This window comes from Pezoporus occidentalis, unplaced genomic scaffold (genome assembly GCF_034315485.1).
Source record: "Pezoporus occidentalis ecotype Australia unplaced genomic scaffold, CSIRO_AGI_Poc_V1 ctg70, whole genome shotgun sequence".
Taxonomy (NCBI): Eukaryota; Metazoa; Chordata; class Aves; order Psittaciformes; family Psittacidae; genus Pezoporus; species Pezoporus occidentalis.
In genome coordinates, this window is record NW_026916053.1 from 4,859,737 (window position 1) to 5,102,500 (window position 242,764).

Sequence of the window (242,764 nt, forward strand, 5' to 3'; positions counted from 1 at the left end):
TTGGAAAACAGCTTTTTCAGGCCAGTAGGTAGAAAGCAAGACAAGAGGCTCTCTGTTTAAACCCCTCTGCATCAAAACTCAGCTTCTGCAGTGATATTCCAGGTAGGTAACAGCTCCTGGAGTCTTCCTTATCCAAAACACCCAGTAGCTTTGCTTATTAAAAGGATTAGACTCCCAAGGTGAGGATGCAGAGATGTTTCTGCAACACCTCCAATCACTTTCCCCCCATTAGAGCCGTGCTTCCCAGAGCAGCGCATCCAGGAGGCAAAAGCCACCCTGGATCGAGGACAGCGTTATTTATCTAAGCAGAAAGCAATAATAACACAGCAGAGATTTCATTTCCTTTCAGCACAGAACTCCACCGGGGGAAAGTGAGATTAAATAATACAATAGACAGAAAGAGAGCAAGGCAAAGGCAGGTTTTCAAGTACTTTCCCTTTGCTAGGAGGGATGAAAACCTTGCAGGAGCCTTCACTTCTAAAGCTCCCTGGATACCTTCAGCCTCTTAACAAAGATGCCCCAAATACTCCCCACACACACTCACTACCTGTATCCCAGGCAGCTCCAGCAGGACCCGGCTTCACAGCTAAGTGAATAGAAGATGCTCTGGTTTGGGGTTTGCCACTTCAACCGTTGACTCTGCTCCTTCCTTCTCTTGTGAAATGGCTTTTTTGCCTTCATACATCAGGGAAAAGGCACTGCTTATGCCTGGAAGACAATAAACAGCACAAAGGAATCTAAAGTTCCCAGTACAGAATGGGTGTGCTGGCACAGGCTTTGCAGACAGCATGGGGCCCTAGGGCCTCTGCTCAATGAAGCACTTGGGTATGTGTTAAAGCCCATTCTTATCCAGGAAAAATGAAACCATATATATATATTTCTCACCTATATATAAATCTCACCTATATATATATGTATATAGGTGGGATTCGAGCATGTTTAGCATATGCATCCAAGCTTTGACAGATCGGGTGGGCAGCTGAGCCCACCCGGAGCTGACAAACTGCAAAGCAACCAAAGCTCACCGAAGTGGAAGGAACACACAAGCAAGATGCACAGAAGGAGAAGTGACATCTTGGCACTTCATTGCAATCAGAAGCCTGGGGTTTGGCTGTGCCTCATGGCTTCACTTGCAGCCAATACGACATGAGATGCCGTGCCTCCTGGGCAAGCTACTGCAAGAAGCCATCAGTCTCGTTTGAAGCCAAACTGCTCCTTATCACCAAAGACTTCCTGAGATCTGAACGTGAGCCAAGGACTGCAATGAAATGTAGGATTTAATTATGTCTGACAAAAGCAAGTCAATTAAAGGCTGCTTCACATCTGTGTCATTTGATTGGGGCTTTGCTTTATCATCTCTTCTCTGCTCCTTTGTAGAGATCTTGTATTTATGGCCAGGAATCAGGTCAAAACCCAGGAATTAATGAATGTTTGCTGCTCTGCAGTGAGAGCACGAAGCAAAACACACTTTAATGCCCAAACCGGTCAAACAAAGCCTCTACCAGTAAAGAAAGAGCCTCATCCCAGCGTGGGCCATACCTGAGCTCTGCAGGAGCAGGGGGACTGGACCAGGCGATGCACAGAGCGAGGCTGTTAGAGCTACAATGCTGCTGCCCATCTTTGGGTATTTGATTTCTCTGACATCCATTAGATTTGCTTTTAAAGCTGATGTTAGAAATAGCCCTTTCAGAAGAGCTCATGTGCTCTGCAATTCTCTGGTTAAGTGCCCGGCTTCAGCGATCTGTACTTGAAGCACTGTTTGGGAAGTGATGCTCATACAATAAAATCCCTTTGCCTGCATCCCTCCGCTCTTCCAGTCTCCTCCAGAGACCCTGTTCTTCCACTTCAACATCCTTGACCCCCATCAGCCACTCAAAGGAACACGAAATGGCACAATTCAGTAACTAGTTCTTTACTCAGCGGGGTTTCAAACCAACCAGACTTAGTCTGAATGCAAAGGTAGGGTAAACCATCCGCACAGCCCAACAGCATCACTGCACCTTCAAACCCCCCTGCTGTTCCCTTGCGTTCAGCATAAAGTAAACTGGATAAAACCCACACAAGTAACTCCCAAGTTAGTTTTAAAACCTCAGAGGCAAAAAGTGACAAAACAAGATTTCTTCTTGAAGACGTGGTGGCAATCATTCCCCCAGGTCCCCTAAACATAAGGTTTGAATTAAATCTGGCATCACCCTTTTAAGTGAATTTATTGAAAGGCAATATTTACCCATTAATCCTTATACCATTCAGGGGTTGTCTGTCTTAAATACTTCCCCTTGACAGTTTAATATCTATGTCTATATTAAAGTACTAATTCTGCTTTCAAGGCATCATCTACCATCACTCAACCTCTAATACCTTGCCTTCAACAAAACCGGTTCCAGGATACCCATGTAGGTAAGGCACTAAAAGCTGCCATCAACGGCTGAAGGTTTGGCCCCAGAAATCCAGCAGGAAGGATTATGATGCTCCAAAGGGGATTGAAAACCCAGCATAAGCATGGATCACCCCCCCCCCCCCAGATCACATTCTGCCTCCTGGCTTTTACCTTCGGGGAGGAGCTGATGCACAAAACTCATGCATCGTGCTGCTGCCAAAGCCCTCTCCGAGTGTGGGGCTTGGCTCTACAGTGCCTTGGAGGAAAAGGTGTTGAAGCAGCTCAGGGATGCTGAGGGTTATTCCAAAGGAAAGGAAAGCAGCATCTTGCAAACCCCAGCCCTTGCAGGAGCAGTCACGGCAGGGATGCGCAGTGCCCACCACCATCAGTGGGTCCATTCAGCTCGCTGTCAAGAGAATAAATATCAAGATGTGTAAGCAACATCCTTCCAGCAAGCGTCCCACGTACCCTGCCAAGATCACATGGGTATTTTCTGCATCAGCAGGGTTTGTAATGGGCAGACAATGGTGACCATGTCCTTGATGAGGCTATTCTTTCACATTACAGAAGGAAAAGAACAAGCTAAACTTAAGAAGCCTTGGGTGAGATGGTTTAGTGCGAGGTGTCCCTGCCCATGGCAGGGGGGTGGGACTGGATGATCTTAAGGTCCTTTCCAACCCGAACTATTCTATGATTCTAAGAAAGATCTATCCTTGTAAATGAATCCCAGATGAAACAGATTCCTTCTGGAGCCACCCACAAAGGCAGGAAAATAACCCATTACTTGCGTGGCTTTAATTCCAGCTCTCTGGAGCCGAGGTCACCCTTGGTGAATCACAGAGGGTCTCTGCATTACACCAAGAGGTAACAGCTTTGTTGGCTGGCATTTATTCAGTCTTCATTTTGAAACATCAAGGCCAGGTTGGATGGGGCTTGGAGCAAGCTGCTCCAGTGGAAGGTATCCCTGCCTGGGGCAGGGGCTGGAGCTGGATGGGCTTCAAGGTCCTTTCCAGCCCAATCCATTTTAGGGTTCTGTGGGACACATCACCCCTGTGTATCCCACCTCCATCAAGGTCTCATTGCCCCATGGTGGGTATTGCGAGCCCTCAAGCACATCTTCTGATTCAAGGGATGGAAACAGCACAGCAGGGCATGAACCACAACCATGCAATTGCTCACAGCACAGGCCTGGGTTTGCAATGCTTTTCCCTTCATTCCATGCAAGGAAGCCAGCAAAGCCATTTCAGACCTGCAATTTGCAAACTGGAACAGGTCAGGCCGGAGGCAGACCAAGGTTCTGCTCACATTCAGGATAATTCAACAGTAAAACCAGTCATTGAGATGGCACCTTCCTGAATATTTGATGTTTCTAAAACCAGGTTAGATGCGTTCCACAAAACAAATACCCCAGTTCTGCTAAAGCGAGCAAACTTGTCTCTTAGTGATGTACAAAATGGGTCCCCTCCCTTCCAATACTTTGCCTCTTCCAAGCCATAATCCAGGGTTGGCACAGGGCTGGGAATAATCTCATCTGGAAGAAGGACAGGGAATCAAACGCTGCTTCAACTTCCACAGCATCCCAAGCCTGGGAGATCATTTCTGCTGCAGAAAGTCCCCAGGTACCTGCCTTTCCAGCTGGGCTTACATCAGAGGCCCCTCACAGGCCAAACCCCATTGTAATAAATCAGATCCCATCTCTGACAGTCAAACTGAAACACTGAACTCAACCTTGGGAGGGTTGTTAATACAACGGGCTGCCCATCACAGTCCTGCGCCATCCCCTGTCCCTACAGCCCTTCCATCAGGGATATTTCAGTCAGAGCCTCGCAGAAGCGATCATCCTGCTGGGATAATTACATCTGTGTTGAGCTAATTCATCTCCTAAAGAGACTGGCAAACGTTAAGCAAAGGCAAGGCAGCGTGCTTCATCACCCAAGTGCATCGGACAGGGCTCTCGCTAGGCAAAGACAGCGCTGACAGCATCGCTCTGCTTCAGAGGTGTTCCTCCCTCCATTTTTAAGGTGCCCAATGGAGCAAGGTTTTATTTGCTTTCAGGAGTGTTTCTGACACCAATACCCAGGCTGCAGCCACAGAGAGTGAGCAAGCAGCAGCTCACTGCCAGGCCACCAGCCCTAGGGACATGGGCTGCTCCCTCATCCAGCCCCGCATCCCACAGCATCAGCCTTTGGTACCCACACAGGTGTTGGAGCTGTTCCACAGGGCATCACCCCCTGGAGTGTTTGCTGTTTGCACAGGTTAATGGTGCCAGCAGTGTGACAACATGCTCTATGCATTCAATAGCTCCTTAAAGCATGGCACAACGTCAGCCTCGGCTGAAATGAGAACTGTGACCTCCAGCATATTAAATCCCTCAAAGTTTCACTAATACAGGCATTTGGCTAAAGAAGGAAGCCTTCCCTAATATCACCTAAGCTCAACCCTGTTATTAGACACAAGAGAATCAACAAGGGCGAAAAATGCTGCAAACATCCCAGGGGTGGCAGGCAAAGCTGAGAAACCCTGGCAGGTCTCAGCTCCGTAGGGAACAATGTCCCCTCTGCTGTCTCCAACAGCCCCATTTCATATCCACCTTGCTCCTCCTTGAGGCTCCCTGCAAATGACCTACAGCCAGAGCAGCCCTGGATGATTTATGAGCTGCTCCTGCAGTGAAACCAGGTACACAGGGAAGGAACTGGAAGGGGAAACATAAAGGCAAAGGGTGTTTTTACCTCCTCTCTCAAGTGCGTACATCAGCAATATGAGGCGCTTTATATATGCCAACAGTACGTGAGCACTTGTGAAACAGAAGCAAGGTGGTTGGTCTCTTTTTTAGCTCAGAACTAGGTCTCTTACATCCCCACAAACCTTTGAAGGGAAGAAAACAATTCCCCCCCCATCTTGATTTATCTCTCTATTGTGGCATTTTCCACCCATTGTAATTTACAGTCCTCTCCATCCCAGCAGGGCTGGGAATGAGCTCTGCCACCCTGGCCATCCAAAAGCACTGCAGCGCTGGCAGCGACACCAATTGCCCAATTTTCTTCAATAGCCAGCTCCTCTGCCAAGAGGAGCAGGCCAGTTTGGAGCCGTGGTTTATGGCTCCATGGGTTTTTCTGCTCTTACCTTGCACTCTCCCAACCAGACAAGAGCTGGTGGTGCTGCCCCTTGCAAGAAGCGCTCCACAGCCTGCGGTCACACTGAGGGATAAATACACTGTGAAAAGGATTAGGCAATGAAAAGGAAACATCCCCTTTGGGGAGAAGATTCCCTCCGTAAATGCAATCTGGGAGACCCCAAAGTAAGGTATTTAGGTGAGAAAGCGGCCAAGAAGGACTCTGATAACCACTGCTACCAGCCTGCTTCTATTTTGGGCTCCTTCCTGCCCCCAAAGCTCTCAGCACCCCTCTGAAGCCAGAAGCATCGCACCCAGAAGCCTGCTATCAACTCGCACACAATAAAGCCAATCCAGCTAATGAATCCCCTCTAGAATGTGAATTAGCATCTCTCAGTAATAACAAATCACTCCTGGTTTCTGATTGCTCATAAATAACCTACCAATGACCTTGGGAGCTTTTAGGCAAGACTCAGGAGTGAAATAGCTCTGCTGAGATGCTGGATTCCACTTTGTCCCATGGGATTCACCAGTCCCCGGACACAGCCCAGCCAGGCTGGAGCTTCATCCTTAGGGAAATCTATTCAGCTTCTTATCTGGTTGCTGGCAAGAGAGCAAACCAACCCCTTTCTTCATGCCCAGGAGGCTAGTGGGGATATTTATGGCAGCACCCAGTAATTAAACTGTTTGTGAGTTATCCCAGATTCCTCTTCCATACACTTGGCAGATCCTTACAGATTGACAAGTTAAATGGATGGGACAGATCCAGTCCTCCAGTATATTTGCATTGCACAGGCAGCAAGGGCACCCAGCACTGCACGTAACTGACCTCCAGTCCCACTTCCTCCCTCTTCATAGAAAACCATGGGGTTTTGTCGAAACCTTTTCACTTCTCTGTCCTGCTGCCTTAACCTCATCCCCCCCAGCTCTTATTTAAGTCCAAAACCTGCATTTGGGAGCTTTGGTATGTAAAAAGTGAAGTCACATTCTATTCCCTATGCAGAAAGAATTCATCCCTTTACATTTAAAGGTACTGATGGGTACCGCCTCAAGACGAGCTGGGTAGGAGGGAGATTACAAGGCTCTACTATGCTGGGTGTCAGAAAAAGCATCTTTTCATGCTTTTCTTTCCATTTAGGAGCCCCTGCAACACAGCCTGTCCCCTAAAGGTACCAAATCATCTCATTAACGTGCATTAATGAGGCTCTACATCCCATTGGGAGCCCCACTTTCAAGGCTTTAACACAGGCCTGGGGCTTCTCCGGAGGCAGAGGCACCATCTTGGCTTTCCCAGTACCACCAGTGGGGTTTTTAAGGGAACCAGTCTCTGCAGCTCGGTTTCTTCAGCGTTAGAAAAGGCAGTCAACAGGACCACAAACCAGCGCTGTAATTACAGAAGCACTTGATTGTTAATCACAGCTTAATTGTTTTGTACCTTTTGTTAAGTCCTGAGCTACTCAGCTGGTGATAACGCTTGCCATTAGTGTCTGAACCTTGCAGCAATATTATTCCAACGGCTTAACATTTGCACTCTCTCGTTAGAGAACGGCATCAAATATGCAGAACAGAAGCCAGGGTGGAAATGAAAGCCCTCGTTGGAATCACAAATGTTCTAATCAGAGCTAACGACCTCCCTCTCACCGCAGTAGAGGACAACTTCAGAGCTGGGACTGGCACCGCTCCTCACACCGGTGCTCATCCCAGTAGCATCTGTGCATCTTCTCCCCCAAAATGTTGGCTCCTGCATCCTCCAGCACCAGCCCATCCACAGCAAGGGGGGAAAGGGGACCATCACCACCCCAGACCACACCTAAAGCAATAGCAATACAACCATGCTGCTCACAGGTACATCCAGACCAAGGGATAGCACTGGATTAACACCGAGGCATAGCAGGCGAGTTGGTACCCAGGACGTGCGATGCTTCACGAGTTTCAAGAGCCATATAGTCAAATGCCAGGTAATTTCAGCTCCCTGGGAAGGCCAGTTATCTATCCGATTCCACTTAGTATGATGTTTCATATGCCATCACCCAGAACCATTTACAGCTAGAGAGGAAAATAACAGCTTCAGGCTTTGGTGAGTCGCATCCATCAGCCCTCTGGAAGGGCAGCAGAGCTTTCCTCTCTGGCTCTTGTGACAGCTGTATAATGACCGGTTAAAGCATCTCAGCCCATGTGGTTGCACAGATCACTCCAGCCACAGAAACTAAGCATGTGGATGAGACAAGATTCCTCTCTATTAAAACGTGCAAATGGTAATAACTAAACTAAAAGAGGCAGCAGCTTGTTTGAAATTCAAGGGTGAAACAACCAGCTCCGGGCTGACAAAGGCTCTGCATCTAATCAGGAAAGATGCTGTCAGTGCTCACAACATGCCACAGGCTCCATCCACAGTGCTCTGCAACACAGGGAGGGGCCTGTGCGCAGACAGGCAGCTCCATAGTACCAAGGGTGTCTCTTGCTCATCAGTGGTTCAGCATCCCCCTCCAGGGTAGGGCAGCATCCAGTAGTTATCACTGCCCACCAGCATCACAACATTTGGGTTGGGCACATTGAAGGAGGAAAGCCAAGATACCCAAGAGCCAGCAAGGAGGTGGGAAGGGAGCATCTCTGCTAGACTCCTTGTTCCCAGGTCACCATATTGGATGACAAAAAGGGATGCCCAGGTGAGAATTAGATGCTCTTTTACCCCTAATCCAGCTGCACTCACCTTCATCCCCATCTGCTGCCCTCGGCCTCAACACCCTCCTCGAGAGCACATCTCCCATGTATCATCCCTTCCTTAGGACAACCATGACACGAGCCCCCACCACCCCACCTTGCAGCACAGAGCATGCATTGAGTCAGCAAGCAAGCCTTGAGGCCACAACGCTCTCATCCAACTCCATTCTCTGCACACAAGAGCAATCTATGAAGCCATTGGGCTTCAAGAGCCCGGCGTCCCTGCAGACCTCAAGTGATTGTGCCAGCGACAAAGGACACCACTGAAGGTCTTTTCTTCAGCAGCTTCACCCACTCTTCCCAGGAACACGCTTCCAGTTGGCTTGTACTTCATCTTCCTTCCTCTAAAGCAATAGGCAGTGGCTTTCATCAGCGAAACGCAGGGGGTCTGTGTGGGCAATGGCTTCTTCATGACATTTTTAAGCATTCTGCCCCCAAAGGCTCATGGAAAAGGAAAAAATTACACAAAATAAAGGGGGGTGTGGAAAAAAAAAAGAGCAAAACAAACAGCTTGTGCAAGGTCCCCTTGAATTGGTTAATGATGCACCAAGGGGAAAGCACGGTGGGGGAGAGGCAGGAGCAGCGCTCCCGATTACACCCTCTCCATCCTTCTAATAAAGAAGAAAGGAGGCTATTGCTGGTAGTTGCCAAACCTTAATGCTCCTTAACCACCTGTATTTACTCTATTGGGTTATTATCGAGGTTTGAAAGGCAAGCCCCTGACTCATAAAGCTCAGGAAAGAGCACGCAGGAAAGCAAATACCTCCCATGCTGCAGTTTCCCTTTGGCCTTTCTCCTCCTGGCAGGAGCTCTCCCAGGAATTGAAGGCTGAGCTCCTGCTCCTGAGGGGTTTGCCTAAGGAAAACCGGAATCTTTTATGTACTGATGAAACCTGCAGCTTGCCCTGTGCTGGCTCAGGTCTCAAATGCATCAGATGGGGGCAGAGCTGGTGGGCTGAGATGTTTCCAGCTAAGCCACAGAAACTGAACTGGCTCAAAACTGGGGAAGGACCAGTGGGACACGTGTGATTCTCATCATAGAGTCCCCAAGGCCAGGTTGGACGGGGCTTGGAGCAAGCTGCTCTAGTGGAAGGTGTCCCTGCCCATGGCAAGGGGCTGGAACTGGACGATCTTAAGGTCCTTTCCAACCCAAACCATTCCGTAACCAAAATGATCCAAACTTTGTGGCAGGAGCATCACCATCCCTACAGTGGCTCAGGAAGGGAAAAGCACTCTGCAGCCTGAGATAAGCGAGACCCAAAAGACTTTTTCTTGCTGTCATTTTACAGGACCTGGAGGGGACATTGAAGTTTTCATTGTTCTTCTGATTCATAGCACAGCTTCCAAGGGAAGGCCGTGCAGCACTGCACCAATAAAGCTCATTTCAGCTGATTTCTTCCCCGATCGCCATCAAACTGCTGCACACACAGGCACTACTGTCCACACCTCATACCCTGGGACCACTTCACACAACTCTTAACGTTCCTAATAGCTCAAGCTGAGCATCCCTTCGCCTGGAATCTGAGGGAAGAGTCGAAGGAATAATAAAGGAAAAAGCCAATCTGTTGGAAAACAACTTTGAGCTTTCCTTGGCAAGGAGTTCTCTGTCACTGGTGCTCTATTAAGAGCCAGGCATTGTGTTACATGGACCTGTTAGGAAAATTAAGATGCTATTGCTATTCCAGCTCCTCTGCACCATCACTCAACAACAAGCTTAAGGGATTTCACCGTTTCATCGCGCTTCCCTCAGCGTCTGGATGTTCTCCCGCTCTCAATCGCAGGTACAAGCCAGAGCCGCTTCATGCGATCGAGAAAGTGAATTTGAGAATTGAATGGAAGCCCAGAACTATGTCAGGAATAAGGCCCTCAGGCTGGGCTCTTGGGGATGCTCAGCAGAGGAGTGCAGCAGCCTGCTCTAACCTTCCTTCCCCAACCTGCTCTCAGCAGCAGCTCTTCACCATGGTACGAAAATGGGGATGTATCATGAAGAAAAGGCACGGTTTTGCATCAGACTGCTCTGGCTATTGCACCTCTCTCTATGTAAGGCCATCTGACCAATGTCTTGCTTCTTCCCCAGGCCCATACACTCCCAAAGAGCTGCTGCAGGTGAGAGAAGGCCATGGGAGGACAAGCTTGCTGCAGAACATAACTTGCTTTCACAGCCACTCACAGTATGTTATAGGGTACCTGCATTAAACCAGGAGTATCTTGCTCTACACAGCCAGGAACAGCCCAAGTTCCCCATCACCAGATGGATTTAGGGAAGAGGCTGGCACAGAAGGGCACAGACTGGCAACCACGCAGCTCCCAAGCACTGCCCCATGGTCCAGCACTACCCCACGGGATGCGGTTCTGCTCCATCAGGATCCATCCCTCCATCCCTGCCAAACCAGAGGGATCAGACTGGGATCCCACCTGTCTGGGGGACATCCTTCCAGCTGTCCTTCTCCAAAAAGCCACCCCACAAAGCACAACAGCTCTTCCAACCCTGGCTCCTTCACTGGCCATGAGCAGATGAGGCTAACCCCTTTCCTGCCTATTCCTGAGGAGGCAAATCTCCTTCCTATGGACTTTCACCAGCTTGGTTTTCACTTGTTATAGTAATAATAATGATAAATAGCCTGGGCTGGATGCGCTTGCAGGGCTGGGAGCTCCAGCAAAGCCCCATCTGAGCTGCATCGCTGCCTTGCTCAGCCAGGAATGGAGGTCAAAGGAGGTTTCATGGGGAAGAAGGAAATGGAAGTTACTCATTAACTCACTGAGATCCAAGAGCGTTTTGCTTGCAGGGAGTCAGTGGGACTTTGCTTCTTCCTTCGATGGTCTCATGGAGTAACTGAAAGACAAAGAGCTCAGCAAATCCCACCTTCTTGTGGTCCCCCCCTCCTCAGGGAAGCGCAGCACTCCTGGATCTGAGCAGGGAACAGCTTTCTATTAACAGCCCCTAACGAGCACCTCTGGAGCCTGAGGCTCTCTTAGAGCTGTGCCTGGTGAGGTACATCCAGCACGGGCCATCGGGACAGGGCAGAGGGGATGCTGGGTCACCTGCCCTGCCTCATCCCAGCGCAGTGCTAAGGGGGAGCTCAGCAGTGTGGGTGAGCATGAGCCCCTGTGGACAACCCTCCTCTTCCCTTTCCATCCTCCTTCCTGGTTTTAGAAGAGGCTCAGGGCAGACCCAGCCATTCACTACGGCAATTCACAACGGGAGATGCTCTCTTAATTCAAGCCCTGCAGCAGAAAGCTGTGCTGCATCTCAGATATAGCCCCTACAGAAGCACAGCTGCTTGTTCATGCCACGCAGTCAATGTCCCCAAACACTCCCCCGCCATCGATTCACCCTGATGTCCAGACTGGCCCAAACCAGAGGCCCGCAGCAGGATGCAGCGGGTCCAGGAGGCTCAGACACGCTCCTCCCTCCATCCCATGTCTGTGCCATACAGCCCTGCTTTCCTCTGCATGGAAAGCACACTCATGGATCAGGATTGACTCCCCTTGGAAGCATCCCGAGGGCTCCCAGCCTAAGCCACAGCACAGGCAGCAAGCCCAGCATGTGATTACGGAGGACACACAGCACAGCTCGCATCCCAGCAGCGACAGAACAATCAGCCTGTACCATTCCCCCTGTTCTGGCACTTTGCCTGGCAGATGCAGGAGGAGTTACCAACCACCACAGGAATTGCACACAGAGATTAGAACCTTAATTAAATACCTGCTCTCCTCCATGCAGATGCAGCCAGTCGGGTTTTGGGTTTGTTTGGCTTGTTTTAAACAGGGACCCCTCGTTGTCAACCTCCAAGGCTCCTTTGGATGTGGAGCAAGGCTGCTCCCACCCACCAGTGCCTGGTAATTGTGGGATGGAGCTCAGGGCTTGCCTAATTAGCTAATTCTGTTAATGCCAAACATCCCAGCAAGGCATCCCATACCCTGTAATTTGTCCTGCCCTCGCCTCAGTGAGGCACTTGTGGGTTCATTGCTTTGGTTTTATGGGGGATATGAACTAAAAGCTCTTGGAGGGAAACAGGAGCTGTGTTCCCCTTGGAGGGAATCCCCTTGTAGGGCAGCACCTTGGACTCGAGGCATGGGATGCTCTCAGGGTCTCTTGGGTCCAGCAAAACACACTTAGTGTCCCTATTATGTGTTTTGGGACATACTTATTTAGCTCAGGCACCTGTTCTTGTTTCATGTTGAGTCCCTGCAACGTGCAGGTATTGCAGCAGAAAGGATCCCACACGTGTGGCATGCACTGGTTAATGCTGGCCACACTGCTGCATTTCAGGCCAGCACTTCCACATACCACCTACATGAGGTGGTTTCTACTGTTCTCTACCTTTCCTATACCCAGTTTTCTTGACAACCATGTGGATAAGCCCTAGCACATGCTTAGTGAAAGCAGCAATAGATACCTACCCTTATAAACATACTTAGAAGCAGCAGCTGAGATGCTGAAGGTTTCCCCAAGCACCTCTGGTCCTGCCAGGAGCTGAGTCCCTCATGCAACAACTGGAGGAGGAGGAAGGTTGGGGAGCACGCACAGATCAAGCAGGAGAGCTGGGGCACAGCTGGAGTGTGAGCAGATCCCCTAACTCACTCACTGACTTTCTGAAGAGGGGAGGGATGAAGCAGGCAGGGAAAGGCAAACAGAAGGGTATAATCAATCCATCATTACTTCAGCTGAAAATCATATTTCAATTGTAAGACTTCCTCCAGGATGAGCACTGGGCATGGAGGTAATTGTCCACCAAACACAGAACCACAAACTGATTTGGGTTGGAAAAGACCCTAAACCTCATCCAGTTCCAACCCCCTGCCATAGGCAGGGATACCTTCCACTAGAGCAGCTTGCTCCAAGCGTCAGCATCCCCATAGATGGGGGATGCTCAACCTCAGAGCAGAACCAACCAGCCTCACGCCCCATGCACCTTCCTGGCTGTCTCCTGCCCTTGGGTGACCACTTAAAGCAGTGACCTCCATGCAGCTTCACTCGCTGGCACCACTTCCCACCAGCAAAAGAGCAGCCATTCCATCAACCGGGCTGTCCCTCATGCACAGACAGCACCCGATGCTCTTCAAGTGCACTTAAGTAGCAGAAAGACTCAAAGCCCCACGAGGCAGCCTCGAGCTGGTATCATCCAACCCAGGAGCAGATCTGAGACCCTGCACCCGGAGCAGAGACAAGCCTTGGGAGCAAGCAGCTATCCAAGTGACTGCTTTCATCTGTCTCGCAGGAGGCTTGGAATGTAAATCAGCTATTCCAGCCCTTCTCCTGCTTCGTAGCTGTAACTGCATCAAAGAGCACCTCATTGCTGCATCAAACGCTGAGCAGGAGGAATTGCCAAAGGAAAAATGAGGCAGAATTCAAGCCATAAATTAAAGCACATAAAACCATCTCAGGCAAAGGTAGCTTTTCCATACGTTTCTCCCACTGGAGCAGCATCATATGTGTGTGGTGAGCAAAATCCCTGGGGATGGAAAACCTCCTCAGGCCAACCCATTCCCAGCATCAGCTTTATTAATAATTATTATTAATAATTCTCTCTAGATTTGTTATAATCACTTCCAGGTTCAGCAGCTCAGAAGGACTTTGGCAGAGGTGGGACTCACTGAGCCTGCCTCCCTCTTCATTTGTTCCTTTCTTGGTGTTTCCAATTTCATTCCAGAAATGCCCATTGATTTTCTTACTACCTGAATGGAAACACAAGACTTACCTTGGTTGCTTATTTAGTTTTGTAGCTTCACAGAGATGTTATTCACTTCACAGATCCATGTTAATAACACCTTGCCCCCACACAAACCAGGACATCTCAGTGCCATTCCACCTTAAATCCTACTGCCTTCAGGAGCAAACCTTCCTTCAAGCTCATTTCTTCCAGCCACATTTGAAGGAAGAAACTTGAAAGCTGAGGAAACGACCACATCATCTCCTCAGGGTCCCACGTCAAGACCAGGATCTGATTTATCCCATCAGGAACTCCCAGGCTTGGGAAACCCCCTCGCTAGAAGCAACATTTCCACCCGGCAGTCATGGAGGAGATAAAACATTAATGACAGTCAACAAATTCCATCATTTTCAAGTGCTTTCCCTTCCCAACTGCTGCTGCTGGCAGAGGGAAGTGTTTGGGGATGTTCCCAGCTCGCTCACAGTAAATAAATCCCTTTTCTCTCCATCTGCTGTGCTGGAGGCAGCACCATGGGTCCCCCTCTTAGCTGGAGAGCTGGAAAACCCCATAGCACCATTGAACACAAGGAATGGTGCAGGCTGCCCAGGGGGTTATAGATATTCCTATCCAAGAACCAGACACGTATGGGGCAGCCACAGCCACATCCCCCCTCAATGGAGGCACAAATCTGCCTTCATCCCAAAGCAGTGCCAGGAGCGATGGCACGCTCTCAGGAATGTGAGGATGGAAAGAAATAATTAGAGAAACTGAATCTAAACCTCTTCAATGCCTCCTGGATGAATGCATTGCTCTCCCCCCCATCCCTCTCAGCTCAGCCTATGCTGCAGCATCGAAACGCTCTGCCCAGAACACTTGGAGATACAAGAGCAGGAAGCAGTTTCCCACTTAAAGCAGATAAAGGGATGACTGGAAGAGGCCAGGATGCTCAGGGATGACTGGAAGAGGCCAGGATGCTCAGTGCTGCTTGTATGTGCCATGCAGCCACTATCTCCCCACTCGGCACCGTGTGTTCTCTTGGTCCCACCACCAGTGCATCCCTATGCCCCTGCAGAGCCAGGGACAGAGCAGTGATTCCCATCTCCCTGAAGGGAAACCTTGGGATTTCCCAGGAATTTTCCTGCATTGGCCAGTTAAAGGAGGACCTGGACAATTTTACCTCCTCTGGAGGGATTCTTGTGTCTACGTGCAGCAAGTTTCCAGCAGCTCCATGTGGGTTTCTTTAGAGACAAGACAGGATTGCTTGTTGTAAGTGCAGAGGGAAAGGGGAAATATGAGGGCAAACTGCACATGCCAAAGCATGGAGATGGGGCATTGCCCATCAGAGCAGTGGGGTGACAAACCCCACTGGTTTTGCCACAGCACCAGAGGAGGAGGCTGTGCCATGGGCAGCAATGGCTTCAACACCTAGAATCACATAGCATCCAAGCATCCTCACCTCTGGAGAGGCTCAAGGCTGGAGTTTAGTTGGAGAAGCACCATTTCCACAGGGTTCTTCTACAAAAGAACCCTTCTCTCCACACCACAGCTCTGATGTAAAGGGCACTGCAGGGCTCTATGTGTCCCCTGGCATTTGATGCGAGCACCTTGTGGGCCGAGGCAATTACCTGTTGTGAGAGCACATCTCAGTGCTAATTGCTCTTGGAAAGGAAGAGTTTCATTAAGAACTGAAGTCCAAGAGGGTTTCAGCACAACACCTTTAAAGTACAAGGCAGGAGACCTTTATCCACCGGGATACACGGTGTTTGTGGAGCATCCCTGGGAACCACGTGCTGCCGACTAAGACATTAAAGGTCATCTTTTTGTATTATTTCTCACAGAGATGCAGCAGAAACAGAAAATTTTTGAGGACAGAAGAGTGATAAAAACAACAAACAGAGACCTGCAAAGTCCAAATCACACTTTGGTCCTTGCTGTTCTTAGTGCAGTAAAAGGGAAGCAGCACAGCTTAGGTAAGGGGTGGAAAGCGTCCTGATGCTACGCTGCACACAAGGAGCTTCATCCCAGCAGCCTGGGGAGAACAAGGCCTTTCTGTTGGAGGAAGAGGAGGGTTTTCCTCCCCAGAACTCCTGTTTGGGATAGCAGCAGGACAGGACCACAAAACCCATGCCAGGCATGCAGTGAGGATGGAGCAACAATGGCAACTCCGTCCTTTACCAAGGCATTGCTCCATCACACAGTGCTCAAACCACCACTCTTTGCACTAAGCCTGCACAGCCCCACGTGGGGCCATCCCCGTCACCTCACTCCCCCCATAGAAGAGAGGCAGGGAAGGGCTTTCCAAGTCTCTGGGAAGGAGAAAGGCTTTCCCAGCTACAAGCTAGGGGCTGTAGCCCACCACGGCATCACCGCCTGCTCTCTCCATGTACTCATCCCATCTCCTTCCCTCCTCCCCAGGCTCCCACCTGCGATGTGTTTGCAGGGAACTATTTTCTGCACTGTCTGCCACTCGGAGCCATTAACATCCTCCCACCACTTGGGCTGTCATTTTCTCTAATGATGTATTTAAAGAAAACGATACCACAGGCAAAGCATTTCTCAGTGATTACAACACATGGCAAGAAACACCATCAGGCGTGAGTCAACTCGCCCGAGCTGTGTTTTCCCTTGCTGCTCCTCCTGGAATGCATCCCCAGGCACAGCCGTGCTTGGTACCCAAGAGATGCTGCACTCAACACAACACCCAGCATATGGGGCAGCCCATGGAGAGATGTCCCCTCCCCAAACCCCACTGAGCTGGAAGGGTCCTGCCCCATTCCCAGCTCCCTGTACTCCCACCAACCTTATTCCTGAAGGGATGTTGTCATAGGATGTAGCTTGAGCCCAAATGGGATGGGGCCGGCAGGGGAAAATCCTATGGGTTTAAACTAGGACAGGGCTATGTATAGTGACATTTGATGGAGTTTCTATATACAGCTGCTTGGTGCATTTGTTAGTTTGAGATATCCTTTCTCCCTTTATAGCTGAGCTGTAACAACCCCATATAACAACAGCAAAGCTCAGGGACCGTAAGGCACTTCTAACCCATCACCTTGGAGCTGCAAGGCAAACAGGCTATTTTAACAGCCTGAACCTCAAGAAGAAAGAAAAGAAAGGATAAACCAGCCACCCAAGCAGCTCATAAGCACCACAATGTCCCAAAGTACTGGGAGTTCATTTATTGCCATTAAGTTGATGAGCAGCTGTACAAAACTCAGAGCCAGGCAGCTGTCATGCTCCCATCTCATTCAAAACTGGGTGTTCTCAATGGCAGGTCCCCTCAAGAGAGATGCCAAGTGTTCCACCTTTGTCTTGTGCATCTCAAATAAAACCACAGGAGGGGAGAGAAATGCTAACTCTCATTTTAGTAGCAATGACTGAGCCCAATAAGATAGATCCATGTGGAAAGCCCAGCACATCTTGTCCCTGTCACCATGCAACCTCCTGGTTTGGTTCACCACCTCCAGCCCCACAGGTACCTGCAGCTCCTCAGCATCACCATGGTCCTCTCTTGCAGGTCTCTGGTGCAGGGGCTGCTGAAATCAAGGCACTGGGCTGGCCCCGTTGGGCTTCTTCTTGTGCTGCAGTGAATGGACTTGTGACCTCCAACCATCTGCCCATTACTGCAGACAAACTCTGGAGCAGGAAGTCAGAAAGTGATGGTACAGAAAAGTTCCTGTGCAATAAACAAGTCAAATAAAGGAAATTAAAGGAGGGTGAGATCCCTTCCTGGCCTGTTTCCAGTGATCTCATGAGGTTTCAGCAGTACCAGCAAGGTGAATTGCTGCACTGAGCACTCAGCTGCATCTGCTGCGCACCCAGTTACTCCATAGTTTCTCAAAACTCCTGATCACAAGCACACATTTGGGTGAAAAACCCTCAACTTTGGTTAAAAGAAAGAGGAAAAACGTTGCCATTTCCTCCAGGCATTTTTCACTAGAAATGTCCGTTTTAACCCTTGTGAGGGGCAGCTCAAGGTGGGGACAAACAGGGAGCAAACCTGCCTGCACCCAGCCTTGATTGAAGCCATCGCTGCCTCTCAGGCTCTGGGAGCTGCAAGCTGGTAATATTCCCATGTGCAGCTCTCCAAATGGGACCAGCAAGGGGAGAGATGCTTCCTCTCCACTCAAAAACCCACCTGGAATCTGGGCTGCTGAGTCCGAACACAATCACTGCTCCTGGAAAAGAGCATGGAGTGAGGGCACACTTAACTGCTACCCATCGGTGGGGATATCTCCTTCGGGCTGAGGTGCTCCCCTGGCCAGGGGGGCAGCTGGGAGGATCCCGATGGCCACACAAGCACCTGGAAGCAAAGGGATCTAAGCACGGTACAAAGACAAACCTCCCTTTGCAGCCTGCTCCCAGCAGCTCTGCAGAGGCGATGCCTGCGGCAGGGTTGGCTGTACCTAAAACCAGCAACGAAAGAGGGGAGAAGATGGGAATTAGGGATTTTTGGAGTTGCTTCCAGGTAGGATCTTGCTCAGCAGAGATGGGGTTAGGGACGGATTCACTCCTAAAGAGAAACAAGTAATGGAAGCGGTTAACATTCAGTTTAGGAAATCGTTCTGATGAGTGGCTCACACCTGCTTTTCCAGCACGGCTCCAACAACCCTTCCCCTCCTGATTCCATCTCCCTTCTGTTGCCTTGGCGAGCCTGGGGACACACATTGCTGGCACAATCTGGGAGGAGACCCCCAGACCACCCAGCCCAGATGGAGGAGGGCTCTCCATCACCTCCATGCTCAGCCACCATCCCCGCTCCAAATCCACCATGGCCAGAGCATCAAAAGCAGGGGTTTCCCTCTGTGCCCACTGCCCTGGTCCTCCCTGAACCATCAGCCAGGTTTGCTCAAGGCTTTCCTGCATTCCCCTTCCTGCTATTCCATAAAGCTTTAATTATGGAAGGGGGAGGCAGCAAACTCCAGGGCTGTCACACAGTGTTTGCCCTTCTCAAGTGTTACTGTCTAACACACAAGTAATTTAGAAGCATCAATGTGGAGCAGCGTGTCACTAAATAACAACCTCATTCCGGGTGGATTTCAATCACAGCGAAGCAATTTAACTTGCAAACTACAGGTTGCAGCTCTAGAAGGAAGGGAAATGTCTCCCTTTGTCTGAGAGCCAGTGTTAGCATCCCTCACCAGGAGATGCTGGTGTCAGTCACTGCCATCGCAGAAGGAATTGTTATTGCTAAACGCTGTCTTCTGCTGTTTTGGGAAGGAAAAGCAGGGTTCCATTGGAGTCTGCAGCTGCACGGTAGCTCTGCATTGCTTTGTGAGCACCAACTATGGCTGGGAAGCACAAATGCTGCTTGCACCAGACAGTCTGCAATGAAGGAAATGCTGTTCCGGCCCTCCCAAAACAGGGCTGTCAGGGCTTGGAATGAAGCTGCAGAGATCAGCCCCAAAACAAGGATCAAAACACAGATCCCATTTGGACAGCAGAGAGATTAGGGGGTGTTTTCCTCCTTTTCCATACTATTTTCACCAAATAAAATACCATGAGGAGAATACATGGAAACCAAGCAAGGAAGAGCCAGGCACAAATGGGATCAGCGCTCCCCTCCCAAGCAGATGCATCTCGGGGCATCACCAGCCACAAGCAGGGTCTTTAGAGGCAGGAATTCCCCCCTCACACCATAATAATCACTGACTTCACACCCACCCCAACTCCATCACAAAGCAAAACCTCAGCCAGAATCAAAGAGTCACCCCAAAACAAGCAGTGTCCATCACCCACTGGGGACCACAGCATCACCCGCAGCCCCTGTGTGACCGAGGGGAGATGCTGCTCCCTGCGCCAGCAGCAGCAGCACAGGCAGGTTGGAAGCATGCTAAATGAGGTGTGACACCCAATTTGCGTTTGTCTGGCCTGGTTTGGATCAGTCTAATTTTACACACTGTGTTTAGGCTGATGAGCATGCACCTCGCACAAGCGTGTGACTCCATCACTCCCCATCTTCCCTTGGTTACCCTCAACCAAGCCATGGAGACACGACGCCAGGCTCCAAGTGCTCCTAAAGATCCCACTGAAGGGACTTCATCAGAGGCTAAGGAAAGCATTGAGATGAATGGCAGAAGTCAAGGGCTCCCCGTGCCTGCCTCAGGGACCTCACGGATCACCAGAAGCTGATGTTTGCTCAGTGAAGAGCCACTTCTTCACCAGGTCCCATCACAGCTCCAAAGCCCTGCACCAGGGTCAGCCTGTCAAGGATGATTTCTCTGCCTTATGTTAGTGCTCTGCTTCCCATAGCATCTCCATGCACACAGCAGCCACCCTCAGAAAAGGTTCTATTAATTTAGGGATAAAAAAGCTATTAATAGTATTGGGATTGTGTTAGCAGTGCTGGGACAAACACCAGGATCCTTCCTCATTTCCCACCTTCAGCCCCAGAGGAAGAGGGATGTATTGACAGGGTTTATGTCCAGCTCAGCACCAGGTTGCAAATACCCCAAATGAGCTAAAGAAACATCTCTTCAGGCTGAAACAGGTGAAAACAAGTGTGATCTGGCAGCTCCAGAGCTCTGGAGTTCAGGGTTAAAAGGATACGGAGGAGAAGAACCAGAGGAAATTATTTTCCCATCCAGGCACTCGGGGAATAACCAGCCTGAGCACACAGGAAGCCCACAGCTTCAGTCCAGCCTCTCCCACAGCAGCATCTCAGGTCACCACCCTGGGGTGATGATGACGATGATGATGCTGAGCAGTTCTATTCCTGTCCCAAGAGGATAGAGATTTGTTAAGAAGTCACAGAAACAGAGGCATCAGTGCCTGCCTGAAACAAAACCACCCACAACACCGGAGTAGCTGTGTCTGCACTGGAAAGATCCTATGGCTTTGACAGCCTTCGCCTCTTTGATGCACCCCTTAGCAAAAGACAAGTCTGGAGCATTACAGCCATGTTATTGCCAGGGAACTTAGACTTCTTCTGCATGCCTGGGGCATGGAAAGATGGAAGCCACAAAAGCTGCTCTTGGCATCGCACAGGTGGTAGAAATGCAGCCCGTACTTCAGCAGCCCCATGCAGTGCAAGGCTGCTCCTCTCCCCAGCAGCTCACCATCCCTTCCCCATCTCCCCAGCCCCTGCAGGCAGCAAACAGGCAAGGGGATGGCTCCACAGCACCAAAACGATCCAAGCTACAGTGAGCAAAAGGCTCAGGAATCCTTTGCAGCATCTTCCCCCTGGGGATGGCAAACTAAGGTGAGAAAGGAGCTTGGAGCTGCCCTGGGCGCTCAGGAAGTGATGGAAACCACACAGGACACTTGCAGCCACCTCCACCCCACCAGGGCTCACTGCTTCACTGTGTTCTTCCTCACCTCCACCTCCTCCCTCCAGCTCTGTGCACACCATTCCCTCTTTTCCTGCTGTTTGCATTCAAAGTTAATGAAAGGGAAGTGATTCCCCAGCAGCTCCTCACCAAGCTCATCCTGGGAGCTCAGAATCCAATCCGCAGTGTCTGGTCCCGGCTGCAGGCTCCCTTGCAACGCAGTGGAATATCTGCTTTAATTCCTTTGATTTGGTTTATTCTTCTCTGTTTCCTCCAAGATCTCTTTATCTACAAACTGGCAAAGCACAAACTTCCTCCAAAGCCCTCCAGCACTAATTGTGCTTAGCGTTTGCATCATTCCCTCATTAGAATAAACTGCCAAGAGTTTCAGAAGCCTCTGGCTGAGCAGAGGAGCACGGACATCCCTGTGCCTTGTTCAGACCCAGATAAGCACTGGGACCCAACCACCACCTACCTCCCCAAAACCCTCTTCAGCCTCTACAAACATGAGCTGGGTTGGAGGCTTTCCTTTCATGCAGCCACTGAGGCTTCCTGGGAGCAAGCACACAGCTCCCATGGGTTGGGGAACAGGTTATTTCCCCCAAGAGCATCCCTGTATCAGTCAGACAAAGGGAAGGATGCATTTGTGACCCTCTGCTCCCTCTCCCAGGTATTCAAGCTGGACCGGACCAAGTCAGAGCTTCAACACTGGCACCACTGGTTTGGCCACACTGGGTCATCACTAATCCTTACTGAAACGGCTTTGAGCAGATGGTGTTTGTTAGGAAAACACAGGCTCCTTGTGCACATGATACATCCATGAACAGCTTTTGCTTTTCTCAATGACAGCCCTTAGCAGGAGCATTCTCCCTTTTGCTTAACACAGGTATTTCAGTCAATACATTGCGGGCTCTTCGCTTTGCCAGAGCCTGGTGCTCAGCAGCTTCCTATGCATAGCTCAGGACAGGGCTGCTGGTGCTGCCTGCCTCTGCGGTCGATGCCATCTCCTGCAGCGGTGCCATCCCATGCTCCTGGTGAGAAGGTATTCCCAGCACTGGGATCGGATGCTTTTCAAAGCCAGATGGCCACCAAAATACTTCTAGCATGGGCAGGAGCTCCACAGCATGAGCACGGACCGCAGTCCCATCCACTGACCTCCACCAGCTACCAGAGGGGTGCTTACAGGATCACCCCTGCTCTCAGCACAGCCTTGGCACCTTCAGCATCCCCTGATGTGGCAGCACCAGGAAGCTTTGCAACTCCCTGGCACAAGCAGCATCCCTGTCCCCTATGGACACAGGCCACATGCCCCTGTGTGAGCTTGCACAGCAGCACACTCATGGATCACAGCCACGTCCAAGGGGAAAAAATACCCTGTGCTTTCTCCTTCCATAAATGCTTCTTTTCTTGTGGAAAAGGGAATAAATACAGCAAGGGTTTGTTATCAACATCACAAGCCACCCACGATGCTGCTACACAGACTGGAGTAAGAATTGCTGTAAATCCACTTCTTCAGTATCTCTTCTTTCTGCCTCCAGGTGGACAGATTTACGGCTGGGATAGTCCAAGAAGCAGCTTTCCCTATCTGCCAGGAAGAGCTACATAATGCCAGATCCCTTCTTTATTGCCAGAGATGCTCTTCAGGGCTAATAACTCCCTTCTGCCTTCGACCTCACTGCGAATGTTTTACTGCCGCTTACATTCCTCCTTAGCCCCGGCGCTGCTGCCGGCGCAGGGTTTAGCCTGCTCTGGATAATCAGCAGGCAAGTGACGTGTTCTGTTCCCATTCCTGCTGGGGAGGGTGACTCCTGCACTAAAATCATGCTGCTGTCACAGCTAATGCAGAAGGTTTCGTACCGGTGCTTCCCCACGGAGCTCCTTCCTAATCCTTTACATCCTCGCTCTTCCCTAGGGATGCGGAGCAGCTTGCAGAGCTGACACAGCGAGCGGGGCCCATCGAAATCCCTGCCTCCAGGAGACCCTTCCCTGCTACTCCACACTGGGGTGGAATAATCCATTCTGACTTTGATAGCCTTGGCTTTGAAGATCCCCATTGCTGGAGCCACCTGCCTGCCCAAGCCTGTCACAGTGTGGAAGTGGGCACCTTGACCTTGCCTCCAGTACCCACCTCCCACTTAAGACTCTCCTGGTAGAGCCCCGTTTCTACCCATTACAGAGGGTAGGAAGATCAGATGGCAAGGAGGAAAAGAAACACTCAATTCCCTTGGATATTTAATATTAATTGAGGAAGTGGATGGGAAAATTGGGTACGCTCTGCACAAACACTTAATATGCCAGATGGGTTGGAGTTAATTCTAAGCGGTGGCTCAGTAAGTGTCTTAAGAAGAAAATGAACGCAGGCACAGAGCTGCATAAGTGGCATCCAATAAAGACTTCAATCAATGTGCATTAAAGCCCAGAATAAAGGCTATTTACAAGATTTCAGTAGGTAAGAAAGCCCACTATGATTTTAACGAGACATGAAGGCTAATTAGTAACTGGTACTTAACAAGACAGCAGTAGCTGACAGAAAGAAAATGGGAAGTGCCCATTTGCAAGCATGACTTCTGTGTGACTGCATTTCTCTTGCAGCATTGTTCCTGGATAGTTTCCACTAGAAAAACAGGCAGGCAGATGGTGGGGTTACTCATTGAAGCAGAAAGCACCACTGCAGTGGGAGAAACGGTCAGATCCTGGCTGCACATCCCTGCCCACACACGGAAAAGCAATTTGGAAAGACAAGCCATCAGCAGCACATATACTCCTTCAAGCGAAGCACTTGTGCATCCCATCTTTAGGGATCGTGTCCTCACTGTACCAAACACCAGGAATACCTTGTGATGTATACACTGCCTGATGGGGCAGCTCTGCCTGCACCGTGGGTTGCAGCACATTGTAGAGCATCATCCTGGTAGCACCCAAAAGCCTCTCAAAGCAACAGCAGAGGCAGACTCCCAAAAAAAGCCCTTTTGGGAAAGAAACAAGTCATTTAAATCCGAAGAACAAAGCCTACAAACAACATCTCTACAGCAAACCTGTGATCTAAGCCCGTGAGTCACAGCAGCAGTGCCTGGAAAGCAGCACCAGCTCTGCCTTGGCAGTTCTTCCCTTCCACCGCTTGTCCCATTGGCTTTCCAACACCCCAGCAAAGCCCTGGGAGCTCCCACTCCATCCCTCCCACCCTTCTCTCCTTAGGAACGGGTGCAAGCGGTGAACAGGGCATGCTTTCAGAGGGGTGAATCACAACCTGCACCCTTCCCACATAGCCACCAATACCCAGCGCACCGCTCATCCTGCCCCCAGTGCTGTGAGAGGATGCTACAGGCCAGATGCTCCACCAGCAGCCAGAAGCTGCCCACGTGCATCCTCCCTCTTTGGATAATGCCAACTTTCCTGCTGATTAATGCCTATTATTAATTATTAATTCCAGCATGTATTAAAGTTATTCAATGAGCAGCAGGATTTGAGCTGGCACCAGCAGGAAGAAGTAACTCTGCAGAACAGTGAAGAAACGAGCAAGTTTGACAGGAGAAAGCCATCAGGTCACAGGTAATGCCCATGGGGCATCAGCATCTCTGGGAGCTAAGCGGGGTGGAACATAAACCTTCAAGAAAAGGTTAAAATTAACATCCTCATTAAGTTACAGCTCAGAGAAACAAGGCGAGAAGGAGGATTTGACTGCGAGCGGAGCCCCAGGGAAGGCTCGGGTGTGAAGATTAGAGGCTTCTAGTCTTTAACCTCTTCCATGAAGGAAGCTGCAGCAGCAGCCAGCTGACAGCAGTGCTGCATCCCCAGCCAGCTGGCTGGGAGAGCATCCTCTGAGCTGAGAAACAGAGAGGGAAAACTGCTCCTGAGCAGATGGAAGCAGAGGAACATGCAAGCATGACGTTACTCCACGCCTGGAGCCTTTGCTCTTCAGGAGCCTTTTACATGCAACTTGCAGTGTGCCAATTTGAGCCTGGTTATACAGCAAATCCCTCCTGCATCGCGTCAAGAGACACTTTAGGATTGCTAATTCCTTCAGACAGGAACTGTCCTGGCTTTGCTCTGTGTCCATACATAGTAAAGCATCTCACTTTGCTGAGACAGCTGAGAATGGGGCTCCAAGGGGCTGTTCTAAGCCACCACCACCATCATCATCCCACACATCACCCTGCCTCACACATAGGGATGAGCTCGATGCGAGATGATGCATTAGCACTATTAAAGTCTCAGCAATTTGGAATAATTGGTCTCATGAAATTTGGTAGAAAAATAGGACTTCAGTAGAATTAAATCCCCTACTTCCATGGGATATCGGTTACGGAATACACCAACTCAGAGTCTGCAGCAGCCCACTTGGGACCAGTCTCAATGAGGGACCATTACAGGTTTTAACCAGGGATTGTTATGGGATGCTCAATACTCAGGATTGCTTTCCAGGCAACTTAGGATACCCTAACAAGGAGCAACTCTTCAGTGGCATTATATGATCCGAACACACAACAGGGATGCTGCACAGGGGGAGACAGGAATAGAGGGAAAGAAATGCTTTAGAGCCGAGCACAGTTATCTAGGGTGGCAGCAGTTAGCACAGGGTTATGATTACCATAGTGATCAGATCAGAGTGGGATCCTTCCACAAAAGCCCTCAAGGGCTCACAGTGAAATTCAATAGCAAACTGCAACGTGGAAGAAAAACAACAGCAAAACATACAGGCCAAGGAGGAAGGGCCAGAGGTTCCACACATTAAATAAGCCTCATGGAAAGGGCTTTGTGCAGTAAATCCTGAAGCAAAACACATGCACCAAGAAGGAAAAATAAGAGGAAGAAAGAGAAATCCTGCTTTAGCCTCATCCCATGGAGCACACGGGCAGGCACTTGCACTTGGCTTCTCTTCTGCCCTGTCTCAAAGCCTGTGCAGCAGTTCACCTTGTCTAGACACCTGCGCTCTGCATGCAGAGCGTGAGCCGTGCTTCTGGCAGAGCCTGACCTGCATTCCCCATCCCACTTTGCAGAGCCGTAACTGATGATGCACGCTGCAAGTGGGGAGGACACCTGGGACTTGCTTCCCTTTTTGCTGCATAGACACGTTCTGAAATGGCTCCAGGGGCTGTAAGGACAAGCACTGCACGGCAGCGAGAGGTCCTGAGCCCTGTGGTCCCACGTCCTCAGCTCCACTGGGGCACACAGGGAGAGCAAAACCAGCACTGTATGTGGGGAATCATACAAGGTACATCCCCAAGGATACATCTTCCCCCTGCAACCTGGGCTATGAAGGTGGATGGTGCTAGCAGGATGTCTGAGAGATCTAGGGGTCTGCGGTGACCCCCAACGCTGGCTTGCACCAAAGCACGCATCCCTTGAGCTCCAAGCTTCCCTCACCAGTAGCAGTCAGAGCAGATCATCTCCTCCTCTCTGGATGGTGCAAGTTCACATTCAGTTCCCCTTTCCCATTTATCCTGCTCTCAGCAGTCAGAATTAACTGATTCCATCCAGCAGCCTCCACGAAGGACGTTCCCTCTTCTGCTCCCTGTGTTAAAGAGCAATGGGAGCTGCCATTTAGTCAATGGGAAAGTAACTTGGTTTAGCTTCTTCCCCTGTCATTAGTGGGCATCACATTAAGAACACAGCAAACCACCAAGGAGAGGAAGAAGCACTTGTGCTAATCAGATTGCAACTGCTGACAGCACAGTGCATCACATCGAGTTACAGGCAGCAGATAACAGATGGCACTCATTTCCCTGATGGAAACCCCCAGCATCCCTCTGGATGCACCATTTCCTCACCATCCAAATGCAAAGGCCTCTTCACAGCACCCCAAACTCCCCCACACATCCGTGAGAGTTTGGGTTAAATAAGAATTAACACAAATGAGGAGTCTGCATGCAGAACATGCACATTGCAGGCAGCAAACATTAGGCTCGAGGGACAGGAGGGGTCTGCAGAGCACAGCACTGCAGAGGCAAGCGCCTGGGCCCTGAAAGCACAGCAAGGCAAAGGAGGGAGCAAGAGAGCAGGGATTGAAAGCACTTAATGAGGGGCAGAGGTGATACCCAGGCTCCCCTGGGTGAATGGGAGCTGCTCCAGCACATGGGAGAAAGCAGAGCATCCCTCTGATCCCAGCATCACCCACCTGCCTCTGGAACTCAAACAGGATGATGGCAAAGGGCCATAAATGAGCTGAGAGAGACCCCAGTGGCCTCGGTACCTCATAGTAACACTGCAGGTGCTATTGATAGCCAGAGACTGGAGATAAAACTCTAATTATCCAGCCATGTGACAGCACTAATGAGGTGGGGAAAATGCAGATGGAAAAGCAAAGCAGTCTCAAGCAAGAGACTGCTGAGCCTGCATGTAAACCCAGGGTGTTTGCAGTGTCCCAGCATAAGCCTGATGAACTAAGACCCATGAAAGGAGAAAACACCCCTGCATCAGGCCTCTTACTTCACATGCTCCCTTAGCATCCATCCCTACCTTCCCCCTTCCCAAAGGGGCCCGTTAATCCCATTGAGCCCAAACCATCCAGCTGTGTACAATACACATAAATGTAATGTAATACACTTAATATACATGCAATACACATAAATATAATGTAATACACTTAATATACATGCAATACACATAAATATAATGTAATACACATAAATATGTGTATTTTGGCTGAGGAAGCCCCAACCAGCACCATTCAGAGATGCCACCACCTATATTTGAACTTGCAGCAGGAAATCCAGTTGGGCTTCAGCAAAGAACTGCTGACATCCCAAATGCCACTACATCACAGCCTCTTCATTCCCACCTTTGTGGTGGCACAGACCCTCAGTGATGCTCTGTCAGCAATATGGGCTCAGCATCACCCAATCCTCTGGTTCCCAATGCACTTCCCAGCCTCGGAGCAGCCTCCATGAGATGTCAGACTTTGTAACTCAGGGCTGTAACTGCACAAGAGCTCCCGATGTATGGGAATAACAGGAAATTAAAGCAATATATCCTCTGCTATCTAACAGTATTAGGTACCATTAAACCCTCGAGCACAAAGCAATGAGAGGAGATCCAGTGTGTACCCAGCCTCAAGCCCTCCAGCTCCTCACAACCCCAGTCACTGCATTCACCACAGGCATTAAATAGATTGGGAAAGAGCATGGAAAACACCAGCTCTGCCCTGTGCTGCTTTTCCCACCTTTCAGCCACAAGGAGCTATTTGCTGCCACTGCAATTACCTGCATGAAGTATCCTCATTGAGGAGACCCACTTGCACCAAGGCTGCAGAGATGCACCAAGATTTCCCTGGGGGGGGGAACCATCCTTATGCACACACCAAAGGGATGCAAGGCTCAGCCATGAGGTCTCACACTTCTCAGCCAGACCCTCAACACATGCTCTGGGTCAAAACCCCACAAGTACTTCAGGCACCTCATGTCCATCCGGGTCCCAAAGCCCTTTTGATGCCACAACCTCAAACCGGTGAGGTCACCCCTGCTCCCTGCTCCTGCTCTCCCACTGGGAGGGGATGAAGGGACACAAGTGAGCTGTGAACCCTCCTGGGGCTGACCTCAACCACGTTTCTTGAGCAGAAGGGCACAGGCAGCCCTAGGACCCAGCTTGTTCAGAGGCACAGTGTGGAAAGGCTCTCACAGGCTGTGATTCCCTGCAGGACCATCACCCAGAGCCCCAAGAGCCGCCATCCACAGTGACCATGCTCCTCACGCAGCCCCCCAGGAGCCAACCATCAGATCTGAGGCAACCACTCTCAGTCCAGATGCTTTTAAAGCATCCATTTTAAACCCTCAATTGTCCCATCAATTCTTTCAGCATCATCCCTTGAGGTCCCTTGAAGACACGAGGTTGGCTCAGGTCAGCTCAGTCATACAATTTCCTTTGGTTCCTTCACTCAGGGCACACAAGTACCTTTTAGTTATTAACCTGAGCCTTTCACCAGCACAACTCATTCACTGGGCTGGGCTACTCACGGGGCTCTTGTTACTGAAAGGTATGCAATATGAGCTAATAAAACACACCACAATATAGGGGATCTGAGGCTGGAACAGGAAAAGGAATTGTTCTGGTTGGATTTATTATGCTCACCAGAAGGGGTCTGGGCTTTGCTTCCCCACCCAGCCCTGGGTAGGGGCAGAAGGGCTGGTTCAGTCCTTTTGCACAAGCAAAGGGACCCCACTGAGCACAGCTGATCACTGCACCCATGGAACTTCCCAGAGAAAGAAGTCCATGGATTTCCCATCTTAACCCTGTACATCCCCTCTGACACCCTCCTGCACAGGCAGGGCATCAGCCTTTAGCCCCCTTTCCCCTTGGAAGATCACAGGTTTCATGCATACCACAGCCAATGCGGCTCAGGCACAGATCTCACCTGGGGTCTCTGGAGGAGCAGAGCATGGGTCCAGGACTCCTAAGCCAGGCCCTGGCACTCCCACTTGCAGATTCAGGCTCCAGACCCTGTTGGAGCTTCAGAGCACCCACACAACCAGCCTCCACCGCAGGAGCTGCCCCACTAAAGCCTCCTTTATCCTGGACTAAAGCATCCCAGGAGCTTCTCCAGCATCAAACCTGAGCTCAGCCCCACACTCACCTGAAAGCCCCTCTGAAGACCAGAACTTCAGCCCCTTCTTCACAGCCCAAGTGACCCAGCAACAACTCTGCTTCCTGCTCGAACCAGAACAGACCCACACTTGCCCAAACAAGCTCCTGGGCCCCATCTGGCTTTTATTAAGGAGCAGATGGTGCCCAATTGGGCTTCTGCAGCCCCACCTTCCCAGTGCAGCCCCCTCAGCTGCATCTGGGGTTAATGAATCACTACAAGACCTTCTCCTTCTGACATCCCACCACGAGCCCCAAAGACTTTCTGTGCCCCAGAGATATGCTGGACCATGCTGCAGCACAGCTCCATCAGCCCTTTCCCCTTCCTCCATCACCCTGCTCAACCATCTCATCCCAGAGCTCCATCCTCACCAAATGCTCCCTATCCTGACCCAAAATACACCCTATCCTGACCCAAAATATTCCCTGTCCTGACCCAAAATGCACCCTGTCCTGACCCAAAATATTCCCTATCCTGACCCAAAATATTCCCTATCCTAACCCAAAATATTCCCTATCCTGACCCAAAATATTCTCTATCCTAACCCAAAATATTCCCTATCCTGACCCAAAATATTCCCCATCCTGCTCCAAAATCCTCACACTTTTCCCAATCCTCCTCTGTGCACCCACAATAACAGTATCAGGTTGTCTCATGGGGAGGGAGGGGGCAGCAAACCACCCGAGCTACAACTCAAGAGGCCCAAAGGCCCAGGAATCGCTATTCCTGTGGGAAATAAACAGCTGGGAAGAGCAGTGAGGTCCTAGGGAAAAGCAGAGCTGGGAAAGCAAAGCTCTTCTTGACTTCTTCTGCCTCTAGAGAGCATTGTTGCTTTTTCTTCCTAGCAAGAGACAGGCACAGAGGCATCCCCCAGGCAGAGGCACTGGCAATGCTGCAGTGGCACACAGCAAGCTCACATTAAAACACCAGCATGGGTCTCCTGCAAGCCCTGAGGACCAACAAAGCCTCACGGAGGATGCACTGGAGTTTCGTTTCCCATCAGATGCTCTTTGCTGGCTCACAGTAAAACACATTTAGGGAAAGGGCAATATTTCCTCCTTGAAAACAGCTCCTCACACCAGGGTGAGGGCAGGGAACTGAGAGGATGCTGCTGAAATGGGTGGCAGAGGGGGAAGGAGGAGGAAGAGGAGGAAGGAGAGCCTTTAGGTGCATGTGCCATGCTCACCAAGGCCCTGTGCAGATACAGCCCTTCTTCAGGCTCTGGGAAAGAGAAATGGCCCCTGGTGATGCCCAGGATGAGCAGTGATGCTGCCTTCCTCCTGCCCATGTCCCAGGTACCGGCTGCAGGATGAGGCTGCCTGCACCCCCTCCACAGGACCACTTCTTCCCCCTCCAGTACTCCCCATAAACGCATCCCTCCTCTCTCCCTGCCAAGCCCCATCATTATCCCAAAGCCATGACAATACATTTCTGAAGGAGCATCACTGCTGTCACAGAGGAAGAGCTTTCGAGTGGCCCAATGTGCTAGGAATAATTAGTCTCTCCCACACAGCGTGAGTCAGGCTGCGGCGACCCACACCTTGGGCAGCAGAGGTAGAGGAGGGAGCTCTCTAAGCTGATGGTCTGGTAAGAGGGCAGCAGAAGTACGCTGGGAACAGGCTGTAATGAGCTGAGCTCACCAAGGCAGAGCTGCTCAGAGCAGGCATCGCTGCCATCGTTACCCTCTTCAAACCACGCACAGGTCCTCAGCATCCTCTGCTTGAGGGCAGGAGAAGAGCTGAGTGATGGAGCAGGACCAGCGCAGGATGGAACAAGAGCAACAAAAGCCAAGGGAAACACGGAAGGGCAAAGTAAAAACATCATTTTGTGTTAGTACTACTGCAAAAGCATTCAGCAAACTCCCACATGCATCCAGTATGACTCAGGGGAGGACAAAGCAGGACTTCAGCTTCTCCAGGTCACGGCAAGCTGGACAGACGAGAGGGATGCTGGGCTGGGGGGTGTTTTGCATTCAGTGGTGGGTATCTGTGCAGTCAAGAGCTGAATGCAAACTGTGGGATTCTGCACTGGTTTGCAGAGGAAAGGAAAACTATAGGAGCTCTGCACAACAGCGAATGCCTGTGCTAAGAATGAGAGCTGCTCCTCACACTGCCCCCCTGGAGCCTGCACCGTGGATGCTCTCCTGATGTGTCCCACTCTAGCTCAGCAGTTGTACAGTGCAAGGCAAAGGTTTGGGGTTGGCTCTCACCCATCCTCCCTACCTGCCGCCCTGCAGAGCTGGGATCCTTTGGGATATGAGCCTAGGAGTTCACTGCTCCAGCCTGTAGCTGAGTCCAACCTCCCAGTGTTGCTACAGCAGCAGGAGCAATATTCTCCCCTGAAAGGGTTAAGCATCCTTTAAAGACTCCATGGGGCTCCAGGAGGGGAAATTACCTGGAGCAGGGAATGGAAATGACTTAGAGCACGCCTGAGCAACCGCTGCGCTGCAGTTACATTCAGAGCATCTTCCCAGCCCCTGGAGAGGAGGCACCTGCAGCGAGCAGGCTGGGACTGCAGGAGCACCCAGGCAACCAGAGCCTTCCCAGTAATGAAAATCGACTCCCCAAACCTCTGGATATGAGGAATACATTCAGCTCAAACAGAGAGCTGCTGCCTCTCACGCACGCCATCCAGCACAATATGAAGCACACAGGTTTCATATAGCAGCTCTTAAGTGTCTCTCCCTGCTCCCAGCTCATTCCCCAGTTATCCAATCTCTCCCCAGCACAGCTGGAAACACAAGCAAGCCCCTTGAGGAAGAGCAGCAGGGTATTCCCGTGGTTTTCCATTCTGTGGCAGGACCAGGGATGTGGGATGCAGGGAGCTGGTGGTCCTGCACACGGAGCCTGGCCGCATGGCTCTCTCACACCTGCAGGCATCGGCAGCCCCTTGCTCCTCCCTCAAAATGAAAGCCATGAAAGTGCTGGAAAACCTCTGGAAAACCCAATAAACTTGTGAGAAGGACACAGGGGCTCAGCCAGACCTTGCAGGAGGGAGCAGGGGGACGGGCATCAGCAGCGATCCTCAAGCCAAAGTCACAACTCCTCCCTGACAGCAGAGGGTTGACAAGAGCAGAGCAAACCCCAGACCCAAATCCAGAGGCTTCTCCCTGCAGGAAAGCCACCATTTCCCAAATCCCATGCTCGCAATGCACAATCACAGCATTTCACCCTAGAGAAAAGCTTCCAAACATCACCTTTGCTTGGGGAGAGCCCATCACCACATCCTCGTGGCTGCAGGCTATTGCTTCCAGCAGGGCACTGCTGGCAATCCCCACCACGTGTCCAAGGAACAGGGCAACTCGGAGGTTGGTTTTGTGGCTTTTGGTCTGTTATTGCTCATGGTGGCTGCTCTCCAGGTATTAAACAACTGGCTGAGGGAGGAATTCCACTACAAGGTCCTGAGTTCCACTGATATTCCAGCTGGGACACACTGAGGAAGCGAGAAGGATTAAACCCCTCTTTCCCAGAGGAGCCTGATAAAGGAGCAGAGATGCTCCATTGCACAGCCAAACCTAATACACCCTAATGAAGCCTAATCTCCATGCAGAGCTTAATGCAGTGCCCAGACACAGCAGCACGGCTGCTCTGCTGCTTTATGAACGAGCGCAATGGGTACAGCAAGCCAGAGAAACAGCTTGGATTCTAAATCAGGTGGGCACGTCCTAGGAAAAGGTGGTTTTCAGCCAGAGAACAGAAGACATTTCCCTCTGTTAACCCTGCTCGGTGTTCAAAGCCCCGTGGGCCCTGCAAGCAGAACAGGAGTTGGAAGGCGCAGTCTTTGCCCTGTGAGCTGGTTGATGCTGGGCTCTGCAGGAGAGCCTTCCCTCCCTCAGAGCTCCATGGGGTTTGGCAAGCTCTTGCCTTTCACACCCACTCAGGCAGAAGTGTATTTTCCAGCAAAGGGAAGTGTGTCAGGCCATTGATTCCTTGGGCAAACAGCCCTGCAGCAGCGGCAGAGCTGAACTCAGGGCTGCTGGCTGCAAACCAAATGCCTAGTGAGAAAATGCTTTAAAACTTACTTTCTGCCATATTCCTGCCTGCTCTTAGGCCTCCCCTTCTGTCCTTCAAGGACATCCAGGGGAGCCAAGGACACGCCAAGGATGCCAAGGATAGGACTCGGGCTCTCTTGGCATCACTTCCCCATCCCCACGTACCATCCCCACGGGTCAAACCCTCATCATTCATAGGCTCCAAAGCCCTCAGCCCCGTGTGCCAAGGAGCTCAGCACAGGAGCCTGGCAGGCGAAAGGGCTGCAGAAGGCAGCAGACACCTTAGAAGTGGAAGGATTTCCAAGCTGGCTCTCAGCAGCAGCCCTTTGAATATCCCAAGAGGATAACGTCAGCCCTGGCTCTGGGAAGCAGTGGAGGATCAATAGAGAAGAACCACATTTGATCATCTGCCTTAATAGCTTTGCATCTGACAGAGGCATCTAAGCCACCAAGCAAAGGGCCTAAGCGTTAGCTTAGGAGCTAACACCCTAATGAGAGCTGAAAACCCCCCTGCCTTTCACTTCTGCACAGCATTTAACTGTAGCTGTTCACCAAAGCAGGGCTTTGCTGTGCCTCTGATGGAGGATGAAGCTTGGCTGCGTTCCTAAGAGGAGCACCAAGCACAGCAAATGTCTGGAGCCTCCCCCAAACCTTCCCCCACTGTATTCCCCCTACTCACCATGTCCTGGGATTTCAGATGCTTTGATTGAGAGCACGGTGGAGTTTTCCCTTCTGGCCTCCAATCCCTCTCGGCAGGCTTGGCCAGATGGAGACACAGGATCACAAGAGCAATGGTTGGCATCGCTTCTGCATCCATTCCAGTTTAGGTTGCTGAATAACAGGAAGCAACTGGCTGCAAGACTTGGCCACTATGGGCTCCAGCTGCGAAGAGCAGCACCTAAAAGGCAGCCATCCATCAGAAGAAGGCAGGGGCAGGCCCACCTGCAGCCCCACACAGTTGGCTCTGATGCTCTACACACTCAATTGAATGGCAGCAAGTAGAGCTGTTCCTGTCAAGAGATGCAGAGGCTGAAGTTACTCTGCTTTCATCAGGCAAACTCTACAAATACAGCTGAAACACCCTGGGGTTTCCTTGGAAATCTCTACAGTGGCCAAGAGAGATCCTGGGGAGAGAGGATGGATTTAGATAAGGAAGAAGCTCTTCCCTGTGAGGGTGCTGAGGCGCTGGCACAGGGTGCTCAGAGAAGCTGTGGCTGCCCCATCCCTGGCAGTGTTCAAGGCCAGGTTGGACGGGGCAATTAGATGATGGATGGATGGATGGATGGATGGATGGACGGACTGCGTGCCTTGCCCATGCCATCACTGCCCACCTCAAATTCCCAATGCTCCCAGACTCCCCTCCCAAAATCCCAATGCATTCCAGCACCACAGGCTTGCTCACGCACGGAAAACCACTTAGCTGGAAGGGCAAGAGGAAGGTTCTCCTCCAGGCAGCCCTGGTATTGATGATTTCAGGCACTCCTCATTTCTTCAGAGAACATTTCCAGGCGTGCCTGGATAAATTATTCACAAAGAGTAAGAGATGAACCCATCTGGAGAAGAGGAGAGAGGGCCACTGGGATGAGGCCAGCTGCAACATTCCTGTTGACTCCGTGGATGAAGATAGCAATTATTTATATTGCTTTAATGGAAAGGGACTTCCTAGCAGGGAATAAACCAGGAGCAGACTGAAGTAGAGAATAACGCCGCACTCCTGCAGAGGGAGGGCACGAGGAAGGGGGGAGCCCACCTCACCCTCGCAGTGATAAATACACCCAACCCAGCTAATTTGGCCTCCCATTTCCACATTAGAAGAAGAACGTTCCAATTCTGTTGCCATTTTCAGAGAAGAAACACGTATTTCAGGGCTGTTGGCTGGAAATAGCATTAGGAGAAGAGGCACCCCCGCAATGCTTTATTGCAGGCATTTACTTCCACGCAGTGATTACTCCCCAGATTACTTCTAAACATCCAAACTACAAGGGGAAGGAGTTAGTCTAGTGCTGGGATTGATTGCTGTGGTTTCTCTTGCAAGGCTAATAAGAATGTATCTACCTCTTTTGCTTAAAGAGGTTCTGGAGCACTTGAAGCAGAGTCAATGCTTCTCCCTGACTGCAAAGCCATCCCTCCAGTGAAGCCAAGGAAATCAAAGCAAACCAGAGGGGTGACCCATTTATCCCCTGTTAAAAAGCCACTTCTCTGCTGTGAATGTATTTAGAAAGGGGGGGGAACCCCTAAAAACAAGCATTTACACAAGGCAGTTGAAGAGTGCATCTCACAGCAGTGTTAGATAGCAAACCCCTGCGAGTCCTGCTTCTTGAATCAACATTTAGTGCAGGTTTAATAACAGGTATTAAGAGCAGGCAGGCAAAAGAGGCTTGGGATGCGACAGGAAAATCAAGTGGATAAATGCACTAATTGCAGCTTTATCTGACAGCTCCATGTTCTCCTCTACAGCTCCAGAGCTAATATTTATACATGAGGCAGGACTGATTCCCTGGGATAAAGCAAGGCTCTGCATAGCATGACATGGCTGATGGATGGGCATCACTGCACAGCAAGCCCCAGCAGATTGCTTTGTCCAGGTAGAAGAAAGGCTCTTGCAGCAGACAGCAGTTGTTTGCTGCAGGGAAGACGTGATCCATCCCATTTCACAACACATTTGAGCAGGGTTGCTTCACATCCCGATGTAGGAATGGGGTTTTTATGCATTTGTGTGTTTAAGAGGGGGAAATGAGCTCCATCCCTTTGGGAAACTCCCACCAAGACAATCTCTATATAAATAAGATGCTCCAAACTGGAAACCTGCATCTAGACCACATCCCATGAAGACAAGAGCTAAACCCAGAGAGAAGGCAGATGCTGATGGATACAGCCCTGAAGAAGCAGCAGCTCTGCCTTGCCTAGAGCAAGGGCAAGTGGCAAAGCCCACCCAGCTCAGCCCAGCAAGCAACCATTGCCCCCAGTCTAGTGAGTGACACCCTGGGGCTTTAACCATGCAGCTTCACGTCTTCATTCACCCAGAGCTCCCTCTGTCATGGATTCAGGGATTGCCACCCTTGCAGCTCAGTATTTCAATGGCTCCATCCATTCAGACCCTCTTAAGTCCAAAGCCTATCCCCCCTGCAGCCAGCATGGATTTGGGCTTTCCTGCCCAGTTTCTCACCAAGTCAGCGTGTCCAAAGGGGCTTGCTAAGATGTTTGCTTCCATTTAGCACTCACAAACAGCCAAATCTGGGGTGGCCTCAAGTGGTTGTGCAATGTGAAGGGAAGGCCTTGAGGGGGGCTTCATCCAAGGCAAATCCCAGGCTGATAGCATCTTCCTCGACCGCAAAAACCAGCTCCCTGGTGCTCCGGGTAACCACAGCATCTGCAGACCCTTTCACACAGCCATCAATCACACGGAGACTCGGTGGCAGGGATCGAGCGTGTCCAAGTTCCTGAGCTCCCACATTGCCGTAGAGGGCAGGATTTAATGAGGAGAAAAGCATAAACTGAAATAACCAAGCGCTGACCCAGCAACTGAAAAGGAACCCTTTTTCCCCCCTTTTTTTCCTCTTTTTTCCCTTTTTTGGACAGAAAAGGGTGCAGAAATGGCTGTCCCCAAAGCTCAGCACTGACAAGCTCATCACAGACGCTTCCAGTCCGTCAGTGATAGAAAGGAGATGAAACAACAGAGGTGAAACCACTTCGCCCCTCTGGGTTTTGGGCTGGGCTCCACAGTGGGATTCCTCTCCTCGAGGCCACACACTGGTTAAGCCTGCACTCCCAGCTCCCTGCAGAGCACAGCTGTGATGAACACAAGCTCCTGAGCGGCTGCCAATGAACGTGAGCTACCTAAACCCAAGAGGAGCCTAGAAACGAGGCAGCCTCTCCTCCCTGAGTGATTCCCCTGCAACTCCTGCCAACACCGCATAAAGAAACCCTCCTCAGAGCCAGCAGCATCCTCTCTCCTCTCCCGATTCCCTTCCCCAGCACAAAGTTGCACCCATTCCCCATGGAAAAGCAGCCAGATGCCGTGGGGCGGGGGGGAGCAGAGCGGATACACTGGGCACTGCCAAAGCACTTAGCAGATCAGCTCAAGCTTTTGGTATCTCTGCATGAGCCAAGGCAACTGTTGGGCTCCAAAGCGATGCTCTCCTCCTCCTAAACCCGCAGCAAACCATCACAGAGCCCTGCAGGGCAATGGGATGTGTCCCACGCAGAGCTGGCCCAAGCCCATGCTCCAGTGGGACTGACTGGAGGCCAGGCACAGCGCTGGGAGCTGGCACCTCCGCCTGGTCCTCACTAAAGCTGGAGCACGGAGCATTGCAGCTCTGCCAACCCCACCTTGCTGTGCCCACAGAGGCAAGGGAAGGAGGCCAGGCTCTCCTCAGCTCTCCTTCAGTGAAACAGCCCTTTCCAAGTGGATATGGATCGATATGGAATGCAATCGCAGTGCAGTGTCCACCCGTGCCTGTGGCGCACAGAGGTAGGGATGCTCCTGATGGAACTGCCCCATAGAACACATGGGGGGTCCCTTCTGCCCTCCCAAGGGTCAGCCACATTCCTACAGACCAAGGATTTTTGCTGGTTTTCCACCCAGTAAATCCCCTCTTTAGTGAACCTGCTCCCACAACCACACTGCTTTAGGGATAAAGATACATGGATGCAGGGATGGGCAACGATCAGGCTGGTACCCACATGCTGCAGGACCGATGGGCAGTGTCTGTGACCTGCCCTGTCCAAGGCTTCCCAGGAATGTCCCAGCTCTCCCTAAAATCCCTGCAGGGATCTGAGATGCATTGGGACCCCCCAGCCTATGCCCTGACCTCTCTGCCTGCTGCCTCAAGCCCATGCATGCAAAGCAAAGCAGGGCTTTGCAGAGGCTCTCCCTTTCCACAACGCTTCCCAAAGCCCTTTCCCCCTCCCCTCTCCCCAAAACCAGTTCCCTCCGCTCAGCCTCCTGATGCTCTCCCTCTGGGATCCAGGGGAGAAGAGGAGAAACGCGGTCTCCCAGGCTGGGGATCCTCAACCGGGGCTGATTCTCATTACAGCTATCCCAAAGGCACAGGGGTGGGGGGGGGGGGGACACAGGCCACACAGGCGCTGAGCAGCCCGGAGGGTGCTGGAGTCAGCCCCGAATGAGACAAGAGCATTGCTCACACAGTTAATCTGAACCAAGCGGCGCCTGGAGAGCCTTGTCCCACAGCGCCAGGCAGCCTTTTCCAGGGATACCGCAGAGCCGGGATGCGAGCAGGGAGCGGACAGCAAAGGGCTCAGGCAAAATGACTGGGCACAATTCCTTCCCGAGCGCCGCAGGGCCCTGTGGATGGATGGGCTCTGGCACACGCGCTGCGGATGTGCCCTCTTCATCAGCGCACAGGGAAAGGCTGTGGGATAGCGGGAGAGCCCCGCGGGTGGGTTATGGAATGCTGGGCCTTGACCCGTCCTGTGCTCAGGGCCAGTGGCAGTGAAGCGTGGCATCCTACCCAGGATCCTGCGGCTGTGCCATGCACACCCTCCCCCAGCCTCCCCTCCTCCTCCTTTAGTGCCTCATTGCTGGAGCTTTATTGCTTTGCTGCGATGGAGACACAATTACTCTGGAGGGAACTTGCATTTGGGGAAAAATCCGCTATTTCAGGGCTAGTGAGACACATCTCAACGTGAGTCACTGCCCAGGGAGCAGGAAGAGGTGCAAGGAAACCAGGTTAAGTAAAGGATGGCAAGACCTGCAGGCAGGAGGGTAGGGGAGCAATGCCTAAAGTATTCTCCCAGCTGGGTGAAACAGGCAGGAAAGGAGCCCCAAAGCCACGCACATGGGGCTGGGATGTAACAGAGGTCCCCAAAGCGAGTTTCCTCAAGGCAAGGGTGGGAGATGGAGGGTTTGGGTCTGCCGGGGCAAGGGAACGGCAGAGCCAGAGCCTCGGAGCATCGAGGCAAGGTGAGCGATGCCTGGGGGTGTACATGGCTGACAGCAGGATCCACACAGTAAAATGCATCTTCCCAGCCCCTCTCCTGCCTTCTTCATCTCTGTTCCACTCCCCTGTTTGTGCAAGGAGCCATGCTCACCCCAAGTAAAGCACCCAGCACGATGCTCACCGCATACACAGAGGGTTTCATGGCAGGGAAGGGGAAAGCAAAAGCCCCTGCCTGCAGCAGCCTGAGTTACCTGGTTCATCCCAGGCTCTCCCTCAGGCAGACACAGCACACAAGGAAAACCAAACCCCAGGGGCTGCTGCAGTTAGCTCTGGAGCCCCGGCGCTGGCAGCTGGTTTGAATTTGCCTTGTGTTTGCAAGAGAGGAATCAAACAAATCTATGAAAGGGCCTTTTAATACCTCCTCAGCATCGCGTGGGAGGCTCCTGGACCCGAACTGAAACCTGCCACCGATGCCTTGCTGCTTCATATTAATAGCCCAAAGGGGACATAAAGCTGGCTCGGCTCCTGTGTTAAGAGCCCCAGGGAGCTCAGCAGAGGCAGCCAGGCGCTGTGCAAGGGCTGGGAGCTCTGACAGCCCTTTCCTGGTTTATTCCCAGCTTCCCAATGCTCAGCCGCTCCCAGCCTGGGTGAGCTGAGGATGGAGGTGGCATCTGAGCTCCTCCTCATAGAGATCTGCATGTTGGGACAATCCCAAGCACAGAACAGGCTGGGCAGCACTTGGGGTGCTGGTCAATGAGAAGCTTCCCGTGTCCCAGCCCAGAACCTCCCCCATGTGCTGGGCTGCACCCCCAGAGCATCAGCAGCAGGTCATGGAGGGGATTATCCCCCCCTGCATCCTGCATCCAGTTCTGCGGCAGCAACACAAGAGGGATGTGGAGCTGTTGAAGGACCCATCCCCATGTCCTGGCCCATGCACACACACAGACCTGGAGCGGGTCAAGTGGTCCCCCAGCTTGGCTTGTTCAGCATCTCGATGCCATCGGGCCTCAGCCTCTTTCTCCTCTCAGGCTTTGTGGGGTTTAATTAAAATGCCTATACATGGCCAGTCCTTTCACTCAGGCTGTTATCTTCAGTGCACTCTATTGCCTGCCTCAGCGAGCTCATTTCATTAGGAACCCATCTCCTGGTGAATGAAGTCATATTTAGGAGGCAATACCTGGCTTGGTTTGAATCTGCACAGGTCTATTCATACATCCCCATAAGAACACAGATATCCAAGGACACATTCACAGTGTCTCCAAGGATAAATCTGGGTTCAGATTATGCATTTATTTCCATCAAAGCGATGCTTTGCTTTGCTGCAGGAAATAATGCTGGGGAAGGAGGAGATGGGGGTGAGCCTGCCCTGATCCTGCATCTCCTGCTGTTGGGAGGTGCAGGCCACACTGCCCAGCACGATGCTGGGACCCAGTTGTGCCCACCCCGAGCATCCTGAGGCCACTAGCACCTGCAGAGCTTCTCTGTTGCTCCCTCCCTGGGAAATGAGGCCTGATGTGGAGGCAGGGTTTGGAGCTGCATCCTCTGGTCTCACACATCAAACCTCAGGGGGTTCCACACGGTCCCTCTGATCTGAGAGGCTCTAAGCAGGACCAGGTCTGCAGGAGATGAAAGATGAACCTGCCAGAAGAGAGGGAGATGGAGAAGAAAAGCCTCAAACAGCTTTCAGAGGAAGAACCCCATAGGGAAAAGCAACAGAGAGGCTGAGCTAGGTCCCATGGCCATAGGTGGTTACTCCTCCTGAGCCTATGAGGCAGAGCACTGCTCCCACACCATGGGTACCAACAGAAGGTCAAACCAACACCAAAGCAGCCCAAAGCCAACCCTGGAGCAACCCAAGGCCAAGCACTTTGGACATGAAACACTTTTGGAGCCCTAATTGAAGCTTGAGCCCAGAATTCAGATACACTCCTGGTGTGTGAAGCAGCACCAACAACCCTCTTCCTCCTCCACCTTGCAGTCCCCATCATCCTTATGGACACATGTTTCAGAAGGCTCCTTTGGTCCCCATCCCATAAGCTTAGACACCCCCAACCACCCCGGCAGCCCCATCCCTGCCCTCTCCAGCCCCATCCCTGCCCTCTCCATCCTCATCCTTTGCCCTCTCCAGCCCCAGCCCCTTGGTAGCCCATCCTCTGCCCTCCCCACAGAATCACAGAATCAAAGAACCATGGAATGGTTTGGGTTGGAAAGGACCTTAAAATCATCCAGTTCCAAGCCCCTGCCATGGGCCGGAGGTCACCCAGCCTTGCAGGCCAGCAGCCACCACCTCCTGGAGGTATCCAGCTGGCTCATGTGGCTCCTTCAGCCCCTTTCCCATTGCAGGCTCCTCACGTTTCCACCCTTCCAAACAAGAGCCATGGCTGACCCACAGCAGTTGGCTCCCGGTTCATCCCATGGAAGCACATTGCCTCCTTCAGTCCCGCAGGAGCAATGTAGAGGAGCTGGGCTGACATCCCAAACCAGTCCCAGAGCATCCAGCTTCCCTTTGACACCAGCAAACCCCTCTTGTCATGGAAGAAGCATGCAAGGAGGCACTGGAAACCTGGCTCAGCCCCAGCCACCTCTGTATCATCCAGCCCAATGCCAGACTTCCAGAGGCTAGGACTGTCCCAAGCACCCTGTGCTTCCCAAAGGGCAGCCCCAGTGCAGCCCACAGGGGAGCAGGAGGCATCGGTGTGTGACAACAGCATCCCATGCACGCTGAGCACACATCTTCACCCAGTGCTCCCAGTAGGTCTCTTTCTAGAGCCTTAAGGCAAAGCATTTATGTCTCCAGCCCTACACAAATGGCAAATGATGACCAGGACGGGGAACAAAAGCAACTTGGAAAGGTGAAAAGAGCACAGGGAAAGCAACTGTGAGAGTGGTACCTTTGTTTAGACCCCAAGCCATCATCCATCCCCTTAGCACACACCTCCAGTCTGCCCTAGCTGAAACACGAGGTGTTTCACATCCAGGGCAGGATGGAGCTGTCTCAACCAGCACACATGGGTTGCTGAAGCAAAAGGGACAAAAAGGGTGATATTTCTATCACCTCATCCCTTGCGTATGGATTTTGGGATGGGAGGACCCCTGTGTCTTGCAGGGCCACGCAGGCAGCACTAACCAAGAGCAGGGTGACCACCCCCCAGTCCGTAACAGAAAGTTCATCCCCAGTAGTGTCAAAATTAACCCATTTTAGCATTGAACACGGCATTAAAACCTCTTTATACTGAAATCATCTTTCCCAACTAAGATATGTCTATTTAACAGAAAGAGGGAGAAAAAAAGGACAATAAATGGACCCAGGCACTTCCTTTGGGGAGCTGCTCTGAATTACAGATACATGAACTGCTGTTCTCCATTCTGAGCAGCCCAAAACACAGCGAAGATTTCAGATCTCAGCTCAACCCCAAATGAATGTTTTGAGTATTTTTAGACCCACCACTGAAGGAGGAAATCTGCTCTTCATCATCTCGGCTGCTCCCAAGATGAAGAGTTCAAAAGCAACCTCAAATGCAGACTTCATCAGCAAGGGAACCCGCGTTGGGTTGGCAAAGGTGGGGGGGGGAGATAGACCAGCACCAAAGCAGCAAAGATAGGGTGGCAAGAAAAGCAACACCAAAGCAGCCCAAGGCCAACCCTGGAGCAACCCGAGGCACTCCGGCCATGAAGTGCTTCTGGAGCCCTAACTGAAGCTTCAGCCCAGAATTCAGATACACTCCTGGTGTGTGAAGCAGCACCAACAGCCCTCTTCCTCCTCCACCCTGCAGTCCCCATTGTCCTTATGGACACACGTTCCAGAAGGTTCCTTTGGTCCCCATCCTGTAAGTGTGGACAACCCCAACCCCCTCTGGCAGCCCCATCCTCTGCCCTCTCCATCCCCATCCCCTGCTTTCTTCCATCCCCAACCCCTGCCCTCTCGAGCCCCAGCCCCTTGGCAGCCCACCCTCTGCCCTCTCGAGCCCTCCCCACTCGCAGCAGTAGCTGCTTACTCCTTTTGGCCATTCCCTGCTGGTTCCCATCCCATACATTCCCTTCCATTTAGAGCTATTGCCAGTCGAGACTCAAGAGCTCAGCTGTTTGTTATTTCTCATGTCATTCCAAGCCAAACTCCGAGGCAGCACTGTTTAGTCTCCTCTGCGCTGTCATGGCTGAAGTATGGCAGCTGAGTCAGCACTCTGCGCTCCCCATAGCAGTGCGTTCCCTAAGGACACATGGTAAACTCTTAACTCTTCCAGCAGCACCCATTTTTACTGCTTTTCCCCCCCCTTTATTTTTCCAGCTGAAAGCAGCAGAGTGATGGGAAAAGAAGAGCTCTCCTGCAGAGCGTTGCATCAGACACCACATTCCCATACGGATTCATTTCAGCGCAAACAGCAAGACCTTTGTTCCTTGGCAGGGTGAACGCAGGCAGGGCTGAGCTCCGGATCCCCCAGCACAGCAGAGCTGGGTGTCCAGGCTGAGCTCCTGCGACCCTGTGGCATTGACTGGGAGGTGAGTGGGAACGTATGGACCCCGCTCACTCCCCATTGCTAGGCAGCAATTGCCATTCTTCCTGCACACAGCATCCTCTGCCCGAGCGGGATCCCAGCCCTCATCCACGCCTGCTCAGAATTCTAGGACCCAAGAATCCCAGAATCCCGGCCTGGTTTGTGTTGGAAGGGACCTTAAAGCTCCTCCAGCTCCAACCCCTGCCACGGGCAGGGACCCCTTCCACTGGAGCAGCTTGCTCCAAGCCCCTGTGTCCAACCTGGCCTTGAGCACTGCCAGGGATGGGGCAGCCACAGCTTCTCTGGGCACCCTGTGCCAGCGCCTCAGCACCCTCACAGGGAAGAGCTTCTGCCTCAGAGCTCAGCTCAGTCTCCCCTCTGGCAGGTTCAAGCCATTCCCCTTGGCCTGTCCCTACAGGCCCTTGTCCCAAGCCCCTCTCCAGGTTTGTTTCTCCCTTTCCAGATTTTTTTCCTTTTTTTCTTTTTTTTTCAGTTTTTTTTTTTCTCTCTTTTTTTTTCCTTTTTTTTCCGGGTTTTCTCTCCTTTTTTTTTTCCCGTTTTTTTCCACTTTTTTTTTCCCTTTTTTTTTTTTTTCCTTAAAGATCAATGAACCTTTTTCCTTGTTCCCTCCAGAACCCAACACCACAAAGTGAAGCAGCAGCTCTCCACATCCAGCCTTGCCCTTCCACATGGCCAGGCTCTGGCCAGCACAATCTGCCCTACAAGCAGAAGAGCAATAGGAGCCAGCCCGGAGCAAGCCGCTTCCCCCCCTTATGCTGCTTTGCCTTCACGCGAGGCATGAGACAGCCCCTGCCTGCACAATGCAGGGCACTTCCCTTGGAGGTAATGCAAGAGGTTTTCATCACTGCTATCCTGTGTGTTGTGTGTCACCAGGTCAGCTGGATTCACTCTGATGTCCTGAGCAGCAGAACTGGCTCTTGTGATTGATGAATATTCCTCAGCCTGGGAATGAGGTGCTGATGCTTAAGTCCTATCCTGCAGCAATTTGTGCATTAGGAAGTGGAAGAACATCAGCAGCAAACTTCCCTCCTGATTTCTTCAGGAAAGGGAAGAGCTTTGACAGGCATGAGAACCCATCAGCCCGTTTCTCCTTTACCTAAGAGGGTGAAGGAGACTTCAGCAGGGACGAGGTCACCATGTACAGACACAATCAGACCTTCTTGGCTCATCGCTCAAGATGCTTCAAGCACAGACCATGAGCTAAGAAAGCCCTGTCCAAACTGTCTCGGCCTCTCGACCCAGCCTGGTGCTCATCAGCCAGGTCACCCTGGGTGGGTTTGGGTGAGCAGTGGACCCGAGGAGCTCCCTGGCTCCTGGCCACACTGCAGGACCCTTCCCTTGCCGGAGACAGGCAGACCTGTAGCATCCCTCCAATGCTAACAGGGATTTGGACAGGGATTTCCCATCCAGTGTTTTCAGTGCCTCCTGCAGGGTTGCATCACCAAGTCGTGTCTCCCAGCAACTGTGTTATGTGCTGCAAAGCAACTGCCCAGGGCCCAGCAGCTACTTTAACCCCTGTCAGACCACGGTCATAGCACAAAGTCTCCAGCAATAGACACCTGATGCTGTGCCATGGCTAAAACCCACTGAAGACAAAGGCCAAGTGGTGAAATCCCAGCTGGAAGGATGTGGGGAATGAAGGAAGAAGCACAGACAGGCAGCAGTGATGTTGAGGTTCTGTTTCTACCCTTAAAACGCAGACAAACCAATAAGACCCGCCCTGAACTCAACCTTTCCCCAGGAGGAAACAGAAAGGATCATGGCAAGAGGCACAGATGTGCCGCTTCACAGCCACATTAAAACCATCCTTCATCTGGATTGCTCCCCTGGGAACTGAAGCACATGGCATGGCCTGGGGGCATGCAAAGCAAAGGGATGCTCATCAGGACAGGCATGAGCTGCTTTAGAAACAGGCTCTTCACATCTCAACTCTTCACATCACAAACCTGCCTGGCGCCTGCCAGAACAGAGCAAGGAACTGCTTTCATCCTTGTGCGAGAGCAGGCATGCGGCTGGAGCCCAGCATCAATACATTAACGGAAAGGGAACTGCCTCTGCTTTTGAACAGAGGCACTGCAGGTCTCCGCGGGCTCGTCACCGCTTTCTGCTCTCGCCTCAAGGAATATTCAGCCGTGAGGGAAGCTGCAAGGACAGACTCTGCCGACACCTTCCTGGGACACCCCAGCAGCTCTGCCCTGGTCCCCTTTGTAACCCAGTGCCTTGAGGCTGCTCTGGAGCCCGCTGTGCAGCACATCACACCCTCCCCGCAGCCCACCGCGGGGAGCAGAGCCGGGAGTCCAGCCAGCTCCAGGCCATCCATCATTTCATTAAGTGCCCATCAGCACAGCAAGCTCCTGCTGACAGCACAGAGCTTTCAGCCTCCCTCTGTTCATAGGCAAAGGCTCTACCCCCTGCCAGCTCCCCCGAAGCACTCTCCCATTGCCAGCCCCCTGCTAGTGGCTTATTTATCCTCTGGGGTAGCTGCACTCCTGCTTCGGGTCTGGCTGCAGTTCAAACCCCATCCATCTGCTGGTCCACCCCAAGCCTGGGCAGCACAGTGGGCTGGCAGCAATGCATCCCAAGTGGATGCAAGCTGGCCCACAGTGAGTTTGCTGAGGCCAAAAAAACGGATATTGCAGCAAGCAGAGAGGGCTGTGATGAAAGGAGAGGGTGGGAGCTTTAGCTTTAGGAAAGGTTTAGCAAGGTTATTTGTGCAAGCCCTTGAGGTGGCCAGGATATGAAGACACGGGAGGAGGCAGGGGATAAAGACAGCAGTCAGGTTCTGGCCGAGTAGTCAAACCATTAGACACCAAACCCGAGCACTTTAAAGGGGACAGAGCTGAGCTTCAATCCTCCCTCTGCACACAAGGGGAACCCCATGCTCACATCCCATAAGGAAGCCACAAGGAAACATCCCTTTTCCTTGTCACTGGAATCAGGGTGAGGGACCTCAGAGCAGCGTCCAAACAGGCTGCTGTGAAGCAACACAGCAGCTCCATGACCACTTGGCCAGGAACACATGGACCAAAGCTGATGGAGGGACCGAGACCTCTTGGTCTCCTCCTCCAGTAGGATCCCTCCACCCTGATGTCCATCCAGGACCTGGAAGAGCCATCTTTTCTCCTCCCTTCAGGCAGGGATAGGAAGGAGGATTCTCATGGTGCTCTGGGCATGGTACCCAAGCATTTTGCCCCATACCTCATGCCCTAAACCGTGGTTAACCTGGAGAGTCTGACCAGAAGGTGGCAGGCTCAACTCGTCCATGCATGATGGCTCTTGGGCAGGAGGGTCTTGGGACAGAATGCCTGGTACAGCAGTGCTAACCCACGACCTCAAAAGGAAGCCAGAGCATGAAGGAGGAAGAGGTTAAAAAGCAGATGCTTTGAGCATCTCTGAAAAGCAACCACGGCTTGAGCTGCTTCTGTACTCAAGACTAAGGGCTACTGGGGACACAGTTGTGCTCAGCGTGGGGAGGACGGCCAAGCTGGTGTTGTAGGAGACTGCTTTTCTCCGTTCCCGTTTTAGATAACGGAGATGAATCAATGGAGAGGAGGAATCCGTCTGCAATTCCAGCCATCCCTCCCCACCCCCGGCCTTCTGGTCCCTGGGAGAGCATTTGAAAGGCTGCAGTCGCTATAATTAGAAGTAACACTCACTTTCCAAGAGGAAACTGTGCAAAAGGTTGGCTTCCTCTTTAATGCCACTTCAGCTTGTTAACAGCTACATATCCTCAGCGCCAATGGTCAGGGGATGTGCTGAGCAGCAGCCTGGATCGCCCGCAAGTAAGAGTTTCCTCCTACTTCCATGGGGATGACTGAGTTCAGGCACAAGACACCAGATACTAAGATGTGGTGAGCTTGTGATACTCTGTCCTCTCCATCTGCAAAGAGCAGAGGCCCAGAAGCATTTTCCATTACTCATTATCTTGTCACTATCATGCATTGCCCCTCAAGGCTAATTCACACTGCTGGATACAGCTCCGGCTTGGGAACGCCGAAGACATGGGGAACTTCATCGCTGGAGCTTCCAACGGAGCTACAAGTCACAAGCAAGCTCCTTGTGATTCCATACAAGGAAATATTCACAACATACAATAAAAATAGCCTCCATCACTACACGTTATAATCACATCAGGGAGTTTCCAATCTCTGCAGTAATAAATGAAGCCCTCCCTCCTCACCAACACTGATTAACCCTCCCAAGGATGGGCTGCGACAGCGGCGAGCCGGAAGGCACCGCAAGGAGCTGGTGACAGAGCTTGGCCTCTAAGAACCATGTCTGATCATCTCAGAAACACAAGGGACGTTCGCAATGTAGCCTGCCCTTTCCCACCTGAGCCCTTAAAGCCAAATGAAACTGCTCCATTTTGTCCCCCTTTAGAGTTATTTTTGTGCTGAGCTCAGGAGCTTGTCATGGATAGAAGTAGAAAGGGGCCAGCTTTAACTCAGAGCGACCAAGAGGTAAAGAAACTCCCCCCTGCCCTATCCAGGGTGCTCCAGTGGTTAAATCTCATCTCTAATTTGAACTCCTCTGTATTTTGCATCCAGACGTTGGTCCTTAGTAAGCCCTTCTCTGCCACATTACAGAGCTACCTACTCCTGTGCTATGCTATTCAAGCAGCACGATCAGATCTCTTTGCTAAGCTAAAGGCAAAGGCCCTTTCATCTCTAGCTCCAGGAAAGACATCAGAGCAGTTAGTGGAAATGCTCCTCTGGCCATGACAGCTCGAGATGATGGAGCCTTGGGGATTTTTGCAGTGAACTTCTTTACCCAGACACCCCCCCCCCCAGCCCCACATTAACGCAGACACCCCCCCCCCCAGCCCCACATTAATGCAGACACCCCCCCCCAGCCCCACATTAATGCAGACACCCCCCCCCAGCCCCACATTAATGCAGACAGCCCCCCCCAGCCCCACATTACCGCAGACACCCCCCCCCCAGCCCACATTAACGCAGACACCCCCCCCAGCCCCACATTAAACCCACCACATAAACCCAGGTTCCCTTTCAAACCGCCACTGCCACCAAGGGCATTGCGGCGTGGAAATGGTTTTCTTACAATAGAATTATCTACAAAAACCCCTTAAAATTCCTTTCCCCAACCCATTTTCAGACAAGCAATTAGGCCATTTTGGTTTCACCCCATGAAACCCAGCCCCAGCAGCCAGTGCCATCCCCATGTGGTTCATCGCCTCTGATCTCCCCTGCAATGCCACAATTAGATGTGTGTGTGTCGGCCCAAGCTGCCGGTCCCTCCTGCCTCCCCCAAAACACATCTGCAAGGCAGCAACAGGGTTCCTATGGAAGCTGTGGCTCCCATACAAGGACACTGCTGAACAGCCAGGGGAAGGACAAGAAAGGCTTGACCAAGTAAGAGTTTTACTTGGCTGAGCATCACTGAATGCAATGCAAGAGGGAAGGCAAAATACACCCCGGTCACCTAAAACAGCAAAGTATAACCCCATGTTGCTTGTTTCCAGAGGGCACTTGAGCATCTGTAAATGTCATGCTTGCCCTCAGACAAGTAGGGAAGAAACTTTAACCGGTGGTAAGTTAAATGTCTTCCTCCCACTCACTTGAGAGGGAAGAGTGGCTTGGATGGAGAAGTTCCTCCATCAGATCTGCAGGGTTTGCTTCATGGGTTGTACCGCTCCCTCTGAGCAAGCCTGTACCATGGCTACGGGCAGGTACAGCTCTGCAGCGTGGCTGAGCATCAGCTCACACCCCGTGCCAGGCTCCATGCAGGAGAGCCAGGGAAGCTCAGGTCACCCCTCACACCACCGCAGATCTGGCTTCTTAGCATTTCAAAAGAGAAAGGTGATTGCATGTGTCAAGCAAAATAGGTTACAGACAGGCAGGCAAGGCTGCCTGGAAATAGCCCTCATATTTTCCCCATGACATCTGTCTGCAAGAGTTAAAATGATTCTTTCTTACAGCTTCACAACAATATAAAATGCTTAAATCCTTCTGAAATACTGAACTACCAAAGCCCGGCTGGATAGCAGTTTTTAACCCATAATGGAAGCAGTGCACCAGGTTTTAAGGGCTGGAAATACCCTGCACACACTGAGCTCCTCCTGCCATAGAAGGGGGGTTTGAGGCCAGATTCGGATTCCAGCTGTGCTGAGTGCACCAAAATTCCCCCTTCCTTCTGGGTGAGGGATCAGCATCTGGATGTGCAGTTTGTCCTGGTCTAAGACACTACACAAGCAGTAACTGATGCAGAGTGCCCAAATGCTGGCAGGGATAATGGTGCCATCATTTCACTGCCTTTCCCCCCAGTGCCTGCTACCATGGCCCAGCACTTTTGGGGTGCTCTCCAGATGCAGCTGAGTTCAGAGGGTCTCTGATCTGGAGAGGGGTCTTCAGCCCCCCAAGCTGGAGCAGCTCAGCCAATTCCCCCCCCCCCCATACCCAGACATAAGGCTGCTGTTGCAGGTGAGGCAGGTTCCCAAAGGCATCACTAGCCCCAACCTTTGGAAAAGCCCATTCCCAGCATAAACCACAGAAGATGAAGTGCCAGGGGAAACCTCCAGTTCCCATTAGTCTTTATTTATCATCTTCTTTAAGAGAGGCAGTTTTAACTTCCATTTTCCCCTGCTGAGCACAGCACACCATCTGCAGGAACTTCCCTGCTCACAGCCAAACCCCAAACTTCCCAGCTTCTAGCCAAAGACTGAAGCACAGGCAGAGCATGAGCACGCAGGACTCAGAGCACCACAGCAGCTCTGAGACCATCACTCTGCCCACTGCCTCTCCTGTGGCCCTGCATAGGATCACAGCCTGGTTTGGGTTGGAAGGGACCTTATAACTCATCCAGGTCCAACCCCTGCCACAGCAGGGACACCTTCCACTGGAGCAGCTTGCTCCAAGCTCCATCCAACCTGGCCTTGAGCATGGAAGGGGAAGCACAAAACCGCTGTGTTCTGATGAGGAATCACGTTTGGATCTATAGAGGAGGGTGCCAAAAGGGACAGAGGGGAGGAACAGGATCCCTGCTCCCCGTGCAGCTGGGTCTGCTTGGAGGGAAAAGCTCCTGCCCTGTGCCTGTTGTGTTTCCCCGCTCTGAAGACCATCACCTGTGTTTGTTTGGGTGCCTTTGCCTTTGTTTGGGTGCCTTTGCCTTTGTTTGGGTGCGTCTGGGTTGGTTTGGGCGGGCTCCCGCCTTTGAGAGCCCCTGTGCTGCCCTCCCTCAGCTGGGGAAGGGGAAACCCAACCCTCCAAGGGCAGCAAAAGGTCACACCACAAACCCTGCCCCAGGTGCCGTGTGTTAGAACCGGGCAGTGGCCTCCTTCTGCCGCCTTTATTCCCCCCCCCAGCCTGCTCTGGATAATAAATGCAATGGTGGCTTGGTAAAACTCAAGCCAATCTTTGCTTTGGGTGGAGGAACTCGCATCCACAGCAAAGAGCCAGGCTGGTATTGCTGAGGAGGGGGGGTTGAGCTGTGGTGCTCCAAGACCCTCACAGCATGAGTATTTATCACCCCCATTTACACCCATAAATGCTGCTTTGTGAGCAAAAAACAAAAGCATCTCCCAAGAAGAAGGAAAAGCTTCAACCTGGCCCCTTTGCAAGCCCTATGCCAGGATTATTCCTCACAGCAGGATTCCAATGGCATTTGCTCCAGCCTGGGCTGCGTTTCTGCTTCATGCATGGGACAGACAAGCATTAAACATAGCACAGAGAGCTCAATGCTGCTGTGTGCCCCAGCCATCACAGGGCAGCTCAGCACCATGTCTCACATCCAGCTGGGCACAGCAGCAGCTCGAAGCAACTCACAATGAGAAGCACGAAGAGCCCTGTGAGCGGATTGATGGCTATTTGGGGGTGGAAGCAGGAGCTGGGGGTCAACCTCTTCCTCAGGATTCAATCCTAGAAGTGACCCCACAGCACCCTCTCTTCCCATAGGGACCTTGTTTTCTTTCCTAGCTTGAGCAGAACCCAGTGCAAGAAAACCCCTCCTGCTTCAGAGAGTGTTTCTGATAGCCAGAACCACTGCTGAGCACCTCGGAGCCACCTTTCCCTTCTGGAAAGGCAGTGAATGGGGTTAAACCTGGGATCCTGCAGTATTTTTAGTGCTGCTCCCATCACCAGAAGAGCAGAGCTATCTTCTGATGGCCATTAGTATAAAGCAGCAGCCAAGTCATTCACCTCAGAGCAGGGGAGGTTTTCATCAGCCCTATTCAGCAGGAGACTTAAGGAACGGCCAGGGCAGCCTTGAACTCAGCCGAACAAAAGGCAAGCCAAGCCCCCATATAGCTCCTTTCTTGCTAAAACCATTCATAAACATCGCACATTGCGTCAATCTCTGAAGGTCAAAGTCATCTTGTTCCCCCTCATGGAAGCTCTTAGGGAGACTTTTGAGCTTAAATGTGTTCCTTTAAGGAGCGCAGTTTTACCTCCACTCAGGTAAAACGTGCGGGTGTGCATCTGCTTCCTGCCCTGGTTGTATTAAAGCTGCTTGGCTGATGATGCCAAGCCAAAGGAAAGAAGTTGGAAAATAAAACATAGGAGGCTCCTGAAAGGATTTGTCTTGATAATGAAATACCCCCCCACCACCACCAGGCATATGAAGCAGCTTCAGTACGTCTTCACTGAGCTTTCACTGCACCCTCTTTGCTAATATAAAAAGGCACTTGATTTAACATCAAAAATCCTTAATTCTTCTGCTAGAAAAGCCATTTGCTTCCAGCTGTAACAGGCAAAGGGAACACAACGATGTCTGCACGCTGCCGAAGGGCCACAAAGGCTGCCCAGCATAGCCACCGTGCTCCATAGCCTCTCCATACAAGCAGCCCACAGCTGGGGCATGGAAACCTCACTGTAAAACCCAGTTAAACCAGACAGAGAGGCTCTTCTCTCTGCTGGCAATGGCAGGACAGCGGGAAAAGCGAGGGATGAGAGGATTTCCAAGGAGTTTTCCCGTGAAAATCATTACGGAATAGCGCTGCTAAGCGCCGAGGCCTGAAACGAGCTGGGCCACCACACTGGTGCCTGCACAGCTCTTGAGGGGCAGCCTGCCATGCCCATGCCCGTGCCCGAGCCCACAGACAATCGCTGTTATTGTGATCAGGATCATGCTGAAGGCTCCATGGAGCTCAGGGCACCAGCGCAGGACCCTGCGGGGCAGCCGAGCCCCACCGAGGGTCCGAGCTCCCCTCAGCGCGGCCGCCATTTCCCCCTCACTGCCGCCATTTGCTGCCCCCCGCCCCGCGCAACCCGCCCTTTTAACAACGCCGGGCCACGCCCCCTCCTCAAGCCACGCCCCCTCCTCAAGCCACGCCCCCTCCTCAAGCCACGCCCCCCTCGCCTCTCCGGCACGTAGCCGCGTTGCCTAGCAGCGCTGTAGCCATGGCAACGCGCGTACACAGGCAGCGTCGGGAGCGGGATGGGGCCGGGGGGACCGGCACCCCGAGAAGGGCTTGGGGATACGGACCTCAAAAGAACCCCCAAATATGTGGGGGGAAGGCTGGGTGTGAGCGGCCATAGCGGGCCATGAAGGCTGCCACAAATCCCAGTGAGAGATGCTGGAGTGGGCAGTGTGCTGGGTGGAGTGTTGCATGATGCTAATGGGGTGACAAGTCCCATCCCTAAAATGAGCTTCCCTTTTTTCTTCATAAATATATCATCTATATAATGGTGGGCAACAGGCTTTGCAGTTAGGCAGCGTTTTAGACCAATGCTGGCACACGTAGAGGAACCCATGATGCCTTTACCCAGGACACTGAAATGTGGGGCATCAGGATTCAAAAGGTAATGGCCCAATGGTTCTGAATCAGGCTTCTCCATCTGTGATTTCCCCTCAGACTTCCTGGGGAAAAAGATAGTTTTTACGTATATATAAAAAACAGATATAGATATAGAATCATAGATTGGTTAGGGTTGGAAAGGACCTGAAGATCATCAAGTTCCAACCCCGCTGCCATGGGCAGGGCCACCTCACACTAAACCATGTATAGATATAGAAATAGCTATAGATACGTAGGTATAGATACAGATATATAGATATAGATTAGATACAGATATACATATAGCCTGTTTCTTCAGTGTCCATGGGAAACTGGGCTCAAAAGTCTGCTCTTGGGGCTGTTCCTAGGCAGAGTTCCACTGTTTGAGTCAACAGACAGGCCCATGAGGTTACTTGTGGTCAGCTGCAGCAATGTGTCAGTTACAGAAGTTTTCTAGAGATCTTTGCTGAGGTTTGGTTTGGTTTTTGAGTCTTATCATGTTTTATTTAGGAGACGTGCTTCTATAAAGGATTCGTGAGAGAGAAGGGGCTTTTTGCTGTCAAAAACAACATCACAGAAACTGTATTTCTGCAGCACTCATCTCTTATTCCCTTTGTAATTACACAATGTTAAAAGAACCTTCAGCAGAAGATGTAGGAAGACACAGTCTCTGCTCCCAAAACTTACTGTTCCGAGTTACAGAAGCAACACGGTGACAGGTAGCAAATGACAGGCTGGGGAGAAGGCTAAAAGAGAGCTCTAATTCTATCACATTAATGAGTTCTTTCCTTATCAGCCTCAGTCCTTGTCCAGATCTGCTAAGTGGCTTTTCCTGGAGATCAAATGACTGTGAATTAGCTCCTTTAGTTACACAATTGCACTGATTTTGGACAGTTCAATCTGAAGAGCTGAGCTGTTTTCAAAGCCTGGCTGCTAAACAGCAGCTGAGCCCCTCTCAGAATCAGCCCTTGTGCTGGACCAGATTGTGAGGCCACTCAGGCAACACGCAGGGCCTGCAGAGAGCTTCCAAGAAGCCTTCACCCTCAGACTTCCCTATGTGGAAAGCCAGCTGTGGGAGCCGGAGCACTGGGATGCTCGTGCTAGAAGCCAGTGTTCAGATTGAACTTGTGTGGCCGCATCCAGCCCGAAGCAGCAGTGATCCAAACTGGCTTGGGAAATACTTTGCACTAGCCTAGGAAATGTGTTTAGGGAGAAATCCAGCTTTTCTTCATTTGGAAAAGTATTTTCTATGCAGTGTGCACTGAAGCAATTCTTGCTCTCCGCTTTTCCACCCTGGGAATGGATCTGGCATCTTGTGGGGATAACCTGAGCCCCAGGTCTTCCTGCCCCAAGGCTCTTTGATGACTTCTGGAGAGGTTAAATTAAGTACTGTGCTGTCAGTCTCCTGAGCTTCTGTCCACAAGTAACAAGCAGCAGGGAGGTGGAAACCTGCATTTTCTTACAGGCTCCCCAATATAATGCTTTAATGACCCATTTATAAGCAAAACTGATGACAAACTATTTTACTCTGAGTTTGGATTTAAGGGCACTGACAGAAATATAGGAGTTTTCAGCTTCATGTAGCTGCAGACCTGATTTTAACTGCTTAATAACCATAGAGGTTTGCTGAGGAGAATCCAAGCTACATTTCCTCTACAGTAAAAGCAGCACAGACACCAAGTCCCTGTAGAAATACACAGGCACCTGCACTGAAAGCCTGCCAAATGCCTATAAACCCCCACAGAGACTCATGCACACAACCTGTAGGTACATCCATACTGGGGTGCACAGCCATTCTGAAGCGCAGCCGGTAGCAAATGACTGGAACTGAAACCGTTTTCATCTGCAGCTATCCCAGCAATGACTTGGGGCTATGTACATGATGCATCCTGAGCCAAACAGGGCTCGGGACAGGAGGAGCCTTCATCAGGCAGCTCAGGAAGGCTTCGGGAGTTTCGGTTCCTGAGCAGGGTCTGTAACACCGCGGCCCTGGAGCAATGGAATATGAGATGGTTTGGCCAAGCTTCATCATGAGCTGCAGAGGCTTCAGGTGGAGCTGCTCCTCAGGCAGCAGAGGCAGAGAAAGCAGAAGCTGCCCGGGGTAGCAGGAAAACACATGCTTAGAGACGTCTTGCATCCCACTCGCAGCGTCCAATGTCTTCCTTAAGCCACTTCCTCTCCCTTGTCAGCAGCATCCTGTGTGATTTCCTGCCTTGTTTTGTAAGAGCAGTACAAATGAAAGGATTCCTCCTTTGCAGAAAGCCAGGTGCTGTCTTTAGCTGCTTTCCTTTTAAATCTATTTACAACCCCCCTTTTTAGAGCATTTTTTTTTCCCCTCTTTTCTTATTTTCCCTGGAATTCAAAGTATTTCTACAGTCAAAATCCTTTTCCTGGCTCATTGTTTTGCTTTGGTTGCTTTGGGTTTTTTAAATACATTTGCTGTTAACATAGAAACCCCCAAATTTACTGTTTCCTTTAGAAAATACATCTTCTGCCACACAGCAAAGTTTTTATTCTTCACTGAAATCACTGCTCTCAATAACTACAAACGTCGTGGGCTTTATTCCAAGAAGAAGTTGATTTCCTTCCCATCCTCATCCAAACTCCACTGCGAAGAGCAAACGTGTTCAGAGTAATCTGCATGCACCATGCACTACTCCTACTATAAGGATAGCACTCCCTCCCACAGGCACGTAAAGCTGCTTACTCAGTGCTCAAGGCCAAACTCTGATACTACTTTGATGAGTCCTAAATGGAGATAAGTTGGCATCTTCTGGCAGCTCCCGAATCCGGGCTTTGGCAGGAATTTCACCCCTTTTACACTCAATTAGATTCTTTTAGTCTCATTCAAGCTGCCACCCACGTTCCATTGTGTATTAGAAATGCTCCTAACCCACCTAAACTTTCTTCCTTCGTATTCATATGGAAACGAAAGCAAGTTACCTCCCTGTGCTCACCAGGGTACAGACCACTCCAAGGGGAGCCCAGCTGAGGCAGACTGCTGCCATCCCACCAGATCCCTCTGCTCTGAACGTGTTCTTTGTGCCTTGTTGGTTTGTCTGCTTAAAGTCAAACCCATTTACTCAATCTCTGTTTTAACTGAGGGCTGAAACCAGGAGTCAGACCTTAGGTCTTATCCTACACCACTGGTATGACTCCAAGGAGCCTGTTTTAGTAGCAAAAAGCTAAAGTCACCAATAGCTTGTGGTTTATACTATTTGCAGGGGTTGCTCACCTACCCCTGCCTGTCTGTCGTGACAGCATCCCAACCATGAGGCCCCTGTGCTTGTGAGCAGGCCTTTACTCAAGAGCTGAGGTTTGTCAACATCAGGATTGTGGCCGGTGCTCCCCAGTGCTGCAGGTACACGTCAGCAGCAGCAGCAGCGAGTGAGGAGCATAAGAGCTCCTCTTCATAGAGGCGCTGAGCTTTGCAGTCTTCAGTCACTTGATTACCCCTTGTGGCCTCAGTAAAATGAGGATTGGGCTGCTTGGGATAATCCCAGGCTTGTGCTAAGGCTCGGTTGGTTAACGTATGTGGAAGGTTAGGATCTACACGATGCTTCCTGGAAGTATTGGGGTTCCTTCAGCATTTGATGCCCAGCGGTTTGTGCTTTCTCCATCCCTTTCAGCAGAGGCCATCAGCACAGCCAAGGCAGCATAGAGCATCTTTGTGCTCTTTACCCTTGGCAAGGTCGTAGCAGCCTTTTGTGGTTTTGACTCATGGCCTCAGCTCACGCTGCAGCCACGGGTGGCTTGGCTCTTGGGCTGAGATTGAACCAGGGTTCCAGGAACACTTCCTGGCCTGGCTTCCCCACTGGTGTGAGCCGTGGGGCTGCACCGGTTGTGCCTGTGCCTTCCATCTGGTTCTGGTTTGGTTTAGGTCACAGCCTGCTTGGAATTAAGGAATTAAGGCTATGAATCCCCCTCCACGTACCTGACAAGCTGGCATGGTCCAAGCTACTGAAACAAAACACAGCCCATGGCAGGTTTTCCCCGTGATCCCCGAACATTCACGGTGTTCCCGGTTTCCCGTGCAGGTGAAATTCCTCCCTGTCGTGGTTCTGTTGCAGGTTTTCCATCCCATCCCGAAATGGCTTTTCTCAGAATCCAAAAGCATCGCTCTTTAATCAACTCCAGGGGACTCTGAATGTCCCAAAGCGGCAGCACCTGAGCACACTGTGTCTGCGGTGCCCCATCTGTCTTCCGTGGAGCTGCTCAGAGGACCTTTGGGCTCATGAAAACTCAACTAAGAATAGCAATTACTGGAAAACAAAGGGGACAACCTGACCCCTCCCACCCGGCTGGCAGCGTTTGTACAGCAGCACTGATGTGTGATTGTCTGCATAGCCCTGAACCACACCTGAGAACAGCTTCAAGGGGCTCCCACGTAGAGATGCTCACACAGCTCTGCCAGATGGTTACTCCTTGTAGGAGAGAGGGCTCCTTGGGTCATCCAGGCCCTATCCCAAATACAGACCTGGCTCTTTGGGGTATTGAAGCTCAACTGCCTGCAAAAGCTCTCAAGAGGACCAGACCCAACTCTTTTCCCTGAGAGCAGAGGAACAAAACAGGGAAGCTCTAAATCACCCTGACAAAATAAGAGTGATGCTGTATGTGGTGGTAGCAGACCCAGTGAAGCTCTGGGTCATGTGTTATTAGACAGTGAACAGATCACCTGCGATTCAGGTGGAGGAAACAGGCATAGGATGAGAAATGACAAAGATTTGAGTTTGGTGGGATTAAAGGATGGTCAGCATCAAAGCCACAGGCAAGGTTCCTACCTTCTGACCCTGAAAGCAATGCTTTGATTCACTGGCCATATAAAAGTATGGTACCATAAACGAAGGCTTAATGTCAATTGATCTTTTCTACCCACTCCCTTGCCCAAATGGCCATTATATTGTTCCATGTGAAGTAGAGCAGGTAACCCTAGAAACCTCCATCCTCACTGAACAAATATAATTCTCCTGTCATCTTCCTCTTTTCCCCTTTCACAGCTGAAATAAAGAAGCCTTCAAGTCAGAGAGATTCACACACTTAGAGAACTGCTCCCAAACCAAAAGCATCCCCCCTGCTCCCCATTTAACACAGCCCAAGAGAGGGCAAGGTACCTGGTACTCACTGAGCCCACTGCTGAGGTAATGAAAACCATGCTGGCTTCCTGCATCCTCCTGATGGATGACAGTCACTTCAGAGGGGCCAAGCCACAGACAAAGCACAAGAGAAAGAAGCCAGGGGCTGCTGGGAGCTGCAGAAGCCTGCAATCACCTCAACCTGAGGCTCTGATATCAAGGGTAAGTTAACCAGGAGATGAGCTGCAGCAGTGGGAGGCAGAGCTAATGAAGGCACTGCATCAGCTGGGCTTGTTCAGCCTCACCTGGAACATCCCTTTTCAGATGCTCTCCATAGGATCTGAACAAGGAAGAGCTGAAATAAAAAGTCCATTTCTTCTTTCTCTGCCTGTTCGAGTTTCTTTGCTGCTTTTTTGGGGGGGGCACCCCCTAATCTGTGCTGTGAAATGGCATTAAACCCCAGGAAAACAGCTCCACGAGGATCAGAGCATGGGGCAGAATTCTCTTGCCTTCCATGAAATGTGACTTGGGACGTTTGTGCCGCAGTTCTGTGGTCCTTTGTACCAGGTTTGAGCACAACTGGATCATTTAGCAGGACAAATTCAATCCAGACCATGCTCGGGCACACAAGTAGGGTTCTGTTGAATTAGCCAGAGCACACAATACGCCGTTTATGCTGGCTTCATGCCGGCAGCAGGAAGAAAGACAATCTCTAAGCTGGCACCGAGCCTACCAATACAGACCTCATGTCAGAACTTTGGGAACAGTTTTGAATGGGATCAGTGCTTTGGGTTGTGTGGTCCAGCGGTTTGCACCCAGGAGCCCTAGAGCCAGAGTTTCTGTGGCATCAATCTATGACCATTTTGCAGTGTTTAATGGGTCTGTTTCTGCCTCCTCACCTGAGCCCCTCATCCCGTTTGAGGCTCCTGTTGAAGTCTCTTGATCCATCTTTCTGATGGTCATGGGTGGCATCTGATTTCTGAAGGGACCTGTGGTTCTGCATGCAGCCATCAGACAGACATGGGTTGGCAAAGACCATGCTTGCAGCGTGGAGAGGGGCTTTGGGCAAGGGATGGAGGGACAGGCCAAGGGGAATGGCTTTAACCTGCCAGAGGGGAGACTGAGATGAGCTCTTAGGCAGAAGCTCTTCCCTGTGAGGGTGCTGAGGCGCTGGCACAGGGTGCCCAGAGAAGCTGTGGCTGCCCCATCCCTGGCAGTGTTCAAGGCCAGGTTGGACACAGGGGCTTGGAGCAAGCTGCTCCAGTGGAAGGGGTCCCTGGATGGAATTGAATACGCTTTAAGGTCCCTTCCAACCCAAACCAGGCTGGGATTCTGGGATTTAAGTGTTCAAGGTCCTGTTTCCTAAGGAAACTGGTGAGTGCCAGGCTGTCACTCACTGAGGAACTTCAGACTCTGCTCCCTGAGTGGTTTTAGAATCACAGAATCATGGAACAGTTCAGGTTGGAAAGGACCTGAAGATCATCCAGTTCCAACCCCGCTGCCAATGGGCAGGGACACCTCACACTAAACCATGGCACCCAAGGCTCTGTCCAGCCTGGCCTTGAACACTGCCAGGGATGGAGCATTCACAGCCTCCCTGGGCAACCCATTCCAGTGCCTCAGCACCCTCACAGGAAAGAATTTCCTCTTTAGATCCAATCTAAACTTCCCCTGTTTCAGTTTGAACCCGTTACCCCTTGTCCTATCACTCCAGTCCCTAATGAAGAGTTTTACCTGCTGACACTTCCCATCCGGTCCGTTTTCCCAACGCAATCCTCCTAATTCACAGCCAACAGGCTGGGCTGTCTCTGTGTAGCCTCTGGGACAAAGCTCACTCTGGAAAAGTTGCTTAGTTTAGAACCCACAGCCTCAAGGAAGATATTTTCCCTAGTCCTGAACCGAATGATATCATACTTGGCTAGCCCCGTAACCATGGCACTCGAGTTATTTATGACTCTGAACCTAATGCTATAGTTAGCAACACTGGGACAGGGTTTCTTCTATGCTACTGTCCAACTGCCTCCCTCCCCCTGCCTCAGGCTGTGCTGGGAAGCAAGACAGAGCGTCTCCAGAGGGTCTTTAATTTGCCATAACCAGTGTCAGCCTTCGCTGACCTCCTCGGCTTGGCAACGCACGAGGGGATGCGCACAAAGGCGCGACGTTGAAGCCAAAACAAAGCTCTTGGCTCCGGTTGGATCCATCTCTGGGGGGGGGGGAGGTTTGTTTGGGTTTGTTTATTTTGGTCCTCGAAGGAAACGTGAGGAGACCTGGAAGTGCAGAGGGCTGGCGGGAGGAGGGAGCTGCTCATCAGCTCTGCCATCAGGGAATGACGGCGAGGGCAAAGAGGAGAGGTCAGCGTTGGTGCCTGGGATGCAGTTGCCTCGTAGCAATGGATAGCCTGGGGACCAAGGTAATATTATCCCAGCCTGATCCCTCCGCAAAGATCCCGGAGGAGTCTGGGAAGAATCGGGAGTGCAGACAATGCTGAATCCCTCCTGCTTCAAGATGAGGCAGCTCCATGATTCCGGACCACTGAGAGGCTCAGAGAGCAGCCCAGTGGCTTCTCTGCTCCTCCAGGGGAGCCGTGCCAGCAGCAGCAGCTCCTCATGCCTTACACAGCTCAGCACCTCTTACGTGAGGGAATGGAGAGAACCATAAACCAAGGCTGCAATAAAAGCACTGCAAATAGAAAAATCAAGGGCAAAACACAGCAAGAAAGGAGAGATCAGAGAGAGCCAAGCGTGAGGAATGGGATACTGTGCTAGGATGCAAGGATACGAGGGCAGCCCATCCCTGATCCAGGACAAAAGGCAGTTTGAGTGAATCTAAGCACTTCATGTCAAGTAGACAAGCCTGTCTCCATCCTCAGCGCCTGCGTTTGGATAGCAGACCGGGAGATAGAGCACGGTCACTCACACCACTGCCACGCTTCCATTGGATACACCAGCCTGCCTTCATGTCAGCTCTATGCCTGAATTAACCTCCTCATGCTGCCTTAGGACACCCGTTGAAGGACACTTTAATTCTGCACACCCCAAGAATGAGGAGCCAAATCATAACCCCCGCTTTAGGGCTTCTCAGATACCCTGGCCTTGGGCCCAATCTGATTTACAGCTCAAGCTGCTGGAGGAAAGCCTCAAGGCCTTCCCTGGGAGGTAGATAAAGCATCCTAGAAGAATTTCTTGGCTGAGAATACAGATTTGTTTGGGGTTTCAGTCTTATTTTGGTTTCCAGTCCCAGCTCCTAATTCCCAGAGCCACGATTCTCCCAGTGCCTTCATGGGAGCTATGCTGGAGTCACTGGAGCAGGGTTTGCTCTGTCTAACATGTTGCCTGCTTTAGTTCTTTTGGCCTTCTTTATTTTTACTCCTTCTGACCACAGGCAAAGGATATAAATCATCTGATATCCTGCCAGCAAACTGCCACAGGCGCTCTGGGAGCGGAGGCATCTCTCCTGCCCTGAGAGATGCATTAAAAGCCAAGGGGCTGATGGCTTGGAGCGGGTTCAGGTATGTCTGTGCGCATAGCAGCAGTTCAACTGATTTCTTCTCCTATCTTATCTGTCCATTTCTGGCTTTCAAGGAGAGGAAGCTTGGCAGGCGAGTTGCTCTTGGAATGCACTCAGTAAACCACGGGCGAGAGAAGCAGGGAGCAGGAATAGAAACCAACATAGGTAGGGCAGCTGGGAGCCTGCCTGCTGGCTTCTATTCCTGGCTGTACCCATGACTCACTTGCTGACCTTAGAAAGCCACTTCACCCCTCCGTGTTCCCGCTTTCTCACAGGCAAAATGCCCCTTTTCCCAGGTCATCCCAGGCAGAGGGACCCTGTGTATCCCAGATGGGTGTCTTCGGAGGGAAAGCCTCATCCTGCTCCCTTTGCCAGCCCTGGGTTGTTCCAGCACGCAGGAGCAGGGCAGTGCGGACGTGGTGCCTCTCTGCCCATGGGGGGCTGGCAGCTTTAGCCAAGTGCATTTAGGAAGCTTTTGGGGATCCTTCAAGGAAAGGGAAAGCACTAAAACAAAATGATGCTGTTAGTGGTGTGACGGCATACACCACATTCCTGCTCCGGATAGGACTTTGCTATCAGCTGCCTTCATTATACATTACCTTTGCCCAGCTCCCTCCTTATTAACTGTGGCCAAAGCACAGAGCAAAGCCAATTTGCTCCTTGCTTTCCACTTCTCCTTAGTCAAGCCCAGCTCCTTGATAGCGACAGCTTAGACCATGAGACACTGGGCTTGGATGTTAACACTGGATACAGCCCGGGTGTTGGATGGGCCATCCCATGGAGCACGATGGAGCTGCAAACACCCTGGCATGGGCCATTGGAAGAGCAGATCCTGGTGTTTGCAGGAGGGTTTTTCATGGTGCTTCCATCCATCCATCCATCCCCACCCTGACGCTCTAGCTATGGTGCAGGGCAAGGAGGGTTAAATGGTGCTAGCACCCAGGAGGAAAGCTGTAGTAAGAGCCACAGAGCCCACGTATGTTGTCAGCCCCTCCGCACGCATCAGGATGAGCAGCAGCATGAAGGCATCCTGGATCAACCTGATTTCTATGGAAAATCAGGAAACTGCCTCTCCCTTTGCCAAAAGAGAGGAAGAGCTGCATGGGCTGTGTCTGTGCCGTTGAGAAATGGGGCAGGGGAAGCAGCAAAAGGCTCCATCTTTATCCAGGAGCATGTCAGGAAGAGGATGCCTCAGTCGATTTGTTCTAGGGATACTCTTAAGTCAGTCCCTAGCACAGGTCTTGGAAAACAGAGTGAGAAGATCTCTGCTGCAACGGGGTTCAGACCTCTCCATCTCCAGGAGGAAAAGCATAGGGAGGGTTGCTACAAGCAGCAGGGCAGGGGTGGCTCACCCTGACACTGAGGGGCTGCATCCCATATGGGCCCTCTGCTTCAAACGCAGTCTGAACCCAACCAAGAGCATCTTTACCTTCCCCTCTGGTGCAAAGTATTTCCTCTTCATTATAGACCTTGACTTCACAAACCTTCCCCTCAGATAACACTCTTCCCATCTCTCATCATCTACATCACCTTTCCCCTGCAGCCATAGAGCAAAGACTTCCCACTGCTTCCCCAGCATAGCTCCAGGAGCTGTTCCACCCACCTGTGGGCTTTTGTATGGAGATCAGGCCAAGCCATGCTCATTTTTACAGGTGGAAGGTCTCCCTTTCAGCTCCTTCTAGCCCTTAAAGGGTCAGAGACCCTTCTGAACTATCACAGCACACATGGGTTGGAACAGGATGGATTTGGCCCAACTTTTCCCACTGTCCATCTTGGTCTTCCACTAGAGGAGGTTGGTCCAAGCCCCTGTGTCCAACCTGGCCTTGAGCACTGCCAGGGATGGGGCAGCCACAGCTCCTCTGGGCACCCTGTGCCAGCGCCTCAGCACCCTCACAGGGAAGAGCTTCTGCCTCAGAGCTCATCTCAGTCTCCCCTCTGGCAGGTTCAAGCCATTCCCCTTGGCCTGTCCCTACATCCCTTGTCCCAAGCCCCTCTCCAGGTTTCCTGCAGCCCCTTCAGGCACTGGAGCTGCTCTAAGCTCTCCCCTTCAAGAGCCTTCTCTTGTCCAGGCTGACCCAGCCCAGCTCCAGAGCAGAGCTGCTCCAGCCCTCGCAGCATCTCCATGGCTTCCTCTGGCCTCTCTCCAACAGCTCCACATCCCTCTGGTGCTGGGGACCCCAGAGCTGGACCAGAGGCAGGCTCTGGGGCTGTGGTGCTGCTCTTAGCCGCATCCTCACACACCAGCACCAGCCCTTTGGCATGTGCAGGCTGGCTTTCCCTGACCGCCTTGGGTGCTCGAGAGGGCACCAACCCTGGGTGAAGCTTTTCCCACGGTCCGGGCATCAATCACACGTCAGCTCCGTGTGGAGTCTCCGGTGTCTAATAGGGGCTGACAGCATGCATTGCTTTCTCACTGCCGCAGCCCTGGCAGGGTCATTCTTTACCCAGGGGTTTGTAAGTGCAGAACTGAGCTCTGCACCTCCATCAGCCTCTGATAAAACAGGCCCAAGGGTTAATAACTACTAAAGAAAGGAATGTGGAAGACGATGAGTGTGCTCATATACAGTGTGGTTGCACAAGCTCTGTTGCATTAGGACATCAAAATAACCGACCCTTTCCCCCCTAAATGTGATTGAATTTATACTTGCCCTCTTCCTGGTAGTGCAAAATCCCCTCTTAAACTCTGCTCCGCTTCAACGTGGTGCTTTATCTTCATGCTTGAGCACAGGAGAGACAATCTTGACACTGTGGGCAAAGTGACCCCAACCAGAATGACTCTTGAGTCAGCACGTGGGCAGTCACAGGGAGCCAGGAGATATGCTCTGTGCAGCACAGCTGATAGCTAAGGTAGGGATCAGCATGGGAAATGTGCCTCTGAGGGCTTAAAGGAGTTAACAAGGGTGCTCAGGGGCTTCCCCAAAGGGAATAAATGGGCTATGATGGGACTGCATGTGTCTGCAGAGGCAGCTCTGCGATGGAGACACAGAGGATGTGCCCTGGTCTCTGCCTCCTGCACCCACTCGTGCCAGCTCTTGGTGAGCATCACCTGGAGGTGAGCATCACCTGGAGGTGAGAATTGCCTCGCCGTGGCTTCAGGCTGCCCTCAGCAGACAGGAGATGCATTTCAGGGCTAGAAACAACTCGACCTTTGCAATCTCAGCTCTGCCAAGTGCTTCCTGCAGGGCGGCAGCTTCTTGCTTCTCCTGTAACTCCCATTCAGGCTGTGGTAGCTCCGGTGCTGTTGCTTCCTCAGCACTCCAGTCCCAGGCAAATCTCTCCTGGTCACTCCAGCCAAGCCATGTTCTGCTGCTTGGAAAGCTTTAAAGGGCCCAGCAGAGAAGGAGGCTTTGCTAAAGCAGAACATCTCAGCAACCCTCATATGTCCACTTTCATTACTTGCCAGCCTCTCAAGGAGAGCTGGAAATGCCCTTGGGAAGGATGAGCCCTCTCCCTGTTCCAGTGAGGTGGAGGGATGCTGCAGAGTGCTTTGGAGATGGGTGTTGAGCAACTGCTGATGGGGTTTCTGCATCCAGTAGTGCTTTGCAGACTCATTGGGAGCCTTGCTGCTCCTCAGTGCTGACCCCGGCTGACTCCTCTCACATATTCATCAAAAGAAGCTTTCTTCTCCCCAGCATCCAGCCTGGAGTTACAGGAGTTCTTCTCCTCAAGGAGGAAAACAAGCTCTGCAGGTTCACCTCTGCTCACCCAGCACCATCCTACGGCAACAGCATCAGAAAAGGCCCTTGGAAAGGGCTGTGGCTGCCCCATCCCTGGCAGTGCTCAAGGCCAGGCTGGACACAGGGGCTTGGAGCAAGCTGCTCCAGTGGAAGGGGTCCCAGCGGCAGGGGTTGGAGCTGGAGGAGCTCCAAGCTCCCTTCAACCCCAATCACGCTGGGGTTCCATGGCTCTATCGAACCCAGGCACCGCCTCCCCTCGGGGATGCCCGTGGGGTCCCGCTCGGACCGCAGCGGGTCCGCACCGCACCGGGGGGGGGCCGCGGGTGCTCCGGACCCGGGTGCGCAGCCCGCAGCGAGACCCAGCGGGGCCGGGACCGGCGGCCTCGGGCGGCACCTGCGGGCGGGCCCCGCTACTGCAGCGGCGGGCGGGGGGCGGCGGGGGCCGGAACGGGTCGGGCTCGGGGAGAGCCGGGGGATGCAGGAGGGGGCCCGGAGCGGGGGGTCCCCGTGTAGCGCAATAGGGATGCTGCCGCATCGCACCCTGGTGCCGCTGGGCACGGGCAGGATGCGAGCCGACCTGCCCAGGGGTCCTGCACCCATCCCCGCTGAGCAGCTGGGCTGGCACTGTAGGAAGCAGCGTGCCCAGCTGGAAGCCGAGCGGGAACGGCACTTCCAATAGCTGGGAAAGATGCTTTTCCCTCCCCTCTGTGTGTGTATTGGAGGTGTGTATTTGTCTAGGCCAAGCTGTGTCACTGTGAGCACAAACACTGCGAGCCGGGCTATTCACAGCTTTGCAAGGGATTTGGGGGTTGCAAACATTCCCATAAATCACAGAATCATGGAATGGTTTGGGTTGGAAGGGACCTTAAAGCTCATCCAGTCCCAACCCCTGCCACGGGAAGGGACCCCTTCCACTGGAGCACTTTGCTCCAAGCCCCTGTGTCCAACCTGGCCTTGAGCACTGCCAGGGATGGGGCAGCCACAGCTTCTCTGCGTGAGAATTGGATTATCCCAATCCACACTTCCTTTTTAGAAGGTGGCCTCGTAAACCACTCATCACCTTTCCACCATCAAAGGGAGGGTCTGGCTCCAGGATCCCGGGGAATCACAACCCTGAATGTTCACAGGGGTTTCCCTAAATCCCAACCGCTCACTACAAAGCAATACCCGAAGATGTGGGAGCCCCCTTGAGCGGTTGTGAGCTTCCAGTGAAACGAACCCTTAAAGCAAATGGGAGGGCATGGAGGGAGGGAGCTGGCTGGCAGGCACTGGAGTGCTCTGATGGTCTGGGAATGGTGGAAGCGGAGGAAGGACCCTGCTTCTCCTGCAGAGATCCTTGGGCAGGCACCGTGCAGCTCCCACCGGAGTGAGCTGGATGGGTAAAAAGTGGGAGACATGGAATACTGGATGGAGTGGGGAGCACAGCAGGGATGGGGGCTCAGCCCCACGGCGCTGCTCACACAGCAGGGACCGGCTCGGTGTTTTCAGCTGAGCAGGGATGTGTAGGGGCCTGTTTGAAGCGCGTCCCCCACGCAGCAGCACACGCGTCGCGAGGAGGGAGCGAGACGCTGGCTTGATCATTGTCTCACCCAGGGAAATGGGGTTTAATGAGGTTTTAAATAATAAAGTGGGATAATTTCCCTGGCTGGCAGCATCATGAAATTTTCATGGCTCTTTTCTCTCCCAAAGTTTTATCAGCCTTTTATTTTTAGCCACTCATAATCCCCCCTTTTGAGAAGAGAATAATAGCAGAGAAAGCACTGATTTAGGGAAAGCTGCTCCTGGGCAGGGATGCTGGGCTGGGAAGCAGCTCCCAGGGGATGCATCGCTCTACTGGGAGCCCTGCCCCATGCTCCAGGGTGGGTGAAGACCCTGCAGGGACAGAGGGAACCTCCAGGTGTGATACAGGGTGGCAGTACTGGGTGCAAAGTGCTGGTACTGGGTGCTGATGCAGAGGGCGAGTATTGGGTACATGCTGGTGCCTGGTACTGGGTACCAGTCCAAGATGTATAGGGCTGGTGCAGGGTGCAAATGATGGGTACCTGGTGGTGGTGCTGGGTGCCAGTACAGGGTGCTGATGCAGGGTGCAAGTGTTGGGTGCAAAGCGCTGGTACTGGGTGCGAGTATTGGGTACATGCTGGTACTGGGTACCAGTCCAAGATGCATAGGGCTGGTGCAGGGTGCAAATGATGGGTACCTGGTGGTGGTGCTGGGTGCCGGCACAGGGTGCTGATGCAGGGTGCAAGTGTTGTGTGCCTGCTGCGGGTGCCAGTACAGGGTGCTGATGCAGGGTGCAAGTGTTGTGTGCCTGATGCTGGTACTGGGTACCGTGACGGGTGCTCATACCGGGTGCTGGTGATGGATGCAAGTGTTGTGTGCCTGATGCTGGTACTGGGTACCGTGACGGGTGCTAATACCGGGTGCTGGTGATGGATGCAAGTGTTGTGTGCCTGATGCTGGTACTGGGTACCGTGACGGGTGCTCATACCGGGTGCTGGTGACGGATGCTAGCACTGGATACAGGGTTCGGAGGCAGGGTGCAGCCCTGGCCGCAGGTTCCGGGTGCCGGTGCTGGATGCCGGGTGCCGGTCCCTCTGTGCCTGTCTCCCTGTGTGTGTTTTGACGTGAGGAAGTGCCAAAGCTGCAATCGCTTTAGGAAGTCAATCGCAGGGGCCGGGGGACGCGTGCGCAGTGCAGCCGCCCCGCTCCGCTCCTCTCCCGCTGCCTCTCCCTCTCCCTCCGGTGCCCAGCCCGGAGCAGCGCAGCGGCGGAGCCGGGGGCCGCCGGGGGGCTGCGGACGGCGCTGCGCGGATGCCCGGCCCGTGAGTACCCCTCGGCCCGCAGCGGGGATGCGGCGGGGCTGGGAGGGGAAGGGGGGGACCCGGGCCCGCTGCCCCCCTCCCTCACCCTGCGCCCTCCCCGCAGCCGATGCTCTTCCCCCCCGCCCTCAGCTCCCGATGGACCCCGCTTTGCTCGTACCCCCCCTCCCGGTGCATCCTCCCTCCTGCGCGCTCCGAGCGCCGGGGCTGATGGAGAGCTCCGGCTGTGGCTGTGTCCGTCGGTGAGTCCGGCGGCTGCCTGTCACCAGCCCCATGTGCGAGGGCTTTGGGGTGGGGGGAAGGCGAAGGGAAAGGTGGGGGGGAGCATCCTGATGCTCCGTAGGGATCAGTTGTAGCGGAGGGGGGGGACGCAGAGCACCGAGCAGGGAGGGGGCCCTCCCCGCCGCATCACCCCGCGGGAGGGCAGGGCTCCGGCGAGGAGGAGGAGGATGGAGGGAGGGGGAAGAAGGGGGGCACCCTCCAGCCGCAGGGCCGGGGCTTGCCCAGCCCATGGGGGGAGCTTGCAGAGAGGATTTCCCCCCCACACCCCCCCCCCGAGGCCTCCCTGGCTTCTCCTGCACCCACAGGTGGGTGCTAGGGTGGCGATGGAGCATCCTCACTCGGGCAGGATCCCTCCTTCCCATGCAGCTCCCCAAGCCCCAGTGCTGTGCCTCACTGGGGGAGCAGCAGCAATCGGGAGCCCCGACCCGGTTGTCCGGGGCTTGGGGAGCACCGGGGCTCGGGGAGGTCGGCTGAGGTCAGGGCGACCGCAGGCTCTGGTCCCCACCGCGTGGTCCAGCAGCGGCACAGCCATAGGGTTGGAGCAGGGACCTGGCTCGGTGGTGAGCGGGACACGGCTCTCCCCATAGGGATGTGACATCCAAGCATCGCCCAACACGAGCCCTTCGCATGGGCAGCGTGCCGGGATGCCGGGACTTGGCGCCGTGTCCCTGTGGATGAGGGCTGGGAGAGGGCCACCCGGAGCTGCTCCACTTGTGGATCACAGCTCTGGGCACGGGAAGCTCCCTGTCCCCGCAGCTTCCATGAGGCTGCTCTGGCGCAGATCCACGGCCTTATTTAAGAAACTAAACAAAAAGTGTTAAGTGAGTGGGAGGGATTTCCCTGCTGCGAGGGGAGTTCATGCCCCTCTGGATGCGTCTCCACCATCCCCAGCCATAGAGACGCTCGCCCCATCACGCTGGATGAGCGGAGCCCGCGGCGTCCTCTATCCCGGTGGATATCGTTTTCCTTGGGAATACGGGTCGCCCCAGTGGGTGCATATTTCAGGAGAACTCCCAAGGGATAGCGCCACATCAGATTTCCCTACAAGGATTTTAGCTCCTCCGCTTCAGCCTTTCGCCACCAATGACTCAAGCTGCTAATCAAAATACAGTCGTGTTCTTCAGCAATTAAACAAGCTCCACCTCAATCAGATTATAGTGGGGAAGCAGGAATTTAGTGACATGGAGATACCTCGATCGGGGCACGGGTGCCTGGTCTGGTTTCGTTATTAAAAGCCAAAAGAAGGAGCCGAAGGCGGATGTTGGGATAACGCAGCTCAAACCCAGAGAGGGTGAGGGAGGAGAACACCTTGGCAGAGCAGTGAATGCCGAGCCTGCCCCAGTGCAGGAGCAGCTCATCTCTGAAGCGCATCCTCTCCCCTCCTCGCTGGTCTGTGGCTGCAGTCCCACTTTTAGGCTGGACGTGGGCTACAGCATCTTGAGTTGCATCTGGACGCATGCAAAAGTGAACTCCGGGCTCTTCCCTCTGAGCAACAGGTCCAGGGTGGCGGAGCAGCCACCACATCACTGCTGGGCCTCTGCAGAGCATGAGCTCAACCTGCTGTGGCTTTTCCTCTTCTTTTCCCCCCTCCCCAAATCTTTCTCCTCTGGACAAAACCATCTTGGAAAGGCAGCTCAGGAGGAGGCAGGAGCCGCGCTCGGTGCTGGCACCGCTCCTGAGCCACCCCATGCTGTGTCCTGCCTTCCCCTTCCTGCTCCTCCTCCTCCTCCTCCTCAGGCCAGTTCCATGCTCCAGGCCTTTGGGCCATACCCGAGCACCCCAAAAGCAGAGCGGGTATGCCTTTGTGCCATGACTTGGGGTTCAGGACTTCGGGTCCTGCCTGGAATAACAGCGGCTTCCGGGTGAGCCGGTGCCCACGGCCTTTGCCAAGACTTCCTATTACTCAGTTCCTCATTCTCTGCACATCTCTCTATGCATTTCCATCACCACGGCAGTTCAGAGAGGGGTGGACCTGGAGGCAGTTGTTTGTATACGTTATTTTATGGTTGCCTCTTTATCTGCGGTGAAGGAAAGATGCTGGAGCTTATCACAGCTTGCTTTCATCCCATCGCGTGTTTCGAGGGTGGGTTTTGCCCATGGGGAGGACAGGCTGGGGGAAGAGCATCCGACATCTTCTGTGGGGTAAGAGGGGAAGAAACTGAACTCGCTGACTAATGGGGACTCCAGCAACCCCGGCGCAGAGCAGGAAGCTGCTCTGCAGTGGCCATCAGTGTCCTGGTCCAGTGGGATCGGGGCCGGGAGCATCAGGAGTTTCAGGACACCTTTCGTAGGGATTGAGCATCTTAAATCCCGCTGTGCACGCTCTGCGTTGTGCTGCTGCATGAGGCAGGGGGTGAGTCCCCTGTGCAGCCCTGGGCCTGCTCCGTGGGACCAGGGGACACAGAACTGATGGCTTTGGGGTCAAGCTATAGTGAAATCAGAACACTGGCTCTTGCTGGTGTAAAACAAGGCAGCAACCCCTGAGTTCTGATCCATCTTCACCCTCCTGCAAGGCTGCTCTCTGGGAGCCTGGAAAATTCCTCATGCCTGTTAGTTTGGGGCAGCAACAGGCAGGGAAACACCAAAACCCTTTGGGGTTCAGCTCAAACATTCACCTTAACCGTGGAAAAAAGGGGTTTTCCTGACAGCAGGAAGATGGATGGTGGAGCTCTGCAGCAAGCTGCCCTTCCAGTTCTCTAACCGCTTGGAAACAGCCTCAGTTGACTTCTGAGGGCTCCATGCTCCAGCTGGGAAGATCCCTGGGGTTGGGGGCCCAGCTTTGCCACGCTCCAGATGTGCTTGTCGGTGCTTGCCCATTCCAGAGGCAGAAGCCCCACGGAGGCTCCGCAGCAGCCATGGCATGGGTATCGGAGGAGCAGAGCCCCAGTGTCCCTCAGTGCAGGCTGAGGGTGCGATATCAGCCCCTTCCCGGAGCTGGAGTTCCTGCTGGTTCAGTAGAGAGGGGTTAAAGAGCCAGCAAAGGGGGTTTGGGGTTAAGGAGTTGGGTTTTCCCATTGCTCCCCCTCCTGCAAGCATGAACTGAGCCTCGGCTTAGGCAGTTTCCTCTGACAGAAGGCGAATGCCCAAGCAGCGTTTCAGTGCAAAGGGCAGGAGAAGAGCAAACAGGGAGAGATTGGCATGAGCAGGAACCCCGGAAAAGGAAGGGAAAGCTTCCAGCTATAGCCCTGAAAACCAGCAGAGCCCAAGGAAAGATGCTGCTGTGGATCTGGTGTGGGTTTGCCCATGAGGAGCGAGCTCACAAGGGGGATGTGGGGACGCTGTGACAGCAGTGGCCGGCTCCTGTGTCCTGCCATGGTACAGCTGAGCCCTGCAGCATCCCAGGGGCTTGGCAAAGGGCATCGCCATGGCCTGGACATGGGTGAGATCCCCAGCAAGGACCAGTACCATGATCTGAGCCTGGAACACCTCCAATGGCCTGAGCAGCAGCCCTGGGGCTGGGGCCACCCCAACAGAGTGACAGCGCTTCCTTCCTCCCCGGGATGGCCAAGCTGAACCCATCGTCCTCCTCCTCCTTTGCTTGGGGTTTAAACAAGCAGCACAAAGCTCCCGTTGCCTATCATGGCTGGGGCAAGGCAGAGCATCACTGCTGCAGGGCAGGGGTCACCCACATCCCTTGGGATGCTCCAATGTATTAGGGCAGCAAATCCCCCTTGCTGTGGATATTTGCCTTCAGGACAGTCTCCTGTGGGACTCATTCCCCAGTCCCTCACTGTTCTAACACAGGACAAAAGTCTGATGTGGAAGTTTTCTGACTGGTACAAGCGAAAGCTCAGCTCTGCAAGCTCTGATCCAGGGATCCATGGTGGCACTGGGTCCGGGGTGTCAGCCCACCCATGGGTGTTCACGTCTACCTGAAGCCAGACCTCAAAAGGCATCCATCAGGGCTGTCAGCGTGCAGGCAATGGGGCCCACAGCATAAACCCAGGGTCCCCATTTGGGGGTGGTCCCCCTGGTCCCCAGCCTTTGTGCTGCCATAACCCCAGCCTGTCTGGTCCCATCACTGGTTGAACCTGCTGCTGGCTCAGCCCTGCCCTGCCCACATCAATGCTGCGTGGGGCTGTGCCCTGGGCAGGGAGCGTGGCTGAGAGCAGGGCCAGACCTGTCCTTGGCATGACCGGACCCACCGGCTCCCAACCCTCCTCCCTGTGCCCGGCCGGTGGGGTTTGGTTTCGGGCTGGGGCTGGGGAGGAAATCACCCCTTGGCTGCACTGGGGAGCCCTCAGAGCCGCAGTAAGTGACCCCTTTGATCCACATTTCCCTTCCTTTCCATCCCAATCCCGGGCTGATTCTCTGCCTGGTTCCTTGTTTCCTTGGAAGAGGCAATTCCTCATCTTCTTATCCTCAGTCCTCCTGTCATCCTCATCCCTAATTACCACTGATGCCCCCTCCTTTGCCCCCTGCTCCCCAGTGGGATGCAGCGCTGCTGGCATGGGGGACTGAGCAGCACCCCATGAGCACAGAGCACCCCACCACCACCACCGAGGCTCAGCTCTCACCCTGGCCGCACCGATGCCGTGTCCCTCCTTTCCCCCTTCCCTCCCATGATCCGCTGGGCTCCATCCATGCGGTTTAGCCCCTGCTGGGTATTGATTACGGTGATCTTTCTTCTCCTTACGCATGGATCATTACCAAATGCTTAACAGGAGTTTGCCTTCGCATCGCCGCGGTACGTCCGCTAATAGAAACATAATTGTCAGGGTTCGCCTGGTTAAATCCCCAGCTGATTGTGGCGGGTGCTATTTTTATGCTCTGAAATAATTAACTCCGTTTCAGTGCAAACGGGGCCGGAGGGTGAGTGCTGGCAACGCTGTGCCCGTTGGGGCTGTGCTGGGACAGAGCTGTGGGTCCCCTCGCCTCTTTGCAGCAGCGGATGGAGAGGTTCTTGTGGTCCTCGTGGTGGGATTGGGCTTGGAGGATGCGCAGTGTAGGAATCCAGGTGAGGAGAGGACAGGGCTCAGAGGTCCAGACCTGAGCATCATCAGGAGAGGAGCCCATGGGGCTGTTGGCTGTAGTGAAGGACCAAGGAGATGCTGCAGCATCTCTGGGTTCCCATCACCAGGACCCATCTTTCCAGTCCCAGGGGGCAGCAGACAGAAGAGGCGCCCGCTGGCCTGCTCCATGTGCATGGGCACGTCTGTGGTGTTATCAGTGTTATCAGTGGCACGTGCTCCATGGGTGTCAGGGATGTGGCCACATGAGCACTGTCACCCCCTCATCCCAGTGTGACCGAGGGACCAGAGCCCATAGCACCGGGGTGAGCCCAAGCCAGGGGGGACTCGATGTCTTTAATCTTTCTCTAATAGGATGCAAAAGGCAGGAGGTGGGGAAAGACTGGGTTTAAATATAGCTCCTAAAGCTTCCTGTGCACAGGCAGGTGGCTGGGGCTGGCTGTGGGTTGGGGCTCGGTGGTGTCTGCCATGGGGTAACCCCAGCAGAGCATCACCAGTCCCTGTCACCCACCTGGGGCTGGCCCACGTCTGGCTGTGCTCAGTGGTTGGTTTCAGCCAAATCTGGCACGGGTCAGAGGGGGAGAAAGGCAGGGAGGAGGAGGCAAGGGAGGCTGCTGAACCCTTATGAGACACTGGAGAATCCAGCAGCGACGTGCAGGCAGCTGAGCTCTGCTGCACTGATCCAGCATGGCCGGTCTCACAGGGTGCTTTACAGCTCCTCCGAGGTATGGAAAGGGGTTGGATCCGGATCTGGTGCTGTACACATCAAGGCATTGCTAGTGTGGGGCAGGGGCTGGGCTCTCCACCGTGACCAGGGGGTTTGTGCATCACCCCCTATGGATGTCAGTGATGAGCAACGAAGCTGCTCTCCTTCGGGTGACAGGGGCCGGGCCGCGGTGTGATCCGGCTGGTGTTTGGGTGCTGGGGTGCACGGTGTTGGGAAGGGAGGAGACCACGGCTCCGTGTCCACCGGGAAGCGGCTGCGCCAAGCGGGGCGCTGGGCCAGGCTGATAACGGGCACATGGCACAGCCGGGTGCCCCGCGGGAGCGTGCAGGGGATGTCAGCATTCCCCTTCCTCTTTCTCCCCTCTTCTCCCTTTTTCTCCCCTTTTCTCCTTTTTTTCTCCCTCTTTCTCCCCTTTTCTCCCTTTTCCGCCCTCTTTCTCCCTTTTTCTCCCCTTTTCCACCTTTTTCTTCCCTTTTCCACCTTATTCTCCTCTTTTCCACCTTATTCTCCCCTTTTCTCCCCTTTTCTCCCTTTTTTGCCCTCTTTCTCCCTTTTTCTCCTCTTTTCCACCTTTTTCTCCCCTTTTCCACCTTTTCCTCCTCTTTTCCACCTTTTTCTCCCCTTTTCCACCTTTTTCTCCCCTTTTCCCCCTTTTCCACCTTTTTTCTCCCCTTTTCCACCTTATTCTCCCCTTTTCCACCTTATTCTCCCCTTTTCTCCCTTTTCTCCCTTTTTCTCCCTCTTTCTCCCTTTTTCTCCTCTTTTCCACCTTTTTCTCCCCTTTTCCAACTTTCATCCCCTTTTCTCCCTCTTTCTCCCTTTTTCTCCCCTTTTCCACCTTTTTCTCCCCTTTTCCTCCCCTTTTCCACCTGCGTTGATGCCCGTGTTGAGTGAGAGGCGGCCACCAGCAGAGACCATGCCCCAGTGTGGTCCACTGATGTAGTGCCAGGGCTGGACCCCTCCACCCGCAGCGGTGCCAAAGGCAGATTTAACCAAGGAAGCAGAGGTCGGGCGTTTGATTTCTTTCTCTGTTTCTTGTGAAGGGCAGAGAAACCCAAGCGAGTTTGTTTGTGAGGCACTCTTGGCCAATGGAGCCGCGCTGCGCAGGCTGGCGCATCCCCGGCACCGGGGTGATGCTGTGGGAGGCACCGTGTGAGGCTCTGACTCAGCCCAACCCTGGGTACCGGCCCCTTCCCTCGCTGCCCATCCTCATCCCTTGGGGATGCGTGGGGCACAGCGTGGAAACCACCAGCAGCGGGTGCTGGGGACCAGGCTGTGCCCACCATAGGGATGTATCAGCCCATCACTCCTTGCTTCCTTGGCCATGGGGTTGGTGCCAGCACTGCTGTGCCCGGACTATCTCTGAGCCAGCACCGTGCTCGGTGCCAGGCCTGTCTCGGGACTGCTTCTGTTGTCCTCATGCCTGTGGAAGCCACTGGATCCAAGGGACGGGAAGCACGAGGATGCCCTGGCGCGGGCGCCGGTGGCACTCGCTGTGCCCTGGTGGGGTGAGGATTGCAGCCGGGGCTTTCCCAAAAAAGGCCTGAACTCTGGGTTGCGTTTGCCACTTCCCTCACCACTCCCTTTCCTGTGAGAGGATGTGCTCGGGGCCTTTCTCTTTCTCTCTTCTCTCCCGGCTCCCTGCCCTCGGAGCAGGCGATGCCGCGCTCACCCTGAGCCGGCCGGGGTCACCCTGGCTGGCACCGGCCGCCGCGGGATGGCCGAGGTGCAGGTATGGATGCGCCGGTGGCATCTCCCCTTGGATCCCCTCCCTCCAGTCCATGGCACGGGGTCTGGTGCGCACCCAGGGCTGTGTTGGGGTGTCCTGCACCGGGTGGGTGCTGGTGAGCATCATCCCCGTGAGGGTGCGCAGGGAAGGGGGTGCATGGTGCTGGCCATCACCTTGGTTTTGTCTGTGTGGGGACCCTGCTGCCACATCTCCCATCGTGGCTGGCACAGGGTGATCGTGATGCCTGCTTTGCCCAATGTGAGCAGGGCACAGGGTGCTTTGCGTGGGGGGCAGCCCAATGGAAGGGCAGGTTCCCTTTGAAAGTGATTTTGGGGAGCTCGGTTGCGTGGGGGTCCCCTCTCTATATGAGGAGAGGATGAGGTCGTGCCATGCTCAGCGGGGACAGCACTGAGTGCATGAGCTGCACACCAGTGCATGGGGACTCCCACTGCGGCCCCTGGCACCAGGCACTGATGGCAAAGGCTCACACAGGGTTCGGGTTCAGGAGGCTTTTGGGGTGAGGAAACGTCCCCTTTCCATCACCCTTCCTCTTTTCACAGCCTCACGTGTGTGCTTCCGCCTTCCCTCTGCTGCCCGATGGGACTTCCTTATCCGCTGCCCCTGCTACATCCCTGCGGCCCCGCTCTCTTGTGGGGTGCTGAGGGGTGCAAAACCAACCCTGGGGGTCCACAGCGTGGCGGCATTGCCCTTTGGAGCCAACCTGGAGCTGGTCCTGCCTCCTGGCCGGGTGCTGAGTGCACTCCACATGCATGGGATGGGGATGCCCCTTGCTTGGGGGATGCTGCTCCATCCTGATGCCTCTCGGGGGTGTTTTGGGTTGTGGGTTTGGAGCAATGCCGTGTGCTGTCCCCACATTTGTGTCCCTCTGGCACCTGCCATCCGGGTGCTTCGGGATGGGCTGGGAGGAAGCAGGGTTTCCCCAGCCTTAGGATTCCCTCCTGCTCGCCCCATTCCCGCAGCCTCATCACCGGTGCCTGTAATTAGTGCTGGGGTCAGGTGGAACCGAGGGCAGCGCGGGGGGGGACAGGAGCAGAGGCACTGCTGAGCCGGTGACAAGGTCATGGCTGCACTGCCAGCGCCCGGGGCTATAAATAGGGACAATTGGGAGTGAAACGTGGACTCGCTCCTTTTTGGTCCCTGCGGGAGTGATGGGAGCCAGCGGGAGGGTTGGGAGGGCCCAGGGCAGGAGCTCATGGAAGGCAAAACCAGGGCTCAGGGGACAGCCCTGTCCCCACCTGGGACCTGCATCCCGGCTCCATCCCCCTTGCAGGGCTCAGACCCGAGGTGATGGACCTGGGGCAGCTCGACACAGGGATGCTGGGGCTGAAGCACATGGGACTGCCCCCTGCTCCTGCTCCTTCCTTCTGGCAGGGGAAGGGCTGTGATTGCTGCCCAGGATGCAGAGCTGGACGTGACCACATCCTCACCATCCCTAGGTGGGTGCTGAGCCCTGGTACCCAGCACTGCTCCTGCCCAGGAGCATCCCCGTTCCAGGCTGGACCAATGGTGCCGGCAGGAACAGGGCAGCCTATGGGTGCAGTGGGACCATCCTGCAGTGGTGCAGAGCACTGGAGCTGGCACAGAGCGAGTTCTGTTTTGGTGCTGGGCGCTGTGAAAACTCTTCACCCCCCATTTCCTTCCACTCACATGATGCTGTGGAGCCGCTCCGACTTCCCCATCCTGCGCATGAAGGCCCTGGGGGGGGTCCATTGGTGCTTCCCCATGGCTGGGGGCATTAGGCCGGTGGCTGAGCCCCACACCCTGCCCGGCCCCACTGCGGGACTCAGCAGCAACACCAAAGCACGGTTGGGGTCCTGGGTGAAGCGTGGGGCTGGCAGAGCATCCACCACCACGTCTCCCCTCCTCCTGTCCTTTTCACTTCCTTTTCTTGCGCTGTGCCTTTGCTCGCTGCCTGCGTGGGGCTCGGAGCAGCCCCCCCAAGGCAGGGCTCCATTGGGGATGGTAACGCGGTGCCGCTCCTCTCCCTCCCCACAGGCTCCATCCAGGAGGCCGCAGGGACGTTAACCCGGGGCTCACCCGCGGGCTGGGACGAGCCCAGAGCAGCAGAAGAGCCCCTGGAGCACGACCCAACCCCGTCCACCGTGTATGAGGCTGGGACGCAGGTGAGGAGGTAACGGCCCCGGGGCCGGCCAAAAGGGGAGCTGGAGCTAAATCACAGCGAGTCACTCACGGCACGGGGGTCCCGTGTGCTGCTCCCGTGTGCTTACAGGGGGTTGGGGGCCGCTGTGCTCATTCACCACCGTGTGCCCCGTTGCAGTACGCAGGACCCGCGTCCGCAGAGACACCCCTTCCGATGTCCCGGCATGAGGCTTCTCCGACAACGGTGCAACCCGCCAGCAACCACCGCCCCAACGCCTGCTGCTTCTGCTGGTGCTGCTGCTGCAGTTGCTCATGGTACGTGTGGTGCGGTGTGGTGTGGTGCGGTACGCGCGTGGTACCCAGGGGTCTATGAGCAGCGGGATGCAGGGGTCACCCGTGTGCTGCTCGTCCTCCATCGCTGCCCCAGCAGGCGCCTGGGTTTGAGGGAGAGGGGGTCCCACAGCATCGCCGACTCCTGGGTGCAACGTGGCCCTTGGGTGCATGAGGTTTGCGGTACCCACGCCACAGGCAGCTGGGATGGAGCCGAGCCTCTGGGATGCTGCCTGCTCACGATGGGTTGGGAGCTGAGAGCAGAATGGTCAGGAAGGGCGTGAAGGTGTTTTGGAGCAGATGGGCACAGTGGTGCTGGGGTTGTGCTGCTCTCCTTGGTGGGTTCAGGTTGAGCTGGGCTGAGCACTGTGCGGGCAGGAGGGGTTTGCTGCCTGTTTCAAGCAGGGAAGGGCAGGAGGAGGGCTTCATGGCCATGCAGTGCTCTGCCCCAAGTGAATGGTCCATGTCCACTGGAGCCCTCCCAGGCAGCTCTGTCGTGGAGCATCAGGAGCAGAGCCCGGCACTGCCCAAAGCCAAGGATGTAACCAGCCACTCGCCATCCTCTCTGAGGATCCCCAGCTCCTTATTCTCTGCATAGCCCAGATTTTGGAGAGCCCATCCGCTCCCTCCATCCTCAGCATCTCCCTGCTCCCACTGCCGACGGCTTTGGGCTTCACAGCCACTGACAGCACCGACCTGAAGCTGAGCCTTGTGCAAACCCAGCGTTGGTGTGTCAGCCCCATCCAAACCCCCTTCGGATCCTTGGGGCCTCATCTCACCCGATCCCATCTCATTACCTTGCATTTACACAGCAGTGAGGGCATCCTGCCCCTAACCTCTCCTTCCAGGATGCTGTTCTGAGCAGGATGACCCTTCCCTGTGTCCCTCCTCCATCTCTGCCACGAGCCTGTGAGCAGGGATGGGACAGAAATCCCTCCTCCTGGAGCCAGCAGTGACCAGTGCCAAGTGTTCTGGGACTCCCTGAGGGGCAGGGTTGCTGTGAGCAGGGAGGTCCTGCACACCACAGCCACTCCGTGCCAGCAGGAGCCGCGGTGTCGCAAGCAGGAAGCGCTGCGGTCAGCCTGGGCACTGGAAGTGGAGGGCCTGAGGGAAGTTGGCTGTGCCGGGGTGAGGGATGTGGGGTGCGGGTGCGTCCCCAGCGCCCCTGACTACCTTTCCATGTCCCCTGTTAGGAACGAGGACCGGGAGCGAGCGTGGAGGGCGTCCCGGGAGACCAAACTGGAGACCATCCCAAACTGTGAAGCCTGGTGAGTGCCGCAGGGTTGGGTGCACAGCACGGTCCCCATTGCCTCCATGCATGGAACCCAGGTCCGCATCCTGCCTGCTGGCACACACATGAGGAGCAGGATCAGAGCACCGGGATTCAGGGGCTCCTGATGCTGTGTCCCTGGTTCCCAGCAGGAAATGGGAGCCTGGAGCCACTGGATGCAGCCCTCTTGTACTAGTGGCCTTTGGGCGCCTTGCACAGGGAAACTGAGGCACGCAAGAACCTCAGGAGCTTTCAGGCCTCATCCTGCCCTTTAAACCCACTGCTGAGAGCACCTAATATCCAGAGAGATAAGGGGGGGACAGGCTGTTCCTTTGGGATCAGCGCTGCAGAAGCGGATGCCGCAGCAGTGGACACGTACCACAGGACACGGTGTAGTTCCACTGCACCCAGCACCCAGCCCCTGGGGCACCCTCCCCACACAGCCCAGCACCTGGGCCAGCAGGGTCAGCCGTGCTCATTAACACTGACAGTGATTGCTCGTGGTAATGAGCACGTAATGAGTGTCTGCTCCCTCCTTCCCAGCTGTGAGGGGTGCTGGGCTGATGGTAGCCTCTCCCTGCCTGGGAAGGGCTTTTGCTCCTTCTTCTTGGGTCTGTGCAGAGCCAGCACCAGAACAGGTTTCAGCTTAGGGTATTCAGCTGAGAGACCCCAAAAGCAGCCTCTTAACTCAATGACCTTAAAGCTCACAGTAAAGAACTTCCTTATATCTAACCCTGAGCATCCCTTGTTCCAGTTTGAACCCATCACCCCTTGTCCCATCGCTACCGTCCCTGACGTAGAGCCCCTCCCCAGCATCCTTGTAGATGGATACTGGATAGATACTGATATGGATGTGGACACTGGAAGCTGCTCTGAGCTCTCCATGCAGCTTCTCCAGGCTCAACAGCCCCGATGTTCTCAGCCTGGCTCCATACGGGAGCTGCTCCAGCCCCTGCTCATCCTCTGGACTTGCTCCATGTCCTTCTGCTGAGGACACCAGCACTGCACACGGCGCTGCAAGTGGGGGGGTCTCCTGCAGAGCAGAGCAGAGGGTTAGGATGAGCTCCACGCAGGATGGGCACAGGGGTTGCGGGACGGCACCGGGGATGCTCAGGGACGATCCATTGAGCGCTGGGGGGGGAACACTGCGGCCGTAACTCTGTCCCTTTGCCCTCCCCGGGGGGACCCGGCAGCGCCAAGCCCACGCCGGAGGAGGTGCGGGGCTGGGCACAGTCCTTTGAGAAGCTGATGAAGAGCCCTGCGGGCCGCAACGTCTTCCGGGAGTTCTTGCGGACTGAGTACAGCGAGGAGAACATGCTCTTCTGGCTGGCGTGCGAGGAGCTCAAGGCCGAGTGCAACAAGCACACCATCGACGAGAAGGCGCGGATGATCTACGAGGACTACATCTCCATCCTCTCGCCCAAGGAGGTACGGGGCAGAGCTGCCGCGGGGCTCAAACACGCCTGGGAGGGATGGTCCTTCAGGAGTCGTAGAATCGATCAGGTTGGAAAGGACCTTTAAGATCATCGAGTGCCACCACTAAACCGTGGCACTGGGAGAGGGCTTTGGTCCAGCCTGGAAGCAATTTGGGGATTGGGGGGGTTTGCCTCATGCTTGTGTATGGATGGAGGTGAGAGCATCCCCCCAGCCCCGGGATGCTGCCGGCTTTGGGACCCAAGGGCCTGGTTGTGCTGCGGGGCTGAAACCTCACGAGGGCACCAGCGGGTCGAGGAGATGCCGCATCCCAGCTCTGAGCATCCCTGGAATGGGGGCATCCAAGGTGGGAGCAGCCTGAACCCCGTTCTCATGCCCAGCAAGGGGAGGACCCGGCGACCTCCCTGCAGCTCGCCCCAAAGCACCCTGGCTATGGTGCAGATACAGCCTGGAGCACACTGTGGTCTTCCATGTCTGGCCACGGTGCTGCATTGATACCCAATGGCATAGAGTCCCAGCCTGGTTTGGGTTGAAGGGACCTTAAAGCTCCTCCAGCTCCAACCCCTGCCACGGGCAGGGACCCCTTCCACTGGAGCAGCTTGCTCCAACCCCTGTGTCCAACCTGGCCTTGAGCACTGCCAGGGATGGGGCAGCCACAGCTTCTCTGGGCACCCTGTGCCAGCGCCTCAGCACCCTCACAGGGAAGAGCTTCTGCCTCAGAGCTCCTCTCCATCTCCCCTCTGGCAGGTTAAAGCCATTCCCCTTGGCCTGTCCCTACAGGCCCTTGGCCAAAGCCCCTCTCCAGGTTGCTTAAAGCCCCTTCAGGCACTGGAGCTGCTCTAAGGTCTCCCCTTGAGGAGCCTTCTCTTGTCCAGGCTGAACCTGTCCCTCACCCCCTGTTTCTGCCCAGGTGAGCCTGGACTCGCGGGTGCGGGAGGTGATCAACCGGAAGATGCAGGAGCCGTCCTCGCACACCTTCGACGATGCGCAGCTCCAGATCTACACGCTCATGCACAGAGACTCCTACCCTCGCTTCCTGAACTCTGCCATATACAAATCGCTGCTCCAGAGCGTCTCCCACTCCTCCTCGGAGTCCTAAAAGGGCTCCCGATGGCCGCAGGGACACCGGTGGGGACACAGTAGCCAAAAGGGGGGGGGGTCTCGGTGCCTTGTCCCTGCTGGCCCCCTCCTAAGTTTTTAGCTTTTTACCTAGGAACCATCACCCTGGTCTCTGGGCCACCCTCCAGGACTGGTGGCATCTGTACTACTGAACCCCTGCCCCATCCCTGGCTGGAGCGAGGCGGGAGCGCGCCCGGGGCCCAGCTCCCTTCGCATCCCGTTTGGAAGAGGTCACTTTATCCCATCTCCACCACACGTGGGGACGCAGCACGTCCCCGTTTCCCACCTGAGACCCAGTTGGGGGGGGTTGGGGTGGGGGGAGGTCGAGTGTTGGATTCTTTTGGTTTTTTTTTACTTTTTATTTGAAATGCGCTTTTTTGTTGGCTTTTATTGGGGTATGGGGGGGAAGGGGGGGCAGGGGGGGGGTGACAAGCGTCTCTGTACAGATAAAAACTTGTCAGGTTTACATGCTCCAGCCTGGTGGCATTCCCAAGGGATGTGGGGGGCTGGATAGGGCAGAGGGCAGGCAGCCCCCCGCCCGGAGGCTGCAGCTCCCCTATCTCTAAAGCTGCTGCAAGGGAGGGTGAGACCGTGAGGATGCGCTTGGAGGATGGCTGAGGGGTACCAGGGTACCCTGCACATCCAGAGCAGCACATTCCTGTCACCCCAAAGTCAGAGCATCCTGCACCCTCACTTCATGGACATCAGGGATGCAGCTGTTATCGCCCCTCCTGCACATCACAGGGAATCACAGAATGGTTTGGGTTAGAAGGGAGCTTAAAGCTCATCCAGCTCCAACCCCTGCCACGGGCAGGGACACCTTCCACTGGAGCAGCTTGCTCCAAGCCCCATCCAACCTGGCTTGGAAGACATAGAATATCCACGTGGTTTTGTATGGCACAAGGAACGTGCTCCTGGAGCCCAGAGTTAACACACCTGCACCAGCAGCTCCTGCCCTTCGCAGTGAAACAAAGCCAACACTCCACTGCTCCTAACCCCAACCAACCACTGGTTTCCCATTTCTCTCCCCCTTCCCATCCTTCCCTTTCCCTCTCCCTCCCTTCAAAGCAAGGAGCACGGGTTTCTTCCTCCTGAAGATACTATTTAAGCAACCAAAACCTCTGAGCTTTTTGGGTTTGGGTTGTGTCCTTCCTTCCCCGTGGCACGGCTGCATGGAAGCTCGTGTCAGGAAATGCAGTGTTTGCCAAGCTGGAAATAGAGCTCCAGCAAATGTAGTTTTGAGGGAGACCAGAGAGAGTTCCTTTGGTCAGGAATGTCGGTATTGTTATCCCTGAGCTCCTCCTGGCAGGTTTTCCCTGGGTCTGTGCCCCTGCAGCATCCCCACCCTGAGGTTTGAGTCCTGGGTGCTGGGTTTGCTCTGCAAAGGAAGTATCTCATTCCCAAAATGTGGCTGCAGCTCAAGGATTGGAGGTTGAGCATCCCCAGGGCCATTCAAGAGCAGAGCAGGGACTCAAAGCCACACCACAGAGGGCTCATCCAGGGAAGACCAAATCGAGGTTGTCTCTTGCTTCCAATCCTGCCACTTCAATACCTGGTACTTGATCTTCATTTAATGTTTCATTGTCTTCTCACTGAAGTTTATGTAGTTTTACTTAACTTACTTATTCTATAGTTCATCTTTACTCCTCAGCCACCTCTTTCTCCAGTGGCTTTCCCCTCCCTGGCTCTCCCCCCCCGTTATCCCAGAAAACAGCACTGTAAAATGCCCCAAAGCAGGATTTTTCCCTCACTTCCTCAGGCTTCTCCATCCCTTCAGGCTCGTCAGCAAACTGCACCCCCAGCTCAACACGAGGCACACACAATGGCAACAGCAACCAGGAACACACTGGCTCCTGCTCACAGGTCACAAGCCAGAGACTTTGGATCCTGAGGCTTTTAAGCATTCCTATGAGGACCCTGCTCCATCCCAAGCCTGGGTGGAAGAATCCCACTTCACCCCAAGGCTCGGGAGGCTTAAACAAGTTGTCAGCATCTTTGACTCTTTCTCTTCTTGGGAAACTCGGCTGCACCCCATGATGCGAGAGCCCTGAGCGAAGGAGCCGGTTGGGATCCCTGCCTCTGGAAGAACCCAGCCCTCAAAGGGGCTCAGAGCACGTTTCCCACCGCTCTCATGTGGCTGCTTGCTTCTCTCCAACCAGCTCCAAGGCCTGTGCTGGAAAGCCAGGGGAAATACTTGGGTTTCACTCTAGAACAGGGGATCAATGCCCCAACATGCGACTGCAAATGCACCAGCACTGCTTGGTAGCACAAGAGCTACAGGGCACAGGCCTGCTCCCTGAGCAGCCCCTAACCCAGAGGCTCTGTTGGGGTCCCCTGGAGCTGCATCACCCCAGCTAAGGGATAGGAAAAGAGGGATTTCAGTAGCTCCCAGAACAAGCCTGATCCTGCAGGGCTCCTTCCCAGCATCCTACCTGCAGAGGTGGCACCTGCGCCTTGCTCCGATCCCAGGCTCCTTTATCTCACCCCTTCCAAACAACAAGCTCTGAGCTCACTTCAGACCTCATGTGTTTCTAGAGCCAAGTGCTAACAGCTCCCACCGATGCTGTAATCCATACCCCCTCCAGGTCCAAGCCTCTGGAATTCCTCCTGTATTTGCAGCATTTCCTCTCCTTCAGAGCCTCTCCAACAAACCCCTCTGAAAACCAAGGCTGCCTTTCAGCTGCCAAGGCAGGAGAAGAGCTTGAACAAGCAAGAAAGTGGCTGGGACTCCCTTTTACATTCCCACTGTGTGGATTCCCTCCACCTTTTTTACTGATGTCTTCTCCCTAACTGCACTCAGGATCCCTGCACGATGGGAAGCAGTCTTCAGGGCAGCAGGAATAACAACAGGCTGCTGACCCTCCCTGCTTCTAGATCCTGGCCACAAGGGTCTCCTTCCACAGAGGGATGGAGTAGTAGGGAATGCCCACATGGGCTTAGCACTCTCTCCTCCCTGTCCTGTCCCTCTCCTTTATGTGGCTGGTGTCACCCTACTTCATTTGCTACAACCCGAGCAGCACATTCTCTTTGCAGCAGGCTTTGCTGTTGGCATTTCAAGGCCTGTCAGAGGGGAGACTGAGATGAGCTCTGAGGCAGAAGCTCTTCCCTGTGAGGGTGCTGAGGCGCTGGCACAGGGTGCCCAGAGAAGCTGTGGCTGCCCCATCCCTGGCAGTGTTCAAGGCCAGGTTGGACACAGGGGCTTGGAGCAAGCTGCTCCAGTGGAAGGGGTCCCTGCCAACGGCAGGGGTTGGAGCTGGAGGAGCTTTAAGGTCCCTTCAACCCAAACCAGTCTGTGGTTCCATGACAAGGTACATACATCACTGCAAAAAATCAACTGAATGCTCCACTCCAGGGCACTGTTCAGTTCCCATCATGTGGACACTGACCCTCTGTGAAGCTCCCATTCAGTTCCACACCACAAAAACCAAAGTGCTGCACGGGCACAGCTCCAATAAAAGTCAGAAACTGACAAAAATGTTTAATATTAGTTTTGAAGGAAAAGTGACCGGATTTGCTTAGATGAGAAAATAACAACCACGTGTGTGCAGTGAGCTCCCCCCCATCAGCCTGTGGCTGTGGCTCTCCCCACCGAGGCCCATGTGAAGAAGCCTCCCCATTGCTGCTCTCTCAGTGTGTGACAATGCAAACTCACTTGGGACACAGAACACAACTGGAGCTGGCGTATGGAGGTCACGCTCTGAGCTGCTTTAGGCTGCTGCTCTCAAGCCATGGCACGTATCAGCAGAACTGTAAGAGAAGGGAGTTTAAACCTTCATTAGAAAGCCTCACTGCCAAAGGGAGCTCTGGGGCATGCAGTGTGCTGCACACAAGACAGGGATGCAGGGGATGTCTTGTTTCTGAAGCTGGGATTCGGCAGAGGCAGGGCTCAGCCCCTGGAGTAGGGACCAAACTGCTTCTCCCAGCCATTGCTCTTTGGCACTTGAAGCCTCAATGTCATCACCACCATCCCTCAGGGGTAACGGGAGCATGGGAAGCACTGTGAGGTTGCTCATGGAAGAAGGGATGTGAGGAGGGAGACAGGGAATGTGAGCCTTGACCCAGCTCTGCGGAGATGGGATGAACCCAGGAGCCTCTGTGCTGGGAAGGAAAGATCACTTGCTAGAGGCAGTCAGTGCTTGGCAAATACCTCTGAGGGCAGCCAAGTATCTGCAGATCGTGGTGCAGCCACCCAACACCCCCAGTGCCAGCAACAGCCTTGGTGTGATACCTTCCAGCGATTCCCACACTCGTTGCACACGACGAAGGTGGTCATGGGCTCATCCGAGCTGCGGGTCTGCACCTGGGTGGGGGGCACAAAGGAAATGAGAGCCAAGCAATCACCATCACCCCATTGGGGTCACACTGTCAGATCAATGAGACCCTGAGGCTTGGGACAGCAAAATGAGCCTCCCTTTAAGATGAGTCTGGTTATGCTTTACACCTTTATGCACACCTCATGGCCCCTCTCTAGCCTGACACTACCCAGAGGGATGCGTTGTGGGGCAGCAGATATCCCTGCTCATCCCCTCTGCTGCCCATTCTCTGTGTGTGGCTCTAGGCATGAACAAACCCACTGCAAATCCCTCCCCGTGCTGCCCCTGGGAAGGGAGGCAGCGAGACCACGAACCCCTCAGCCCATCAAACACATGCTCAGCAGCAACCCATAACAGCAGCACTCGAGCCATTCCCCGCTTACAGACCAGTCCTGTGTCCTGGCCTCACAGGAGCATGCTCTGGGTTACCAGGTCCTGGACATTCCCAGGCTCATTTGTATTGGAGCCATGCAGGAACTCTGCTATTTAACCCAGATGTGGCTGCTGCCTCTGCCCAGCCCTTGCCAGAAACACATACTTTGCTAAAGATGAGATTTTCAGGGCATTTGAATACCACAAGGCAGATCCACACTGGAAATGCTGGCACTCCCTGTGCAAGTCAGGCAGCAGAACTGTGCTGAGGGGTAATTATGAGCTATGTGTGTAATTACCCACTCTGCAAGAGTCACTATTTGCATGATGCACATTAAGCAAGTTTTGCAAGCAGGCTGGATGGCTGAACTCTGGAATTCTCACCCAATGCTCCTGCCTGGCTTCCAGTGCTTCCATAAACACCACTTCATCCACTTGGAACTTAGAGCTCAGTCACCAGACAGTGATTTTATTAATAGAAATACAGAAAACTGAATTTTCTATTTAAAAGGCACTGCTGTCACCTGCCTAATTCCAGGCAGTTGCACTCCAGTCCAATACAGGAGGAGACTGAGTCCCATGTGCTGCTGAGGTGAGATATTCCAGGCACTGCTTCCAACTGATTTACTCAATACAGGGCAAGGCTGTCGGATGCAAAACCACTCCTGAGCCAAGGGAAATCCCTGGTCAGCTGCCTGGCTCTCATCTGCTCTTGCACATCAGGTCCAAGCACACACAGTTTGTGCACACCCACTCGGTAGCGATCGTGTGGTTGCTGGTGCATTTTTGGGTCTCTGCACATTCTAATGCACTGACTCATGGCAAAGGCACATTTATCTCCAGATGCCTGGCAAGAACATGGGAATGGAAAGCACTGGTAATGCATAAGCCCTCCAGCAGCTGCCCATTGAGAAGGAAAATCCCCTTTACCTGCTCACAGCACTGCTTTGGTTGCTCCTTGTTTGATTTTTAACTAAGTTGGGATTTGCCTTCTCTACAGCCTTCATTTGCTCTTTTAACACCATCAACACACTGGGTTTCTGCAGCCTCTCACCTACACTCCCCACTCCTTCGAATCAACACATTCCCAGCACCTGCTTTCAAGGAGCTGCACAGCTTCTGAAAGCTTCCTTGGCGCTGCTCTTGTACAGAGAGCCAAAAGAAGCTACACAAGCTCCAAGGAAACACGTGCAGAAACCACTGTGCAAAAGCAGGACATTTAGAGAGCTTTAAGCACACAAAAGGGTTCTCTCCACCAGTAGCAAAGTTTGTGCTGTCATGGAGCAATAAGAGCTCATGACTGTGATGGATCACATCCTGTGCAGGGGTCAGTGTGGAGGCTGCAGGAGCAGGAAGACCAACCTGGGTGTAGGTGCAGTTCTTCTTCTTGCACTTGCCACAGGTGAAGAGGTCAGTCTGTGTCCCTCCTGTCTTGGCCATCTGATGCTCCCGGATCGCTTCTTTGGTCATGGCTTTCCTGATCTCTTTCAGCTCATTACTGGCCATTTCCTTTCGAAATGGAAGAGCAATATTAATACCATCTGTCCAGTTTTACCTTCACACCCACCACAGTGCAAAGAGTCAACAGGACAGGGTGGCCTAACAGATGGGTATTGACAGAAAGCCTTTCAGTCCTGGTGTTTGGTTCATACCTAGGCCCCTGTGATGATCTGAAGGCCCAGACTGCTCCCCACATTGCAAACCGCAGTGCTATTCCCTCCCTATGCACTTGGCAACAGCAGTGCATCCCCTGTAAGCAGTAAACCTGCTCCTCAAGCTTCCTCACCTCCGAGGTCATCACTGCTATCTGCTCAGGGGTGATGGCCCCGCACAGCACGTTCTTCTTCAGCTCAGGGTTTTTGGAGTCCTTCAGGTTGGAGATGCGGCTCCTCACTCGGTTCTTGTACTTCATGTCAGTGTTCTTGACATCCTGGTATATGCGTACAGGGCAGTTAAGGACTCTGCAATCAACCCAGAGGTCTCCAAGCACCTTCTACACCACTCATGAGTGGCAAAGGAGTGTTACCTGCTGCCACAGCACAGATGAGGGTGCTGGCACCCAACAGCAGTGTCTGCTCTGGGAGGTTAGTGATGGATTTGGGAGCAGGGTAACGCAATCCCAGATTCAGGGCTTTCAATTCTGGCTTTTTCACTGTGCTGGAAGGAATCTGTTTTCAGTTACACTCAGGCTCCTCAACCTGCTCTTCCTCAGTATCATAGCCACAAAACCCTCCACTAAGAGGGTCCATGGTCCCCAAACCAAGCAAACTCCTGACTTATCTCAAATCACCACAAACCTGACCCTCACTGCTCCATCCTTCCCATTGCTTGGTCTCTATCAGCACATTCTCCTCAACATGAGGCGCAGGGAAGCTGCATGTACTTGAAAGCAGAGGTGAGCAGGAAGTAGGCTGCTGATGGGAAGGACAAGCTGGGCATTCCAGATCATTATGGCGTGAACAGGAAGGAAACAACCACATCCATCACACAAGGAAGGGGTGTGCCCTGAGCTCCCAGCACTACACTGATGGCTCCATAGTGAGCCAGAACTCAACCAAGCAGAGACAGAATCAGAACTGCAACAAGCAGAGTTGCAGCAGAACATTTATGCAGAGACAAACTGTCCCATTTCTCCTCCAAGCACATTCATTTCATGGCCTGGAGGCATGCAGGCCCTTGAGGAAGCCCTGTGCAGTAAGGATATATTCTTCAATCTGGGCTGCTATGTGCTCACAGTCAGCACCAATGGCAACATAGTCATCTGGAAGAAAGAGAAACATGAGGTGAGTGCCTTCCAACAAGGCAAAGGGTCCCCAGGCTCAGCATTTCTGAGATACAAACCTAGAGAGCTTTCTATTTGGATGTAGATGCTCTTTGCATCAAATGGCCTTTGCTCTACCTACCCTCCAACCCTTCTGCAAAGGGAATTGATGAAAATAGACCAGTCCAACCAGTCTGTGCCTTCTGCCTCTCTAGATAGACTGCACCAGACAAACCTAACAAGAACCTTGGCCCCAGAACATAGTTTCCCAGTATATTCTTGGAGCAGTTGAAATCAAACATACACAGGCAGGAATTGAGTCTCATCAGATACTTGTGTCAATGAGAAGTTGCTCTACTCAGACCAATAATCTGCCAGGGAACAAAAGCATGCAGCATTGGAATCAAGCCTTCACTCTCTTCTCACTTCAGGACTCTGCCCTCCCTCTTCTTTCACCCACCAACTAAACAGCATCACAGAGTGTAGCAATCAGTGCCATAAAGTAAGGACCATAAGCAGAACAGAACTGAGCTTAGTGAAAGACTCAAGTGGACTCATTTCCAGACTCCATATGGAAAAGGGTTTTTCTAAGAGGTATACGAAGTATTTAATGCAGCATAAACACATGCACAGGAAGGCTGGAAGTAAAGACTTGAACTTCTCCATCTGCTGTCTACATTCCTTGGCTCCAAATGAATAAAACTCTACAGGGCTTAGACCCCAGTTTTCCAAAGGGATCTGCAATGTGGAGACAAGCATGTGTTCAGCTTGAGGTGTTTCAAATCTGCCTGTCAGAGATGCTGAGCACCTACAGTTGCCTTTCATTTTAGAGGTCACAGACTGAGTGCAAGAGAGACCTGTTCCACCCCAGATCCACAGAGGACCAGAGCATTTAAGAGGCTCCAGTGTGTAAAGGGAGGGAGTGAGAGCAGACAGTGACTGGGGTAAGCACTGTTACCAACAGTTTCCATCTACTGAGTTATAGCTCCACTTTGTGCCCAAGGGTAAGCAGAGATGACAGCTTTGCTTTACAGACAAGACAGAGAGCTAGAAAGGGAAGCAAATACCTGCACGCCTGAAGATTAAACTGGCCAGACCACCCCAGGCTGCAGAGCATAACCCCATGCTCTTACCATCCATTACCTGACACAGTGCTGAGTCTCTGGCTCAAACCAAGTCCCTGTAGAAGTGTCTAAGGGATGTGTGGAAAAGGGGTGACCAGTGGAGCTGCTGGCAGTAACCCCTTGACAAGAGCATATCTATAGGTACTGACCTACACACAGAATGCACCAGGAGTTGTGAAGCACTTCAAGCAATGCAGGAATTGCCTCCCCAGCACTTACCATCAGCCTGCAGAGCTGCTGTCAGCATCTCCCTGCACTTGTTGCGGACAGCATCGCAGGTGACGGGCGCCGGGGGGAAGGTGGTGATTTTGGGGGTGGTCGGAGTCTTCGGAGGCTCCTGCCTTTTGTTGGAGCTAAAAGAGAAACGTCACCTGTCAGAATGGCTCAGTTCAGGGCACTGAGAGCAGAGGAGGGATCAGCAGGGCTGTGGCCAAGCATCCTGTTAATCACAACACAAAACCAGTCAGAGGAAAGCAGTGCAGACACGCACCCGAATCAGCACAATACAGCAACCAACGCCATCGACCCAGCCACGAGCTCTCCTGTGACTCTGCTGGCTGCAAAGGGAGGGTTTAATCCATGCCAACCAACTTGCCATTCACCCACACAACTGCACCACTGCGCATGAAGTGAAAATGCTACAAAGCCATTGGACACCATCAGTAATTCAAATGCACTCAGGACTTGCTGTGACCATCTCGGTCTGGTAGCGCAGTGCAGAGTCATGGCACATTAATCCTCTTATTTCACAGGACACCGAGTCCATAACTGCTCTCAGCAGAAAGGGAGCAGAAGCCACCAATAAAGTGAATCTCAAGTGGTTCCACATCTCGCATCTTTTGCTGCCAAGATGTCAGCAAGAAGAAAGAGCTCAACACATCAGTGCTCCAGCCCTCTGTCGCCGACAAGGGGTGCAGGATGCTGCCTTCTGAAGCAGAAAGCAGAGAAGCCTAAAGAAGGAGCTGCAATGCCAAGGAAGAGAAAGAAAAAGGCACCTTCAGCTCCAATATTAAATCATAATCCATAAGAGGATCTTTTTCCTGTAACCTGGACAAGACTCCGATTACTCACCTCAGAAGAGCACCTCTGCAAGCCACACAGAGCTTGCACAAGACTGAAATACTGGTTCCCTCATAAAGGTAGCTTCATTTCCACTTGCAAGCAATCACAGGCACAGACAAGGGAATGCAAACACTTGCCTGCTGTGGCTGACTCAGGTCATCTGCCAGGGGAGACTGGAGGCACAGAATGAGCACCCAGACCTGCTGCCTGCACCATCACAGGGTGACAAATCACTGCACAGGCTGGGCTTGCACGCACTGTGCGTGCTGGAGAGGAGCTTCACTGAGCTGTTCAGCTGATGCTACACCCACAGTGTTGAGCATCTTTGCCCATAAAGCCTAACATCTGCAAGGAGAGTTAGTTAGCCCTGCAAACACTGATGTGGGCTATTATGATTCCCAGATGATTTTGTAGAGCTCTTCCCCTCCACCTTAAATCAGCAAAACAGCAATTTTTTCAGCAGACATTGCTCCAGCTTTGGTGTTTGGGTCATAAAATGCAGTGTATTTATGGCCAATGCCTGGTAGCATTAATGCAGTAAAAGAAAGAGAAACCCTGGTATTTCACCCTTGCCATTCTGGCAACACACCCTTGAAGATCCAAGTGGTTTGACAGTTGCTCTTCAGCTGGGTCATTACCATCAGCTCTCTGCCAGCAAAAAGAAGTGTTATGACCAGGCACTTCCACTTCACTGTCCTGGAAGGGATTAGGCAGGCCCCCAATAAAACTGTGCTAAGCTGGAAACCTTCCGAATCTGCGGCTGCACAGACTGAGCCAGACAAGTCCAGGGATTTATCCTGGGACACCCTGTTGCTGAGTTCAGATCCAGTTTGGCTCTGCAGTGCCTTAAAGCCTGTAGATCATTATTAGAGCTACTGGATTTCCACAGTTCAAAACCTCGCCAGGCCCTTTTAAGCAGCATCCACTAGTGCACCTCCAGCAAGCTGTCCATGTCAAGCCAGAGCAGAGTCATTTCTTGCTCAGATGAAACAGATACACTCTGAGAGGGATTACATTGCAAGCTTAGTGTGGATCTTTGACCAGCAGCTGAATAAAATCCTTTTTACCAGCTTGTTTTACTGGTCAGCACTACAGGATGCTATTAAGGAACACATTTGTGGCCAAACAGCTCAAAACACTCAATAGGATTTACACTGCACATGTTAAAGACAAGTATCTTAGCTTGCAAGTAAATTAGACCATGAGGTTCTCCCATCTGGGATGTGCAAAGCACCACCAGGCACTTTTGTACCTAGGGAGCTGCTGTGTACAGATCACAGGCAGTACACATGGGGCGTACATAGCAAAGCATCCACGACTCAAATAGCTCTGCTTAAAATCACAGCTGATCATGTTGCATAAAACAGCCTGGAAAAATAAGACTTCCCAAAGGAAAAAGGCAAAAAGCCTCAAAACCATACCTACAATAAAGGGAAAGGCTGAAGGAACTGAAGTGCTTTACAGCAGGGAAGTCCTGAAATACTGGAAAACTTGGGATGGAGATTTCCACTCTCTAGAGGTGGGGAAAAAAGCTAAGGATGCATGGTTATCCCACTGCTGTTAGCTGAAAAGTAAAGACATTCACCCATATACACAGTCTATGTGCCCTGAGATGACAACAGACTTTCAGCCATTCCAAAGACTGCACAGAAAGTCTGTTGAGCTTTTAAAGTTAGTTTGTAATTAGAAGAGTTGTGAAAGAGCTCAAACACACCTAAAAGACTCGTATGTTCCTTGTGGTTCACACTGCTGCTGTTAAACAGGAGAAAGAGCTTGTAAATCCATCCAGGCAACAAAAGCTCATACATAAAAAAGACCATGCTGGAACAAATGGTGGCAAAGCAACAGCCAGGGACTGCACTGGAAGGAAGTCCCACAGAAGAGCTGAATTCAGGCCACAGATCCAAGACCTCCTCATAAAAGCAGTTTAGAGAACCCTGGAAGAGGAAAAGCTCATGCTGCCAGAGACACAGCAATATTAGACACAGCCCATTAAAGTGTACTACACTAATGGGCTAAGATACTACAGCACAGCAGAATATGCTTTGGATTACAGTAATGCAGCAATGCGAGTTCCCAGGTGCCAGCTCCATGCTGGCTGGCTCCAAACCCTCAGGTCTTGAAGCTCTCTAGTCACTACAGAGGGATTTTCTACATCTGTGCTCCAGAAAGCAAGGCAAGCTTCAGGCCAAGGGCTGTTCAAGTTTCTCCGACAGAAGAGAAGAGGAAGGCCCAGCCAAAATCCATCAGACTAAGTGGCTGAAATACTGACTACAAGCTGATCTCTTTGGTGTCTCGAGAGCAGCCTCATCTGAACCAGCTTATCGCGCACCGAGCAGCTAGTCAGCCTCTCTTCATCACAGCCTGTGCTTCCAAGAACAAAGACTTTTCACTGCTAATAAATCCTCTTTTTGTCAAGGCAGATTAGTAGTTTATTTTGCAGCCCTGGAGCATTCCAGTCTCTAAAGAGAGCCTGGCTCAAGCTGACCTCAGGAGCTGGCCACTTCTGTTGGTCTATGCTACACTAATCCATTTGCTTCTGTTTATCCTTCCCAGCCAAGGGCACACTTTGCCACTCAGAAGATGGAGGCTGAATATGTATGGAAAGCATCAAGGAGAAAAAACCCTGCAGTATCTGCAGCACATCAAGGCACAGGGGAGCATTAATGACAAGCCACAAAGCTCCACATACCCCATAGTAACTGACAAAGCAAGGAGCCACAGCAGGGGTTTGCCTCTACCTGCAGCCAGGATGCTATTCCAAGTGAAATGATGAGTCTCAGCCTTCAAACCAGATGTCCTAACAGGCCCAGCTTGTTTTGCTCATCAAATGTCTACTGCAGCGTGCCCAGGGAATGTCTCACACTTCCTTCCCCTCAGGGTCTGCATTCCACAAGGTCAAGTTTCCAAAGGTTGAAACAGAAGCTTCCCTGTTTCTTTGACCTCATTCCTGGCTTGAGCAGTACCAGCCAAGTTCTTGCCTTCTCCTTTCCCCATCAGCAACAGCCAACAGGAATTCCAAACAGGCTTCTGCCCTTATCCTGGAGGGAAATCTGCCTCCTTTACCAGTAAGCTGGGATGTGTCAAGGACAAAGGAATGGCTCACTATAGTGATGTATTAATCCCATCCATCACTTGAAATTGCAAAGCCCAAAAATCATCTTCATTCTAAGGAGGTCAAAGTTAGAAATAAGCAAAAATAGATGAAAATGCAAAAGAAAGAACAGAGGAATTTACTACAAGATCCACACATAACAGCAGAAAAATACAGAACAAGAAGTGAGTAAAATCACAGCACTCACTAAAGCCACCCTATTTTGTAGATGTATATTTCTGCATTACACTATTAAAGACACCACACATCATCTCTGAGCAAGTCTTCACTTGTGGTGTTTCTGACCAGGAATTTGATGACACAAAATTCACAACTCACATACCTAAGAGCAAAAAATCAATGCAAGATACCTTAAGCAAGCTCACATTCTCTAACCAAACCCTCTCTGGTTACAGGGAAGCATTACCTTTGGTCTCTTGAGTTACCAGTCTCCTTCGAGGAGGATGTTGGCAAGGACAGGCCCTTCTTTTTCTCCTCACTTTTGTCCTCAGAAGCATCTGGATTCAGAAGAGAAATGGATGCTGAAGGGTTCAGTATTGGCCTTTATATGCTACAACCCTGCACCCACTAATCAATGTCTTAACCCTACACAGCATTGGCCTAAAGCAAGTTATCACTCTCCAAAAAGAATCAGGGGAAAGAACACCTTTACAGTCTTCAGTGCTTTCCAATAGAGCTTTTGCTTGTCTCCAAATAGAAACTGATTGAAACCAAAGCTTTCCTCACTAAACTGAAGAGCAGTCACCTTCCCTGCCTCAGACACAGGCTCCTCACAAGACAAGCCTCAGCACAAAAGCCTCAGAGACACCCTGGCTGCAGAGCACTGATTACATCAAGTTCTCTAAAGCAAGCAGCATTTCCAGCCAACACCACCTGATGGGCCAGCATGGGCTGGTCCTTCTGGGAATACAGCTTCTGCTGTTTCCCAAGTGCTGCTGAAAGCCAATAGCACAACCCTGGAGAGGGCTTTCATTAGGCTGTAGAACAAGCCTGACCCAGAGGTGAAGTGCCTCAGCCTGGCCAACACCCATCATGTGGAAGTGACAGTCCCAGCCAGGGCAGGAAAAGTGCTTCTAACATGCATTTAGCCTCTCAAAGGAGGAGCCCTGGGGTGCAGGGTAGAGTCAAGCACAGTTCATTTTGCCTCAAACACTACATTGTTCTTGCTCTTTCCACATAGAGCTGCCCCAAAAGATCTGTTCAAATAGGAGCATTTTAATCTCACATTGAGGCACTCTGCCACCAATACAGACTGGGAGACACAGGGTAGAGCAGGACACAGGTAGACCTGCCCCTCTAACCTCAGCACTGCAGATGTCTCATTCTTCTACCACAAAGGAAACCACTAAACCCATATTTGCAATCCCTCCCTCTGTGATGCTGACATTAGTCTGTGCTGTATCAGCTTGAAGATCCCTGAGACAGAACTGCAAGCTCCTGCTCATGGCATCCATCACCATGAAAGCCTCCCCAGCAGGCAGCAGTCCATGTGAACTTCTCCACAAGGTGTTAAACTAAAGTCCTTCTACAACTCATCACCCAAATGCATTCCAGCATTTCTTTCCAGGCTGTTGCACAAGGCAGACAGCACACCCTGTATTAACGACACGCAGCACAGAAGCTGGGGCAGAGGGTTCAGAACACAGATAAATAATGCTACTACTTATTATATGGGTAAGTACATGCAGCCCTGAAGCTTTCAATGCTTTTTCAAGGATGAGCTAGCTCAACAGGAGCTACTAGAAGAATCCATGGTAGATCTGAAAGCCAGAGGGTGCAATTGTAAAGGCTGGTTTGCCAGAATATTCTTTTCAGATCCAGAGATGAATGGATCCCAGAAACCCAGCCTGCAGCTGAAGGCAGCTCCTTCCCAAGTCAAATATGACAGGAACATGCTGATTTCCTTACCTAGGAGTTTCTTCCAAGATTTGATGAGGGATTTGGCAAGAGAGATCACTTCTTCATCTGTGCTCTGCTTCCTCAGTGCATTCACCGACATCCCAATGCGGGTGGACTGCAAGTGAACATTCAAATGAATCACTCCAAGCCAGATTTGTTATTTGTTACTAACCCAAACCAGAAACAAGCACGAGGAAGTCAAAGCAATGACCAAGATATGAAGTATCCAAGGACCTGCAGAATGATTATCTCTTCTTGTTAGAGATGACACTCCAGCTCAAACTATCCAAAAGCAGACATACACTCACCCACAAACACCTTCTCTACAGGTCTGGAAGTGACATTCAACCTTGAGTAAAAAGACTCAGGATGCATATCTTAACCTCTGTACTGTAATTGTGCTCACCCTCCCCATTGTCCTAAATATTACCATCACAAAGACTTAAAGAACTTCTCCCATGATTGCCCTCTGTGGTTGCTACTTCAATCCGGTCTTTCCTCTTCTGGAAGCCTAAGACAGGAGCAGTTGCCCACACCTGCCTCATTAGCTACACACTGTGGCACAGAGCTATGTAGCTGCCACTCTGAACCCCAGGTTCAGTACTATTTTCTGTATTTAACATTTACTTTGATGCTTTCAGTGAGGCAAGAAGCAAGAATAAATCTGTTACATTTATTAAGACACTTTGAGCTCATCCAGATGCAGACATCAGCTTTTGACCCTGTGCAACTCACCTGCAGCAAGTCCAAAGTCATAGGCATACTTTTCAGTTCTTTCAGTAAATCCATTGCACCATCCTGGAGAGGAAAAGAGAAACTCAGTGAGTGCCTCAGCTGTTAGTAAAGAGATAATGGGAATAAATTCAGAAAGCTGAATCTGAAGGGAAAACCACCAGCACTCTGTGGGGGTTGCTGTTCTGGACAGACAGGAGATCCTACAATTTGAAGGCACCTGAGATATTGGAATAGGCAAAACAGGAGAGCACTGGATCTCTACAGGTCTTTGCTGGTGTATGGAACAACTGCAGCATTAGCTTATTGTCCTTACCTGGCAAGTACTGGCTCACAAGAACATCCTGGCATAGTTGCAAGAGCTTCAGTCACCCACCTACAGCCCAGAATCACTGTCCAGAGCTCAAAGTATCCTCTTGGAACATGAATCTTAGTGTAGCTGTTTCCTAGTTTTCATATTAATACCCCACTCTGCTCAGGACTATTGCTGATACCAGGAGCAAAGCCATCAAGCAGTGATGCTGAAGAGCAGGTCACTTGGACTCATTATATGAGGTTTCCTTGCATCAGTTCTGCATTCCAGAACCTGGATCTAGGAAAAAAAAAGCTGGCTAGGCAATATGTAGGTACCTAAAATTGATAGCCACTCAGAAATGGCAGGCATCACAGCCTGCAGTCTGCCTGTCTATTCAGCTGGCTCTTTCCTCCCATTCCCTTCTATCAAACAAGGCCTTCTAGTGTTCCTATTTAAGAGCTCATTTAAAACACCAACCACTCCAAGCCCATTGGCAGCACAAGGCCTACAGAGCCCAACCTTGTGGAGAAGAGAAGCAGCCTGCACGGCCCCTGTCCTGGGATCCCATCCTCCCTGCCTTCCCCATTCATTGCAGGAAGCGATCCAGCTGCCAAGTGCCACCCTACAGAACAGATGCTGAGAAAGCCAAAGCAGAGTCAAAGCTGTCAGCGTGCACAAAAGCAACACACACCAGCATAAACCACACGTTACCATACCCAGAACGAGCAGCTTCCCACTCGGGCAGCTTCACACCTTCCCGTTCCTCCTGCAGCCACAAGGACTCCATTAAATCCAGCCCTTAACATACAAAATGACCCGGTGGTTCCTGTCTCCGTTATCAGAAAGGGAGTCACTTGGCACACTGGCAGCAAATGGGGATCCATGCAAAAACTAGAGCAACAAAGAGGTACTCCAGGCAACCATCCTGCAGGAAGAGTTAGCAAATTAGCTGAGGTACAACACACACACGCTACGGCTCAGTACCACACCAGTGCCAGCCCAGAGGAAGCACTGCAGACTGCTCTGAAGAAGCTGCCTCTTTCCCAATGAAGCTTGGAAGCAAATTCAGCAAAAGTTGCTCCTTTTCTATTTCAGCAATGGCGTTGAAAGCCTACCATCACCGGGAACAGACACCGCAGGCTGTGGTTTAGCCCAAACACGCTCTCCTGGGCTGTTAGAGCTACACAAGCACCAGTGCTCACCCCATCCACCGCTGGCAGAGCCGGTTTGGCATTCCAAAGTTCACATGAAGACCGCAGCCAGCATCCCATTCCCCAAACACCACATTCCCTAACCCCATCCCCTCCTGCTCCCCACTGCCATGCCCCAGCCCCAGCTGTACAGCAGGCCACCATCACAAACCCTCATCACCCAGCTCGCTGCCTTAGCGCTCATGATGCTGTTGGTACTTGTATGAGCACCATCAGACACATCCCATTAGGCAGGGAAACATTTCCTAATGCCCCCCCCCCCCGCCAGTTTCTCCCCCTGTGAGACCCCCGGTGTGCAGACAGCAGCGAGGCCAGCCCTCCATGCTCAAACACACAGGGGAGTGAGCAGAAGTGGTGCTTGTATGGGACAGGGACGCAGGAGGCAAGTACAGAAGCACGGGGGCTCTCCTTAAGGGCACACAGCGGGCTCCAAGGGCAGCGCGGGGAGGGATGTGCAAGGAATCCTCCTTCCCAATGGCTCCCAATTCAAAGGCTGAGGATGCTCCAAGGAGGGGAGCACCCCAGCAGGAGCAGGATGAGCCCCAAGGGTGCTGAGATGCGGGGAGGAAGGGTTCCCATAGCACCACAGGGGACCATGGAGCCGCCCCCCTATAACGGCCGGTGGGTGGAACCCGCAGCACCGCAACGGATGGGGAACGGACATGGGGCCTGTCCCCCGGTGCCGCCCCGTTTGGGAGAGGGAACCGCATCTCGATAGAGGAGGGGGCTTCTGCTCTATCGCGATAGCGACAGTGGGGGGGGGGGGGGGGGTGCCCCCAGAAGGAGGCCCCAAAAATGAGGGCTGGGGAAGGAGGAGACCCCCTCACAACGGGCGCGGACGGAGAAGCAGGGGGCCCGCAGCGAGGACGGGGGCCCCGCGGAGATGTATGCTGCAGCCGCCAGCCCCGGGTGAAGGGGAGGCCGCCCACCCGAGGCGTGCGGCGGGGGCCCGGCCGCCGCCACTCACCGCGCTCTTCTTGGCCACCATCTTGTCCAGCCGCCGGGCGATGCGAACGATCTCCTCCTCCCCGCCCATGGCGCCGCTGCCCGCGGCCGCCGGTCCCGGCCGGGACTGGGGGGAGCTGTCGGTGCCTGCCCGGTGCCCACCACAACCCCCGGCTGCAGCGGAGCGCGGTCCCCATGGCTCCCCCCCGAAGCCGTAGGGACACACCGGCTGTGGGGCAGCCCGGGCCGTCCCCTTCTTCAGCCAGGCCGAGCTGCCCCATCCCGCAGGGCTCCATCACCCCGCAGGGCTCCATCACCCCGCAGGGCTCCATCACCCCGCAGGGCTCCATCACCCCGCAGGGCTCCATCACCCCGCAGGGCTCCAAGAGGGATGCTGAGCACTGCAGCACTGGCCCCTAGAGCCCAGCCCTTTATAAACTGCCCAGCCCCTGCCACAGCTGAGCCCCATTTGGCCGCCTGCAGCAGCCGCAGGTGAGCGGGTCCCTATGGAGCCCAGAGCACTGCCTCAAAGGCAGCTGGAATTGGGTGTTTGATCAGCGTTGGAGTCGATTTTCCATCCTTGAGCACCGCAAGGGCATCACCCGTGGTTGCAGCCCTGCATCGGGTGACCCTTAAGCGCTGTGGTTATCCCCACTACACTAAGACGCGGTGATTGCAATAGGTCCAGTGTGGACTTGGGGGTATCTGAGAGAAGGATGGGATGGAGCGGGGCTGGATGCTTTAGGGGTGCCCAGGCGCGGAGCCCCCCTGTAGGTGGCACTCGTACGCTGTGCGAGCGCCCCGCGTCCTCCGGGGACCTGCGGTGGGACTCTGGATATTGTTGTTCCCTCCAGCTGGTTCCTGGCAGCGGGAGAACTTCCATGGCCTCCTCCCGGCCCTGCCTGCGCTGGTAAAGAGCGGCCGCATCCTGCCCCGGCGCGGCTGCAGCGCAGGGGGAGGCAGAGGATGCGCTGCTGTGTGGCCTTCAGGCTGCACCGCCAGGGTTGCCTGTGCTCAGCTCCATCCATGCGGTGACTGAGTCACTGAGGGCAGAGTTTAAGCTTATCCAGCACACAAAGGTGGGGAGCGTTGCTAAACCTCTACTGTGGTTGTCCCCCAAACCCACCCGTTCAGCACCTTTGCAGCAGCTCACATAGAGGTGGACATACCCCTTGAGCGAGACCTGCTCCCCCAGATGTGCGAGACGTGTTTCAGTTCATCCCCAAACCAGCAGAGGTGGCCCCAGACCAAACCTGAGCTCCAGACCCTCTCCTTGCCATGGCGCTTGGAGCTACCTTGAAACTTCTTGGCTTGGCCCCATGTTTGCAAACGCAATTCCCTCCAACCCGGCGTCTGGAGCCTCTGCAGCATCTGGAAAGCCTCCATCCCTTGGCAGGGGCTGGCTGGGAAGCGAGGGGATGCCATTTTGCAGGGGCAGGGCCCACCTCTGTGAGGGCAGGAGGGAACAAGTCCCAACAAGGGCACCTATGGAGCTCCTTGGAAGCGAGACCCACGGTGTGGGGTCGGGTCACGCCGGTCCTTGGCGTCAGAGGCACACTCGAGCGGCCCTGCTGCCACTGGGGCTGCGGTTCGTGCCTCTGCAACGCCAGGATGGTTCCTGACCACAACTATGGCCGGGGACGTGCCTCAGATTCCAGAGCTTCCAGTCACCGATGCTGAGCGCCATCACCCCATTGCTCCCTGCCTCCGAGTGAGAAACCCATCACCCCACTAACAAACACCAGCCTCACCCAGGGCCCACGATGGGCAGCGTATCCCTGAGGAACGCCACGGTATGGAATCCTTATGCACAACCCCATTGCTGCCTGCTGGGATGGGAAGCGTGCCCGTCCCCCCTGCGGGCAGCCAGCAGCATCCCCCTGCTCCTGCCAAAGGGTTAAAGAGAGCGGAGCAGGGAGGGCTCCTGCCTGACCTTGGCTGGGATGCAGCCGCGGCGTCGCTCAGCCCGGCCCCTCGAACGCGGAGCCGGTGGCCGGAGCGCTCCCGGAGCCTGGGTGGAGGTGGATGCGGAGGAAACTCCACCTCCGCGGGAGCAGACCTGCTATGGCAGGAATTCCCAGAGAAATTCCCGCTCTGGCAGCGGGGCCGTGAACTCTCCGTTACCTCTTTGTGAGAGCAGCTCCTTGAACGGGCTGAAACCAGAGCAGGGGAGCTGGGCTTGGGGGGGGGGGGGAGAGACGGGGAAGGGGCTTTAGCTGACCCTGCGCACCAAGAGGCACCGTTAAAGAGGCAGAGCTTGCTGCTAAATCAAGCCCCACAAAAGCTCACCTGGTTTCCCCCCTCCCGGCTCCTGTGTTTCCCAAGTGATTCTCAGCCGATTTGAACCCGTTTGACAGCCTGGATGAGGTCAAATGAGCTTTCCTTGCTTCCAGCATCCCCAGCAGATTCAAGTCACCGTTATTCATTTGGAGACGGGCCACCAAACTGCACTCTTTGTCTTGCTCCTAACCACCAGAGGCTCAATGTGGTCCACTCTTGGAGAAGGCAGAGAGGAGAAGCCCTCCTGGACCCAGCCTTGCCCACACACCTATCCCGAGAGCAGGGTCTCCAGGATCTCAGCCTTGGGATCATAGCTCATAGAGACCTTGGGATCATAGCTCATGTTGGTTGTCCCTCATAGACACACTGGGTTCTGAGCTGGTAGAGACACCCCATCCAGGGAGCATCAACAAGCAAGCATCTGGAATACCCTGAGCCTGCATCCAATGCCATGAACACCAGGCAGGAGATGGGAGCAGCCGCCACAGGCTTTGCCAACACTGATTTTGAGGAGGGGTTTTGGTGCATCTCCCCTCCTTTTCACCATGAACCTGCCTTGTTGGCTCTGCTGGGTGCTTTGCTTTGGGCTTGTGGCTGTCTCCATTGGCACCGCAGCCACCACAGCAGGACCTCTGTGCATCACTGGTGAGTGTGCCCATAGCACCGATGGCCAAGCAATTCCCGACCATGCTGGGGATGGTTATTCTGATGGTCAAACCATTCCTAGCACTGGCCATGCTGGAGATGCTGATCCTGCTCTTCTTCCCAGCTCAGATTTGTGGGAGGAGGAGGAGAAATCCAGGGGAACAATCCCCTAGACATGAGCTCGTGCCAACCACAGAATAGAACCAGGGATGTGCCTTTTGTCCCCATCCTTGCTGCAATTGTGTCATATCCTCTGTCTCCCAGCCCTGGCACCAGGGACAGTTGACCCTGGAGGCCAAAATCCTCCATCCAACCCCATAAGAAACCCAGAGAATTTAGTGCTAATGGTGACTTGGCATTTCTGTCTTGCAGCCTGTCCTGTCTTCTCCTCCGAGGAGCCCCACAACCTCCCACTGCATCTGTCCTGGAGCTGCTGGTGCCTGGGGACGCTGCCATCTGGTCCTCCTGAGACAAATCCTGCACCAGGAAGGGCTGCAGCCATGGAGGGATGAAGGGGAACGTGGCCTGGACCACCCTGCATGGGAGCCCATGTGAAGCAGGGAGCATGGAAGGGAGGATGTGGAGATGTCTGTTCCTCTGGGCTCTGTTCACTGTGAGTGCCAGGGTGGAGTTTGGGACCTCCAGCTTTGCAGATGCCCTTCAAGAGGCCCTTTGGATGTTCTCTAAACCTGGCTGCTGTTCAAACTAATAATGACAGGGGCAGGAACGAGCGCTGAGCCCGTCACACGTTGTGAGATGCTCTCAGGGGGATGATGGACCAGAAGAACCGTGCCAACCAAGTGGGTCCATGCTGCCGTGCCACACCGGCCACCAGCGCTCTCTGGGGCTGGTCCCAGTGTGCGTGAGAGCGTGTGTGAGCGCTCAGGGCTCCTTTCTCTCCCCCTCTCTGTCTCCTTTTATTCTCCTCCATAAAACATAGGAAGTCGAAGCCATTCATTTTGCTATTTGTGTCTCCCTCCCCACGCCCCGGTTCCCTCCCTTGCCCCCTGCAGCCTCGCTGCTTGCCCAGCATCCTTGACCCCGAGGAGTCTGGTGTGTCTGCACTTCCCTTTTGGCCCGTGGAAAGCACCACTCTGAACTGGGGCCTTGATAAGTCTGCTGTGGGAAGGCAGGGGCTCCTGGGCTCTCACACAGGGCTTTCCCATGTAGCACTTCCTATGCTGTCCCTGCTCCATCCCCAGCTCTCCGGATGGCCGTGCCCTGCCGTGGCACCAGCTTGGTCCTCCTGTGACCTGCTCTGTGTCAAAAGGCACGGTGCATGGAGGGAGGCATCCTCCCGAGGAGGAGGATGAGGAGGATGCTCAGCTCCTCTCACCCATAGCAAAGGATTGCAAAGGGGTTTCACCTCCCCAGCCCATTCTCCTGTTGGTTATACAGAGCTCTGATGTTGTCTCCTACAGGGGTTGGGATCGACAGGACCTGTGTCCTGTCTGCAATGGAGCAGAGCAGCCAGGGCTGGGACTGAGACCTTAGAGGGGATGGAGACAGGGATTGACTGGCAGAGAGGGAGGAAGGAGATGCTCAGAGAGGGCAGCCCAGAGGGGCTTTTCCCAGGAATACCATCCCTGAGCTGCCCTGACAAAGCACAAAGCCCTCAGGGTTCCGTCCATGGGCTGGGGTCTGCAGTGATCCCTCCATCACCACCATGATGAGGACACAAGGACTTTGCCCGTGCATGGACACTCACCTCACAGCCCACCAGCGAGGCAGAGGGTGAAATCAGGCAGCGAACAGGCAGAGTCTGGCCTCCTCCATCCATGGCTGGAGCGGAGGCTGCTTTGGCACGGCTGCAAGGAGCTGTGCAGGGCAGATTCCCCCCCATGGCAAAGGCTTCTAGGGACGGATACGTATTCATGTACCTGAAAGGGCTGCTGGTTGAACTGGGAGGACTGGGAGGAAGAGTCTGATGGGTGAAGTCAGCAGGGTGGGTGGCTCCATTTGTCATGCTGAGGGCGAAGGCAGCGAGCTCCTACCTCATCCACAGAATCGGCTACAGGTTGGAAAAGACCTTTAAGATCATCACTCCCAATATTACCCCATTGCCTTCATTATTCCCTTTGAAACCCCTTGCACACCACATGGCAAGGCGGCTCAGAGCCCTGTCCCTGGGGTTTTACCATACCCGCAGCCACAGCACCGCAGATAAGAGCCTTCTCCCTCTTATCACCCCGCCAGCGGCACTGCAGCCGGCTCAGCAGCCCCATGGCCGAGCCCCGAGGCCTGATCTCATCAGCGCACCGCACACTCGCAGCTCCAACAATGACCTCCTTCCCTGCCCGACACAATTCCCAGAAACACAGAGCCTCCCGCTGGAGCCTCCCGGGGGAAGCGTGCCAGCCGGCCCGTCGGCACCAGCACGGCCAGCGCTGCCAGCCCCAGCTCCGCAGGGAAAACAAGGGTGTGCTATGGGGAGAGGCTGAGCTGGAGCCCCCCCGGGGCATCCTTTAGCTGGTCGCGCTCAGGAAGACCCCCTCCTTCTGGGTGTTCACCACCAAGTGCTTTGCCCCATCCCAAATACCCCCTTCATGCCTGGCTGCCAGCACCCTGCCTGCTCCGAGTGCCCGCCGGCTTCTCAAAGGATGCTCATGGGGCCAAGAGGCAACACCAAGCCCAAAGCGGCCAGGTTGGGAAGGTAACCCCTGGCCCCAGGGGACCCCCAGCTCCAAGAGGCTCTTCTGCATCTCGCAGCATCACCGAGCGCCTCGGTCTGCTGGAGCTTTTCCTCGGCACGTTTGAGTAATCACCAGTGCAGCTTCCAGCTGGAAGATGTGGACACCAGGCATGGCTGGATCATGGAATGATTAGAGCTGGAAAGGAGCTTAAAGCTCATCCAGATCCAGCCCCTGCCACGGGCAGGGACACCTTCCGCTAGAGCATCTTGCTCCAAGCCCCTGTGTCCAACCTGGCCTTGAACACTGCCAGGGATGGGGCAGCCACAGCTTCTCTGGGCAGCCAGCCTCTCTGCCCCACACATGCACCAGCACCATCCTGCAGCCCACAGGGATGTGGAGCAGCACCCGGCACGGTGCAGTGCCTGGGATGCCAGCACGGGTGCGAGGCTGCTGTGGGGCAGGAGGGCCGGCACGGGATGCACTGCTCACAAAAACACATGGGGGATGCTGAGGAGGACAGACTCGCTGGCTGCATCGGGCTTCCTGCCCCCCGGCCACGGCTGACATCATTGCTCCCGGTGGGAATGTCCACCTCAGCCCTGCTCAGCCCCTCACAACAGCCGGTAAGTTCCTGACCTCCTGCCCGGCTTTCCAGCCTCCCAAAGAGCTCCATGCTACCCCCTGCCACCATGGCACGGCAGCTGGCAAACCTGCATCCTCTTCCTCACCACCTCACGAGGTGATGGGATGGAATGGGTACCCCCTGTGCTGGGTGCCTCTTCCCAGTCTCTGTGAGGTGGCTATCTGGAGACCCTCTGTCCTGTGCTCTGGGCCCTGCATCCCTTCAGCACACTCTCTGTACCCTCAGTGTGCAGCACAGAGGCATGCGGCAGCCCTATGGATGCTGCTTCAGAGGTGCTGCTGCTCTGGGCAGGATGATGGCTCCATCCCACTCATCCTCCTGCACATCCAACCCAGCCCAGTACTGTATGTTGTCCAAACCACCCTCCATGTAGATTGACAGGGGAGCTGCAAACCTGCCTCCTGCCCCTGCCCAAACCTGCTGCCATCAGCACTTTGCTGCAGCTGCTTCCAGCAGTGCTGCTCCAAGAGCTTTTCCCAACCTCACCCCCACCTCTTTCCTGGCTCCATCCTTCTGGCTCCAGCCCACTGGGGATGGAAGGTTTCTCCTTCCCCAGCACAAATATAACTGTAATCTGCTATACCCTGCTGCTGATCCCGACGGCATCCTCCTGTCCTGAGCTTTCCTACAGCGCAGCCTTTACACCGGTAATAGCACCAGGCTCCTTCTCCCATCATTGTTGACTCGACAATGAAAACTGTTTGTATTATTGTGTCCCCGAAGCTTTGCCAATAGCACATGTGTCCCGAGCTGATAGCAACAGGCTTTGGCAAGGCTGCGGCTCCATCAGATAAGAGCCTTTAACCTTATTTCTCCAGCTCCAGCACACCACGGAGGGCCGGGCTGTGGCGAGCTTTTCCCTTATCCTCCCAAGCGCTTCCAGATCCAAGCGAAAGGAGGAGGGAGATGGAGGTGTTCGGGGCTGGCAGCCTGGGAAGCAGCGCGAAGAGCCCTGGAGGGGGCTGGAATCATGGAGCCGCTTTCCCAGGCAGTTTAAGGGCTCAACGCGCCGCTGTCCCGGTCCTTCCTTAGGGAGCCGCCCGGCTCCACCTTGGCTCGGCTCCCTCGCACAGCAGGAGCGCAGCGCAGGGGGAACGCTGGAACCCGGCGGCCCTCGCACGCTCCCGCCTGGCCCGCGAACAAAGCCTTTGCCTTGGAGCCCTTCCCCGCTGCCTCCCGCCTGCCCCCCGGCAGCAGCCTTCATCCACGGAGGGGGGCCACGGCATCCTCCTCCTCGCACCCTGCATCCCCAGGGTCCGCTCACAGCATCCCCGAGCCCCGCTGCTGAGGTGCCCTTTTCCCTCAGCTGCAGCACAAAGGATGCGCTGAAACCACAAAGCAAAGATGTTGCCCGTGGCAAGCTTTTAAAGCTCATTTTTAGGCGAGTTTACAGGGGGGATGAGCTGTAAATGCAGCACCTTCTTGAACGTTTCCCTTCCCTTCATGTCCACATGCAGCACTGAAAAGCAAAAGTTGTTCCTCTGCTTGCAGGGAGGAAAAGCTCTCGGGGCCTTTTCTTTATTCTTAGGATTATTCCTGTAATTATTAGCATTGTTCTCTCTCAGGAAAGAAGCACTCTGTGAGAATTACCCTGCTACATCCTGCCCTTTGCCAGGGAGGGTATTGTCTCTTAGGGGCCTGAGGAGAGGCTGGGTTACCCCATGCCCTGCACATCACATGGGGAAACCGAAGCACGAAGTCACAGCAACATCTAACCTCCCTCTCTTTTCCACTTAGGCTTGGCACTGAGGCTTGCCCTGTCTATACGCAGGTGAGGTTGCTCTCAGCATCACCACCGTCCTTTCTGCTGCAAGTGAAAGCAGAGGGGTGGCCACAAGACCTCGTGTGCAAGGAGGTGGGCTACGAGCTTCAGTGAAGGTCCTCACTTCCAGGGATGCAGCTAAGGGGTCCTCTTCCTCCAGGGATGCTGCAAAGTGTTCCCTTCCTTCAGGGATGCTGCAAAGTGCTCCCCTTCTTTAGGGATGCTGCAAAGGGCTCCTCTTCCTCCAGACCTGGCCAGGGTGATGCTCAGAAACCTGACAACCTCCTCCCCAGCATCCTGTGAGCAAACCAGCCCCTGTGTGGAAAAACCCAAGCAGAAAGTGCTGGTCTCGGGCTGCAGATGAAGTGGGGAGAGGGGAGCGCGGCACGGCCAGCAGCCATCTGCCATCTGCGGCAGCGCGGTGAGGTAATGCCTTGTGCTAAGTTGGAACATGTCGGGAGCCACAGCAGCTCTGGAGAACAGCAAACCTTCCCCAGATGGAGACATCCTGAGCTGCTGCATCAGCCCCCATGGGGAGGGAGAGGATGGGTGACACCCCCCCTGCAGCCAGCAGCCGCCCTCCCCTGCTTGCTTGCCACTGCAGAGGGGCAATAACCGGCTCAGCCCCTGCTGATGAGCAAAGCAATGGAGGTGTGATCGCTGCACTGACTGTCTGAATCCCCCTCCCCTGCCCTGCTTGGAAGTGGCATCCTCATCCAGGTGTAGCACGAGCCCATTTATCCGTGGTGCTTTCAGCTGGATGATGCTTGAAGAGCAAGGGATGAGCAAACGCCCAGCGGAGGTGGGAATGCACAGAGCAAGAAGAGAAGGCTCCTTAAGGGGAGACCTCATCACAGCCTTCAATACCCAAAGGGGCTTTAAGCAACCTGGAGAGGGGCTTTGGACAAGCGCCTGTAGGAACAGGCCAAGGGGAATGGCTTGAACCTGCGAGGGGGGAGACTGAGATGGGATCTTAGGCAGAAGCTCTTCCCTGTGAGGGTGCTGAGGCGCTGGCACAGGGTGCCCAGAGAAGCTGTGGCTGCCCCATCCCTGGCAGTGCTCAAGGCCAGGTTGGACACAGGGGCTTGGAGCAAGCTGCTCCAGTGGAAGGGGTCCCTGCCCGTGGCAGGGGTTGGAGCTGGAGGAGCTTTAAGGTCCCTTCAACCCAAACCAGGCTGGAACTTTGTGATGGTCAGGCAGTGCGGAGCAGGGAGCATGCGGAAAGAGCAGGATCCCGGCTCTTGGCTGCATCCCCTGCACAGACACCAGCGAGCAGCACTTTCTGCCAGTCTGAGGGATGTGCCCAGGATCTGCACATGCCCCAGGGACACGATGCCACAGGCAGAGCTCCTTTGCTTGCTATAACCGAGAGATGAAACTGTGCCGAGGAGAGCAGCTGAACAGCAGCCAAATCTGCTCCTCGGCGGCTTTTCTGCACTCTGTATTCATGTATTTGGCATGAGCAGCTCCCCATTGAGGTAATTCATTAATGCTGAACCAAAAATGTGTTTATGGGAGCCCTGGAATACTTGGTAGAAGTGTAAGACTTTCCTTCCTAAAAGCCTGGGCTCTCCCTCTGATGGGAGCCGAGCATTGAAGCAATGACTGCTGCCCTGATCAGCTGTGGGGAAGCGACTCCTGCCCTGCACCACATGGCAAAGCCTTTCCTGGCGTTATCCTGGTGGGATTGGGAGCCTGGGAGCTCTGGGTTTCACAGGGAGCAGGTTGGGGAGCAAACATGGGGTGATGTGGGTGGAAATGAGGCAGCCCAAGGACCATCCCTGGAGCGCAGGCAGGGGAAGGGAGGCAGGATGGCCCTGGTGAGGACCACGAGCTCTGGCTGCTGCCCATGAGGAGCAAGCAGCCTTTGGGGGTTAGCTGTGGGTTTCGCTGCTCGCACAATGGGTATGGCTGCTGTCATTCCAGTTATAATCCTGCACAAACAAGGCTGACCTCTGGTTATTGAAAAGAGCTGAAAGAGAAAGACAACTCTCTCCGCTTCCTCGGATGCGGTGCCCGACTGCCGGGCTTGGCCGGCACCGTGCTGCTGAGCCCCAGGGCACCTTCCCTCTGTCCCCAGTGCCCTTTGCTCATCAGATGGAGCTGGAAGCCAAGAAAAAGAGCAAATGAGAAGAAAACTGCTGAGCTGGCTGTTCATAGAATCCCAGCCTGGTTTGGGATGGAAGGGACCTTAAAGCTCCTCCAGCTCCAACCCCTGCCACGGGCAGGGACCCCTTCCACTGGAGCAGCTTGCTCCAAGCCCCTGTGTCCAACCTGGCCTTGAACACTGCCAGGGATGGGGCAGCCACAGCTTCTCTGGGCACCCTGTGCCAGCGCCTCAGCACCCTCACAGCGGAGAGCTTGTGCCTAAGAGCTTATGCCTTACAACTCCCCCTGTTTCAGTTTGAACCCGTCACCCCTTCCCCTATTGCTACAGCCCCTGATGAAGAGCCCCTCTCCAATGGGGCTGACTACAACCACCCATCCTCTCCCCACTGCCCCAGCTTGTGTGGAAAGGGGCTGGTCCTTGGCCTGGGGACATGGGGATGTGTCACCCTTGCACAGAGGTGGCTGCTGCCAGGATGCTCCTAACACGGATGCCACAGTGCATCTGCTGGCGCCCTGCAGCCCCCCCAGCACAGCCAGCTCTGCCTGACCCACTGAACCCTTCGTGCCGGAGGAAACCAGGCGCTGAGCTGGGCGCTGGAAAAGGGGAGGCTCTGATGGAGCAGGGAGCGTTTCCCAGCAGATGACTTCAGTGCCGGCAGGGCTCACACACACCCACAGCCCCGAGTCCTTTGCTCTGCAGGAAGCGCCTTTCTTTGGGAAGCCTTTGTTCCAGCGAGGCTGCAGCAGCCGCGGGGGACCCTGCAGGACCAGCCTGCATGGGGGCACATCTCGGGGTGCTGGGGGGGGGGGGCACTGGGCTGGGCAGCGCTGCAAGAGTCCCTCATACTTTATGAGGAATGTCCCTGCTCCCCTTGACCACCCCAGGAAAGAGCATCGCCCTTGGGATGAAGGAGCGGATGCGAGTGTTGGTCCATCCATCCATCCTGCCTGGCCACATGGTGCTGGGTACCTGTGCTTTGTGGCCTAAAGATAACGATGAGCTGTGATGAACCACAGATCTCTTCCTGTGAAATCTCTCATTCATCCAATTGGATGCACCTCAGCGCCAGCCCCACACCGGTGATTGATCATGTGGTGGTTGATTCATTTGTGGTGTGAACACCTCTAGAAGCAAGACTGGTCCATGTGAGGGGCTGGATCCTGCCCTTGCCCCACTGATTTCTCCCCTTGTGCCTTGCACCCTCTGCAAAGTGAGAGTAAAATGCCATTTTCCCATCATGGTTGCACAGCCCCTGGCGCTCCCGCACCCACCCGCAGCCAGGAATAACCACCACGTTCAACCACCAGCGCTCATCCCTACCTTCTTCCATCCCCCCGTTATCCCCCCCCCCCCACAACCCCTTGGGATGGTCCCGGCGGTGCCACATCTATTTTTAGGCCGGTGGGAGCCGGGCTGGCAGGAATAACCCTCGGCACGGGCTGGGAGCAGGCAGGGAAAGCGCCTTTGTGCCGGGGCGCAGCGCGGCCGTCCCGCCCCACTTCCTCTCTTAGGTGTGGTGCTGGGATGCGAGGAAGGGAAGCGGGGGGGGGGGGAAGCGAATGGCCGGCCCCATAGAACTGAAGGGGGTGGAAGGAAAAGCAATAATAGGAGAATAAAGCCCTGGTGCCGGGTGCCTGCTGGGGTCCCGCTCGCCCGACGCCAAGCGCGGCGAGCACGGGTCACCCGCTGGTGCTCACCGATGTTATCTCTGCGCAGGGATGTGCAGAGCTTCCTCTCTCTGTGCTCTGGTCAGCGAGGAGCCGGGGCACAGGGTGATGGGAGGGGGTTTCTGTGTCCGTCCCCACCAAGAACCCGAGTATGGACCCCATGCAGTGCACCCTGCACCCTGGCTGGTGAGGGTGCTTTTGCTCCGCACCACGGTGGGTGTGAAGCAGCCCAGGCATTCAGCGCAGCCCCTCCATGCTGGTCCAGGCATTTCTGGGTGCTTTGCACCCTGGCATTGTGGCACACAAGCATTTTTAGGTGCTTTGGATGCTGCTCCATCCTTCCTCGCAGCTTTCCTTCCCTTCTCTCCCTGTTTCATCTCTCACCCCTCCTTCTCCAGCAACCATGCCCTTCCTTTTCCTATCCACCACCCTCCCTGGCTATTTCCCCTGCACTGGGATGCAGCACCAAAAGCAAGTGCTGGATTTGCAGGCATGCTGCAAGGCAGCATTTGCACTGCATGCGTGCTCTAGGGTCCAAGTCCTGGGCTTTGCTCCAGGAGGTCCCAAAGTACCCAGTTCCACAGGGACAGCAGCACTGCTCTGATGCCATTCCCTGCAGAGGATGTCCACGCTCGGAGCAGTTGCATGGAGCAAGCGTGGCAGCAGGCACGAGGCTCTGTGGGTTTGTCCTGGCTCTCAGCATCGTTTCCAGGACAGGGAAAGTCTGAACTTCCCCAGTCCCACCCTGCTGCAGCTCATCCCCACCACATCCCAAACGCCAGCCAGTGCCACCAGCTCCAAACCCAGCTCCAGGCCAGCTCTTAGCCCAGAGGCCAAGGATGCTGCTGGGACCACCGGGTGGATGTGACTGGGGAGAAGGACCAGGACTGGCAGCAATGGGATAATCCTGGTCTATCCCCAGCAGCTTCCCATACTGACTGCCCCGATGCTGCTCACTTCACCCCACAAGCAGCCACAAGCCCTGGCCTGGGGACCCCCATCTCCCCCTAGCACCCACCTTGCTGCTCCCTAAGGCAGGAGCAAAGAGCCAAAGCCTCCAGCAGCTCTGGGACAACGATGCTCTGGCTCCCTGGAAGACGGGGAGAGCAGAGAGGAGGCTCCTGCAGCCACAAGGGCTCTCCCATGGACTGGTGCTGATTTGCTCTTGCAAAACATTAATAAGAGGCTGCAGGAAGGTGAAGGGAATCTATCCCGAAGCCTCCGCCGCTCCCAGATAGCGCTTGAGGAACAAGGGAGATGAGGCTTTGGGATTTGTATTTCTTTTTGCAAGGCCTTTGTTTTGCTCAGGGTTAACAGTGATCGGCTTCTCCAAATCACTTCCAGACACACAGAAACCATGGCATGCAATACCCCACCGCTGCAAGGAGGCTGCGAGCCGGGTGCTTGCGCAACTCGGTGCCCCAAGTCTTCCTAATGCTGAGGGTCACATTTTGGGCTCGGGGTTTGGGTATGTCCATAGTCGGGGGGGGGGGCTTGGGGCTGGGGCATCCTTCCCACATCAACCCAATGGCCTGGGGTGGTGTTGGGGAGCCAGGGTGTTGTGTGAGCACAGCTCTGCTTGCAAACGGGCCCTGCAGAGATCATAACTCCTCTGTGCCAAGAGCAGGAAGGACCTTCAGACCACCGAGCCTGATGCTTGGCACTGGTGGCTTCCTGATGGCAGCGTGCCGTAGGGATGCTGCTGTGCCACGGGGATGCAGCCGTGCCACGATAACCCGCCTGCTGATGGCAACTTGCCGTAGGGATGCTGCAATGCCGCAGGGATGCTGCAATGCCACAGGGATGCTGCTGTGCCCTACAGCTTGTGTGGCAATGGCATGGCCATGTCAGCCCCAGCAACACAGCTCAGGAGGTTTTAGCTGCTATCACCCCCAATCCCTCAAGTCCCTCGGCTGACAGGCTGGAAATACGTGTGTTTCCATACAAACAGTGCTCAAAAGGAGCAGTTTCTCCCCATCCCGGCACTGGAATTCCCACCAGAAAATGCCAGGGGAAGAGGGTTTGCCCCTGCTTCACCCCAGAGCTGCTCCCGAACCCGGGCAGGGAATGCCGGCCAAAACACACACACACACACGAAACAAAGCCTAAGGGAACTCGACGCCGAGCCCCCAGCGTCCCTGTCCGCTTGCAAACAGGCAGCCTGGCAGGCGAATCTAAACGCTTCCCTGCTTCGGCTCGGCGGGTCTCAGCCAGCCGGGAAAGAGAGGAAAGGAGAGAAAGGAAAGAAGGCAGAGAGAGAACACGAGCAGCCCTCGTCTTGGGAGGAAGGGAGAAGGGCAGGAGCGTCCACACCGGTCCCAGCCCGGCCCTCCCCGGGTGGCTCTTCCTGCTGGTGCCTGGGGACGCCCCCCTTCCTCCTCCTCCTCCCCCTCATCTCCTCCTCCTCCTCTCCCTCTCGTCCTCCTCCTCCTCCTCCTCCTCCCCTCCTCGCCTCTGATTGGTCCAGCCCTGCTATATTTTGCCCCTTCCAGCCCAACATCATCCCAAAAGTTTTTTTTTTTTGTGGGGTGAAAAAAGGGAAAAAAAAAAATAAAAATAAAAAAGAGGAAAACCAAAAAATCCCCAAGAAAAGAAACCAAAACAAAGCGACCGAGCGCAGGTTTCCCCTCGGAGCGCAGGCGAGGGCGGCGAGCGGCGGGGCTGCTGCGCGGCGGCTGCTGGAGCCGGTGGGACGCGGCGGGGACCCGGTTCTTTCTGCGGCACCCGGTCGGGTCGGACACAAAGTGCTGTCCAGCTGGAATGAATATATCTGAGTCTAACTACTGCCGAGAGGAGATATCGCAACCCCGGGGCGACTGTTCATGGGTCACCGCCGCCGTGCCGGCCGCTGAGCCCGGGCTCGCCTTCCCTCGCCCCCCGGGAGCCGCGTCCCCCGCCAGCCGCACGCCCAGCCCCGAGCCCGGCTTCGCCTTCGGCCCCGGCCCCGGCGGCGCGGCCCCCGGTGCGGCCCCCGGCGCGGCCCCGAGCCGCTCGCCCAGCCCCGAGCCGGGCTATGGATACAGCCCCCCGGCGGGCCGCGCCGAGGGCAAGGCCGGCGAGGACTCCCGCATCCGCCGGCCCATGAACGCATTCATGGTCTGGGCGAAGGATGAGCGCAAGCGGCTGGCGCAGCAGAACCCAGACCTGCACAACGCCGTGCTCAGCAAGATGCTGGGTGAGCGGGGAGGGCTGCGGGAGGAGGGCAGGGATGTGGGATGAGCGCGGTGTGGAGTTAGGGATGCGGGGATGCGAAGGGACGGGGCTGGGGATGCAACTGCAGGAGTGGAAGGTTGCGGGATGCGGGGGTACGGAACCGGGGATGCGGGGATATGGGACTGGGGATGCAGGGGTATGGGTCTGGAGATGTGGGCTGCAAGAGTATAGAGAGATGGGATGCGGGGGTACAGAGCTGGGGATGTGGGGATATGGGGCTGGGGATGCCAGCGACAAGAGGAGTGCTGTGGGATATGGGGGTATTGAGCTAAGGACAATGGGATGTGAGGGTATGGGGCTGGGGCTGCAGACTGCAAGAGTACAGGGCTGCAGGATATGGGGGTACAGAGCTAGGGATGTGGGGTTACAGGGATGGGAATGTGGGCTGCAAGAGTACAGGGCTGTGGGATGCAGGGGCATGAAGCTGAGGAGGCAGGAATGGGGAGGTACAGGGCTGGGAATGAAGGGATAGGTGGTTGTGGGACTGGGAATGTTGGCTGCAGCAATCCAGGGCAGCAGGATACAGGGATATAGGGCTTCAGATGTGGGCTGCAGGGGTATGGGGCAGTGGGATGCAGAGTTACAGGGCTGGGGATATACACTGCAGAGTTATGGGATGCTGGGATTCAGGGGTACGGAGTTGGGGATGTGAGTCGCAGGGGTACAGGGTGTTGGGATGCAGGGATAGAGGGCTCTGAGTGCGGGATGAAGGGGTACAGGGCATTGGGATGTACACTGCAAGGGTTCAGGACTGCAGGATGCAGGCTGAGAGGATTTGAGGCAGCAGGACATGGGATACAAGGATATCGGGCTGCACTAGCCGGGGTGTGAGGGTACAGGATTGCGGGATGCAGGCTGCAAGGATATGGGGCTACAGGATGCAGGATGTGAGGATACAGGGGTGTAGAGGCTGGGTTACAAGGATGGGGTGCTGTGGGGTGTACAGATCGGGTGATGTGAGACACAGGGCTGCGGGCTGCAAAGTTAGAGGGCTGTGGGATGCGAGCTGTAGGGATATGGGATGAAGGGAGGCATGGATGCAGGGATGTGGGATAGAACGGTTTGGGGCTTTGAAATCAAGGACTGTAGAGTGCATTGCTACAGGGCTGTGGGATATGGTGTTAGAGGATGTGGGAATATGGGGCTGTGGGTTGTGGGATGTGAGGATACAGAGCTGCCTGTATGCAAAACACAGTGAAATGGGGCTGCGGGATGCAGAATACAGGGCTGTGGGTACACAGCTGCGAGGATGCAGGATATGGGAATACAAGGCTGCAGGATGCGGGATACACAACTGTAGGATGCGGGATGTGGGAACACGGGAAGCAGGATATGGGTAGACAGAGTTGCAGGATGCGGGACTACGGGAAGCAGGATATGGCAGCAGGATGCAGAGACACAGGGCTGCAGGGACATGGGATTCAGGATACAGGACTGCAGGGTTTGGGAGTGGGCAATTTGGGCTGCAGAGGTGTGGATGCGGGATGCAGGGAATCAGGCACACCAGGGACCGGGCTGTGCTGAGAGGCAGCGGGATGCAGGATCCCCAGCCCTGGCTTTGAACCCCCATTCTGCTGTGCTGCAATGCCGAGCCTGATGTGGGGACATGGGGACAGTCCTACTTGGGTTCCTATTCCCCGGCCCTTCCTTGTGCCAGCACCAGGACCCCATTTAGGTGCTGCATTGCCCAAGGGAGCCCTTCCCACCCCAAAGTCTCCATGTGCCCCGATGCCCATGCCCCGACCAGCAGCCGGTGGTCGAGCTGATGTGACGAGAGCTTTGCTTTCCCCTTCCAGGCCAGTCATGGAAAGCACTGAGCGCCAGCGACAAGCGTCCCTTCGTGGAAGAGGCCGAGCGGCTGCGCATCCAGCATCTCCAGGATCACCCCAACTACAAGTACCGCCCAAGGAGAAAGAAGCAAGCCAAGAAAATCAAGAGGATGGAACCCAATATCCTCCTGCATAACCTTTCCCAGCCTTGCAGTGACAACTTCAGCATGAGTCACCACGGTGGCAGCCAGCCGGGCCACCCCCAGCCTCCCCCACTTAACCACTTCAGAGAACTCCACTCCATGGGGTCGGATATTGAAAACTATGGCTTGCCAACTCCTGAGATGTCTCCCTTGGATGTCTTGGAACAGACCGAGCCGGCGTTTTTCCCTCCGCACATGCAGGATGACTGCAACATGATGCCCTTTCGCGGCTACCACCACCATCACCAGATGGAGTTTCCCCAGGAGAAGTGCATGGGGCGGGACGTGGCGGTGCCCTACGCGCAGACCCCTTCGCACTTGGCCGACGCCATGAGGACTCCCCATCCTTCCAGCATATACTACAACCAGATGTGCTCGGGAACTCAGAACGGGCTTTCTGCCCACCTGGGCCAGCTCTCACCCCCTCCTGAAGCCCATCACATGGAGAGCGTGGATCACTTGAACCAAACCGAGCTGTGGACAGACGTTGACCGCAATGAGTTTGACCAGTATTTGAACATGAGCAGGACTCGTCCCGAAGCCTCGGGACTCCCTTACCATGTCTCCCTGTCCAAAGTGACTCCTAGAAGCATCTCCTGCGAGGAGAGCAGCTTGATATCTGCCTTGTCCGATGCCAGCAGTGCTGTCTACTATAGCCCATGCATCACCGGTTAGGTTGGCCCCACCATCCGATGCTTGCAATGGAGAGCCCCGACTCTCCTCTAGAAACAAAAAGCCATCCTCCTTTAACCACGAGCTCCATCATATTTAGAGTATCTCATTAAACGCATCGCTTTCTTTCTGGTTCTTTTCCTTTTCTTTTAAATTTTATTCCTATTTTTCATGGGGTTTTTGTTTAAGACAAAACTCCATGCTGAACTCACTGATATACCATATAACTATATAACACAGATAGACGCCTTTCCCAAGCACTCGCCTGCCTTCCCGCTTCCCGCTCCAGCCCTCGGCAGGGCGCACCTGTAGCTCCCACCAGCTCCAAGGGGCATTTTTAAGCCAATTCCAATAAATCCTGCCTGAAACAACCACCACCAGCATGAGCCGAAGCGACCTGCTCCCAGTATTTAACCCAAGGGCAGGAAAACTTGTGGAGGGAGGGGAAAACCATCACTTCTAGGAAGACTTTGCCGGGGCCATTAAAGAGTCGGCGCCCGTTAGGGGTGGGCTTTAGGACAGTTTTTACTGTATTCTCAGCAATATATTTTAATTGGGCAACAAAAGTATATTTTTACTAAGCATTTTTATATATGAAATGGTATTTAATGTCTTTTGGGGTGTCGGGGTTGGTTTTTTATTAGACTTTTTTCAAAAGAAATCAAGGGATATCCATGAGATCTAAAGCATTTATGTAGCAAAGCTGGATTTTAAAAGAAAAAAAAAAAAGGGACAAAAAGGGGGAAAAAAGGGGAGAAAGGAGGAAAAAAAAAAAGGAGATATTTTGTGGAAAAGGGAATGTCAATGTAAATATTGTGGAACAATCGACTGGAATTTTTGTACAAAAGGGAACTACGACTGCAAACACTTTTTTCTTGTATGGAGAGCAAACTGTTTTATACTGGTTAATTATTAAAACATCTTCATCTAATTGCTCCCATCTTGTGTGCTTGTTGTGTGAACACATATTTTCCGCAAATCCATGTTGTCCCAACCGGTTCCAGATTGCTGCATCCGTTGATTAATGCTCTGACAACCTGGCAAATGGATTAATCTCCAGGCTGCCGCCCGCCCGCCTGCCCCGGCAGCCGCCTCGGGCTCGGTGAGCACGGCTCTGCTCGGCTCCGGAGCGCCGGCAGCGGGATGGGGTGATGCTGCTGGTGTGTCGTCCCCCCCCCTTTTCCTTGGAGATGTGCTCTGCAGGAAAAGCTGCTGTTCCCACATCGAAACACAATAAAACGTGCGGTATCTGCCTCGGAAAACGGCTTCGGTGTGGTTCTTTTGCCAAGCTGGCAGCGCAGGGTACCCATGGCTCATCCCGGTATCCCATTGCCCTGGGTTCGGCACTTCAACCAGTGCTGAAACACCCCCAAAACTGAGCCGGGCTCCTCCAACACCTTCACTCCTATTCCTAGGAGCTGGAATAAAACCCATTGTGCCGGAGCCCTTCCACCTCACCCACTGGCTGCTTCCACGGGTCTTGCCAAGAGGTCACCGTGCCCTGTTGGACTCAGCTTGGAGCCACCGGCGCCTTGTCCCATTCCCATGAATCATTTTATGATGCACAGCTATGTTTGTGTCCCCTTTGCAGAGGAGCAATGACAATCTGTTGCATAAAAGCCTGGTGGCATCCGTTCCTTGAACGCTGAGTGATTTAAACCAGGCTGATATCGCCAAAAAAGGCTATTTAACAACTCCCCCCCCCCCCCCCCCCCCCATCAAATTGAATAGAAGAAGAAGGTTTTTTGCTGTTGTTGTTGGCAAAGAATTGCCTTTTAGGGGAAATGGATATTTAACAAATGACATTAATTTTCAAGCTTCTCCTAAATTAAATTCACATTAGTGTTAACACGACTAAATCCTGACTCACTTCTTCTTTTTTTTGGAGGGGGGGTGTTGTTGTTTCATGTGAAGCACCAATAAACGGGACCAACTCCGGGGGCCGGCGGCGCGTTCCCATTAAACGCCAGAAAGGCGCTTCATTGTCTTTCCATATACAGTATGTAAAAAGGGGGAATACATGGAAAAATGACCTCACTACCTACACGGGAGGGCTGGCGGGCGCCCGGCGGGTGCCAGAACCCCGCGCTGCAGCAAACAAACACAACACCAAATGAGAAGCATCCTGTGCCGCCGCCGATGACTATGAAAGGAAGCAGCCGTCTATAGGCTCCATCCCCGTAGCGGCTTGGGAGGAAGGAGACTGGGGACAAGGAAGCTCTGACTTGTTTTCCAGCTTCATCATCCTCCCCCTCCCCACCATCATCAGCTTTCAGGTACCTTCCCGGCGAGGATGCGATCACTTCCTGCGCTTCAAAGGAGCGATGCACACGCTGCTGCTGGCCCAGCTGCCCTGCCGTGCTGGGGATCACATCACAGAGGAAACGTTAGGTCATTTCTCTGCTGTAGAAATTCCCTTCTTTCCCCATGGCTCTGGCTGTGCCAGCTCGCCTCTGATCTCAGAGCACGGCTAGAAATCCTTGGGGTGGGTTTTTGGCTGTGGTTCCTCGCTCCGGTACAGCGTGTCCTGGGTTTGGGTGCTTGACGGCGCCGGCAGCATGGTTGGGAATGAGCAGGAGCTGCAAGCTTGGAATCTAACCTTGCCATGGGGATGGGAGGGGATCAGGGGTCTCTTTATTATGAGGGTGCTGAGGCGCTGGCACAGGGTGCCCAGAGAAGCTGTGGCTGCTCCATCCCTGGCAGTGTTCAAGGCCAGGTTGGACACAGGGGCTTGGAGCAAGCTGCTCCAGTGGAAGGGGTCCCTGCCCTTGGGACAATGAGCTTTAAGACCCTTCCAACCCAAACCATTCCATGATTCTATGATGCTTCCATGGGGCTGGGGCTGGTACCGGACTGAAGACTGGTGACGGATGCTCGCTCCCATCTGTAAGCACACCAGGGATGCATCAGATTGAAACCAGCGCTGCTGAGTCACTGTGAAAGCATCGAGCAGTGCCGGCTCCTGCTGTGCCCACCCGTCCACAGGTCACCAAGACCCAGCAGCAGATTTGGGTCTGCATCACTCTTTTTGCTACCAAAGCCTTGGCTTGCATCTACACAAAAGCAGGCAGGGCCCTGCCAACCATCCTGCCTAACCCAGCCCTGCGTGTTTTCATTAATAATAAAGCCTAATTGCGATTGAGGCTGCGAACAATGTGTGGCTGCCCCGTCTCACCGGCCAGCCCTACCCCAGGTCACGGGGAAATGAGAAAGAAGGGAAAGGAGAGAGGAAGAAAACAAGAGCACGGGTTTGGGTCAGATAACAGCAGGCACAAGGACCCGTGCCAGACCCGGAGCACGCCGCCTCCTCCCTTTGCTCGGTGTTGCACTGGGCCTTTTTCACCTAAACTTGCAGTTTTGACACCAAATCCATTGTGAAGGGTCCCAATCCGGGGCTGTTCCTCCAGGATGGTGTGGTTGGTACTGGGTACGGGCAGGCACCTCCCCATGTTATCAGAGATGCTCCATCACGTTTTAGCCATGGCCAGAGCAGGATTTATCCCTCTCCAAAGCCAAGCTTGGACTGGGTGGTTGATCCAGCCCCATCAGGCAGGCAGAGAGCAGGGCAGAGCACGGAAGGGTGCTGAGTCCTTGATGAGCTTTAACCACAGCACTCATTAGCTGGGTTTGGTTTGATGCTAATTGCTCACCTCCCAGTTTCCCTGAACTTTGGCAATTTTGTGGTTTTGCTCAGCCCGAGGTCACTTAATCCAAACCACAGGTCAGGAAATCCACTGGGGATGGGATGCAACAAGCAGCTCCAGCCGTGCCCATGGGAGCTCCGCAATCCCTGTGCCCATTGGGATACATCCTGCTCTGCTCGGGCACAGCCGGAAAGCCCTGAGCTCCAGGAGTGCTTCTGTGCTCCCAACATCACCTCCTTCCCCTGCCTCCATCCCCTGTGGATGTGCTGGGGGCCAGGAAACCATCCGCCAGCGGTGGCTCAGGTGTGACGTGGGGCTGGAAATAGACGGGCTGGAATAGTTTGGGGATGATTTCACTGCCGTTATGGCTCAGGCCGGGGCTGTTACTGCACAGCCCCTTCCGATTTTTATGACTTAATCCCTCCAAAGCTCCAGGCCTGATGGTTTTGGACCAGGGAGGAGGAGCGAGGAGCTTTTAGCAGGTCGTTATGGCAGAAATATGGAGAAGGGATTTGACAGGTATATGTAGACCATGACAGGCCCATCCTGCTGCTTCCCTGGGTGGCTGTGGGGCAGGGAGAGGGGGAGATGCTGACCTGGGAAGGTCCATCTGCTCCGTGTTCCCTGGGGCTGTGGGGCTGTGCATCCCTCAGGGGCTTGGAGCCCCACACACTGGGGCTGCTTCTGCAGAGGTCCCCACATGCATGAATGATGCTGATGCCAGGTACACCAAGGAGAGGGTTGGGGTGGCATGAAGAGTGTGTGTGTGCGTGTGTGCATCCCAACGTGTCCATGTGCAAACGCGTTTGAGTGCATGCTTTTATGTGTATCCACATGTGTGCATCTGTATGTGTATAAGTACCATCGTGTGCATCCACGTGTGCATGCATTGGTGTGCATGCTTGCACATCCCTGGGTGCCAATGTGCATGCATTTCTGTGTGTGTGTGTGCATCCATGTGTGTGCATCCCAATGTGTCCATGCTTCTGAGTGCATGCCTTTGTGTGTATCCACATATGTATCATTGCATGCATGCATTGGTGTGCATGTTTGCACATCCTTGGGTGCCAATGTGCATGCATCTGTGTGTGTGTGTGTGTGTGTGTGTGTGTGTGTGTGTGTGTGCATCCATGTGTGGGCATCCCAATGTGTCCATGCTTCTGAGTGCATGCCTTTGTGTGTGTCCACATATGTATCATTGCATGCATGCATTGGTGTGCATGTTTGCACATCCTTGGGTGCCAATGTGCATGCATCTGTGTGTGTGTGTGTGTGTGCATCCATGTGTGTGCATCCCAATGTGTCCATGCTTCTGAGTGCATGCCTTTGTGTGTGTCCACATATGTATCATTGCATGCATGCATTGGTGTGCATGTTTGCACATCCCTGGCTGCCAACGTGCATGCATCTGAGTGTGTGTGTGTGCATGTGTGCAGCATGTATATGTGCGTGTGCCCTGTGCATCTACATGTGCATCTATGTGTATCCATCTGTACATGCACATGTGTGCATAAGCATCGATGTCTGTGTGTGCATCTCCATGCATGCATGCTTGCATCCATGTCCGTGTGCATCTCTGCCTGCCTGCGTGTGTTCACATCTGTGTGCATGCACACGTGTGCGTGTCGCCCGTGCACGTGTGTGTTCTGCTGGAGGTTCACTGCTCAGGTTTATAGACGTTCTGGGGGTTTTATGGCATTATGGAGGGCTGGATGACATCACCCCCATATTAAAACAGCATGTGCCAGCCGGCGATACGCCGCTCCGAGGCTCCGGGGCAGCCCGAGCCGTCCTGTCCCGGAGCACACCGGAGCGATGGGAATGCCGACATGTGCCCATGGACACGCAGCCCCGATGAAGTCATCCCAGCTGGGATCTGGAGATGTTAAAGGGGAATCTGAGCCTCTCGATCCATGCATTTTGGGTGCTCACTGCCACATGTCCCTGCGGTGGGGACGTCGGTGGGAACGGGGCGATGCTGCCGGTGCTGGTTCCCCACCAGGCAGCTGCTCTGGAGCTGGCGATGGGATTATTTTTCCCCTCGTCTTCCACCACAAAAAGGATTTATCAAAACCAAACCTGTTTGTGGGAAACGGCTCCAAAACATTTCCTGACTCGAGAAAAAGAGCACTGGAAAAAAAAAAAAAAGAAAAACTTTCCAGGTTTTTTTAGCTGGGAGGCAATCCGTTTGGAGATGTAACGGCATTACATGGCGCAGGGGTTAACCAAAGGCAAAAGGTTGAAATGTGAAAAGCGGTTTCCAACGTTCCCAGCACAACCTTTCCTTCCCGAGCAGCGGAAAACTTCCCAAACCTTCCCCAACTTTCTTTATTGCAGCCCAGTTTGGGAAAGGAAATGTTTGAAAATCCCAACGCTCCTCACAGGACAGGAAAGGCTCCGTTTCCTCGGTGGCCATGCCCGGAGCAGCCAGCCCGGGTGGCAGAGGAGCGTGAGGTGATGATGGATGCTCTCCTCAGCTCTGCTCTGGAGCAGTTTCCCAGCCGCGGGCAGGAATGCTGAGCACTGCTCCAGCACTGCTGCAGGCAGAGGAGGGTAAACCCCTGCTGGGACCTGGGGCTGTGGTATCGTAAATAATACAGGTTTGGGGACAGGAAGAGAGCATGAGCCACTGAGGAACCCCTGATGTGCCCTGGGAAGGATGCACAGCCTGAAGCTCCTTTATCCTTACTGTGAAGTTCAGCCTCTCCATCACCGATGGAGATCTGGCTGTGGTCCCCCAGCTCCTGGCATCACCTCGCTCACGTTCCTCCCTCTGCCTTGCGGTTACCACCAGCTCCTGGCCCCACATCATCCATCCGCTCACCCAGCACTGTGCTGGGTCCCCTTCAGGACATAAGAGGCAGGTTTGGTTCTCATTGAATGGGTCATGGGGGAGTTTGGGGCTCTCGGCAGAACTGAGCCCCACAGGCATCCCTCAGAGCCACTTTGTGCTCCTCTTCTGAGCTCAGCCAGCAATGCTGTGTGGCCAAAGTGTCATGGAAGGGTTGGGAGTGCTCTCCAGAGGTCACCAAACCCAACCCAGTTCAACACAACCAACATAACCAATACAACACAACCTACCCCAATACAACCAACACAACGCAAAATAACCCTACCCAACCCAGCACAACTCAGTATAACCCAATCCAAAATAAATCAACCCAACTGCAGTCAACGCAACCCAACCGCAGTCAACCCAACCCATCCTAACCAACCCAACCCCTCCTAACTGATCTCACCCAATACAACCCAACCAACCTACCCCAACCCAACCCAACGCAACCCAACCAACTCAACGTAGCCTACGCAACCCAAGCCAACCATCCTAACCCAACCTCTCCCTCAGAACAAGTCTTCCCATCACCTCCCGTGCAGGCCTTCTGGGTCATTCCCAATGGAAATCTCTCCCTCCTCCTGTGCTCAGCAGCCCCAGGGGGGGTCGATCCCTGCAGGGAACTGAATCACGTCCCCCCCACCAGTGCGGGAGCGTCACAGACTGTCTGAGGCTCGTCAGGAGAGTCAGGCCAGGCCGCGCGGGGCCGTTCTGGGAAGTCATCCAGCCATCCGCTGGAGCGAGGAGTCTGCCTAAAAATGACTCTGCTGGCTCCTCTCCACGCTCCGACCGTCCCCATATGGAACGAATGTACATTTTCCATCAATTGTTTGTATTTTTCATTTAAAGAAAGAAGGGGGAGAGAGGGAGAGAGAATGAAAAGAACAGGCAGCAAGCGAGCGGGGCTCACCATCCATGCGGAGCGCCGGTGACAGCAGATAGGCCCCATCGCAGAGAGGGAGAAACACTGGCCAGCGTTCAAGAGACTCAAACGTATGGTATGAAACAATAAATTTTAAGTGTGTTTTGACATATTTGGTGGTCTCTGCTTCACGCTTAATGAGCGTTGGTCCACGTTACGGGGGAACCGCACAGCTCGGGGTGGTTGGCAGGCTGTGCTGGAAGGGGTCGGTGGCCAGCGAGGCCGGAGGTAGGCGTTGAGGTGGTCCCAACATGTGTGTTTCCTAAGGGAATGGGGCAGGGGGATGTGGCATGGGGGAATGGGATGATGAGGGCACCGCAGGGGGATGAGCGGTGATGCCAACTTGGAGGAAGAAGCATAAGGATGATGGAGTTGGGTTAAGCTTGGCTGGGGGGACACATGCAGCACGATGGTGATGTCCCACGGCAGCATCCCTCACACTGCAGGGCTTGGGCAACCTGTGCTTGTATCTCCAGCCCTCCTGCTGCTTGCTTTGCCTGCAGGAAGAACCACGGCCTCCTCCATCCCCATCACCACAAAGAGAAAACCCAGGGGACCAGGAGAGGCGAGCGCAGCCCTCCCGCATCCCTCGCCGCTGTGCCAGGCTGCCCGGCTCCCCCCATCTGACAGGGTTTGATCAGAAAGATGGACATGAAAGTGGAGCTTGGCTCTGGTTTCTCTCTCATTCAGAACATTCAAAAACTATTAACTGCGGTGGGGGTAAGGGAGCAGCTGGTTTTAATCTTGTGCTCTTCCAATTGTGTTGGGTGTTTTTTTTTCTCGCTGCTTTTCGCGAGCACTCTAAGTGACATGGTTACATGTATTTGATTAAAAAGCTGTAATTCAACGAGTGCATTTTCTTGTACTGTACAGAACGCCTTAAAGACACAGGGTTTATTTACGGTGGTCTCCCGGTTTTCCAGCTCAGCCGAAAGACAAGATGACAGGGAACGCGCGGAAGGGGGGACGCAGAGGGGGACATGGGATCCCACCCGGCTTTCCCAGTGCAGGGATCACGACCAGATCCTTCCCTCTCCTGTAAGGCTCAGCCTGCTGCCACCAGCCTGGTCCTCGGGTCCCATCCCACATTCACTGAGCTGCTTTTTGGTGTCCCTGAGGTCGGGGCTCAGCTTACAGGGGCTGGCAAAGAGGGGACAGTGAGGAGGGGATGCCTGGTCCAAACTGGTCCCCATCTCACCAGCAGCAAGATGCTGCAGGACCTGGTGTGTGGGGGGGAGATTTTTCCATCCATGCCCATGCAGGGATGCTGCCAGCACAGAGGAGACCGTCCCAAGACAGCAGCTCCTTTTCCTAAGGAGGAAAAAGACTTTATGAGATCCCAGCAAGGAGCCATGGCCTGATGCTGCCGAGAGCCCTGGATCATCTCCCGTTAACCCCAGCATCCCCATGGCACGGATGGGGGATCCATAGCATGGATCCATGCTCACCAGCATCCTCTGCTTCCAAAGTGATGCGTTTCACCCCAAAAAGCAGGCGTGAAGCTGCAGGGGAGATAAAAAGAGCCGGTGGGCTGCTCTGCATCCCATTGAGCACCACAATAACTCCATGGCCCCACTCTGCCAGCCCCGAGGGGCTGCAGCACGGCTGTGGCATGGCTGCATGTATGTGCATGTACATGTCTGTGTGACGCTATCCCCACTGCAGAAAGCAGCTTCCCCTTCACCTCTCACACCCAGATTTGCTCACAGGTGTTATAAATGAGCGCAGTGGTGCTTGCACCTCACCTGCCCCAAAGCCCCCAGTGTGCAGGGACACAGACCGCAACCCCAGCATCACCCAGAGCCACCCCCGTCCCTGCTTCCAGGCCAGTGGCCGTGCTGATCCATGCCTTTTCCCTGGCTCTCTCCTGGCCAGGGATCACCTGCAGTTCACTTGATTTATGAACGGAGAATTTTCCGAGCTCCGTTTCCTTTTCATTGTTGTTTCAGTTGCTGCGCTCGCTTCCGCCCGCCTTTGAATAACTCCTGCCACGCTGCGAGCGGTGAGAAAGGCAGAGAGTAAACACTCACACTCAGCCCAGGAGCTGGGGGGCAACAGCCTTCTCCCCTCCCCATAACCAGGGGGGGATGCAGGGATGCCCACTAGTCCATCCCACCTGAGCCCGGAGGATGCTGGGCTCAGAGCGAGCAAAGATCCAGAGCAAACCCCTCTTTTCCCGCGGCTGTGGTTTGGGATGGGGGAGCAGCATCCCGGCTCCCTGATCCTGGGAGGTGGCAGGCCCTTGGGGATGCTGCTCTCCCACGCTGCGCCTCGGGGGGAGGTTGTGGTGGGTGGTTTTACGGAGGGACCCTAAGAAGTGGCTCTGTGGGGAGGTTCAGCTCCCCATGAGAGCAGGGTCCCCACCACACAGGGCTTTGCTGAGCAGTGGTACCCGGTTTCATCCCCGTTCTCATGGCAGGGCGATAGCAAAGGGGAAGTTGGGGGGGCTCCTCCAGCTGGTATCACCCACGGCAGCAGAGGGAGGATGCTCTGGGGAGGGGGGGGGGGAGCTTGTGTTGATTTACAGCAAAACCCTTCAGGAAAAAGAAAGCAACAACAAAAGGAAATGAAAGAAACCCCATCCGCAATCTCAGCTCAGCCATACCCACATCCCCACCGCTGCCACCTGCCAGCCCCGCTGCCCCGTCCCCTTCCTCCCAGCCCCATTGCAGACCATTGAGGACCCCCCCCTGCCCCAGTACACCCCCCCCCCCCCAGGTTGGGAGGTGGGCAACTGCCCGTCCCTGCCTGCACCCATTGTCCTGCCCTTCCTCCCCGCAGCCCCCTGCCGCCGCCCAGGGAGCCGGGGAGGGGGGGAACAGGAAGCTGTCCCCAGCGCGCTGGTGAGGAAATGAGACAAGCGGGCTGGAGGGGCGGCGGGGACGGCGGGAGGAAGCGGACGGGATATTTGGAACCGACGGCGAATTCTTGGGCTTATCTCTGCGCCGCAGAGACCCAGGAGTCCTTACAAAACAGCGCCCAGCTGGAGCGAGGCCCGCGGCCGGGGGGACGCGGCCCCATCCCTGCCCCGCACCACTGGTACCCTGCTCAGCGGTGGGATGCTGGTGGCAGGGAGGGGACATGTGCCCGGAGTGATGGCTGGCACTTGGTGTCCCCTTTGGTGGTCGGGGAAAGGACCTGATGCTTTGGCGATGGGGGTGGGCAGCACTCGGGCTGAGCGGTCCCCATGTTGCGTGTTCAGTGGGGATTTGGGAATTGGGACACCCTCCAGCAGCCCTAAATCCTGTTGTTTCATAGGTTGGTTCCGTTGCCCATGGGGATTCATTGCCCATCCTGCCCACGGTCTGTATTGGGATGCTTTGAGCCCATCACCTCCCCTTCTTGTCCCGCAGGTACCGGGAACAGAGCTGGGATGCAGGATGCTGCTCCCCTGCCTGCCCTGCCTTCCACGCCTGCCCACGAAGGGTTACGGGCAGCCCAGCGTGTTCCGAATTCACCCTTACAGCTGCTGCTCAACTTCTTGTTGGGTTTAATTATTTTTCCTAACAATGCCGTGTTATTTTATATTCAGAGCATTGGGCCTTGGCTGGGGAATAGAAAGCGGGTCTGTGCTGGGAGCACCCGACCCAAGGGCGAAGGTTCCTGCAGCGCTTCCTAACAGCAGGCAGCTGCCTGCTGCAGGCAGGGGAGCGGAGCAGGGATAGCGGCATCGTCCCAAGGGAGTTGGGGCTGCCGCCAGCACCCAGGGCTTTGGTGGGGTCAGCCCTTCGTTTGTTGACTGGTTGTGATAATGAGGCAGGAGTCCTGCAGCAAAGGCAGCCAGAACACCCTGGGGTCAGCGCTAGGAGTGGCCTGAGATGGGCATTGCCTTCATGGAACATCCCCACACATGGCAGGGACCCCATGGCCGAGGGCACCCAACAAGGAGGCACCTTTGGAGCCGGATAGCGCTGGTGATAGGGGTGATGCCTATAGCCAGGACCCACCAGGAGGGCTGCTGCAGCCAACAGAGCTGAACTTGGTGGCTGAGGGGAGGGGGGGGCCCAGGGTGTGATGGGTCACCCTGGCAGAGGCTGAGACTCCTCCTCTGCGGGGAGGAGGACAAAGGATGGAAGCGGCTGCCCCGTTGCAACACATCCCCGGCGAGCACAATGGAAATGCCATCCTCCGTCTTGTGAAACAGGAACCTCATATGATCTCGCTGAAGGCTGGGGACGCTCTTGTAGGTCTGAGTGTGACGCTCCCTGCGCTCATTCCTCCACCCTTGGGGACACCCCCAGCGCATCCCTGACATCGAGAACACCCATGTCCATGACCGTGGGTCCAGTGTGAAGCCCATGGCACAGTGGACACACTGGCAGGAGGAAGATGATGCTCTGCAACCCACCCCAGGGCCAAAATACCCCTGGCTGCCCACCAAAACACCAACCAGTGGAGGCACCCACACCCCATCGAGCATCCTTCTTCCACCCATCCATCCCCACTCAAGGACTCCTAAATAACCTCCATTCTCCCTTTATGCTCTTGACCCCAGGTTTAATTAGACCCCCTTTTCCTGCCTATATGAGAAATCACTTCCCTAAGCAGGTGGCTGCGGTGCCGCGGGGGCTGTTGTTGTTGTTGTCCTCGGGGCAGGGGGAAAGGTGGTAAATGGGGGGAAGAGTTTGTTGTTTGTTTTGCTATTTACAAAGCGCAGCTTTTTCCTGGTGCCGGGCATCGGAAGAGGGGCAGGATGTGACCTTCATCCATCTCCTCCTCCTACACACAATGCAGCCGCGAGCGCTGCCGGCATTGTCCCCGCTGCAGCCAACGGGCACCTCCCGCGCCGTCCTGCCGGCACCCGGCACCGCTGACCCCCAGCTGGGCCCCACATGCACTGGGGGGAATAAAGGCAATACAGATATATATATATATATACACATGAAACATAATAATAGCAGGGATCCCAGTTTCCTCTCTGGAAAACAAGTGGCAGCACTGGGAGCAGCGTGGGAAGGAGGCAGAAGGGTCCTGGTGCATCCCATGGGAGCCTTCCCGTCTGTAGGGGCTGATCAGGGCATGCTGCTGCCCTCCTTCACCCTGTGCATGGGGCAAATGAGCCCTTTTCATCCTGTGCATGGGGCAAACGAACCCTTTTCACCCTATACATAGGGCAAATATGCCTTTGGCCCCAGCTGGCTGCAGCCTGGATGAGGAGGGGATGCAAACCACAGCTGGCTCCCCTTGAGGTTTTGGGAAGCCCACCCAAACACCAATAGGGACTCACAGAGTGCTGCTCCCCATCCCCATAACCTCTGCATCTGCATCCCCATCCCCTCCCCATCCCGTACGGCTCCTCCGGAGCATCCCGGTCCCCGCAGGGCTGCAGCAGCCGGCTGGGGCAGCCGTTTGCCGGCTCCGGCTGCCGGCGGAGCTGCGGTGGGCTGCTCGGCAGAGCTGGCACTGCCCGGGCTCCCCGCGCCCAGCGTGGGGCGGATGAAGACGCAATGAAGTGAAAGATCTGCTTTCTTTCACTCTCCTCCAGAAGCACGGCGCTGCTGCAGAGAGCGGGGACAGGAGCGCTCCGACCCCGGCTCCATCCCTTATTGCAAACGAGCATCCGTGGTGATAAAGCTGCAGGGACAAACAGGATGTGACCCCCCCTCCCCACCAAGACCACTCGTGTGCTGTGCGCTGGTGGCATCACTGCCCTGAAGGAAGAGGGGTTTGCTGCAGTATTACACAGGGACGAGGAGTCCATCACCCAAGAGCATCTTCCCTGGCTGGTCCCTCCTCTGTGCTGCAGAGCAGGGGTGGGCTCAGGCAGTGTGAGCCCCCATCACCACGGTGCAGTCCCAGAGCACAGCGCAATGAGAGGGCACAGGGCTGGTGTGTGCCAGGGTCCTGCTCTAAGCCTGGCCCCGTGGCAATGAGACACGGTCCTTGTGGAGCAGAGGGTTGGGCCAGCACGGGCACGGCACAGCACCAGGGTTAGCCTTACACTGACACAGATGCCACCCAGAGATGCCACCACCTCGGTACCATTCGGTCTCAAGCATTTGAAAGCAGAGCAGGGACATTTATTAGCCTATTCTTTAACTCACCATCACCCCCAAATCAGGAGCCAATGGAACCTCATCCTGCCCATGAGCACGCATGAAAGCAGGTGCAGCCCCATTGAGGGGCACAGCACCCATCACCCCAGTGCAGAGACACCCCCCCCCAATCACTTACAGGACCCCCCCACCCCACGACCCCCATTAGTGGGCTCCATGGGCTGTGGGTGCTGCTGGGTGCAGTGGGAGGGGGGGGGCACACGCTGCTCAGCACAGTTGGTTATCGTTACGTTTGGCATCACTCGCTTCCATTGGGCTCAATAGGGGAGGGAAGAGAGAAAAAGGAAAACTCAGCTCAGGGCGATTTAATAAGTTCAGCGTTACGAGCTGGGGAAAAGCTGTGGAACACACAAGTGGCAACGCAGGATTAATCTTCCCTTTAGTCTTGGGAATTATGTTTTCATTAATCCTAATTTTTCCAGATGTTTCACTCCTTATACCACGCTCTTCAAAGCCTCTGTGGCTGCAGATTCGAGCGGAGCCATGAGAACATTTTAGAGCGAAAGATTCAAAGCTTAAATTGCTTCCTTTTTTTTTTTTCTAAATTTTTCTTTTTTTTTTTTTTCTTTTTCTTGGGGGTTTTTGATTTTTTCTCCCCCTTTTTCCTCCCCCCCCCCCGGTTTGGGCTGTCAGGGAGTTCATGCGTGTGCGGTCCCAGCGCCTCCACATGTTGTGTTACACAATGTGCTAACAAGATGGAGAAGGCCACTCGGACCGCGTGATGCCGGGGTGACGTCTGTTCCCCTTTGTCGTGTGCATGTGTGTGTCCCCATCCTCCCCCCCCCACTCCCCAATCATCCTCGGTAGGACCCGGCTGGGAAAGGGGGGGGGTCTGGCCCCCTGCCCACCTCCTGACAGGGTCGGAGCTGGACGGGAGCTTTTAAAGCGCTCGTGGTGCTCGCTTAGACGCCAGGAAGGGTTTATATGGGATCTACAGAGGGGATGGAGCCGGGGCCAGGCGTAGCTCCATGTGGAGCCTGGTTTTCCAGCAGGATCTGTAGGGAATGGGGAGATCTGTGGTGCTCCGGGCTCAGGAAAGCAGCTGGAGCGGGGCGATGGGGAGAAGAGCGATGCCAATCCCTCTCCATCGCGCTGCTGGGATGCAGCCGGAGCTCCTGCTCTCTCCTGCTGGGGTACCAGCACATCGCCATAGGGTGGAAGGCACCCAGCCGCGCCGCTGCCGCCCCGCCATTCCCAACCCTCACACCCCTTCGGACTTCTCCATCCAACCCCATCCCATCCCGGCAGCAGGATCCGGCCACCGCCACCAGCCGGCTGTGCTGAGCATCCTCCTCCTCCTCCTCACCGGGAGCCCTGGTCTGACGCAGGAGGTCAGACAAGACGATCGGAACAATCCTGCCGGTCTCCAGCACCCGGGATTCAGATCCATGTACTTATATGGCCTGCAAAACGCGGCGGGAGCATGACCAACGTCTGGAAATCCAGATATGACTAGATCCCTTCATCAGTAATTTCTTGTACATGACTTTCTAGACCATAGGGATTTGTTAAGCTTGCAGGAGTGTTTTCTCACAGTGCCATGGACTGGCTGTTGCCAGCATACATTGGCTCGGATCTGTCGGATCCTGTTGCCTTATATGACCCTCGGTTAATTCAGCTTTCCTTTGTATCCAGCCCTCAGCAGGGAACTCCTCGAGCAGCCCCAGCGTGGATCAGGCTAAAATGGTTCCCCGAGTCCTCCTGCCATAAAACACAGTGAAAGGGGGGATGTGGGGGGTGGAATTCCATGCTCCCCTCCCCACCACCCCAGCCAGATGCTTCCTCCATCCCGGCTCCGAAAGAGAGCTCTCTGTGCCTGGATAATGTTAGTGGAGAGACCCGGACCTTCCTCCCTGCGCTGGGTTCGTGCTGTGAGGACCATGACATCCCTGCACCATGGGGTTAATCATTTGCTGTCCTTGGGGCTGCTCTGGGTCCAGGGGGGACTTTCACCTTCCCAGCGACCTCTTGAAACTTTGCCCTTCTTTTATGGGTGCCATAAAGGTTGCTCTTTAATCTGCATCCCGGGGGTGTTTTCCCTCCCTCTCTGCAGTGGGGTGTTTGGTGCATCGCTGCTCTTTGCACCTGGTCTGGACTGGGGAGCAAGGAGGCTAAACGGGATGGCCTTTTTCCCTAAGGGAAGGGGATGTGGTACCCAACAGCTTGGCAAAGGAGCATGGTGGTGGTTAGTCCCAGCCTCCATGTGCTGATACAGTTTAGCCTCGTGGTGGATGCAGTAGAGCCAGGTGATGGATGCAGAAGGGATGCAGGAGGGATGCAAGAGGGATGAGAGGGGCTGCAGGTCAGGAGGGAGCCCCTCTGTTGGCTGTGTTGGGAGCATCCCAAATCCCCATGTGCTGCCAGAGCAAGGTTTCCAGGTGGAAAAGGAGCACGTGTCCGAGGACATCCTGCTGAGCCTGCAATTCCCTATCTCCTGCTGAAGGAGATAAGGAGTCGTGTCATCTCCGGGCATTGAGCCTGTAACCCTGCTCTGCTGCTTCCCTGTGCGTGCCCCAACATCGTGCCTGCCAACCCCAACCTCCTGTGTCTCCACATCTCTGCCCCTTGCCAGAGGTCTCAGTCACATCCAGGGGGGCTTTTACATCCCAAACCTCCCAGCTCAATGCTTGTCCTCTCCAGTAGCCCTGGGATGCTCCAGCATCCTCCTCTTCCTTCTCCTCACAGGAGGCCGCTTGTGCCACTGCCTTGAAATCTTCAAAGCTCTGCTTTGTAAACGCTCTGTTCAAAGCTTTTTCTTTGAGCATCTTATTTAACCTCACTTTAAAAGCCCCAAACCAAAGCAGGAAGGGGAGGGCTGAGCCACCATGGGGATGCAGGAGGGGAGCGAGAACACAGCACCGAGTGCTCAGCAGTGAGCACCCCAGTGCCAGGCGCACCGAGGGGAGCCCTGCCCTTGCTTTGCATGCAGCTCCCTTGCTCAGTTGGGATCAAAACACTTCTCCCAGCCCTTTAGGAGCAGCCTGGCCCCTCCATTTTGGGAGCACTTCCTGCTCCAAGCATCACCATTGGGTTATATCTGACCAGCCATCACCCAAAGAGGTTTTAATGTGCCAGGCTGTCCCCTTGAAAACCCCTTTGTGGCAATGAGAGCATCCTGCCTACTCATCCCATCCCACCCCCAGCCAAGCTGGTGGCAACAGAAAGAGCCATACAGCACCATGGGGACCCCAGCCCCACATTTCCTTGGGCGAGGGATCGCTGTGGGAGCATCCACTGCTGTGAGCATCCCCATCTGTGCGGCAGGGACACGCTGTGGGCAGACCTAGAACCATAGAACCATACAATGGCTTGCGTTGGAAGGGACCTGGAAGACCACCCCGTCCCAACCCCTCTACAAAGCATCCCAGTTCCCATCCCTCAAACCCCGCAGCTCCCACCACCGCCGGGTGCAACACAACCCTTCCTCAACACCCCCCGTTCACAAAGCACCTCCTCCTCCTTCCATCGCCCTCATTTCCAGCCTCTTGGGGTTGCAATCGGGCCCGGGGAGGGGTTGGCAGGGGAGCCTCGCACACATTATCCAACAATTGTTTCCCATTTTGCGCCCTCGCCTGCCTCATCCTCCACTAACAATGACGAAGAGCGGCGCGGAGCCAGCGCCCGCGGCAGGGGTGTTGAGATCAGGGACAGCACAAAAATATCTCCTCTCTGGAACAAATATTTACCAACCCCTCTGCCTTTTGTTCTTGTGGTTCTCAGAGATGGCTTCTTCTTTGCCTTTTTCTTTTTTTTTTTTTTTCCCCTAATTTCTTTTCTTTTTTTCTTTTTTCTTTTTTTTTTTCCAGACATTTCACTGGCAAAAATGTCACTAAAGCAGCAACCCAGAAACTTGGGGGGAGCCGCTTGGCTGCTCTGCCCTTTGTTTTTTCTCTTACGCTTGATTGTTAATGAATTTCCAGCCATTGAAGCCAACGCAAACCTGTGAGAAAGTGAGCTTTGGGGTCCTGAGATTGGAGCTCCCTAAGATCCAGGCAGCTGCTGGGCAAAGAAAACGGGCATCATCCATAGAGTGGGGTGATGGCAACACCAGAGCCCTTCCGGGTGGGATGTGGCAGAGCCAGATTGGGAGCTGGGGTTACCCGAGCCTCCAGCATCGCTCTGGGGGTTTCAGTGGTGTTTCATCCCTGTTGGCAGGTAGGGATGGGTTACACGGGGGTCATGCCATGGTACCCGCATCCCTGGTCCTTCTCTGCTCCATGGCAGGTTTTCCTTGTTTCTCCTCAAAATCATCCGCGTTTTATGGCGGCCAAGCGAGAGCACGTGGGTAATTTATGGGCTTTGTGTTTGAAGAAGGGAAGGGGAAAATCTCCTCTTCTGGCACATAAACTTGTATCTTTGGTTAAAAATTAACTGTGGCCATAAAACCCCCGGTGCCGGAGGGAGTGGAGTTCACCCTGAGAGCGCTGCCGGTCACTGTCCCCTCCTGTCCACCCCAGGATGGCCCCGACACCATCCACAAGCCCCCGCCGCCTCCTGCCCCTCTCCCTGGGGCTCTTCCAGGCTGCTCTGCTCCTCTTCTTCACCCTCTTCGTCACCTACGATGAGCCCTCGACGCAGGCAGAAGATGCCAACTCAATGGCCAACCGTCTCTACAGCATCTTCCCCTTCTTCCAGGACATCCAGGTGATGCTGGTGGTGGGGCTGGGGCTCTTACTGACCTTCCTGCCCCGCTATGGGCTCAGTGTCCTCACCCACAACTTCCTCCTGCTCAACTTCTCCATGCAATGGGCGCTGCTGCTGCAGGGCTTGCTCCATCGCCTCCACCACGGCCAGGTCCACTTGGGCCTCCACAACATCCTCACTGCAGAGTTCGCTGCTGTGACAGTGCTCATCTCCACGGGGGCCATACTGGGGAGGACCAGCCCCTGCCAGCTCCTCGCCATGGCCACGTGTGAAGTCCCCATCTACCTCACCAGCGAGTGGGCCATCATCACCCATCTGGGTGTCCTGGATGTGGGGGGCACCATCACCATCCACGTCTTCTCCTGCTATTTCGGCCTCGGCGTGGCCAAGGCTCTGTTCAGGGCAGCACAGCAGCCGGTGCACCCCAAGGAGACCCCGACACCCCGCTCGGACCTCATGTCCCTGGTTGGGATGCTCATCCTCTGGGTTTTCTGGCCCAGCTTTGTGGCTGTTCTCTGCCAACCGGGGGATGCTCAGCACCGCGCCATCCTCAACACCCTGCTGGCCATGAGCGCCAGCGCCGTGACCACCGTGGTGGCCTCCAGCCTGATGGAGAGGGATGGGAAGCTCAGCCCTGGCCACCTACAGAACGGCAGCCTGGCCGGCGGGGTGGCCATCGGCGCGGTGGCTGACATGATCATGGCACCAGGGGCTGCCCTTGCCTTGGGGAGCCTCTCAGCCATGATTTGCCTCCTTGGCTTCAGGTTCCTCACCCCTCTCCTGACGAGGAAGCTCTCACTGCAGGACCAATGCGGCATCCACAACCTCCACGGCTTGCCCGGCATCCTCGGAGCCGCAGCCAGCGCCGTGGCCATCCTGGTGGTACCCGATGTCACCGCCGGGTACCACTTCTCCCCCATTGGAGGCAATGCCACCGAGGGGGTGGTGATGGGACGATTCGGGGGCCGTGGGGCAGGGTGGCAGGCGCTGTGCCAGGCAATGGGGCTGGTGCTGGCTGTTGGTGGCTCGCTGCTCGCCGGGCTGCTCACCGGTGCCGCGCTCCGGATGCCCTGCCTGGCCCTGCCGCCGCAGCGGCTCTGCTTCGATGACTTGCTGTATTTTAAGGTCCAGGAGGAGGCTGAGAGCACGGGGATGGGCGGCACCAGTGAGGAAGGGGCTCTGGCAATGAAGGAGCAGGTTTAGGCACTGGGGTGTGTTTGCAGATGAGGGTTTGGCCCTTTCCGTCCCCATCGTTGGCGAGGAGCTGCAGGCAGGAGATGCTGCCTGCTCCCCGTCCCTGCCCAGCTTCTGAGGATGCTGGCAGAGCCAGGACAGCACCATGGCACCAATCCCTCCTCCATCATCCCACCCTGTGGCTGTGAGCCCCCTCCTCTGCCCTGGCTGCTCCCAGGATCCATCCATTCCCAGCAACAGCACGCTCCGGGTGTTCCTCGTTGGATGGATGCTAACCTGGATGGCACCACTGCAGGGCACCAGCACCGGCTGCTTCTCTCTCCATGAGCAGCATCACCCATGGTGCCTGTCCCAAAACTCAGCTCCGGGATGGGGGCTCAGCATCCACTGCCTGCCGGGTGGAAATGCTGCAGTGGGGTGAGATGGAATAAGATGAACCGGCCCCAAGAGAGGGGTTTTGCATGGATTTGATAACCTTTGCTGGGCAATTGGCTCTACAGGGTATTTTGCCAAGGGAGCCACCAGCTTTTTCACCACCACGGCAGCAAACAGCGATGAGGATCCAGCCCCAGCACTGCGAGGAGCCTCGGAGAGAGCCAGGAGGCACCCACACCCCGCAGCACCCTCATCCCACCCCAAAGCTGGGGCCGGGAAAGCTGTGCCAGCATCCCAGGGTGCTGCGAGGCCCCGAGGAAGAGCCGCAGCCCCATCCCATCCCATCCCATCCCTCCCCGGGCAGCGAGCCGCTTCCACCCCGCGGAGGACAAAGCCTGCGGTCCATCGCTGGCATGCGGCGAGCGCGGGGCCGCATCCTGCCCGCAGAGCAAGGCTGTGATTCACATCCCCCTCCATGAGTCACCGCTGCCCCTGCGCTGCCACGGATCCCGCTGCTGCAGAGACAATGCCAGGGACAACCAAACCCCCCTCCCAGGGCTGGCCACAGGAGCAGGGGGCTCTCGGCATGGATGGGGGTACCCCAGAGCCAAGGCGATGGGAGCAGGGCTGGAGCCGCTCTGCCCGGCACGGCCGCAGGCGGAGCGGCGAGGAGAGGGAGCGATGCTGGGGAATTCGCCCCCCCAATAATCACATCCAGGCCCGGGGGCCCGGCGGCTTTGGGGAATTGTTAGAATAAAACATTGCCGAGCTCTGACAAAGCGCTCCTGCCCCCCACCCCCCCCCAGCCCCAACAATGGGCCCCGCGGGCTGAGCAGCGGGGCCGGGGGCCACGGTGATGGGAGGCAGCGTGGTCCCAACCCCCCCGGCCTCCAATACAACCCCCAGGCTTCTCGGCCCCTTGGCGTGGATGCATCCCTGTGTTGGGAAGCATCATGAGCATGGAGCAGGGTCCAGCCGGGCCCCTCGCCGCTGCCTGGCTCCTGCTGGGTGTCAAGAGCCATTGGAGCCAGTGCCCGCCCCGGGATGCTGCGATACCATCGGGGACAGGGATCGGGAGCATCCAGCCTGCGAGCGAGCCGGCGCTCCCGCTGAGCCCGGCATCCCGTCCCGCTGCTTCCCCCCATGCCGAGGCCTGCCGGCTCCAGCGGCTCCGGTGGTGGCATTGAGGGCTGCAGCCACCCCATCGGGAAGCAGCCGGGGAAAGGAATCTTGCGCAGGCACCCGTGCGTGTGCAGGGACATGTGTGCACACGTGTAGTCATAGAACGGCTTGGGTTGGAAGGGACCTCGTCCAGCTCCAGCATCCATGTGTGCAGGCATGAACACACACATCCATGCACACACCCATACGCATGCATACATATATACTCATGCATGCACTCATATACTCTCACATAGTCACACATGCACCCATGTACATATATACACACATGCACGCACAACCCCGAGGCTTGCATCCCTCTTGCTGGCTCCGGAGCAGCATCCAGCATCCCCATCCCTTCCCAGCCTCCTGCCGAGCAGCCTGCGGCACCCAGCGGGAGAGCAGGCGATGGGGATGCGGGGAGGGAGAGCACCCGGAGCTGGGCCGGGGCACATCCCTCCTCTGGGCTGGCACATCCTGGCACAGGCACCCCAGCACGGCGCTGCTCAATCTGGTCTGCAGATGCCTCCAGCACCGGGACGTGCTGCGGGGTCAGCGCTTCCCCACTGCCCACAGAGGCTCAGGCAGCTGGTATCCCATAGCCGGGGCAGGGGGGGGCAGGACCCACCTGGGACACAGCACGGCTCCCAGCCATCCCCATCCCTATCCCATGGGATGCGCTGTCCTGCAGCTGGAGCCGGGCAGCGATGCTGCTGGGTGTGCCGCCCGGCTCTCCCCGCTGCTCTCCAAAGGATGGAGCAGTAAAACATTCAGCAGAGCCCCTAGCGTTTATCACACCATAAATCTGAGCTTTCAACAGCTTTACGATGCTGCAGGGAGATGCGAGAGAACAAAACGCTGCTCTGCTTCGTCAGACACAGCCTCGCATGTGCCAGTGCCCCCAGCGCCGGGGCTGCCAGGGGACCAAGGACCAAAGCAGGGGGTTCATATGGGTAAGGACCCCCCCCCCCAGACACCATCCTGGGGGGCTGCTGGCACCCTGACCGGGTGATGGCTGTGTTTTGGTGGGACAATGATGGGGGGAAATGTGTCTCCAGCATCGGCTCTGTGGAAATAGGGCAGCTGCCAGCATGGCCCCCCCACCCCAGTGCACTGAGAGCTGCTGCTGCCTCCGAGCTGGGTTGGGATGCAGGACACCGGTCCCGGTAAGGAGCCTCAGTCCCCACCAACCAACCCTGCCGTGGATGCAAAACAAGCAGCGCTCGGCTGCATTGGGCCGGGCCATCACCGCGGCACCTGGCCCCACACAGGGCTGAGGGCGCAGCGGCCGCATCCCCACCGCACACATCGCATCCTCCCCTGCACTAACACACACACACACGCGTGTCTGCATGTGCAGCCTTCACACCGCGCCCGAGCTCATCGCATCCCCATGGGCCGGGGCCAGCTTGTGCAAGGCACGCATGGCCCGGGGGGGGGACACACAAACACTGCTGGAGCCACATGAGAGCGGCCCCCCCTCCGGAGCAGGCGGGAGCGTGCGGTGCTGCCCTCGAAGGAAATGCGCTCACCCCATGTGCTGCACACTTGGGCTCGCTGCTATTTTTATTTGACTTTTCGGGGCCCGTTTCCTTTTTCCGGCTGTTTTCGCCGCGATTCCACCAGCGCCGCGACCTCGCTTTTCCCCTCCCTCCCTCTTGCCTCTTCCTTCGCTCTTTCCTTCCTTTCCATGCACTCATTCCTGCCGCAGATGCACCGGGATCCCTTTTCCCCCCTCCCCAAAGCCGGTGCTAGCAGCAAGCTGGTGGTGAGCTCATGGCGAGCGTGGCAATGCCTCCTCCCAGCACGCTGAAGCAGCAACACCAGGCACAACCTCCCCTATTCCCAGGTCCTGCAGCACAGCCTGGAAAAGCACAACACCCCCGTGGGACCCCCCAGCCCCATCCATGGGATATCGAGCATCAATAGAGCGATCTGGGGATGCGGGTGGGATGTAGGGTGAGATATGTGGGGGCAGTGATTGGGATGAGGACTGGGAACAAGAAAGAAGCCCCAAATCTAAACCAGTGCAAACGCTCCTGAGGAAGCCAAGGAAAGACAGGAGGAAAAGGCAGCAGCGCTCGTTCCCAAAGGATGAGGATGGAGCGGGGAGGAGGGAGCGTGGCCTCCAGTACTGGAACTGCTGCTCCCCAGTGAGCCCCTTCACCAGCCTGCCCCATGGCATGCAGGCAGCATCTCCAGGGACCCCACAAGAGCAGGACCCCCTGTCCTACCCCATCAAACCCTGCTCCCTGTCTGCACCCTTCTAAACCCCAGGGGGAGACCCTTACTACCTGTCCCAGCCTCCTTCCAGCCCAGTCCCAGGGGTAAGGAGTGGGCAAGGACCCCCGAGCATCCCCCGATCCCACCGGGATGCTGGGAACCCCTAGGGAAAGGCGTCCCGTTGGTCAGCAGTACCCATTGAGCACCCAGCCGGGACCGGGGCGATGGATGAGACCGCGGTGGGGACGGGGGATGCGCAGCGCCCGGCTCCGCGCAGCGCGCTGCTGCCACCTCGTGTCCTTCACGCACAGCCCCGCAGCCCCACGGGTTTTATCCTGCCCGAGGGGAGACTGAGCTGAGCTCTGAGGCAGAAGCTCTTCCCTGGGAGGGTGCTGAGGCGCTGGCACAGGGTGCCCAGAGAAGCTGTGGCTGCCCCATCCCTGGCAGTGCTCAAGGCCAGGTTGGACACAGGGGCTTGGAGCAAGCTGCTCCAGTGGAAGGGGTCCCTGGATGGAACTGGAGGAGCTTTAAGGTCTCTTCCAACCCAAACCAGGCTGGGATTTTGGGATGACAGCACCCACCCTGATGGAGAAAGGACTGAGGAATCTGGGGCAGGGGCAAACAGCCTCCACCATCATGCATAAGGGTGAAGGATGGAGCCCCATAAGCCAGGCCTGCATGCACTGAGACAGAGACAGGATGCCGCAGTGCCCACTGCTGTGCCATGCCCAGTCCATACACCACACCAACCCCATCCGCAGCCCGAGGCCCAGGGTCACAACACACCCAAAGGGCTTCCAGGTTTCATTTCTGGCTTCCCAGACAGTGTTTGCCACCCAAGAAGGGAGCAGGGACCCACCCGGGCCGCCGGCAGAGCACAGTGACAAGGGAGGATGCTCCTCAGCTCAAACCCCACATCCCTCCAGGCTCAGCTCACCACGGGGTACCAGGGCACGCACGGTGCTGAGCAGCCGGGTCCTCCAGTGCTGCACATCCCATGGGATGAGCCTTGCCCTCAAGCCCCTGCATCTGCCACTTGTTTTGCTGTTTATCCATGGGCACGGGTGCTCCCCAGACTTCCCCTGGGTGCCCGGTGATGCACCTCGGCTTCCCCATCCGCTGTGGGCACCCGGCTGCTCTCTGTGTGCCAGCAGTGCAGCACGGACACGGGTCCCACTCCACAGCCTGGCCACCCTCAGAGCCTTATGGATACACAGTGGTCCTGCAGCCAGCAACAGCCCCGTATCCTCTTTCTGCCCCCAAAGCAACCGTTGTCCCCCAGAAAGCAGCAGGAGATGCAGGGCCAGGAGCATCATTGAAATCCAGCCCCTCACCTCCTTTCTTTGGCACTTCCCTTTCTTCTTCCCATTTCCTGGCGTTCCAGCTTCCCACCATAGCCATCCCATGGCAAACCAACCTGCCAGGGATGCAATGGGGCTGGTCCTTGGGTACCACTTGAACCAGGAGGATGAATTCAACATCTCCGCTGCCTTCAGCATTCAATGTGCCCCAGGTTTCCAAACCAGCCAGGGGCAGGCGCGATGCTGGAGCTGCGCATCCCTCCGGCACACGGCGAGAGCATCCCTATGAGTGCCGGGGCAGCCGGTGCGGTGCGTGCAGGGCATAGAGCTTCTCCCAGCAGGTCACCAGCCTCTGAGCCTTCCTCCCAACCTCCCGCAGCATCTTCATCTTCCTCCTGCGCCTGCGTCCCCTGCGCCGGGGCTGAGCCGGGATGCGCGGCGGGCTCTGCGGTCACAGCGTGCAGAGGGAGCATCACAGGGGGTGAGTAAAGGGGATGAAAGGCACCACTCATAGGGTTTGTATGGGCAAAGGTGCAGGATGGGGTGGCCAAACCGCACAGGGGCATTGTGGGGGTGTGCTCGTGGGTCCCCATTGATGAGCAGCACAGCCCAGGCAGGGTTTGTCCCAGCCCATTGCCCCAATGATGATGGGGAGGATGAATCCCAGCACCGGCAGAACCCTGGGGTTTCCCCACTGGTTAATGAGTTGCCATAGGGAATCCTCATGGATGGGGTTTCCCCAGCAGAACCCAGAGCAGCCCTTTAGGGAGAAATCCCAGCTCCTGCCTCTGAGAGCCCAGGAATGAGAGCAGGACTGGGAGAGCATCCCTCTAGGACAATGCTCTATTCCCATCGTCCATGGCACGGGGGAACAAACCCACTTAGGAGCTGGTCATAAAACACCACCAGCCTGTCCTATGATGCTGCTACTGGACTTCCCTCCCGGGCCAGTTTAAAGCTCACTGGGATGTGCCATCATCATCATCCCACACCCATGGACCATGGGATGCTGCAGCCGGAGCCTGGATACTCCCTATGGGCAGCCAGGAGAGCACACAACAGGGGTGGGCTCTGCCCCATGCACTGGGAGCCATGGAGGGGGGGACTGGGAAGGGGCCGAGCTCCCACCTTACGGATGCTCCTGCAGCTCTCCCTGAACACCACTTCCGTGTTCCTGGCCACCTTCCACAGCGCCAGCTCCCCGGGGCCACGCACGGAGCCGGCAGCCGCGTCCCACAGGGCCATGGTGATGTTGTAGATGGAGAACAGGATCCTGTGGTCCTGGAGAGGAGAAGCACACGGTGGGGAGTGGGAATGGATAGATCCGGGGGGGGGCTGAGCACCCACGATGCTGCTCAGTGCTCACCTTATCCGAGCGACAAGCCGGGCCGGCCCTTCCGCTCCTGTCCACCGACCCACTCAGGGTTTTCTGGAGACATAAAGCATCATCAGGCATCCCAAAGCATCAACGCCTCCAAGGTGGGGCAGGAACCCCCCCATTTAAACAGTGCTCTGCCCAGCAAAGCTTCCCAGCTCATCCTTTGATCCCATAGGGTCACATCCAGCTCGGCATTCCCAGCACACTCACCAGGTTCTGGATCTCGTGGAAGATGACGGCGCGGTACTGCCGGAGGATCCTGGCGATGCTGCACCTCTTGCCTCTGCTCAGCACCGTGAGGAGCAGGAGCAGCACAACAGCGCAGGAGAGGGCCCGGGGGGAAATCTGTGCAGGGAAGGGCTCGCTGTCAGCCAGGGGCTCTGCCTCCAGCCCCTTGACACAGCCCCCGTTGACCCATCCCCTGTCCCTGAAGATGCAGGATGGGGCTCAACCTTGAGGAAAGCCTCATCCCAGTCCATAGCCACGGCACACACCGAGCTCTCTGCTGCCATCAATCAGATTCTTGGCACAGAGCTGTGCCAGGATCCTTACAGGTCTATAGGATCTATCCCCCTCCTCTCGACCCCAACAGGGTTCCCAGTAGCTCTCCAGCTTGTGGCATCTTCAGGTCCTTTCCAACCCTAATTATGCTAGGATTCCATTTCTTGACCCCCAACCAGCAGCAATCGAGGGGAATGGAAATGGATGTGCCCTGCTCTCTGGAGAGGGGCTGGAGGTCAGGAACCGCCTGGCTCCCACCAGCAAACCTCTACACCTCGATCCAAACAGCTCCAGCACCCCATAGGGATGCTTTCTGCACGCCCCATAGGGATGCTCTCTGCACTCCCCACAGGGATGCTCCCTGCACTCCCTACACAGGTGCTCTCTGCACTCCCCATAGGGATGCTCTCTGCACTCCCCACAGGGATGCTCTCTGCACTCCCCACAGGGATGCTCTCTGCACTCCCCACGGGGATGCTCCATGCACACCCCATAGGGACGCTCTCTGCACTCCCCATAGGGATGCTCTCTGCACTCCCCACAGGGACGCTCTCTGCACACCCCATAGGGATGCTCTCTGCACTCCCCACAGGGACGCTCTCTGCACTCCCCACAGGGACGCTCTCTGCACGCCCCATAGGGATGCTCCCTGCACACCCCACAGGGATGCTCCCTGCACACCCCACAGGGATGCTCTCTGCACTCCCCACAGCACGGCAGCGGTCACGCAGCATTTCCAGCTCCCACCCAGCTCACGCTCACCCTTGGCTCAGGGATCTGCCTCCCAGGCAGCAGCAGCAGCACAAGGCCCTGCTCTCCCCACCTCTGGAACCCTCCCAGGCAGCAGCAGCAGCAGCAGCAGCAGCAGCACAAGGCCCTGCTCTCCCCACCTCTGGAACCCAACGCACGCATCCGAGCTGGGGGAGCAGGGATGAACCCTGGGGCTCTGAGGAGGAGCCAGCGCAGCCTCAAGTGAGCGGGGCTGGGACATCTGAGCAGCCCCACAGCAGTGGGGCGAGGATGCACACACAGCCTCTGCCTGGAAAGGAGCCAGCAGCAACCCATGGGCCCCATCCTGGTGTCTGTATCACCCCCCCTGACCCTCCTCCCCATGCAGGGTCAGGTCTGGGCAGGCAGAAGCAGCTCAGCTCTTTCCAACTATGCAATCCCTGTGGCCAAAGCAGGGCAATGAGGATGGGATGGGCACAGCTCTGCCTGCCCCAAGCCACAGCTCGCATCCCTGTGGGCTCACCAACATCCCAGCCACCTCTGGCCTTTGGGATTGGCCCTTTGCTCACAGAAGCCAGAAGGAGAAGTCATTCCCTTGTGGAAGTCCAAGCCCATCCATCCTGCCCCATGGCTTGTAAGACCTGCATCCCACTCAATGATGGGCTGCTCCCGGCTCCAAAAGGCTGAGGAAACCTTTTCCCACCTTCCCATAGCTCAGCAGGAGATGGGGGCTTAACATGAGGTGGAATCCCGCACCCTGCAAGGCTGGGAACCCACGGACACAGGCGTCACCTTGGATGTGCCAGGAGATGAGCAATTCCATGCGCAACCGGTACCAATCCCACTGGGCTCTTCAGCTCCTTTCATCACCACGAGCCTTCCAGTAGAGCCATCCAGAGGCCAGGAAAGGCCGGGAAGAGCCTCCCCATGCTGCTGGCCTTGCTCTCTGCAAGCCCCCGAGGTGATTCAGCATTGAGCCAGGGGTGTATAATCCTCAGGGATACCAAAGGAGAGCGCTGCTTCCATAAGGACACCCTGGCCAAAGTCTAAGGGTTGCTGCTCTCGGGAAACCTCCTCTTCCAGGAAGACGAGGCCGCACGATTTCACTGTGAAACTGGGAATGACTTCCCTGAAGTGCCTTCGAAAACAACCGGGACCAAATTCCAGCAGAAAGCACAGCATTCCCAGGCAGCCGAGCCTGGCGCCGGGCTCCCAGCGCTTGGCACAGGAGGGAGCACAGCCCGCAGCGAAAAGAGCCCCATGAGCAGCCGGGATGGGGGCTCAGGGGGTGCAGTGGGTGCTTCCCACCGCCCTCAGAGAGCTGGGAAGCAGCAGCGATGAGAGGGATGCAGGGAAGAGAGAGATGAAGCTGGCAAATCCCAGCCCTGGCCATTCCTTAGGATGGGGGACACTAAGTTCAGTGGCTGATTTGGGGTTATTCCTTCCCCCTCATCCCCATCCCTGCAGCAGTAAGATACGGGCAGGCAGATCGCTTCCCACAGGGAAGGAGCAGGAAGATCAGAGCCTGTCCCTGGCATAGAAGCTAATCTCTAATCCTCCAGCAAATACAGGAGATAAGGAAATCACCATTACTGATAGAGCAGCTCCCGGCACACTCGTGCAAGCCCTGGACACGAGGAATGGTGCCCAGGGTTCCCATTAGGGTCCCATTGGGGATCCCAGCTCGTTCCAGCCACACAGATCCTGTCCCAAACCCCCTTTTACCCAAGGGGACCCAGAGCCTCAGCACATGCCACAGTTCCAGGCACACCTAATGCTCTTCCCCTTGGAATCAGCCAGCTCCAAGCCTCGTTCCAGCTCCATCCCAGCCAGGTCCATGCCCCTTCCCCACCAATTCCCACCTTTACCCCACCGCAACCCTCCCCATCCAGCTCCAAGCTCCATCGTGGAGCCCCTTCCGACTGGTCCAAGCCCTTTCCCAGCTGAATCCTGCCCATCCGGATCATCCCAAGGAGAACCGGATGCTTCCCAAGCCCCATCCCGGGTTCCCCCCCCCACCAAGCACCCCGGGGGTCCCATCGCGGTGCCGCCGCACTCACCATGGAGCCCTGCAGCCACGTCCTGCTCCGCCGGGGCCCGCGGTTTGAACTTGGCTCCACGGTGGGAGGGGACGGGACACAGCGGCCCGGCCCCGCGGGGAGCGAGCGCGGCGCCGGGGGGGAGCGGGGACCGGCACAAAGGGACCCGCGTCCGTGCCCCTGCGCGGCTGCATTGGGTGCTGCGGTGCCTACCTGGTGGTGGCCATGGGTGCATGCCGGATCCACCTACAGCCCCGCAGGCAGAGGCGGCTGTGCAGTGAGACCATACCCCTGTGTGCAGCCACAGTCCCCTCCGGCTTCCCCTCCAAGTTCTCACCATCAGCAGCATCAGCACTGGACCCTGCCCCGACGCCGGATCCTTTGCTTTTGTAGAGAGGGAAAATAATGGACAGAGAGGAGCAAGGCTCTGCTGAAGAGGAGGACGAGGGTGTTGGAGCAAGAGATAACGTCGGTGGTTGAACAATCCACCTCTTCTCAACTTGGCAGGAATGCTCCTCCGTGTGAAGAAGAACCCCAGCAATGTCTGGGTCCTCCATGTGAAGAAGAACCCCAGCAATGTCTGGGTCCTCCATGTGAAGAAGAACCCCAGCAATGTCTGGGTCCTCCATGTGAAGAAGAACCCCAGCAATGTCTGGGTCCTCCATGTGAAGAAGAACCCCAGCAATGTCTGGGTCTCACCTTCTGCAGTACAACTTGGTTCTTGAGCTCTATACAGTTAAAACCCACAGGTGCCATAACCCGGTTTAAAACCGCCAAGAAGCCACAAACATGAAGAGGTTCTAAAAGTTATCTAAACCAAAATGCAAATCTAACCCCAGAATGTACCCCAGGTACAGAGTGGCAAAAGGAGCTCAGTGCCACGAGGAGCCCTCCAGCACATCCCAATGTGGGAATAATCCCTCCTCTCAGCACCCACAAGGAGCAATCTCCCATGAAGTCCTTCCCATGGGTTTTCTCAAGCCCAGGGCTCTGGGGTTGCCTTTGCCAGTAAATCCTTAAGGAATGTGGTGCTGTCATTGGGGTCAGGGGATTCCAATCGATGGCCACACACACGGTACCTGGCTTATAGGAGATGCTCCAAACACAAGTCAGGAAGCTCTCCAGCAGGAAAAGCCAGGCCAATGTGGTTCCAAGCAGCCTTCCCCACCTCAACTCTAGAGCCACTGAGAGCACTGTGAGGCAAAGGGATCCACGCTTCCCTGGCATCCAGCCTTCCCAAACATCACTACCCCAGGAAGCACTCCTGCCTACAACAGTGGGACAGAGTCCCCACATCCAAGCACTTACATGGATCACAGTATGGAGGAAGAGTAGAAGCCGTGTGAGAAGCACGAGGGGCTGAAGGACAGCACATGCTGGAAACTACTTTTAAACATGTTTTCCTCATGCCTGGCTCAGTCATGGAATCCCTGTCCAGGCACATTCCCACCCCACATCTACCCTCTCCTTCCCATACAGAACGGATGCCAGTGACAGCATGAAATCCCTGAGCAAGTCTCTCAACCCCCAGTGCCTCTCACCCACCTTTTACAAACTACAATTCCATGGGATATCTGCGACCTACACCCTCCTTAATGCAGCTTCAGACACTTCCACAGCTATTCAAGAGGGAGCACAAGAGTTTCCGTTATAAACCCCAAGCAAAAAGAGGCTTCTGCTCCAAGACCGACCGTTTCTGCTTCAGTGGTAAGGGACAGGCTCCTCATCCCTGCTGGCAGCACAACTTGGTGTAACCACCACCAGCAGATACGTTCCCAGGGTGGTGGGAGCCTGATAAGTTCCAAGGTTTCTGCTATCAGGCCCACTCTTCCCAGCCAAAGGACAAGACCACATCCACAGAGAACGTAAGGAAACAAAAACCCAAGCTGTATTTTATACGTTATCCAAACAAGGGGTTTTCTCCTCCAACTAAATACATGATGTAATGCAGACAGAGACCTGAACACTTCTGCTCTACCCTAACAGGTCAGACATTACAGCTTCTCATTCAACAATCACAAGGTTTGGGGGGGGAGGGGGTGTCAAAATAATTCAGATCACAAGTGTAGAATAGAGCTGATAAAGGAAAGGGTCCCAAATACAAAGCTTTTCCTCTCCTAAATTGTCTGGTTTCCACCTGCACATGAAGAGCTATCCCAAACATCCCAACTGACTGCAGTTGCTGCTGTAAAAGCACACAAGTCTCTGAATGACTAAAAGGTTGCTCCTTCAAAAGAGCCTTCAGGGATGGCTGGATTTTGCCTTACTCTAAAACACCCCTGTGCTTACTGAAATCAGTCACAAACAGGGCAGGTTGCACTACATACATTTAAAAACTGAGGAAAAGGGCTCTAAAATTGCTTTTGTATTCACAAAACTGCTCAGGTTGGAGGAATGCTCCTGAGCTGGGCTGCAGCTCGTCAGCACAGAGACCAGGCTAAGCCAGGCTTGTGGCTACAGACTGAAACAGAGGGGCCAGCCCATCCCCTCGACTGCTGGTCACCCCCAGCAGGACTCCACTCATCTCCTTCAAGTCCATTCAGTGTAGTCAAACAGCAACAACCCAGATCTGCTGACAAGGAACCAGCATCAGATGGGCTAAACACTAAAGAAACCGCACAGAGAGGGGCAGGAGGGGAGTGCATGCCAGGGAAGAAAGCAAAGAAACTGCTAAACCCATCCAAGCACTAAGTAAAGCTTGTATTTACAGGGGATTCAGGCATTGAAATGAAGATGCCAACACAGCCACCCAAGACCACTCGTCTCTCCTACATGACACCAGCATTCAGATGTGCTGCAGAACCCTACGACTGTGTTGTGTGAACCAAGAGCACTGGGAAGAGAAGAAAACAGCTTTTCTTTCTGGAAGAAAGCTCTTCTGTATCACCCATCCTCCAAAGTCTGTTCCACTGCAAAGGCGAATGCCCCGAAAGCAGGTAAGCAGGCAAGTCCTACAGAGATGACTCGGGATGAAGGCAGGGGACTCTAGAAGGTGTTTTTAAGCTTGGCTGCCACAAGCACGAGGATCTCCCCAATCTTCTTCTGCCAATTCTCTATGTCCTTGGAGACATCACACCAGAGCTCCCCATGGCGAGGCTCGGCATTCTCACAGCGCTTCCTCACCTCTTCTTGCTGTTCCTATGAGGAGGAGAAACAACAGTTTGCAACTCTCTCAATGGCCCCAGCACAGAGCCAAAACAATTCCCTCCCCAGTTCACTTTTCCCAAGCTTATGGTGGGTTTTTGCTTTGGTTTTTAAAGGTATGGAGCCCTCAGTGAAAGCTCAGCAGCTCTGCCTTGCTGAGCAAACTGACTTACAGACAAGCAAGCTTTGGCTAAACTGCAGCAGAAACTTCCTCTGCATTCCCACCTGCACGAGAGCTGTGCAGTGAGAGGTTCCTCTGAAGTCAGGAGAGAAAACACTCCCATCATTTCAGCACTATCAGGCAGTAAAAACTGCCCTGAGAGATTAGAACAGACTGTCCCTGCGGCTGCGTTCACGTGCAACCTGCGCTTGACACTTGTGGAGAGGCAGCACCAGCCACACAAACCCAGCACCGCAATTACAGGAAGATCTGTGAGAGAGCTTGCATTATACAGCAGGGAGATTGATTTCATCGATTCCTGCACGACCCAGCATGACTGTGGACAGCGAAGCAGCTTGAGAGACAGCTCAGTTAATGACAGAGCCTCTTAAATAACCACCACACAGGCCTGTTCATGCTCAGTCATGACAACGCAGCCTCATCTGCGAGCCACACAGGCGGCAGAGAGCTCAGCACAGCTCTGCACATCCAGCATCAGCCAAGGATTCCTGCTGCCTTCCCAGCTCCCTGCTCCCAGCACACACACTCACCTCCGTGCCATGCTGGAGCTCGAACTTGTAGAAGAAAGCCCAGGCATCCCCCAGGTCAGAGTCGATCTTCACTGTTCGGTGGAACCATTCCCTGGCCTTGGTTATTTTACGCTCGCTCCAGAAGAGCCTGGGGAGAAAAGCGACCGTGAGTTGACCAACAGCCTATTTCCGAGGAACCCAAAGCACTCCAACTGAAAAGCTCTCCAGATCTTGCAGATCTTTGCTCTCCCAAGAAGGAAACAGCAGATTTCACAGGCATCTGCTGACTGGCCTTCCCCTGGGAAGAGACAGGACTGAAATGAACATTCACTGTTTTCTCTTCACTCTCCCCTAGTGAGGCATGTTAACCAAGAGACAGACAATCCTGAGAGGGGAAGTATTGCTCTCCAAGCTCAATCTTTGCTAACTCAATGGCTTAATTCTGCTGGTCCAGACTGGGAACAGGCTCACATGCCTACACGATTTCCCCTCCTCCAACTTAATATTTCAAGTTGAATTTAGCATCTAACAGCTAAATAGCTCCTAAGAGCTGAACACTACCTGCAGACCTACCTCATCAGCTCCACGTTACAGGGAAAGGTGAGCACTTCCATGCTCCCATCCCAGCCTGGCACCCAGCCCCAGTGCTGCCATTTCATAAAGGTACTTATGAATTCTGGAAATTCTTCCAAGTTATTATCCACCTGAGTCAATAGTCTCTCGGGTTCACTCCTCTTTGCATTAAGAGTTCATTTAAGCTGGGAAGGCCTTTATCAAAGCAGACTGCCATCCCTCATAAAGAGCTTAGCCAGTCATAAAATTATACAGCTTATGTGATTGTTTCTAAGCCCTGTAATACTCTTGATTGTTCCATGTTAAATAAACTGTGATTTAACACAGCACGAACAATGATAGCAGAGGCTCAACTCCTGCAAGCAGTGGCCATTTCCAGCAACCCACTTAACACAGCTGTTACTAGACTTGATGGTATCACTGCACCTACATGCAAGTCGTGATGGGAGGTGGGAGCTGTTTGTGTTGGGATTAGCTGCTGAACTGTGAGAGGCTGCACCAGGAGGGGCCTGGAAGCTGTTTCCATAAGGCAAAGTTAACGTTATTCTCCCTTGCTGCTATAGCTGAGCGAGTCTGCTGTCATGATCTGGCAGAACCCAGCCCTGCAGTCACTTGAATGTATCCTACGGTTTTCTTTGGCTTATAAAAAAGAGTTATGAAAGAATTGGGCAACTGTTTGGGCAAAATTCCTCCTGCATTAACCTCTTGTGGTGCTCACAAAGGAACAGAAGGAAGTTTGTTCCAGTCACGGCTGCTGCAAAGCTATTCATCTGGTCAACAAGGATACGGAGTAAGTTCTAATAGCAGGTTTTCATCATTGGAAGCCTCACAACTCAATCTAGACAAGAAGACAATCCCTAGTAAATTATCTTTCCATTCCAGAGAAGCAAACTACAGCAGGATGGTAGCCTGCATTCCAGGAAGGGCCCCAACTCAGGAAAACCGACATAGGAGAAATTCAGAAGAGGAGAAGACTACAACAGCTCAGGGTTAAAACAAACCTGACAGAACCTAGGAGAGAGAGAAAAGATGAAGAACACACTGTCAGCCACATAAAAACTGACAAATAATCAGGCAAAACTGTCCCTACTTTATCACAATACCTAAAACACACCCTAAAAAACTTACTAAAGTCCAGGTCACCTGCAAGCACACCGAAATCCCTTTCAAGGGATGGAAAGCAGCGATTTTCAGAGTGCCATTACTCAGCACTGGAAAAGGGCTCAGTGTGAATGTATTGTTGTCTGTGCTGCAGTCCCAGCCCCAGCAGAACAGCTCGAGGGCAGGCTGACATCCCCTGCTTTGAATCAAGGGAGAGATTTGCACAGTTACTAGGAGACAGCTTGAGAGCCGTTACTTGCTTTGGGGCTTATTAGAGCTGCTGCAGCCAGAATCACACGGCTGTACTCGAGCGCAATGCTTCACCCTGGATGCAGCCGAAAGGGGTTATTTTTTACAACATCAAGGCCAGGAACTCACTTGGCCACAGCCAGCAGGACGTGTGGGTCGTGTTCACACTTCTTGAGAGCATCCACACTCTTGGTCTTGCGTTGCGGTCGCGCTTCAAGGAAAATTGCCTCTGACCACAGGATTCCTGAATGAAGTCAAGCAGGAAGATTGTTAGTTTCAGCATTAACCCTCCCCATCCTGTCACAAGCAGCACCACTGACCACCCCCCCACTCCCCAAAGGTTATCAATGCCCCAATCTCATCCCAGATGATTCTTTCTGCATGGATACTTCATCCAGCACTCTGAAGGTTTGGCTACCGCATGCACCATGCTGGACCTTCACTTCTGAAGGTCTCTGCACCACAAACCCCCCCTGCAGCTTCAGTGCTCCCTGTGCTGGGGGTGCACCAACCCAAAGCTCATGCCTCTCGGATGAGACATTGCAAGCAGTGGAAGAGGGGAGGGCAAATCATCATTTCAAAAGTGAAAGAGATCCATCTGTCTGAACGGGAAACTCCAGAGACAGAAGAAGTCCCAGGAGGTGCAAAGCACAATGTCTTGAAGCAGTTCTAAGGGTGCCAAAGAGCACCAGGGTCTTATTGATGCTGGCTCTCCATACATACGATGAAGGACAGAGTAGGTCCAGGAAAGCCAGGTTTAATCCCTACATCCTTCCACTGCCAAAAGCAAGGAAGGAAACATGCTCGGAGGAGCATGAAATCTCCAGTTTCTGCTGTCAGCCAAGCACACCTGGTGATCACTTCAAAGCAAAGCTTGAGAGCGGGTGTCTGCCAGGACTCTGTGCTCTCACTTCCCATCAACTGCACATGGGAATACACGCAAGCGTTGATGACTGCAGTGACACCGGAGCAGAGCTCGTCTTGCTCTTTATATATATAGGGTCAAACCTCATTTTCCCAGGCCTGCTGAGGCCACAGTCATCATTAGATTTCAATTTTACTCTTTGTGCAGCCTGCTCTGCAGCAGCCACATGCAACCAGGAATCAATTCAGCACTTGATGGATGCGAGCCGCTGGTTTACCCAACTGTAAGCGTCCAACGAGCTCACTCCTCCTTTTATTCTGCTTTGTGGAGTTTAAAGATAGGGTTGGAAATGATTATATTTCAACAAAAACTGAGATCCTGCTGCCCATTTCCATAGCAACAGGCAGATTCGGTGAGAAAGCCTGTGGTGGCAAACCCTCATTAAGCATTAGGTCATTCCCAAAACAAAGTGGGACTTTGGGTGCTGTTGCTTTGTTGACCCACTCGCACGGTGAGCAGCTTGCAAGGGGTTTATCATGGCATAAAAGTCACTTAATTCCCAATGATTTCACTGGGACTTCAGCAGCCACCAATTAAACACCTTTCAAAAGCCAGCCCGAAGGCAAACTGGAAAGCTTGTCCTGCACAAGACTATTGCGTTTTGCAGTTATGTGACATCTCCTCTCCAAAAGATGTCAACATGTTTAAATCATTAAAGTCTTCCCACAATTCTGCCCAAAAATAGGGAAGTATTATGGACTTTTTCCTCCCATCCCAAGAGGCAAATGTTTCCACTGCTAGTTAGAACCAACTGACTTTCATTCTATGACCTATTAGCCTCTTCTTAAATGAGTTCAAATCATCAAAACCCAGGACTAAACATTTATGATCCCTCTCATCATGACTGTGCCTGAAGTTTGTTACCAGCACAAGTTATTCAGCACAAAGTCAGGAGTGCAACCAGTGCAAACCAGCAACAGGAAGCATCCTATGGTCAGCTGTGCTCCAACAAGACAGGGAAAAACCCATTGTTTTCCACTGAACTTCCCAACTACAAACACTCAAGAGTCTTTCTTCAGTTTTAAACCCTTGGCAGGCTTGTAGCAGCTTCAGAGACAAGCCACCCATGTCCAAAGATGCTTTCCCAGGAAACCTGGGACCACAGACCCAAAAATATGCTGGATACTACAGCAAAATGGAACAAACACCAGCCTGTGACATCCTTGGTGTGAGACAGCACAAAGCAACTGGGATTGTTCATGACGACCCTCAACATTTGCACAGGGATGACTGGCACCTCTCCAAAATGTAGTACTTTGAGACCTGGCCAGAAAGGACACCTTGGAAAAAGATGTGTCTTTATCAGCTGGGCAAAAGAACCATGTTTAAGATAGAAATGAGATCCAGCTCACCTGAATTGGGGCATTCTTGCAGTGCCTTGGCCATCAGAGTGTTTGCAATGTTCTTTAGCCCAGCTCTGTACTCCAGCCGCACCGACTCCAACCTGGTAAGGAAGATGGTATTTATGAGAACACATTCACCATGTGGAAACAAACAGGGAGTCACACCAAGGTCACTGGAAATTGCAAACATCTGCCCATACTGTGAGTGTGTGTAGGTGATTGACATCTTCCCATTCCTCTCCATCTAAAAATAAACCTGACCTTTACTCTATAATGGCCTAAACCAAAAGCAATCTGAAAAAGGACCAAAAGAGAAGTGAAAGAGCCCTGAGTGTTCATGCTGTGTGCATTAAAACCATCAGTAAAGAAATAATTAGTCCCCAGCTCCTTAGAGGAGCTCCATACTAGCCAGGATCACCAAAGTGTTCCTGATATTCAGGATAAGTTGTTAGCCCAGCCTCAAATGGCTGGGATGATGTGAAATAGCTGGCCTAGAAAAGGCCATTTCTATTGCTCTGTAGCCCAAACTTAGTTCACCTCCACACAACTCACCAGAGATCTGGATTCTTTGGATTCTTTAGGCGAGACTTTTCCAGGATAGCTCTTGCTCTGGTCAACTGCCCAACCTTCTCCTCCAGCCTGGACAGCAGAAGCCACAGGGGTATGGAGTGGGGGCACTTTTTCAGCTGTTAGAAAAAACATGGCAATACGCAGACATGAGAACCATCTTAGAACCCTTATAGAAAATAACTTCCCTCCCTAAATCCTCCTGGAGAGCTTAGAAGAGAGACAAAGTGGATTAAGTTGCTCAAATTTCTCCTTGTTAAGTCTTACAGCACAGCAGTCCAGTTTCTCCTACATCCCAGTCGGGTCCATCAGCTATGACTGAGCTATGTCAGCAGCAAGAGAAAGAATACACCTCCCTTAATAATACATCTACGATTTGAGCTCTGTCTGGAGATGGAGGGCTCATACATACTCAAATCACAGCAACAGAGGGGCTTTGAAGCCTGGGAAGTCATCAGGATATCGACACTGGCAGAAACCTGCTTCCTTCTGACTTTCAAGGCTGAGGACTTTCAGATGCACTCACACCCAAAGACACTGATTTCCATTTAAAAGAGGCAGGAGTGCTCTGTAAGCCACCTCCTTTTACAGTGTGTATCTTAAGAGCTCATTAGGAGGCTTTCCTTTTAAGAGCTCTGCTTTTAGCATTTACAGGTCTCAGGGAATTAATTGTGCAATGCTTTTTCTTCCTACCAGTGAGCAGTCAAACATACAGCAAACTCTTAAGCAAGAATGAATTCTGCACATGGATTTTGGGCAAGACAAATTCTTGCTGCTTATTCCAGGTCCCAATATTTTTGCTTGGTTATTGTTTTAAGCAACGACAGAGAGAACAGAAACCATCTTTGGTTAGGCTGAGACAGAGCCCTCTCCGTTTTGATTCACAACAGACATCCCCAGCAGCACAAAGCAAACATGCAACACCACCCATCTTACCCCTTGATTATAAGCCTCCCGGGCTTTGTCCACCAGCTCTTTTTGTTCCTCAATTTGTCCTTTCATCATCCACAGTTTGGGGAAGTCCTCGTAGTGCTTCAGGGCTTCCTCACAAAGCTCCTGGGCTGCAGCAATGTTCCCCAGCACCCATTCTAACTTCACTGACTTCATGAAGACCTGAAAGCAACCAGAGCTGTTTATCACTAGCAGCCACTGAAACACCATCAGTCCCTCAAGGCAGTGGGTTCCCATTTTCATATGCTCATTAATGTGATGAATTAGCTAATAAAAATGTTAACTACCTAATAAATAACAGTGGGAATAGCTAACAATGAGAAAGGTATTGTCCAAATAGCCAAAGGAGTTGGGGCAGCACGATCAACCTGTATCTCACCTATTAACACAGGGCTGACATTTGTACAATACTCATTCAACAAGCACAACTAACTAATGAATTTGAGCCTCCTTCAACAGCACAATCTGATCTCCTTACACCCAGGCTACCCAGACCACCTATTCTCATTCATGCCTTCAAGTTGCAGCCGTTGTCCTGCCCATTAAAAGCTGACACACATTTTTCTGCCCCCAAAATGCCTTTCCTTTGGCTACAGATGGAAGTTACAGCTGTGGGAAATACATTATAGACCGAAGGCTGTTTCACTACTCTTTGATCCCTGTCCTCCCTATTCCCAAACTCCCCCCACCATGACTTCACAAGAGAAGCATCAAGTCTTGAGACCAGAGCTCCAGACCCAGCTGGAGAGAAGCTCCCTGGCTGACATAGGATGAAGAGGGCAGTTAAAAAGATGTAGATGAAGCACAGACCGGGGAAGACACAGAGACCAGACCAGTTTTAATCTGACTTGGACAAGTTAAAATGGGTCTGTATGAACAGCTAAAAACCGACCGAGTTTATCACGCCAGAAGTGACTGCAGAGATAAACCCAAGAGTGTAACATTAAACAAACACGACCACAGCTGTCTCTAGCACAGCAAGCACAAGCGAGTCTGCTGTGAAAGTATTTTCTCTCCCTTTTTTCCAAGGCATGCGTTTGGGCAACAGGAACGTTACACAAACAGCTGTAAAGTGGGAATTTCCTGACTTTTGCCACTTGTGTTAAATAAAAAAAAAACAACCCTGAAAGCCTTCACTTGATCCTGGCTTTTCTTTCCCATCAGGCCATGATTTGGTGTCGCAACTCACTGGCGAAGCGGCCACATGCCTGCAAAAGGCAATGGCAAAGAGCCACCCGGTCAATCCCTGAGGCCACAGAACTGAAGGAACTCCTCCTTCCGTCTCAACTCCCCCGTGGCCAAGAGAGGTCTCAGCCTCTCCACCCTTCACACATCCTTACCCTTGCAGTGGGGGCACTGCTGCGAGCTTTAGCCAGCAGCCTCCTTGCTCTTTCATACTCATTGTTCTCCGACTCGAGCTTCACGGCAGCAAGCCAGATCTCCTCGCTGTTGGGGTTGGCCTGCAAGAACATCAAATGACAGACAAATGCAGGCAGTGAATCAACAGCAGATTTAATCCTCCGTTTGATCCAGATTAAAATTGAAATCAGAGCTCTGTCAATCCACAGTAGGGTGGGTTTTTTTGTTGCTTCACAGTTCAAGCTCCTCCCAAATCTTCTTTGACCTTTGAAGTTCAGAGGAGTTCTCCAAACCAGATGCGCAGCACTAAGATACATGCCAGCTTAGAAGCTGGATGCTTCTCAATTGCTGAAAAGCGTTAATGCTTCATCCTCTGAACTTCCAGTTTAAACACTGAAAACATCACAGGGTCTGCCACAATGAGACCCTCGTTTTATTATCCCTGAGCAAAACAATAATGAAGCTGGAATTCCCAACTGAGGTCTGTGAAAGCTGCTCCAATAAAAGTCATTTCAGTGGCAACCAAGGCAAGAAGCCTTCAGGATGGTAACAAAAAGCACCAGGAACAAATTGAGGAAGTAAATATCTTTTACCCTCCAGCTCAGGAGCTGTCATTTGGGTTTGCTATCCCTTAGCTTTTGAGCCTCATTCCCAGTTTTAGAACTGTACTGCTCTGCCCATCTTTCTTTCTGCATCCAGCAGAGAATTCCCTTCATTTTGCTGTGGATTAATGGGCTTGGGCCAAGCCATAAGTAATGCAGCAACATCCTTAATTAAAGTAGACCACTACCTTTCTTACTGAGTAGGCAGATAACCCAAGACAAGGGGGTTCTGATCCATGGCTGGGGTTGATGGGAGCCACGGAAGTGGGATTAGTGGTTTGTGAACTCAGAACGTGGTGTGGTACTGCTACAGGAGCAGTAACACATCCTGCTGCTATTTTACAGGAGAACATTGTGCCACTCAAGACAATGTAAGACCAATGGAAGCCCCTATCATCTTGCAAGGCAGCAGGGATCAGGTGTTGACAGAAGGAGCCTGCTCTGGGTTCTTTACCAGTTGTACTTCACACCATTGCACAAGTACAAGAGACCCACCTGGAAAGCCAAGGCCAAAATGCTTCTGGCTGCTGGCACATCTCCCGCCAGCCACTTGGATTTGGCTCCCATGAGCCAGAGCACTTCTGCTTTGGGACAGTGAGCAACAGCCCTCTGCAAAAGAGCCTCCAAGGATTCTCTGAGACAAGAAAGAGTAAGTTAGGCTCCCCGGAACTATTCCCACCATCGCTCAGTGCTATAAATATAGTTGCAAAGTCCAACGTTGTAAACCTTGATAAGGGGTTTCATAACAGGGAAAGGGTGGGGTCTTTTTTCACAAGGGTTCTGAAATCAGCACTCCACAAACGGCTCATTGTTCGGCCACCTTCGTTTGATAGCCCCTGCCGAGCCTTCACACACACAGCCCCTGTGGCTTGGAAAGAGGAGCTCTTCTTAAACCTTAGAAACTGGGACAGGAAGTTTTCCACAGTTATCAGATGAAGCTGGCTTCATCTTATTGAAACTTGTTTTCTCCTCTAGAAACTCAACTTTTCAGGTAGAATAAGGGGCTTAAACTGGGAAACGTGGAACAACATCATAAGCAAAGACATACTTGCTCCAATAAAGGAAAAAAGGCTTCAATGAGGCAGAACTCAGCATGTGATCGAGCTGAAGATGTCCCTGCTCATTGCAGATGACCTCTGAAGGTCCCTTCCAACCTAAACTGTTCTATGATTCTGTGATCTGCAGTCACTTCCACACTACAGCCCTGTTGGCTTTAATGATTCTGCGTGTGTAAGTGGTCTTATAAATACCTTATAAATAAAGCAGATCTACTGCTTTATTTGCTTTATTCTAAACTCTGGGCAGAAAGTTTCAGACATGTAAAGCTTTACGAATAAGCTTGAAAAGACTGAGCTGTGACAGTGTAACACCAAGCTGAATTCAGACTGTAACAGACACTCACAGTGTGATCAGAAAATGTCAGAGATGCTCAGCAATGAACTAGTTTATCTATGACAATTAAACACATGCTGTATTTTTAGGTGATTCACAGCTATTTTACCAAAAGATCCCTATTGCCAAAAGACCTTCTCATGACTTCATCAAACCCAAAGGTGTTCCAACCACAATAACAGCAAAGAAGGCCAGACCTGCAAACCGAGCCAGCTGAACTGACTCGTGCAACACAGCACTTCAGGGATCACCTTGTAGCTTTTCTTCCTCCCCATCCTAAAGGATGAAACCCCCCCAGGGATGATGCAGCACCCAAACCTTGTGCCATGGTTCTTTTCGAAGTAGGCTGCTCGCAGCCACACGCTCTTCTTGCTGGGGAAGACTTGCAGGGCATAGGCATAAATTGCTCGGGCACACTCCAGGGCGTTGTGAGCTACACACTGAGGAGAAACAGGACAGAGCTAAGTCAGCATAGGGCTGCACTGAAATCAAGTGCAAGGAGTTACACATGCATAATTCAACAGAGAACTCAGTAACTCAGAGTAACGTCTGAATTGGGGTATTATACACAACAAAATAGTTACTATCAGCTTTATAAAAGGAGGAATTGAAGATAGAAGTGTCTATCAGGCCTTTCAGTGCACTGACACACACAAGACAGCTTGAAAACATTACTAAGGCATTGGAAAGGCTCTCATGTTCACACTTCATTTTTACAGGCAAAAAAACAAGTGCTACAGCATCTGCCCCTCACACGCAGTGAGCTGGACATTCTTCATGCTGAAACAGGGTTTCTTTTTTAGTGCATGTTCAATCAAGAAAGCCTGGTGAAACTTTTACCCACTCCCCTGGCCACCCTGAGATTAACTCTTGAGTTATAATGTTCAGGTATTGAAACTTAACTCCCAGTTCCTTTAACCAGACCTCGACACACTCAAACCAACCCCACAACCCACACAAAAAGCAGCAATTTATCAAAATAGCAACTTTTTGCTTAGTATAAACTCAAGTCTGAAGAAAGCTCTACAATACAATAACCTCCTGAGAGTCAGAGTGGCCAAACACAGGCAGGTGTGTGGGAAACAGGCTTTTTCATGGATAAAACATGTCATTTTCCAGGCTCCAGTTCAATTTCCCTTAACTGAAACCCAAACAAACCCCAAGCCCAACATAAAGCAGCTTCACAGCTGGACGTACACTGTCTGCATCCTCCATCCAGGTATGTTTCCGATCCTCCTCCTCAATCCCGATCCCAATGACAGCTCGCATGATTGCCTGGCACGTGGCCACACTTCCAGCTTTATCGCATTCCTCAGCATCCTAGAAACAAGAGCAAAGCCCTGAGAGCTCAGCACAGGAAGGTAGATCCTGCAACAGCAGCTCCTCAAGCACAGAGACACACTGTGGGTCACTGCAACACTAAATATGTCTTATTACTCAGACATCTGGACACTAACTAGGGAGCCCATAACCACATGGAAAGCACTGTAAGTTGTACATAGAATCAGTCAGAAGATGGTTAAGAAACAGAGCACATCAGCTGCATCCACTGGAAAGGAGTGAGTGTGACCTTTCCAGCCTTAACAGGCTCCTCTTACAGCTGCACTGAGCTGCTGAGCAGGGACGTGGCCAATGAAAATATACAAGAATTTGAGGAGGAAGAATTCTAACATCAAACCTAGTGACCTTCTTTCAGCTCCGAGTTGATTCTTAAGGCTCAATAAGGGCTAAGCAATAACTCAATTTAAACAAATACACCCTCACCCAGTGTGAAGTTAAAGGTGCAGAGGCTCTTTCACTAGAGCATATAGAGAAAAGCAGTTTTCTGACACACAAAGCTTTCAGAAAGCCAAGCTTGTCTTGCTTGGACTTGTTAAAAAGACCTCTGATCAGATAGCAGAAGTGGAGCAGTGCTGGCACTGAAAAGGAACTCGAGAAGGCAATGATGCAGAGGCTGGGGGGGCGGGGGTGTTAAACAGAAGTTGAAATTAACCTTTCATTGTTTTACTGCTGTAAAGAAAGTTATAATTGGTTTAGATGTTAAACGAGTATCTTGGTTAACATTAAAATACTTTGTTCATTATCGATACTCTTTAAAGGAACATACCAAGAAGATTTTGCTGCCTACTACAAACCAATAAAGGACTAACAAAGTATTTCCTGCTGGCTGCATATGCATTGTATCACAGAATCCCAGCCTGGTTTGGGCTGGAAGGGACCTTAAAGCTCACCTACTTCCAGCCCCCTGCCACAGGCAGGGACACCTTCCACTAGAGCAGGTTGCTCCAAGCCCCATCCAACCTGGCCTTGATTTGTATTGATTTCATACAACAGTATCTGACAAAGCCTTGTTGGGCAAACAGATACCCTTTAAGGCAAGAGACATATTGAAAAACCACATAAATCCTTCACTGCAGGCTTAAAGCTTCTGTCCTACTTAAGGCAGCAGCTGCTTCAACTTGAAGCTGATTATCTTCCAAACCAGAAGCAAACCAGACATTCCTCAGCTCAACACACGCAGTGTCACCCCAGTGTATCACTTACAGCCTTGAACTTAAGTCAGCTTTTTAGTCTCCCCTCTTGTATCTTCACAGGGATCTCCACTGATAAGCCTAGTGCAAAATCACCCCACAGTATCTAGCATCAGCAGCCTTCAAACCTCAGTGCTCATCTGGGTCTCTAACCAACACTGAGCAAATACCTGTATCCACTGCTCCCTGTTGATCTCCACACCGTTAGCCCTGAGGGATGTGATGGCTCTGTCAATGATTTTCTCCACCATCTGGGTGTTTCCGTTGGCTTCCTCCAGCTTGGCAGCAGTAATCCAGATGTGCCGATCTGTTGGAATATTCTCTCGGGCTTTGTTAAGGACTTTCCGTGCGTTCTCATATGTCTCCAGCCTGGCCAGTGCAAGCCACAGCTGTGGAGCAACAGAAGATGGGTTTCAGATTAGAACAAGGAGATGACAACGCTGCTCTAGGGCAGTGTAGGCCTGAACAGGTAAGCAGCTTCAGGCTGCTTGCTGCTGGCTGGCAACCGTCCTCAAGCAGTACAAGCAGGCTGCAGAACATCAATGGAGAAGTAGTAGAAACAGAGTCTACTCCTGCCATGAAAACTCAGTCCTAGTCCCCTGATGGATCATCATATAGAGAAGATCACAGAGATATCATCTCCATTAGCAGGGCTGCGTATTTTCTGTTCACATCACCTTTCAAACAGCCGAGTGTGACACTCTGGTTCAGGGCTTCAGAAATGAGCAACGTTGTTTTCGACTCCCCAGGCTATGTCTATGCTTGTTTTCACAACTGGGGAGGCACTACCCATCAACAGGAACATGGCTAAGTGGCTACAGCAGGCACAGCAGTGCACTGGCATAATGAACCTAACAATTACACAAGAAAATGAGGCATGTAATGACCAGCAGACAACGAACTCTGGGGAGAAGAAAAGCACAGTCCACTACTCATCACATCCTTCTCATTGTGGCATAAAGTGCGTGGTAGAGAACTCATCATGCGCTCCCCTGCCTCCTGTTTTCAAAGCTCTGCTGTCAACCTAAAGCCATGAGGAGGGGGTTGCCTTCTTTTCCTTCTTGAAAGACTTACTTCAACACTCGTTGGACAGCACTCCACAGCCCGGCTCAGCATGATCCTGGCATCCTCAGGTTCCTCTAACTCCACGGCTGCTTTCCACAAACGCACCGAGTTTGGAACATGCTCAAGGGCTAGAGGGGCAAAACCATTCTGTTAATCATGACAAAGTAGTTTCCCAAAGAGGGCTGCATGTTTTAAAGATGATATATTGAAGGCTTTGCCCTATTACAGATGAGATTTCCTGAAAAAGGGAAGGGAGGGAACTACACTTCCATTAGCTCTTGCTTCAACAATGAGAACTTCAAATCAGAAAATAAAAAGCTAACTTAATTTTAATTGGAACCAGGCTTTGGAAAGCCAAAGGCTCTTCCCCTGCCTAAGCTGTAACTGCATCCTCTGCAGTAAAGCACTTTGCTGAACACAGCCTCCAGGCTCAGCAAATGAGCATATCTTAAAACTGGGTAGCCCTAATCATGCTGGGTCTCCCTTTATAAAATGAAGCGTCTTCGATACTAATAAGACAACTTTGCTCCTTAGATGTTGGAACTGCTCCTTCAGCCTGTGGGCATCTCCTGACATCTTAATGGATCCCAGATTAGCTTCCCAATGAGTTACTGGCCTGCTGTGTAAAAATGAAACAGGAGGATGCCTAAAAGCTTAAAGGTATCACTGACACTAACACCCTACGCCACTGGATCCCACGTGTTCTTTCAGCAATCCATATGGGCTCCATCCAATTAAGAGTCTTTGAGGCTTCCTTAATCTTCTCCAGGAGTAGCTAGTGCTGGTCAAAACTGCATTCCCTGCAGACTGTTCTACATGTGCTGTCTGAAACATTCAGGTCGAAACAACTTTTCTCAGGCTGCTTCTTTATAACCTCGTATCTGACGGATACACTAAGAAACTAAAGGGGTTTCTTAGCCTTTTGTCACTACAACTTACACCACAGCCTGCTGGTGTTAGCTGTGCTGCAGTATTAGTTTAATTGCTTCCAAGGTGATCGTACATGAACATGCTATAGTGACAGAGGACTGAGCACATCCTTCTGCAGCACAACAGCAGGACCATAGAAACGGGTGGAAGAAGCATCTAGAACTACACTGAAACCAGCTTCCAGGCAAGGCTGTCCCTTTAAGCATTCCTGCAAAGGCCAAGGCACACTGCTGAGCCTCAGAGCACACCCCAGCTCTACAGAAACACACAGAGCATTTACCAGCACTGTGCGCTGGGGATTGGGCATTAACTGTTTCCTCTCAGTCTGCAGTAGGAGATTTCCTGAGGAATTAAGTGAATCAGATGAGCCTGCAAGAGCTGAGAGCACCACTCAGCAGGACACAACATGTTTTCATGGAGCTGCCAATATTTGCACCTCGAGATGCATTTTAAACACTCAGCTTGCTGGCTTTCCAGTCAGAGAGAGGCTTTGAAACTCCAGAGGTTCTGCTGGATGATAGGAATGGACACAGCCAACAAAACACATCATGAAAGATCCCATTCCAGTGCCATTACCTGGCAGTCAGTCAATTTTGAGGAGAAATAATGGGTTAAACTGCCACTGATCTTAAGGTTGCATATACAAACAGTTCCCAGCATCATATTCCTGCTGTTCCCTAAGTAGCAGAGGAGCACTGTGAAGCTGTTCACACGGAGAAACTGGAAAGAAGCAATAAATCATGTTCCACTCCACTACCAGCTTTGTATTGGAGATGAAGTAGGTGGCTCCAAAAACTGAAGCAAGATGTTTTTCTCTTTGCAAACACAAGGTTTAAAGCAAATCTCGGTACCTAATGTGTCACTGCTTTCACAGAAGGTGCTCTCCTACCCAAGCTGGACTCTGAAATCTATTTCTGCTCATGTAAGAGTGTTTTTCTGTTCAGTATCTACTATTGTTCTTGAGGAGGATGCACAGTGTCACAGGGGTGACACCACAGCACTGCTTAGCCAGTGGAAATTAGAAAAGCTACTGAATGGTTAATATCTGAACTCCTATAACTTCAAACCCAGGAACCTGTAAGTGCCTTTCATCCATATGCAGTAAGCAGTCATTTCACCAGAGATGCACAGTTTTACATGCAATTGTAAGAAGTATGAGGCAATTTGCTTGCTTTGAAGCCAAACCATTCAATACTGTAGGCTGCTCCACAAGAATTAAGTGTATTAGTTCCAGACCCTTTTCCCTGTCTAAATTAAAGTCAGAAGATAAAACTGACACAATCCAGTAGTCATGAAGGTTCTAATCTCTACTGCTACAGTCCCAGTAACTTAAAGTAATCAAAGGATTAATACTATGAACCTGTGAGGAAGACCTGGGTTCGGAACAACACAACAACCCACTGTTAAAAAGATCATTGTTTGGAAAAGACTTGGATGAAGCTGGAATTACTTTTGGGAAGTGAAATGTCATTTGCAATTGCTCAGTAACAGCAGCTTTCCACTTAAGGGTGTTTTACAACTACTTCAACAACAATTTGACTCAACAGCAGCAAGCTCCACATTATTAAATGCCCTATTCTCCCCAGGGATGCAAAGGAAACCCCATGATACAAAGAGAGGGAGACTCGGGCTTTGCTCCCTGACCCCGCAGAAGCTCTCACCTTTCCTCAGGACACGTTTCTTTGCCCGGATGTCTGTCTCCAGCTCTGCTGCTCTGATGTAGATTCGCACAGACTGCGGGAGGTGGCGGACAGCTTGAGCCACGACGGCCTTGGCTGTATCCCCAGGCTGAAGCCGAGCAGCTTCTAACCAAACGTCTTCACTCTGCCAGGAGAAAAGAACAATCTTCCCTTACATCAAACCAAGAATCTAAACTTCGAGCTTCTGGTTAAACACATGTTCTCTTAATACCGCAGAGTGAAGCTGGATCAGATCTAGCCTGACACGAGCTCAACAGAGACACTTGCTGCTCTTAAGCACAACCTTTTCCTACTGCCCTGCAAGGATCAGCGGGGAAGCAAAGCAATTCTGACCTTAGGGCACATCTCTGTGCCTTTCATGATGAGGTTTCGAGCTACTTGGAGCTTGCCAGTGACCTCCTCCAGTCGGGCTGATGCTATCCAGGCTGGAGGATGGTGAGGATTGGTCTCTCGCACTGATTTCAGGAGCAAGCGGGCTTTTTTGATATCACTAAAGGAAGAGGAAAAACAGGAAGATTTTCAGCACTGTAGCAAGTAATTGCCCTGAATCAGTGCTTCACAGCCACACTCAGATGCGCAGTAACCCTCATCTCAAATATTTCCTTACTAGTGACACAGATTACATGCTACCAAACAAGCTTACGAATACACATTAACACAGTGAGATCAACATGAAAACCAGTTAAGTATTTAAGCAAGATATTGAGGAATTACAGCTGGAAGCTGATAAGCACAAGCACTGACTGAAGACAAGTATTGGCATCAACATTTGCACCTATCACTTTGACTTTAATGGCAATTCTTTATGAAACTGGTGGCAAACTTGAGGTTAAAAGGGTCTTCAGAGGTCATCAATGAAGCCTAAATTAGCAGCACAGGGATACAATTAAGCAGGTTCTTCCCTGGCTGGCAGACAAGCACATGCTGTTAGTCCAAGGATAGAATAAAAACAAGCCCCACAGCTGATGCAGCCAGGTCAGATGATAAATACCTCGGCTGGCAGATTAAACCAGACCTCATATTAAAAGAATTCATCCTCAGAAACCCACCTGGCATCTGGTACAAATTAAATGCCAGCTGAGAGCCACTGGCCCAGACAGATTTCCATTTCTATGCAGGATCACAGCCATCATTAAGAGGATAAATCAGTTAATCCTTCTTAAACTTACTTGATATCTCCTCCATGGGTGGGAATCATGGAATTCAAGTCTGTCAAATATCCTTTGGGGTCCACTACAGTCTGGCCACTCACAGAGTCTGACACCTGGGAACGGCAAATCAGAGCTACTGAAGTGACCATTCACAGCCCCCCATAGCATGCAATAAACACTGGAAAAGACCCTGCAACTGTACAAGAAACCTGGATATTCACCTCTTACCAAACCCAAGGGATGAGGGAAGCACAAAGCCTTGCTGATTAGCTTTTTCCACTTGTGAAATACACAATTTTAATGATTTAAATTTAACACCACTGAAAACCCAGGGAACAAGCAGCTTGGTTTTCAGTCACCAACAGGTCGTGCAGCCCTACCAACTAAAGCCCATTTTTTTAGTCGAAACCAGATTTAGATGGGAAAAAAATCAATGAAAAAGAACAGAACTCAACAACAAATTAAGAACAGTATTTTTCATCCCTGTGCAGGATAGAAGAGATGCTTCCCTTGGTGTAACCAAGTGCTGTTCACCTGAAGTCCATCTCCAGTACAACAGGGTTCTCCCTTAATGACCACGACTTCCAGAAACAAACTTAATTCCCAGGAAATTCTACTAGAGGTAAGGGGATTAGGGATGGAGAAGTACAAAATTATATCACAGCTGAGGTGTTTCTTCTAACACCCAACAGAATTAAAGACACTTCTAAACCCAGGTCTTACACAGCAGCACACATCCTGCCTTGCCACATCCTTACCTGGCTTAGCCTCATATCCATCAAGGTGTTCCTGGCTTGGCCAATCTTCCTCATATCCAATTCACCTGTCCCAGGTGTCATTAAGCCTGGTGTCATTCCTCCTGGGTAGGGAGTGTTCAAGCCCCCTGGATATGGAGTATTCAATCCACCAAATTGCTAAAAACAAGAGTGGGAGAAACACATTCCTCAAATCTCTTCTGAGGTTTCGCAAGGATATCAGGCTGTTTGGGGGTGCCAAAACCCCAAAGGTCCCTCTCAAACAGTGGCTTTCCTGAACCACAGAGCATCTCTCATACAGGTTTTGCAAATCTGGAGGTAATGACTCAAGTTTAGCCAAGTCAGTGACATAAGTAACAGGAAAGTGAAAACTTAGAGCATAAGCATCTAAAAGCAGCACATTTCAACAGGAGTATCTACAAAGAAGTCCCAGGGACATCTAGTACCAGTACAGGGCCAGTCTGCTTCTCCTGAAACTCTTATCACCACAGCAGGCTGTGGCCATGTAGTAACAAGACAAATTACTTCATTTTCAGATGACGGTCATGCAAATAGTTTTTAACACAATTGCTTGAGTGTTGGGCAAACCATGAGCTGAAATTACACTCTATTTTCTGTTCCATTTCTGCAAAATTAACAGAAATGGACACTGGTTATGCTCAAAAAACCTCATTATCACCATTCTACAGCCCAAGAAATGGAAAAGAAACACTTTCTTCCACTTTAATCACAAGAACAAGGCTCTCTCTGCCTATCTTCAAGTCTTCTCTGGCAATGGGTGTGCACTGAAAGACTCCAGCAAGCACAGGAGTTGAACATCCAGCAATTCCTCTGCCAGACTCACACCAAGTGTTTTGGTCAAGTACCTTCCCCCCCCCCAACCCAGTCCCACTTCAACCCTCACCTCTGATTATAAAGCACAGATCCCACCTTCACCAGGTTTGCTTTTGTACTCACTGTTTGGCGTGGGTCCACAGAAGTGTGATTCTCCCCTGACTGCAAATGCTTTGCAAAGAAGCTGTCAGGCACAGGAGTCAGCTTCTCGTAGCGAGGATTCCTCTGGCGCTTGTTCCTGGCATCACCAACTTCTGGGATACTCAGCCACTCTTCCTCTGTGACCTCTGCCAGCTTCCGCTGTTCAAAGAGGAGGTGGCATCATTATTTACTGTAGAACTTGTTCTTTTCCATTGCTCTACTTCCTTAAGGGATTATTCTTTCCTTAAACTTTGACTTAAACATCAAAGGTCAGATTTTTTCCTAATCCAATGTACAAAAGATGTACATGCATTCCATTAGAATCTGGGCTTAGTCCAGACTGAGATTCCAAACCAATATTCTTGTTAAATTCAGTGCTTCAAGTATTCAGGTTAATCTCAGCACCTGCAGCACTGAGTGGCTTCTTACTAATCATTAGCCAACAGCTTAAACAATACATTTTATTTAACAGCATAAGTCAGGAGCTCCTGATCAACTACTACTCCAATGCCAACACATTATCAATCCCTCAAAGACAGAAGTGAGCACCTGCTCTAGAACTGATGTGAAGCCACAATAAAGCCAAACCAAAAGCCTGGTATCAGGATTTGCATGAATTTCACTCCCTTGTGCAGCCACAAATAAAGTGCTCTACAGGCAGAATCTCAGTGTTCTCCCAGATCCCTCCTGAGCAGCTTTAAACACCCACTTCCACCAGCTGAGTGCCACTCTGAATGCTGCTGTCAGCACAGACAATATGGCTTTAGCAGCGCAGATTGCATCCCTGCTTGGGTTTAAATCAGCACTAATTTAAGTGGCTGTAACTGCAGCTGGCTGAAAAATCACACTGCTTGAGAGGGCTCCAGGCCAGGAAGAGGTTCTGCACTACCAGCTGCCAGCTTCAAATCCATTTACTTTCCTTTTCCAAGAGGAAATAACTAATCTGGCAAATAAGGAGCTACTTGTTTGCTAACATACAAAATCTGAGCAAGGAAATGCAGAACCATATCCACCTCTCACACATCACAAAGATAAAAGTCACACTTGAGATGTTTTTCTCCTTACTTTCAAGTCTGAGAACTGCTGCTGAATTTTGGGTCGTTCCATACGGTATTTCTCTATTTCCTCTTTCTCTCGTTGTTCCCTGAGGAAAAGGAATACTGAGGTTATGCTCCAAGGAACAACCAGCAAGTCCTTAAACCAAGTGTTGATCTTATATAAAAACATGTCTGATCAGAGCCAAGGCATTAAAAAGAGCATTTTATCCAAGTTTAGATTATCAACATTACGGCAGAAATATTTCATCAAATAATATGATAGTGCAAAACCAGGCATCTCCAACCAAGAGAACTTCAGCCTTTAACCTCCTCTTACCTACAGATCAGGTAGTGAGCTTAACAAGTTCAGTAACACTCACCAGTTTACAAGACACCTGCATTACATGATGCTTCCAACCATCTCCAGTGTGATGTGCAGTATGGAATGAATCAAAACCAGTTACTCAGCATCTCCCCCCATCATCTTAATAAACTTAAGTATGGTGAAGCAACTCAACCACACCAACTCTCAGAGCAAGTTATACAAAATACCCATCAGTCCTAAAACTTGGAGCCACAGGATCCAAGGTTCAGTATTAGAATAAAAACTCTGTGTATATCTCAAAACAGACCCAGCAGACAAAGGCAAATGTGAACTGGAAAATGGAAACAGGTAGAGGAAAAGTCTAAACCACAAACTAGCCAGAAACACCCCGTGCCAGTGCTGTGATTCATCCTACCTTCGTTCTTTCCTGCGTTCATCCATCCTCTTATCCAGAGCTGCATAAATAGCATCTGCTTCCTCGTCATCCTTCTCATAGGGACCACTTGAGAAGAGGCTCCCAGCGTACCCATTGAACTATGGATTTGGGAAGAGAAAAGGGAAAGAAAGAGGAGGGAAAAAAAGCAATATCCTCAGTTTAAAGCTTCTGTTATGTTCCTGCTAGAGGCAACAGTCACCCAGCACAAGGAAAATGCAGCAGAAGGCTATTTCTAACAACATGGCATCAGACTGACACATCCCTGCAGCAAAGCACTTGCTTCTCCCACCCCCGGTGGTTCTTCTCCCACATCATTTCAAAAGCAAAACTGCTTCCAAATTGCTTCTTCCAGAATGGCTCTATTAATCAATACCTGAGATCCCAGTATAGAAAAGCCATTTTCTTCCATTAGCCACTTTTGGTTTTAAACTACTGAAAGCAAACCAAAGGAACACCACAACATCTAACTGACCAAAGTGGGATTTCAACACAAGAGCCTACACAGGCCACATAAAGACAAATACGTACCAAAGCATAAAAGCTGAGATTTCTTTTGTGGCGAATTAAAACATACATCCCCCAAAGTACTAAAATTAATACTTAACTAATTACTTAGCTTAGTACTTAACTAATTTACACTAGTACTTAACTTAAACTTCCAGATCTACTCCCAAGACTCTCAGTGCTTGGTAGAGATAATTAAACCACAATATGCAGACCAAGAGCACACCTCAAATCTGCACTATGCCATTATGTATAACAATAACAATAATTATTTAAAATAAATGGGGAAAAAAGGAAGTACTGCTAGAAAAAAGCAGGGAATTCTGCTCTTGAAACCTCAGGTTTCATAGGAAGAGAGCAGAGAGTTAAGGGACTCCTCCTCAGGGAAAAGCATCTCCAGATGATGACAATCTCATCACCTCATCATAATTGGTGTCATTCAAATCCTCATCGTCATCATCAGCTGTTTGGTTCTTCTTCATCTGATCCCCCACAGTTCTCTTCCCGGGCGGTGCATGGCGATCGTCCACGGGGTCATTGGCATCACGGGCAGGGCCGATATCGGAGCGGGTGGTGAAACCTGTGGCTCTGTGGTGGGGAAGCAGAGGCAGTTCTTTAGCACACACAACCCCCGTGGCACACAGCCAGGCTGGCAGCATTATTACTTATAGCACACAATAAGAGTATCGTTCTTCTGCAAGAATGGGATCATCCAGTCCCCGTCTCGCTGTCCTTTTATAGGGAGCGCTTTAGCTGCAAAGGCGCTGCAATCACCCCCATCCATGGAGGATCTCTGCTGTGGAGCCAGGCTAAGAGAGCTGGAGAAGAGAAGGCTCCTGAAGGGGAGAGCTTAGAGCAGCTCCAGTGCCTAAAGAGGCTGCAGGAAACCTGGCGAGGGGCTTTGCACCAGGGATGTAGGGACAGGCCAAGGGGAATGGCTTGAACCTGCCAGAGGGGTAACGCTGTGCACTTCCCAGGGCACCGACAACAAAGCCACCCCTACGTAAGGGCACAATAAAGCAGCAGAGGCCAAACACGGCTTGTACCCTACAAAGAGCACGTCCCTCCCATAACCCCGCGCCCTGCCTCACACAAACCCACCCTGATACACCGACTTTTGAGAGGGCCCCATGGACACAGCACAGCCTCAGAGCCGGGATGGGGAGGGGGGGGAACACCGCTTAACGCACCCCCGAACCCACCCCTGGGGCCGGGCTCGCCTTCGGACACAAACCCGCCCTCCTGAGCCGCAGACGGGGCCAGCCCGTGGCGGTGACACCGGGAGAGCCGAGGGCAGGGGACGGGGAAGCGGGAAGGCCCCAGGAGCCCTGAGGGGGAAGGCGCAGGCCGGGCCCTGGGGGTGACGGGAGGGCTCACCCGCGGCCCAGCCCCGGCACGTAGCCTAGGGGCGCGGGCATGCCCAGGAACGGCTTCTTCTTCTTGTTCATGGCGCCGGCGAGGTGGGAGTGGGAGCGGGACCGGGACCGGGACCGAGACCGGGACCGAGGGAGCGGCGGCGGCGGAAGCTGCGGCGGGAGCAGGCGGGGTTAACCGATGCAGAGCGTCACTTCCGCTCCTTAAGGAGCTGAGGGAGCAGAGCGCCCCCTGTCGCCGCGGAGGTCCGAAGCGGGGCGGCGGGGGAACCGCGCCCGCGTGTGCGCGCACACGTCACGTGCACAGCCGCGTGCGCGCACACGTCACGTGCACAGCCGCGTGCGCGCACACGCGTGTCGCACACATGAGCATCGGTCCCCCCACGTGCGACACGCGCAGCTCCCGCGCACACGCGTGCGTGATCCCCCCCCCCCCAGCCGCTTCCCTTCGTGCGTGTGCGCGGGCATGAGCCGTGCAGGCACACGTGGTGTGCACGTGGACAGGCTCCCGTGGCGCTGGGGGTCACCACAGAGGGGATGGGGATGGGGGTGATGGGATGAAGATGGGGATGAAGGGGATGGGGATGTGGTGATGGGAATGCTAGGGATAGGGGTGAAGGGGAAGGGGGTGATGACTGCATGATGGGGATGATGGGGATGATGATGGAATGAAGATGGGGATGAAATGAATGTGAATATGGTGATGGGAATGCTAGGGGTAGGGATGAAGGGGAAGGGGGTGATGACTGGATGATGGGGATGATGATGGAATGAAGATGGGGATGAAGTGGATATGGATATGGGGATGGGAATGCTAGGGATAGGGGTGAAGGGAAAGAAGGTGATGACTGGATGATGGGGATGATGATGGAATGAAGATGGGGATGAAGTGGATATGGATATGGGGATGGGAATGCTAGGGATAGGGGTGAAGGGGAAGGGGGTGATGACTGGATGATGGGGATGAAGAGGATAGGGATGATGATGGGGGTGATGGGATGAAGATGGGGATGAAGGGGATGGGGATGTGGTGATGGGAATGCTAGGGATAGGGGTGAAGGGGAAGGGGGTGATGACTGGATGATGGGGATGATGATGGAATGAAGATGGGGATAAAGTGGATATGGATATGGGGATGGGAATGCTAGGGATAGGGGTGAAGGGAAAGAAGGTGATGACTGGATGATGGGGATGATGATGGAATGCAGATGGGGATGAAGTGGATATGGATATGGGGATGGGAATGCTAGGGATAGGGGTGAAGGGGAAGGGGGTGATGACTGGATGATGGGGATGATGATGGAATGAAGATGGGGATGAAGATGGGGATGAAATGGATGTGAATATGGTGATGGGAATGCTAGGGATAGGGATGAAGGGGAAGGGGGTGATGACTGGATGATGGGGATGAAGAGGATAGGGATGATGATGGGGGTGATGGGATGAAGATGGGGATGAAGGGGATGGGGATGTGATGGGAATGCTAGGGATAGGGATGAAGGGGAAGGGGGTGATGACTGGATGATGGGGATGATGATGGAATGAAGATGGGGATTAAATAGATGTGAATATGGTGATGGGAATGCTAGGGATAGGGGTGAAGGGGAAGGGGGTGATGACTGGATGATAGGGATGATGGGGATGAAGAGGATAGGGATGATGATGGGGGTGATGGGATGAAGATGGGGATGAAGGGGATGGGGATGAAGGGGAAGGGGGTGATGACTGGATGATGGGGATGATGATGGAATGAAGATGGGGATGAAGTGGATATGGATATGGGGATGGGAATGCTAGGGATAGGGGTGAAGGGGAAGGGGGTGATGACTGCATGATGTGGATGGTGACAGGGATGATGATGGAAATGATGGGGATGATGATGGAATGAAGATGGGGATGAAGTAGATATGGATATGGGGATGGGAATGCTAGGGATAGGGGTGAAGGGGAAGGGGGTGATGACTGCATGATGTGGATGGTGACAGGGATGATGATGGAAATGATGGGGATGATGATGGAATGAAGATGGGGATGAAGTAGATATGGATATGGGGATGGGAATGCTAGGGATAGGGGTGATGGGGGTGATGACTGGATGATGGGAATGATGGGGATGAAGAGGATGGGGATGATGATGGGGGTGATGGGATGAAGATGGGTAATGAAGGGGATAGGCATGTGGTGATGGGAATGATAGGGATAGGGATGAAGAGGAAGAGTGTAATAATTGGATGTTGGGAATGATGGGGATGAAAAGGGTGGGGATGATGATTGGATGATGGGGATAAAGGTGCTGTGGATGATGATGGGGATGCTGAGGTTGTGCTATCACAGCATTTCAAAGTCATGGCAACCACTGATATTCGGGAACATGCAGGTGCTGAGGAGAGCCTGGAGCATTCCCAGGAGCGAGTGTCTCTGCTGGGAACAAAGCTGACACCCGGATTCACTCACCCACAGCCAGACCAGGGGGGTAAAGGGACAAACAGAGATGGGAACATCCTGGCAGGGCCCAGAGCTGGGTGAAGTCCCGGTGCTGCTCACCCTCATCCCTCTGCAGTGTTCCAGGGCTTGCGATGTGTGAGCCCCCCATTCACCCCATCACACCGGGGGGGTCAGGATTCATTATCTGCTGTCCATAAAGCCTCCAGATGAGCCTGCACCAAAGAGTCCCTGTCCCTCAGGAGGGCATCACAGAGCACAAGCGCAAGGGGAATGAGAGGGGTGTGAAGAGCCCCCGTGATGGTTTGAGGGCTGTCCCCATCCTGCTGCCCCCCCGCAGCCCTGCTGCCAGCCCTGGCAGGTTCCAGAGCAGAAACCAGCTGCAGGAAGACAAAATAGCCCCATTTTGCATGCGAATGGCAGCCCCGCCGCTTCCCATCCGGCTATTTTTGGGTTCTGCTGCAGGGAGGAACAAAAAAAACAGAAAGAAAGAAACAATAAATAAAATCAGTTTTGCCAAAAAAGCCGCGTGTGGAGCGGGAGGGAGGCAGCAGCAAGGGCAAAGCCCATGGGAGCATCCCCAGCCAGGGAGGGATGTGGGACCCCACTGCCCCATAGGGAAACAAATACTTCCCATTGCAGGAGATCCGGCACCACCAGCATTGCAAGGCTTGTCCATGCAACCATGGAGCTTGGGACCATTTCCCTGTCATGGAAGGATTTGAGCCTGGGAGAAGGGCCCGTCAGCTCTTGTGGGGTTTGTGGTTGGGATAATAAAAGCTATTGCAGCTTGGGTGTCCTCTAAATACCCAGAGTGATTTTCTGCTGCATCCGTGCTCCAGCACATCCCGTGTCACTGAGCACTGGGTGAAACAGGCCAAGGGGAATGGCTTTAACCTGCCAGAGGGGAGATGGAGAGGAGCTCTGAGGCAGAAGCTCTTCCCTGTGAGGGTGCTGAGGCGCTGGCACAGGGTGCCCAGAGAAGCTGTGGCTGCCCCATCCCTGGCAGTGCTCGAGGCCAGGCTGGATGGGGACATCCCGGGCTCGGTCCCTGCGGGCAGGCAGCAGGGATGCTGGGCACGGCGGCTCCGACACGTGCGTAATTGCTCACAAAGGCTTGAAAGTGAAAACCAAGCCCTTAGAGGGGAGCGTGAGGATGGGCTGGGCTCTGGATCCGTCCCAAAGCCAAGCAAGGAGCCGTGGCCAGGGCTGCTGTGAGCCCCTCACTCGCACAAAGCTCCCTCTGTGTCCCTAAGGGGAGCGGAGGCGGCTTCTCCCGGGACAACGGGAAAACAAACCCCAGGGATCTCCCGAGGCTGGAAATACATGGGTTTCAATAGCACATAGAGCAACGGGAATGCACCCACGGGGCAGGAGCAATGTCACAGCTCCTTCCCAAGCACCATTTCCTGGTGCCTGCCTGCAGACCTCCTAGAATCATGGAATGGGTTGGGTTGAAGGGACCTTAAAGCTCCTCCAGCCCTACCCCTGCCACGGGCAGGGACCCCTTCCACTGGAGCAGCTTGCTCCAAGCCCCTGTGTCCAACCTGGCCTTGAGCACTGCCAGCGATGACACCCAAAGCGTTGCAAGCTCTGACCAGGGGCAGGGTAAGGAATGAAGGTGAAGGTGAAGGCAAAGGTGAAGGTAATGATGGTGAATGTGAAGGTAGGTGAAGGTGATGCTGAGGGTGAAGACAATGATGATGAAGGTGAAGGTAGATAAAGGTGATGATGAAGGTGAAGGTAGATAAAGGTGATGATGAAAGTGAAGGTGATGCTGAAGCTGAAGGTGGATGTGAAGGTGATGCTGAGGGTGAAGACGATGATGAAGGTGAAGGTAGATAAAGGTGATGTTGAAAGTGAAGGTGATGCTGAAGGTGAATGTGATGGTGATGATGAAGGTGAAGGCCTGCTCAGCATCCCTCAGTGTCCCTAGTTGTTCCCCAGTTCTGCTATTCCCCATCACTTCTGCTCTCCCTGACTGTTCAGTGCTCACATTCACATCTCCTTCCTAAAAACCAGTGTCACCTTTCCCATCCCATTCCCCAAACCTAGGCTGCTTAAACAAGAGGTGACCACTGCAACTGCCTCATCTTCTCTGTAGCACCAGGGTGACAACCCTTGGGGGGACACCAACTAATCCATCCCTCTGCTCCCTACCAGGACCAGCTCTCCTGCATCCCTAGCGATGGAGCCCAGGGCAGCCAAAGAACCTGCAGCATGGGATGCACAAGCAGCTTCCAGCCTGGCATTCCCTAATCCCTGATTTCGCAGCCTATATGAGTAACCAGCCCAGAGATCCCGCTCCAGTGCGCGGTGGCAATCAGAGCACAGCAAATCGATTCAAGCCTGGCCATACCTTGCCGCGTAAATAATAAATGGGATTCTGTCAGCAGCTCAATACGGCTGAAGAGCCCTGAAATCAGGCTTGGAGAAAACCAAGGACTTGAGGCTGCTGAGATGTGACGGGCCCTGGCACGGTCATTAACTTGCTCGTGCTGGTTGGATGCTGGAAAGCTTTGCTCAGATGATGGGAGTCATTTGTGCCCATGAGGACCGCGGCAGTGGGGTGCTTGAGATGGGATCTTAAGCACAAGTTCTTCCCTGTGAGGGTGCTGAGGCGCTGGCACAGGGTGCCCAGAGAAGCTGTGGCTGCCCCATCCCTGGCAGTGCTCAAGGCCAGGTTGGACACAGGGGCTTGGAGCAAGCTGCTCCAGTGGAAGGGGTCCCTGCCCGTGGCAGGGGTTGGAGCTGGAGGAGCTTTAAGGTCCCTTCCAGCACAAACCAGGCTGGGATTCTGGTTCTATCCCTGGAGAGAACAAGATCCGACCTGCCGGAGCTTCAGGTACCTGATGGAGAGCAGATGGAGACGGATGATGTCGGACCCAAAAAATTGCTGCACTTACAAAAAAACCCCAAATTAATGGTAATTTCATAAAGTTCCAGAGACAAAAAGCCTGAGAGCAGCATCCAACCACCCTCCTCTGCCACCAGCCCTGGAGACTCATCCATGCCTCAACTGCCCAATGTGAGCTGCATCCCTATGATGCTCAGCACCTCTGCATGGGTCTGCTGGGATCCAGCAGGACCACCTCATAAACCACCCAGGAGCACAAAGCAGCTTCTTCAAACCTATATGACTATACCTATATGAAAGATCTCTATTAAATATTGCTTTTACCTCTTTTCCTCTTGCTGCGGATTGATCCCGAGGCTGGGAAGCACAAATCCCGCTGCCTCCCTGCGCCCTTGGCATCGAGCGTGTCCTCTCCTTGCATTGAGTTGCAAATTCACAGTTTAATTCCAGGGAACACTATGGAAAATCCCCACCTCTGCGCGGGGAGCAAGCAGGTGATGGGGGATGCACTCTTAAATAATTGCAGCCTGCCTGGAAATAACCGTGCCGGGCCAAAATCCAGTCAGGAATACAGCGATAGAAACCTCCCCTGGAAGGAGCTGCCGTAGGCTCAAGCTCCACTCTGCATCCCAGAAGGAGCAAAGCCTCCGATGTCCTCTGCCAGTGAATCCTCGTCCTTGGGATGGTGCAGACCCAGCCCAGGATGTCCCCCATGGGCAGAGATAACACCGCAGGGATATGAGCTGGAGCTTCAGTGCAAATCCAAGCATCCCCCATCCGGAATGGTGAGGTTTGGGGCTTTATCATCAGTGTGAAAATGAGCTATTTTCAGGGAGAGATTTCCCTAACACTGCTTATTCCTGTGCCCAGTGGAGCTGAGGAGCATCCATCACCCCACACCAGGCAGGAGGCTTCAGGCACGAGCCTGGTTCGGGTTCTGCCTCCTTCCAAGTGCTTTAACAAACTCTTTGCACAAAACTTCATGGGGAGCTGGGAAATTTCATTGGAGAAACCCCTCCAAGTGTGGTCCCCAACCTATGGGGCTCCCCAACACCCGGCTGCATCCCCATCCTCGTGGCGGGACTTCAGCAGCATCCCGATGGGATGGGGCATCCCAAGCCCCCCGATACCCACCTGCCCGGCCGTGGGTGGATGGAGCAGCTCCCCCCTCCGCCTCGCTGGGTGCTCCCTTTTCCTGCTGACGAGTGGATTCCATTAACGTGCAGACGAGCAAAGCAAGGCACAAATTAGGCCCTTGTCTCCGTAGACAAACAACTTCCGTCTGCAGGCTGCGGAGCTGCTGCCTCTGCTCCCCGGCTGAGCGGGAGGAGAGCGGCTCTTTAATGACATCCTTTCTTCCCTGACAAAGCCCCGAACGTGCTGAATCATCCCCTCCTTGCACCCTCTCCGCAGGCTCTGCAGGGGAGGGATGGGGCCCACGGTGGCTTTGGTGCTCTCCCTTCCCAAACCCATATAATAGGGAGGGGAAAACAGGAGGTCCAGGGCTTGCTGGGGCCGCTGTCCCCATCTCATCCCCTTCCTGCAGGGTTTGATGGAGCTGATGTCCCCATCTCATCCCCTTCCTGCAGGGTTTGATGGAGCCGCTGCCCCCATCTCATCCCCTTCTTGCAGGGTTTGATGGAGCCGATGTCCCCATCTCATCCCCTTCCTCCAGGGCTTGCTGGGGCTGCTGTCCCCATCTCATGCCCTTCCTGCAGGGTTTGCTGGAGCTGATGTCCCCATCTCATCCCCTTCCTGCAGGGTTTGATGGAGCTGATGTCCCCATCTCAATCCCTTCCTGCAGGGTTTGATGGAGCCGATGTCCCCATCTCATCCCCTTCCTGCAGGGTTTGATGGAGCCGATGTCCCCATCTCATCCCCTTCCCACCCCACCAGCGTATGGGGACAGGAGCCCCTTGGAGATGCTTTGAGCTTCCTGACCTGTGTTCTGGGTTTAGGACTTTTCCTTCCTGTTTAACTCCTGCTTAACCCCCGATTAAGAGACCCAAAGACAGACCAAAACCCAGGATGGAGTTGCACCATCAAGGTGCGAGGTTAGCACTGGACCTGTTTGCAAACAAATTCCTTCCCTCAGACACCTGAAACCTTTCCTGGAGAAGCTCAATTACTACTGGAAAAATCCAGGGAAGAAAAAGGCTGGAAACAGTGCAGCTTTTCTTTGGAATAACAGCTTGATGCAATCCATACACAGTTTTCAAGCGACATCAGCCTTTTCCTGCCAAGGCCCATCTTTTACCATATTCCTCTTGGAAGATTTCTGCTCCAGCTTGAAAGTTCCATGTGTAGACAGAGACTGAGGAACAAGGGGGGCTTTCAGTGGTGGAAAATAGCTTCTTTCTTTATTTGATGCCTGCAATGAGCAGTATTGCCCTGACCGCTCGCTTGCCTGTGTTGCTCATGCAGGGATGAGCACCCTCCTTCACCCACCCTGCTGGCATCCAGTTGGGAGCTGCAAGACAGGAGGAGAAAGGGAATTTGCAGAGGGGGGAACAGCCAGGGGGTGGTTTCTGCTCTGTGCCCACTGCAAACATGAGCAAAAGCGTGGGGACAATGCCCACTGCACCCTGATGTCCCCAGGACATGTCCCTCTGGCTGGGGAGGGATGTAGGGGGAGCCCAATGGCCTCTGGGTAGGGATACAGGGGGATGATGCTGCAGTCACCGGGCTGGATCCAGGGAGATGGCCGCATAGTCCCTGGGCAGAGATGTAGGGGCTGATGCCTCGCTCCCAGTCTGGATACAGTGGGATGATGCCCAGTGGTTACCCGGATGGATCCATGGGGATGATGCCCGGTGGTCCCCAGGATGGATCCATGGGGATGATGCCCGGTGGTCCCCCGGATGGATCCATGGGGATGATGCCCAGTGGTCCCCGGGATGGATCCATGGGGATGATGCCCAGTGGTACCTGGGATGGATCCATGGGGATGATGCCCAGTGGTACCCGGGCTGGATCCATAGGGATGATGCCCGGTGTACCCGGGATGGATCCATGGGGATGATGCCCAGTGGTACCCGGCATGGATCCATGGGGATGATGCCCGGTGGTACGCGGGATGGATCCATGGGGATGATGGTCCCCTGGGATGGATCCATGGGGATGATGCCCAGTGGTACCCGGGATGGATCCATGGGGATGATGGTCCCCCGGGATGGATCCATGGGGATGATGCGTAGTGGTCCCCGGGATGGATCCATGGGGATGATGCCCGGTGGTCCCCGGGATGGATCCATGGGGATGATGCCCAGTGGTCCCCAGGATGGATCCATGGGGATGATGCCCGGTGGTCCCCAGGATGGATCCATGGGGATGATGCCCGGTGGTCCCCGGGCTGGATCCATGGGGATGATGCCCGGTGGTCCCCGGGATGGATCCATGGGGATGATGCCCGGTGTCCCCGGGCTGGATCCGCGGTGATGCCCGGTGGTCCCCGGGATGGATCCATGGGGATGATGCCCGGTGGTACCCGGGATGGATCCATGGGGATGATGCCCCTTGATACCCGGGATGGATCCATGGGGATGATGCCCCTTGGTACCCGGGATGGATCCATGGGGATGATGCCCCTTGATACCCGGGATGGATCCATGGGGATGATGCCCCTTGGTCCCCGGGCTGGATCCGCGGTGGTGCCCGGTGCATCCAGGGCCGGCAGCACGGGGCGGGCTGGCTGCGCGGCGGGCGGAGCTCCCGGGGGTTGCGGAGCTCGGCACCGCCCCCGGCGCGGGTACCGGGGCGGGGCGGGGCGGGCCGGGAGCTCCCGGTGCCGGCGGCGGCGCTGGGGGGGTGGGGCGCGGGGCTCGGTCCCCGCCCGAGCACGGCCCCGCTGCGCGGAGGATGAGCTGCGGCCGGCCCAAGGACATGGAAGGTACCGGGCACGGGAGGGGCGGGCTCAGGTGCGCGGCGGGCAGGAGCCGGGGGGCTGCTCCTGCATCCCCCGATGCTTTCCCCTCCATCCCCGGGATCTGCTCCTCCACATCCCCCTTTGCTGCCCTCGACATCCCGAGGAGGGTCTGTTCCCATTCCCTACCCTCAGTATTGTGGGGTACCAGTGATACGGATCGGGTAATATAGCTGGAGCAATGGGGTGCAGGTGTGAGGACAGAGCGGGGCAGGTCTTGGGGTGCTGGAGTGTGGCAGGACCCCAGGGAGAGCGTGTCAAGGTGGAATAGGGCTTGCTGCAGGTAAAGGGGTCCATGCCTGTGGGCTCCTTGCCCTGCCCAGAGCCACCCTGGGGTCCTGCCTGCTGCCCTCATCCCCTGGGTGCCCACCCCTAGAGGCATCCCTGCCCATGGGTGCTCAGGGACCTCTTGGCAGTACCCACTGCGGGGCTCAGGAGCACAGACACCCCCAAAGACACGCACAGTGCCCCCAGAGGCTGCGCCCCAGGGACCCTCGGTGCAGGCAGCAGCACCCATGCACCCTCCCCTTGGTGTGCACCCAGGGCACGGTGCTGCATGGGGAGGATGGAAAAGGGCATCTGCCTTTTGTTCCCTTCCTCCTCCTTCCTTGGGAGGCACCAGCCTTGGTGAGCAGCCACCAGCCTGAGCTCCATCCCTGCGCTGGGCTCTGGTCTCACCTCCACAAGGGAAGTGCTGGGGCAATGCTCATCACGGGCAGGACCTGAGCCAAGTGCCCCCGGAGAACCTGGAGAGGCTTGGGGGGTGTCAGTCACCTCTGAGCACGGTCTTGGGGGCAGCAGGTGTTAGGGAATGGCTCAGGGAAGGATCTGGTCCATAAGGGCATCCTATGGGTATGGCTTCAAGGATTAGATGCATTGGGGGGTCCCAGAGAGCCCCTGGGGGCTCTGCCCTGCACTAGGGTGAAGCCTCATGGAAGGGACAAGGGGAGCAGGGCAATGGCAATGCCCCCAGGCTCATGTGGATGCTGCTAAAAGCGGGATGAATCCCTCACAAAGCTGTTCCATGAGCAGAGTGCATTCCCTGCCCTTGGACTCCCCAGAGAGCTCCAGTCTCATCCACCCTTCACCTGCCTGGGGTAACAGGAGAGGAACAACCAGCTTCCCCGGAATCCTGCTCCCGTGCCCCATTGGATGCTCAACGTCTCCTTCCCTCCCAGCCACCGGGAGCCCAGCAAACCCACAGAGGGATTTGTTCCTTATGGAGTTTGGTCCCAGCTTCTCCCAGGGTCTGGTGTTAATCCCGGGAAGCCGGGCTAATCCCGGGAAGCCCGGCTGCCCCCTACGGGAAGGCAGGTTTATGGGATACCCCTGAGTGTGATGGTGTCAAAGACACAGGGACATCCCCAAAGCCATGCTGGGAAGCAGCGGCAGAGCAGGGAGCAGGCTCTGGGCTCCCCTTTCCATGCCCCTGCCTGGCTGCCACCACTTCCCAGCAGTGAGCAGGAATGTCAGCTCAAAGCCTGTTTGCTGGGAGGGATCAGCCCCTGCCCGCTTCGGGATTGACCCAGGGATGTTTTAGCCTGCCCTGGGGTCTCTCTCCATCCCCAACACGTTTCCATCCCTCACCCCAGCGGCGCCTGCTGCTGCTCCGAGCCTCTCCAGCGCTCACGTTCCATCAGCCATAAAAGTGTCTGGAGAGGGAAAAGGAGCGGCGGCGAGAAAACGAGCCAGGAGCAATTCCCGAGCTCGGGAGCAGCCTTCGGGGTGCTCATTGCATGGGGCTGAGGGACAAGGTGCAGGGACCATGGCCCAGCTCGCAGGGACCTGGAAAGACAAGGGCACAGTGGCTGTTTGGGGAGCAGAGCCGAGTGATCCCGTCCCTGCTCCAGCTCTGGCGCAGACAGCCTGAAGGCTCCTGCAGCCCCATGTCAAGGTTGAGCACAGGGTTTCCGATGGGCACCCCCCTTCTGCCCAGACCCCAGATGTGGCCATAACCACGATGTCTTTGCTGGGTGCAGGAGCAGACCGTGCTGAGCCCCAACCCCCCTGCCTGGAAGGATGCTCATCACCGCGCTCCCTCCTGTCTTCTCCTGCATCCCAAATGCTCCAACCCACCGGTGACCCCGGTGCTGCCACATTTGAGCTTGTCACTGCTGTGCTCAGCCCTGGGGTGCTTTGATGCCTGGCGGTCCAGCGGCCCCTGCAGCAGCCCCCCCAAGCTTCCCATCCATCCCGGTGCCAGCTGGCCCTGCTATAGGATTAGGTGGGAGCATGTGGGGAAAACACAGAGCATCCCTCCGGATCAAACGCCCACAGGGCAGCGGGGAGGGGGGGTTTAATTCATCCGGCACCGGGGCCAGGGCGAGCACAGAGCTGCTGTTTATGGGCTATAGGAGGGAGGTCGGGGGAGTCAGTCAGGTGAGGACGAGGTATGAGGGGAGGCAGGGATGGAGCCGCGCTTGTGACAGCCGGTGCCGAGCGCTCGCGAGCATCCTCCTCCCGCCGAGATGCAGCAGGGCCGACCCTCGCTCTGCTGCATCTCCTCCATCCGCAGCTCGCAGGGACCACCCGAGCCAGGTGAGGGGGGCTGCGGGGCCGGGGGGAGCCGGGAGGAGATGCTCCGTGTGCATCCCTGTCCGGGTATGGAGCAGCAGAGGGGATGGAGGGTGGTTGGGTGCTTGTGGCGTTGCTGTGGATGCTCCTGTGCAGGGCATGGGAAGAAGAGGAGAGCACGGGTTGGAGACCATCCCTGTGTCCCTGTGTGGAGGCTGATGCAGGGTTCCTCTGTCCCCATCCTTCCCTTGCTCCCTCATGCACCCCTTTACTCTCATCCATGTCGACTGCTGTCAGGCAATGGGGAAGTCAGGACCCAAGGGTTGGGATTGGAGGAGCAGGAGGCTCTAAAGGAGATGCCAAGGAGCTGCGGGAGGCTTTGGGCTTCAGGGCAGCAGCTGCCCGTTCCCGATGGGAGCGATGCCACCGGTGCTCTGGGTCCTGCCTTTCTTCTCAGCTTGTTTTCCACTTCACTTTTCCTTCTTTCCCATCTATTCTCACTCTGGCTCCCTCTCCCCGAGCCGTGTTTGCCGGAGCACTGTAGATGCCCACGTCCTGCTGCTGATGGCAGGTGTTTAAAGCCCGCTGTGGATATAGGTGCTGGTGATGACCAGAGCCCCTTCCCTGCTGCTCCATGACTTGAGCCTTTCTGCAGCGAGCCCTAGGGAAGCTCCAGGACATCTGAAGGACAGGGCTCTGGCACTGGCCCCTCCGGACCTGCCGGGTCTGTATCTGATCCCAGTGTCCAGCTCAGGGGTATCCCAGCACAGCTGCAATGGGATGGGTGCTCAGGGTGCTGGGGGCAGGAGAGCTGAGGGCATCTCCAGCATGCTTGGTTTGGAGGCAGCACAACCCACTGCGGTCCAGGGTGTCTGAGGGTGTAGGCAGCCATTGGAGACATCCCCATCATGAGACAGGCACAGAGGCAGCCCCTGCTCGATGCTGGGCCTCTCCATGGATCTCCCTTCAGCATGTTTCCCATAAAATCCCTTCCCCAGGCATGGATCAGGTCCCCTGCCTCAGTTTCCCCACGGCAGCACTTGTCACTGGCTGTGTTTAGGAAGCAGTGTGGTGTGATGTGGTCTGGAGAGCCCAGGACCCATGGACACATTGACAACTGTTTCCTGCTCCGGTTTGACTTCTTTTGGCCCCTTGATCTCTGTTGTATGAAGGGGTGCTCGAGAGCTCTCTGAAACCTCTTCCCTCAATGATGACAATGATCTGGAGCAGGTTTTCTATAGCCCTCCTGCTCTCCCAGGATGGGTTATCCCTGGAGGCAGATCTCCTTTGGGTGCTGCTCTGCTTTCAGGGGTGCTTTGTGACTTGCCTGTGGTGGGAGCAGGTGAGATGGGGGATGCTCTGGGCTTTGCTTTTGTGGATCAGCGCTGCTTATGGAAAGCCACCAGAGGAAAGCTTTGCTCCCTCACTGCATCCCAAACATCCCCTGCTTATCAGAACACAAGGAGTGAGGGATAAAAGCCATTTGTTGTGGGTAAAGGGTCTTTGTGGGTTGGCATTGACGGGCACCATGGTGCATGTCTGGCTATCACTGGGATGCACAGATTTGTGCCTGTGGGCAGCAGCCATCCCCAAGCACCCATGGTCTGTGCTGAGGGGGACCAACCTGCATCCCCTTCTCCATCAGTTGGGGTTTATTTGCTCCCCATCCCTCAGTGGCAGCACTTCCATGTCAGCCTGGTCCATGGAAAGCCGCTCTTCCCCAGCGCCCCATCCCGTGTCTCTCACAGCAGAACAGGGGGGTACAGACATGCAGGAGACCATCACGGCGGGTCCCCACGTCTGCTCCGTGGGCGGGTGTCAAAGCAAGCATCTCTCCAAGGGCTTTGTGTGGGCAAACATCTTGTCGGCGTCTGCTGGTTCCCAGCTCCAGCTGGCGGGTCTGTGGGATGATGGGATTCCTTCCCGGCGCTGGCAAGGGAAGGTTTCGGCAGCGATGGGGATGGCTGAAGCTCAGCGGGTCCTATGGGGAAGAAGAGGTGGGTTTGGGCGCCCGAGGGCAGGGTGACGGGCACCGTCACCGCCTCTCACCCTCCTCATCCCTCCGCAGCCGCTGCCGCTCACTTCAGCTTCTGCCGCAGCCTCCTGGAGCACACGGTGTCAGCCGAGAACCTGAGCTACCGCCTGCAGCGGGCGGCGGGCAGCAGCCTCACCTGGCACGACGGCCGGAGCCAGCGGCCCGACGGCGGCCGCACCGTCAAGCTCCTGCGGCAGCCGGGCACCGAGGGCTCGCAGGTACCCCCGGACCCCTCTGCATCCTCCTCGAGCCTGCTTTGGACCCCCAGACCTTGCCCCATGGCTGCCAAGGGGTTTGCTGCTGCTCGTGTCCCCAGCCCATTAATTCCCTGTGGGAGCATCTCCCCTTTCCCTGCAGGATCAGGCCTGTAGATCCTGTATTGTTGGAAGCTCTCATGATTATTGGGGGTTTAATGATAGAAATATATATAAATATGATTTAATTATCACACTGCCAGGGATGGGGCAGCCACAGCTTCTCTGGGCACCCTGTGCCAGCGCCTCAGCACCTTCATTGTAAAGGACTTCTCCCTAATGTCTCATCTCAGTCTCCCCTCTGGCAGGTTAAAGCCGTTCCCCTTGGCCTGTCCCTACAGGCCCTTGTCCCAAGCCCCTCTCCAGGTTTCCTGCAGCCCCTTTAGGCACTGGAGCTGCTCTAAGCTCTCCCCTTCAGGAGCCTTCTCTTCTCCAGGCTGACCCAGCCCAGCTCCAGAGCAGAGCTGCTCCAGCCCTCGCAGCATCTCTGCATCCATCATGGTTCTCTCCCTCATCTGCCTCTATATGCCTCCCAGAGGGATTTGGTGGGGAGAAAAAGGCTTTCAATGTTCCACAAGCAAGGAGAAACACCCAGGAGAGGGGAGGTGACTCGAGCTGCTCCCAGCGATGGCTCCCACCACGCAGCCACCTCCTGCCTCGGTCCAGGAGCATCCTCCGAGCCCTCCCGCTGCTCTCCTCGACACCAGCGCTCGATATTCACGGCTGAGAGTTTATCGGAGAGACAGCGCGGCTCAGCCGGCTGGAAACCGAGCCGGGATGCACTACACCCCCCTGCCCACCCGGGGAGCACCGGAGCTCGCTTCGGGACCCGCTGGAGGGGAGGAGGATGCTCCCCGAGGCGGCAGCGCAAGGCTTAGGGATGCTGTCCGCGGGGATGCTTAGAGACGGGTCCCCAGAGCGGGGCTGTGTCTGATGGGTGAAGCACCTGCAGACATGAGCAAGGGGAAGTGCAGGTTGTTTGTCCCCTTTTCCCCGCGCCTCGGGGGGTTAGATGGGTAATAGCTGCGGGAAGCCCATGGGATGCTCATGGGAAACTGGCTGTTGCTTGCCCCAGCCCCTCCGCTCCCCATCATCGCTCCTTAGCGAATCCAGATCCAATCCCCTCCTCCGCCTCTCGGAGCGCTCAGCCGAGTGTGAAGGAGCCGGCAGCTCCCGGGATGCGCTCGGAGGGGATGGAATTGCCGGGGGTTCCCCCAGAGGTGAGGGTTTGCTTGGGAAAACAAACCGTGCGCGGTGTCTATCACGTCTCCCATCCGCTTTGGGGATGGAATTCACAACCTCCCCGCTTTGCCTTCATCCCTCTCACTCTGATGATCCCAGGCGAGTTCTCCTTGAGGAAAAATCCCTTTCCAAGCCCAAATCCTCCTCTGGGCACAGGCAGCAGCCCCTGCCGTGCTGGCCAGGCTCCATGGGGTGCCCAGTGCCCTGCATGGGACCGGGGAGGGGGGCATCCCAGACCCCGCTGCCTCCTCTCTGGCATCTTTCAGGGATGTCATTAGTTTCAATAACCGCGGGATGTCTGGAGTCCCTGTTACACTAATTATCACTGCTCCTCCATTAGACACACTTCATTAGCCATGATCACACATGGAGGTGGCTGTTGCCATACTGTGGTTCAAGCACTACCAACCTTTCCCATGCTGGTGTGTCCCCGAGGCTCGAGCCGCTGTTGTCTGGATGAGGGAATGGAGCTATGGAGCAGCTCAAAGGGACACGGGCTGCTCCAGTGGGCAGCTCAGAGGCGGCTTTAGGTGCCCGTGGAGCTGCAGGACCTCACAGCTCAGGGTTGAAGGAGGCTGAGATGGAGAGGAAGGGATCATCCCTAGTGCTCCAGGGCACCAGCTGGCTGCTTCCATGGGGGGTTCCGATGGGGTGGCTTCGCACTGGTACCCACTGCCCCCCAAGGACCTCACTGGTTTCATCCCTCCTGAGAGCTGCCAGCAAGAGCCCTTCTCTGCCCAGTAAGGGGGAGACCCTGGGGAGCCCAGAATGGCTCCTGTGGGGGTCTATATAAGGCAGGACCCCCACTTTGCCCTCCCATCCCCAGTGCCCCACCTCCCGATGCTGCTGTTTCCTGGGGATCTCCCAGGACTGAATCCCACTGATCCTCTCCCCTCCTGCTCCCACAGGGCCGTGCCTGTGACCACTATGGCATCTACCACACCAGCCCCACGCTGGGCAGCCTGGCCAAGCCGGTGGTGCTGTGGACCCAGCAGGATGTGTGCAAATGGCTGAAGAAGCACTGCCCGCACAACTATCTCATCTACGTGGAGGCCTTCTCCCACCACGCCATCACGGGTACGGTTCAAACCCCAATTAACAGCCAGTACTAATCACCGTTAGCACGTGGGGAATAGCTGTTGGCAGGTTTGTGGTGCAGAAGGAGGATGTAACCCCAGTTGTGTCCCTTATCCCTACGGAGATGCAGCCAGGGGAGAGCTACCCTATGGCATCAGGGATGGGGACATCCATATTTCAGTTGCTCAAGGGAGATCCTGGTTTATAAGATGGGGAAGAATCTTCTCTTATATTTAAGAATAAGAATACCTTTATAGTTCTTTATATACTGAAGGTTTCTGTGGAAGAGGAAAGATCCCAGCCCTGCTGAAATCCAAGTTGCCAATGGCTTTGCCCAGGTCTGAAGCCAACTCCCAGCCAATTCCTTGGAGGAGGTTTACCTCTAGGACCTGCTCCCTCCCCTTTCCCCCTTGAGTACGGTGTCTTTGTCTTCTAGACACGAGCATCATCCTGGTACAACATGTGTGTGAGCGGGCAGAGCTCTGCCAGGGCCAGGAGAAAGCAGCAGGGAAGCGAGCACCGGAGCTGCCCCGGAGGGATGCAGGGCCCTAATGCAAGAGCTCAGGCAGCCCTCGCATGGGGAACAAAGGCAGCATTAGCAAATGTAGGCTGAGAACCAAGGACAAAAACCCTGATAGCCCCCGGACCAGAGGAGAGTGGCCGGGGACGTGGTGGCAACGCTAATGCATTGCGATGGGTACCCCCACTCCCTCGGGACACCCGCTTGGAAAAGCATCTCCTGATGCGGGAGGTGGAGCGGAGAAGTGGAAAGCTCCTGCCTGTGGGGATGGGGGATGTGGTTGCTGGAACAAGGGTTTCTCCTGGGGCTGGGCACCTTGAGCTCTCCAAACCCAGGCCCACTTGCAGGGCGTCTCCATCCCGGGTGCTGGAGGAGCGTTTCGGGATCGCTTCCCTTTCCCTGCTCCTTACTCCCCCATGAAGATGGGGTTCCCATTGCCATCAGTGGTGCTGTGTCCCGGCTGCGTGGTGCTGAGCGGTGCCTTTGGCAGGTCGGGCGCTGCTGCGGCTGAACGGGGAGAAGCTGCAGCGCATGGGCATCGCTCCCGAGGCGCAGCGCCAGGAGGTCCTGCAGCAGGTCCTGCAGCTCCAAGTGCGCGAGGAGGTCCGGAACCTGCAGCTGCTCAGCCAAGGTAGGGACAACGGGAGGACAAGGGGCTGCAAAGCCCAATGCCGGGCTGGTTGTGCCCATCCTGCTGCCACTGGGACAAGCGGAGAGGCAGAGGTACCAACCTGCGTGGCACTGGTGCAGATGGAGTGCATGGTGTTGGTTTGCGGTGCGTGGGGTGGGGTGAACTTGGATGTGTTGTGGTGCACAGGTTGTGGTGTATGGGGATGGGCTATGGTGAACAGGGATGGGCTATGGTGCATGGGACAGGCTGTGATGCACAGGTTGCAGTGCACAGGGATGGGCTATGGTGAACAGGGATGGGCTATGGTGCATGGGGACAGGTTGTGGTGCACAGGGATGGGCTATGGTGAACAGGGATGGGCTATGGTGCATGGGGACAGGTTGTGGTGCACAGGGATGCACAGGGACAGGCTGTGGTGTATAGGATGCGGTGCACAGAGATGGGTGTAGTGCATGGGGATAGGCTGTGGTGCAGCAGGATGAGCTGTGGTGCACAGGTTGTGGTGCACAGGGATGGGCTATGGTGCATGGGGACAGGCTGTGGTGCACAGGGAGGAGCTGTGGTGTATAGGATGGGGTGCACAGAGATGGGTATAGTGCATGGGGACAGGCTGTGGTGCACAGGGCTGAACTGTGGTGTATAAGATGGGGTGCACAGAGATGGGTATAGTGCATGGGGACAGGCTGTGGTGCACAGGGCTGAAGTGTGGAGCACGGAGCAGGTTGTGACAGCAGAGGTCATGGTGCACCAGTTGCGGTGCACAGTGATGGGCTGCAGTGCATGGGGGCGGTCTATGGTGCTCTGGGATGAGCTGTGATGCACCAGTTGTGGTGCCCAGGGACAGGGTACAGTGCACAGGTTATAGTGCACAGGAATGGGCTGTGATGCATAACCCAAACCCCACCAGTGATGCTTTGCATCAAGTACCAAAGGTTGGGACCCTCCGTGGCCAGCAGTGAAGGGATGCGCTGGACCGTGCCACCCCGCAGGCTGCTTATCCCTTCCTCTCCCACCTTGTTCCAGCTTCTTTTGGGAATGTCTCCTAGCTGCTCCGTCCTTTTGGCAGATTGCACCAACACTGTGACCCTGGGATGGGCTGTGCAGCGCCGGCACCAGACCTGAGCCATGTGCCTGGAATACCAAGAGGCAGCTTCCGACCCGCTCCGGGCCTTCTCCTCCTTCTTCCGTCTCTTTCTGCCGTACGAACACAGCTGGGTGCAGCGATGGATGGTTTCCTCCAGCAGGATCTTGGCTGGAGCAGAAGCAGCCAACCTGCCATTGGGATGAACTCGTGCCCACCTGAGGCTGATGGATCACATGGAAAGAGATGGGAATAAGGAGATGAGGACAGGCAGGGCTCAGCATCATGGGCAACCCGAGTGTGGATGCTCCCGGAGTGGCTCAGAGCCATACACAGGACTGTGAAGCATTATGCACATATCCCAGCACCCGGTGGCTCGTGTCCATACCTTGGAGCTTATATAGGGAGCTTCAGTTGTCTCTTCTGGGCTGCCTTACAGTGTCCTAGGAGGTAACCTATCAGCAGCAGATGAGGTGACAGGAGCAGCCACCAGCGCTCAGCTCCTCTTAGGGAGATGGAAAGGGACTCGAGTCATCGGAGCTGGAAAATGCAGGAGCAAAGGCAGGATGGATGCCAGGAGCTCATCCTTCATCCGGCCTCATGTGCGGGCAGATGGGGGGGGATAATGCAGGGATTGGGTGCTGTGGGGTGGGGTTGGGGACTCCAGGGTGCCAGGTCCCTCCATTGGGCACCCTCTGTGCTCCCAACAGAGCTCCGCTCCTCCGGGCAGTTGCAGTGTTCATCCCAACATCCAGGGGCTGGCGATGGTGCCACCGAGCAGGCACCATCCCAATGACCCTCCTCATCATTAAGGTGAAGCAGTGATTGCTGGTACACCCCATCACCACCCAAACGCTCCTGTTTGGAGCCACAGAGCGCTCACACGGGGCAGGTAAGGAACAATGATGTGTAAACCCAAGGGTTTGGGGCAGGGTGGATGCTGTCACCTCCCCATGTTCCCCTTCCAGTGATGAGGGCAGGGCTGTGGGGCTTGGGGGGGTCCCAAAAGAGCAGCACCCTGGGGCATGGGAGCTGGCAGGGTACCAGAGGCTGGTTACCACCGCCTGCTCCTGTGCTGGGAATACAATAAAAGACTGTTATTTTAACTTCTGCTCTCCTGACTCTTCCCACCTCTGATCCCGGTCCCTCCAGCCCTTCCCAGGGATGCTCAGGAGATGTCTACAGCCCAAAATCCCCTGGGAAAAGCATCTCTATAGGGCTAACAAGCTGTGTTAAGTGGGATGCGGGCAGGGTGAAGGCATCCGGCAGTGGAGCCTGGGGCTGGTGTTATCCCAGAGTCATCCCTGTCCCATTGCTGTCCCATTGCAGCGACACTGTTCCTCAGGTAAGGAGCTGGGAGATTTCCACGGGGTGGGATCAAAGATGAGCTGCAAATGAGTTCTTTGCCCAAACTAGCAAAAATTGGGATTGCATCCAAAGGGTGGGATGCGGGATGCACGGAGCATCCTCAGGCTCTTGCAGCAACGGGTGCTCTGGGACCCCATGAGAGGAGCTGCACAAGGCCCAGTTGATGGGAAGGTGTCAGAACCAAAATGTGGCCTCAAACCCTTTCAGTTTGGATCACAGGTTCACCAGCTGATGCTCAGACCCAAGCGGGTGGGCTTCCCTTCCTGCACAGGGTCATTGCCACATGGGCATTGCCCAAGTTTATAGCTCACATCTGTCCCAGCAAACGCTGGCGCTGGTCTGAAAGCAAAGGCTCCGGGTTTCCCAAATCCCAGTTTCCTTCAGCTCAGGATAAAGGCACCTCCTCCTCGACGCTTTCAATGGAGTGACCTGGACCACAGCGGCCTCCCTCTCCCCTCTGTGTATGGGTCAGTTCACCTGGACCTCACCAGCGGGTAATCCCCATCTGAGCTTTGCTGCGGTGGTGGTGAAGGGAAGCTGTGATCCCTGGCTCCATCTGCAGGGAGCCAGCTTCAGGGCTTCGCTGTGTGCAGCCCCCAGGACACAGAAATCAGCATTTCCTCCTCTGACCTTTTCAAAAATGCAGCAGAATTGGCTCATTTCAGCTCGCTAAAACCTCACAGGCAACAACGGGGCCAGAACGGAGTGAGTTTGAGGCAAAGGAAAGAAAACAAGAGGAAGAAGCCCCATCTCCTCTGCAGCAGTGGTCAGGGGTGGTCTCAGCCACGGGCTCTGCATCAACAGCCACGATAGAGCCACTCACCCATCCCAAAGAAGGCAAGATCCATGTTTGCTCCTTATCCCCTTATGTGGAGAGCGGGATGAAGCCACATCCATCCTGAAGCAGCCCCATAGGAAACTATGAAGCATTCAAGCCCGGATGGACCAGAGCTAAGGGAAGGCCAAGCAAGGAGAGCCGTGGCCATGAGCTGGGTTAGTCCCCAACCATGGGTTCGGTGTCAGCACTGATTGCGGGTGCTGGGGGGCAGCGGGAGCGGTGCTGGGGGTGCCCGTGGGAGGGAGCAGCATCCCCAAGGGCAGACGATGGCTGCCGTGTCAGGCTGCGGGTGAGGAGCATCGTTAGAGGGAGATGCTGAGCTTCGCTCCAGGGCTGCACAGGGCAGAATCGGCTTCTCCGGCTCACGCAGCAGCTTGGTGATGGCTCTGATGGCAACGCTGCTGGGGTGCATGGAGACGTGCAGGGGATGCCCCGACCCCCTGCAAAAGCAGGTCCCTGCCTGGTGCTGCCCCCAAAACCCGCTGTGGGTCCCTGCATGTGCCGGGTTCACGCGTGCCCGGCTGTGCTCTGGCTCCTCATCTGCACAGGAGGAAGGCACAGAGGAAAGCACAATCCCGGCCTTCCAGTGCCTAAAGGGGTTACAGGAAACCTGGAGAGGGGCTTGGGACAAGGGATGGAGGGACAGGCCAAGGGGAATGGCTTGAACCTGCCAGAGGGGAGACTGAGATGAGCTCTGAGGCAGAAGCTCTTCCCTGTGAGGGTGCTGAGGCGCTGGCACAGGGTGCCCAGAGAAGCTGTGGCTGCCCCATCCCTGGCAGTGCTCAAGGCCAGGTTGGACACAGGGGCTTGGAGCAAGCTGCTCCAGTGGAAGGGGTCCCTGCCCGTGGCAGGGGTTGGGGCTGGAGGAGCTTTAAGGTCCCTTCAACCCAAACCAGGCTGGGGTTCTATGAACTCCACCTCAGCTGAAGCCCAAAGCGTTGTCCCATTGCAGTGTCCCTCTAAGACCCACCTGGGCTTGCTGAGACCCCTCAGCACAGGGCTGGAGGAGCCAAGGGAGGCAATGTTCATGGGTCAGGCAGGAGGGGCCCATCCTGGTCCCCAGCCCCTGCCCTAGCAGGGTCTTCACCAGCTGCATCTTCATCCCTGTGAGGATGTTGATGGTGAAAGCAGAGCATCCTTCCAGGCTGGCCCTGGACCAGTGTCTGGTGCCATCTCATAGCCTTGGCTTGTCCCACAGCACCCAGAGCATGGCTTTGCTTCGGTGGCTCTGGGCATGCAGCAAAATCCATCTGCACACTGGCACTGAGGAAGCACCATCCTCCCCTTGGGCTCCTTGGCAAGCACCTTGGCTGGTGGGTGCCGGAGGGAGATGGGTGCTCAGGCTCCTCTCTGGACCAAGGGACAGCTCGATCACTCCTCAGCTCTTCCCGAGCAAGAAAAACACCTTCTATTTATCTAGCACTTACCTGGCAGTGGAATCCCAGGCACTGCCCCCAGACAAACAGCCCCAGACAATGAAAGGCAGAAGAATCAGGCACAGATTCATGCAGTATTAAAACCAGACAACAGTGAAACACAAAACACCAACCCGCAGAAGTGAACCCTGTGCAGCAGGCAAGAGGATGCAGGCAGCAGCACCAGGGCAGGCGATGGCAGCTATCAGAGAGCATCCGATGTTGTCTCTGATCAGCTTTGCTTGTGGCAGTGTTTTGCAGGATGATGTTTTGCTGGCGTCAGAAAGAATGTTCAGCATCTTCTGGTCTTATAAAGCGAAAACCCAGCGATGCCTTTGCAGGGTGAAGGCTGTTTGCAGAGCCTAGCAAGGTTTTCAAGCAGGAAACTAAAACGCCAGCATAGAAAACGCATGTCTAATTTGTCCAAGTAATTACTGAGCCCTGCTTGATGATACAGATCCCTCCAGCTCTGAAGCGCTGCTGATTGTGCCTCTGATGCAGGAAACGATCCCTGTTTCCCCTGACATTGAAATTCATGCTGGGCTATGAGCACTGCCTGTGATTTCCCGGCCGTGTGGGGCTCAAGGACATGATTTGCTGAGCAGAGAGGGATGGCAGTGCCTGGATGGGCTGTGCTGAGCTGGAACCCGCTTGAATCTGAAGCCTCAGTCCCAGTAGATTACACACTTGATCTAATTAGGACCTTGTCCTCCCATCAGGGTACAAACCACCCCAAATCGCTGCGGTTTTGGTGCTCTAAGGCTGCTCAGGATGAGTTTTATTTGCACTGAACACCTGCGGGCACCCGAAGTACCACAGCAAGAATAAAGGAGAAATCTCAGTCACCGGTGGCACGTGCCATGTGTAGGGCCTCATAAGCTCCAGGGAATCATAGAATAGCTTGGGTTGGAAGGGGCCTTCGAAGGTCATCTTGTCCCCTGCATGAGTGCTGATATCAATCAGAGCATCCCTGCAGATGCTGGGGGAGATGCTGGCATACAGCAAAACAGCTGCTCCTGGGATGCTCCAGCAGCTGCATCCCAGTGCTGGCAAAGCTCCGGCTGCCTTATCCCAGAGTCCTGGTCCCTATTCCAGCTGCGTGGTGCTGCAGGATGAGCCAGTGCTTGGGGACATGCAGAGTCCTGCAGCGATGCTGGCAGAAGCTTCCGCCCCAGCATGCCCTCGCTGCACGCCCAGCACTAATCAATCTTGATTCATTGCTAATGAACTTGAGAGCAGTGTTGGGATGGATCAGGTGCCACTCAGGGTGAGATGGATAATATAATTAAGGTTCCCTCAAAGGTCCCGTTTTTCTTACCTTGTTAATTAAGCTGATGTGGAGCCCTCCATGCAGAATGCATAATGAGAGCCTGCCGGAGATGGAGCTGGCTGTTAGCATGAACTGATGCTGGGGAAAACACTGGCCTTAACCATGGGAATGGGGATGCTTTGGCAACTCCATGGGGGTTTGGTTCACCCAGAGCATCCAAGCCCCGATCTCTGCTGAGAAGCCACCGCATCCTTTGCACCACGCATGCATTGGACAGGGCAGAGCGCACAGGCATAGGGATGCAGAGGGAGATGATGGGCTCATCCCTGCCCATGTAAGCACCACGGCAGAGCTTACAGCTTCCCAAAGCGCTGGCTATGGTGCAGGGAGCAGGGCATCGCTCCCAGAAAGCTGGAGCAGCTCCATGGCCTCAGGGAGCAGCACAGGGAGGAAGGATGCTGCTCCACTCCCATGGCCCAGGCACATCCTTGGTACTTGCACTCTGGTGGTGACTTATGACAATGAATTAATGGCCTCTTAATAAGGGTGACAGTTCCCTTAATTAGAAAGTATTGGAGCAGGGATAATTGCTTCATTTCAGTTCTTTTCTCCTGTATTACTTCCTTCATTTCCAGGATCTCATCCTCAGCTCATGGATCGCTGCCCTGCATCCCTGGAGCCAGAAACGCTCCCGGGAAGGATGGAGAGGGGTGGATGTGGGTACAGTTGCAACACTGGTTAAAGCAGGTCCCTTTGGCAGCACACAGGGCTATGGACGAAGGGGGAGATGGCATTTGCAGGCTGGGAGCTCCCAACCTCTTGAAGCTCAGCCCAGAACCAAGTCATTTGCTCCAAAATGGGTATCATTTGGGTCAATCAGAGCTGCTCCCCAGCCTGGCTGAATGAGTAGCTCTGCTGCAAAGAAACCAGAAACATCTTGAATCATCCACAGCGTTTCACTTGGGCCTTTTGAGGAAGGGAAAGTTCTTTCTGGGCTTGGTTTTGGCACATTCCCAAGCTGTGCCTTTGCATGGGCTGTTAATGGGGGGAGCCAGTAGAAACCTTCAAGCCCCCAACTAAAACGAGCCCCTTCCTGTCAGAGGAAAGGAGGATCTGGGAGGGGGGGATGGTTTTGCAGCTTCATCACCAAGCCTGAGGTCCCCCCCATCCTGTCCCATTCCCTGGCATCTCAGTGGGGCTGTGGGTCCCCAGGGACCCAACCCAATGCCCTGGGACTGCTTCCCTGCAGGAGATGCCCCCAGTGCCAATACACACCCCTGTAAATAACAGAGAACAGCCTCAGGGCTGCTGGTACCCCACTTCTCCCTGCAGGAAGGAGCATTTCTTCCATTAACCTTCCCTCTTTGCACTGCAACCATTCTGCTTTGAGCCGTATCTGAAATTAAATCTGCTCGGGTTTTCTCTTGCTCTTCCTTTCTTTTCCCCCCTCCCTTTTGCTTATATTTGCTGAGTGCATTCAAGCACAGGGAGGGGAAAGGAAGAAATAATAAACCAAGCCATCAGCATCATTCACAGCTCGCAGTCATCGTGGGCTCCGGTTTCCAATCAGAGGCCCGGGCTGTGGAGGCAGCGTGCCGGGGAGGAGGCTGGGGCTGGCCCGGATGCGGCTCCGCAAACCAGCGGCGATGCTCTCTTTGTTCTGGGCTCGCTCTGCTTCAGCCAAAGCAGCCATTGCTCAGCCCATCCTGGGGATGCGGGAGCAAGGAGATGGTCCAAGGGGCTTTGTCCATCCCTGACCGTGAGGATAACAGGGATGCAGGATGCTGAGGGGCTTTGCAGGCTCTGGACCTGGCTGTGATCCTTTATTCCAGGATAAAGCCCTGGGAGACATGGACGTGCTAAGTCCCACACTCTGGCATCACATCGTGTGCTTCCCCTCGCCTGTCTTTGTGCTGGCACACGAGGCTCTGCACACATGGGTTAAATTCTGGGCTCCCTATCCCTTCCAGTCCATGCACTGAGCATCCCACCACCCTCCAGAAGAGATGCTGGTGCTGGCCCATGTGGAAAAGGCTCTGCAAACCCAGAATCCATTGTATTCTACCCAAGGTACCAGCCTGAAAGGCGCTGCTGGGGCCAGCTGGGTTAATGTGTTCTAAAGTTACTCACTGCATAAGTGCCGCTTGAGTCTGTCCCGATCTCAAGGAGAGGCACAGCCCTGGCTTTTGGTCCCATCACCCAGGGGAGATCTGCAGCCAGAAGATCGGATTCTTCCCTGCCTGTCCTGTAAGAGAATCCACACCAAGGACTCAGCCTCTGTGGGAAGCTGGGTAGGATGCTCTGCACACCAGGATCCATCCGATGCCGGCTGTATAATTGCTTCCCCCACTGCTCCTCTTCATGGGGTCTGTGTCCATTTAATCTGCATGCTCAGTGGCTTGGACTGTTTCATCTCCGCTGCCAAGCACCTTCTCCAGCATTTATGTGCTCCTTTCCTCTGCCCTCGCCTGCCTTGCACAGTGGGAATGGTAGGAATGGTGGGAACAGCGACCCTGGAGCCTGGCACACATGTGGTCCTGTCCCCACCATGGCATCTGCGAGGATGATGCCATGATGCAAGATGGTTTTCCATAAGCACATAGAGAAAGGCAGCACTGTTGCCCCTGCTCCTCTTCCTCTCTCCTTCCTCCCCTTCCCAGCACAGCTCTTCCACACCGGTACAACTCTGCACGTGAAACAAAACACCCCTCAGCATCTGTTCAACATTTACTGTTCTTTTCAAGTCCATTCCTTGGCTCCCTCTGCTCAGCGTGGCCTGAAAAATAGCAGCTGTGGTTGCCTTTATATTGCACTACTTCAGAGTTTCTACACCTCAACTGCTCTCCAAGCCCCTGCATGACCCCACGGGTGACCAGGCTCTGAACATCACCCTCTCTTCCTGAAGACACCAAACTGTGCTTTGAAGATGCAGAAACCCAGTGGCACTTCCACACACACGCAGGTTGCATGCGGTGACCATTGGGATGCTGCAGCGGAGGAGACCGGGTACCATCTGCAGCCCTGTAGTGAGGAGGAGACTCGGAAGGTGCTGAGGATGCTGCCAGGTCCCATGTGAAGCTGCCTGACAGCCCCAGCAGGCAGCTGCCTCGCTGCCTGCTGCGGGTTAACAGCTCTCCCGGCAGGCAGCTCGTTGGCTGGGAAGCAAAAGCGCCTCGGATATGCCTCGTTTTGTACAAAGGAGGTGGGTTGTGCCCGTCCCTCCCACCCCGCTGATCACCCTCCGTTCCGCAGATAATACCCAGCAATTACACCGAGCTTTCCCTGCTCTCCACAGACATTAATTAAGCTCTTTCCCCACGGTGGAGACAAAGAGGGGAACCGCAGGGGAACTTCCAGCTTGGATCGGGGTTTGGTTTTTCGGGTTGCTTTTGCGTGCCCGCACCACGGGGCCTCTCAGGTCCCGCAGCACCGTGTGATGCTGGTGCAGGCTGGCCCCCGGAGCGATGGCTGCTCTGGATTTCCCTCTCCCATGGCAGAATTTGCCTGGTTTTGCCTGATTTCTGGGCTCCTGTGGGCATTCGGACGGCGGTGCTGGATCCTAGCGCTCCCAGTGAGCCAGCTGAGTGCTCCCGGGGCCAGTAAGCAAGGCTGGCTCTGCCCTGTGGCAGCTTCCTGGGTGACACCCCGAGAGCAGGAGATGGGGAAACCAGACTGTCCTATGGGCACTGCATCAGCCTCACATCCGATCTCATCCCAAAGAGCTGGAGAGGCTCCGCAGCCTCCTGGAAGCTGCCTGCAGCCCGGGGTTAGAGCAGGGATGGATGGGCAGAGCATCCTTCCAGCACCATAGGAGGCAGGATAATGGGCAGGGCACCCTGCGGGGTAAGACGATGGGCAAGGCACCCTGCCTGGATACCGGAGGGTGTGAAACAGGCAGGGCGCCCTGGAGGAGCGGATGACAGGGAGGACACCCTGCCTGCATCCTGGATGGTAGAAAGACGGGAAGGGCACCCTGCCTGCACCCTGGATGGGCAGGATAACGGGCAGGACACCGGGAAGGACAGGATAACGGGCGGGACACCCGAGAAGGGCAGGATAACGGGCAGGACACCGGAAAGGACAGGGTATCGGGCAGGACACCGGGCAGGGCATGATAACGGTCAGGACACAGGGCAGGACAGAATAACGGGCAGGACACCGGGAAGGGCAGGATAACGGGCAGGATAATGGGCAGGGCAGAATGACGGGCAGGACACCCGGGAAGTGCAGAATAACGGGCAGGATAACGGGCAGGACACCCGGGTAGGACAGGATAACGGGCAGGACACCGGGAAGGGCTGGATAATGAGCAGGACATCAGGAAGCGCAGGATAATGGGCAGGACACCGGGCAGGGCAGGATAACGGGCAGGATAACGGGCAGGACACGATAACGGGCAGGATAACGGGCAGGACACGATAACGGGCAGGATAACGGGCAGGGCAGGATAATGGGCAGGACAGGATAACGGGCAGGACACCGGTCAGGGCAGGATAACAGGCAGGATAACGGTCAGGACAGGATAACAGGCAGGATAACGGTCAGGGCAGGATAACGGGCAGGATAACGGGCAGGACAGGATAACGGGCAGGACACCGGTCAGGGCAGGATAACAGGCAGGATAACGGGCAGGACAGGATAACAGGCAGGATAACGGTCAGGGCAGGATAACGGGCAGGATAACGGGCAGGACAGGATAACGGGCAGGATAACGGTCAGGACAGGATAACGGGCAGGACACCGGTCAGGACAGGATAACGGGCAGGATAACGGTCAGGACAGGATAAAGGGCAGGATAACGGGCAGGACAGGATAACAGGCAGGATAACGGGCAGGGCAGGATAACGGGCAGGATAACGGGCAGGATAACGGGCAGGACAGGATAACGGGCAGGACACCGGTCAGGACAGGATAACGGGCAGGATAAAGGGCAGGATAACGGGCAGGACAGGATAACGGGCAGGATAACGGGCAGGACAGGATAACGGGCAGGACACCGGTCAGGACAGGATAACGGGCAGGATAAAGGGCAGGATAACGGTCAGGACAGGATAACAGGCAGGATAACGGGCAGGATAACGGGCAGGACAGGATAACGGGCAGGACACCGGTCAGGACAGGATAACGGGCAGGATAAAGGGCAGGATAACGGTCAGGACAGGATAACGGGCAGGACACCGGTCAGGACAGGATAACGGGCAGGATAACGGGCAGGATAACGGGCAGGATAAAGGGCAGGATAACGGGCAGGACAGGATAACAGGCAGGATAACGGGCAGGGCAGGATAACGGGCAGGATAACGGGCAGGATAACGGGCAGGACAGGATAACGGGCAGGACACCGGTCAGGACAGGATAACGGGCAGGATAAAGGGCAGGATAACGGGCAGGACAGGATAACGGGCAGGATAACGGGCAGGACAGGATAACGGGCAGGACACCGGTCAGGACAGGATAACGGGCAGGATAAAGGGCAGGATAACGGTCAGGACAGGATAACAGGCAGGATAACGGGCAGGATAACGGGCAGGACAGGATAACGGGCAGGACACCGGTCAGGACAGGATAACGGGCAGGATAAAGGGCAGGATAACGGTCAGGACAGGATAACGGGCAGGACAGCGCTGCCCGCACCCTGGAGGGGTGGGAAAGGGACCGGACCCGCCCCGCCTCGCCCTGCCCTGCCCGGGTCATCCCTCTCCGCGCCCGCCCCGCTCCGGTCCCAGCCCCGGTCCCGGTCCCGGTCGCTCCTCGGAGCCACGCGAGATCCGCGGGCGCGGGGCCGGTGCTGGGCGCGGGGCGGGCCGGGCCGGGCGGGGCGGGCCGGGGAGCGCGCATGAGCCGCGGCGGCGGCGGCGGCGGCGGGCGGGAGCGCGGCAGCGGAGCGCGGCGCTGCCGCGGGTGTGGGCGCGCCGGGGAGCCCCGCACGGCCCGGCCCGGCCCGGCCCGGCCCGCAGCCGCGGGTGGCACCGCCTCGCCCGCCGGGGTGGGGTGGGGTAGGGGGGGGGCTTCCCGGCTCTGCGCGCCCCGCACCGCGGCCCGCAGCCGCCGAGGTAAGCACCGAGCTGCGGCCCGGCCCCCGCCGCCGCCGCCGTTACCGACCCCCGGCCCGCAGCCCCCGGCCCGGCCGCTCCGGGGACCCCCCCCCCCCGCCCTCCGCCCCGCGCTCAGCGCCCCGCTCCGCCCGCCGCCGCGTCGCCATTTTGCCGCTCGCTCTTCCCCTTCCCGGCGGCGCGGCCGGGCCGGGCCCGGCCCTCCCCGTCCCCGCCGGCCCTCGCTGGGCCCCGGCAAGGCCGCGGGCAGAGGTGTGAGGCCCGGTGCGGCCGCGGCGCCCCCCGCGTCCGCTGGGGCTGCGGGACAGCCGGTGCCCGCCTCGGCGCGGCGAGGGCTCATTGTCCGCCGGGGACGCGCGTGTGCTTTGCCCCCGCGGGGTTCCGTGCCCGGGGCTGGGAGGGATTGGCCCTAACGTGCTGCCGACACAAACTTCACCGTGCCCGGAGCGGGAGCTGTGCCCTCCGCAGGGGTGATGGAGCGGGGCTGCCCCAAGGCACGGCTTTGCGGGGCGTCACCAGCGCCTCGGTCCCTCGGTGGGAAGCCTCCGGAGAGGGTGAATCTGATCCGTGCCAAGGAGGCTCCATCGGCTTCATTCCCGGGAGGTTGCGGGGCAGTGGGTCCAGGTTGGCAGTGGAGTTGCAGAAGTGATGGGCAAGGCAGCGTCCTTTGGTGTCGGCATCCGCGCTGGACTTGTCGCATCCCTGCCCGCATCCTGCCTGGTCCGTGGCGCCGTGGGCAGGGGAGCAGCTCTCTCGCCTTTGGAGGTGTTGGTAAATTGGAAGACATCGATGGACGCCCAGTTTGGGTCCAGAGCATCCATAGCGATGGGACTGGGTTGGGAGACCCGCCAGGAGAATCAGTGGTCAGCACCCATGGGTGGCTTTCTTCCTGAAGCCATGAGGCCATCGCGGAGCTGAGAGGGTCACAAGCATCCCTGGCTGTGTTTGCGCTCCTGCAGACCCGATCCGAGGTCACGGATGGGCATTTATCCATGGAATTAGCTGTCCTTTTCCACTTTATTCCCACTTTCCAGGCTGTGCACAGAGAGAAAGAGCCCACTGGGGCTGTGAGCGCCTGGGACACTGTTGGTCCTTAAACCGGGCAGAGGAGCACGTGGCTGTGCTGGTGGCTCCGGAGCGGTGCCCTTGGCACAGCCGGTTCCCAACCTTCTCTCCCTCTTTCCTGTGGCCACAGGCTTCCTCCTCAGCCTTGCTCTCAGCACCACCAGCTCAGCCTCTGCTCGTCCCAAGCTGGTCCCTGTGTTGGCACGGGAATTCTTTCCTGGAGCTGGAGTGGGACACTCGGGAAATGCTGCTGCAAACTTGTAAGAAGTCACCTAAGAAGAGCTGGAGGCTTTGATCAGTGAAGTTCCTGCTATTCCGAACCTTCCCACACCACATCCTCACCCCGCCGATACCTTCTCCCATTGCTGGATGCAGAAGGCTTTTCACCATCACAGAAGCAGGGAAGGGCACGGGCTGTTGCCCAGTTTCAGCGTGTGTTACCCTAAAAGGAGTGAGAAGTTTAGACATCACAAAGCAAGAACCAACAAGGGGCTGATTTTTGCTCTCTGCCCCCGGGGCAATTCCTCTGGGACCTCTGGGGTATTTGGTATGGAAAAGCAGATGTTCAGAACCTCTTATGCTGGCTGGAAAGGATCCCTTTGAGAGGACAGATGTGTTGAGGGGCAGAGCTGAGCTGAGCACCTCGTGGTGATGGTTTTGGGCAGGCAATGTTGGAGGTGATGCTCAGCGTCGCTGCTGCTCCGGTGCTTTGGTGTGCGCTGCCATAGGGCATGCCGGGTGCAGGACGTGGGCACTTGGCCATCGCTGGGGTCTGCCCTGTGCCATCACCCTTTGCGAGTGCTCCTGGAGCTGCCCAGCGAGGTGGACACGGAGTTTCGTGGTCCAACAGCAGCCCTGCACTGGGGTCTCACTGCTTGCTGTGCTGGTGGCCACCATTCGGTGTGTGGGGTCCTGCTCTGCCTTTGCCCTGGTGCTCACAAGGGGCAGGGTTGCATTTCAGCACTGGCCCAGGTTGCTGTGTGCGTTCCCCCCTGGTTTACACCCTGTTGTAAAGCACTGAGGTCTTGTTCCAGCTTTCAAGTCGCTGGTCTTCCATGAGTCTTCTTTGAGCAGCTTGTCCGAGCATCACTGAGAGGTGCCAGGAGACAGCAGAGGAAGGAAGGGACCGGCATGTTCATCCATGGAGGGTCAGGGATGGTCTCACACAAGTGAGGGTGGAGCTGTGATTTGGGAAGGGGCCGCAGGGATCCGAGCATCCCCACGGGCAGCTCAGGTCTCCCATCAGAAGACTCCAAGTTAGCTGAATCAACGCTCCCTGCGTTCACCAGCACACGCCAGAGAACCTGTTGCCAAGGCTGGAATGTCTCGCTTGATCCCATTAACCTTTGTGTCCCTGCCACCACATACATGTCACCAGCCGAACGCGTGCCCGAAGCTTTGGCCAGCTCTGGCAGCACGTGCGCTGCATGTGATGGGCCTGATCCCGCATGGAAAATCCCTGGGGCACCTCAGAAAGGACTGATGGGCCTTTGTGTCTTACGTGTTGATGGCATGGCCGATGAGCCGGGATGCTCTCCTGACCTCTGCATCCCTCTGGGGACAAGGAGAGGCAGGATGAATGCGGATGCTCAGTGCATCCAGTCCGTTGAGTTAAACGATGCCAAGTGTGATCTTGGTTGGAGGAATTTGGGAGGAGGAATCAAATCTCTCTGTGTGGGTTGAGCATGGGTGAAGAAGTGATTAGTTGGCACTTCCCATAGTCACGCTGTCAGTGCCTGGCTGAGATCAGCGTCCCGTCCCATCCAGGGTCTCATCCGTGGTGGTCCAGGGAATCACCTCCCAAGAGCCTGATGCTCCCAGCGCAGCCCCATCCTCAGATGTGTCCTTGCTTATGCTGTTGGGAAGGGAGGAAGGTGCTTGAACCCACCCCATGGCACTGCCAAAGCAGAGGGCTGTCCTGCTGCCCGCTTCCGTTGGGAGCAGGCGTGGGCCTTGTGCGATAATGCCTGATGTTCATTATTTATAGAGCAGCCAAATTGAATTATTAATAGGGAAAATTCAGATAACGTCCCCACTCCTCAGTTTGTAACAGTTTCCCATTAATAAGGAAAATTGGAAATTTATCACTACATCTGCTCATTAAAACTCACTCCGGTTTTCTTTTTCTTTGGGTGTCTCAAATGAAAGGCGAGGAATAAACGACGAGGAGAAAGCCATTTATTCCCTGCTTCTCGGGGCAGAGGCAGCCCATCATTAAAGTCTTTGCTGTTGGATGTGGAGGGGAAACCAGCCTATAATAAAGCAGCTTTTCAGCCATGTCCGTTGTGGCGTTGCTCGACTCTAGAACAAACCCTGGGAATCGCGTCCTGCTGCTTCTCTCTGTGGGACTCTGTCGGCTGTGGGATAGAGCCCGGCTTTCCCTCCCTCCCCAGCAGCTCTCCTTGCGTTCAGCATGTGTTGCTCCCGGCTCCGAGGAGTGAATTTTAGTGCCTCTCCTGCTTCTTTCAGAGATGGCGGATTCCTATACCTATAAAGGTGGAAGGAAAACTGCAGGCTCGCACAAACCCGCTGCCAGCAAGGAAAGCAGGACAGAGACAAGGATAAACCCACCGGCAGAGCTGCCCAAGCTCGGTAAGGACATGGTTTTCCTTTCCGTGGAGGTGGATGGGGCAAAGGGGATGAGGCTGGGGGGCAGGACTGGGGGGGGGGGTGTGGCTGCCATAATGAAGGGGTGTGAGTGCATCTGATCGTGCCTTTGCTTTAATCCACCGGGGAGAGCTGTGCCGGTCCAGTAAATCCCCTTGGAGCTGCAGGGGGAATGGGAAGGGAGCGATGGAGCCGGTGTCTCCCTTGCTGGCTTAACGAGATGGGTGTCTCGCCGCTGTTTATCCTGCTGGTAGCTGAGTGGGACATCAAAGGAGGGGAAAGGCTTAAATGAGTTCAGCCCATCTGCTGTCTCCTGGGTCGGGGAGGCTTGCGAGTCGATGAGCCCTGGGGGAGCCGCTTGCTAAGGGCTGTCACTCTGATGGATGGCTGATTGCTCTATCCAGGAATCTCCAGGCCCGAGGAGATTCGTTTCCTTCTGTCTGCTCACACTGGGCTCATCCACAGAGGGGCTCTCACTGCCTTTACGGTGCTCAAAGCCAGGTTGGGCACAGGGGCTTGGAGCAAGCTGCTCTAGTGGAAGGGGTCCCTGCCCGTGGCAGGGGTTGGAGCTGGATGGGCTTTGAGGTCCCTTCAACCCAAACCAGTTCTATGGTTCTGTGATAATGAGGGGTTCCTGTGCCCTGGGTGAGGGTCAGACCCCAGTGATGTATCTGGGACCAGGCACCCAAAATCAGCAGCTTTGCAGGGAAATGCCTGTGCCCTAAATGCTTCCCAAATGTCCCTCTTCCCTTGAGGGGGTTGAAGCTGTAATTGCTAACAGAGGGCTATAACTTATTACTGATGGGAATGAGCTCCAGCTGTCCCCAGTATGAGCATACCTGTGTTCAGGAGTGGTTTTCCCTGCACCACGTATTAGCAGGCCTTTTTTAGCCCTTGCTTCTGGCTTGGATGGACTGAAAGTGATGAGGGGGAGTGAAGGACACTTTGTGATGAAGATACTGCATTGTTCTCGCTGGGATGGGGCTGGAGGTGGAAATGGCTGACAGGGCTGGTGTCATCGGGGTGAATTAAGCTGGATGCAGTCACTTTGCTGGGATGCAGCAGCCTGTTGGCACAGGGAGCATCCTTCCCAAGCCAGGTCTTGGTCCGGAGAAGGGATGGGATTTCTGTGCTCAACAGCCTGCCCAGACACAGATTTCTTTTGCTAAGTGGCGTAGTTGTTGAAGGATTTCTTCCAATGCAAGTGGAAGGATGGATTCCAAAGCACCCCCTGGCTGTGCTGAAACTGCTCTGTGGAAATGAAAGGAGATGTGTCAGTGGGTACCAGGAGAAGCCGCTGCCTCCTGTGCAGGTATCTGCGGGTGTAGGGGCTGTGCACTGAGCTGCAGAGGAGCTGGCATTGCCTTCCAAAGGGGAATCTCCATCCTTGCCAGGGCAGGGACACTCAGCCCAGGGCCCTGTGTGTGTCCATAGACTGCGTGGAGCGAGGGAAGCGGGATTGCCGGGACAGCAGCAGGTGATGGGCGCTGCCTCTGTTTGCAGGGAATGCAACCAGTGACAAATCCGAAGGCAGGAAGAAAGGACGACCCAAGGCTGAGAACCAGGCACTGAAAGACATCCCTGTAAGACCCCGGACCCTCTGCTCCCCAGTGCCCTCCCTGCCTTGCCCTCCACATCTTCCTGCACTGCATGCTCCAGCCAGCCCCATTCCAAGGTTAAACCTGCCCTTCCCGGGGGCTTAATCATCAGAGCAGCCTTGTTGTGGGCATAGCAAGATCTTTGCCCCTCCATCCCCTCCATGCAGGCATCCAGCATCTTCCAAAACCCTGGTTAGGGAACACAAACCCCCTCCGGGCTCCCCTTCCCAGCGCCATGCCCAGATGAGCTGGATTCTCTCACAGACACGTCAGGTTTGGCTGGTGATCTGGGAAAGGGGTGATTTATTCCCCACAGAGTTGTGCAGTTTCATTCCCACACGGACAACACAGGGAGCAGTTTGTCAGGAGAGCGTGGCCATGGGGTGATTTATTGCCTAGATGAAATATGGGGTGATTAAATCACTTAGGTGGCTTCTAGCCTGATTTATTCCCTTAGCCTGGCTGGGAGCGTGCGTGTGCTCGGGGAGGCACATTAACCTGTAGAGCCTGCAGCATCTGTCCCAGCTCCTCTGGCTGGAGGGAGCACCACTGCACTGCAACACAGCCCTGGGTTCCCTTTGGGGCTGGAAGGGTTGGACAGGGATGATCAGAAGGTCCCATGTGGCCCCTCGGGATGCAGCTGGACGCATGCTCTTCCCTCACCAACGCGTCTCGTGTCTCCTGTTCCCAGCTCCCCCTGATGAACCAGTGGAAGGACGAATTCAAAGCCCACTCCAGGGTGAAGTGTCCCAATGCAGGCTGCTGGCTGGAGTTCCCCAGCATCTATGGCTTGAAGTACCACTATCAGCGCTGCCAAGGGGTAAGGGGACCAGAGGGATGCCTCTCCTCTCCAGTGCCCTGCTCGTACCTTACCCTCTACAGGGTAAAGCCCCTCTTGGGCCTTATACCACCAGGAGAAACATGACATTAAAACGGGGAGGGCATGGCTGGGCCAGAAGTGGTTCATGAGATGTGCATGAGAGAGACTGGGGTCCCTCCAGCTCAGTGTGAGGTTTGGCTTTGGGGATCGTGGGCTGTTGGTAACCATTTGGAGGGGCAGAAGGATGCTACCCGTGATGTGTGTGCATACCTGCATCAGGAAAAGCCCGTCCCTTTCATGGCCTCACATCCCCGCTCCCCTGTCTCTCCCTGCTCACACAGGGTGCAATCTCCGAGAAGCTGACGTACTCGTGCTCGTACTGCGAAGCTGCCTTCACCTCCAAAACCCAGCTGGAAAAGCATCGGCTCTGGAATCACTTGGATCGGCCCGTGCCAACCAGCAAAGCAGAAAACAAAGTGCCCAAGGCCATTGGGAAGAGCAGTGGCAAGAAAAGGTACCAGGCTGTGGCTGGCGGTGGTGTAGGGATAGCTGGGAGAAGGGGAATGTGCCCACCTCCATTCCCCATGATCCAGGCTGGCGAGGCGAGGCGGCGGGGGGAGAGGTGTCAGGACATCTGTGTAACAAGCCCTCTTTAAACGAGCCCTCTGTGCTTTGCCCTAGAGCTGCTGAGAGTTCAGCTTGCCCCACCATCCATCCCAAACAGGCAAAGACGGACAAAGCCGTGGGCCAGGGCCACGCGGAGAATGGCGAGTGCCTGGCGGAGAGCCGGGAGAGCAAGGAATTCCACATCGCCGGAGCCGAGGCCATGGCAGCCGCCACCCCCACGGCCAAGTCCTCCAGTGGCAAGGACACCATGCAGCAGGGGGGCAGCCAGGCCTCGCTGCAGGAGGAAGACCCCGAGAGGATGAAGCACAGTAAGATTAGAGCCCGGGGCTACGCTGGTTCCAGAGCGCAGAGAAGGGGTGTCCTTGGGGAAGGGGCTCTGCCCCAGCCACTGCGAGTGTCTTCCTGAATGTTCCCAAGGTTTAGCATCCGGGTGACTTGCCCCCAACTCAGTTTCTTGTGGCTCCACTGGGACTTAAAGCCTGGTGGTAGCTGTGGTAGGTGTATGGGGGTCTCCGAGGTGCCAATACAAGAGGGACGTGGAGCTGCTGCAAGGGTTCTGCTCTGGAGCCAGGCTGAGAGAGCTGGGCTGGGTCAGCCTGGAGAAGAGAAGGCTCCTGAAGGGGAGAGCTTAGAGCAGCTCCAGTGCCTGAAGGGGCTGCAGGAAACCTGGAGAGGGGCTTGGGACAAGGGGTGTAGGGACAGGTCAAGGGGAATGGCTTTAACCTGCCCCAGGGGAGGTCAGCTGCTGAGGCTGTGGAAACCACTTGGCTTTTGGCACAAGACCGAGCCACCACTTCCACTCTTTGAATGAACCCTGGATCCCATTATTTCTCCTGGGGTTTTGGGGTGGGAAGCAGCATCCTGATGCTGTTTGGTGCCGCATGTTTCATCGTGGTAAAGGCCTCCTCAAGGCGATCCACTCCTGACATAGAGCACGTGCCCACCCCATGCCCTGGTGCTGCTGGATCCCCCTGGCAGTGCAGGTATTTGACCAAATCTCTCTCTCTGTTTCTCTCTTTTGAGTCAGGAAGGAAACAGAAAACTCCTAAGAAGTTTACGGGGGAGCAGCCGTCCATCTCGGGGACTTTTGGGCTCAAAGGTAATAGAGGGATGGCTCCGGTGGCTCTAGGGTTGTAGCTTCATCGTGGGGTGTTTCAAGGAAGCCCCGTTCCCAAGAGCACTCCCTGGGGAGGAGGAACGTGACAAGACACATGGGGACATCACATGGGAGGAGCTGGTGCCTTTGACCATAGGGGTGTTGTAAAGGGAAATGAAGGCGGCGGTGGAGCTGGCACTGGTAACAGCCCTGGCTGCTCTGCTTGGAAGCCTGTTGCTGGGAATTAGGGGAAAGAGGATAGGATCCGGGTATGTCCAGCTGTATCACAAGAGAAATGAGCTGCTGACACAAGCAAGGCACGAGAAGCACCAGCTCATCATCATCATCCCACCATCCTGGGAAGTCACAGCATTTCCAATGGCATCCAGGGGGGGTTCTGTGCCTAGAAAAGCTGCGTGACGCATCCATCCCTCAGATGATGCTCCAGTGCTGGTCGCCCACAGTCAAGAAGATGAATTCAAGGGAGAAGAGAAGTGTTGCTGGGATGTTTCCTGTGAGGAGGCTCAGGAGTTGCTGTTTCAGCCTGTCAAAGCAAGAGCAAGTGGGACTGTGCTCATGCTCCATAGGTATACCCAACTGGGATGGAAACCAGGAGCATCCCTGCTACGAGAGCAACTGGATTCGGATTGCCCATGAAATATGCTTGATGAGGGAAACAAAAAGTGGATTTCCAGGCAGGAGGCAGCACCTTCCAGTGCGAGAGGCACTCTGGGGAGAGGCACTAATGGCTTTGAAGGACTTAAACACATATTGACGAGCAGTCTGGATGTGGTCTCTGTGCCTGCCTTTCCCCTTGCTCCTGGGATGTCTGGGGCTGTTCCCCTTAACAGCCCCACAGAGGCACTGCCACAGGCTGAAACGTCTGCTGTGGGTTCCTCAGGGAGAAGCTGGTCCCCCACTGACCCACTTCCTCAGGTGGAGAGTGAAGATGAGGCAGGTGTTTGCCTCCATCCCCTGGGCTCAATGTGGCAGTTCTCTCCCCAGAGACAAGGCTGCCACCAGCCCATCACGGGTGGTGTCTGCATTCAGACCCAGGCTCACAACCCACGCTTTCAGAGGGACGTGGACCCTCTGCCCCTCACGTTTTCCATTTCTTGGATATGCCAAAGGATTCTGTGTGACAGAGCAGGATCGGGCAGCACTGCTGCTGCTCGCAGGCTCCCAGCACGTGCTGACCCTCCTGCTGCTCACTTCACCCTGCTTGGTACAGGGATGATGCTTTGGTGGTTGGCAGCGATGCCTGTAGCAGGCTGAATGGGAAGCACATGCTTTGCCCAGGCAGGGATGAGGCACAGACAAGTTGGGATTGCGGATGTGTTTTGGGGAAGCTGGCGGGGAGCCTGGCACTCTGCCTGCACGGGGAGCCCTGCCTTTGATGCCTCTCTGCTTTGCAGGCAGGCTTGGTGACGGTCACCAGCAACCCAGGGAGCCAGACCAGCTTTCCTCTTCCCCATTTGCCTGTCATCCAGTCACCCCTCTTCTCCTGCTCCTTCCTGCCCCTTCCCAGCGCACACTGGGATGGGAAGAGATCCATGTGCATGATGACAAGTGCATACAGATCCAGGGATGGAAGGTCCTGCATCTCTCTGGTGTCCAGGATCCCAGAGTTTACCCAGTTTTATAAGAGGGACCACAGTTCCTTGGCGTAAGCAATCAGCCTCTCCAGTGCAGGAGCAGCAGCAGGAACTTCACTTTTATATCCTGCATTTGCTGTTTCAATTCCCCATTTCAGTTCGCCTCAAAGTGCCCTTCTGCCTCCTCCTGTCTTTCTCCCAGTCTGCCTTTCCAGCAGCACCCTACCCCACTTTGCCATGGTGTTTCCACAGTTCATAAACTGCCTGGGTTGGGGGAGACGATTCTCTTTGGAAACCACCCCAAGCTGTTACGATTGCTTGGCATGATTCTGGACCTGATCCCATACGCACATCCTTGGCAGGGCTGCAGCCAGTTTGCTGCCTCTGGATTAGTGGAAGGGATTTTTTTCCCTTGCTAAGTGGGAGTTGGTCTCTCTACAGGTCTTGTTAAAGCAGAGGATAAGGCAAAAGCTCATCGAGCCAAGAAGCTGGAGGGGAACACCAGCGTGGAGGAGCTCAAAAAGAAACCTCTAGGAGCTGCCGTGAAGAAGGAAACGGCTGTGCATCTACCAGCAGGTGAGGCTGGGGGAGGCAAAGCACGGGAGCAGGCATGTATGGTCCCCACTGTGGTCCCCACGTTCACCTGCAGGTTCCATATCCCTCCTTGCCCAGCTGGGTGAGCTTTCCAGCAGGTTTGTGAGCAGAAGCAGCACAAAATCCAGCTCTTTCCACCTGGCTTCGCTGTGGCCACGCTTTGGGTCAGGGAAGATGGCGTTTTTCTAACCATCATCTCCAAGAACGATGGCAGTGCAAAGCTCTAAGCATGGTTATGTCTTCTCCGAGGCGCATCCTACATCCTAGCGCAGGTTGCTTGCCTTGCCTTGGGAGCTGTGACAGCAGGAGGAACGCAGGATGTGCAAGATAAACACAGCTGCAGTGCCTTGCACTGCTTTCAAATGCAAACAGATCACCCGGAGAGCTCAAGAGCTGTGCAAAGGCATCCAAATAAACAGACTTGGTGGGTTTGATTCAGGCCAGGCTTCCCTTGCTGGAAGCCCAGCATCACTGTGCTGAGAATCAGTGTGAGCTGGAGCAGGTTTTGACCCCATGAATCCCTTATTTTAGGCAGTTTTTAAGGCAGGCACAGCCATTCAAATAAGCAGATGCTTGGAAGCTAGCACTCCTCTTGCTGCCTGTGTGTCTGCTGGGAAGGGGATTGCACCCATCCCAAGGGAGCCGAGATGCTCACCTTTGTTTTACTCCTGCTCATTGTTTCATGTGGCAGGGGGAGGTTATTCCACACATGGCAAGGTCAGGCAGCCAAGGACATCATCATGTTTTAACTCCCAGCTTGTAGGATGTAGCAGGGTTGGAAAGGGGGGGGAAAACCTCCTTTTCCCTATCAAATGCTACCGGGTCAGGTATATGAGGAGACCCAGGGACCAGTTTGTTCAGGCAGCTTCAGGAGCTGTGGGGCAGGCAGAGCTGTGTGGTTTGTGCCTGGTTTGGGCTTGACCTATGCCTGGGAGAGTGTTTCTTCTTTAACATCAAGAACTTTCCCCAATTCAGTGCTTTTTAAGGTGATAAACAAGGCTCACAGCAGGGTTGTCCTCAGCCCAGGCAGGCTGGGGGCTCTGTGGTTGGCTGTAACACCTCTCTCCTGTCCCTCACCAGCAAACCCTGAGGACCAGTGGCAGCGGGAGATCAGCGAGAAGGGAGAAGTCGCCTGTCCCACCTGCAGTGTTATAACCAGGAAAACTATCGTGGGGCTCAAAAAGCACATGGATGTGTGCCAGAAAGTAAGACTTGCTTTATCCAGTCACCCACATATGGATTGTGTAAGGGAACGGATTCATAGGTGTGCCACTCATAAATGTGTACTGGTGCTCGGGGCTGGGGTTGATTTAACACTTGCTGCTCATCTTCAGAGGGAAGATGGTTGCCTCGCATCGATTCAGAGGGAATTAGACACCTAATTCCCTGGAAGTGTTCAAAAACCATATAGATGGAGGCCCTTAGTGACCTGGTTTAGTGGTTTCACTGGGGTAAAGGTTGGCCTTGATGATCTTAAAGGTCTTTTCCAACCGAGATGCTGAACCCCTCTGTGGTCTGAGGCCCTGGCCCCGGTGTCTCCAGGTATTTCTAGTAGCTAAATGAATAGCTGTGAGGCTGGAGAGACTGTTGGAGCTGTGTCTAACCTGGCCTCCTCCTGAGTGCTGGCTGAGGGATTTCAGTGTCCCACGCTTTGCATCAGGCCGGATAAATTGTGGCCAAATGAGAGCACGTCTCGGGGAGGCATCGTGCTTGGATGGGCTCAGGCGGGCTGTCAAGAGCAGGGCTTCAGTAACGGTGCAGTGAGCAATGGTCTCTGTGCCACGCCACCATCCATCAGAGCAGAGGATTACGTCCTCATCCGTCACCTGGCGCGGCGCGGAGCCAGCACCGCAGGAAGGCAACGTGGGATCGATGCCTCCTGCTTGGAAAACATGGGGCTGGGCTTCGATTCCACATCCATTTTCTGTGAATGCCCTCCTCAGCCTTTGCCTCTCAATTTAGTGGGAGGCTGCTCTCCCTTTCAAACCCTGGACTGCAGCGATGCTGGGCAGAATCAGAATCCTGCCTCCTCTGGTGTCCTCCTGGCTGCGGTGGAGTGGGATCTTGGCCATCACTGCTCATGTCTCCTGTGCTTTGGAGCATCTCCCAAGCTAAACCAGGCTCCAGGCAGGCCTGCTGAGGAGCGATAGGCCACTGTAAATAAGCTTCATCCCTTCAAGTGGGTGTTTTGTCACCCTTCCATGGGAGGGACAGTCCTTGCTGGGGCTGGGATGCTTCACAGAATCCCTGCCAGAGCAGTCTGTGGTCCATTGAGGACGGTCCCTAAGCTCTGGGTGTATGACCACAGGCCCAGCTCTCAGCATTTCACCTCTAAGAGGAACCTATGGCACATCCGTAGGGAGGTCCCACTGCTACAGGCATGTGGTATACCCACCAGAAGTGACCCTGGAGCAGAGGCCCTCTCTCAGCTTGCTCTCTGCTTTAATGACTGAAGTATTTCTTAGCTGGACAATGGGAAGAGGATGTGCAGGCTCCCAGAACTCTTATAAACCGACAGAAATTGGTTTCTCCATTCCTTGCTTGTCGCTGAGCAGTCTGCTCTGTTTCCCTTGGGTTTGGAAAGGAAATAAGGGATGGGGACAGTGGCAACATGCGGGGGCCTGAAAGAGGCGAGAGCAGGTAAATGCTGCCAGTGTCCTGGGTCGGAGGGCTTGTTAGAACATGGACATGGCATTCTTCAGTGTGGACCTGAGGGGTAAACCCCAAATTGGCTGGCATTGGTATCTGGTGAGTTAAGTGGCTTTTAGCATCCACCCTGTTAGGATCAAGCGCTTGGGTCTGGAGCAAGGTTAACTGATGGGAGCACAGGTACATGTGAGTCGTTCCCAGCTGGCTGCAGTGAGTTCATTCTTCATTTCCCCAGGACTTCAGGATGAGGAGGGATTTGCAGCTCCATCTTCATTCCCTCTCCTGCTTCTAGTCCAGGCTTGACTGAAGGGGGAAGTGGTGAAGGTGAAGCATCAGCCAGGCAGGAGGAGCAGGAACGGCTGCAGCCATCCAGGCACCAGCTCCCTGTCGAGACATCCTGTCTCTTGGTGCCCAGAATGTTCACCTCCTGAGTCAATACATGCTGGTACCTGCCCCAGCACGAGTCATGTTCTGCTTATTCACTTTGCAAGTTCCCCTTGCACGTCGGTGTGTGCATTCAATGCCTCTCCCCAGTCACTCAGGAGGCCAAGTCAGGTCAGAAGCAGAGCAATAGGTGGTGGCAAGTGCTCTGATTGTCCAGCAGCATCTGGATTTCAAACAGCCCAGGCACCCAGAAAGGGGTTTGTACACCAGCACCTGCAGTAGTTAATGGTGCTGCAGAGCACAGTTCTCTAACATACCGATAGATCAAAGCTGCTCCCCTGTCCTAACCCTTTAACAGGAAAACTCAGATACCGGGTCCAGATGTTTGCAGCCAGCAGGGCTTTAAATCTACATCCAAAATGGAATGTTTTCCAAAGCCTGGGGCATGTGGGTTTGATAACGGTATCCAGGACCACAGAGAGAGCACCCCTGAGCTGCAGGCTGGGACTGGGATGGGCAGCAGGGTTGCCTGCTGGGTCCCGCTGCTGGGTGCTTGCTGCCTATGGGGCTTAGTGACAAGCAGCCCTTGGAGGAATGAACGGTGGCCTCTGCCCCCCGGGGTGACTTGTCTTTGATTCCTTCAGCTGCAGGATGCCTTGAAGTGTCAGCACTGCAAAAAGCAGTTCAAGTCCAAGGCCGGGCTGAATTACCACACCATGGCTGAGCACGTCAGCAAGGTAAGAGCTGGGCTGCCCTCTTCTCGCGCCTCGATTCTTGATGCAGATGCAGGAGGTGAGGCTCTCAGCAGTCTCTTCCCTTTGGGTGAAGGAAGGGTTCACACCATCACCTTCACAGCATTTCCTATGCTGCTTAGTCCGGACAGTGGCCGAGCGCAGCCGTTCCTTCCCTGGCAGCTCCTTGTTGATCCTGGGAGCAGAGCAGAAAACACACCAGGATTTCAAACCCCGGGATGGGGGAGATGCGGTGAGTGCGGTGAGGTGGATTTTGAGTGGCAAAGCTCTGCCTCCAAAACCACCTGCAGAGCTGGGGCTGATGGGCTCTGCCTTGCACGAACCTCTAAATCCAGCTCTCCACTAAGAAGCAGGCACAAAATCTCTCATGGATAATGTTTGGCAGGTACCAGTTTAGATGCTGTGCTTGAAAACCTGGTGGGGTACCTCCAGGATAGCAGGGCAAGGCACAGCCTCATCTCTCTGTGTCCTGTGCTTACCAGTTGTGACTTTACCTGTGCATTAATCTCCTGCTCTTCAGTCTGGCTGGGGAATCCTCTGTGCAGGAGCTGCTCCTGAGTTTCTCAGCTGGCCCTTTGGGTGCCAGTGCAAGAAGGGCATGAGCAGGTCCGGCAGCTGACAGTGCAGGTGTTGGTGTGTGGTGAAGCAGTGGGAGATCCAGCTCTTCTAAGGCAGAGCTTTCCCACCTCCTCCTGCCGCAGAGGACACGAGTAAATGGTTGACTCTGTCGCTTCTGTTCCTTCCTTGTTTCCAGCCTGTTCCTGTGGAAACCACTGGACTTGGTGAGCAGGAAGAGCGGGAAAGGCTGAGGAAAGTGCTAAAGCAGATGGGAAAACTGAAATGCCCCAATGAGGTACAAGAACGATTCCTGTTTCTCCTCCTGTGAAGGGTGGAAGGAGCGCTCCCCAGTGCAGAGGGGGACGTGCACTCTCCAGGCATCCCTTGGCACGTGCTCCACTTCTCCACCTTAGCTCAGCCATCCCGGTCCCATCCTGCTGGCTCTGTGCGCTCGGGCAATGGGGCCTCCCAGCAGGAGGGGGGGCACAGGGCAGGTTGAGCAGCACCGAAGGGCAGGTTCTGCTTGCTGAGCTCAGGAAGGGGCAGAGCACAGCATCCAACCAGACCAAACCACGCTGAAAACGGTGGTGAGCTGCTTGCAGACAAGTCACCACCAGGGCGTGTGGCAGAGGCTTGGCCCTGTGGGTGCTTGGCTCAGTGCAGGCAGTGCCTCCCGGTGCCTCCTGTGTGTCTGTCTGGAGGGCTCTGATGCTGTGTCGGGGCAGGTAGAGCCAGAGACAGGGGATGCTCCCTCCGTCCTGCACTGCCGTGGCTCTTCAGGGGTGAGGGGCTGGTCAGTGATCACACATCACCGCAAGGGGATGGGTTGGTGGAGCTGCGTGTGGAGGGCTCTCCTTGGGTTGTGTTCCTCCCTGGAGCAGCGGCACATGAATCCCCAACCTTCCTTATCCTCTCCTTATCCCTGCAGGGCTGCGTGGCCAACTTCTCCAGCCTGATGGGCTACCAGTACCACCAGAAGCGGTGTGGGAAGCAGCTGGCCGAGGCCGACAAGCCCGTGTTCAGCTGCCCACACTGCGGCAAGAAGTACAAGTCCAAGGCTGGCCACGACTACCATGTGCGGTCAGAGCACACGGCCTCGGTGAGCCCCCCGGATGCCTCCACAGCCCAAGGAGCGGGGCCATCCCCCCCCACGGGGGACTGCAGAGCTGCAGAGCCTCTGGGCAGGACAGAGCCGGGCAGGGCCGGGCCGGGCAAGGCAGGTGCAGATGTTGAACCGATGCTGTTGTCTCCTTCGCATCCCTGTGCATGCGGTGTCCGGGGGGGTGGAGGGGGGAACACAAGCTATAGACCCCTATGAAAAAGCAGGAGGCTGTTTATGGGAGCAGGATGCTCGGCAGTGTTCCCTTTCCCTGGTGCCCGCAGGGCTGTGCTCCAGTCCCACCCTGCATCCGTGCTGTGCAGGGAAGAAAACCAGAGCTCAGGCCACTCCCTCAGCAGTAAGCAAGCGCCGGCTGCTTGCCAGCACTGGGGTGGCAGGATGCGTCCCTGGGGAGCATCCTTTTCTGTTCTCTTGATGCCTACTGACAGTGCATCCGACTCTAATAAACTCCCTAACTCAAATAAACAGAGACGTTTATACACGTGGGAGCACCAAAGGATGCAGTCAGTCTGATGTTGGTGGCTCTTCACCCCCCCCCTGCATGATGCAGGTCGTGCCAATGCGGAGCCCAAACCCCAGTATCCCATCGCAGGGGGCTCCTCTTCTCCCCTCGGCATCCCCATCCTGACTCTGTCTCTTTGCAGCCTCCGGAGGAGCCAGAGGTGAAGCCAGAGCCTGGTCCCATAGAAGATTTCGAAAGGACCCCGAGCGGCCGCATCCGTCGGACGTCGGCACAAGTGGCTGTTTTCCACCTTCAGGAGATAGCCGAGGATGAGCTCGCCAAGGACTGGACCAAGCGGAGGATGAAGGATGACCTGGTGCCTGAAACAAAGCGGGTGAGGAGCCTTTGTTTCTCCTCTTCTCTTGCAGCAGCTGTACATGGAGCTCCTGGGAGGAGGCAGCGTGGCTCAGGGCTCACGTGTCTTGTTTCTGTGCGTTAAATCAATTAGCTCTGATGGCAAATCTATTGCTAAAGAGCCCACCCAGCCTCAGCAGTCTGGAGGCTCTATAAGAGCCTGGCAGCCTTGCCCGTTCCATTGCCAATGCTCAAGTCTAAATGGAGCAAAAGGTGATGCGTTGTGGGCAGTGCAGGGATCAGAGGGTGTTGTGGAGAGAGTTCAGCTCTGGTCCATGCTCAGCAGTGAAGATGGCACTGGCAGCCGAGAGGAGTGTGTGGAGAGAGTAGAGGTGGATGTGAAACCATTTCCCTTCCACTGTCAGAGAGCGAAGATGCTCCAGGCGGAATTTCCTCCCTTCCACATGGAGGTGATTCCCAACGTAAAGGGAGCTGGAGCCTGGAGCTGCAGCCTGCAGTGGTGCACATGTGTCCCGGTGCTGTGAGATCTGTGTGGCCAAGTCAGTGCTCTGCTAGAAGTGAGCTTCATGGAGGCATCAGAGTAACACGGTAACCCGAACATCCCTCCTGGCTGTGGGAGGAGGTGATTCCTGGGAATGTCCCGAAGATGAAATTCCCTCCAGGAATGCTCCTTCTGGACCATAGAGGGAATGGAGCAGCAGCAAATCATAAACCTCTTCAGTGTAAAGGGGGGAAAAAGAGGAGTTGGGGGTTTTTAATCCTGTGGTCGATGCTTTTCGGTGAGCACCAGGACTGAGCCCAGAGGCGCCGCGTGAGTCTCGGCAGCCTTTTCCCTGCAGTTAGATCCCAGGTCTTCCCCTTGCTCCGAACCCTTGGGCATCTCCTGTCCCGTGCTCTGAAATTCACCATTGCAAAGATGGGAGCAAGGAGCAGAGGGCAGCGGGATGAAGCTTTGCGGCAGCAGGAGAGCATGGCGGTGCTTCTGCCACGAGCACACCCAGTGCAGGACAGCTCCAGCCCAAAGGATGGACGGGAGGAAAGGAGCCCAAGTGCCAGAGCCAGCCTGGAGGAGCGATCCCCAGGGACAATGCGTGGCACCACAGCACAGCTTCAGTCAGAGCGCCTGCCCTGTCCTGCTGCATGTGTGTCCCCAGCAGAAGTGCTGCTCCACCATCCTGCAGAGAGCTGGAGCAGCTCAGCCTCACTTGGCTCCCATCCTGCACGCAGTGGGCAGGTGAAACCAGAACAGAAACAAACCAGCATCTCCTTTACCCTCCCGGGCATCCCGTGAAGCAGCTGATGCAGGAGAGGATCCAGGCATGGTGCTGCCATCCGCCCTGAAGCAGAACTGAGGCTTTAGGGCCACAAGTGATGCAAACCTCAATGCTTTGGGTGCTGCTGCTGCTTTCCAGATGCCTTCGGCTGTGCTGCATTCATAAGGTTAAAAACTCAAGCCCAAAGTAGCTGTTTCATTTTGCATGCAGCGAGAGGGGAGGTGTGATGCTCTCTTCTCCCCCTTCCAGCCTCAGCGCTTGCATTCCTCTTTCCTCCTTGAATTGCTCTCCTTAGTCTTGACTTCGGGCATTTTCTGTTTGAATGGAGGGAGTCCCAGGAGCTCCAGGCCTGGACAAGGGGCCCATGTGCAAGCTGACATACAGAGGCATCATAAATGAGCTGCTGGCGTAATCCTGTGTGAAATGCTGCTGCTGGTGGTGGTTTTTATGAGGCATTTCTTGTGTTACGTTGAGTTGAGCGCCATCTCAGCACTAAAACCCAAAGAGGGTCGTTGTGAGCTTGGAGGAAGCAGGGTGGCACTGAAGATAGGCAGTGGGAGAGCTGGATTTCAGAGGAGGTCAGTGCAGTGGGAGCTGCCTGCAGGTACATCCTGCAGCGACTGTCACGTTCCCTTGACAACGCTCACATCAGCTCTTCAAGTCTGTGCCATTCTTTCCCGACGAGTGATGCTGAAGGAGGTGGGAGGCAGGATTTGGCTGGGGGGGGAGCCTGCTGTCTTCAGCACGCTTTGTGCTGCTTGTGCATTGCTCAGGACCCCTCGACGTTCACGAGTTGCTTCAGATCAGAACACTGCCCTGGCTTGGACCTGGGGAGGTTGGGGGTGTGAGGGATCAGTGCAGATTTCAACTGCTCCTGCGTCATCTCAGCAAGACCTGGGCACTTCCAGAGACCCGGAGGGATGGATGCTTCCCAGCTCTGGCCTGTGACCAGTGATGGCTGGATGCACCCAGACGTGCTGCAGCACAGGATGGGCTCCATCCCCAAGCTCTCCAGTTACCCCCCACAATCCCAGCAGTCAACATGGCTTTCAAGGGAGCTGATGAAGAAATCCAGCCCTCCTCTCCATCCCTTTGCCAGGCAACAATGCTTTTCCCTAGGGAGAGGCGAACAGCTCCTCAGCAAGCCGGTGGGATACAGGGGTTCACAGCCCCACTGCAGCCCCTGCACCATGCTCTGCCCTCGTGGCCACGTGGCAGCCAGCCCTGGCCAGGGAGAGGGCTGTTGGGTTTGGATCCCTTTGGTGGCCCGTGGTGGGATGCGTTTGCCTTTCCCCTGGAGGGTGGATTCCTTCACACCAAAGCAATGGCATTAGAATAAACGATTGCTGCTCCATCCCAGGCCCTGCGCTGCTCCATTCTGCACTAACCAAATCCAGCACTTCTAAATATACACTGGAGCCTTCTTTTCTCGCTGGGATCTTTCTTTGCCTCTGGATAAGCTGAAACAGATGGGGTGTTTCACAACGGCCGCTTGCTGGGGATGGCAGATGGGGAAGGGCACACCCCTGCTGCTTTTCTGGGAAAAAATCCCCTTTCCAGAAGCTCCAGGAAGATGATGCTGATCCTCGACCCTCCTCTGGCCTTTGCTGGGGCCATGGCGTGACCAGGAGCATCTCAGGGCTGTTGTAGAAGGAGCAAGAGGCCAGCGGGTTCCTGGCTTGGTGGTGCAGGCAGGCACTGGTGGGTTCTGGGGGGGTGATGTCCTTACCCATTTTAGAGGCTGCACTGGGAGAAACAGTCTCCTTGAGCAGAGGGAAGAGGCATTTAAGAGGCAGGGGGGGAGAAAACACCGTGGACATCCCACAGTTTGGTTGTGTGATGCTTTCCCTGTAGAGCTCAAGGTGGGATTGCTTGTTTCAAGGTGCTGTGAGCTTTGTGCTGGAGATGGTGATGGCTCCTGCAGCCCAGGCAGCTGCTGTGTTGCAGAGAGGAGGATGCAGAGCAATTCTATAGGGTGCGAGGGGATCCTGATTACATCCCAGTGGCTTGGGTTTGGGTGTTGCTGCAGCAGCCTTGGAGACTGCATGTCTCTGTGGGGCTGGGCGCTGTGTTGTGGGGTAATGAGGGTCCAGAGCAAAGGGCTGCCATAGGCAAATAATGAAGCTAAAGGGGAAAAGTCACCTCCAGGCTTGAGCTGTTAAGAAACCCCCTCCTGGCAGCAGGCTGCATTCCAGAGCAGAAGAGCCCGGCTCGGGTTTGTCCCCCAAAACAATGGCCCTGTGATCTGGGCAGGCACCAGGCTGAGCCCTGCGGACTCATGTCACTGATGGGCTGAACCGGATCCCAGCTCAACGGGGACCGGTCCATCCTTCCTCCTCCCGCTCATGGTGTCACCCGGAGCCACGCAGGGGACCCAGCTGCCAGCCAGCACCCCTGGGTGAGCCTTGGCCTCGCATCCAGGCCAGCATCAGCCGGGGTTTCCATGGGGGGATGCGAGAGCCTCGCGCTGGGGACCTCGGAAAGGCTCCCAGGGGTGCGTTGTTGGCCGGGGCCGAGGCAGCTGCATGGTTCTCATTTACTGCTCTGCGTTTAGGGGAAGGGGAGAGAGCCTTGAAATATGAAAGTTAATGAAACAAACCCATCAGTCAAAGAAAACGAGCCCTTCCCAGCCCAGCATCCTTCGACTGTTCACAAGAGATGGGCCGCAGCCAAAACCGGTTGTAATCGTTTAATGATTTGGCCATGAAGATTTTCACTTACAGGCTGTTTGAGGAAAATAAATGGGGGGAAAAAAAAAAACAACCCGGAGATTTAAATATTCCATGCCTGGGGCTCCCTCTTAATAGAGACATAAAGATGACTTTGACATTCCCAGAACCGCAGCGCCCTGGGAAGGCATGGGATTTGCATGTTATTGTACAGGCCTGCTGGAGGAGAGCAGGGAGGGATTCTTTCTCCAGAGTGGGAAGCTGGAGCAGCAGAGTCCACGTCTCTGAACATTCCCCCCGCCTTGTCTCCTCCCCAGGGATGTGCAGAGGGAGAGGCTGTTGCTGGGGCTGCGTGCGGTTCCTGTTTGCTCATTCGTGGGGTTGGTTGGGTTTGACTCTTGGTATCAGTGGCAGAAAGGGACTCCTGTGTTCTCCCCTGGAGGTGCCATTGCCTTCCCCAGGCTGGGGACCAAGCGGTTTAGGTCCGTGCACCATCCCAGAGCTTCAAAGAGCTGGGCTGGCATCTCCCCCGGCCACGGAGCACGACAAGAGCAGCACACTGGGGCTCGGGGCATCTTCGCATCCAGTGCTTAGGACATCACTGCACAAGGCTCTTTACCCCTCACATTGAGCCTGGCTCTCTCCAGGCTCCCTTCCCCGTGGCCACGTGCCGAGGTGGGCCTGTGGATCACTTAAATTCAAGTGGAAATGAGTGGTTGGTGCCCGAGCACTTGGTGAGAGCTCCTCTTTGCAGGGAGGTTTGGGAGCAGCCTGTCTGGGGGAGCTGGACAAGGGTAAATCCATGTTCATCAGCACATTCAGGAAAGCCTCCGCTGGAAAAGAGCTCCAGCTGCCTCCCTGCAGCATCAGAGCCAGGAGCTCCAGGTCCTGGGGGTGTTTCAGGAGCAGAGCCTGGGTTTGCATCTGTGCGAGTGTTGTTTGTGCCTCCTCCTTGGCCAGCCGGATGCATTGAGCTCAGAGGTGCCTGTGCTGTGAAGTCCATGACTGTGCAATGCCATGGGCAAAGCTCTCCCAGCCCTGCTCTGAACTGGGGCAAGTCTGGGGCTGGAGACCCAAAAGCCATCGATCCTAGAGCTCTCTAGAGCTGGGAGACCTGGTTGTGCAGGCAGGGGCTCAGTGTCCCCTGTTGATGGTGACACGGGGACGGGCAGAGCCCAGCCCCACAGGTAGGAGCAGGCACAGGGATCAGGCAGCACAGAGATGCCACGGCCACGTTTGCTGCTGCTGCCCATGCAGCAGTGGCACTGGGAAGGCCGAGTCTCTGTGCTGAAGCTCCGAGTCGTTAATGAAGCAGTAATTAAAAGCACTTGGAAAGAGCAGCCCTGCCAGAAGGAGAGGCAGAGACACAAGAGCCTTTCATTGTTCAGTTGTGCCCATTCATGGATGGAAAGCAGCCATGGAGGCTCTCGGTGTCCATCCCCTCTGCTCTCCCCGTTACAAAACGTGGCAGAAGGGGTTTGCTGATGGGATGCACTGAAAATGCAACGGGGCATGGCCCTGCAATGGGGCATGGACCCGGGAGCAGGAGCAGGATCATCCCCTCTCCTGTTTGCCATCAGCTGGAGGTGGCTGCAGCACCCCTGGCTCCTGCTCTGGTGTGCCTGGAGGGAGGTGACATCCCTGGGGGAAGCCTCCCAGCTCATTTTCAGCTCAGTTTCACTTCTCCTGGGGTGGGAGGGGGGGGGAAGCAAGAGCCATGTGAAGAGCAGGGAGCCCACCAAGGCCCACACTGGTGTGTGCAGCTCTGCTCACTGTGTTCTATTGTTTGCAGCTCAATTACACCCGACCGGGGCTTCCAAAGCTCAATCCCAGGCTGCTGGAGAACTGGAAGAATGAAGTGAAGGAGAAGGGCCGCATCAACTGTCCCAACAACGTAAGGACCGCCTCTGCTCGTCTCTGGCCTGGCTGGTCTCAGTCTGCAGGAGGAAAGGGGAGGTTTGGGGGCACAAACCCACCGAAGGCAGGTTCTGTTGGGCCCCAGATGGAGCTGATAGAGGCCCTCCTCTCAGTTCATCTCCGAGGTGGCTGCTGTGCCTGGTTGAAGCGTATCCCACCTTTGGTGTGCTCCAGCCACTGGGGTTGGGGATGAGGCCACGCTCTCCCCACGTTCCCTTCGGGCTGATGGTTTAGTATCACCCCATTCAGGCTCTGGAGCTGCCTTTGAGAAGCTCCCGAGATCCGGACAGGGTGAAGGCTCCACGTTCTGCCCTCCAGAGCCTTTTCATGGGGGGAACCTGCTTTACCCAGAGCCAGGCTGGGGCTGGTTTGAAGCCGTTTCCTTTTGAAGCCCTGCGACAAGCACAGACCCCGGGGATGTGGTCCATGGGCTCCATCCTGCTGCAAAGCACAGCCTTGGCCTGAGCTGGCGGGGAGGTGACCTCCACCCTGGTGCTGGGCCCTTGGTTTATCATCTCAAACAAAGCCTGGCTAAGGGGGGGTCTGAAGGAGGCCTCGGGGGGATGCTCTGGCTGGTGAATGGCATTTTGAAACCGGTCATGGAGAAGGGAAGGCTGCGTGGAGACCTCAGAGCAGCTTCCAGTATCTGAAGGGGGCTGTAGGGATGCTGGGGAGGGACTCTTCATTAGGGACTGTAGTGACAGGACAAGGGGTAACGGGTTCAAACTGAAACAGGGGAAGTTTAGATTGGATCTAAGGAGGAAATTCTTTCCTGTGAGGGTGCTGAGGCACTGGAATGGGTTGCCCAGGGAGGTTGTGAATGCTCCATCCCTGGCAGTGTTCAAGGCCAGGTTGGACAGAGCCTTGGGTGCCATGGTTTAGTGTGAGGTGTCCCTGCCCATGGCAGGGGGGTTGGAACTGGATGATCTTAAGGTCCTTTCCAACCCGAACTGTTCTGTGATTCTGTGATTCTCTGCTGCTGCCAGGGTGATTTCTGTCTCCATTAAGCATCTGCTGTGGCTCCAGGAGCTCCTGTAGCCCAGCAGGACCCTCCCGGCCGCTCACAAATGTACGTTTTCCATGGAGACATTGAAAGGAGACATTTGTCATCCCGTTGCAGAGGGATGTGCCCACATGACTCCCATTAGCACTAATAGGAAACGTGTGACCAGAGCCCTCCGCGTCTCTCAGAGCATTAACCTCACGCTGCTCAGCCTGGACCCGTGGCCTTGCTGGCACAGCAGGCTCCTGGCCCCGGCGCAGAGGAAGGCACGGAGCCGATGGGGGGGATCGTGGCAAACCCTGCTTTGTTTCTTCCTGCAGTGCTGTGAAGCCATTTACTCCAGTGTCTCGGGGCTGAAAGCTCACCTGGCCAACTGCAACAAGGTGGGTCCCTCCGCTCACAGCCTTGGGGTTGGGGTTTGTGGTTCCCTCCCTGCCCTGGCTCGTTTGGAAGCAACAGGCCAAGGGGCAAGGGCACAGGTTGAAGGAGTGTGGCCACTGGGAGGGCTGGGTGAGCAGTGCTGCTGTCACGGCTCAGCCTGGTGTTGCACCATCCCCGTCAGCTGCTCAGCCTCAGCACCATCCTCATGGGCAGGATCAAAGCCCCAGCTACAGGCAGATGAAGGCAGAGAGGCTGGAGCTGAGGAGGGATGGAGGGGACTTGGGTACTGGTCCAGTCTTGCAATGCAGATACCTCACCCAAGAGCCCAGACCTCTGGTGCATCGAGTGCCTTTGGGACAGGCAGCATCCTCCTGCCTCAGCATCCCCATCCCACCACAGCCCCTGGGTCATGCACAAGCCTTTGGCTACCCAGCGTGACTGCAGCAGCTCAGAAGCAGGGAGCTGGGCGCTGGGAGCTGAACCTTCCCAAGGCAAGTGGGATCAGGAGTCTTTCTCCACAGCCCTGCAGCCCCTCTGGGAGCTTCCCCAGCAGGAGGGATGCTGGTGTGGTCCCTGCTGGGGATGGAGCCGAGGCCGAAGAGGCAGCTCCTGCTCTGTGCAGGGCTGAGCAGCAGTGCTGTGAGCTCCGGTGGCCTGCAGCCACCACAGGGGAGGGATGCAGAGCTCAGCGTAGGTCCCTCCGATTGGAACTGAGAGCTGGTAAAGCTTCAAGCATGAAACGCTTCCAGCTGCAGCTTCCATTGAATGGAGCTTCCAGGAGGCAGCTCCAGCACATAGCCCGTGGTTATTAAAAACACAAACTCCAGCGCTAGCTGGAACATCAGCCCCTAATGAGATCATTTAGAAAATGGGCTGCAGAGATCCGGCAGAAGAGGCTGTGTTTGGGCAGGATAAAAGTGCAAGGAGAGGAGGGCAGTTCCTTTGCTGGCCTGCAGCACCAGGCAGCCCAGCAGCAAACGGGGCCGTTTCCTGCCTGGTTCTGTGCGCGGAACACGCTGTTGCCAGCAGGACTCTGCCCTTACAGAGGATTTAGTTTGGCAAAGGACCCACAGCCCACCAGATCTGCCGTAAATCACAGCCCCTCCAGAGCTGGGCTCTGATTCCTGCTCTAAAACCCTGCCGAATTGGTTGAAATAGAGCAAGAGCCTCACTGAGAACAGAGGATGCTCCCAGGCAGCACCCGGTCCTCAGCGGGGATGGATGCTCCACGCTGATGCCTCTTGCTGAAGCCAGCCTGCAGCAGGGCCAGCCCTGCCCGCATCCTGCCTGCTCCTGAAATCAAAGACCTGTCTTAAGGCCAGATTTACAGCACGGAGGAATTCCCAGGGAGCTCATACATCGCCTGGAGGGGCCCATCCATAAACCCCTCGTCAATAGAGAGCACATTATCTCCGCGGGTGCCGTGAACTGCGGCAGAGCAGGAGATCAGTCATCCCCACAAGGGCCCTAATGACAGGAATCCAGCAGTGGCTGCATCTCCGACAGCCTCCGAGGGAAAGGAGGTGAGTCTGTTGGACATCAGTGAGAAGTGGTTCAGCCCCAGGAGATCACAGATCTGCTGATGGAGAGGAAATGGGGCAATCACTCGCCCCCCCCCTGCCCCAGCAGCCTCCTGCACACCCCAGGGGCACACACACGGTGTCAGTGGTGCAATTGGTGCTGGGGACACACAGGCAGCAAAACCTGCTGCTCGCTGCTCACAGGGCCTGGCACTTGGATGCTTGACCCGGTGCCACCATGGGTGCTGCTGCAGCACAACCAGCATGGGCTGAAATAGATGTGGCACTGAGGGCTGGCAGAGATCTGGTGTGTTAGAAATGAGTGTTTCTTTTCTGTTTCTCTTTGAGGTTTAAGCATCAATTTCCCCTCGAAGATGGGGGAGCAGGATGGAGGGGGGGTCACCATGGTTTTGGCTCTGCATGGGGCTGCAGGAGGATGCTCTTGTCTTGCAGGGGGACCACTCGGTGGGCAAGTACCGCTGCCTCCTGTGCCAGAAGGAGTTCAGCTCCGAGAGTGGGGTCAAGTACCACATCATCAAGGCTCACTCCGAGGTAAGGAAGCGGATGGGGATGCTCCGGGCTGGTTTGTGTTCCATCACACCCATCCTCGGGCTGCCCTGCTCCATCCATCCGTGTCTCCCAAGAGCAGAGACAGCAGCATCAGTGCTGTGATAATCTGAGAGGGACATCCCTGTCCCCCTTTGGGTCCCTGTCACCCATAGGGCCCATTGTGGCTGCTCAGCCCTGGCCAGCAGGGCAGTGATACCAGTGGGGCATGAGGTGGGCTGTGTGTGATGGCCACAGCCCCAGGACGGTCCCTAACCCCCGTGTCCCCCCACGGGCACAGAACTGGTTCCGAACCTCCTCAGAGGCCAGCCGGAAGAAGAAGAGCAGGGAACCCCTTTCCTGCAGCAAAGAGGAGAAGAAGAAAAGCACAAACGGGAAGAAAAGGGGGAGGAAACCCAAGGAGAGGCCTCCGGAAACGTCCCCGAAGGGCAGAGAGACCGTGGCAGCAAAGACTAATCACAAGAAAACCCCCGAGCACTGGGAAGGCTCCAGAGGCAGCCCCGAGGGGGACGAGCGTGGCCCCAAGCCCCCGAGCCAGCGCAAGGCAGGAGCCAGTAAGATGCCTGAGAAGTGAGCAGCTCAGAGACTCCTCTCCGAGGATTCGTTTACAGCCCAGGGTAACAGGGTGGGGGGGTCCCGGTTTTCTGTCCCCCCCCTTCCAATCCCACCTCCCCCCCCCCCCCACCCCCTTTTTACAAAAAAAAGAAAAGCAAAAAACAACAACAAAAAAAAAGGGGACAGAAAATCCCATGGAACCACTTGGAGCAAATCCCAGCCCTTGTTTCACACTGGAAAAACAACCGGATCGAGCAAGCTGGACCGTTCTCCACCCCCTGCCCATGTACATACCCCCCATCCCTCCCTATTCCCTGACTTCCCTCCCTATTCCCTGACTTCCCTCCTTGCTCCCTGCACCAAACTGGTGACGCTTGAGTGAAAGAGAAGTGCAATAGCAGCAGGATGCCCTTGCCTGGGCTCTCTCTGGCTGTGTGTGCTGGGCTGGGGGCTGTCCAGGCAGGCTCCGAGCTGCATCCCAGCCCCTAGGGTGATGTTTCCAAAGATGTTTGACCCATGCATGCAGGCGGACAGGGGCAAAGGGATGGCAGGAGGATGCTGGCGGGATGTGGTGGTGCTTTCCTTGGGATGTTGCAGCAGGGACCTGCTCTGTGGCGTTGGCTTTGTGGCTGGCTCGGTGCAAGGGGGTTGTTCCAGGGGATGGAGCTGGCAGAGCATCCTCCGGATGCATGGGGCTGGATGTGGTTGTGGAAGGGCTGCAGGAGGTGTGGGCATCCCTGGAAGTGGATGGGAGAGGCGGACGCTGTAGGATGATGGGTGGGGTTGGAGGGATTAACTGAATGTTTTGGGAATGGCGTGAGCAGGGAGCGGGGTGATGGAGGAGCTGTGCCCTGGTGCTCATGGAGGAGCTGCAGCAGCAATGGCAGTGCTGGGGTGGCCGAGCCGCAGAGGGGAGCAGCTGATGGAAAGGGTGCTTCAGGGTCCCCATCCCAAAGGTGCTGATGGCCCAAATGGGGGTCTCTGTCCCCCATGGGGGGGGGGGGGGGGCAGCACCAAGTGACAATCATGGGTCCTGCTTTCGGGTGAGCCCCAACCGCTGCCCAGGCTCCTTCCACTCACCTTGTCTGTGGGGCTGGGACCTGCAAGGGGTGAATCTCAGCTCCCCCGACCTCCTTCCTTGGCAATGGAGAGCCCCTGCCCATGCTCCATCCTTTGCTTGCTCGTTTTCCATGGGCTTCCCTTTGCCTCTGTGCTGACACCCTTGTACCACCTCGCTCCAGCCTGGAGGGAAGCATCCCTGGAGCGGGATGTGTCTGTCTCCAGACAAAACCAGGCTACCTCTGTCCTTGGGAAGCGGGCACGTTTCCTCTCACTAATGGGATGGAAATCCTCACTTTGAGTTTGGTTTGCCCCTGTGCAGAGCTGGGAAGGTGGCATTGGGGTGGGGAGAGCTTCGGAGCTTCTGCTTTAATCCACTGCAACCTCAACCCTCAGGTTCCTTCCCTGCTCTTCAGGCACTGGAGGATCAGGATCATTTCCCTGCTCCATGGAGCTGTTCAGTTGTGATTAGCATCCTTCTCCAGGGGCAGGTTGGCACAGCATGGAATCGGAGTCATGGAATGGTTTGGGTTGGAAGGGACCTTAAAGCTCATCCAGCTCCAACCCCTGTCACAGGCAGGGACCCCTTCCACTGGAGCAGCTTGCTCCAAGCCCCTGTGTCCAACCTGGCCTTGAGCACTGCCAGGGATGGGGCAGCCACAGGGGATGATGTGTTCGGAGCCAGGGCTCTTCCCATGGGAGCCAGAGCTCCTGCTCCAGCCACAGCTTTGGAGCAGTGGGTGGGGAAGCTCCATTGGTTGCTTTGCTGCTTGTGCCTCATCCGATCTGTTTGGGCAGTGATGCTGGGACTGATCCTGCCCCGCTGTGAAGGGAACAGGTTGGGAGCAGCAGGACCAGTGTGCTCGGGGCTGTGTTGGTCCTTGGCACAATGGGGACGTGGTGATGCTGTCCTGGGCTGTGCCAGAGCAGGGACTGCAGGAAGGGCCGGGGTGAGGGGCCCGAGGAGGATGCTCGGGGTGCACATTGTGGCTGTTGGGTGTATGGGAAGGGGAGAATGGGCAGAGCCAAGGACCAGACATGGAGCTGGGCACTGCAACCTCCATGGAGGAGTGGAGGGAGCCGCTGGATCCCAAACCCATGCCCCACCGTGGGGGGAAACCCCCTGGCAAAGCTCCCTTCCCTTGCCCTGGGTGTCCCAGGCTGCGGGTTTGGATGTTCACCCCAGTCCATCCCCACCACCTCCCGTCGGGCACAGCCCAGGGCTCGATTCCCATTAACACTGATGGGCAGTGGGAATGGGGATCCCGGTGCAGATGCTGTCCCCGTCACCTCGGAGCTGGGGATGCACCTCAACCCCCTGTGGTCAAATGGGAGCTTTTAGGAGGAAGTGAAATCTTCAGGGTCTGTTTTTCCCCTTCAAAGGTGTTTTTCCCTATCACGCACAGAGGGATGCGTTGCGATGGGACACCCTTTACCCTCCCGCTTGGCCTTGCAAGGCTCTGGAGTGATGCTGGGAATACCCATCCCATGGCACGAGAGCAGAGAATGTGGGTTGTGCCCATTCGGGTGCTCCCAGTGAGGCAGTGACCATGGGGAGGATCTCACCTCAATCCAAAGGGACAAATGCATCCTTCCCCTTCCATCCCCTTGTCCATAGAGGTTTGCAGACCCTGAGTTCCAGGGCCCCCCCCCAATGTCCTCAGTGCTATGGGGTTAATACAGAGCCAACAAGGGTAGAGGGATGCTGGGGAGGGCGGCATGGTGGGACCCATGGGCTCGGTCACGGTAAGTAAATGGGGGGCAGAGACATCCCCCAGCACCCCCGGGTATGGGCAGCCCCATGGAGCTGGAGCTGCCCCATCCCGGAGCATCGCATCCAGGGGCATTGGGAGTGTTTGGGGAGCGTTTTGTTCTTTTCTTTCCCTCCTGGAGCCACCCATCCCACGGCACAGCCGGATGTCTCTCGTCGGTGCCAGTTATTAGTGCATAAGTGTATTGGGGAAGGGGGGGGGGGGGAGGAAAAAAAAAAGGAAAAAAATAGAAAAAAAAATCCAATTTATCACTTGTAACCATATATATAAATATATAAATATATATATTAAAAAAAAGTGTTTATTTGCAAAAAGATGGAATTGTTTTAACAGTAAAAGTATCTTATACTAAACTCCCTGTTTGTGATGCTCTGTTTTTGGTAGCCATGGCCCCCTGCTCAGTGCTGTGCAGCCGCGCTCGGGCGCTGGGCTGGATGTATTGAACAGCTCCATCAATAAATGGGTATGGATTTTGTATCAGCAGCAGCCGCAGCGGTGTTATTGTGCAGGTCGTTGGAAGGGTGGGAGTGGGATCTGAGGGGTTTCGCTGTCCTCAGGGTGGGGGGGGCTGAGGGAATATCCCGGTGCATCCCAAAACGGGGATGGGGAGCTCGGTACCTGCGGCACCCATGGGTGTAAATCCCCCTTCTCTTCCTAAGGTCTGCTTTGGTTCCAGATCCAGGTAAGCCTGATCACTCATCCCATGGTTCCCATGGATGGTCTTGCTTCCCAGGTGTGATGGGGACCATGGACCCACTCGTGCTCGCAGCTTCCACCCATGGCCCGAAGCACCCACCTACACCCCACAGCACCCACTGTGCCCACAGCAGCCACCTGCATCCTACAGCACCCATCCATGCCCACAGCACCCATGTACACCCTACAGCCCCCATCTGCATCCTATGGCACCCAAATATGCCCACAGCATTTGTATCCTACAGCACCCACCCATATCCAAAGCACCCACTGACGCCCAAACCACCCCCCATCTGCACCCATTTGAATCCTACAGCACCCATCTGCATCCTATGGCACCCAAACATGCCCATATTGTCTACTTGCACCCTATAGCACCCATCTGCATCCTATGGCACCCAAAGGTGCCCATATCACCTACTTGCACCCTATAGCACCCATCTGCATCCTACAGCACCCACCTGCATCCTATGGCACCCAAAGGTGCCCATATCACCTACTTGCACCCTATAGCACCCATCTGCATCCTACAGCACCCACCTGCATCCTATGGCACCCATAGGTGCTCACATCATCTACTTGCACCCTATAGCACCCATCTGCATCCTACAGCACCCGTCTGCATCCTACGGCACCCAGAAGTGCCCGCATCATCTACTTGCACCTATAGCACCCATCTGCATCCTATGGCACCCAGAGGTGCCCGCATCATCTACTTGCACCCTATAGCACCCATCTGCATCCTATGGCACCCAAAGGTGCCTATATCACCTACTTGCACCCTATAGCACCCACCTGCATCCTATGGCACCCATAGGTGCTCACATCATCTACTTGCACCCTATAGCACCCATCTGCATCCTACAGCACCCACCTGCATCCTATGGCACCCAAAGGTGCCCATATCACCTACTTGCACCCTATAGCACCCATCTGCATCCTACAGCACCCACCTGCATCCTATGGCACCCAAAGGTGCCCATATCACCTACTTGCACCCTATAGCACCCATCTGCATCCTACAGCACCCCCTTGCATCCTATGGCACCCATAGGTGCTCACATCATCTACTTGCACCCTATAGCACCCATCTGCATCCTATTGCACCCAAAGGTGCCCGTATCATCTACTTGCACCCTATAGCACCCATCTGCACCCCACAGCACCCATCCATGCCCATAACAGCCCTCTCCCCCCCCAACCCCATCCCCGCACTACAAATCCCGCACATCCCCGCGGCAGCTCCGCCTCCGTCCTCCCCGAGCCCGCCCATCCCCGCAGCGCCATGGCCGCGGCCCCGGTGGCCGAAGGGGCTCCAGCGGAGCCGCACGATAGGTAAGGACCCCAACACCGGACCCGTTGTAACCCTTCGAGAACGGGATCGCGATCGCAACGCCCCGGAGCCGCCGTTTCGGCGGCTCCGGGGCGTTGCGATCGCGATCCCGTTCCCCCCCCTCCCCGATGCCACTTCCGCGTATGGGGCCTCCCCATCCCATCGCTGCTTCCTATTCCCGCACCAAACCCTCTTCTCCTTCATCCCCCCCGCCCTTAATCCCGAGGTGCTGTTGGAGGAGCTGAAACCGCGTGTTTTCCACCCAAAACCATGTGTCTATGGTGTGTGTAGGGGGGGGGGGGGGAACTGGGAGCTGTGTCGGAGGCGTTTGGCACCATGGGGCAACTGGGCATCCCCTTGGGGCTAATGGTTGTGGAGTCGTAGGCACGTCACTCCATCCCATGGCTTATGCTCTTCCATCCCATGGCTGTGTTTCTGCATCCCATGGCTGTGTTTCTGCATCCCATGGCTGTGTTTCTGCATCCCATGGCTGTGTTTCTGCATCCCATGGCTGTGTTTCTGCATCCCATGGCTGTGTTTCTGCATCCCATGGCTGTGTTTCTCCATCCCATGGCTATGTTCTTCCGTCCCATGGCTGTGTTCCTCCATCCCATGGCTATGTTCTCCCATCCCATGGTTGTGTTTCTCCATCCCATGGTTGTGTTTCTCCATCCCATGGCTGTGTTTCTCCATCCCATGGCTGTGTTTCTCCATCCCATGGCTGTTTTTCCATCCCATGGCTGTGTTTCTCCATCCCATGGCTATGTTCTCCCATCCCATGGTTGTGTTTCTCCATCCCATGGCTATGTTCTTCCATCCCATGGTTGTGTTCCTCCATCCCATGGCTATGTTCTCCCATCCCATGGTTGTGTTTCTCCATCCCATGGCTATGTTCTCCCATCCCATGGTTGTGTTTCTCCATCCCATGGCTGTGTTTCTCCATCCCATGGCTATGTTCTCCCATCCCATGGTTGTGTTTCTCCATCCCATGGCTATGTTCTCCCATCCCATGGTTGTGTTTCTCCATCCCATGGTTGTGTTTCTCCATCCCATGGCTATGTTCTCCCATCCCATGGTTGTGTTTCTCCATCCCATGGCTATGTTCTTCCATCCCATGGCTGTGTTTCTCCATCCCATGGCTATGTTCTCCCATCCCATGGCTGTTTTTCCATCCCATGGTTGTGTTTCTCCATCCCATGGCTATGTTCTTCCATCCCATGGCTGTTTTTCCATCCCATGGCTGTGTTTCTCCATCCCATGGCTATGTTCTTCCATCCCATGGTTGTGTTTCTCCATCCCATGGCTATGTTCTCCCATCCCATGGTTGTGTTTCTCCATCCCATGGCTGTGTTTCTCCATCCCATGGCTATGTTCTCCCATCCCATGGTTGTGTTTCTCCATCCCATGGCTATGTTCTCCCATCCCATGGTTGTGTTTCTCCATCCCATGGTTGTGTTTCTCCATCCCATGGCTATGTTCTCCCATCCCATGGTTGTGTTTCTCCATCCCATGGCTATGTTCTTCCATCCCATGGCTGTGTTTCTCCATCCCATGGCTATGTTCTCCCATCCCATGGCTGTTTTTCCATCCCATGGTTGTGTTTCTCCATCCCATGGCTATGTTCTTCCATCCCATGGCTGTTTTTCCATCCCATGGCTGTGTTTCTCCATCCCATGGCTATGTTCTTCCATCCCATGGTTGTGTTTCTCCATCCCATGGCTATGTTCTCCCATCCCATGGTTGTGTTTCTCCATCCCATGGCTGTGTTTCTCCATCCCATGGCTATGTTCTCCCATCCCATGGTTGTGTTTCTCCATCCCATGATTGTGTTTCTCCATCCCATGGCTGTGTTTCTCCATCCCATGGCTGTGTTTCTCCATCCCATAGCTGTGTGCTTCCATCCCTTGGATGAGTTTCTGTCCCAAAGCTTGGCTTCTCCATCCCACAACATGGATTCTCCATCCCTTGGGCACGCTCCCCATGCTGTGGATGGGTTTCTTCATCCCATGGCTATGTTCCTGCATCTCATGGCTGTGTTGCTGCATCCCACAGCCCAGTTTCTCCATCCCACAGATCAGTTACTTCATCCCATGGCTGTGTTCCCCTATCCCATGGCTGTGTTCCCCTATCCCATGGCTGTGTTCCCCTATCCAATGGCTGTGTTCCCCTACCCCATGGCTGTGTTCCTCTATCCCGTGACTGTGTTTCTCCATCCCTTGGGTGGGTTCTTCCATCCCATGACTGCATTCCTCCATCCCATTCCTGTGTTTCCCCATCCCTTGGATGGGTTCCTCCATCCCACAGCTCAGTTTCCCCATCCCATGGCTGTGTCCCTTCATCCCTTGGGCAAGTTCCTCCATCCCAACACCTAGGGCTTCCTGGAGCCTTTCCTTATGCACATCATCCTCTCTGGCCTGGCTTGCTCACAGGGTGCTGGGATCCATCCCTGTCTCACCCAGATCCCTGCACGGAGGGTTCCTGGTTTGGTGCCACCAGCAATATATGGCTTATAGTGACCAAAATGATCCTTAAATCCCAAGGAAAGCCCAGTGAGCAGCTTCCCATCACCTTTAGGATAAGGGGACCCAGCCTTTGTGCTGGCTTTCCTATTTCTCCCAGTTTTAAGCCCAGTTCCTGGAGGCTGCAAATAGAAAGGACGGATTTGTGCTTAAAAATCATCTAGAAGGAAAAAACCATCCAAAACCCAGGAATTTTGGCCTGTGCAGGAGCTGAGAGATGTGAAAGGGAATTGGGAAGCAGGGATTTACAGAGGAGCTCATGCCAGGAGGGGGGGCTCGCTCGCTGCTGGGGTTTGGAGCCAGTGCAGGAGATTCCCATCCCTGTCTGGGATGTCGGGTGAGCGCTGGGAATGCTGCTCCCATCACTTGGAGCCTTGGAACAAAGGCAGGAAAAAGCGTGCGATAAGGAACAATGCTTGGGAACAATGCTCCCGGCTCCTTGTCCCTTGTCTTTCGCTTCTTCCGTGAGAAGGAATGGGAATGGCTTCCCAAGGGAATTGCGTTCTTGGGCTTCTGAAGGAGCTTTCCCAGGGGAAGGGGAGCCCGCGTGAAATCACGGATGGGAAAAGGTTCCTTTGGTCATCGCTCGCTTCGCTGCTCCCATCCTCATCCCGCTGCTCCTGCAGCCCCAGCTGAGGGACCGGCCCCTTGTCCCTGGGTGCTGCTCTCCTCTGGGGTCCTGCCGCTGGGCAGGAGCAGGAAGGGGCTGGTGCCCCCCCGTGTTCAGCAGGGGTTTGCTGAGGACAGCGGGATGCAGCACGTATTCCCGGCCTCTGGAACACGAGGAAGAGGAGGACCGCATCCGCAGGCGTTCACCTCTGCTGGATGCTGAGAGTGGGGAGCATCCTCCCCATTCCCGCTCATGCTGGGTGCGCTGGGGCTGAGCTCTCACCTCGCTGTGCCAGGGCTCCTTTGGGGACCACAGGACCTTGTCCTGTGTGTTTTGGGGCGTCCTCCACCACCTCCTCCTTGTCCCGTGATCCAAGCGCTCCGTGGTGGCGGCTGCTGTGCCTCAGGAGCCTCTGCCACGGTGCCAGAGCATCCCAGCCTGGTTTGGGTTGGAAGGGACCTTAAGGCTCCTCCAGTTCCATCCAGGGACCCCTTCCACTGGAGCAGCTTGCTCCAAGCCCCTGTGTCCAACCTGGCCTTGAACACTGCCAGGGATGGGGCAGCCACAGCTTCTCTGGGCACCCTGTGCCAGCGCCTCAGCACCCTCACAGGGAAGAGCTTCTGCCTCAGAGCTCATCTCAGCCTCCCCTGTGGCAGGTTCAAGCCATTCCCCTTGGCCTGTCCCTATGGAGTCTCCATCCCCACCCTGGCTGTGCCCAGCTCTGGGTGCTGCTGGCTCTGGGTGCTGCTGGCTCTGGGTGCTGCTGGCTCTGGGTGCTGCTGGCACTGGGTGCTGCTGGCTCTGGGTGCTGCTGGCGCTGGGTACTGGGCTCCCTGCCCTGCCTGGCACAGGGAGAGGACGCAGGGGGGAGCTCAGCACCCAGCAGGACGTTATTCTTAGCCCGGGAGTGTTGAGTTTCACCCACTTGTTTATCCCAGGGACGAGGGGACGTGTGGGGCAGCTCTTCCCTTGGGAGCTGAGCTCCGGTGGGGGGGTGCCCCAGATGGATCTCCCTCTGCTGGGGTCTATGGGAGTGGGATAAACCCTGCTCCAAACCCTACCCCAGCAGCACCCTGAGCCTCATTGTGCTCCATAGGCTGGATGTGGGGTGCTGGTGGGAGGCCCCCCCCTCCATCCCCACCCCGCACTGTGCCCCCCTTCAGCCTCCTCCTCCCTGTTCCCCATAGCCACGCACTCACCGGCCTGGGGGGGGGGGGGCAGCGCTGTCCCCACAGAGCCCCCCACATCCAAAGGGAGCTGCGCGAGCCCGATCCCGGGATGCAGAGGCGCAAGGGGGGGGGGGATTGGTGTTTATCGCCCTGTGCAAAGGGCGGCGAGGGGAGGTGTCAGCTCACCCCCCCCACACCCCCCCGCTTTGTCTTTAATCAAGCCAGTGCTATTAATATCAGGTAATGAACGTAATCTGGGGTTAAGCCATCCTCTAATGCGCGCTGGCCGCTGCACAGCCACAGCAGCGACGCTCCCCCCGCAGCCTCCTGCCTCCTCCATCTCCCATCCCTGACCCCCCCCGGAGCTGCTGGCACTGGGGGGGGGGGGGTCTGTGCCTGTCCCCGTGCCTTGGGGACCCCCCTGTGCATGGCTCCGTGTGCCGAGGGTCACCAGGGACCCCCCGTTGTCCCCTGGCACCGGTAGCAGCAGGAGGTTGGGGGCCCGGGGGTGACCCCCTTAAGCCCTGCTGGGGACATGAGCAGCCCCCCCGCCTTCTCCAGTGTTCGCATTTCGGGGTGCTGGGCCCTCGGCACGGACGGTGGGTGAGTTCCTGCCTTGTTTTTTTTTGGGGGGGGGGTTCTGGTGTGTTTCACCCCTTTGCTGTCAGTCCCTGCATGCTGGAGCCAGCCCCAGTGTCCTGGTCCTGCTTCCCTGCAGGCAGCAGCTGAGGGAAGGATCAGCTTCCCATGGGACACGGGGTGAAGCCGGTCTGGTGCAGGGGCTCTATGGGGCATTTGGAGGGGTGGGTGCGTGGTTGGTGCTTATGGGGTGCAGGGATGAGGATGGGCTCTGCTGTTTGCTTCCAAGCTCACGTCTGGGGCTTTGCCGTTTTCCCTATGGGACCTGTTGGGACCTGCTGCTTTTCCCCTTCACCCGGCGTGGATCTGGGGTGGTCGGGGTTGGAGGGCGGTGGGATGCAGGGAGATGTAGCATGGAGGGCACAGGGATGGGAGCGCAGTGGGAAAGGGGAGAGTGGTGCCCCTCTCACCCCAGTAAATCCACGCTTGGGTTGAGTGGGAGCAAAACGCGTCCAGCATCCCATGGGATCAGGCTTCCTCCTGGCACCCTCCAGCAGGTACAGGGAGGGCAAAGGGTCCAGGGAGAGGGGCTGGCAGCCAGGAAGGCTTCACGGGAGAGGGGTTACCAAGCCTAGGAAGATGCTTCCTTCACATGCACCTTGCTGGGGGTGCTGCTGGTACCCAGGGGTGCGCTCTGCTTGGGGAGGGTCTGCATGGGGCAGGGAGCATCCTTTGGGTAGAGCAACAGCATTGACTGCCTATGTACACAGAGAGGCCCTTCCTTGGGGGGCTCTACTTGCAGGCAGGGGGCATTGCATGGGCTTTGTGGCTGATAAAGCAATAGGAAGGGGCCAAGCGGGATGGTTGGGATGAGCCGTTCCTTGGGAGGGGAGGAGAGGCCCTTCCTGGCAAAGGCAGGCTTGGGAAGCATCTGCCATGCTTCCAGTGTAACATTAGGAGAAAGTGACCTTTGCAGCCCCACAGGCTCCCCACGGCCCGGCTTGTCTGCCATAGATCATGGGCAGGGCTGGTTGGGGGGGTAGAGTATCCATGTCTTGTATAGGGAGGGATGATGTGGACGGGGACCTGTGGTGGAAGTCCTGAAGTGTTTGGGTAAGGGGCAGAGCCTGGGAGCCATTGGAATGGGGAAGAGGGGAGACTGAGCTGAGCTCTGAGGCAGAAGCTCTTCCCTGTGAGGGTGCTGAGGCGCTGGCACAGGGTGCCCAGAGAAGCTGTGGCTGCCCCATCCCTGGCAGTGTTCAAGACCAGGTTGGACACAGGGGCTTGGAGCAAGCTGCTCCAGTGGAAGGGGTCCCTGCCCGTGGCAGGGGTTGGAGCTGGAGGAGCTTTAAGGTCCCTTCCAACCCATCCCATTCCATGAGGAACGCAGAGGAGCAAACCCAGACCGGGTGTTCCAGTCTCCCACCAGCAGCGCTGAGGCACCGTTCGCTGTCCCCATCACTGGGCTGACATGAGCCGCCGGTGCAGGCAGGCATCGTTTTGGCTCGATGGAAGCAGAGGTGGCACAAACACAGTTGTTTACCAGGAAATAAACCGTCTCCTCTCAGCCGTGTCCCTGCCCCTCTCCCGGGAACGCGCCTGCTCCGGAGCCTGGGGCTGCTCAGCTGGATTTCCTCTGGGAATGCTGCCGGTCTCCATGAGACGGGCGAGCGCTGCGGGATGCTGGGGATGCTCCACGCTCCGGAGTAAGCACTGCCAGGGATGGGGCAGCCACAGCTTCTCTGGGCACCCTGTGCCAGCGCCTCAGCACCCTCACAGGGAAGAGCTTCTGCCTAAGAGCTCAGCTCAGTCTCCCCTCTGGCAGGTTCAAGCCATTCCCCTTGGCCTGTCCCTTCATCCCTTGTCCCAAGCCCCTCTCCAGGTTTCCTGCAGCCCCTTCAGGCACTGGAGCTGCTCTGAGCTCTCCCCTTCAGGAGCCTTCTCTTCTCCAGGCTGACCCAGCCCAGCTCCAGAGCAGAGCTGCTCCAGCCCTCGCAGCAGCTCCATGCCCTCTGGGCTGGCTCAAGCAGGTCCGTGTCCCTCTGAAGTGGTGGTTGGGGTGCCCAGGGCAGGGGCAGGAGCTCAGCAAACCCCAGTGAATCCCTGTGTCCATGCCGGGGATGTGCTGGTTTGGGAGATGGGCATCTCATGGCGGTGGGATCCTGCTTGGTCAGAGCAGTAGGTATCATGATGTATATCAGGACATACATCTTGGTCAGAGATATCCCATCCCGGGATCCCATCCTGTACAGATGGCTGCTCCCAAATCTTCCGTTTTATCTGAAATCACCCTAAAAAAGGCTGGGGGGAGGGAAGGGAATTAACTTCCATTCCAAACAGGCTTAAACCCAACCCCGAAGCTGCAAAGCCCTGCGCTTTAAGCCCTGTTAAGAGCAAAAAGCCCCACAGAGCTGTACCAACCCGTGCCGGGTTTGGTGCCCGTGCTCTGACCTTGCACTGGTTTCACTTCCAGCCCTGTCATGGATGGGCAGAGCTGTGTGAGCAAGGAGAGAGCCCTTTGGCCCTTCTCACAGGGAGGAGACAGCCCTTGGTGAGCAGGGGAGGAGCAGGAGGTGGTGTAAATAACACCCCCCCTCCATGCCCCTGCTTATCTCCTGGCCAAGGGACACCGAGCACCTCCCCACTGCTGCTGTCCCATTGCCAGGCTGGAACGGGCTCCGCAGGGTGCTCTGTGCCTCTCCCTTCATGGGGCTGTGGTGGGAGGGGAGATAAGAGGGAGGCATTCCGGGCTCTGCAAGCACAGCAAAGCGGCTGTGAGGGGCTCAGCACCCCTTAGGTTCAGGTCTAAAGTGGGGGGGGAATTAGAGGTTTTGGTGGGGATGGAGTGCGCCATGTGGGGAGCGCTTGTGGGGTGAGGGTGGGTGAGCTGTGTTTGGCTTCCAGCCCCCAGGAGGGACCCTTAGTGCGTCAGGGCAGGTGATTGCCCTCTGTAACAGCACCCGTCCGTGCTTTAGAGAGCTCACTGGTGTGTTCATCTGACATCGATGGTCCCCAAGCAGCAGGGCTGCAGGAGGGGATGCTGGGGAGGGACTCTTCATTAGGGACTGCAGTGACAGGACAAGGGGTAACGGGTTCAAACTGAAACAGGGGAAGTTTAGATTGGATCTAAGGAGGAAATTCTTTCCTGTGAGGGTGCTGAGGCACTGGAATGGGTTGCCCAGGGAGGTTGTGAATGCTCCATCCCTGGCAGTGCTCAAGGCCAGGTTGGACGAGGCCTTGGGTGCCATGGTTTAGTGTGAGGTGTCCCTGCCCATGGCAGAGGGGTTGGAACTGGATGATCTTAAGGTCCTTTCCAACCCGAACTGTTCTGTGATTCTAAGTGATGCCTGTGTTGAGCCTTTTCCAGGCTCAGACTGGTCCTGCGTGACAATTCCATGTTTGCCATGGGATCGCAGCGGGGCTGCGCTTGCTTCTCCCCCTTTCCCATCGCATCCCTCACCCACGCAGCCTGCGGTCCCATCAAGACCCCGCAAGCCCCTTCCCCACCACTGGTAACCGAGCTCCTTCCTCTCTCCATCCCCAGCAACAGCAGCGCCGAGTCCCTGGACCGGCTGTACCCACCCGTGGGCTCCACGAAGCCCCCCCGGAAGAGGACCACGAGTCAGTGCAAGTCGGAGCCCCCGCTGCTGCGGACCAGCAAGAGGACCATCTACACAGCGGGGCGGCCGCCCTGGTACAACGAGCACGGCACGCAGTCCAAAGAGGCCTTCGTCATAGGTAGGCAGAGGCAGCGGGAGGGGATTCCTGCCCCACAACCAGGTAGGGGTTGCAAGGAGGGCGCCCGTGGTCAGTGCGGCGTCGAGGGTGAGCCGTGGGGTTGAGCTTGCGGATGTTGGTGATGGGTTACAGCAGGCACCGGGCGCACCACGCTCTGTGCTGGTTGTTCCCTTTGCTCTTCTTGTTGGGGTTGTTACGAGCCCCCCAGGCTGGTTCTGGTGCCCGCTGGTCCCTCCACTGAAAGGGTTCCCATTGCTGTGCCCACGGCCTGCACTTACAGCTTGTGCCGCTCCGCATCTTCAGGGGTGGTCTCTGCTTTGATGCTGTCCCTCTTTGGGTGTTCCCCCAGCCCAGCGCAGCGGGGCAGCACCAGGGCTTTAGCCCCTGCTTGGGGTCGGTGCCTTCATCCCCTTTCCCCTGGCAGGCCTGGGAGGAGGCAGCGCCTCGGGGAAGACCACGGTGGCCACCATGATCATTGAGGCTCTCGATGTCCCTTGGGTGGTTCTGCTCTCCATGGACTCCTTCTACAAGGTGAGGCTGCCCTTGTCCACCCAGGCTGATCCTGATGGGAAACACAGTGTGGGTTGAGCATCAGCCTCGTGT

General features: G+C 54.8%; 9 protein-coding genes and 1 long non-coding RNA gene across 19 annotated transcripts in view; 6 read left to right on the forward strand and 4 right to left on the reverse strand.

Annotated features, from left to right (window-relative positions):
• The first annotated feature begins 68,758 nt into the window (after positions 1-68,758).
• Positions 68,759-83,212, forward strand: RGS19 (regulator of G protein signaling 19). 4 transcript variants are annotated; one of them, XM_062642051.1, is made up of 6 exons: positions 68,759-68,916; positions 78,638-78,765; positions 78,921-79,057; positions 80,266-80,340; positions 81,536-81,770; positions 82,687-83,212. In XM_062642051.1, the coding sequence occupies exons 3-6, from the start codon at positions 78,957-78,959 to the stop codon at positions 82,873-82,875; spliced, it is 600 nt and encodes a 199-aa protein (XP_062498035.1). In that variant the 5' UTR covers positions 68,759-68,916; positions 78,638-78,765; positions 78,921-78,956; the 3' UTR covers positions 82,876-83,212. The 4 variants fall into 4 exon arrangements, with proteins under 4 accessions (XP_062498035.1, XP_062498036.1, XP_062498033.1 ...); XM_062642052.1 differs by lacking the exon at positions 68,759-68,916 and adding an exon at positions 74,870-74,890; XM_062642049.1 differs by lacking the exon at positions 68,759-68,916 and adding an exon at positions 76,466-76,624.
• A 3,130-nt stretch (positions 83,213-86,342) lies between these two features.
• TCEA2 (transcription elongation factor A2) lies at positions 86,343-149,849 on the reverse strand. The gene is made up of 11 exons (XM_062642182.1): positions 149,846-149,849; positions 100,747-100,897; positions 98,277-98,339; positions 97,551-97,656; positions 96,049-96,139; positions 91,685-91,818; positions 90,285-90,341; positions 89,367-89,521; positions 88,943-89,089; positions 87,124-87,195; positions 86,343-86,642 (listed from the first exon to the last, which is right to left on the reverse strand). Exons 2-11 carry the CDS (start codon positions 100,813-100,815, stop codon positions 86,634-86,636), a joined length of 903 nt encoding a protein of 300 aa, XP_062498166.1. The 5' UTR covers positions 100,816-100,897; positions 149,846-149,849; the 3' UTR covers positions 86,343-86,633.
• SOX18 (SRY-box transcription factor 18) lies at positions 114,955-119,252 on the forward strand. Its single transcript, XM_062642032.1, has 2 exons — positions 114,955-115,639; positions 117,474-119,252. Exons 1-2 carry the CDS (start codon positions 115,225-115,227, stop codon positions 118,322-118,324), a joined length of 1,266 nt encoding a protein of 421 aa, XP_062498016.1. The 5' UTR covers positions 114,955-115,224; the 3' UTR covers positions 118,325-119,252.
• LOC134175808 (uncharacterized) lies at positions 126,600-140,034 on the reverse strand. 2 transcript variants are annotated; one of them, XR_009969150.1, is made up of 3 exons: positions 139,779-140,034; positions 127,169-128,254; positions 126,600-127,031 (listed from the first exon to the last, which is right to left on the reverse strand). It is a non-coding gene; the product is annotated as an uncharacterized LOC134175808 (long non-coding RNA). The 2 variants fall into 2 exon arrangements; XR_009969149.1 differs by lacking the exon at positions 139,779-140,034 and having other exon boundaries at positions 127,169-128,364.
• Positions 136,235-137,623, forward strand: LOC134175852 (ammonium transporter Rh type B-like). Its single transcript, XM_062642225.1, has 2 exons — positions 136,235-137,309; positions 137,376-137,623. The coding sequence occupies exons 1-2, from the start codon at positions 136,235-136,237 to the stop codon at positions 137,621-137,623; spliced, it is 1,323 nt and encodes a 440-aa protein (XP_062498209.1).
• Positions 142,128-147,121, reverse strand: CUNH20orf204 (chromosome unknown C20orf204 homolog). Its single transcript, XM_062642366.1, has 6 exons — positions 147,054-147,121; positions 146,287-146,420; positions 144,263-144,498; positions 144,041-144,103; positions 143,803-143,955; positions 142,128-143,119 (listed from the first exon to the last, which is right to left on the reverse strand). Exons 1-6 carry the CDS (start codon positions 147,119-147,121, stop codon positions 142,958-142,960), a joined length of 816 nt encoding a protein of 271 aa, XP_062498350.1. The 3' UTR covers positions 142,128-142,957.
• Positions 149,850-150,000: 151 nt separating the features above from the next.
• PRPF6 (pre-mRNA processing factor 6) lies at positions 150,001-173,150 on the reverse strand. Its single transcript, XM_062642180.1, has 21 exons — positions 173,004-173,150; positions 172,046-172,214; positions 171,102-171,220; positions 170,390-170,468; positions 169,307-169,483; positions 168,353-168,508; positions 167,613-167,707; positions 166,777-166,933; positions 166,405-166,567; positions 163,823-163,941; positions 162,919-163,137; positions 161,415-161,537; positions 160,536-160,657; positions 159,321-159,459; positions 158,205-158,324; positions 156,850-157,026; positions 155,899-156,032; positions 155,356-155,447; positions 153,208-153,322; positions 151,177-151,303; positions 150,001-150,459 (listed from the first exon to the last, which is right to left on the reverse strand). Exons 1-21 carry the CDS (start codon positions 173,072-173,074, stop codon positions 150,307-150,309), a joined length of 2,826 nt encoding a protein of 941 aa, XP_062498164.1. The 5' UTR covers positions 173,075-173,150; the 3' UTR covers positions 150,001-150,306.
• Positions 173,151-182,056: 8,906 nt separating this feature from the next.
• Positions 182,057-192,252, forward strand: SAMD10 (sterile alpha motif domain containing 10). Of its 3 annotated transcripts, none has more exons than XM_062642179.1 (5): positions 182,057-182,187; positions 186,803-186,987; positions 189,174-189,342; positions 190,353-190,493; positions 191,560-192,252. In XM_062642179.1, exons 1-5 carry the CDS (start codon positions 182,157-182,159, stop codon positions 191,613-191,615), a joined length of 582 nt encoding a protein of 193 aa, XP_062498163.1. In that variant the 5' UTR covers positions 182,057-182,156; the 3' UTR covers positions 191,616-192,252. The 3 variants fall into 3 exon arrangements, with proteins under 3 accessions (XP_062498163.1, XP_062498162.1, XP_062498161.1); XM_062642178.1 differs by lacking the exon at positions 182,057-182,187 and adding an exon at positions 183,856-184,758 and having other exon boundaries at positions 191,517-192,252; XM_062642177.1 differs by lacking the exon at positions 182,057-182,187 and adding an exon at positions 183,860-184,758.
• Positions 192,253-202,413: 10,161 nt separating this feature from the next.
• On the forward strand, positions 202,414-229,277 carry ZNF512B (zinc finger protein 512B). Of its 2 annotated transcripts, XM_062642341.1 has the most exons (17): positions 202,414-202,518; positions 206,053-206,175; positions 207,694-207,773; positions 208,480-208,608; positions 208,950-209,122; positions 209,290-209,543; positions 210,263-210,334; positions 212,368-212,502; positions 213,601-213,725; positions 216,198-216,290; positions 217,060-217,158; positions 217,792-218,079; positions 218,628-218,819; positions 224,536-224,637; positions 225,984-226,046; positions 228,018-228,116; positions 228,412-229,277. In XM_062642341.1, the coding sequence occupies exons 2-17, from the start codon at positions 206,055-206,057 to the stop codon at positions 228,703-228,705; spliced, it is 2,319 nt and encodes a 772-aa protein (XP_062498325.1). In that variant the 5' UTR covers positions 202,414-202,518; positions 206,053-206,054; the 3' UTR covers positions 228,706-229,277. The 2 variants fall into 2 exon arrangements, with proteins under 2 accessions (XP_062498325.1, XP_062498326.1); XM_062642342.1 differs by lacking the exon at positions 202,414-202,518 and having other exon boundaries at positions 204,588-206,175; positions 217,792-217,962.
• A 4,199-nt stretch (positions 229,278-233,476) lies between these two features.
• Positions 233,477-242,764, forward strand: part of UCKL1 (uridine-cytidine kinase 1 like 1) — a 22,845-nt gene continuing 13,557 nt past the window's right edge. For 2 of the 3 annotated variants that reach the window (XM_062642361.1, XM_062642360.1), the window contains exons 1-3: positions 238,175-238,447; positions 241,968-242,161; positions 242,586-242,692. In XM_062642361.1, coding sequence (XP_062498345.1) covers positions 238,380-238,447; positions 241,968-242,161; positions 242,586-242,692 — 369 coding nt within the window. In that variant the 5' untranslated portion in view covers positions 238,175-238,379. Of the gene's footprint in view, positions 233,549-238,174; positions 238,448-241,967; positions 242,162-242,585; positions 242,693-242,764 lie in introns of those variants that run through there. The other variant, XM_062642362.1, reaches the window with a different exon arrangement.

What these genes read in the sequence shown, in the direction of transcription:
- RGS19 (XM_062642051.1), top strand. Translation starts at nt 78,957, where the DNA reads ATGTCCCGGCATGAGGCTTCTCCGACAACGGTGCAACCCGCCAGCAAC. An exon ending in TGCTGCTGCAGTTGCTCATG is followed by an intron (nt 79,058 to 80,265) that starts GTACGTGTGGTG and finishes GTCCCCTGTTAG; the next exon opens with GAACGAGGACCGGGAGCGAG. An exon ending in CCATCCTCTCGCCCAAGGAG is followed by an intron (nt 81,771 to 82,686) that starts GTACGGGGCAGA and finishes GTTTCTGCCCAG; the next exon opens with GTGAGCCTGGACTCGCGGGT.
- CUNH20orf204 (XM_062642366.1), bottom strand. Translation starts at nt 147,121, where the DNA reads ATGGACCTGGCTGGGATGGAGCTGGAACGAGGCTTGGAGCTGGCTGAT. An exon ending in TCCACGAGATCCAGAACCTG is followed by an intron (nt 144,104 to 144,262) that starts GTGAGTGTGCTG and finishes TTATGTCTCCAG; the next exon opens with AAAACCCTGAGTGGGTCGGT. An exon ending in CGGCTTGTCGCTCGGATAAG is followed by an intron (nt 143,956 to 144,040) that starts GTGAGCACTGAG and finishes TCTCCTCTCCAG; the next exon opens with GACCACAGGATCCTGTTCTC.
- TCEA2 (XM_062642182.1), bottom strand. Translation starts at nt 100,815, where the DNA reads ATGGGCGGGGAGGAGGAGATCGTTCGCATCGCCCGGCGGCTGGACAAG. An exon ending in GGTAACTCAAGAGACCAAAG is followed by an intron (nt 91,819 to 96,048) that starts GTAATGCTTCCC and finishes TTTCTCTTTTAG; the next exon opens with CTCCAACAAAAGGCAGGAGC. An exon ending in TAGCAGTGATGACCTCGGAG is followed by an intron (nt 89,090 to 89,366) that starts GTGAGGAAGCTT and finishes CCATTTCGAAAG; the next exon opens with GAAATGGCCAGTAATGAGCT.
- SOX18 (XM_062642032.1), top strand. Translation starts at nt 115,225, where the DNA reads ATGAATATATCTGAGTCTAACTACTGCCGAGAGGAGATATCGCAACCC. An exon ending in CGTGCTCAGCAAGATGCTGG is followed by an intron (nt 115,640 to 117,473) that starts GTGAGCGGGGAG and finishes TTCCCCTTCCAG; the next exon opens with GCCAGTCATGGAAAGCACTG.
- SAMD10 (XM_062642177.1), top strand. Translation starts at nt 184,689, where the DNA reads ATGCAGCAGGGCCGACCCTCGCTCTGCTGCATCTCCTCCATCCGCAGC. An exon ending in GCAGGGACCACCCGAGCCAG is followed by an intron (nt 184,759 to 186,802) that starts GTGAGGGGGGCT and finishes ATCCCTCCGCAG; the next exon opens with CCGCTGCCGCTCACTTCAGC. An exon ending in CGGGCACCGAGGGCTCGCAG is followed by an intron (nt 186,988 to 189,173) that starts GTACCCCCGGAC and finishes CTGCTCCCACAG; the next exon opens with GGCCGTGCCTGTGACCACTA.
- PRPF6 (XM_062642180.1), bottom strand. Translation starts at nt 173,074, where the DNA reads ATGAACAAGAAGAAGAAGCCGTTCCTGGGCATGCCCGCGCCCCTAGGC. An exon ending in GAACGCAGGAAAGAACGAAG is followed by an intron (nt 170,469 to 171,101) that starts GTAGGATGAATC and finishes CCTTTTCCTCAG; the next exon opens with GGAACAACGAGAGAAAGAGG. An exon ending in GGATGGAGGATGCAGACAGT is followed by an intron (nt 160,658 to 161,414) that starts GTACGTCCAGCT and finishes GTTTCTCCTCAG; the next exon opens with TGTGTAGCTCACAACGCCCT.
- ZNF512B (XM_062642341.1), top strand. Translation starts at nt 206,055, where the DNA reads ATGGCGGATTCCTATACCTATAAAGGTGGAAGGAAAACTGCAGGCTCG. An exon ending in GGGGACTTTTGGGCTCAAAG is followed by an intron (nt 210,335 to 212,367) that starts GTAATAGAGGGA and finishes GTCTCTCTACAG; the next exon opens with GTCTTGTTAAAGCAGAGGAT. An exon ending in TGGTGCCTGAAACAAAGCGG is followed by an intron (nt 218,820 to 224,535) that starts GTGAGGAGCCTT and finishes TATTGTTTGCAG; the next exon opens with CTCAATTACACCCGACCGGG.
- LOC134175852 (XM_062642225.1), top strand. Translation starts at nt 136,235, where the DNA reads ATGGCCCCGACACCATCCACAAGCCCCCGCCGCCTCCTGCCCCTCTCC. An exon ending in GGCCATCCTGGTGGTACCCG is followed by an intron (nt 137,310 to 137,375) that starts ATGTCACCGCCG and finishes TGGTGATGGGAC; the next exon opens with GATTCGGGGGCCGTGGGGCA.